At 39.0% G+C, this 245,000-nt stretch overlaps 11 protein-coding genes, 3 long non-coding RNA genes, 1 other non-coding gene and 6 pseudogenes across 22 annotated transcripts in view; 11 read left to right on the top strand and 10 right to left on the bottom strand.

The window, feature by feature from the left end:
• Positions 1-484, bottom strand: part of LOC111334694 (ephrin type-A receptor 4-like) — a 13,345-nt gene extending 12,861 nt beyond the window's left edge. Inside the window, exon 1 of the mRNA XM_088731489.1 lies at positions 1-484. This exon is cut by the window's left edge and continues 141 nt beyond it. Coding sequence (XP_088587615.1) covers positions 1-484 — 484 coding nt within the window.
• Positions 485-4,629: 4,145 nt separating this feature from the next.
• LOC148725385 (ephrin type-A receptor 4-like) lies at positions 4,630-20,526 on the bottom strand. Its single transcript, XM_088730499.1, has 19 exons — positions 20,457-20,526; positions 19,977-20,062; positions 18,479-19,109; positions 17,301-17,348; positions 15,131-15,493; positions 13,820-14,022; positions 13,643-13,706; positions 12,877-12,979; positions 12,696-12,745; positions 11,949-12,092; positions 11,728-11,804; positions 11,394-11,499; positions 11,185-11,246; positions 9,991-10,089; positions 9,398-9,514; positions 8,646-8,795; positions 8,083-8,127; positions 7,180-7,331; positions 4,630-6,667 (listed from the first exon to the last, which is right to left on the bottom strand). The coding sequence occupies exons 1-19, from the start codon at positions 20,524-20,526 to the stop codon at positions 6,424-6,426; spliced, it is 2,814 nt and encodes a 937-aa protein (XP_088586625.1). The 3' UTR covers positions 4,630-6,423.
• Positions 20,527-26,045: 5,519 nt separating this feature from the next.
• LOC148725384 (uncharacterized) lies at positions 26,046-27,485 on the bottom strand (annotated as a pseudogene).
• Positions 27,486-50,712: 23,227 nt separating this feature from the next.
• LOC111334702 (ephrin type-A receptor 4) lies at positions 50,713-71,325 on the bottom strand. 3 transcript variants are annotated; one of them, XM_022940519.2, is made up of 21 exons: positions 70,978-71,311; positions 68,604-68,692; positions 68,326-68,415; positions 67,808-67,884; positions 66,886-67,525; positions 62,557-62,604; positions 61,236-61,598; positions 60,615-60,817; positions 60,204-60,267; positions 59,511-59,619; positions 59,345-59,394; positions 57,743-57,886; positions 57,554-57,630; positions 57,201-57,306; positions 56,996-57,057; positions 56,113-56,211; positions 55,514-55,630; positions 54,435-54,584; positions 53,847-53,891; positions 52,941-53,092; positions 50,713-52,429 (listed from the first exon to the last, which is right to left on the bottom strand). In XM_022940519.2, the coding sequence occupies exons 2-21, from the start codon at positions 68,668-68,670 to the stop codon at positions 52,186-52,188; spliced, it is 2,907 nt and encodes a 968-aa protein (XP_022796254.2). In that variant the 5' UTR covers positions 68,671-68,692; positions 70,978-71,311; the 3' UTR covers positions 50,713-52,185. The 3 variants fall into 3 exon arrangements, with proteins under 3 accessions (XP_022796254.2, XP_022796255.2, XP_088586623.1); XM_022940520.2 differs by lacking the exon at positions 68,326-68,415 and having other exon boundaries at positions 70,978-71,310; XM_088730497.1 differs by lacking the exons at positions 50,713-52,429; positions 52,941-53,092; positions 53,847-53,891 and adding an exon at positions 54,748-54,864 and having other exon boundaries at positions 54,447-54,584; positions 70,978-71,325.
• A 4,721-nt stretch (positions 71,326-76,046) lies between these two features.
• LOC148725383 (uncharacterized) lies at positions 76,047-77,386 on the top strand. Its single transcript, XR_015990691.1, has 3 exons — positions 76,047-76,155; positions 76,409-76,482; positions 76,900-77,386. It is a non-coding gene; the product is annotated as an uncharacterized LOC148725383 (long non-coding RNA).
• A 3,968-nt stretch (positions 77,387-81,354) lies between these two features.
• Positions 81,355-136,697, top strand: LOC148725380 (uncharacterized; annotated as a pseudogene). The gene is made up of 4 exons (XR_015990690.1): positions 81,355-85,997; positions 86,238-86,300; positions 135,608-135,745; positions 136,100-136,697. The product of XR_015990690.1 is annotated as an uncharacterized LOC148725380 (transcript).
• On the bottom strand, positions 96,938-128,669 carry LOC111334703 (ephrin type-B receptor 1-B). The gene is made up of 20 exons (XM_022940521.2): positions 128,391-128,669; positions 126,765-126,853; positions 124,990-125,057; positions 117,432-118,071; positions 116,341-116,388; positions 115,313-115,678; positions 113,907-114,109; positions 113,497-113,560; positions 112,799-112,907; positions 112,632-112,681; positions 111,715-111,858; positions 111,118-111,194; positions 110,779-110,884; positions 110,569-110,630; positions 109,344-109,442; positions 108,751-108,867; positions 108,001-108,150; positions 107,430-107,474; positions 99,339-99,490; positions 96,938-98,821 (listed from the first exon to the last, which is right to left on the bottom strand). Exons 2-20 carry the CDS (start codon positions 126,829-126,831, stop codon positions 98,578-98,580), a joined length of 2,811 nt encoding a protein of 936 aa, XP_022796256.2. The 5' UTR covers positions 126,832-126,853; positions 128,391-128,669; the 3' UTR covers positions 96,938-98,577.
• On the top strand, positions 102,970-104,600 carry LOC148725382 (uncharacterized). The gene has a single exon (XM_088731977.1). It carries the CDS (start codon positions 103,001-103,003, stop codon positions 104,384-104,386), a length of 1,386 nt encoding a protein of 461 aa, XP_088588103.1. The 5' UTR covers positions 102,970-103,000; the 3' UTR covers positions 104,387-104,600.
• Positions 124,037-124,799, top strand: LOC148725381 (uncharacterized; annotated as a pseudogene).
• Positions 131,701-132,517, bottom strand: LOC111334695 (uncharacterized). The gene has a single exon (XM_022940512.2). It carries the CDS (start codon positions 132,515-132,517, stop codon positions 131,777-131,779), a length of 741 nt encoding a protein of 246 aa, XP_022796247.2. The 3' UTR covers positions 131,701-131,776.
• On the top strand, positions 132,481-174,771 carry LOC111334699 (esterase OVCA2). Of its 2 annotated transcripts, none has more exons than XM_088730504.1 (10): positions 132,481-132,595; positions 169,085-169,107; positions 169,462-169,535; positions 169,663-169,728; positions 169,960-170,078; positions 170,412-170,424; positions 171,601-171,663; positions 171,927-172,064; positions 173,054-173,113; positions 174,170-174,771. In XM_088730504.1, the coding sequence occupies exons 1-10, from the start codon at positions 132,578-132,580 to the stop codon at positions 174,244-174,246; spliced, it is 651 nt and encodes a 216-aa protein (XP_088586630.1). In that variant the 5' UTR covers positions 132,481-132,577; the 3' UTR covers positions 174,247-174,771. The 2 variants fall into 2 exon arrangements, with proteins under 2 accessions (XP_088586630.1, XP_088586629.1); XM_088730503.1 differs by lacking the exon at positions 132,481-132,595 and adding an exon at positions 168,874-168,991.
• Positions 132,722-133,338, top strand: LOC111334696 (uncharacterized). The gene is made up of 3 exons (XR_015990692.1): positions 132,722-132,991; positions 133,074-133,147; positions 133,275-133,338. It is a non-coding gene; the product is annotated as an uncharacterized LOC111334696 (transcript).
• On the top strand, positions 137,357-138,869 carry LOC148725379 (uncharacterized; annotated as a pseudogene).
• Positions 143,612-165,176, bottom strand: LOC111319174 (ephrin type-A receptor 4). The gene is made up of 20 exons (XM_088730498.1): positions 164,844-165,176; positions 162,974-163,055; positions 162,011-162,090; positions 161,200-161,836; positions 159,231-159,278; positions 157,524-157,886; positions 156,911-157,113; positions 153,044-153,107; positions 151,967-152,072; positions 151,768-151,817; positions 151,307-151,450; positions 150,806-150,882; positions 150,450-150,555; positions 150,235-150,296; positions 149,042-149,140; positions 148,445-148,561; positions 147,693-147,842; positions 147,110-147,154; positions 146,202-146,353; positions 143,612-145,704 (listed from the first exon to the last, which is right to left on the bottom strand). The coding sequence occupies exons 2-20, from the start codon at positions 163,038-163,040 to the stop codon at positions 145,461-145,463; spliced, it is 2,814 nt and encodes a 937-aa protein (XP_088586624.1). The 5' UTR covers positions 163,041-163,055; positions 164,844-165,176; the 3' UTR covers positions 143,612-145,460.
• LOC148725378 (uncharacterized) lies at positions 153,606-155,700 on the top strand. Its single transcript, XR_015990693.1, has 2 exons — positions 153,606-154,000; positions 154,132-155,700. It is a non-coding gene; the product is annotated as an uncharacterized LOC148725378 (long non-coding RNA).
• LOC111319175 (uncharacterized) lies at positions 168,092-168,913 on the bottom strand. The gene has a single exon (XM_088730502.1). It carries the CDS (start codon positions 168,911-168,913, stop codon positions 168,173-168,175), a length of 741 nt encoding a protein of 246 aa, XP_088586628.1. The 3' UTR covers positions 168,092-168,172.
• A 1,083-nt stretch (positions 174,772-175,854) lies between the features above and the next one.
• On the top strand, positions 175,855-201,033 carry LOC111334700 (ubiquitin carboxyl-terminal hydrolase 5-like). 2 transcript variants are annotated; one of them, XM_088730500.1, is made up of 28 exons: positions 175,855-176,066; positions 177,190-177,312; positions 182,775-182,841; positions 183,472-183,506; positions 183,880-183,972; positions 184,207-184,301; positions 184,712-184,762; positions 188,938-189,029; positions 189,248-189,340; positions 189,828-189,922; positions 190,353-190,421; positions 190,646-190,713; positions 191,271-191,327; positions 192,260-192,331; positions 192,596-192,683; positions 193,973-194,104; positions 194,435-194,482; positions 195,001-195,106; positions 195,536-195,593; positions 195,875-195,997; positions 196,442-196,530; positions 196,881-196,985; positions 197,641-197,742; positions 198,048-198,095; positions 199,469-199,593; positions 199,952-200,072; positions 200,537-200,621; positions 200,701-201,033. In XM_088730500.1, exons 1-28 carry the CDS (start codon positions 175,977-175,979, stop codon positions 200,786-200,788), a joined length of 2,418 nt encoding a protein of 805 aa, XP_088586626.1. In that variant the 5' UTR covers positions 175,855-175,976; the 3' UTR covers positions 200,789-201,033. The 2 variants fall into 2 exon arrangements, with proteins under 2 accessions (XP_088586626.1, XP_088586627.1); XM_088730501.1 differs by having other exon boundaries at positions 175,880-176,066; positions 177,190-177,265.
• LOC148725377 (adhesion G protein-coupled receptor G2-like) lies at positions 200,998-208,118 on the bottom strand (annotated as a pseudogene). The gene is made up of 8 exons (XR_015991102.1): positions 208,031-208,118; positions 207,637-207,767; positions 206,678-206,805; positions 204,317-205,527; positions 203,728-203,865; positions 203,012-203,145; positions 202,583-202,742; positions 200,998-201,672 (listed from the first exon to the last, which is right to left on the bottom strand). The product of XR_015991102.1 is annotated as an adhesion G protein-coupled receptor G2-like (transcript).
• Positions 208,119-208,930: 812 nt separating this feature from the next.
• LOC148725376 (uncharacterized) lies at positions 208,931-210,787 on the top strand (annotated as a pseudogene).
• Positions 210,788-210,861: 74 nt separating this feature from the next.
• LOC148725375 (uncharacterized) lies at positions 210,862-213,172 on the top strand. Its single transcript, XR_015991003.1, has 3 exons — positions 210,862-211,693; positions 212,040-212,110; positions 212,360-213,172. It is a non-coding gene; the product is annotated as an uncharacterized LOC148725375 (long non-coding RNA).
• A 22,332-nt stretch (positions 213,173-235,504) lies between these two features.
• On the bottom strand, positions 235,505-242,295 carry LOC148725374 (uncharacterized). Of its 2 annotated transcripts, none has more exons than XM_088730496.1 (7): positions 241,933-242,295; positions 241,413-241,671; positions 238,670-239,883; positions 238,076-238,213; positions 237,532-237,665; positions 237,098-237,259; positions 235,505-236,230 (listed from the first exon to the last, which is right to left on the bottom strand). In XM_088730496.1, exons 1-7 carry the CDS (start codon positions 242,066-242,068, stop codon positions 236,021-236,023), a joined length of 2,253 nt encoding a protein of 750 aa, XP_088586622.1. In that variant the 5' UTR covers positions 242,069-242,295; the 3' UTR covers positions 235,505-236,020. The 2 variants fall into 2 exon arrangements, with proteins under 2 accessions (XP_088586622.1, XP_088586621.1); XM_088730495.1 differs by having other exon boundaries at positions 236,021-236,230; positions 237,100-237,259; positions 238,076-238,210.
• Positions 242,296-245,000: the final 2,705 nt, after the last annotated feature.

Raw genomic sequence — 245,000 nt, 5'->3', positions numbered from 1 at the left:
CTTCAACTGACTTTGAGTTGTTTGCTAGAGCTATTGTTTGTGGTAGGGAAACCAAGCTACTAACTTGAGTCGATCTTGGGCAGACGTAATAACTAACAGTGACGGAGTAAAGAGCACTACATGAACCCTGGTCATGAAATGCCAAAACGATGTACTTTCTTTTAACTTCTACACGAAACTTTTGAGACACTCTGATGCCAAGAGCTGACGGAGCTGTTTTCGCAATCTTGTCATAACTAGCATTGTTTGTTAGAGGGTCGAGTTCCGCTGGTTGCCAGGACTGATGTTCGTATAAGTGGAAATAATTTGTGCAATAATTCCCTCCTTTGGTCAAAAGTGACGAACAGTTTCTTGTTCGGTACTGGATGGTAACAAAGACTGTTTTCACCCCACTGTGGACTTCGATGGGATCAGTTCTAAGCCAGTTGTTTGGTTGTGGAAATGCATCCGTAAAAACATCACACGTTGAGTAATGTGTCTGCATTGTCCACTATTAGAAATAACCAATTTAAATCATTAAATCGTGAAGTGGTTTAAATATGAGCTTAATTAGCTCCATCCCCTTTAAAAAGCCATTTTTCAATGACTGAGTCCAATTTCAATTAAGTAGAACTAATTTAGTAGGAGTTCCGGTTGTGAGCATTGTTGAATTTTACTCTTGGGTTCAGACCATTCGCTGAATGATTAGAAGCAAAATCTTTCTTTCGCGTTTGTATGCGTAGTCCAGAAAATTAAAATTTATCCGCAATAATGCGGAGGACAGTATTTTAAAGAACCAAATGACCAGATTTAAAGAATGTTTGACTTCTTTCGCTCGCAAATTCAAGTGAAATAAAAACCTAGGATGTTTTAGAATTACACATGTCACTAGCTAAAAGTTTCAATGATTCATATCTGTTTTCACCGTTTGCGTCTTTTTTCCTTTGAAATATTGCTTACTAAGAAGTAATTTTTAATGTGTTAAACTATTCAAAATTTGTTGCAAAAAGTTGCTGTGGAGGTGGAATGAGGAATCCCCTTTTGTTTTTCAGGGGCAGTGCAGGGGTATTACAAGTACTATCGTATTTGGCAGCTAACCACTACTCATTCATGTTCGAGTTCGAGGGACTTTGGAAACTTTATTGACTGATAACAAGAGCACTAATGTTTTGCCCAGTTGATCACGCTTTGTCCTACCAAATTATTTTAGAGTAAAAGTCAATTTGATCCTCTGGTAACGGTTTACTTATGTAAACGTTTGGATGATAGGCGAATTCTTGACATTAATTCATTCTCATTGATAGGCTCAATTCGCTGCAAACAAGGAAGAGAGAGAGAGAAAAACAATGAATGAAAATGAAACTTTTATTGGCCAGAGCATGATGCCGAGAACTTTGTTTTGAATCTAAAATCGAAAAAGAAAATCAGATAAAGGATTTGAAATTAATATGTTTATGATATGAAGGAACAGGATTCTAAATTCCTGTCTATTTGTCTAAATCTTCATTTACTCATAAAAGACAGATCAGCAATGTAAGCAATGAGCAGAGAACATTTTGCAAGCTACAAGTTCCCGAGCAAAGAGCCCTGGAAATCTGTCTGACTATCATTTCTGGCGTTCAAAACTTAGTTACTTTTTAACCTCATGACCAGCCGTAACAAAATACTTTAAAAAAAACATTCGAGATGCAACTAATCACCTCAATTTTTGCGGTGGAACGGCTTACAAAACAGTCGAAATATAAGATCTTACCCCATAACCAGTTGCCGTTGCTGGCCTCGACAGAATCCATTTCCAAGGTTTACCTGGCGTTGGCTGCTTTTCTAAAATGCCTTTAGATAATAAAAGTCATCAGGTCAATAATACACCTTTGAAAAGTGCTTTATACTACAAAACTCCATGTCAACTATAATTGGCTCATATCCAAAAACGGTTCAATTAATGAGATGAAAAATGTGAAGTAACAAGTTGTACTCGACTCGACCTGTCTGTCCTATATTATTTTGTCGACGAATTTCGTAATGCACATTTATTTAAAGACCCAAAGTTCATCGTTTTTCCATTCTCGCTTAGGACTCGTACATCATCTTTGACTTAAAATCTTATATAAAATAAAACTGTACGCAAATATCAACTAAGAAAATATTGCAACATTACTTCATACCTTCATCGGCCGATGATAATATTAAAATACGCAGGAGGGTAACGATTGTAACTAAGCTGTAATGCATGTCCGATTGCACCTTGAGCCACAGAGGAAAAAAAAAGTACAGGCTTGTCATATTTTGAAAGGAAAAGATGGGTAATAGTCTTTGATCATTTAAGTTTGTACGTTTTATTTAAGAAATAGATACTGCACTTTTCTCCAATTGAAACCGAATTCTTGATATTGGATTATTCATTCAGCTAACTCCCCTGTGCTGCCTTTAGATTTCTTAGATGAACTGATTACAAATTGCATTTTCTCTAATGAAATTTAGGTACGTGCAACAGATGTCCCAACCTCTCAATCACATCTATAACATTTAATGTACTTTATCAAAGTCTTTTTGAGAATTTATGAGTGTAGATCGAATTCATGTTTTACATGGCTTCCCAGAGCCTTGACTAGGCAGTAATTGAAATGGTCTCGATTGCGTAGAAGTCACGCGATTTAGCGGAAGAGTCGAGAATGAAGATAATGAAAGTGACGAAAGTTTTGAAAAAATAGCAGCCTAGCGTTTGAGAATAAAACGCAACATAAGTCAGTCCTGTTTTTCTTAAAACTATGCACCAAGGATCTCCTCAAGAAAATCATCGTGACTCATTGATTCTGAACCAGGCTTGTAATGCATCAGGAACGTTTCCATCACGATATCAGGCTGAAGTGCCTTGAGCAGGCATGACTTTGCCATATGATAATCGTAAATTCCCTAAATCACCTTATGACAGTCATTTCCTGCCTCTTTAACCGCTCGCTTATGCGTCAGACACTGTGTATGTGTCTCACTCAGTGCGGATCGAGCTTCCTCCGCACCGAGTTGTGGTCCTCTGGTACCAACTTCTGATACATTAAGAAGAGCAACGCAACTGGTGACTATAATGTTACAAGGAAATCGGCCCGCACTCGGGAGTGAATTAAGTTTTGAATGGTTAAACTGCACTTAAGAACTGCTATATATTATATAGAGAAATTTTTCCCTTAGACCAATTCGATTTAAATGATGGAAACAAACTTAGAAATCCGCATAGCTCTTGTTTGTCATAAATCAAATGTCCATCCGTTACAAATTGTTAGCATCTGCTGAATGTGAATACTTACCTTTACCGTTCTTACGATTCAAAAATTGACTCCTATGCTTACTCGCATAAAGATCGTATAAAACAGGCCTGACGGTCGACAAACAAGTTAAGTTTTTTTCCAAACGGACTTTGGATTGTGGAATGATTAACTCATCTACTTTCCTTATTATATTTAGATGTTCAATCGAGGCTAAACTCTTCAATGGTTAAAATATTTATAAATTGCACTTCCGCTGATAATATTAAGTAAACAGCCAGAAATGGGAGACTGTCAAGTCACAGAAACTGAAACTGAAGAGTGTACATTCTCGATATATATATATATGGCTTTTTCTCGATATATATGGCTTTTTCCGAATTTATGGAGGCTACCTAGAGCATAAGCTGGGGGAGAAGCCGATGGAGCCATTGTGATGAGTTCGGTATCACAGCGGTAGTCGAACTCTCAGCGAAACTGAGATAGACAAAATGAAAGTTGTACAACGAAACACAATGGGAGAGATCGTTTTTTCCCCTAAATCATGCGTCAAAGAATGCCACAAGCAAATCTACTCTGAACCCATTAATGATGATAAAGGCTCTCATTACATCAACTTTTGAATAGAATATTAGTCATAACTGCCTCGATGGTGTCTTCTATACATTTACTAACGCTCACTAGTTTTAATTTCTCTTTAAGTCTGATCTCTTAAAATGTTCTCAATGGCGACGGCGACATTCTAAGGTGTCATTACATTGATGGCCGGCTGACTCTATCACAGACTTTTCTACTTTTTCCTTTAGATACCTTCTTTTGTATCGCACGGTAGTCTAATCATGTTCATTGGAATTCACTATGTTGCAAAGACGACCGGAACTGGCGCTTCTTTTGTAAGAAGGAAGTTGGTTTATACTGTACGTTGAGGCCGTGCATAATACTGTTACGAATTATACCTATTGGCCAAACGTTATTGCAAGTAGAATGCGTCCTAACGATTTACAACTTGAGTACCTCTTTATACTCGTTTAATTGATTGTTTACAACAGGATCGGGACCGTGAATAAACCCTAACTAAAGGGGCCAGATGAAGAAAGGACACTTTCTTAGCCTCCCACACGTTTTTCTTTGTTTCTGCCGGCGGAAATTAAAATCTGCGCCGGTGATAACATCGTTCTGCGCTATTATACAGGCACTGCGGGTACGTGGTGTAAGAATAATATAATGTGTGTAGCGCATATTTTTAGGCCATCTGACACTGCAAGTTATCCCTCTAATTCGTGAGGCTATTAATGCCACCGTATCTGCCACCTGTTTATATAGACAGCGTTGGAGATATGTTTTTCGCCGAGCATTACAACAAGGAATTGGAAAAGGAACAACAAAGGAATTATATGCAAAATATTTATTCTCATTTATATGATTTTTCATGACAGATGTTAATAAACTAAGCAGATTTACTGCACGAAATGGTGGCGCAATGCTAGGTTAAGCTTCCCTCGCGTGTAATAGTCACAATAGACGCAATTGCATTAAAACAACCTTGTTACATTAACTTATAGTTTTCTGAACTAGTTATGGTAAGCGTAGTGCAATTGAGGAAGCTTTGCATCAACCAGAAATTAAACTTTTTTTTCTACAGGAGCTTTGTTTCTTATATTGATTGTAAAATACGTGCTCAGATCTTTATAGACAATTTTGCTTTAATTCCTTTAAGAGATTTAAAACCAGAGATTTTCTGCTGTATTTGTATTCTTCTTTCCTAAAAGTTCCAAACCACTGTCTCCTAATAGAATATCATTTCAACGTAGACTATTAAAATAAAAAAGGGAACAATTCAAAATAATGCAACTGTCAATATAGTAAAGAAAAAAAAAGATCAAAATTAAACAAAAAGATTATTGGAATAGTCAAGTACAAAACTTCTCTGTGATAGAGTATTTCAGTTCTAAGTTATAACCTACATACATATGACGGTGAAAACACTCACGAATTCTTATATTTCTTGCATAAAGACTCAGACTTTCATGTGTAAATATGTATCTCGGCATTATAAAAGAGAAATTCTCTATACCATGCCCAAATTTTGATTCCTAAGTTTCAAAGTGGTATATCTTGTTTGAATAATAACACTTGAGTATAAAGTTTTGTAGTACTTGTTACGTGTACCATCACTTTGTTCCAATGCCTCGTGTTACGATGAGAAAAAAAAATAAAAGACGGTCTCGCTTTCTATAAGGTAAGGAAAAGTCATTGAAATTTTTTACTTAGTTCTTATTAACCGAGCGGGAGGTTTGTATGGGAGAATCTTGACCGAGGTCGCCGGTACAGACCGAACGCATTGAGGTCTGTACCAGCGATCTAGGTCAAGATTCTCCCATACAGACCGACCGACCTAGCTCGATTAATAAGATGTTTATTCTATGGCTGTGTCTTATATGCCAATTTTTTATAATCTTTGTACCTTTCTTTTCTAGACCGGTCTAGATGCCGGTCTAGATGGGAATCTAGACCGGAAATCTGACCGCTTTCAATATTGATTTCAGCCAATCAAATTAGTAAATTCAGTAGTTCCCAGTCCTTGTGAGACACAGCCATATAATAAAAGTAAATATAATATGATTCAAGGAATTTGACAACTCTTTCCAGAACGTAGTGAAAAACGAAAGAGGGATCAGTCATCGTTGACAGAGTATAAAGGGGGGAATATAGAAAATTTACTTCCCATAAAGGAGGGAGGAATCATTAGAATACGACAGAGCCTAAGGGGAGGATAGAAAAATATTAATGTGATACCCCCCAACTTCTCTCAAGCGATAGATAATGACTAGGGCCAAGTTGTTCGAAGGCCGATTCAGTTTCTATATTTTTCTGTTCAAAAGCCGTTTCGGGATTAATTTTCCAAATTTGTTTAGAGCATTCAATTATCAAATTGTAGACAAATGGAATTAAAACTGAAATGTTTTTTAAGACTTTCAGATCTGAAATCAATCTTCACACTAATCCTTGCCTATCTTAACCCACCTTTAAACAACCTGGCACTGTCCATTACAAGATTAATTTTAGATATATGACAACATTCGTTCGTGATACGGTAGTAATTTCCTCCTGCTTACTGATCACCAGCTCAGTTACAAGCAGAAAACGTTCCCGAAATTGCATTTTCTTGATTTCATCAGGGCATCTAATCTGTATCCATGCCCTTTTTATAACGTTGTGATTTCATAGCATTGATACTCTTTTGCATTTTATTTCGATGCCCAATCAAGCTGATACCCATTCCTCTCAGTTGTTTGTCATTCAGTTCAGTAACTTTGTCCACATCATCAATTTTTGCTTCTCGGAATAATTCAGAATACTTATCCATGTTGATGTGTTTTAGCCATTCGTCCACCGACTGGAATTCTGGGGTATGGCTTGCTTTAGAACTAGAATAATGTATGAATAAATTAATAGCGATTTTTTTAGGGGAGCGTGTTTAACCTGGGATTAAAGAGAACTTGACTTTCCCATTTTTCTGAGCTTCCTCAATCAATTTCATTTTTTGTTACGTTAGGTATTTTGAGCTGATTTTCGTGTGCTTTTGGTGTGGAATATCATCAGCATGCGCGTCCATCGCATTTTTCAGCCTCTTTTTCAACGCCCTCTATGTCCGCCACTTACATCAGTCAAATTACCTTGGATGCTTTCAAATGCACCTCGTCAACTGCTTTGTAGTTCTCTTAACACAAATCAAGAGAGGACAATTTGGACGATATTTATGGTTGGAATTTGATGAGGGTTGATGGAGAAAAGTTGCACACGTGGTTTCGTAGGTGACGCCATAACAGAGAAGACAAAACAATCACGCAAATTAGAGGAAGTGAGCTTTGTCACCGATCCTTGATCACCTTTCTTTGACGCAAATAACTCATTCTGTTATAAAACGATGGAAACTTACCTCTCTGAAAAAGAGGATGAATCACCATTTAGAAATTCCGGGGATCGAATAAGTTCAACCAGACGATTGACAATGTCAGAAAAACTGGGCCGTTGTGTTTTGTCTTTATGCCAGCATTCGATCATTAAATTATGGACGATCTTCGGACATCCCTGTACAAACAGATAAACTATTTTGGGATTAGTTCTTAGTGGAAAGGATCTTAACTGTTTGAAATATTTCAAAACCCACAAAAAAAGTTTCACCTGAACATTTGATATTATCGTGTTGTCAATTACCTTCGGAACTGGTTAATATGGGAAGGGGGAAGGCGGAGGAATTTTTTTTAGGGGGGACGGATGATTTTCAGGAATGCGGATGGAGGATCAGTCGTCTCTAACAGAGTTAAAGGGCGGGGGGGGAATAAATAGAAATGGCTTCAACGTGAGGCTTCATCAGAGTACTACAGAGCCTTATGGGGAGATCAGGTAAATATTATTTTAATACAACTGAAATCCTTCGACCCTGAACCAGTCCCTGCAAAGCATAGCTGGAGTGTTACATGTTAGCGTTAAAATAATTCCTTCCCATCTTCTCTCGATTTCTTTATTTTTAAGTCCTTATAACTGAGTGCTGCTACTATTTTTATTGTTTTTGCTTGCTGTGGTGTTTTAGTGATTCTTGTGATGGTAGTAGTTGGATTTAAATGACACTCTAATATCACTCGAAAGCGATAACATGTCCAGCTTAAGAACAAGACGTCAGCAACAGAAAATTCACGCGAGTAAATCTGATAGGACATACACCAAATGCAACCAAAAGGTTGGTGTAATGATAACGACAAAAACCCAATGAAATTTACTTTGTTTTTACTGTAAAGGAAAAGTCATATTCAGTAGTCACGTTTGTTACTGCAAGATTTACCTGTGGAGCTGGTAATCTGTATCCAGTTTCCACTCGCTTGATAACCTTGGAAAAAATGATAACTTTTATCTAATAAGATTTACTTTACAAAGTCACTATGTAATACATACGTGTTATTGACCAAACGTGTGGTCAAGATTGCTGGATATTGGCCAAGTCCTATTTTTGCCTTTTTATGGACCCGGACTAAGTTGAGGTCCATCAGAACGAGGCTAATGTTCAGCCATCTTGACCGAACGAACCTAATCAATAGAAGATTTAATATAGAACAGAAAGATTTCTCTTTGTTAAGAATCCAGAATAACTTGTTCATCTTAAGAGCCTAGAAAGAAAGGCAACTGTTTGTAGTACGGTAAACTCACAAAAGTCGTTTATGTTTTCTTTTTTTTGACCGTCCCGTGCCGTTTTTTGCGACTCCACCGCCGACACTGTCCAAAAATTACGAACTTTGTAAGTTGAAGTTCTCGTCAATAAGAACTTGCCGCTGTTATGAACCGATCATTCTTTTAGGCTCTTTTCTGCACAGTTCATGAAAATATTCGTTATGAAGCGGGATCACTTACATCGAAATTGTCCCAATTCCAGTAAGGTCTGTCACAATATGACATGATCTCCCACATTAGAATGCCGAAGCTCCAAACATCACTGGCTGAACTGAATGTCCGATGCTGAAGTGCCTCTGGGGCTGTCCAACGAACTGGAATCTTGCCCCCCTTAAGAGTAATTGAAACAAAGACATGTATTTTAAAAGGATGTAGGTCACGTGTTTTCACTAAAACTCTATACCTTCGCTTTGTGCTCGCCTTTAGCAAAGGGTGTTGGAAAAGGTACATAAGATTAACAGGAGACCTGATCATCGGGAACAAAGTGGGACCGCACCTTGTGAGTCACCTTTTTTCACATCACACCTAACCTTCAGATGAACCTTCGGAACATAGTCAAATAATGGCGGCTGCGAAATCTCGAATGGAACGGTCCAAATACAAACACTTCTGTCTCTCGTAACGGATTGGAAGTTGGCAGGTTAGGTGAGAAAGTCACAATGTACCAGGAAATGGAAACAATGAAATGAAAAATTTGATCTCAGGGGCGCTTTTCAGTCTTAAATCTGAGGAAGTCTTTCACTTCAACAGAAAGCAAACAAAGAAGAGCGTGGAATACTGCCAGCTTCGGTGGGTGGCATAAATTACACATAAGAGAGGCAAGAGTGTGAAAAAGGAAAAGGTGATCGTCTCTGTCATCATTTTTTACGTGACACTTATCATAAACGTTAGCGTATAATTTAACGTAATTGTCGATTTAAGGCAAAAATTACTTCTGTCGTGTATTCAGCTTGTGCTTCATCTTCGTCAGCCAGTTCTCTTGAAAGGCCAAAATCTGATACTTTACACAACATGTTTTCACCCACAAGAACATTGCGAGCTGCCAGATCCTAAGTTAAGACAAACATAGTAAGAACTTTTTAATATTCAATCAACTTTTAGCTATAACAGCAAAATTGAAAACATATAAATGCAGAATAACGCCACATGCGTTTGGATCTTGAAGAATAACGCCCTTGAATTCATCACTTTTATTTGAAGGTTATCTCATTGAAACTGAAGCTATTCAACGATCCTGGGAAAGACGCTGATCTCACACTTCTGCGGCGCGCGTTTCCTCCTACAGCTGATGTCTTATGAGAATTAAATTTATGGTTGGTTCTCCTCTTTGATACGATAGTGTCAGTCACCGGGTTTTATGTTTTTCCTCCCTCTAAATAAGTTAACTGATTCCAAACTCCAAACCCAACTGGAAACAATGGACGAACAACCACGTGTTGTTTTGTACCAGTACTAAGAAACACAAGTGTAAAGGTAAATTTCAACTATATTAACGATGAAAATAAAATATGAATATAATATATACCCTATGAATGAAATTTAATTCTGACAGGTACTTCATTCCGTTAGCCACACCTCTGGCCATTCCAACCAACTGAAGGCTCGTCAGCTGACCATTTCGTTCCTATGAGGAAATCAGAAGACCCGTTAATCGTTTAACCCTCCAAGTCTTACGATGACTGGGATCTAGTTTCTCAGCCTCACTGCTGAATCAAACATTAATTTAAAGAATCTCATGATTGTTAAACAAAATTTCCTTGTCAGTGCCATAGGAACTATAAAAGGAGCAGTATGAAGAACATGCATACAGATGTAAGGGTGAAAGGATTTAGATAAAACGTACGACTCACCATAATAATAATAACAATTTGACATTTACATTGCGCAAATTAACATTGGGATATGATCAAGTGCGCCTTACAATTTTTTGCGGGGGACTTAATTGACTGCTTGCAGCAGTTTACAATTTTTTGTGAAGACTAATTTTAACAGATCCCCCCAATTCCAATAAACAGGCCAGACCACAACACCGGGGGCTAAGTCCCCTACTCTTTGCGATAAATGTGTGGGCTCTTTAATGTCCCCTGCTAACCAGTACAGAGAAGATTCAGGAGAAGGGGCCTACGGTTTTTCGTTCTTATCCGAGAAGACTAGAATGTCTAACCATTTGCAGATATCATAGCAAAGGCAGCACATTCTCCTCAGTTATTTGAGTGTTGGTCCGGTCTGGGGCTCGAACCTACAACTAAGCAGATTAGCAGTGGGGTATTATTTCGGAAGTTTATTAATGAATTTTATTTTACATAGCGTAGTGACTGTAGATTAGCCAAAGTCATATTTTATGCTCTTTTCGTTTTTATTCTGCTTATATTTTTATCATTTAAACAGGAACCCTTTGATAACAGTACTCATGTCCTGAGGGACTATCCTGTTCATTGTTATTATCACAATTATTACTATTATTACTTTTAGAACACTACAGTTACAGTCAAAAGGTGTTTACTACACAAAATGAGCAGTTACAAGCGTAAGTCATCCAAGCAATCTTTTTTGTACTGTCTTTTGTCTGAGTTGTTGTTATTAGCTGTTGTTGTTTTTGTTCTTTATGGGAGAAAATTCTTAAACCCTCGCCAGACGAGGTCAAATACCAACTCCTTGTTGTTATCTATTGCTAACGAACGTTACTAAGCGTACAGAAAACTAGATGTAAATAAGAAACCTTTAAAAAGTGATCCAGTGATCCACTCTCCAGGAATTCTGTTAGAATCATCATTGGTCTACCTAAAGGCATAAAATTAATTCAACTTTAAAATCTCGAATCATCTTAAATAACAGTGTGTCTTTGGTTTTAACGCAGACATAGAGTAGCTTCATGATTTCATTGTCGAGTCTTTGACACAGATTATTCAGTTAACGTACTCCACTCACTCTGTGTCACCACTCCGATGAGGCAGATAACATTTGGATGATCAAACTGGCCCATAAGGGACGACTCGGAAAGAAAATCTTTTTCATTTTTCTCACTGGAACCAGGCTGATATGGAAAGAAAGGAATATCATTTCAGCAAAATAGTGCATTTATTATAACATCATAGCGATACTGGATGTATAAATCTCCCTATCTATATGGGATGAATTATCCCATTAAGAGTTCTAAATCAGTGGTGCAAAGCTACGCGTATCCGCCAAAAAACATTGTTGGGTGGGTCTGACTGAATGACATAAGGTATAATTCTTATAAGTATTTCGTGACTGAACTGACCCTCAAGACTTTGACAGCAACCACCTCCTTGCCTTCACGAGATTTCAATATTCCTTTGTAAACATCCGCAAACTCCCCTTAAGAACAAAACAATAATTGAAAGCGAATACATATGTGACAAATATATATATATATATATATATATATATATATATATATATATATATATAACAGCTCCGCAAAAGCTAAAGATGATCACCTGTAGGTATCAACATATCTACCTGTTCCGATCACTCCTTCAAGTTTAATGTCTCTTCTTTTTCTTTCAGTCGCGAATGATGTCAAAAGTTCTTGCAAGTCAATGTAGTCGTTAGGGTCGATATAGGTTCGCTGGTCTCGGGGATTCGTGGTTTGAAGTTCACTTCCTAAAGAAGTAAAGTTTCAGGAACTATTAAATTACATCACACCTTTAAATCTAACATCTCAAATACGGTATTCAAGATAAGAAAGTAATGTCATTTCTATGCATGAAGGGCCAACACTGCCTAAAAGTGTCTGCTTTGAATATTACCTTTGGTTGAATCATAACTGCACGGCTCCATTTATATAGGTAGCTCCGACAGAGTAGCAGTAGCGAGAGAGAAGAGAGCGGAATCGTATATTTATTTGCAATCACTTAGCTGATTATGAACATGCATATACGGTTGGGCGTCTGACGTTAATCATATCAATAGAAAATGTACAAACTCTGTAAATCACATGGGCATTAATATTAAAATGATAATTCTCCGAAACAACAGAAACATTTCCCAAGATTATTATTGGTAATAATTGATGAAAATGTTTTAGTTGTAATGATGTAAATTTACTTATCGTTCAAACCTGATCGAAGAGACAGGTTTATGATCGTATTTTATCTTGTTCACAGCCGCACACTTAACTCGCTGTCTATTAGGTGATAAATAGTGAATAACTAAACCTATCAGACTGCAGATTTCGTGATATAACGCTAGCAATGCTAGTCTTACCTTGCTGAAGGGCCTCCATGTAGGCTTCCTCTGCACTCTTTTTACTTCTCCTAGTTAAACTCAAATAAATGTATCATCTTTCTTAAGATAAAAAGATGCAGTATCGCTCCCATTTGACTCAAATCAAGACCTGATCTTAACGTTGAATTAAAAAATTCCTCATGTTCGCCCAAAGGCTCACCTTCTACGTGACACGACAAAGACAACAATGACCATTATGATAAGTAGCAGTGCTCCTCCTCCTCCAGCTGTGTAAACAATAAGCCGTTTTTTCTTCGAGTTATCTGCAACACGACAGTAATTACTCAACATTTCAAATAGGAAATTTCCTGAGCAACCAAAAACTATTTATTTTCAATCAGAGAAAATTAGTTAGAATTCACTAATTGGTTTCTATTGACACAATTTCACATTTTTCACCTATCACTTTTCTATCAAACTACTTCCCTCACGTTTCTGTCATTATTTTTACCTTTTTTTCCCATCCATTCTCGCTCTAAGCAGCCATTTCCCGGTTTACGCCTCACGGCGAAAAAAAAACAAATTCGAAGGACAATTTCTAAAATTTTTCATTTACAAGCTGTGATAATTTTCTTTATCCTTAACCATCTTCATTCCATTTTGGTTAATCCTTACACCTTGATTGGTTTTCTATACCAGCAATGTCATTGCAGTTTTTCCCGTCCGTTAAACTGTTAAAGACTCGTGACGAAGTTTTCTTACGTTAAGGCTCTAGTGGCCTGTGCCTAGACCTCATTGCTGTCATCGTAGTCCAGCGTATGAAATATAAACTTGACGGAGCTCTATTCCCATTTTAGCCGATTTGATATTCCATTTCAGTTACGGAAATAGTTTGAAGGAAAATGTGAAAACTAGAATACATTAGTTGATAGTTCAATAATGCCAATCTTACAGCAGACTGACTTAACAACGGTAAACAAACTAACCTTCTCTCAGCGTGTACGTCTTGATCCCAGCAGGGCCTTTTCCGATGGCATTTATAGCAAATACCTACGGAGGTAAAAAGCACAGTATTTGTTCACGAGGTTTCTTTCTCAAGAGCATAAGGAGTGACGTCCAGTGGTGCTTAAGTTAATTCAAACTTTAGATGAAGTTCGGCCTACCTGAAATTCATAAGTTTTTCCCGCCCTCAAATCAAACTGCGCCTCCATTTTCTTGGTGATAAAAGTCTTGGTTTCTGTCGAATCATCTTCAGCTAAATAAGTCACGTGATACTCTTTTATGACGCCGTTCTTTACCTTTAGAGTCCAAGATACAAGAACGGCCTCTTTTGGTTGTCTAATTGACAGTGTCGGCTTACCAGGAACTAGTTTGTTAAACAGAAATAAACAAGCAATCATGAACGGCGACTGTCCAATTCACCCGCATTTACATGTAGCTCATAATCTCTGTGCAAACATAGAGTCAAAGGGGATCGATTACGCCTGTCTCGCTGGGAGCTTTTTTTTCCATATTGAGCCCAAAGGGAAGGGCAAAACGTTTTGTGTCAAAATTACGCATTGAACAGAAAAGCCATTGGTGTAATGTTTAGTTTTACCGCCTCCTAGTTAGCTCAATGGATAGAGCGCTGGACTGTTGTGCGGGAGGCCGATGGTTCGAACCCCGGCCCGACCAACACTCAAGGTCTTAAAATAATTGAGGAGACTATGCTACCTTTCTATAACATCAAGAAATGGTTAGATATTCTAGTCTTCTCAGATAGGGTGGAATAAATGGAGGTCCCGTCTCCTGCAGGGTTAGGGGTAGGAAAGGTTAATTTCCCACGCATGAGATTACTGTGTAATGGATGTCCTCCCCTGAGGTGGGATGGGATGGGATCATTTAATGAGGGCCGTAGGTTTGAAAACTGTAACGCTTCCCTCTTTAAATAAAGTTAAAGTAAAGTAAAGTAAAGTTTCGGGTACGAGCTACCGCGTCACGCAAAACCTGTCATTGGTTATCTTGGATGTGGATTTTCAACTCGATTATACAAAATCACAGATTTTACCAAAATACGAAGCTATTACAAGACCAGAAGTCAAACGATAAGTTTCAACTTGGTTGTCATGGAAACAACAATTCCCGCAAACACCACTTTGAGCATTTAAAATGTTTGGGCGTGAGTAGTCAAATTCTTCATAGGGAAGGCTATAAGTCACTTTAGGCACTAGAATAGCTAGACGGTGGAATAACGTTAATCTGCATTTAGAATATTTCATACACTTCTGCTTCAGACTTACTACATCGTCTATCATTGCCGGGAATAATTTAAGTGCTACTTAAATACAAATCTTGTTTTTAATTTCACTGATTCAGCCAAAGGTTTTTCCAAAAATTATAGGGGGAAACAGCCCTGACTCTACCTAAGTACTATTTTTGAGAAATAAGTAGTAAAGGTTTGTATAATATTCTATTTAATCTGCACACTGACTTACGTGATCCGTTAGTCCTTATGTAAATGGCCGAGAAGTTCGCCTTGACTCCATATTTCATTTTCGCCACATCGCTCACTCGGTTCTTGGCGTAGACTCTCATTGTGTAGTTTACAAATGAAGTAAGGTTTCCAACGATGACCTTAGTAGTGCTCAGGCCATCCTTTCTTGGTATGAAAATAATATCACTCCTGCAAGCTTCAAATTCGCACTTGCTTTCGTCTTTACCTTCACATGGTCGAAAGCATTCAACTTCATAATACAAGCGGGTCTGAATCCCAGTTTCTGCAGGAGGCTGCCAATGTATTCCCAGTGCGCTTTGGTTGACAAAGATAACGCTGACATTTTCCGGTGCTGATGGTATAGCTAAAGACAGACGCATTCATTAGCAAATGTAGTTACAAAATCAAAAAATCCTTAACAAAGAGAGCGTATTCAGCTATGAAACTACGTATTTGTAACAGAAAAAGATTCTTTTTGGTCTTGTCACGAGCATGGGACGATGAAAATATTCCGACTCCTCATGAGGAATCGAACCTCATTCGGATTCCACGCCACGATGCTCCGAATTTCACGCTTCGATGCCCCAACACTGGGCCACAAAGACTCTTTTGTGAGCCAGGGCATTGACTGGGTTCATTAGTGACATGCGTCGTGCGCACTGCTAGGATCAGCAATGTAGAAGGTGTTGAAGGGCTGAGAGTGGATTCCTCATAGGGACTCATAATAATCTTTTCTATGTTCCACGCTTATGACAAGAGAGAAGAACATCTGTCCGACTTTCTTTACCGCGCTCAAAATTTTCTATTTATATAGTATTCTACTTACATGTTAATTGTTTCTTACTATTAGGCAAGAAAACTGTAAGTATATAAGTAAGAAAGTAAGACTTTATCTAATGAGAGTAACATTTGACAGTAATAAAACTGATAACCTAATGGCCCTCAAAAAAAAAAATAGTAATAGTTCTAACAATATCAATAGTAGTTAAAACAGAACATAAGCCTTTGTACATCGCAAAATAAGACTATAAAATGGGGTTATATACAGATTAAAAATTGACATGAATAATTGCATAAGAATTTGATTATTTTAAAATCATTTTAAAAAAAGGAACGCTTAAAGTTTTTGACACTAGTACTCCGTTTGAGGTCCACACTTAGTTTGTTCCATTCCTTTGTTACTCTCACAGCAAACGTTTGACAACCTTCCTTACTTCTCTTCTATTGAGGGTAACTTAAGTTAAGATTGCAGAAACGGGTTGATCTATTATGTGTGTCAGAGTTTCTCATAAATAAATCATTTACATATTCAGGAGTATTGCCACTTAGCCTTTTGAAGGTTAAAGTGCATCGATTTACATATGATTTAGCATAGAAGGGAATCCACTTTAAGGAGTTAAATAAGTCGACAGAAGGTGCTGTTCTTTTGGCATCAAGAATTATTCTAGCCACACGTTTTTGAAGACGCAGGACTTTCAAAAGATTTTCTTTACTGCAAGAAGTCCAAATCATACTGCCGTAGAGCATTGTGGGTTTAATGATCGTAGAGTAGTATATGTCTCGTTGACTGCGTCTTAAATAAGGACTTATGTGACGAAGGAGTCCAATACGTTTCGTCAACTTTTTTACATAACTCCTCAATCTGGCGATTAAATGAAAAATCGTGATCTAACGTTACCCCAAAAGTTTGAAATCAGTTACGTGCTCAATGCTTCTTCCATTTAAGTTAACATCTATTGTGGTAGAAGCGACAAGGTTCCGCAAACGTTTCCCTGTTAGCAGCAAGGACTTGGTTACTTGTTAGCTAGGCGACCATGCAATAACATGGGCCAGCTCTTGTACAAAGCAGCTCAGTTAAAACACATTGTTCAAAAATATTTTCTTGTACTTATTTTGAGCATCTTCTATGGAAACATTTCAAAGAGGTTGGTGTGTTCGATGGGCTATAGGTTTATCACAAGCAACTGTCTCGTTTTTCCTCCTTTTTTTGCTACTACACAAACATTGGAGATGACGCTAGTTCAAAAATTACATGTTGAGGCTAAATATCTCTTACAGACATCAAATTGGGAGCTGTTCAAGCGGAATTGTCATTATCCAAATCATTAAGTAAAAGCTGTTATGTATATTAAACTCTTCACTAAAAAATAAACGAAAAACAGCGTCTGTACCTGTACAATTTAAGCCACTCTCATCGTTATATCGTCTTTCTGGACAGTCTGGAAATAAATTAACTCATTAATAATGATGCTGCTAAGTGTATGTTGTTAATAAAGATTAAAGAGTCATTGACGTCACAAATCGTTTTCTGATAACCTCCTAGACCAAGCGCTTATTTATTTTGACTGGAGGTTCGCGTATTTATGTAACGATCGTAATTCACGCTTTTTTTAGTATTGTTTCAGCGACATGCAGCCTTAACTCCAGTGAGGAGAAAGCGTTAAAACATCGGTTAAAAGACTGGCTCACACTGGGACATAAGTATCATTCAATGAGTGACGTAAGTGCGAGAACGAGGAAAGAACTAGCGTTGGCATAACAACATGGAAGAGTATCCATGTTCTAATTTTTACATTTATGCTTACGCACAGTGTGAAACAGCATTTGGAAAGACACTAAAATGGGAAGAATAAGTCAACAAGGAATAAAGATGATTAGAGATAGAAAAGCCGGTTAGGACCGAATGCAAATGAATAAATTTACTCTAAGGGTTTTCAGGTTGGACAAACCGTCATGTGGCCATTTGAAAAGACTTATACGCATTTCTAATCTTTTTCCTGGTCTGAAGGACACAGCGGCAAATTGATTGCGCATGCTCAGCGGATTTGGCGCATTCGAGGAGAGTTTTGTGGTTCCAGCGTGAACGAATATCGTTTGGGAACGAACGTCACACCGTTTTATAAATTTTTTAGGCTGTCATTGATGTGGACCAAGTGGACAAAGTAGTTGAGTTTTTTCTTATGGATAGGTCTTAAGGGTGAGTAGCGTTCTCTTACTTACATTTCATCCTAAGCTAATCTGTATGCTTTACTTCATTCCCTAAATTCACATCACTATTTCTTACAACTTATGTGTAATGGAGGAGGTTCTAAAAATTTTCCTGAAAACGGCAATCTAATCTGTTTTGGATTGAACTTATCCTCTCAAAATGAAAGTAGACATTGGAAATTTCGAGAGGGCCGCCATCTTGCCGCAATAGCGTTACTACTTTCTTTACACATGGAAAATTTCTCGCTCATTACAAGCACGCGCACTAATTTTGCCTTTGTGTCAGCCTGAAAAATTCTGCTGGTCAACGACACTATCTCACCAATATAAATTGCTAAATTTGTTTTTTTACGTGGTATACCTTTACATTCTCCTGCTGCATTTTCCATCCCCTCCCGGCATATACAACTTCCATTAAGTGAACTGATGTTCCAGACCCCATCACTCTGACAATCCAGGCTTAGAATGCCTTGCTTGTTAAAAGCATTAGTAACACAGTTAACTTCAACTGGCTTTGAGTTGTTCGCCGGAGCTGTTGTTTGTGGTAAGAAAACCAAGCCACTAATTCGAGGCAATTCTGGGCAGACGTAATAACTAACAGTGATGGAGAAAAGGACACTACATGAACCCTGGTCATGAAATGCCAAGAGGATGTACTTTTTTTTAACTTCTACACGAAACTTTTGAGTCACTTTGATGTCAAGAGCTGGCGGAGCTGTTTTCGCAATCTTTATGTAGCTAGCCTTGTTTTTCAGAGGGTCTAGAATTGATTGTTGCCAGGACTGATGTTCGTACAAGTCGAAATAGTTTTTGCAATAATTCCCTCCTTTGTCAGAATACGATGAACAGTTAAATATTCGGTACTCAATGGTAACGAGGACTGTTTTCGCCCCACTGTGGATCTCGATGGGATCGCTTCTTAGCCAGTTGTTTGGTTGTGGAAATTCATCCAGAGAAAGATCACAAGTTGAGTAATATGTCTGCTTTGTCCACTATTGGAAATAACCAGTTCAAATAATTAAATCGTGTAGTGGTTAAAAGATGAGCCTAAATTGCTCAATCCCCTTGGAAAAGCCATTTTGCAATGACTGAGTTAGAATTCAATTAAGTAGAAGGAATTTAGCAGTAGTTCCGCTGCTTGTAGACAACTCTAAGCTTTGGTTAGAAAGTGATTTTTCAAAATAAATTAAACAAGGAAAAAAACAACATTTTGTTTCCTAAGATCTCTTGGAGTTTCATCGTAGTATTAATTTAAACCTTCAAACCCCTACAGTTAACGAAATATACTGTTTGCCAATCAGTCTGAACTTTATGGTTTAATTTTCTCTGATTCAAAAATTATGGTTACGGTCATTATTCACAAAAAAAATTAGGAAAACAAAGTTTAAGGCCCAAACGAGTCCCGCTGGGGGGGGGGGGGGGGGGTCTCACATTTTAAAATGAGGGAAGCAGTACCCAATCAAAATGAAAAGAAGCAAAACTGAGTGATTTGGTATTTGAAAAATACTCCTTGCCAACCTTTTTGAGTTTCATTGCGAGGCCTTTTTGAAGCTAAAATCCCCCGTTTACCTTGAAAGGAATGCTATTACTTTCACAATATTTAGGTACAACTCAGACTACTTTTCGGGAACTAACAACCAACAAAAATTTTCCTAGTTTCGTAATTCAGTTGGTTGGCACCACCAACTTGTATCAGGGAAGCGCAGGTTCGTATCTCGTCGAAGCTTGAGTTTTTTATTTTTTTGTGTGTCACAGCCCTCTTTTCTGTTTTTTTTTTTTTTTAATTGCATCTCCACTGCGAGGATCATTTCTTTTACTTGAATTCTTCTCTTTACAATAGATAAATAATAGACTCATACCCCTCTCGGCCCACCACTTGCAGTCGTTGGCCTTGATGGGCTCCAAACCCATGTTTTCTCTGGAAATGGCTGTTTCTCTAAAATCACTGAACAGAAAATATGTATTTTGATTTGCCACACTTTGTACCCCAAGGTCATGTAAACACAGGGAAAGTACCCTTAAGCTGGTATACAATGATATTCGTGGGTGTGTGACTAAAAATTTCACAAACGCCGTCACAAAGCCACATCTAAACACCCTTTTAGACCAATGAGTTCATGCGAAGTATCCAAGTTGTTTTGAAAAAGATTGTTCCGTTTAAGCAACGACCTGGTCTCTGGTAAATCAAAGAATAAAAACATCACCCGTTCATTCAAAAGATGTCGACACTTTTTAAGATCGTTTTTCAAATAGCCTAATACTGCACTGATACGGAATGATGAAAGCACTAACGCTCCAAATTAACTAAAGTAATAGTGTAAGGCTTTATTCATCCATACCTTGCTTAGTTGATGTAAGAGTAACAAAGAGTACAAGAATCCAAACTGCGACTAATAAGTTGTCCATCATTAAAGCAACATACAACTCAAAGAAAACCCAATAATCCAGCTTCTTTAATCCTATCAGGGTTAAGTCTTTCAATGACGTAAGCCTAGAAAGGTACTTAGAGAGATGATGGGATTTTGGTGATTGGTTTCTCGAGTGAACGGTCCCTGAAATTCGCAAAGTTTTTCTCCTAGACGTTTCTTTTGTTCGTTTCTCTTCCATCAAAATAGCCATGAACATAAAATGGGCCCCCTTCACTTGAGGTTATAAGAAAATTATGCCTTTTTTACCTTAAGGCACAAGAACATATGCCTTTTCGGTCAGAATGGAGATGAAAGACCAAGCTGGGCATGAATATCCGAGTGGGTTTTTTTGATTCTGCACAAAACTTTGCCCGGACTACATACGAACGTACAGAAAAACTGGTACTTATGAGTGAGAATTTGTGTCAAAGGAGGTAAAAAACTTGTCTGATGTGAATACAGATATTTTTGGTCTTGTCACGAGCGCGGGATAAAGAAAAAAAAACTTTTGAATGCTGCGCCCCGATGCGCTACAAATGAGCCACAGAGACTCTACGACAAGCTACTGAGGTCAAAACTAGTATGTGACATGCGTCATGAAAAATACTAAGACCAACAATGTGGAAGGTTCCGTGTGAGTTCTTAGAAAGGAGAAAGATAGTAAATTGTCGGCACGGTAAAAGAAATGAATAAAGATGTTTTTGCCTAAGGAGGTGTTGGCCTCTGACTGGCGGTGTGACTAGACCACGTAAATGACATTCTGAAGCATGGGCTGCGCTCTTTTTAAAAAATAGGGTTGAAAGCGCCCAGTTCATTCTTGTAAAGACGAAAAACTTGCAAGGGTTTTTGGCTATTTACTTGGAATACACACATTGCCGTAGGCCAATCTACTATGTTAGGTTCGTAATGTACATCCAAATTTGAAGTCTTGCAGTTGACTATTTGTGTTTCTATGAATGGCTACATGGTGGTTGCCTGCGTGCAGACGTCTCCTATTTCCCTTTTTGCTCGTGCAAAAGGGAGAAATAGACTTTTCTGCAATTAAATCATGTACCTGCACGGCCTTTTCTTGGTAGAAAGCCCTGCCTTACAGGCTTTGGAACTGTAGCTATGAGAAATTTCTTCGTCGAGTTCTCGTAAGTCAGTGCGAAGTCCACGCCGCTTTAGCAGTTTTCTCAGACACTCTTTACAAATATGATGTGATTTATCAGGCATTGTCAATTGTAAAGAAATAGTTTCCCCGTGCACGTTAAATTTTCCGCGCCCTCGCGCGAGATTTCGATCGCTCTGCTTTTTGATCGACGAAAAACTGTACACAATTGCATGTGTTTTTAATTTGTTTTGGCTGGAAAACCCTGCTTACATAAATCACCGCATACATTATCAGACCAGATTTGATAACAACCAATCGGCGTTTAGTCAAACAACTGGCCCTGTGTGTCAGCCTATCACAGCCTGTTACCAAGATCACGAGAACCCAGCGGAACGCTGGAACACAGTAAGCGACGGCTTTACGCAGACGTCCCTTTTCCGGGTGCAACAAAGAAAATAGGAGACTGTGTATCAGATAAGTCAAAATTAAACAATATTTAATGATCAAGCAGAAAAACTTTCATCTGTACACGCTTTTCATTTTCATTACATGCTTTTTATCAAAATTACTCGATGAAAAAAAATCGAAAAGTCGCCTTTGACTTGCTCGATCCATTTTCTGATTGTTTCCACATTGTTTCCTAAATACGCGACAGCTAATAAAAATTATTACCTACAGTAATAGTAACGACCGAATAAGGTCGTCCTCGGTGTAAATAAGACGATCAGTCCTGAGTAATGGTCTGAGGCAGATCCAGGGGTGGTTCGCTCGAACCCCGTAAATTGTCTCTCAAAATGCTGGAAATCATGTTTCCGAAGACCTAATTTTCAAAATCTCCCGGGAAAGCATGCCCTCGGACAATTCTCCGAACCCCCCCTTGACTAAATCCTGGATCCGCCCCAGATGGTATAATTTTGCCTGACGTCTTGATCAAAATGAGCCTCAACTTCTCTAAAATGTGATATCTGGTATCAGTTTAAAGTCTGGCTTGTTTGCATATTCCGCCCGATTAGATTATTATTCACTGATTAAAGTTTAAGTACGAACAAGTCTTGACCGTAACGGTCAGAGATATGCCCTAGAATATCCTACACTGTCAGTTTGACTTGGCTACATATCGTCAGGGTGAAACTGTTTCCATCACGCTTTACAGAGTGGGACATTGGAATTTTCGCGTTTTTGTGGTTTTCGCAATTTTTTAGATCAGTTTTTCGGTTTTTAGTGCCCTTAAACTTCGGTTTTAACAATAAAATTGTAAAGAAGTCTCTATTCAGTTTCATTCTTCCAGGAAGACGATAATAATGGGTGCTAAAGCTTATACTGCTGATGCTGCTACTACGGAAAGAAGTTCACTTGTAAACACAAAATGACTGGCCACGCAGAATAAACACAACTACGACAATTTGACAATTCAATTGTAATTTAAAGGCAACTTTATAAACTTGAACAGCTACCAAGTGGTGTGACAAACATTCATGTCGCTTTCTTAAAAGTTACTCATTAACATGCTTCTGTCCAAGTTTTCCGTCATTGTTTTTCGCCGCACGAGAGCAACTATGACTTTTTAATTTTTTCCATAGAAAAGTGGTCAGCGAGAACCCTTCTCATTAATGATCCACCGACGAACTAAGACTAACCTGTCTCTGATGCATATGTCCAGGTCTGAATGAATACCCATTAGTAAATAAAGACCTACTCTGGACCGAACTTTCACCAAAATCAATGCACCAGAAATGGCGATGACTTAGATCAACCAAAACTTTCCAGCAACAGCTATCGATTAAAGCAGCAATTCAATTATTGTCACAAACCAACAAATCTTTCAAATATTTTACATCAGACAGATCGACTTCCTGACAAGGAAATGTCCTGAATGTTTGGTGTTTTTCCCTGTGAACAACTTATATAAAATAAAACTGTACGCGAATATCAACTAAGAAAATATTGCAACATTACTTCATACCTTCATCAGCCGATGATAATATTAAAATACGCTGGAGGGTAACGATTGTAACTAAGCTGTAATGCATGTCCGATTGCACCTTGAGCCACAGAGGAAAAAACAAAAGTACAGGCTTGTCATATTTTGAAAGGAAAAGATGGGTAATACTCTTTGATCATTTAGATTTGTACGTTTTAGATATTTGAGAAATAGATACTGCACTTTTCTCCAATTGAAACCGAATTCTTGATATTGGATAATTCATTCAGCTAACTCCCCTGTACTACCCTTTAGATATCTTAGATGAACTGATTACAAATTGCACTTTCTCTAATGAAATTTAGGTACATGCAACAGATGTCCCAACCTCTCAATCACATCTATAACATTTAATGTACTTTATCAAAGTCTTTTGGAGAATTTATGAGTGTAGATCGGATTAATATTTTGCATGGCTTCCCAGAGCCTTGACTAGGCAGTAGTTGAAATGGTCTCGATTACGTAGAAGTCACACGATTTAGCGGAAGAGTCGAGAATGACGAAAATGAAAGTGACGAAAATTTTGAAAAAATGGCAGCCGAGCGTTTGAGAATAAAACGCAACGTAAGTCAGTCCTGTTTTACTTAAAACTATGCACCAAGGATCTCCTCAAGAAAATCATCGTGACCCATTGATTCTGAACCAGGCTTCTAATGCATAAGGAACGTTTCCATCACGATATCAGGCTGAAGTGCCTTGAGCAGCCATAATAATCGTAAAGTCACTAATTGACCTTATGACGGTCATTTGCTGCCTCTTTAACCGCTCGCTTATGCGTCAGACACTGTGCATGTGTCTCACTCAGTGCGGATCGAGCTTCCTCCGCACCGAGCTGTGGTCCTCTCGTACCAACTTCTGATACTTTGAGAAGAGCAACGCAACTGGTGACTATAATGTTACAAGGAAATCGGCCCGCACTCGGGAGTGAACAAAGTTTTGAATGGTTAAACTGCACTTAAGAACTGCTACATATTATTTTCCCTTAGACCAATTCGATTTAAATGATGGAAACAAACTTAGAAAATCCGCATAGCTCTTGTTTGTCATAAACCAAATGTCCATCCGTTACAAATTGTTAGCATCAGCTGAATGTGAATACTTACCTTTACCGTTGTTACGATTCAAAAATTGACTCCTATGCTTACTCGCATAAAGATCGTGTAAAACAGGCCTGACGGTCGAGAAACAAGTTAGGTTTTTTTTCCAAACAGACTTAACTTTCGATTGTGGAATGATTAATTCATCTACTTTCCTTATTATATTTAGATTTTTAATCGAGGCTAAACCCTTCAATGGTTAAAATATTTATAAATTGCACTTCCGCTGATAATATTAAGTAAACAGCCAGAAATGGGAGACTGTCAAGTCACAGAAACTGAAACTGAAGAGTGCACATTCTCGATATATATATATATATGAGAGGAAAAAAGGACGTAACTACATTTCCCGACAAGCCTGTTTCGTGAATCGCTTCACTCTTCAGGGGTTTAAAGCGATTGAAGTTTGAAGTGATTCACGAAACAGGCTTGTCGGGAAATGTAGTTACGTCCTTTTTTCCTCTCATAATATTTATTCTGCTCTGCTTCAACGTATTGAGCACTGTTCCACGCGAAAATCGACTTGCAGACTTCCTATATATATATATATATATATATATGGCTTTTTCTCGATATATATGGCTTTTTCCGAATTTATCGAGGCTACCTAGAGCATAAGCTGGGGGAGAAGCCGATGGAGCCATTGTGATGAGTTCGGTATCACAGCGGTAGTCGAACTCTCAGCGAAAATGAGATATACAAAGTTAAAATTGTACAACGAAACGCAATGGGAGAGATTGTTTTTCCCCTAAATCATGCGTCAGAGAATGCCACAAGCAAATCTACTCTGAATCCATTGATGATGATGAAGGCTCTCATTACATCAACTTTTGAATAGAAGATTAGTCATGACTGCCTCGATGGTGTCTTCTATGCATTTACTAACGCTCACTAGTTTTAATTTATCTTTAAGTCTGATCTCTTAAATTTTCTTAATGGCGACGGCGACATTCTAAGGTGTCATTACATTGATGGCCGGCTGACTCTATCACAGACTTTTCTACTCTTTCCTTTAGATACCTTCTTTTGTATCGCACGGTAGTCTAATCATGTTCATTGGAATTCATTATGTTGCAAAGAGGACCGGAACTGGCGCTTCTTTTGTAAGAAGGAAGTTGGTTTATACTGTACGTTGAGGCCGTGCATAATACTTTTACGAATTATACCTATTGGCCAAACGTTATTGCAAGTAGAGTGCGCACTAACAATTTACAACTTCAATACCTCTTTATACTCGTTGAAGTGATTGTTTACAACAGGATCGGGACCGTGAATAAACCCTAGTCTGCTCCTGAAGAAACATTATTTATTTATCTTTTTATTGTCAGCTAATGCATTACCAGTTACCTCTGCTTATAGAGTGTGCAACTCTTCCATACGCCTTAGTACAGAATAAGACAAAGTCAAGTTATTGGAAGTAGTCCTGCAAAGAAGGTGGTTGAACTTCAAACTTTTCTGAGACAATGTTCCCATACAGACAGGTCAATGCATTTTCCAAAAGGGCACAAACAATGTAAAATTTTCGCACTGAACTCAAGTTAATTTTCAATTGGCTTTTAAAATCAATGAACTTAAAACATTTTGTAATGTTACCAAAAAGCCACTCAACTGCAACTCTTACTTCACTCATAGCTGTATTTTACAAGAGCATTTGCGGAGTGAGTTCAATTTTTTTGAATGGGGCCTACAAGCGTACGCCCAAAGGATATGCGGGATCCCCATGGAAACAAAGAGGATCCCCATTATAAAATGCCACCCTCCGCAGCTCATTCAGAATGCCCGATTGCTGTAGCATTGTACTATCGTGTATTTTCCCTTCAAAGGGGCCATGAAGGTTCGCAATTAATCCATTTGGGATCACGACACTCTGAAATCTTATGGAATGGATTCTCTTGTGACCATTGTACACAAGTCTTTGGTTTTCGTGTGGCCTCGCTATCCCACGCACAGTTCCATCAATAAAACCAAAACAATTACTCAATAGAGCACCAAGACGGTGCACAGCCTCTACATAACTGTGCAGCTGGTCAGGCTGCAAAAAGAACTGATCCCAGCTGCGTAGTCGATAGTTATGATTATCATAGATGAAATCGATCATGGTGTTAAATATTAAGCAGAGCTCGGTTGGATTCCTGCCAAAGCGGGGTGCCATGTCTGTGTATCTACAAGGGTATGCCAATCTCTTCAAAAAAATGCACAGACCCTCCATTCCACCACAAACGGTCCTTTGTTCGCAGCTAATTTTTTCTGGAATGCCTAAACATTCACATAATTCTAGGAGATCTTTCTTTGCAAATCTGAGCTCCCCCTTACACTCTACATCGCTCCACTTGTCTAAACTGAATCTTGGGAATTTCCAGTATGGGAAAATCGGTTTTGAGGAGTATGCGTCATAAAGAAGAACAAATTCATCATCGTCGATGATATCAAAGAAGCTGGTTGTTAACAGAGCATTGCGGACGGAGCCTAAGCCACCACTAGCCAATATCTGAGATATGGAAACTCACGAAGGACTCGCAATACAGAGCTCACGAAAGCCGGTTTCACGAAGACAACACGCGTAAAAAGATGACGACAACTACAAAAAATTCACAGTAACTTATTTAATGGGCTCGATTATACAGAAATAAAATAAACGATACCTTCTGAAATTTTGTTCAAGTCCAGTTGGAATTGAAAAACTCATCTCAATTGGTATCCCAACAACTTCGTACGGAGCAAATCTTGTCGAAGGCATCCATGTGTGCACTCGAGGCGAGATGTATAGTAAAACTAATTTCGTTACCCATAATTATACCTGTAAGGGTAACTTTATGACAAAAATTTATTGATATTCTAGAACAGAAATTTGCGACATGTTTTGTTTGCTAAATCACTTTTCAACACAACGCGACGCCGTTCTCGACCCAGTTTCTTACCGGTATTTTTGCTGCGCGCACCGTTGTCAACTGACGTTCCCGTCCTCTTGCTAAATCCCTCTAATATTTAGAGTAAAAGCGAACGCCGCCAAATGCATAATAATTTTTTTCTTTCAGATTCAGGTTCAGATGAAGACTTCATCGTGAGGCACTAGGCACAACCTCTTAGTCTGAGAGATATTTTTCCATCAGCAGAGAGTCTCTCTCCCGGAAAGGTCGTTTCTTGCCGAGGTGAATAAACAGAAGACTTCGACTGACCAGTAATGTACAGGCAGATGTTTCCCTCAGGAAAGAAAAAGAGAAATGACCTGCTACTGCGACAAAGCATGCAAGACCTTTGCTGATTGTTGCCTGGATTTCAGTTTACTCGAGGTGATTCTAAGCTGAAGGTTCCCTTATTAACTGGATTTGCTGAGAAAAGTAAAAATTTCTATCAAGGGCTACTGGTATCCACCGTTGCGCAGTGATAAGAAAGAGGTGGGAATTCGTAAAATTCGGTTCCCAATCTCTTAACAGGCCTTTTACACCTCTTAATGTATTTTCCCCAGGTGTAGTCAGAATAGCAGTGATGTGCAACTTCAGGATGTGGAATGTGGAGATGTCAACAGCTTTTTATGGTCCGGGGTAATCATGAGATCTATTTGCGCTACGTATAACAGCAAGAGCACCAACGACTCCCACACCCTGACTGTCCAGCAGTTAGATATGACTTTACAAAAAGAGCTCCCTGTCTTTGCCATGACACAAAATGTAACATACAGAAGCATCGCTTGCGCCAAATGTCATAATGAAGAAAGCGCCAGTTTTTGGCATGTAAATATTTTCTGCAAAAGTATCAGAGGACGTCCACCCGCTTCGAACCTCACTGCTGTGTCGACATTTTTGAACTAGCGTAAAAATTGCTCCTGGAAATACGAACCAACTCACAACCTTAGAGATCATTATAGACGTTGAGTGGTAAGGGATGCACGCTGTGCTTTGAATAAGCTAAGTATCTTGCCTATTGTTCGAGAATTGTGTGAATTATACGCTATGGTCTTCACAATTGATGGTGAAAGAAGCTCCGGGAATCCTCATTGTGCCTTGTGTAATAAGAAAGGGCGGCTAATTTCGAAGCAAACTGAATCAGCGGGGTCAATAGGACCATCGACGGGGATTATAGACGAAGCCGACGCACCTCCGTTACGAATTCTTCTTGATGTGAGCACAAACGTAAAATTCAGAACCGAATCGAGAGAAAATATAGAACCCTACGATCAATACTGAAGCTCCGCGATTTCAGGTTTTCAACATGTCTTCGCAAGTGCTTAATTGTACGTCAAACTGTTACAACTGCACTCGCCAAGTTTTGATTTTGGCAAATAATCAAGTCAGGAAAGTTTGTCGTCAGAGAAAACGCTCTTGACATTGACACCAACTCAAATTTCATATGACTACGATTCCATAAGACTGCAGGGAAATGATGTTTAGACTTTGTGCCCAATTTCCCAGCCTGAACCAATTAATGCGCTCAAGAAATATGAAAAAGACAGTTTGGTGCTAAGTCACACCACCTTCGTCGGTATGATTTTGTCCATCGTCTCGCATTGTTTTCTTCTCATAGTTTACCTGTCTTTCAAAGAACTTAGAAATCTTTCCGGGAAATGCGTGATCAATATCTCTGGAACGTTTTTGTGTTACCAAGCATTTTTTCTAAGCTTAAAGAAGTCAACAGAGGTCCCTCTCCTTTGCCAAGGCGTGGTCATTTTACTTCATTTCACTGTTCTATCCACATTTTCATGGATGGCCGTGATGGCTTTTGATACTGCAAATACCTTTACTACAACAGGTAAGTGAACCCTTTATACTGGGACACTTCTTCATGTGGTGACCCCAAACGAAGCGGAAACCCGCCTCGTAAAGCCATTTATCTCTATATCAATTTTTTGCTCTTTCCTCATTTTCATGGATAACAGTGGCGCCCATAGGTACAGCAGGTACACTTAGGTAAGTGCATCCGTCACAGGACACCAAGCACCCACCCCACCCCTACAGGAAATTCGAACCGTTATCGTCAGGTGGACTATAAAATATTCACTTACTTTCATGTCATATAGCCACTCCCAACGAAGCAGACAAACGCCTCAGAAATCCAATTCTTCCAATATCGCGAAAAGCAAACCCTTGATAAACACACACTCAAACACACAGAGATGCAATGTACTTTAGATGGGGGGACACGCATTTACGCGACTATGGCTAGTATCGACTTCAACGAGTTTTGTTTCACTGGAAGGAAGAGCTCCAATCCAAATTTATAACGCCGGCATCTCCTTCCATGTGTGCATGAAAACCTTTCTCTGCTCTAGCTGTCAAAACAATGGTTAAGCTGCCGAATTTTTACTAACCATACTTTATTGTCATAGTACTATTATATAACAAAAAAGAGGGAATCGTGAGTGACATTTGAATCGCGAAAGTCGTTCGAATGCAAAAACATTGTAATCTTCTTGAAATGTTCGCTCACTCACCCATCCATGGCACATCTTACCATTTCCTAGATTTCCTCCGCAACATTTATGCAAATTTGTCCCATATTTGAATTAAGCCATGCTAACGGGACAATGTTGTAAATTGATTAAGCAATGCACCTTATGAAATGGTGTTACTCTTACTTTACAAACTAGTGACTGACACAAATATGCAACCATCAAACACCAGAAAGATCTTCGTCAAGCATTGCATGATGGGGTGGGGACTGCCTGCAGTAATTGTTGGTTTATGCTCTGTGTCGGACCACATGGGGACGTTCCATATCGGATACGGTGTGTAAACAAAACATCTGAAAAGTATATCCCAAAATAATGTCCCAGCTTGACCATTCCATTTTCGTTTGATGACGTACAGTAAAACTCCCTTAAGTTGGTAATTTTTGCTCAAGTAGAGAATACACTCGAATCATTCATTAGACAAAATAAAAAGTTCCAGAATAAAATAACCACACTGAATTTCTCATTCAAATTATGAATATCCCTTTTAATGGTCGTTTCCTTTCTTGGTTTTTTTTTGCCTATCACGAGGTAATACTTTGCTATCAGCCAAAAAAGGCCATAAAATATTTTCCCTGATTATCTATAATTTTCTGCCATCATGCAATAAGTTGCAATTTACTGTCAGATGTTTTCCAATAGAAAATTTGATCTACAGTTGGATATCAGATTACACGACCCTGGTTTTTTTCGCGGTAACGCCTGTAAGCGCGTCATTCTAAATGGGCAGACACCTGATTATTTATCAAATAAATTCATCTTTCGTAATGATACTACTAGTTATAGATTGCGAAATAGTGAGATGAGGCTGGCTCTTCCGCAACCTCGTACCGATTATGTTCGTAAAAGTTTCTCTTATAGCGGTGCCGCATTGTAGAATAGCCTTCCGACTGATATTAGAGTATCTAAAACATTAGGTGAGTTTAAGACGAAGCTAAGTAACTTTAGTTTTGAGTGAACTAATGACGCGGCGTCCCTGAAAAGCAGTACTTTTATTTTCATTTATTTTCATTCTGATAAGAAGTTAGTTCAGTTCGTTTATATTAGGCTTTTAATCTTTGTATATATTTTATAATGATTATATAGTTTTAAGTTTTACATTTGTAGGTATATTGCTTGTATACGACTGAGTGGAATTTACCGTGTATAAATAAAGTGATCTATCTATCTATCTAACTCCATTGTCGGGAGGGAGGGGGGCCACAGTGGGATGTTATACTAAAACACTATTTCCGCTATCACATCACTATTGTATATAGTTAAGGTTATGAGCGGTAAAAAAACTCGAAGCTTTTCCAAACGACTCTAAAAGTTGCGTTAGTTAGGGGTTTAAGTGTATTCACGGAGTGCGCAACAAAAAAAAAACCGCAGGGGTTTGGAAAAAGAAGACGTTTGGGACATGGACGTCCAAAGTAGTAAAGCTCACGTCTAGAGGAAAAATGTATTATTATTTCATGGAAACGTCACCCGCTGTGTGACCCGGTGTTAAGTTATTCGAGGAACCGTTGAGAATTTGAATGCGTCATAAGGAATGGGGAACGAAATATGGTCGATGTACAACACTAAGTATTCCGAAATACGAACATTTTAAATATAAGAATAATAAAACTTAGTCAATCCTAGTATGTCCGATGTGGTATTTGGTGATTTCTGCCGTTTTTAACTTGCTTTGTAAAGTCGTTTTAAAACAGGTAGAACAGTAATAACATAGTCATCGTCTTCCCGTCCCTTGAGTAGTACTCAAAGTGCAGATAAAATACTGGGCTAACGACCAGTCAATGCGACAAGCGTTACAAAAAAAATATGAAAATTAAAAAATTAATCACCCACGAGCATAATTTATTAGAATAATTTATTAGGTGGAATAATTTTCTGAAATTAGTTTCTGAGGCATTTATATATTCCCCGGTCCTTCGAATTCTCGAACCTCCCGATAACTTTACCGAAAGTGGTTTCTTTACCCCAAGACGAACTACACTGAATTCTTTCTCCGATTTCTCGCAGCCTTGACAAAATTCACACTTGGAAGCTCTTTGCGCATGGAAAAATATTTGCTCATGGAAAAATTAAAAGCAGAAAATAGTCCGGCTTGGTTAAAAAAAAAGCAAGTAAAAAACGGCCCAAGACGAAAGAAAGGGTATCATTCTGTCAAGAGAATTACAATCCTTAGAAAGCGACTGGAACTCTACTCCACGATGGCGTCCAGATTTTGCACAAAGAAGTCACGGATAGGGTTAGGGTTAGGGTTAGGGTTAGGGGTTGGGGTTAGGGTTAGGGTTGGGGTTAGGGTTGGGGTTAGGGTTAGGGGTTGGGGTTAGGGTTTTAGGGTTGGGGTTAGGGTTAGTCAGAAGTGGCCAGTTATTCTGAAGTTGCTACGGGGCTTCTTCTGAGCGCTTGATCCGTGTTCTCTTTTTTTGCCGAACTCTTCTCTTTAATATCGCCGGTTATTCTTCTTTCGCATAAAAAGTTGACACGTGACAAGGATAAGTTCCTAATTCTCCTCAAACAGTGCCGAGGTTTTGTAATCGATAAAAGTAAACCTTACCATATCGAGCAGATTAAACGACTGTCAATGTTAGCATCGGGTAAAAGCTCGCAGTTGAAGTGGCTCAATCCAGACATGTTGGCAACCAGCAGAGAAATGGAGAATCACTTTCAACGATAAAAATATCCTGTCACTTTAACTGAAAGAGACTCCAGGGAAGTAGGTCTCCAGAGGTCAATAAGAAATATGTCTCTAGAGAACATCTAATTTTGAAAACAACTGTTTAAGTTAAAAAGGCACTGGGGACACAATACTAAAACAATGAATCGAAAAAGAATTGTCTTTATAATCGTAGTTCTGCAAACACAACAAGTAATAATAACAAAGCTTTTAATTAAAAAAGAAAGGATTCTGCTAGTGCTTAGAGACTCGAGCAAAAAAAAGATGCTGATAATATAAGGTCACTCTTCAGTTTGCCTAAAGAAACGGACTCCACAAAATAAACAGGGAAATGGGAGACTAAAATGGCTGTGTAGTGACGCGATGCTAAAACAATGAAACATGTCTCTATTAACATAGGTCTCCAAACACAAAAAGTAATAACAACAAAGCTTGTAATTAATTAAACAATGAAAAGATAAATATTACAAATGGCACTTAAGCAGCAAACAGAATTGAAAGTATGCCGCCAAAGTGCGAATTGATAAAGGATTCTGGTAGAGCCTTAAGACTCAAGCTAAAAAAAAAGATGCTAAAACAGAGATTTGTTTATTGAAAAATACTGTCTTCCAAAATAAAAAAAAGAACTTAATAAATAAAACAAAATAAAACAAAAGGCACTTAGAGACAAAATCAATAAATTGAAAAAGGAGTCTGCCAGAGCCTTAATTAAGATTCAAGGAAAAAGAACTCAAGTGAGAAAGCACAATAGGTGATAGTAACAAAGGCTTTGTGTATTAAAAAATACTGTTTTCCAACACAAATTAATCTTACAAAAGGCACTCTAGCGGCACGCTGCAAGATCGATAAATTGAAAAAGGATTTTGCTAGCGCCTAAATACTCAAGGGAAAAGAACACACGTGTGAAAACACACGAGTTGATAGTAACAAAAGCTTTTTGTTTTATTTAAAGGCTTTTTGTGTTAAACTATAAAATGAAATAGAATGTGTTTATGATAAACGAGGAAAGAAAGATGAAGGAAAGCTGAAAGACAGCTGAATCATAAAATATACCTAAAATGTGGAAAAAAAAAATAAAAAGGCGAGGTGTAAGTGACCGCCCACAAATCCAGTTTCGATGCCGGGCTATTTCTAGTGGATAACAATTATTGCTTTCTCGTGCCATTCAGACAATGTAACACAACAAGAGGACCCAGAGGTTTCATTAAGTGCAGGTCACCGGAAAATGGGCTGGCTGTAAGCATAGTTTTGCCAACGTTGGGTGTGGACAAAACCTGGCCTAGGCCATGACCTACCCTGTGGCCTACCCTATGGCCTACCGGTGGTCAGATTTTTAAAAGGATAGCATTGCTGGAAACCTTTCAACGCTTTCCTGAGTACTGTCTTACCAACGACTTTCTTCTGCTGTTTTGGCGGCCACATTCCGTTCAAAATTTCTTAACCTTCTGATAGAATAAGGAAATCGAGGAACAGAAGCCGGTTAAACGCAACTTTTGGGCAAACATCATCATATCAACTCTCCTTTCAAATTAGTGCAATACTGGCCCTTTCTTTGGAAAAGCAAGTAAAGTTTGCGAAATGTTTACGATGGCGATGCGTGCGTATCCCGGGGTGCTCGTTGCAAATTCAATACTCTAAAGCACTTGAGGGCACTTAAAAAATTGGCCTGGCACGTAATGTTTGCGTTTTCTTACCTGGATATGTATGCTCTCCAATATAACGCCGTTCATTACATTTTTACACCAGCACTCCACTAACTGTTACCAACTGACAGCCTGCATAAAGCCGCCATTTGTAGATCCTCTCTGACCACGCAATATTGGCCCCTCCTCTCCCCTCCCCCTTAACCTACCGTTATGGTTGAGTGCTGTGATATTTGCAGTGTTTCGTTTTCAGAGACAGATAATTGTACACCAGCGTATTCGTTCGACTCTTAATGATTTTATTTTTATGTTCTTAAAAATCTGACCACCGGTAGGCCATAGGGTAGGCCATAGGGTAGGCCATAGGGTAGGCCACAGGGTAGGCCATGGAGTAGGCCATAGGGTAGGCCACAGGGTAGGCCATAGGGTAGGCCACAGGGTAGGCGACAGGGTAGGCCATAGGGTAGGCCATAGGGTAGGCCAGAGGGTAGACCACAGGGTAGGCTACAGGGTAGGCCATGGCCTAGGCCAGGTTTTGTCCACACCCGTTTTGCAGAGAAAGTTGAATCTGTCAAACCCAGTTGATGATAAATATGAGGGTGATGCATATAAGTAGCCGTCATCGTTAATTTGAGAAGTATTCTCTGCACTGCGAAAGATATGAGGTTAGCTCTAATCCTTACCATATTTCGACCGTTCATGATTACATTTCTCTGTGCATTGTTTTTTGAAGTAACTACGGGTTCTGGGCTCAGTTAATGAACCAAATCACCAAGCTACTGGATGATGAAAAGTAGCCGATGCATTTGAGTAATAGTTGCATGGACATTCATGACGCTTGATCTTGGGCCTTGCACGAGAAAAGAACACACAATTTGTTAAAAAAAGCAACATTGTATTCCGATCCCCACCGGCAGAAAAGATCATCAACGCCCATTGCAAAGCTGCGGTGATCACAACAATAGATATAGCATCCAAACATGTCCAAATTACTTGTACGCCAGCAATAGAATCCAAATAATTAATCGTATATAATCCAAAACCTTTATCCTCCAAAAACGGTGCCTGGGTGCACTATGTTGTTTTGAAACTTTTCGTGAAAGTTGAATCATTATGCGATTAGCAAAGTTGGAGTAAAATTACGATAAATACGGAGCACACAAAAGAGAAGCGGCACTTCACAATTTTACGTATTATAGAAAAATGAAAGATATATGATGTAAGAATATCAAATAGTAATTAAAATGACAAAAATTATTACATAGAATGTTGTATCAAAATTCAAGATAGCGAGAAAATAACCATCAATTGCAATTTAATTCCTGAAACTAACGCTCTACAACACTTCTACGACATTAGCATGAACTGAAGAAAGTCTATGGGACCAGAGCAGAGAGAGAAGAGGAGGGAAAACACTACTTCAATGTTGATGATAAGGTGGGTGTTAAAGGGTGAATTGTGTCATACGTACGAGGCATTGAGGCGTTAAAGACAGAGAGAAATAACCATAAATTGCAATTTTATTCGTGGAATTAACACTGTGCAACACTTCTATGACACTGGGATGAACTGAAGAAAATGTATCGCACCAAAGCAGAGAACGTCGTCACTATAGACATTGAGGATACTTCCTCTTATTCACGACTACCTCTCTCTTTGAACTACTTTGATGCAATGATAGTTTGGTAACCTACCTACCAGGACCTCTGCATCGATTATTCATGATATCATGCTCAACCTCATCCAATATTTGCTTAATTGACGCACGCGGGAAATTTGGAGGGCACAAGAGAAGCGGAAGAATTGCTCGAGATCTCTTTTACCTTCCTGAGTGCATCCCTAATTCGATATACTCAAAGTTAAAAGCATGAACCAATTCTTTTATGACAGCATGCATACATAAGTTGTGCATGATCTCGAGCCAAATGCATCTCCGTTCGGCCCTCCCGCGTAGTCATTATGTATATATTATGTATTCATATTTTGAGACACCTCAGTCGCTCTATGAAGTTTTCCATTCTCCGAAAAAAGCCTTCCACTTCAATTTGACACTTTGGGCACTTGTAAATTTGTATTGATCTCGTTCAGTTGACTAGTTATCTTTGTCCTGCAATTCCAAGGATCTGCGAATGAACTTTCAGTTTCGCCAGCTCATTTAGTATAGGTAATTGCATGGGACAAGTAAAATTCATATAAGGATAAATATCAATTGTATTTTCAGAAGTTGCAGAAAATGTAATTAGTGATCATCCTAATTAGCATAAATTAATATTTGCCGACACGGTGCGCGGAGAGTTATGGGATCGTGGTTAGTAATTTGAGGGCGTTAGCAGGGAGAGGCACTCTACGGCCAGCCTTCGTCTCGATAAGTCCTTAGATTTCGTTTTCGTTCAAATTTATGCATTATTTATTTTTTCTTTTATTTCTTGAAATGTCATGTTCACATCAGGTAGTACTTGGAGCTGTATGCGCATATTTCCCTTAGTAACTGTGCAAAATATGTCATTGATAGGATAAGCTGAAACTCCGAAGGTGGCACCAATGCCTTGGTTGGGGTTACACGACCCCGTTTTTTCCACCTAGAGGTTTTAAGGGTTTTTCTTGTTCGGCTGTGGTGCATTTAGTTTCCTTCAATCGCAATACACCTTCGTAATGATGTCAATTTGGTGGCAACCTTTGAAAACACAAGTGACATTTATCCTTCATTTTACGGGGAAACATGCGATTGTTTGTTTATAATACGAAGGACAAAACTTTAGGTTTTTAAGAAGGTCAAAAACGCACGCTTTCGGGCAATTTCGTAGTAGGGTATTGTAGTGTTCAGCGAGCGACAATGAACTGTATCACGCACGTCTCAGCTGAACAAAATATTGTTTTTGTACCACAGCGCCAAAATAATGAAACCAACCCTGCTAGGAAGCATTTCATGAGGTTGTAATTCTTAAGGGAAAATAAATTAAGCCTCTTTTATGGTTTTACTGAGTTTACGTAATTTTGCTCTAGGCAATTATCAGATTTATGGAAAAATGCCTAGTGTATCAGGCAATCAGGATTTAGTGAGTTTGCCCTTTATGTATAAAAGCGATCCTCGCGGTAATGAACACTACTGATGTAGTAGCGAAATAAGGCCCGGGAAAAAAAAAAAAGGTGTGCATTCACTTTGCTATGCCTGAAGAGCCGCAACAGCGGTGAAACGTGTAGCGCAGAAGCAAAGTAAAAGAAGACTTTCGTTTTTCATTGGTTTTATTGTACACACACACACACGCACGCACGAACGCACGCACACACACACACACACACGAGATTACTGTGATGTGGTCTGGCCTGTTTACTGGGAATGGGGGGAGGAGGCATCTGTAAAATTTCTCCTTGATTAATTGTAAACTGCCGCCGGCAGTCTGGAAAAGTCCCCCGCACAGTGTTGTAAAGCGCATTGGAGCATTTACACGGAAATGCGCTATAGAAATCGATATATTATTATTATTATTATATATATTATTATATATAAATAGAATAAACGTTTGAAAAGAAACTTTTCCCTGAGCGGGATTTGAACCCACGTCCACCTGTTACTAGTCAGGTGTGATGACCACTACACTATCAGGACAACCATGCTGGCAACACGGCAATCGAAGATGTGATTTACGTGATCGGAGACGTGGTCTTCCGGGAAACTTAATTTTCAAGGTGACAGGGTAGGGGAAGCCTATAACCCCATATGAAACCCAACTAAGGATCTATTAAAGATACACGACCGAAGTCAACTTAGCGGCTGACTACCGATATTGGTAAGAAACGTTTGCCCTCTAAACGGCGCGTACATCAGCGAAAACATCATCTACGAAGCAACTGTCACAACAACTTCTGGTAACGAAAGGAACTACATTGGAATGACAGAACACACATTCAAATCAAGATACAACAATCACAAACTCTCTTTCAAGAACCGAAGATACTCACATGACACTGTACTTTCAAAACACATTTGGGATTTAAAGGAGCGAGGCAACGACTACAAGATCAACTGGCGCGTCATCAAAAGGGCAAGCGCATAAAAAGGCAAACCTAACTTGCTGCAACCTATGTTTGGCTGAAAAACTTTGCATCTTGACCGCTCAAAATGCCTCTCTCCTAAATAAGAAATCTGAGTTTGTAACGAAATGCCGCCACGAAAACAAGTTTTTCACAGCATCCAATCAGAAGAAGCGCGCGCGTGACGACTTCTAACCGTTCTTAAATTTTAAACATTCATAACCGTTTACCTCTCGTAGACATCGCTCAATCTAATGATCGCCTAGAGCGTGAAACTCGAGTAACTAGTAATAATTTCCTTCTTTCACATTTGTATATATGTATAAATATATAAATATATATATAGAGGGACTAAACTTGGTGTCCGTGAAACAGTGCTCGATACAAATAGTAGAGCGGGTAAAATGTGTGGTAGTCGGAAAAAAGCAACTAGATGTACATCCCTACAGACCTGTTTCGTGGTTGCCCACTCATCAGGGGATTTTAATGGCAGAATAAGGCGATGCCATCGCTTATATATTACACTAATTGCTAATTAACATGGTTTATGCAGTGTGAAAAGTGTCAAGTCAGCTGTTGCGTAGGAGTGCTTTGTTTCTGTGTCGGCAGGAAGAGACGAGTTCGTTACGCTTGTTGAGTGTTGATAGGTCTGGCTGGCAGATGATTAGGAATTTCTCTTTAAGGCATAAGTTGCATCGTTTGCTCGAGCTGTTGTAGGGCAGGTGGGAAGATAGGATGCGCCAGGTGATGGAATAATTGATGTTATTAAAAACTGGATAATTGGATAATGCAATTCAAGACTTTTTATTGGCTTAGCCATTATGGTATGTGAGCCAATATACCATAATCTGATATCTGTACATTGTAACATCCAGTTTCTTCCTACAAAATAAATTCGAGAAGATTTTCCTAATATCTTGGGGGCCATTCTTATAATAAAACAATTATTCCACTCGCGCTTGTTGGATATGAGATGATTATAGCCAACTCGGCGCTACGCGCCTCGTTGGCTATCTATCATCTCATATCCAACGCGCGCTTGTGGAATAATTGTTAATTGTTGTCTTTAAGTGTCCAGATGTGTTTGCTGAGTTCGGTGGAGTTGCGGTGTTTTGCGTGTCGGAATGATGAGGTGTGGTTGTTGTAGCGCGACTTAAAGTCGTTTGCAGTGAGCCCGATGTATGTGTCTGTCGTGCTGTTGTCTTTATGTGTAATGGTAGCTTGGTATATGACAGATTGTTGGAGGCAGTTTCCGTCTAGAGGGCATGAGTTTTTCTGTCGGCAGTTGCATTTCTTGTTGTTTGCGGTAGAGGTGTCGGTTGTGGCAGTGGCGTTAGTCTCTACCACAGGTGAGGATTCTTTTGTTGTGGTTGTCGATGATTTGTTTTGTTTTGTCCATGCAGCTGTAACTAATTTTGATTGTGTTTCTGTTGAAAATTCTGCGGAGCTTATGATCTTTGGGGAAGTGTTTGTCAATCAGCGCGAGGAATTTATGTCTGATGTTAGTGCTGGTGTTCTTGGTGAAAGGCGGGTTGCACCAGAGGATGTTGTTGCGTTGGCAGTTCTTGCGACTTTGTGTGTGCGTTGGTTCGTAGTGGAGTGTGTAGCTGTAACCACTGGTGTTTAATGCTTTCTGGTAGGCGGGAGCGGCTTGGTCGAAGGAGGTTTTTTCGGATGAGAGGGATGATAAGCGTCTGTTGATGCCGGCGGGGATGTTTTTCGTGGTGGACGGGGGGTGGTTGCTTTCGCGGTGGACGTATTGTAGCGTGGTATTGGGTTTGGTATATGGCTGGTAGGTATTTTGGCTGAGGTTAAATGTGACGTCCAGGAAGTTGATTACTTGTTTCTTAGCTTCCATGGTGATGCGGAGTCCGTTAGCGTTAAAAGGCCCATTTTCATCCGAGATCCTTCGCAGTCTTTTGTTTATGTTTTGGAATCGCGCTATTGCTAAATGGCGAACTCTGATAGTCATTCACAGACACTATTTAAAAGAAAAACAAAGACTTGGTGAAGAACACAGTAAACAAATTTGCAGCTAAATATTTGAGACTGAAAAATCATAAATCGAGTCTGTGTATAAGACTCGCACAAAGCTTACTTGATGTTGAAGGAAATTGTTCGGCTTCAATACTAAATACAATATAAACAAATGACCAATATTGGCCAAAACTGATTTACTTTACGCATTTCAATTATAGAATAATGACTTGTACAAATGAAATCGCTTACATACATATCTCAGGATCTCAAGTAAAAATCAGTCAAATAATTATACTCACCTCGAAAAAATCTCCCCGGAATCTCTAGTTCCATCGTAGGAACAATGCAATAACATTTCTGCAAAAGCACTGTCTGTAGTGTTAGTGAAACCCATTGTTGTTTTCCTTGCCCTCCATAGATCATACACAGACTCTCGAAGTCGAATAACTTTTGCCAAGCCGGGAAGACCCGGCCTTCCTCTAGACCGCTTCTTCGGCGGCATCAACTTTTCAAATGACGTTTTTCACCGTCATACATGTAAGAATTAAAAACTATTTACTGATATGGATACTACGATAGTGTGTTGTTCGCACATGATTCAAGATGGAACTTTGAAAGCCCTAATCAGTAAGATGGAAGAAGATAACAAAGCGATTCCGCAACTTCGAGGAAAATAGCGTATTTTTCATATATGAAAAGTAATCTCGGTTGAAAATGGGCCTTTAAAAAGCACTCCTTCGCAACAGCTGACTTGACACTTTTCACACTACACAAACCATGTTAATTAGCAATTAGTGTAATATATAAGCGATGGTATCGCATTATTCTGCCATTAAAATCCCCTGATGAGTGGGCAACCACGAAACAGGTCTGTAGGGATGTATATCTAGTTGTTTTTTTCCGACTATCGCACATTATATATATACATATATATATATATATTTGTATATATTTAACAATTATTCGCCGGAGGCGAGGTGAATATCGTGGAATAATCCCCGTGAGGAGGTCGAGGCGATTATTCGACAATATTCACCGAACCTGAGGCGAATAATTGTTTTAGTATAATTTCAGAGCTGAACAACAGAGAAATTTCTAAAATCATAACGTTTTAGTAACATTTATAAACTTTTTATTTTAACATTTTATATAAACCACGTCGAGCGGTTTATAGAGCGTCATATAAGGAACCGCTCGACCAATCAGATTGCGGGAAACTCTTTGCTCAGCTCTGAAATTATACTAATATATATATATAAATTTCTAAATATACATATAATTTTTTTTCGTTTTTGTATGTACACTCTATTTACGCTCTACTTTATGTATTGAGCACTATACCGCCAGCTAAAGCATCTCCTCTAGATACATAAACTTAGAAATATGCATATAATTTTTTTTCAGACCTTTAATATTTTGCTTCTACATCAGTAGTGTTCATTCCTGCGAGGATCGCTGTTGTACACTTCTTGAAACCGCATATATGATTTTCATACATTCTAATTCTTTGCCCTCTATGTTACAAAGTTGGAAAGTTCGATCTGCGCGTCAAAGTCTAAAGGGAGAGAAGAGAAGCAATGTTACCAACTTTGAGCTGGAGAGATTTTTAGCCTTTGTCCAGTTTTTATCCGAGGAAGAAATTTTCCGACGCCGCTGTTTTAAGCAAAGTTTTACCGTTCACGCTCCTTAGAGGGTCTCAACGGGGTTAACCAATAGCCGTAAAGCGGCCAAAACAATTTAGCCGTATGGTGTTAAAATTGATAAATTTTAACCGATAGTCGTAAATATAGTGAAACGCAATAAAATATCTGGTAACGACAATAGAATGATATAAACAGTTAGCCGTAAATTGGCCAAAATTTTTAACCACTAGCCGTGAAAGCCATCACCCCATTGGGACCCCCTCCTTGGGGGACTTAAAGTAGGTCTAGTTCATTAAAACTCTTGCATCCAGCGTCTTTATCTAGGAACGCTACTGACGAATAATCATATCTCTCGGTCGTTTTCTTGGAATTCAGAGTCAAGTGAAGATGAGGAAGGAATCAGTGTCGAAGAGCTTAAGAGTTCAACAGGTTACAAGCTGTTCTTGAAAGCCCTAGACGAGTGGGAAAAATTCAGCGTAAAGTAATTCATTAGGCTGGGCGCTCTACTTGTAAAAAGCTACAATTACTTGTGCACCGAAGTTGGACTTTAAAACCAATTGTTGAAAGACCGTTCTGGATCACATTTTGTAACTTTTACTTTTTCTTCGCCCCGTCGAGACGTAGCTCACACAAATATCCCCCATGTTGTATGTTAAACCATCGAATAACGTCCAGGGATAACAGAGAAGGAGGGGATTCATAATTCAGATATTTAGAAAGTCTGTGTTTCGATTTTTCCCGTTAGTACAGTGCTCGATACAGTAAAGCAGAGCACAATATAGGCTGAGTTGGGAAAATACAAAGGCTATGCTTTCATCCCCTGATGAGTGAGCAATCGCGAAACAGGCTTGTAGGGATGAAAGCGTAGTCTTTCTATTTCTCAAACTGAACATAAACTGCGCTCTACGTTTATGTATCGAGCACTATAGTCCTATAGATATAGGAAGTCTGCGTTTCGATTTTTCCCTCTAACAGTGCTCGATACATGAAAGTAGAGCGCACTTCTTTATCCCTACAAGTCTAGTTCGTGATTGCTAACTCATAAGGGGATTTTTTTGTTACCATCGTTTATATACTTTACAAAGTGCTCTGTTCAGTTATTGCGCAGTAATGCTTTTTTTCTGTGGCGGCATGAGGACACAAGTTCATTACGTTTATTGAGTGATAGTAATTCAGGTTGGCACATAATGAGTAGTTTTTCTTTTAGGCAGAGGTTGCATCTTGTAGGGTGATCTAGTTGAAAGGATACGCCATGAATTAAAGTGGTCGAATTTCTTTGAGAGTCCAGATGTGTTTGCTCAGTTCGGTAGAGTTTCTATGTTTTATGTGTCGGAAAGATGCGGTGTGGTTTCTGTATCTAGTTTTAAAGTCGTTTTTTGTGAGCCCGATGTATGTTTCAGAAGTGTTGCTGTCCTTACGTGTGATGGTGGCTTGGTAGATTACCGATGTTTGGAGTAATCTACCAAGACACCGTGACACTGTGCTTTGGAAATTTTTTTATTTTATTTTCATGTGATCACCAGTGGTTTGTGGTATGTCTCTCCAACTACATCACTCTGATTAAAAATATTCTGATCAAATTTCTCACAGCCGTGATCAATAGATAGGAGTTCCTGATAGATGCTCCTGCCATCCAGAAGGCTCAAATTTAGATCATCTGTGACCTCCATTATAGACATCTAATAGCAATAGATTAAATTGAGCCCTAGCTCTGCTTTGTAAGGCATTGTAAGGTAACTATCTCACGACCTGCGTGGCCTTCACCATTTAAGATGCTTAGATGGAGCCTCTTGAACTGTGGATGTCTTGCCTCTTTTGCTTGAAACTTGGCAATTAATATATATAATAGGCAATTAATGGCAATTAATATATATATATAATTAATATATCTGGAGGATATGCTTTAGCTGGCTGTGTAGTGCTCAATACATAAAGGAGAGCGTAAATAGAAATAGTAAAATCAACAACGAAACAAAGTTTCCGTGACCTGTAGTTTCATGCCTTTGCAATCCTCACCGTCTGATGATTGCGAAAGCATGAAACTACGAGTCATGGAAACTTTGTTTAGTTGTTTATTTTACTATTTCCATATTTTTAAATATGCATATAAATGACCAAATGCCGGGCAGTTGTGTCTATCTTGGCTCCTACGGCAGAATTAATGTTATTGTTACCCATAGATCATACCCCTTTCTAGCGACTTTTTTACTCTCGCACCATTTAATCCAGACAAGGAAGAAATAACTTTTATTTGAGCAGCAGTAATTTTGGCAACGCGAGCAATATCTTGGCTTTCTTGCTGGTCGATTTCTTTTCTGGAATTCCGGTTCCAAAAACCATACGATCCCAGAATATCTGGTCCGGTGTGATCAAATATAATCAAAATCGTGGTTCGCTTCAATTTGGCGAAGCTCTCTTAAAATTCATCATTTGTTTTGGAATCTCGTTCATCCCGCGTCTAAAACAGAAAACGTTCGTAGATACTTTTATACTGAGGTATGGTGGGTGATTCCCGCCGATATTCAAGTCTAAACTTGCTGTTCGAATTTAATGCTGTTTCAAATTCTATGCTGCATGAAATTGAATGCTGCGTCAAATATAATGCTGCATCAAATTTAATGCTCCACCAAATTTAATGCTGCATCAAATTTAATGCTTCACCAAATTTTATGCTAACAAGCGACAGAGAGGCATTTGTCTGCGCATGCGCGAGTAGAACAACTTTGTCGCGTTCGGCACCATTTGGAGAGTTTTCGACGCGTTTCTGCGAGGTTTCAACTGGACGATCGCCACCTTTAATGTAATATTTTTTGAAGATGGATGAAGGAGTATGACAAGTTCACCAACATTTCTAACTCTGTGGATACTCGTGGTGTTTGCTGGCTCTTTAGTTGAAGATATTGTAATGATCAAAGTGTGAACAAAATGCGAAAAAAGCTCGAAAACTTGAAGTTTGAGATTTGATTTACTGAAGATAAATATGTACACATGAGACAAAAAACCTTGAAGGTTAGTCTTAAGATGTTGATGTTTTATTTTTGTGGATCACAAAGTTGTATGTGGAGACGATCGTGAGATATTTGAACCGAGGAAAGATGGAAATTTAATTTTACTTCAACTTCGAGTAAAATTGCGTTAAGTTTGGGATGGCCCCCAAGCATCAAATCACTTTAAATAACATCTTTTCGTTCTCTTTACAGTTGATATAGGACACAAGGCTTTAAAAAATGTTCCAGCTTCAGGATTAAGTTGCTCTTGCTACAACCCTCGGCGAATTATTTTTCGGGAGGTTTAGGTGGATTTTCCAAGTAATAATCCAAAACCGTCTTTGGCCTTTTTGCTCTCCTAGTCTGATGTACATGGTAGGTAGGCACGTGTCTTAACAGTTGTTATGGTCTTACCTCAATCAACTCCGGTTTTGGCTTATTTTTTTACTGTGTTTTTGTGGTACTTTTTATTATTGCCTTTTCGAGCTTCATGTGCTAACTGGAGGAAAAACTTTGGTAAAACTTATTTATCACTTGGCCTGAAGTCCCAAATCATTGTCAGTTAATTGTTTATTTATCTAGCTTTCGGTCTAACTAGTCCATTAACTTAAAAAAAAGTGCGTGGGCTTTGTCTCATGAGTAAAACTGGTGCCGTTCTCTTCATGTTCATGTGTTATTCGAAACGAATGGCGTCAGCTGTATTCTGTCCTGTTCATTTCAGTAGAATGCGTTGCCTTGCGAATTGAATGTTGAGTCGAAGTGCACTATGATTTTCATCATGAAATTGTTATTTCTTAAGATTGATGATATGAATTAACTGTTATGTTCTCTTCTGCTTGAGGTAATGTGAAGTGACCCAATAATTGGTAGTATAGACAGAATGGATAGCTGTGACATTTACTGTGGCAAGCTGTTATTCGAGAATTTGTCATTATTCCCAGAAGCTTACTGCTGGTTTAAATTATTAGTCTTTTGCTACCTGTACAAAACTTGCCGAGACTAATATGCTATATGGGAGTTATGTCTACTTTATTTGTAAAACTGATAAAATTACCAATGAAGTTTTCAGAATTTTTGTCCAGATTTCATTGAAAATGAATGTGAGGAGTGATCAGTCATACTCCTTAAGAGGCTTCCAGGATGAGAGCTTCCTCACTGATACTATCAGCTGTACAGGTTCTCATCAAATTTTCAGATAACTCTCGTAATTTAATAGGTTGAAAAGTGAGGTTGCAAAAGGTGTATGTGATGTTTTTGGGCATTAAGAAGGACGGATGAAGTCAAATATAATTTTTATTAGGAAAATAATTGATTCATTTAACTATTATTATTACAACAGGAAACTCAAAATGTTATTTGATTTTATTCACATTTAGGCAACAAGGTGGTCTTTCTTTTTTTGTACACACCTCTCCAGTTATGGTGCAATTCTCATCTGTTGAGGGTTAGGAGTAGTTTAATATAGGGATTTAAATATCTACAGTTTAAACCGGACGCTCTACATCGCTTGCACGTAAGACACCCCTGAAGGTGCACGGTAACCTTAAACAGTTTAATTTGACGTCGCTAAGATTAAAAATTTCGGTCTGGCAATCGGTGAATTAAAGATTAAATTGCTATGTCATTTTCAGTGCTGAAGATTTACATAAAAAATATCTGACTTTGTGGATCAAGTGACGTTATCATCGCAGATTGGCTCCCATTACAATCAAAGGCTTCTTAGAGCAACCACATGGTATGATCGCGACTTTTTGGCGCCCTTGACGTAACCTGCGATCTAACTTTCTTAACTTTGGAAAGATCTTTTGATCGTGGGCAACACGTGCTGGCACAATTGTTGTGTTTGTAAGCGTTTTGGTAGAGAAAAATTGTCTTAAATTGCGAATGTGTGAAGAATTACTAAGATATGGGCAGCTACAAGATGAAATCAACGAAGTCTCACGCTTACCAATTTGCAGTGAGCATAAGATCACTTCATATTCGCGTTGTTTGGGTCTTCACGCACGAATCCTTCATGTTATTTTCACTTTTAGGACTCACTCGCCCATTTCTCCGCAGTCGAGTATTCTGTAGCATATTTCCTTTCCATTTTTGGCTCCACAAAGGTATGTTTGGATCAAGTTTGAAGTGAAAAAACCATCACGCTTCAAGGGACGGGACGCAATTTTGAATCTGTCCAAGTAGTTTTGGCATATTTTCGCCTACACGCTCACCAGCAGATTCTGTTAATCGGTAGCCAAGAGGCAGAATACTTAGTTTTAGAAGCGCAACTTCTCTCCATCTCCAAAGAGCTTCGCCATTCAGTTGGAGCTGAAACAGGGGATTGACTCACAAAATCGACAAACGTAGGAACTGTATTGATCAGCAGGGAATAGATCGGGGTCTTTTTATGCAATCGTAAGAATCTGGAACTCTATCTATCATAGTTAACTTAGAAAGCTTTTTTCATTAAAATGCCTTCAAGTACGTTTTTAATCAAACAGTATGAAACAAAATTTCCAACTAATAGCATTTGTTACTATGGATTGGTGTGTACTTGGAATATTTCAATATTTTCACGCGATAGACAGATTTATTTTGTGCTTTTTCGATTTAATATGTCGCTAGCGTGTGGATTTTAGCATTCATAAGAATATTTTTTTTCTTCTGCGCTATTTTGATTTTCAAGTTTTATTCTTGCCTGGGCGTGTGCTTATAGCATGTGCCTAAATGTCCCGTTCCCACCCTGCCGCATTGGATATAGTCGGTTTTGTTTTGGTTTGTTTTAATTGTTTTGTTTTTTTGTCTTCATTTGCTTATATCCTCTCATAACCTGGTGCTCATTAAGCTTGATTCCTAGAAAAAGCGACATTAATAAAAGATTTAATTAATCTACTTCAAAAGAATAGTAAATATATCTTCAAACTTCCAGCGCTGATTGATTAACCGACTAAATTTGAAATTTAACAATAATGTAATTAGAACAGCATTTTTGCAGGTTCTAACCTGTAGCCCCAGGGCTCTGATTGAGTGATTACTTTAAAAAAATATTGATAGAATAGAAATTGTTTTCCCGTGTCAGTTTGGGACAGATTAAACATTTCATGAAATAGAATTAAATATACTGCCTAAAACAAATTGGACGCTTTTTGCTTTAAACGAAGTTTACTACTCGAGGTGTTATTATTCTACAATTTTAAAGCATTCTGCGCTGCCTAAAGCAGATTCCCTTCAGCGAGATATGATAGAAGCATGGATAATAAAGCAAAGGTCAGGAAAATTACTTAAACAACCCTCCTCTTGAAGTGATTAAAGGGACTAGTAACAAACAGGAGCTGAAGGATGCAAATGAAAACAAGATCGGCGAATCGAATGAACGAATGAATGAATGAATGAGTTTCTTTAACTCGGATGAAAATGAGGCTTCTTACGCGAGGAAAAATATATGAATATAAGTACAGAGTTTAAAAATAATATAAGCCTAAATATAAATGATGATATAAAATTAAAAATTACTTAGATTTCTCATCTCATTCCTAAAAGGGCCAAATTCTGCCATTAATCTAAGCTTATCAGGTAATGCATTCCAAGCCTTAGCAGCAATGTAAGAAGTCGATTTTTAAAAGCTGTATGTTGTGGTCTTAGCTACAGCCGGTAAAACAAATTTGTTTTTGGCCCTAAGATTTTTCCTATTTTCTCTTACTTGAAATAAAGATTGAATAAAATGAGGCATATTGTTATAGAGGGCTTTAAAAATTATTAAAAGCATATCTTGTTTTCGCATGGTAGACTGTTCCACAATGTGGCGCCATTGTAACTAAAGCTTTTTCGGTAATAATTAGTTCGCGGTAATGGAACATTTAGCTTATTTTCAGATTCCCTGAGGTCATAAGCAGATTTACGCCTCTTTCAAAACTTTTAAAACAGATACTCTGGAGCAAGCCCGTGCAGATATCTAAAAATCAAGGTGGCTTTTTCTATCATGGTGGCTTTATGGTCAGAGTCTTAGGAAAGGTTCAGTGTGGTCTTACCCTAAAGTCTTCTACGCCATTTTTTCTTGTTGATTCGAGAGAAAGTTTACATAGGACATTCCTTTAAAAAGAAAGATCAATACATATATAAGCAAACGTTAATTATTATTTTTGCAACTTTTAAACAATGACAATAAATCATGTTTTACGATTTAAAAATCATTGTTTCTTGTTCTATAGATCTAAGAAATGAAATTGATCAGAATTTTCGGGAATTTTAGAGAGTTTTTGGAGAATTTTAGATATTTCTATAAGAATTTTAGAGCTTTTGTTTAGGAAATTCCGTGGAGAATTTGAGAAAAATTTTCGGGAACTACGTTGCTAAGCGTAGTTCCCAACATATGAAAACCTTTACCTGTTAGAAAGAAATCCGTAAAAGCAAGTAAAAAAATGCCCTTTAAAACCATCATTTTAACATCAATATCTAAGCCCAGGGTAAAGTACGAATTCAATCGAACTCAATGTTAACTCAATCTGTTAGAACTTTTAACCGTCACAAGTTGTCGCTATGCCATTACGAGCCTTGTGCATGTTTTTTATGATGATTGTTGCTTGTTGCTTTCAATAAAACGCATTGACCTTGCAACGTATCGTTGGTTTTTGGCCTTATCCAGTCCTGGGAATGTAATATGTTTTGTATTTATTTTTCAAACCAGAGCATACTCACTAGCCAAGAAAGAGAAGCTAGTGTTGTGTTCCGGATATTTAGCGGAGAAAATGCTTCAGTTATAGTACCACCAAGTGTTATATTAAGGGATATTGCAGGACATGACAAACAAGTCCTCCTGAGGCTTGAAAACAAACAAATAAAGACAACTTTGAAGTGTCAGTTAAAATCAAGCATGGAGATTTTTTTGGAAAAATGTTTTTTTTCTCGAATAATTACCCGTCATAATGCTCCGTTGATACGATTCGACGTAGGTTGAAGATTTGGATGTGGACGATTAGATAGTCAACGTTTCGCTGGTATCGTTAACGATCTGATGCGCGCACGTTGTCTAAGAACACGTTCTTAGACAATGAGCACGAAGTTACGAAAGATCATTGGACCATACGATGAAATCGTATAAACGAGGACGTTCTTTTTAACGCCCTCGTTGTACTGGATTTTAAGGTTAACGTGGTCGTCCTTTTGAACGGGCTTGTTATACTCGATCTCGTGTAGAACGCGCTCGTTCTTTTTGACGTGGTCGTTATACTCGATTTCATGTAGAACGCGCTCGATCTTTTTAACGTCCTCGTTGCACTCGATTTCGTGTGCCGTGCCCAGATGGCGGCATTGATCCCATTTTTGATCAGGGGCTTTTGGGCTCGTTTCCCAGAAACCTTGAATGATCCCGTTTTTCTTTGTTTCTGCCGGCAGAAATTAAAATCTGCGCCGGTGATAACATCGTTCTACGCTATTATACAGGCACTGTGGGTACGTAGTGTAAGAATAATGTAATGGTGTGTAGCGCATATTTTTAGGTCATCTGACACTGCGAGTTATCCCTCCAATTCGTGAGGCTATTAATGCCATTGCATCTGCCACCTATTTATATAGACAGCGTTGGAGACATGTTTTTCGCCGAGCATTACAACAAGGAATTGGAAAAGCAACAACCAAGGAATTATATGCAAAATATTTATTCTCATTTATATGGTTTTTCATGACAATGTTAATAAACTAAGCAGATTTACTGCACGAAATGGTGACGCAATGCTAGGTTAAGCTTCCCTCGCGTGTAATGTCACAATAGTCGCAATTGTATTGAAAAAACCTTGTTACATTAACTTATAGTTTTCTGAACTAGTGATAGTAAGCTTAGTGCAATTTAGGAAGCTTTGCATCAACCAGAAAAAAATTTATTCCCACAGTAGCTTTGTTTCATATATGAATTGTAAAATACGTGCTCAGATCTTTATAGACAATTTTTCCTTAATTTCGTTTAACAGATTTCAAACTAGAAATTTTCTGCTGTATTTGTATTCTTCTTTCCTAAAAGTTCCAAGCCATTGTCCCCTAATAGAATATCATTTCAATGTAGACTATTGAAATAAAAAAGGGAATAATTAAAAAAATAATGCAACTGTCAATAGATTAAAAAAAACCATCAAAATTAAACAAAAAGATTATTGGAATAGTCAAGTACAAAACTTCTCTGTGATAGAGTATTTCAGTTCTAAGTTATAACCTAAATGCATATGACAGTGAAAACACCCACGAATTCTTATATTTCTTGCATAAAGACTCACACTGTCATATGTAAATATGTATCTCGGCATTATGAAAGAGAAATTCTCTATACCAGTGCCCAAAATTTGATTCCTAAGTTTCAAAGTGGTATATCTTGTTTGAATTATAACACTTGAGTATAAGGTTTTGTAGTGCTTGTTACGTGTACCATCAATTTGTTCCAATGCCTCGTGTTATGATGAGAAAAAAAAAAGACAGTCTCTCTCTTTCTATAAGGTAAGGAAAAGTCATTTGAAATTTTTTACTAGTAAATATATAATTAAAGGAATTTGACAACTCTTTGCATAACGTAATGAAAAACGAAAGAGGGATCAGTCATCGTTGACAGAGCATGAAGGGGGGAGACTATGGAAAATTGACTTTCCCTAAGGGAGGGGGGGGGAATCATTAGAATACGACAGAGCCTAAGGAGAGGTTACAAAAATTTTAATATGATACCCCCCAACCCCTCTCAAGTGATAGATAATGACCAGGGCCCAGTTGTTTGAAGGCCGATTAGCGCCAACCCAGGTTTCATTTTTAATCCAGGTTTCTATGTTTCTCTGTCAAAAAGCCATTTCGGGATGATTTTTCCAATTTTTTTAGGGTATTCAATTATCAAATTGTAAACAAATGGAATTAAACTGAAGTGTTTTTTAAAGCTTTCAGATCTGAAATCAATTTTCACACTAATCCTTGGTTATCTTAACCCACCTTTGAACAACCTGGCACTGTCCATTACAAGATTAGATATATGACAACATTCGTTCGTGATAGTGTAGTAATTTCCTCCTGCTTACTGATCACCAGCTCAGTTACAAGCAGAAAACGTTCCCGAAATTGCATTTTCTTGATTTCATCAGGGCATCTAATCTGTATCCATGCCCTTGTTATAATTTTGTGATTTCATAGCATTGATACTCTTTTGCATTTTATTTCGATGCCCAATCAAGCTGATACCCATTCCTCTCAGTTGTTTGTCATTCAGTTCAGTGACTTTGTTCATATCATTAATTCTTGCTTCTCGGAATAATTCAGAATACTTATCCATGTTGATGTGTTTTAGCCATTCGTCCACCGACTGGAATTCTGGGGTATGGCTTGCTTTAGGACTAGAATAATGTATGAATAAATTAATAGGGATTTTTTAAGGGAGCGTATTCAACCTGGGACGAAAGATAACTTGACTTTCGCTTTTTCCTGAGCTTTTTCACTCAATTACATTTTTGTTACGTTGGGTCTTTTGAGCGGATTTTCATGTGCTTTTGGTGTGGAATGTCACAGCTTGCGCGCTTATCGCATTTTTTCAGCCCTTTTTCAACGCTCTCTGGGTCCGCCACCAAAATCAGTCAAGTTACCTTGGATGCTTTCAAATGCACCTCGTCAACTGCTTTGTAGTCCACTAAATACAATCCAAGGGTGCACAATTTGGAAGAAATTTATGGTCTTCCGAATTTGATAAAGGTAGATGGAGAAAAGTTGCACACGTGGTTTCGTAGATGATACAATAACAGAGAAGACGAAAAATCATGCAAATAAGAGGAAGAGAGCTTTATCACCGATCCTTGGTCACCTTTCTTTGACGAAAATAACTCATTCTGTTGTAATACGATGGAAACTTACCTCTCTGAGAAAGAGGATGAATCACCACTTAGAAATTCCGGGGATCGAATAAGTTCATCCAGGCGATTGACAATTTCAGAAAAATTGGGCCGTTGGGTTTTATCTTTATGCCAGCATTCCATCATTAAATTATGGACGATTTTCGGACATCCCTGCACAAACAGATAAATTATTTTAGGATTAGTTCTTAGTGGAAAGGATCTTAACTGTTTGAAATATTTCAAAACCCACAAAAAAGGTTTCACCTCAACTTTTGATATGATTGTGTTTTCAATTACCTTCGGAACTGGTCTATATGGGAAGGGGGAGGGCGGAGGAATTTTTTTTAGGGGGGGAACGGATGATTTTCAGGAGTGCGGGTGGAGAATCAGCTGTCTCTAACAGAGTTTAAGGGGGGGGGGACTAAATAGAACTGGCTTCCAATGCGAGGCTTCATCAGAGTACTACAGAGCCTTATAGGGGGATCAGGTAAATATTATTTTGACGCAACCAAAATCCTTCGACCCCGAACCAGTCCATTACGACAGCAAAGCTGAAGTGTTACATGTTAACATTTAAATAATTCCTTCCCATCTTCACTCGATTTCTTTATTTTTAAGTCCTTGTAATTGCGTGCTGCTACTTTTTTTATTGTTTTGGCTTGCTGTGGTGTTTTAGTGATTCTTATGATGGTAGTAGTTGGATTTAAATGACACCCTAATATCACTGGAAAGCGATAACATGTCCAGTTTAAGAACAAGACGTCAACAACAGAAATTCACGTGAGTGAATCAGATAGGATATACACCAAATGCAACTAAAAGGTTGGTATTATGGTAACGACAAAAATCTTATGAAATTTACTTTGTTTTTACTGTAAAGAAAAGTCATATTCAGTAGTCACATGTTTGTTATTGCAAGATGTACCTGTGGAGCTGGTAATCTGTATCCAGTTTCCACTCGCTTGATAACCTTGGAAAAAATTATAAGAAGTTTTAGTTAATGATATTTACTTTACAAAGTCACAATGTAGTACATAAGTGTTATTGACCAAGCGTGTGGTGTAGATGGCTCGATATTGGCCAAGTTCTTTTTTTGCGTTTTTATGGACCCGGACGAAGTTGAGGTCCATAAAAACCCATACAAAGAACGAGGCTAATGTCCAGCCATCTTGATCGAACAAACCTGATCAATAGAAGATTTAATATAGAACACAAAGATTTCGCATCGTTAAGAATCAAGAATGACTTGTTCATTTCAAGAGCCTAGAAAGAAAGACAACTGTGTTTGTAGTACAGTAAACTCACAAAGTCGTTTATGTTTTCTTTGTTTTGACTTTCCTGTGCCGCTTTTTGCGACTCCGTCCCCGACGCTGTTCAAAAATTACGATCTTTGTAAGTTGAAGTTCTCGTCAATGAGAACTTTCCGCTGTTATCAACCGATATCGATTGTCTCTCTTTTAGGTCTTTTGTACATAGTTCATGAAAACATTCGTTATTAAGCGGGATGACTTACATCGAAATTGTCCCAATTCCAGTAAGGTCTGTCACAGTATGACATGATCTCCCACATTAAGATGCCGAAGCTCCAAACATCACTGGCTGAACTGAAGGTCCGATGCTGAAGTGCCTCTGGGGCTGTCCAACGAACTGGAATCTTGCCCCCCTTAAGAATGATTGAAACAAAGACATGTACATATTTTAGAAGGGTGCAGGTCATGTGTCTTCGCAAAAACTCTATACCTTCACTTTGTACTCGCCTCTACATAAGATTAAGGTACATCAGATTAACAGGAGACCTGATCATCGGGAATAAAGTGGAACCCTACCTTTCGAGTCACTTTCTTTCACATCACACCTAGCTTTCAGATGAACTTTCGGAACATAGTCAAATAATGGCGGCTGCGAAATCTCGAATGGATCGGTCCAAATACAAACACTTCTGTCTCTCGTAACGGATTGGAATTTGGCAGGTTGGGTGAGAAAGTCACAATGTACCAGGAAATGAAAACAATGAAATAAAAAATTTGATTTCAGAGGCACTTTAAGTCTTAAATCTGAGGAAGTATTTCACTTCGACCGCCCGCCTCCCGGTTAGCTCAATGGATAGAGCGCTGGGCTGTTGTGCGGGAGGTCGAGGGTTCGAGCCCCGGCCGGACCAACAATCAGGGTCTTAAAATAATTGAGAAGAATATGCTACCTTTCTATAACATCAAGAAATGGTTAGATATTCTAGTCTTCTCGGATAGGGACGAATAAATGGAGGTCTCGTCTCCTGCAGGGTTAGGGGCAGGTGACGTTAATTTCTCATCACACGAGATTACTGTGTGATGGATGTCCTCCCCTGGGGAGGGATGGGTGGGTAACATGACCCCCGTTGATACCAGTGTTTACTACACTGAAGGGGTCATCCTGTATAAATATAGATGTCTACTCTACTCTACTCTTCAAAAGAAAGCAAACAAAGAAGAGCGTGGAATAGTGTCAGCTTCAGTGGGTGGCATGAATTACACATAAGAAAGGAAAGACACGCGACACTTATCATAAACGTTAGCGTTGAACTTAACATAATTGTCGATTTAAGTGAAAAATTACTTGTGTCGTGTATTCAGCTTGCGCTTCATCGTCGTCAGCCAGTTCTCTTGAAAGGCCAAAATCTGATACTTTACACAACATGTTTTCACCCACAAGAATATTGCGAGCAGCTAGATCCTAAGTTAAGACAAACATAATTACAAGTTTTTAATACTTAATCGGTTTTCCGGTATAACAGCAAAATTCAAAACATATCAATGCAGAATAACCCCAAATGCGTGTAAATCTTGAAGAGTAACACCCTTCTTTACGTAACTTCGCCACTTTTATATGAAGGTTATCCCCCTGAAACTGAAGCTAACTAAGAATCTTGGGAAGCATGAAGAAGGCTGATCTCACACTTCTGTGGTGCGCGTTTTCTCCTGCAACTGATGTCTCTTAGTGATCTTCTTTGACACGAAAGTTTCAGTCACCTGGTTTTATGTTTTTCCTCCCTCTAAAGAAATTAACTGATTCCAAACTACAAGCCCAACTGGAAACAGTAGACGAACAACCATGTATTTTTTTGTGCCAATGCTAAGATCCACAGGTGTAAAAGTAAATTTTAATTATATTAACGAATGATACGATGAAATTAATATATCACGATAAATAAATACCCGATGAATGAAGTTTAATTCTGACAGGTACTTCATTCCGTGAGCCACACCTCTGGCCATTCCAACCAACTGAAGGCTCGTCAGCTGACCATTTCGGTCCTACGAGGAAATCAGAATATCCGTCACCGTTTAACTCTTAAACTCCTAAGATGACTGGAATCTAAATTCTCCTTACAAACTCACTGCGGAATCAAACATAAAGGTAATGAGAATAAAGAAAGTATCACGAACTAAAGAAGCTCTTGATTGTTTAATAAATATTCCTTGTCTGTACCATAGGAAAAGTAAAAGGAGCAGTATGGAGAACATGTATTCAGATGTGAGGAGGTAAAGGGTTTAGATAACGCGCATGATCGACAATTAAGCAATTTAGCAGCAGGATGTTATTTAGGAAGTCTCTTGATGAATTTTATTTTTTATAAGGTAGTGACTGTAGGTTAGCGTTAACCAAAGTCTTATTTTATCCTATTTTCGTTTTTATTCTGTTCATATTTTTATCATTTAAACAGGAACCCTTTGATAACAGTACTTATGTACTGAGGGGCTATCTTGTATAAATATTTTTTATTATTACTATTATTATTATTATCATTATTATTATTATCAGTACTACTATTATTACTTTTAGAACACTACAATTACAGTCAAAAGGTGTTTATGACACAAAATGACCAGTTACAAGGGCAAGCCACCCAACCAATACTTTTTGTTCTGTATTTTGATTAAGTTTGAGTTGTTGTTATTAGCTGTTGTTGTTTTTTTTTCTTTACGGGAGAAAATTCTTAAATCCTCGCTAGACGAGGTCAAATACCAACTCCTTGTTGTTATCTATTGCTAACGAAACGTCACTAAGCGTAAAGAAAACTAGATGTAACTAAGAAACCTTTAAAAAGTGGTCCAATGATCCACTTTCCAGGAATTCTGTTAGAATCATCATTGGTCTACCTAAAAGCATAGAAATGAACTCAACTTTAAAATCTCGTATTATTATAAATAACTATGTGTCTTCGGTTTTAACGCAGACACAAAGTAGCTTCATGATTTCACTGTCGAGTCTTCATATTATTCAGTTAACGTTCTCCCCTCACTTTGTGTCACCACTCCAATGAGGCGGATAACATTTGGATGATCAAACTGGCCCATAAGGGACGCCTCGGAAAGAAAATCTTTTTGATTTTTCTCACTGGAACCAGGCTGTAATGGAGAGAAAGGAAAATCGTTTCAGAAAAATAGTGCATTTATTACAGCGTCAGGACGTTTTTAACGATATTGGATGTATGAATCTCGTCATCTATATGGGATTAAGTATCGTATTTAAGAGGTCTAAATTGGAAGTGCAAAACTACGCGTATCCGCGTATTTGTTGAGTTAGTCTGACTGAGTGATTTAAGTTACAATGTACAGCATAAATCTTATCGAAGCAACGCATGACGGAACTAACCCTCAAGACTTTGACAGCAACCACCCCTTTGCCTTCACGTGATTTTAATGTTCCTTTGTAGACATCCGCAAACTCCCCTAAAGAGCAAAACAGTAATTGAAAGCAAATACATATGTGACAAATATATTTATATACATAACAGTTGTGCAAAGGCTAAAGATGATCACCTGTAGGTATCAACATATTTACCTGTTCCGATAACTCCTTCGAGTTTGATGTCATTTCTTTTTCGTTCAGTCGCGAATGATATCAGAAGTTCTTGCAAGTCGATATAGTCGTTAGGGTCGATATAGGATCTCTGGTCTCGGGGATTCGTGGTTTGAAGTTCGCTTCCTAATGACGGAGAGTTTTAGCATCTCGATTACAATATTTAATTTAAGAAAGCAGTAGTATCTGTGCATAAATGACAGACAATGCATATAATAGCGCTTTATACTAATGACGTCATGAAATTTTAGACCCCCCGCGTGACTCAGACAAACAAACTCCACTTCTTTGAGAGCTACAAGGGAAATGGCGAGTAGTTCGCTTATTCCCTTACAGTTCTGACCGAAGAGGACGGCGTTCCTGGCTCCAAATTTGAAAGAGAACCGGAAGAATACACTGTAGACCAGCTAAAACGGTGGTTAAAATGTAGGGGCTTAAAATTAAGCGGTAAACGAGAAGAACTTGTACAGACTGTGTGAGATGCGGGAATTATCACACCCTTGATCCGGCAATCGATCATGGAAAATGGTTTGCTGCCAAAGTTTTTCAAGAAAATTCTGATGTAAACAATGTAAAAAGGGGGTTGACAGGCCTACACGACTCCCCAGCGCGTGTTTAGAATAGCCTATTCAAAGTTTGGCTCTCACGAGCATGTTTTTGAGCGATCGCCCTCTTTTGTAAGATACGAGCGGCGGATTTTTGTATATTTCGCTCAATACTGATTGTGTTTCTATTAAATGCCAGTTCATGTAGTTTATGTAGTTAATGTTCAGGCAGTTGTCATTGAATAATTTCTGTTTCTTTGACGCTGAATTTTCTCTTTCTTTCGGTGCTTTCCTCTAAGGAGCATGTGCTCAACTTACTTGCGCTGGTCTTAGATTTGCCTTTAGTGGATCGGGAAATTCGGCTGTTGGACCTTTTTCGCCGGGCCAGTGAAGAGCACAAATATAACTTAAGTGTTTCTTGTTATGTTTTTCTCCGTAAAAAACTCATGCGAACAAGCCACCAGCCAACGCTTGCACTTTGCCATGTCTCGCGGAGGTTTTGGGAAAGGAATGAATACTTTCTTCCCTACTTCCTTTCACTCTTTGAGTGATTTTGGCCATTTATCTGCATATCTTGAGTCTGTCTTACACTCACCCCAACAACAGTGTTTGGTACCAACCATGCCCCTTCCTTTCAGAACGCCAAGTCATTTTTTGACGAAATTTTCCGTCGTTTTGTTTTAATTTTACAGCTCTCGCTCATACATTTCCTTAAGCTGGTCGCAATGTTTGTCTGAGTCTGTGCGGGGGGTCTCATAGGTTATCACGTAACAAAATCTATTTTTAGTAATAGTATAAAGCGCTATTGATCACAGAAGACGTTAAAATGTGGCAAATGGACCAGGGGCTTTACTCGACTGTGCCTCGTGTGCCACATCTTCGTTCTTACCACATTTTTACGTCATCTGTGAACTATAACTAAATAGACGTAAAGCAACATGGAATCTATTTGTACAGTGGGTAACGTAGCTAAAAGATTTTAGCCTTCGTGTTAGAACGCTAGTAGATTTACACTGATACTGATTACTGTTACATGTACCTTGCTGAAGGGCTTCCATATAAGCTTGCTCTGCACTCTTTTTACTTCTCCTATTTAAGAACAGGTAGATGAATCACGTCATATTCAGATAGAGACGGTGCTTCCATATGACAAAATTCAGACCTGATCTCGAGGTAAAGTAAGAACACTTTTTTGCAAGACTCACCTTCTACGAGATACAAAGCAGACAATAATGACCACTATCAGAATAATAAGCAGCAGTGCTCCTGCTCCTCCAGCACTGTAAGCAATAAGCTGTAATTTCTTCGAGTTATCTGTAACCATTCAATCACAAAACCAATTAATCGCTCAATCATTAGGTAAAATGATCAGTGAAGCATTTACGAGAGAAATTTCACCAGGAAACATTTCTCGATAGAGTTACTTCATAATAGGTCGGTTTTCAGAACGTTAACTGTTTATTCGTTGATTTCCTCTCTGCCATTCATCTATCCTTAAAGTTCCTTCAATTCCATTCTTTATTTCTCTAGCCTAAGTAATTCCATTTACCCTTGAGTAGGTGTACTGTGATTCACTACAATATATATACACTAACTTGATTTAAGCACGAAGTCTGAAAGATGGACTGCAAGCAGGCTGAGCGCTACACTTCCAACGGCAACACCGCGAGAAACGAACGGGCGTCGCCGGCTAGTTACAAACGTAGCCTCGTTGAAACTTTTTGCCCCAGCGTAGGGTAAACAAATTTGAAAATGCGGTTTTTTTGGTTCATTAGATTTTGTTCTAAAGTAACAAAAGTACTTAAAAGAAGTTGACAAGAAGACATCAAGATCTAACTGGGTGTTCAATCATGTTCATGTGATAGGTGGATCTATTAAACAATTCCGGATTTACCAACCGTTTCTCAAAGTAAACGTCTTCGTACCAGCTGGTCCCCTTCCGTGGTCGTTTATAGCAAATACCTGAGAATAAAAAGCAAGAATTAATGTGAAAGCTTTCTCAAACGATTTTTCAGATATCATTTATGACATTTACGCGAAATAGCGAGTGACCTTTTCTGGTGAACTAGGACTAATCTAAACAGTCGATCGTATATGGCACTACTATGTTTGATGGTGCAATTTAGAATTCTTATGAATCAATCCACTATTGTCTGTTCCTTAATAAAGATCCCCGATAATACAAACAATTCTTGGCAAGATTCATCATTCGGTCAACTATACAGGTTTCGTACAAATAGTACAAACACTTTGTTCAATTCCTTCTTTCCCCTGGTTTCTATTCGCGACCAGTAAGAACGTTACCCTACCTTAAATTGGTAAGTCTTTCCTTCCTTCAAATCAAACTGCATTTCTGTTGTTTTCGTCTGACGACTCATGGTGTCTGATGTATCATTCGCATTAATGTACGTCACTTCGTACTCTTTAATAACTCCATTTTTTTTCTTCAGTGTCCAAGATACAACGACAGTTGTTTTCGGTTGTTTGATGGACACTTCCGGTATACCTGGAACTAGTTTGTAAAAAAGAGATGAGAACGAAATTTTAGTTCTCCAGTAAGGGGTTTCAAACTTCTGGATCAAAAACCCAAAGACACTTTTCCTTCAACTGCAGGTAACGCTAAAACTAAAATCGAGTAAATCAAATAATTCAAATTGAATACGGTTGGAAAATGAATATGTCTTAGAGCTGTGAAGAAAAGTTACACAAGTAGCATAGTATTAAAAACAGTATGAAGTTGTTGAAAGAACAATCTTTATTAAACAGTTAATAGTTTCACCACATTTTGCTGTGATGAAAACAATTCGTCACAATATCAAAACATTGATCCGTGAAGACTAATGTACATAGACACTTTGAACCGAGCATTCACGAAGTTTCAGTTAGAGTCGTCAAGCTTATTTTCTAGTGATATTTAGTTAATAACATACCTGATCCATTAGTCCTTACGGTAATTTTCTCAAAGAATCCTTCATTTCCATCTTTACTTTTAGCAGCCTCGCTCACTCTATTCCTGGCGTAGATTTTGAAAGTGTAGTTTATAAATGAAGAGAGGTTACCGACGATGAGTTGAGATGTGCTCAGTTTCTCCTTAGATGGTATGAAAATGACGTCACCTCCGCAAGCTTTATCCACACAATTTTTGTCGTCATCACTGTCACATGGCTTACGGCAGTCGACATCATACCACACCTGGGTCTGATCACCAGTTACATTAGGGGGCTGCCATTGTAACCCTAATGCACTTTGGTTGACGAAAGTCGTGATAGCATTTCTTGGGGCTGATGGTAAAACTAAAAAACACACACCCTTAGTTTGGGATGGTTTAGAAAACAAAAGAATGTGACCAAGGTCCCTTGAACAAATGTAACGATCTCTTTGTTAGGGAAATTAATTTGACTCCAACTGAAATAAAATGTGCCCATCAATGATTAGGACCGAGGTGCTTTTCTGTTAACACCTAGTCTCGTATTATATGTTCCGACCTCTATCATGGCAGACCGTGTAAGCCCGTTTGTTGTTTACGACAAGGCGTTTTGTAGAATGATCAGTATGCAACAAGTATTTATCCCTATTATAGTAACACTTCTCATTTTGGGTGATATTCGTGTTCTAGTGGCTCATACAGCGGACATGATATCAGTTTAAGACATACATTGTATGTGCAGGGGATAATTAACACATCGACAGTGTTTAGCGTGGTCTGTACTCTTATTGACAACGATATTCGTCATCACAGTGGTCAAAACTAATTTTTTTTACCCCAATATCGACGTCAATTCAATCAGTTCTTCCAGTGCGTGACCATTGCGTGACACGTTGACGCGAGTAGCGTTGCCTGTACTCTAATCGACAACAGCAAATTGGCCAATCAGATTGTGACATTACTGCCAAGAAAGCCAAGAAAGCCAAGAAAGCTTTCTGTATGATCAACGTGCAAACAATTTACCATCCGTAATGGTGATACTTTTGAATGATGTATTCTTATCCAGTTGCTGAAAAACGGGAAATGATGTTGCCTCAAAAATTTACGTGAAAAGGGAAAATATCTCTCGGAAACGCCAACTGAAGAATGTGCGCACGAGTATATCGAGGTATATCGGGTGTTTGAGGTACCGATAGTTACTGTGATGTGCTTAAGGTCAAATTTGTCCTCGGTCTGGTTTAATTGAATGAGTAACATTTAACTGTTAAATTGTAATTCTACATTATCAGAAAGCGATAGACCTTTTGTAACATTTGCTTTCATACCTGTGCAATTAAGGCCACTCTCATCATTGTATTTCCACAGGGTACAATCTAAAGAAACAAACACCAAATCGCTAACTAATGAATGAATAAATAAACTAATTGATTAAGGGAGGAATATGTTACAATTTCACTTCAAAATTGAACTAATTTGATAATCTTTGTCAGATCAAAGATCAGTCCTAGTGTTCAGTTATGAAAACTTCTAATTACATTTTTTTTTTGAGGACTTAACGTAATTCGGAGATTTTGGAGTATACAACAGTTTCTGATAAAGGAAGCTTGAAATACAGGCGAAGCTTGAAATACAAATCGTACAGGCGTAGATTGGCGGGGTCATTTTCATTCATAATAATCTTGACATTAACGTGGTCGTTTACTCCGGGAGAGAGTAAACGACCACAGAGAGAGGCTGAACTTGGGGCCCTTGGACTTACACTCGCGGTAAGACATTACCACTAACAAATGTGACAGTTTAAAACAGTTTATTACAGTAGTCATTCTATGTACACTCCTTCCTTCTCTTCATCTTTCCTGCTCCTGCGCGCGCGCGTTCGGAATGCGGTCGCGTAGCGACCGTGGCAATGTTTCCACGTTTTATTCATGTTTCGTCACATGTAAAGCAAGTCCATATCATATGAGCTAAATAAGCCTTTGGATTATGCTCCTTGTAATTCTTCCAATCGCTTTATCACATATAGATGTCTAGGTTTTGTGTTAAACGTGCTTGTATATAGGTACTTGCTATGTTACCTCTCTTTTACCGCTTTTATTTTGTGTTTAAACGGAGTATCCAGGAACAGTTTGATTGTATTTATCTTCTCTTCGACTTCTATGTAGGGATGAATTTCAGTGAGATACACCACTTGTCTGATTGGATGAAATCGAACTTTCTTCATCATCACTTTGGTCCCACGTATGATCATACCATTCCGACTCATAGCCACTCTTATACACCCATAGCTAGATTTCCACTGGTCTATCATTGATTGACACACGTCATAACTCGATAACAATTTGGACAGACAGGTCATTGACTTTGATCCGAAAAAAATGTAAGGATGCTATGACTTGATTAAAATTTGATGGACAGATAATCATGAGACAGTTACAACGCCTGCTGGCATTTCGTAATTTTCCCCGGTTTGTATGTTCTATGGTTCATTTTTCCCGAGAAATGGGAATGTTCATGAGCATGGTGCTTCGTTTTTGAATACCCTTTTCGTTCGATTTTTTTCCTGATAATTTTTTTAAACGGGAGATTTAATTATTTCTCTTCGAATCATTGTCATTGTTATTTTCCTCACTTGCGGAATTTTGTATAGAATTTAAAACACTTTCGTCACTGCTAGCGATCACACTCACGCGTTACAGTTTATTTTTAATTAAGATTTGAACTAAGCAAACATTTTTATTGAAAAAAAAGCTATCGCATGTTTTTACCTCAAACGGACCATTGTTCACTTTCAGAGAATTTTGAATACTCACGTGATCACCATCCGAACTATTTTCATTTTATTGGAGTAGGATGAATTATTCACATCTCATCATAGGGTTTAGGCGGAAACAAACCTCTTTTATTCTCGAATTTTTTTTACACGATACGAATGCTAATGACATCTTGAAATCACTTTTACCATTGGAAGTATGAGTCACCATCTTGCGTTTCATTGTTTCCATTGTTTGTCTCACTCTGGTGTTTGACTGTTAGGCTTTTTATTTTGATTTTGATATAGGAATAAGTGGGTTAGGGAATTGAGCTTAGGGTGAGAGTTGGGGGTGTGAGTGTCCGCAATAACTCAGGTTCAAATCCTGGTCACGACAATTTTTATTTCCTTTTATATTAAAATGAACGTTTTTTGAATATTCATTTTATCTCGAGATCATTTTCCCTAAGGGAGGATTAAACACCATCTTAGGTTTCATTATTTTTATTGTTTTTTCCTTGGATTCTCTAATAACCTTATCAAAATTATGAGGTTTCATATAAGCTCGAATATGACGCGTCATTCTCCTTAAAGAATCCTCACCCGCGTATGAAATAATATCTAAGATTCTTTCTATCTCCTAAACGGCTACTTTAGGATTGAAAGCAATATAATGTTGTCTTTCGACCATATTTGTCATCAAGGTATGACCAGTTCACGGCATTCAGTCCTCTTCGTCTGAAAATTCACGTGTCCGCAAGAAAAATGATATTTAGTCTGAAAGTTCTGCCTCTTCATCCCAATCGTGACTGTCAAATATGTGTTCCACGTAATTATAAATGGACTTCATGATTTCGTTCCTGTGTAATTGATATGTTTCATCATTTTTAAATTGTTCGTTTGGATATGTCTCCTTGGATTCTCTAATCACTTTATCGAAATTATGCGGTTTCATATAAGCTCGAGCATGCCGCATCATTCTCCTCAAAGAATCCTCATCCGCATGCGAAATAATATCCAAGATGCTTTCTATCTCCACAACGGCTACTTTTGGATTGTCCACAATGTAATGTTGTCTATCGACCCTATTCATGGCCATCCTTTGCTTCTGAAACTTCACGCGCGTATACTAGTTTTGTATATTCCAACACGGCTTTAAATATCTGGTTCCTCTTTTCAACTAGTTCGCCCGTTTCGTAGTCCGAACAAGGTCCTTCTGGATCTTGTAAGTAAAATTCTCCTCTCTTTACAATTCGCTCTAATGTGTCGGTGTCTCCAAATCTAGCAATGCTTTCCAATATTTCGTTCATGTAGCTGAGACCGAGATCGGGAGAAATCATCTTTCTCTCTTGAATTTTGAATGTAAGACAAAAATTATACGAAAACACTGCTCTTATTTGACACCGTCTACACCGCTTTCAACTTAGGTATGACCTCCTATTGGATTTGGCCATGCGTTGACTTCTCTGACCGTCTCGTCAAATAATTTATCAGATCTTTTTCTGGTTACAGCACAGAGTAGAATACTTCTGATGACGAGCCAGATCGCTGATTGACACCAATCAGCTCTATATTAAAAGATCTTCCTAGCACATTTGAGCGAAGAGATTGAACAGAACCCCCAGTGTGCCGGAGCCGTCCTTGACAAATTATTTGCCATTGTCAAATAAAAAGCTACCACGCAAGATCTTTGCAAAATACGCAGACAAGTGGCTAAATACATTGACGAGATTGAAACCTATGATTCCAATGTGGGAGAACATTTGTACGTATTTTCTTGTCCATGCGGAATTTATACCACATGTGTACGAAAACCTTTTGTGATTCTTATAAATACCTCTTTTGCGTATAATAATATTCGGTTAGGAAACTAACCCCAACCCTAATAACCCTAATGACCCTAACCCTAATAACCCTAATAACCCCAACCCTAATGACCCTAACCCTACGCTGCATGAATAAATTATCCACTCGGCCGAGTCACTAGGACCCAGACCCTGCGGTTTACTCCGGAAAGGCCCCCTAAACTACAAAAAGGAGATTTAAAGAAAGAATTGAATTCGATCCCACTTTTTCTGCTTGAAAGGCTATTTACAGTTCCCGGAAACGAGTTTTTTTGTTTGTTTAAGACCGTTCATTTTTCTTCTGTGTAGTATCACAGGCGACCCAAGCATACCGTGAGTAATTTTAGGTCTAAGGGTCATTCAAGGAAATACATATTAAATTAAGATTGAATTTTAAACGTAAGCGTGTGCTGTAAAAAAAAAGGAAAATTATAAAAAAAAAAAAGAAAAGAAAAAATAAAAGAGATAATAAAAGCTAGGAATGTAACATGTTAAGTCTCCTTGCCTTTGCATAGTAGCCACCTTGTCACTTGGGGTCGATTTAACGCTATTTTGTCGACTTTCTTTGTGCGGCGTGTTATGTTAAATATAGTAGCACGACACGCGGTACAGAGAAACTCACCAAAATTAAGATATGATATATGACTTAAGGCAAGTGCACCTTAAGGATTTGGATTAAATTAAAGCAACAACCAGAAGAGTCATGTTTCAAATGATTAATCAATTCTTTAGAAGAATAATGCTGATATGCTGGAACACTTAACCTGATCCAAATGGCACTGATTCAACATCGCTTTTTATGTTAGTCTTAGGGGCTGACCATTTAACTTTTGATGGGGGGGGGTAGGTGATTTTGAAAAAAAATTTCCTGCAAGCGCTTGTTGGAAGAAAAAAATTGCACGCAGCCCAAATGTAACAAAAAATGTACCAAAAAATCGGAAAAAAAATATCCTGCACAGCAGATTGCTAGGAAAAAAATTTCTTGATGACCAGAAATCACCCACCCTCCCCCCCCCCCTCAAAAGTTAAATGGTCGGCCCTTTACTGGTCAGGGGACGTACCTTTGCATTCTCCTCTCCTATTCTCCATGTTTTTGTTACATATACATCTCCCTTTAAGTGAACTGATGTTCCAAAAGCCATCGCTTTGGCAGTCAACACTTGGAATACCTTGCTCGGAGTTGGCATTTTTAACACAACTACCTTGAATTGGCTTAGAGTTGTTTGCTGGGGCTATAGATTCTAACAAGGACACTAAACCACCAACAAGAGTAAATTCTGGACAGAAGTAATAACTGACTCTGACAGAGTGGATGGAGCTACATGAACCATGGTTATGAAAGGCCAGAACGATGTACTTTCCTTTTACTTCGACTCCAAAAGTTTTTGCTACCTTGTCAAAGCCAAGGATCGTTGTAGTTATTTCAGCAATCTTTGCATAAGTGGCATTGTTTTTTGAAGGGTCAGGTAGCATTGAATTCCAGGACTGATGCACGTAGAAGTCGAAATATTCCCTACAGATCATCTTATCTCCACCAAGTTCTTTACAGCTCCTTGTATTGTATACAAAGGTAACATCAACCTTTTTCACTGAATTTGGTACAGCAATAAGGCTGCTAAAAAGCCAGGCATTTGGTTGTTGTTCAGTGACAGCGCAGATCCCGAAGCGTGGGTTTAAATTAGTATCCTGTGTCTTTTCCCACTGTTCAAAAGCAATAATACGATAACGTATCTCAATCCAACAGTTTTTACATACATACACACATACATACAAACTTTATTCTCGTCCTGAAAGGGCTTTTTCAGAGAAAACGCGCTAAAAACCTATCATACAAAAAAAAAAAAAAAAAGAAGCTAATCAGTGCTTTGCAATACGAAGGAAAAGGGTTACTAAACAAAGGAGACCGCTGAGAGATCAAAATATTCATGATTAATGAGACACCCGCAATGGTATCAACATTACTCGACAGCAGTAAAACCATACCCTTCTAGATCCATTCCCGGGCCGTGATGTCCAGTCCTTCCAAGTTCTATCTTTTGACGGCCTCCTTTGTAAATCAACTGTAAAGAAAATACTGTGATTAAAAGTAAGAAATACAACAATGTTAGTCAGTAATGGAAATAACTACTAATCGAGGACTTTTAGTCAAGGAAGATTTAAGGCAGCTTGCTAGTAAAGTGCGGTTGGTGTTTCTTCCTAATTGAGTCGCACATAGCATGAATTATCTGGGAGAGCTACTTAATAAGAAAAGACGTCAACTCTTTCAATTAAGCAACCTAACTGGAGCTAAAACGATAAAAGGGAATGTTACCACTAAAAGAAAATTAAAAACAAAATAAGAAAATAAATAAATAATAGTAACAAATAACATCTGTTCATGGTGTCATTTTCTTTAATTAGTTTTTGCCATTTGATTTTAGGCATTAGTAGAAATTTGCTTTACGGTCGACTCAAGAGTACATGTAATTAAAAACAAAATAGACAAAGTAAAGACATCATACCTGCAGTTAAATACATCTTTTCTTTGTCCATTTTTTTATTCATTATTAGTACTCTGGGTTGAACGTAAAGTGAACTGCTCGTAACCTTCCCTGAAGAAAATTTGACAAACTTCTGAATTATACAGTCAAAGTGTCAACTGCATTGACTGTAATTAAAAGAATGCCTATTTGTCCTGTAAAATCAGTCGGTTATCATTCTTGTTTCGTTAAGTCGTTGCTATTATTCAATTTTGGACACGAGAAGAGATAAGATAACGGTTCAATAAAGTTGCTCATACCTTTATCAGTCGATGAAAAGGCTGCAATCTGCAGTAAGATGAAGATAGATCGCATTCTGTGATACATTTGCCTTGTGCTGCGCTTTTTACTGGAAGATAATCAAAATACCATCCATGTACGCTAATACTTTTGGGAAGCCCACAAGAGAGATAAAACGGATCGGAGCGGGTAAAGCAGCCAATAACGCAGTCGAGATGGGGTATTGAAAAGAAAAAAGGAGGCCATACTGTTTAGCCTATCCCTGTTATCCAGGTTCTGTGGCTAGTTCATTGCAGATTTTCCCTTATGCAGCACCACTTCGCCCATAATACAATAATAATGATATTAAACATTTTAACGTGGAGAAACACTTAGCTAGAAGCTAGTTTTTAGGTTTTCCACCAAACAACTGAAAAAAATAATTCAAATTGAAAATAACACTATTAAGAATCTCAACTGGCCGAAGGCAAACCAGTTGGCTATATTACAAGCATGGCCGAGGATTTGAAACTCGGGGCTACCGTGAAACAAATCCAGGTAGTGGCCAGTGTGGGACTCGAACCCGGGAGCGGCGGATTGCAATTCCGACACGCTGACCACTCGACCATGCTGCCTTCCATATCCTTGAGATTTTGCGTACAGGTACCCATTTGTTTAAGAAGAAAGCAGAACTGTGTTAGACTTTCCCATGATTGCAACACAAGAACCCATACAGGTGATCATGCTAACTAAACTTTTAGCTAAGAAAAGAAAGAAAAGTTTCAACACTTCAGTGTCATGAACGTAGGGAAATAAAGCGTCTAAGTTCCTAAACAGGATTCGAGCCTTCAAAACATCTGATTTCGTGGTCGAATGCTCCACAAGGCGAGCAAGGGAGACCATGTAAGTAAACCAGAAATTGCTAGGGTTCTGTGACAGCTCGCATAATGCTGGGATCAGTGACGTTGAAATCTCATAAGCAAACGTACCAACTTTGCATAAACATTGTCCAATCCAAAAAAAAAGACACTCGGAAAGTCGCCTTTCAGTTGCCCGATTCATTTTCTAATTGTTTCCGCATTGTTGTTAACTTGGCGTAGGTGTTCCACCTTGGCAACGATGACAAAAAATGATCGGTGTACGAGACACGACTGTGATACCCTGTCTTCAGGGTACATAAGTCAGTCCTGAAAACGTCGAAGAGCATGCGTCACGATGGCGGAAAAAAACGATGCTTATCAGCGACAGCCGTTTTATATAGTCTCTTTCGTGTCACAGGTCTTTCTCGAAAATCTGAATTGTATGTTGTCTGACCTCAAGATCAAACTGAAGCAGGATTTCTCGAGCGAAAAAAAGAAAGTCCTGGTTAGCACCAGTCTAAAATCTGGCTTGTGAACTCGTTCTGCCTAATTAAATCATCACGCATAACCTCGAACTCACAGTTACAGAAACGTCCTCCGATGTCCTAAACTATCAGTTTCACTAAGAAAAAAAGTGTGAAAATATATACACTTCTGGATGGTACTGATTCAACCATGCTCTGTAATAAGACTGAAAAACGTTTCACTTTACTTTCATATTGTCTTCCTGATTTAAAAGGGAAAAGTTTACTAATGATGACGGCAAATGCTAAAGCTGCGAGTCATTCACCCACTGCTGGTATTAAGAAAAAGAATTTCAGTTTTAAATACGAAAGACTGGTTATTCATAGATCAGCGATGACAACTTGATAGTCATTTGATGAACTCTTGGTTATTTGTGACTGACGGGTGGTAAGACGAACAAGCATTGAGATGTGGCTTTGACAAAGGTAATTCAGGGATTAATGCGTTTATCTATTTCTCTTAGTCAATTTTTGTTCTCTTTAAGCGAAAGCCATCATGTGGCCCCCTACTGTTAATATGTATAATTTACATATTTAATTTTGTTTTCATGAATGTCACTCTCATTTTCTTTGTTTCAATTATGAATTATGCATACTGTAATCATCGTCTGTACTTTAGCTCGCTGAAGTAAGATTGCTGGTAGAGGCCGCGCCTCAAATCGACCAAAACCTTAAAAAAATATATCTCGATTAACATAGCAATCCAAGTATTGTTACAAGCCAACGTAGTGTTAACAAATCTTAATCCAGACGGATAGAATTCTTTACAAGGAAATGTTCTAGGACTTCTAAATGTTCGGTGTTGTTCCCTTCGAATAACCGTGTTTTCTCCGTTACCTTCGTTGATTCAAACTTAGAAAACGGCGAAGAATTTGTATTACAGTTATAAACGACAAATACCGTCCTATTCTAAGCTAGAACAGAGTTCTTTAAAGAAGCGAGTAAACAAAAAAACAAAGTGCCTCTTGCTTGACTCAATTAACTATCGTTGTCGAAGAATAATAATGTTCTCTAACAGAGAGTACACTTACCAGCTGCTAGTAATCGACCGATTGTTCCAAGTCGATCGAAGATTGATGGATGATCGAAAAGAATTTACCGTTATTACAGGTTGAGGACAAAATAGCGTAACAACGTAAGGCTTCTGCGGTGGTTTGTATCAACAAGCGGCGAAAGGTCATGTGCATAGGTGTCCGCTAGAGCGCGACTAAATAATTATATGCAGTTAATGTCACGACGGTAAAGACTCTAGGTAAAGCACTGGTGATCTATCTTCTTTGCCGTCTTCATCACAAAAATTAATCCATGTGTTCTTTGTGGCTAACATTCATGGTAACTAATGTGTCTCAGCGGTTTTCAGAAACTAATATCAGTTCGTGTGACTTCGCAATTCAACCGTGACATGATTTACATTCTCTCGTAATAGTTGCATCACATTACATTTGATGCGCTTCAAAATGACCGCTCACGCAAAGGTCAACAAAAGACATTTCCTGGTCTAGTTGTCAAACCTAAAGAATGAATTCTTAATTCGAAGCTATTATTGTAAGTAGTATTTACCCAGCGAGAAGGCACTGCAGGCAAGAAGTGATTAAAAGTAGTGGGAAAGGTAAGAAGTTGAATATTTTATGGAAACGTTTTACCTCTTTGTTTTCATAATGACCTGGGGCTTGAGGAAACATTTTTCTTCGCAAAAAAACCCATGAATTTCTTATTACATAGTTTGAAAACGGCAGGTTGTGTTCATGATGCACTTTGACGCGGTGGAGGTCCGGATAAATTATCGGAAACTAATATCAAATGGTATAAATATCACTGACATCAATAGAAGCCATAAAATCTAATCACCGATTAACAAAACTCTTCCAAAAATCTTTGGCGGGATGGTTACGAGCTGCTTTGGACTAATTGACAAGAATCTATTATTCCTTTCACAATTCTTTTAATGGAAAAGATACTTTATACTGATTTAGCCTTCGGCACGCCATTTTGTTACTGTAGAACTGAGGTGCCAGTCCAGTTCCCCTTTCGGCTACAATATCCTGGAATGCAGTTCAAATACTTTTTTCCAAGTGTTTCCTTTACGTGGTTTCATCTAGTTTAATCTTTAAGTGACGTACTTTCGTTATCTGATCTTTTTATCGAATCACGGAATTTTACCTTGGTTGCTAAATAAAGGTTCTTAATTTTTTTTTTTAATTTATCCTATCAATATGGTGACCTTTTATAATTAAGTATTTTCTTTCCTTTCTATTTAACACTTTTGTCTTTTTGTTTAACCTCAATTTTCTGTTGTTTTCTTTTGTGTCTATGTTGGCCAATTTGAGGGATGCCCAAGGATTAACCTATTTCGGTACATCCCGAGTTAGTTCGACAACTCGCGGTCTCCCGCTAGAAGCGCGGTTATTTTAACTGCTCTCGCGCTAGCTGCGCACACCAAGGAATCGCAACAGGCAACAGGTAGAGTAAGTTCAGAAATAGATTTTGAGGAAATGTCAGCTTTGAGTATTCTCAGCAAAATGCCAGTTCCACAGCTTACCGTTGTTGAAAGATTGGTCAATACATCAGAATGATCTACCAGAGGAAAAATTATCTTAAAATTCGTCGAGAATGAGAACAGGAAGCCGTAAGTGACTGGTATGTCTGACGTTATATAAAGATCCTTTAGCAGCTAAATATATCACGATCGGGGAGCCTTGAAATTTCTTTAATCTTCTTTTTTCGTAGTCCGTCTCAGTCGTCTTCATCCCCAGTGATTGTTGTTCCAACGTGGTATATCATTGTCTCTTTTCTTTTTTTCTACATGGCAGAACTAACAGGTTTCACTCCTTTTACTGATTATTGGAAAGTATTTTGGAGACCCAAAATCTAGTAAGCTAGATCATTACAAGATCCTCACGTTCACGATAAGTGATGGGAAAATGTGGTCGACTGAAATACAGTGCTCTTAGCTCTACTGGAGAGTGGTCTCATCGGTTTTCCTACCTCCATTGGGCTATTGATGGAAAGATCTAAGACCCTGTTTATCCAAACAGCTGATCGATTTAAACAGCAAGATCTCGACTTTCCTCTCCGTTTGCCTAAATTTATAGAAATATTTAAGTAGTTTTTTTGGCAAACCTAAGTTGGTATTTTTCAATTATTTTCGTTGGACCTACTTTTGCGAGATATTTTGTTGTCTTAGGATTGGTACATGATAGTTTCTTGATGTTTCATTTATTTATATAGTTTGAATCTCATGATTGTCCAAGGGTTTTCTCGGGGTCAGCTCACATAGAGGTTTCCAATTTTTAGATGTTTTGGTGATTGCATGAAGCGTTTGTATTTGAATTATCTTAAGGTAAGCTCTACTGTGGGGACTAACCTTCAAGCAGTTGGTATCCCTAGAAAAATTTTCTTGCGAGGGTAGAGTGTGTACGCCATAAAAAATCCAATCGATGTTTCGTGTTATTTTTGTCTCGATGTTTTCGTGTTATTTTTGTCTCGATGTTTTCGTGTTATTTTTGTCTCAGTTCTCCCTACTTGTTATATTGGACCTTCTTTTTTCACGTGTTCATCATCAGCGATTCATGTAGGTTTGTTTGTATTCGCTTTATCGAATTAAGTATTGCAAGTATGCCGAGTAACAAAGGTCAATGGGATATGTAAACCATCAACCCTTTCACTATTTACCCATTTAGTGGTTTGAAGTAGCAGTGGCATCTTCTCCAGCAGTGGCACCTAAAAAAATGAACTCAAGAATTAAGTAGCTATGATATAGAGGCACTATATCATAGCTCAGATACCTGGTGCCTGCTGTTTAGCTTAGCCGAGCTCAACTAATTAATATCCCGACGGTGTAGCGCTATTTAATGTCTAGAAGGCGGTATATTGTAGTATTAAAGGAAAAGTCCGTGCACTACATTTTTTGCGCAAGCAGTGAACGTGCAATGTCTTTTTTTATATATTATTATTATTATTATTTAGCCTACACACGTACTTGAAAACATTGCTAAAATTCTCTGTCTTAAAAGGCTAGATGTTGATGGCAGCTTTCCATCAAACATCAATGGCCACCAATGTTTTAGCGTAAGGGTTAGGATTAAGCAAACCCTCAGCGATTAATGTTGACTAATTGGAAGCTTACTCAAGATTGCATGAGAATGAGTCAAGAGTCGTATCTCTACAGAATTATAAGTGAATCAGGGCTTAGCTTCCCCATTTGTTACGTTTGTATGTGTTGTCATTGTAAAATGATAGAAATCAGCTTAAAAAAGCTCTTCGTGGGAAACAGCTTTCCTAACTAGGCGAAACTTTGGCTTGATCACTGTAACAAACTACAACATAATACGAGAGGCATCGTTTCGTTTTTAGTCCGAATTTCAAATACACGGCGATTCAAATTTGTTAAGGACATTAGCCAGAAGGCTAATTTTTGCTTGATTATTGATTAGTTCACTAAGTTCAGAATGATCTTAGATAGCCACATAGTTACAATGCTTATCTGTTTTTCTGTATTTCTATTGGCTTTGTAATCGGACCTTTCAGCGTCACCACGCGCATATAAAAGGCAAATTTAGCGTCCCTTTAATCAGTTCGTCGTAAGTTTTGAATAGCCTTGGTAAACTTTCGCCCTTTCGTTTTCTCAACCTCTGGCACAAGCGGACCGATATGTGAGTACCTTTGTAATTTTGTTTTTTCCTTTCCAGTCTTTTCAGTTTTGGGCGACAATATACAAACAAATATTGCAATGATCTGTATAGATTTAAGATTTAAAGGCCAAATTCGTGCCAATTTGCGAGTCAGTGAACACCCATCATTTAGATAGAACAATGGGCTGTTTATCAGTCATCAAAACTCTTTTAATTTGTTTCCAAACTTTTTTTCTGTTTCACTTGTATTGTTAATCTCGTTATAGACTTTAGAGCCCGGTATTTAACGTGCGATTCTTTGATCATGTATTCAGCGGCTTTTCGATAGATTGATAGAACTTCGTTGTATTGTTGTTTCAGTTTAGGATCGATCGTTCGATAGATTGATTGACTGTGAGAATAATCTTTATTTTCGTCATTGATTGTGGTTCGTGGTCGATCGCCTTTCAAGAATAAAGATTCGTGAAAACAGTCAACTTTGGGTTGTCATTTCGATCAGTAAAATAGTCTCAAACACCTCGTTAATCGCGTTTTGGAGCGACACGTCCTTGAACTTGAGAATTTAGACTTTGGTCGCCGTAAACGCTACAAAATTGTTGAACAAAGTTGTTCGAGATCATAAATGGAATGTCCCTGACAATAGATCAGGTAAATCAGCAATGCTATTGATGACAAAATCCGGTTTACTCTCTGCAGTAAACTCCCTGCTCTGAGTTCGAGTTAACACTGCGATCGTCCAACAACCAGCGTTCTTCCGTTCTTCAAAGTCGACCTTAGTGTCCCCAACTTTGACTACTGATCGTGGATCCATTATGCCAAAAAAATTTATAGCCGAGTGGATCATTGCTGGATGAGGCCTTCCATGACCCGCTTTCTCTGCGCTAAAGACAAAATCGACCGGGCTAGACCAGTTCAAGGTATCTGTGATGGTTTCAACGACATTGTGCGGGAAGCCGCTGCCAACAGCAATCTTCGCTCCTGTGGATTTCAACTTCTGAAAAACCTCAGTTGTTCCTGGGATTTCGTTTTCTCGTGTTGGTTGACTCGTTTGACTCGTGTACCTCGTTTAAGATACTCTGAATTGCGTCTCTCTTCTCCATTCCACGGTATTTATTGATTAAACTTACGTCGATGCTGTGGCCATTTTTGTGAAATGCTTCTTTCATGGCGATAGCCACAAGTGGTACACCCTTAGTCGAGTCATCTACACTTATACCTGCCAGATCAAACACGAATAATTTTATGTTTGCCGGTACGTTCGCAGTTTTGTGTGGTTCGTCTGCCATTTTATGCCAAGTCATAACTGAGCCAGTGGTGACCAGCCTATATGGACAGCGGAAATAAGACATGGCGGAAAGTTTGAGGGTAAGAAACAACCTTGTCATATTATGGAGTCATTATTTACTCTAGAACACGATTTAATAGCTTGCCTTACAATTTAAAAATATTTTCTCTCTTTAGACATTAGTTCTTCACGGCTACAGGTAAATAAAGAAAGATTTTTATGGACTTTTCAGGCTTTAAAGGAAAGAGACCTGACCGTGCAGTCAGAGATCAATATGCAGAAGTTTGACGAAGGTAGAGGTTTAGCTGCGGTTGCAGAAGTAATAAATGTCAGAAATACTTTTCAATTCAGCCGAGAAATGTTAAAATCTATTTAGAACGGCGTGTCACTAAGCTACTTCAACCACCCCCGCCCACTCCCCCTCTCCCTCGCTAACGATCAATGGAGACATTATTCTCTGCTTGTTAAGAGGTAGTAAACTCGTTCTCAATTTTCCTTTTTCATAATTTTTTTCTTATTTTTTTATTTACTATTTTCTTTGTAAAGACAGAGTGCTAAGACGTGTAAAGAGAAGCTTGGTGCATTCAGGAAAAACCTTAAGAATTTTCCACTTGAATTTGGTAGGAAATTCTACATATTTTTATCTTGGGCGTGTTGTTTTCCCGGTCCGTCGATTTGATATGAATCTTTTTCACATTTTAATTATGGTATTTATTTTGTTTTATTAGCTTGTCCTTATAACAGTGTACATAACTGCACCGAATAAAATTCCAGCAGAAAATGGTGGTAATGTTCCTTCCTCAAAGGAAGGTGTTTGAAAGTATCTATAGTTATCCATTAGGGTAGCTAAAATAGACTGTTACAGCCACTAAGTGGTTTGCTGGTTGGCTGGCCTTGCTTTTAATTGATTACTTGGTTGACTGGTTTGTTTTAATTTTTGATTAACCATTTGGTGATTCACAGATTGATTGATGGATTTGTATGCATAGGAGTTTGCTATGTAACTGATCAGCTCATTGTTGTGTCCTTTCAATTAGATGAATATGGTTGGTGGTTTTCAGCAGAAGATAACGCATATGACCCTCTCAGTCCTTCTGATGTCTCAAAAGGTTTTGATGAATCTATTGAACTAGTCAAGGCAACCTTCACAAACTAGGTAATGAATCATGTCGTTAATTACAGTACTCTCACTGTGTCTTTGTTCTTCCAGCAATCATCAAAGCTTGTGGGCAAAAAAGAGAAAGAGGAAACAAAGATGATTTTTCATAAGAATTTCTGATTAGTGTGGATGTTTATTTATAAGTTTTTTTCTAAAAAGTTTCCTTTTAAGTAGCTTTATAAATGTACAGTAACTAGCAATATATCTTTAATACAGAGTTGGTAAATTACCAAGTTTGTTGTCCCTTCCCGAGTGAACAGAACAGGCTAAGGTCATATAGCATGTGGCAGTTCATCCTGTTGTTTCATACAACGTGAAGAATTCTTTCCTGATATCTTCGTATTTGGTTTTACTACTCTCCCATTCTACACATTCGTAATCTTTTCAGGAAGGATATACATGAACGACTCCGAGTAGAAGTTCAACTTCGTCAATTGTCCAACTTAAATTTGCTTCTTGATCGACTCGTGCCAATGGAATTTAGTTGTCATCAATCGAGGTAAGAAACAGCCTTGTAATCACCCTAGTAGAAATGTTTGCGGATTTATTAATTTAGTAATGTAAACGGCTGGGAAGCCGGATTTACTCAGTCTTAGTGTAAACGCCTATGAATGCGATTACCCTAAAACTGATGATTCGGTAACATTTATGAATCCGGAAAAATCTCCTTATCATATTTAAAACAAAACCTCATTAAAATTAACTTTCAACGCACTTTAAAACACGCCTACTACAAAAATCTCCTCAAGTGTAAAACTCAGAAGTCTTTAAGCAGCACAACAGTTTCTTTAAGAATTTATCCGCTTTATTAAAAAAAAAGCACACACACACACACACACACTAAAAGCAAAGCAAGACACAAAGTCTCCGGACTGTAAGGGAGGGGCAGGCAGGTTCCGTCTGAGGTCGCATTCTGACAACAAATATCTAATAAAATAAAGGGGTGAGAAGGTTTGAACTCCTAACTCAGTAGGAAAAGCGCATAGCAACTGAAGAGTGAAGTGAGTTAGGATGTTTGTAATGTACGTGATATTTTGATGAACTAAATGCGAATTATTTGATCGATAATGATTCCTCAAGCTGTCGGAAAGTGGACAACTGAGTGTAGAATGAAATTAGTAATGAAGTAATGATTAACTAAGCTCATCACGTAAGCTTCAAGCTCCTTGAAGACGATCAGCATTAAGAGGCGACATTGCCTACTGGTGAAGTGAAGAATCAAACGGAATCCTTTTACGTACGTTTCAATAACCTAAATGGAAATTTTTTTTTCGACGACAGATCCGCAAAGAATTGTATGAGAGGAAAAATGAGTGCAGCATGATATTATTGATGAATAGTTTTATAAACCTGGTGCGCCTGGAGTTGTTTGAAGATTATCAAGCTGGAGGCAACATTGCCTACTGGTGAAATTTAGAATTGAATTCAATCCTTAGATATATGTCAGGACATGGTAAAGAAGGTGACATTTCGATCAACAAAATGCGATTTATTTTACTCCCCACAGATGCGAAAGAGAACAACCCGGCGAGTGTAATTTGACATTAGTAATGATGTAATGATTCACCAACTCAAAAGCTGCAAGCTTCGAGCTATTTGAAGCCGATCAGCAACTTGGAAGCAAAGTTACACACAAGTAAAATGAAGAGTAAAAGGGATTGTTAAACAGTTATAAAGATATCTTGAAAATGTTGACATTTGGCTGAGTTTTAGGCAGATTGTTTGGGCCGATCACAAACAATTCATTGCGAAAGAGGACAACTGAGTGTTGTATGATTGTCATGGTTCACTAATTCGACCCGTGCAGACTTTGAGCTAGCGCTGTTTGAAGACGACTATAAACCCGAAGGCAACAATGCCTATTTCTAAAATTAAGAATTAAACTGTATCCTTCGAGATTTGTCAAGACATGTTGAAGAAGGTGGAATTTCGATCAAATAAATGCGAATTTCTTCAACGACCAGAGTTTGGTACGGAGTAGAACATCACGAAATATTGTTATCAGGGTCATCCGGCAAGGTACGACCTGCTTTGAGGCAGGACATTCAATTGGGATATCGGCCTGACTGATCTCAAAAGGTGCCTCGGCCACCACAAAAACAACAGTGGTGACTTGTAAGAACAAAAGGGCACTTACAGCACGTCTCATGCGTATGATATCAAGACAGGACTTAAGTCAAATTCAAACATCGGAATCGTTAGTGCGACCCCCTTTCTCGACTTCTAAAAAAGCTTAACGCTGAAATAATCAAGCAGAGTGAAGCTGCTTCAGATCGATCTGTAGCTCAGAAGTAAATTTGCCTATTAATAAACTGAAGAGTTGTAAGGATCTCGCTTTATACGTTTTGTTACGGAGTCTTAAAGGAGGTGAAATTTGTTGTATTATTTTGACACCTAGAAGGAGGTGACAGTTTCAAGTACGAACTAAATGCGAATTATTTCATTGAGCACAGGTTAAAGAGGACTATGACCCCTTCGACAACTCGGAAAATCTCATCAAGATGAAGCCGGTTCCATAAACGGGAAGAAGTGCCGACTGATTTGATCGACAAAAGAACGGAAGTTTAAAACATTACTTGAAAGAAGGCAGTGCGGGTACGATTTAACACAAACATCGTGTTGTGTAACAAAAGCTGCTGCTTAATAGACTCCTGTTAAATAATCTTGATAGTGTCTGGCTGATAAGTATTCTACGTGGTAGTTGGTGACTCGCGCAGTCATGAAATTGGTTACTGTTTTGGCCAATCAGCAAGCGGTTATTTCACTTGAGATTGGAAAACAAAGCTGCTGAGGTCACAACATGACTTCCCGTGAAATTAACTGCGTTCGATTGATAACTTTCGCAAGATCGGACTCTTGTGAACGAGCCTCGTTCTTGTATGTCAAAATCAATTTCATTTTGTGGCTTTCTTGAACGCTGAATGTATTCTAACTGTCTCAAAACACGGCTAAATTTGTCGGGAATGCATTTCAGAAAACACAGCGACAAACACCAGGTATCGATCTATTCCCCGCCAAAAATTACTTTATAGCGCGAAATGAGTGGACATCCTATCCGAGATGGAGGCGAAGCCTAGATTTTAAAAAGTGCAATTTCTTCTAAAAATTAGAAACTTTGAATTGCTTGGCATGGAAACTGAATGGAGAATGGCAATTTCGCGATCTGAAGGACGTTCAAGCCCGGTCAGAGTTAATTTCATTGGATTATCATAACATGTAACAGAATAATTATTTACAAATTGTGTAGCAAAGGTTCAAGTTTACTTAACTGCTAGCATTTGATTATGGAAGATGTTAAACGAATTATTCTAATTTTTGATGATTAATTCACCACGTAAATACAGTAGTAATTAGCTGTGTTTCAGTAACATGATTTGCTTCAATTCGGCTTACATCCTTTGCAAAAATCATGTAACGCAATCGTTGTCCATCCCAAAATAGGGCGGAAAAGTAAGGTGATAAAGTTTCTCGTGCAGCCACAGGTCAAGTTCTTGCTTACTTTCCAGTAAGCGTTACGGTATCGTGGCTATTGTAATGCCATTATCACATTCGTGACATGAAAGCTCGTAAAATCTTCTCGCTTTGTGAGAACGTGTCGTTTACATAATGAGGTTGAGAAATTTTATCACGGGGTCACGATCATTTGCACGTTAACCGAAGATGACTTGACAGTCATTAGAAAAGATAATGGTCATTTGATCGCTTTCTTGATATTCGGCTTTCGGCGCAGATAAAAAGCGCGGCAAAACTGTTGGTAGCATTTTCTGTCAACGATTTCTGTAGAATTTTATGCAATCAGGCGCGTTTCCATCGCTGTGTTAACCACAGTGTATTCAAAACATTTCTATGGTACGTGAAAGACAATGAATGGAACTAATTTTTACTGTAAAATTACAACTGTGACAAAGCTTCACAAAAAGCTTGTACACGTCGAGGGCTAAATAAAAATAGTAAAGCCTCAAAGAAGAATATATATTTTGCTAAAGATAGCATCCAGTTTGATGTGAAACATTACTGCACTTTAGCAGAATGTCCCATCTATTGTTATCTGTTTTATCTGGTGTTGACTTAAATAATAAAACAGAAATATCTTAATTTAGCAATGACATGGCATATATTCTTTCATGTCATTGGTTATTTGAGGAACTTAGTTCCTGAAGAGTAAGGTTCATATTACAAACCCATCGCCAGCAGGTTGTCCTGCGGTGTTTGTTTAGTTTTATGCGCGCGCTCATACGAGTGACGCCTGACTGTTTTCTCTCTATTGTGTATCTTCCATCTTGTTTCGCCGTGTATAAATAAAGCGTATTCGTTTTGTAGTTCGCGTTACTTACTGGCGTGATGGCAGCGGTTCAAAAACCCACCTACACTTTCAACACTAAGTCATCGAACTACTGGCAAAGGTCCAACAACGAGCCGGCCTTCGCTACGACCGGAAAAAGAGCTAAGTACAGTGTTCTCCTTCGAGATAATCATACATAGCCTGCAAGAATGGCAACTACACGTGCACCAAAGCAATGGTCTCTCACCAAATCAGAAACAATTACTTCATTTGAAGCCTGGCGACAGAATCTTCAATATATCCTGTCCGTCGACGCTAATTTTGCTTCCTTCTTAAGCGATGGTGTCTCTTGGCAAAAGAAAACTTCTGCAAACCCCACAAGAGGTCTACAAAACGACGGCGAAAATGTTCCTCTAGCACGACGACGAACAGCATACCAAAAGGCTGCCCATCTCGACCTGATGCTAGGCCAAATAGCCAACTATTGTCCTGTTATATCGAGAAACTCAATCGTGAAATCTGCGACTTCGGTGAACGGAATATGGCAAATGATTAGGATGCATTATGGCTTTCAGTCTACTGGCGCCCACTTTATCGACTTCAACAGCATAAAACTCGAACCCAATGAACGACCTGAAGATTTGTTTCAGCGACTCAAGGCTTTTGTAGAGGATAACCTCCTAGTCGCCAATGGCCCCATCACCCATTATGGTGAAACCGTGACCTCCGACGAAGAGTTGTCCCCATCCCTTGAAAACTTAGTGATCCTAACCTGGCTTCGCCTCGTTCATTCCGACCTACCGACCCTCGTGAAACAACGTTGTGGTACGGAACTGCGCTCCAGGACTCTAGCATCACTGAAACCGGAGATATCACAGGCTCTCGACTCACTCCTAGAGGAGATCCGGTCCGCCGCTGACTCCAAAATATTACGGGCTTCCACATCAACATCTACATCTAGTCCAAGACCCCTTCAACGGCCACCCTATCGTCTACCCAGCCCCCGAGCTCAGTGGTCACTAGACGTCCCATGGTGTGTCCGCTATGCAAAGAAGCTCGTCGTCATAACACCCATCACTATCTTAGCACATGCCCATATCTTCCACGCGAAGACCGCCTCTTCATGTCCAAATCACGTGCCACCTTCAACGCCGAGGATGAAGAGCCACCTTACGACCTCGGTGTCGGCGCCCTTGAGCTCGAAGACGACGAATGTGAACATCCCCCGTCAGCACGGGCCGTCTTCCGTAGGGTCAGTTCCAACTATTCACCTTCACTCGGTGCTTTCTACATGCAGCACCCCGTGCGTCTGATCCTTGGCACTGGCGCTGAGACAAGCATGATTAAGGCAAGCCTCGCACGCAAGCTCAACCTCAACATCGTCAAGTCCAACCAAAAAGCCCTATTGGCCGATGGGACGACCCCCTTGAATGTTATCGGTGAAGTCCACATTACACTGTCACGCACCAAGATGAAGTTAACACTCGAAGCGCTCGTCGTAGAGGATCTAGATGTCGACATCCTAGCAGGTATTCCGTTCCTCATTGCCAATGACATCACCATACGTCCCGCAACTCAAGAAGTAACAATCCATGGGCAGGAAACAACCAAGTACCTCCCCGAAGCTCCAGTCAAGAGCCACCAATCCTATTCCGTGAGACAAACATCCTACTACGTCCTTCGGTCATCGGCCCCCGCCACCGTCGTCTGGGCCGGTGATTTCGTCGAAGTCACAGTACCTCCAGAGCTACGAGCCGAATTCACAATTGCCGTAGAGCCTGCTCCCACCTCCTGGCTCCAACCACAACTGGTAGTCACCATAGACGGTAAAGCCCGCATAACGAACGACACCGACGAACCACAGGCCATTAGACGCTACGAACACATCTGCTTCGCCCGGCACACTACTCAAGATGTTCCAGTTATCAATCCTTCCCAAGTCCCTTCTCCCCCCTCGCAGCCAAAGGTCAACACTCCATACCCCCACGGCGTTCATCTAGACCCCAACAACATTCTTGAAAACACAATTCGTGATCAGTTCCAACAAGCCTTGCTCAAGCATGACCGTGTATTTGGTCCGGACCTACCTGGCTAGGATGGCGCCGCAGGTTCCATCGAAGCCCACGTGAACATAGGCCCCGTGGAACCCCCTCAACGCAAAGGTCGTCTCCCTTTGTACCCCCGCGATAAGTTGATCGAGCTACAGGAAAAGTTCGACGAGCTTGAAAAAGATCACGTTTTCTCCAAACCCGAGGAGGTCGACGTCCGCGTAGAGTACTTGAATCCCTCGTTACCGCCTTTGCCGACGTCGGTCGGTACAGCAAACCCTAACCTTCATTGATGCCAGACGTAGACTCTACCCTGCGTATTATTGCCCCTTGGAAGTTCATAATCAAAAACCGACCTTAGCCGAGCATTCTATCAGATTCCACTGGCTAAAGAATCTCGCAAATACTGCGGCGTTGCTACCCCTTTCCGGGGTATACGTGTCTATTGCCGATCAGCTATGGGTATGCCCGGCTCTGAAACTGCACTGGAGGAGATGATGTGCCGCGTCCTCGGCGACTTCATACAGGAGGGACACGTCGCTAAAATAGCCGACGACCTATATTGTGGCTCCTCTTCACCCGAAGAGATCTTACTTATCTGGACCCGCGTCCTCAACCAACTCGACAGATGTAATTTGCGGCTATCTCCCTCAAAGACAGTCATTTGCCCTAACTCAAGGACAGTCCTCAGATGGGTATGATCACAAGGAACCCTATCTGCCATTCCTCATCGTATCTCTGTCCTGTCTTCATGCCCTCTCCCTACAACTGTTAAGGACATGCGTTCATTCATTGGTTCATACAAGGTCCTCGGGCGAGTTCTACCTGACTGTGCCTGAATAATCGACCCTCTGGAAAGCGCGATCTCGGGAATGCAATCGCCAGACTCCCTTAGCTTAGATGAAAACCTGACCAAGGTCTTTCGTTCTGTACAACAAGCTCTGTCAGGGTCAAGACCCATCACACTCCCGCGCCCCACTGATACATTGTGGATTGTCACGGACGGTTCCGTCAAACAACGTGGTCTCGGTGCTACATTATACATCACTCGCGACAATGGCCTACACCTTGCAGGTTTCTTCAGCGCCAAACTTCGCAAGCATCAGATTCAATGGTTACCGTGCGAAGTCGAGGCGTTAAGCATTGCAGCAGCTGTCAAGCACTTCAGCCCCTACATCACCCAATCTAGAAATCGTGCACACGTACTAACCGACAGCAAACCGTGTGTTCAAGCCGTGGAAAAACTCTGCAGAGGGGAGTTTTCCGCCAGCCCAAGAGTAACATCGTTCCTTACTACAGTTAGCCGCTTTCAAGTCACCCTGCAACCCCTAGCAGGTTCTGCAAACCTCCCGTCAGACTTTGCCAGTCGAAACGCCCCAGATTGCTCGGAACCAAACTGTCAAATATGCTTTTTCATCAGTACGACCCAAGAGTCTGTTGTCCGTGATGTGACCGTGCAAGACATAATTGATAACAACAAGCCTCTCCCCTACACTACCCGCTCCACATGGCGGGAAGTTCAAAATGGCTGCCCCGACCTACGACGCGTGCATGCACACTTAAAACAAGGCACCCGACCCTCCGAAAAACTCACCAACCTCAAAGACGTCAAGAGATACCTGAATGTCGCCTCCATTTCTCGGGACGGCCTCCTCGTCGTGAAACGTGAGCATCCCTTTGCCGCCACTTCCGAGGCCATAGTCGTCCCCAGATCCGTTTTCGACGGCCTGCTAACCGCCCTTCATGTGCGTCTCAACCACCTATCTCGGAACCAACTTCAAATGGTCCTGCAACGCCACTTTTACGCCCTAGACATGGGCCCTGCCTTGACACGTGTTTCATCATCCTGCCACACGTGCGCCTCACTACAGAAGTTTCCAAGCACTCTCTTCAGCCAGACGTCAGAGGATCCCCCAGATGTTATCGGGATTGCTTTCGCTGCCGACGTCATCAAACGTGAGCGTCAGTTAATCCTCGTTCTTAGAGAGTGTGCCACGTCTTACACCGCTGCTTGCCTCATCGCAGACGAGAAATACGACACATTGCGGAACGCCTTAACGTGTCTAGTTGTAGATTTGCACCCCATCGATGGCCCACGTGCCGTTATCCGTGTCGACCCCGCCCCTGCCTTCGTCTCGTTAAGCAACAACGACGGCCTCAAACACCTAAACGTTTAGCTTGACATTGGCCGCATCAAAAACAAGAACAAGAACCCTGTTGCAGAAAGGGCAGTACAAGAGCTCGAGGACGAACTACTAAAGCAGGAACCTGGTGGTGATCCTATCGATCAAGTGAGCCTAGCTATTGCTGTTGCTCGCCTCAACGCTCGTCTACGTCGTCAGGGACTTTCTTCACGCGAGCTGTGGACTCAAAGAAGCCAATTCACTGGTAACCAGCTTCCCGTTGCAGATTACAACACTATACTTGCTAGGTACCAACAGCGTCTGAACAACCACTCATCCAGTGAGCATGCCAAGAATCCCAGAGGCCTCGCACCACCCGAACCCCAGATCAAAGTTGGCGATCTGGTCTATCTAGTGTCAGATCGGAGCAAGCAGTTTTCTCCATTGACCATACATGCTTGTTTCAAGAATGGATTATCACTGTCCATGGGATTAAACACTATCCAACTGATAAATGCAAGAGGTATAAACATAGCATATCATGTTTGATGGTTTTAATTACATAATCCAGTGGAATTTTAGCATTATATCCAGAGGGTAGTGTTACATTTCATCCAAACAGTTAGGGATACATTGTGATTCAACAGCCAGATAGAGCATTTAAAAAACATGTAAGATGAAATGTAAAATATTACACTGGCTGGGACTTTACAGGTTCTTATTTAGCTGCTCATGCATGTATGTTAAATTTACTATTAAATAGGTGTTCTTGGGTCTAGCCAAGGTGCATGTTTCCTATCAGTTCTCTGTGCATTAAGAGAACAAGGTATGTCCATTTGCTTGTATATAACATATGTAACTCTGTGGTCTACCATGAATATAAAATTAATTGATATTGATGTAGCTATTATGAACTGCTGTTATCACTGCTCAGTCAGGTACAGATCTAATTTGTTTACTCAGGTAACATTTAAACTTCCGGTCACTTTTAATTTGTTTCTCTTTTCTTTGATGATGTCTTAAATATTCTTAAATATAAATTACCATGCCCTTGTTTAGGACCCACAGTTTATTAGAATGTGTTTTTCATTGTGCTGTAGGTTCTTTGAGTTTCAAATTTGCCATTCTTGTGGCTGCATTTAAGTCAAGATCTTCAGGACACAGCCTAAACTACACAGAACCCATCACATGCCCCACCCTGCATGTTTTTGGTGATACACAAAGAGTCATACCTAAGGATGTTTATACAGTTAATACACACTTTAAAGTGGCGCTGCAATTTTTTTCCTGTACCTGTGCATTTGTATTGTTGTCCACGTCACAATTTGCAAGAATTTAAATTCAGATATTTGCTGAGAATGACGAATCTGAATCATGTCTATAGCACCAATACTTAACCTAACCCCACATCTAAGTTAGGAGGCACAGAAATCACTTTACAAAACAGTGTGATATTTGAATTATGAACTCCCTTCAATTCTCCACCTATCCCTGCATAGCCCTTCTTGAGTATTGTGACACTGAGCATGAGTAAGAAACTTGTACATACAAAATTTATAGAAATACATTGCTGAGTAGGTAGGTGAATAATCAAGGTAATTAACTTTTTACTTCCCCACCGTACCTGGTCACTAACTAGTCTCGACAAATAACTTGCCTACCCTTCCCTCTTGTTAAGTCCCAAATGTAAATGAATTACATTCGTACATTCTTGGCATGTCTCCAGACAGTCAGCTCTATAAGGTATTCCAATAGTCTTTGCACTGAGGCCACTGAAAGATAAGGCAACTGATTTGTTTCTTATCAAAACAGAAAATAGTGAAGATCTACTGAAGCATTTTGCAAACTACACCACTCTTAACCATCCTGGAGGTTAGTAGATGTGTACATCTTGGTTCTTTTACCCTGATGATGACCTAGTGTTGAAAACATTTGGTTTTTTCCTTTTTAAATATATTATTTTCCTTGTAAATAGCTAATTTATTTTTATTAGATGGCCAAATCTTAGTCACTAATTCAAATTGATATAAATTTCGTTTGATGTCCTATTCTTTCCAAGTCAAATCGGTCCCGCGAAGATTTGAGACGTGTCACTGAGAGTTTTCCGGGGGTCTGGCACTAATATTAGTGCTAGACCTCTGAAATAATTTTTTCTTAGTTTGGGAGATCTAAGACAAAAAGTTAAGTACATGTAGGCTAAGTAACATAAGTAAAAATACCCCATTTTTAGATCTGCCTTGTCCCCGATCCTTTTTTTGTAATCTGCCATAATCTAAAAGAAACCCTCTCTCTCGCCTTGAAGGATTGAGAACAAAAGAGGTTGTGTTTGGATAACATTGCCAATAATTTTTTTGGAGTGCTGCAATGGTCAGATAAATTTGGGATCACACACAAGAAAGGAGGGTCCATGGCAGTCAACAATTTACAATAGAATAATTTTGACCATAGTTGGAACTCGGCTCCGTTTCCGGTTGTGGATTTGAACCCAGAATATGTTATGTTGGAATGTGAACAAATTTGGAAACGAAGAATTCGTTTGATAGGCAAATTCCGAACGATTGTAGTGCAGTTGAAATAGCAAGTGACGAATTGATCTTACCATTCAATTTGGGGAATAAGAAGTCTGGAAGAGTTCATGCTTCCCTGTTGAAACGCGTAATTTTTTCTTTTTTTTTTTTGACTTATTTCCATCTAACCGCATAGTTTAATTCATTACTTGTTATAAATTATGTCATAACATGATCTATTTCAGACAGTGTTTACGTTTTGTCGGCAATTGAAACAAGAAATGCTAGAAGAAAGTATTTGACAGTTATCACTTATCTTTCTTTAATATTAAGTCACTCGTTTTAGAAATCAACGTCTTAACGTACATTAAATATCTACTACATTTTTTCTACCTTTGTCCAGGCCATTTCGTCCCTACGCAAGCTCCCCAAAAGAAGGTCTACATAGAGTTTCTGGAGCAGTTCATTAAGAAGACTTAGCAAGTGTTACGTTCGCGCCGTAAAATGTAGCCACACCGGGTACTGTCAGGTGTTGTCCTCGAACAATTTTTGTGTTATGCAGCAAAGAAAAGAAGAAAAGAACTTCGAATTTGTAGTCTGCATAGCTAACGTTCGCCATGGTTGGACGCGTTCCCGGAAAATTTTAGTTATAACTTCCAGGTCAATTCTGTGAGAATGAGAGGTCAATGCATTGTTTTTCGTAGTTTGACTGTAATTTTGAATTCTCTTTATCTTCAAAGTTCCTGTCAAAGATATCTTAAGCTGTCTGAGGGGAAGTTGCAAAGAGTCTGCCCTACAATACGAAAGTTATGATTGAAGTTATACGTTCTTTAGCCTTGACCCAGGAAAAAAAAAAAAGAGGTGTTCCTCCCTAAAACAGGAGGAGAAAACATGTCATTAAAGATAGTTATGAACGACAGTTACCCATGGTGTCTACGGTTTATGTTTTTCACATATTCACAATGATAATAAAATGGAGAAAAATATCTCAGTCTATGTACAGAGGTTTCATTAATTTCTGTCATAAGCGGCTGCCGATGGTGAAATAGGCGGCAGTGCGCGGAAAGGTGCCGTTAGTGCGAAACCCCAGCACGGGAGTCTACATTAAGGCGAAGCAAATAGCGGTAAAACTGAGATGTCTTGTAGGCAATGGTCGACTGTCGGTAATCGGCTATCACTGAAACCCCTGTTATATGTAATGGAACCTTCGACTTCAGTGCAAACCTGGAGAGGAAAGTGTTAGGACCGTCCTTCTCAAGACCCTTTTTCCATTTTGATTGTTAAAGACTTGTAGCATTTTCTCTTTGTAAAGTGAGTTTGTACCTTTTCATTAATTACAGTTACAAGCGGAAGGGAATTACTCCACTGCTTAAAAATAAATTTGGGTCGCATAATGGCTATCATTACATTACACTTCTCATTTCACGTCGACACGTCACACATCTCGCGCCCTCGCCACTCCTCACAAAACTTAAAGTACGCCTGAGAGAAGTCGTTCTTGACGTACAAATGACAGCTGGGAGTTGAGTGTTGAATGCATTGATAATGGTAGGAGGGGGATATTGGGATTTTCGTTTTTGGCTATTTTGTTTGGCGGTTTCTAAGAGACTCCAGTGCCCCCCTTGGTAAGGTAGTTATGCAAGCACTGCCGCACGTGCAACGCACTACCACATAAGGATAAGGTTACTGATACCTCAAGGGTCCGCAAGCTGACAACTTCCGTCGCTTATTCCTACTTCTTCTCGGAAGTAAAATTTTAAGGAAGCAGCAACGGTCAATCGACTATGCTTGGTTTGGATAAATATTCGACTTTACTGAACTGATTTTTAGCGTCGTAAATTTAGCTCCCAAGCATGCGAGGGGAGAGTCTCAAACCCAGGCATTGGTGGTTTTTTTTTTTTTTTTTTTTGTTTCTAATGTTCTTCGATGGTACATTTGTCCTACAGAATTTCCTTGGTTGTTCTCAAACAGTATAAGTGAATAAAATTGTACAACTCGATAAAATGTTATGAGTTTTCGGGGCTTAACCTCGGTGTAAAAACCTCACAACTGACGTCACATTTACACTACAATAAATACAGTAAGTAAAACTGCTCTCCTAGTTTCCGGTGGTTCTCGTGGTTCTCTGGTTCTCGTGGTTCTTGTGGTTCTCGTGGTTCTCGTGGTTCTCGTGGTTCTCTGGTTCTCGTGGTTCTCGTGGTTCTCGTGGTTCTCTGGTTCTCGTGGTTCTTGTGGTTCTCGTGGTTCTCTGGTTCTCGTGGTTCTCGTGGTTCTCTGGTTCTCGTGGTTCTCTGGTTCTCGTGGTTCTTGTGGTTCTCGTGGTTCTCGTGGTTCTCTGGTTCTCGTGGTTCTCGTGGTTCTCGTGGTTCTCGTGGTTCTCGTGGTTCTCGTGGTTCTCGTGGTTCTTGTGGTTCTCGAGGTTCTCTTGGTTCTCTGGTTCTCTGGTTCTGGTTTTGGAGATTTTACTGTGGCTCGCTCAGATTTTCCTAGTTCCCCCTACTCTAAGTTTACTGTCTACCACACAGTGGTGTGCAATCTCAGGACGGGACAGGAAGAGAGGGGATGGAAAATTGAGCTCGTTTTCAGTTCTCTTTCAGAGAGAAAATAAACATGGCGAAGCACAGGGCGATTGTCGGGCTTTTCATCGTCTTGCCTCTATTTTCTTTGTCTGGTTGTATTGCTGTTTACATCGATAGAGCTTGTGCAATAATTCCCTCCTTCGGTAAAAAGTGACGAACAGTTTCTTGTTCGGTACTGGATGGTAACGAGGACTGTTTTCACCCCACTGTGGACCTCGACGGGATCAGTTCAAAGCCAGTTGTTTGGTTGTGGAAATGCATCCAGAAAAACATCACACGATGAGTAACATGTCTGCTTCGTCCACTATTAGAAACAACCAGTTTAAATCGTGAAGTGGTTAAAAGATGAGCTTAATTAGCTCAATCCCCTTTAAAAAGCCATTTTTCTATGACTGAGTCCAATTTCAATTTAATAGAACTAATTCAGCCGCAGTTCCGGCTGTGAGCATTGTTGAGTTTTACTCTTGGGTTCAGACCATTCGCTGAATGATTAGAAGCAAAAACTTTCTTTCGTGTTTGTATGCGTAGTCCAGAAAATTAAAATTTATCCGCATTAATGCGGAGGAAAGTATTTTAAAGAACCGAATGACCAGATTTAAAGCAAATATGACTTCTTTAGCACGCAAATTAAAGTGAAAAGCAAAAACCTAGGATGTTTTAGAATTACACGTCTGTAGCTAAAAGTTTCAATGATTCACATTTGTTTTTCACCGTTTGCGTCTTTTTTATCCTTTGAAATATTGCTCACTAAGAAGTAATTTTTAATGGGTTAAACTAATCAAAATTTGTTGCAAACAGTTGCTGTGGAGGTGGAATGAGGAATGCCCTTTTGTTTTCAGGGGGAGTGCGGGGGTATTACAAGTGCTATGGTATTTGGCAGCTAACCACTACTCATTTATGTTCGAGTACGAAGGACTTTGGAAACTTTATTGACTAACCAGAGCACTAATATTTTGCCCAGTTGATCGCGCTTTATCCTACCAAATTATTTTAGAGTAAAAGTCAGTTTGATCCTCTGGTAACGGTTTACGTATGGAAACGTTTGGATGATAAGTGAATTCTTGACGTTAATTCATTTTCATTCATAGGCTCAATTCGTTACAAATAAGGAAGAGAGAGAAAAAAAAAATATGAAAGAAAATGAAAACTTTTGTATATGTGCACGATTCTTCGCAGTAAAGCACTATTTAAGCAATAGTGCAAATCAGACCTGAAAAAAATTCAGGCCTGTACGGGATTCGAACCACTGACCTCTGCGATACTAGTGCAGCGCTCTAGTATCGCTCTAGTATCTAGTGCAGCGCTCTTAGTATCGCAGAGGTCAGTGGTTCGAATCCCGTACAGGCCTGAATTTTTTTCAGGTCTGATTTGCACTATTGCTTAAATAGTGCTTTACAGCGAAGAATCGTGCACATATACGCTTCATAACCGCAGTTCATATATATGTATTTCATATGTTTGTTGTTTGATGAAAACTTTTATTGGCCAGAGCACGATGCCGAGAACTTTGTTTTGAATTTAAAATGTAAAAGGAAAAGCAGACAAAGGATTTGAAATTAACATGTTTACAATATGAAGGAACAGGGTTTTATATTCCTGTCTATTTATCTAAATCTTCAGTTCTTCTAAAAAACAGATCAGCAACGTAAGCAATGAGCAGAGAACGCTTTGCAAGTTACAAATGCCCGAGCAAAGTGCCCTGAAAATCTGTCTGACTATCATTTCTGGCGTTCAAAACTTAGTTACTTTTTAAGGATAATAGATGATTCATTCAGCTAATTCCCCCGTACTACCTTTAGATTTCTTAGATGAACTGATTACAAATCGCATTTTCTCTCATGAAATTTAGGTTCATGCAACAGATGTTCCAGCCTCTCAGTCACATCTATAACATTTAATGTACTTTATCAATTTATAAATGTAGATCGGATTAATATTTTGCATGGCTTCCCAGAGCCTTGACTGAGGCAGTAATTGAAATGGTCTCGATTGCGCACAAGTCACGCGATTTAGCGGAAATGAAAATGACAAAAATTACGAAAATGAAACTGACGAAAATTTTGAAAACAAATGGCAGCCGAGCGTTTGAGAATAAAACACAACGTAAGTCATTCCTGTTTTTCTTAAAGCTATGCACCAAGGATCTCATCAAGAAGGTCATCTTGACCCATTGATACTGAACCAGGTTTCCAATGCATCAGGAACGTTTTCATCAGAGTATCAGGCTGAAGTGCCTTAGGCGGGTATGACTTTGCCATAATAATCGTAAAGTCACGAAATGACCTTATGACGGTCATTTGCTGCCTCTTTAACCGCTCGCTTGTGCGTCAGACACTGTTCATGTGTCTCACTCAATGCGGATCGAGCTTCCTCCGCACCGAGCTGTAAGCCTCTGGTACCAACTTCTGATACTTTAAGAAGAGCAACGCAACTGGTGACTATAATGTTACAGACACTGTGCATGTGTCTCACTCAGTGCGGATCGAGTTTCCTCCGCACCGAGCTGTAGTCTTCTGGTACCAACTTCTGATACTTTAAGAAGAGCAACGCAACTTGTGACTATAATGTTACAAGGAAATCGGCCCGCACTCGGGAGTACGGTGGCTCTCAAGGGCCATCCACCTACAAAAAGTTTCATGACTATCGCGCGATAAGTTTTGCTAAGTCCATTCATTCAAAAAATTTGCAATCAACATTATCGCGCGATAGAACTACTTATCGCCCGATAGAGCAACTCATCGCGCGATAGAGTGTTCTATCGCGCGATAGAACAACTTATCGCGCGATAGAACAACTTATCGCGCGATAGAACAACTTATCGCGCGATAGAACAACTTATCGCGCGATAGAACTACTTATCGCGCGATAGTTAACAACTATTTACCGAAGTGGAGGTGGTTAGTGGTGGATATTTACCGAGCCGCGAGGCGGCGAGGTAAATATCCACCGCTAACCACCGACACTGAGGTGAATAGTTGTTTCAGTATATACTAAAACAGTGAGATAATATACAACACCAAAAATTGATTTTAATTCATACAATCCAGCCACGATTCCAACATTTTCACGCGCGGAAGTGAACAAGTGAGGTTACGATTTGTAAACAAAACCTTTCTCATTGGTTTTTATCGATAAACTCCGGGATAAAAACTCAAACCATTACCTTTAAACACGGCCAAACCAAATTTAGTCGCTTTCTTTGTGTTTTCAGAGACTGCTTCGTCGTTAATTTGAGTGATTTCCTCGCTTGTCACGGATGCAAACAGAGATGCCATTTTTTTCCCGAGTTGCTCGGAGGTAAATAACAAAGGATATTCGGAGTTTGACCAGCCAATCAGAGCGCGCCTTCAACGCTATCCATTGTTTTAGTATATACTAAAAAACTTATCGCGCGATACATCAACTCATCCCGCGATAGATAATATTATCGCGCGATAATTTTATTACTAGCTCCCATAGCCCCACGACCATTAGCACGTGGTCACATCTATAGCGAGATGGCGGACCAAGTTTCGAAGGTGAGTAATTGTCCACGAAATAAAGACTTTTATTCTAGATTTTTGAGCAAGAGACGGTAATCTTTAGATTAAATGAAATTATATTTCTATGCTATCTTAGTAAGTGGAGTTAAAGATATGAGAGGGACTTTATTGCTCTATATTTGAAAGATTGTTTATGAATATAAGGTGTCGGGATGCGTTTTTAAACTATATAAGGTGTATAAGGTGAAAGATCGTTTATGAATATAAGGTGTAGGGATACGTTTTTAAACTATACAAGGTGTATAAGGTGAAAGATTGTTTATGAATATAAGGTGTAGGGATACGTTTTTAAACTATATAAGGTGTATAAGGTGAGAGATTGTTTATGAAATATAAGGCGTAGAAAGCATAGAAATATGATTTAATTTAACCCAAAGATTACCGTCTCTTGCTCAAAAATCAAGAATAAAAGTCTTATTTCTTGGACAATACTCACGTTCGAAACTTGGTCCGCCGTCTTGCTATGGATGTGACCACGTGCTAATGGTCGTGATGCCATGGGAGCTAGTAATAAAATTATCGGGCGATAATATTATCTATCGCGCGATAAGTTGCTCTATCGCACGATACAGTGTTCTATCGCGCGATAAGTTGTTCTATCGCGCAATAAGTTGCTCTATCGCGCGATAAGTTGTTCTATCGCACGATACAGTGTTCTATCGCGCGATAAGTTGTTCTATCGCGCAATAAGTTGTTCTATCGCGTGATAAGTTGTTCTATCGCGCGATAAGTTGTTCTATCGTGCGATAAGTTGTTCTATCACGCGATAAGTTGTTCTGTCACGCGATAAGATTATCTATCGCGCGATAATGTTGATTGCAAATTTTAAGAATGAAGGGACTTAGCAAAACTTATCGCGCGATAAAGTCATGAAAATTTTTGTAGGTGGATGGCCCTTGAGAGCCACCGTACGGGAGTGAACAAAGTTTTGAATGGTTCAACTGCACTTAAGAACGGCTACATATTGCATAGAGAAATTTTTCCCATAGGCTAATTCGATTTTAGTGATGAAAACAAACTTAGAAAATCCACATAGCTCTTGTTTATCATAAAGCAACTGTCCATCTGTTACAAATTGTTAGCATCTGCTGAATGTGAATACTTACCTTTACCGTTCTTACGATTCAAAAATTGACTCCTATGCTTACTCGCATAAAGATCGTATAAAACAGTGCTGAGGGTCGAGAAACAAGCGAATTTTTTTTTTCCAAACGGACTTTCGATTGTGGAATTATTAATTCATCTACTTTCCTTATTATATTTACATTTTTCAAACGAGACAAAACCCTTCAATGGTTAAAATATTTATACTGAATCGCACTTCCGCTGATAATATTAAGTAGACAGCCAGAAATGGGAGACTGTCAAGTCACAAAAACTGAAACTAAAGGGTGCACTTTCTCGATATATATATGGCTTTTTCAGATTTTATCGAGGCTACCTAGAGCATAAGCTGGGGAGAAACCGATGGAGCCATTGATTGTGATGAGTTCGGTATCACAGCGGTAGTCGAACTCTCAGCGAAAATGAGATAGACAAAATGAAAGTTGTACAACGAAACGCAATGGGAGAGATTGTTTTTCCCCTAAATCATGCGTCAAAGAATGCCACAAACAAATCTACTCTGAATCCGTTGATGATGATGAAGGCTCTCATTACATCAACTTTGAATAGAAAATTAGTCATAACTGCCTCGGTGTCTTCTATACATTTAGTAACGTTCACTAGTTTTAATTTATCTTTTAAGTCTGATTTCTTAAAATTTACTTAATGGCGACGGCGACATTCTAAGGTGTCAGTACATTGATGGCCGGCTGACTCTGTCACGGCCCTTTCTCTTTTTCCTTCAGAAACCTTCTTTTGTAGTTATTGAACTAATTGTTTACAACAGGACCGGGGCCGCGAATAAACCCTAGCTAAAGGGCCAGATAAAGAAAGGAAACTTTCTTAGCCTCCCACTCGTTTCTCTTTGTTTCTGCAGGCGGAAAATAAAGTCTGCGCCGATGATAACATCGCTCTACGCACTTTGAGTACGTAGTGTAACAATAATATAATGGTGTACGTATGATGCACGATCCTCGCAGTCTCTACTGCGAGGATCGTGCATCATACGTATCTAATACCGCAGTTTAAAATATATGAACTTCATATATTCATTTTATCTGATTTATCTTCACAGGTTTATTACGAATCAACTTAATGGCCTGCTCCCAGTTGGCTTGTTAGCTCAATTGGTAGAGCGCTGCCCTAGTATCGCAGAGGTCATTGGTTCGAATCCCGTACAGGCCTGATTTTTTTCAGGTCTGATTTTCACTATTGTATAAATAGCGCTCTCTACTGCGAGGATCGTGCATCATACGTATCTAATACCGGAGTTCAAAATAGGTGCACTTCATATATTTATTGTATCTGATTTATCATCACGGGTTTATTACGAATCAACTTAACGGCCTGCTCCCAGTTGGCTTGTTAGCTCAATTGTAGAGCGCTACACTATTATCGCAGAGGTCAGTGGTTCGAATCTCGTACAGGCCTGATTTTTTTCAGGTCTGATTTTCGCTATTGCATAAATAACGCTCTCTACTGCGAGGATCGATCGTGCATCATACGTATCTAATACCGCAGTTCAAAATATATGAACTTGATATTTTTATTGTATCTAATTTAATGGTGTGTAGCGCATATTAAAAAGTCATCTGACACTGCGAGTTATCCATCCAATTCGTGAGGCCAATTAATGCCACTGTATCTGCCACCTATTTATATTGACAACGTTGGAGACAAGTTTTTCGCCGAGCATTACAACAGGGAACTGGGAAAGCAACAACCAAGGAATTATAGGGAAAATATTTATTCTCATTTATTGGTTTTTCATGACAAATATGAATAAACTTACTTAGCAGATTTACTGAACGAAGTGGTGACGCAATACTAGGTTAAGCTTCCCTCGCGTGTAATAGTCGCAATAGTCGCAATAGTCGCAATTGTATTAAAACATCCTTGTTACATTGAATTATAGTTTTCTGAACTAGTTATGCCAAGCTTAGTGTAATTTAGGAAGCTCTGCATCAACCAGGAAAAATTATTTTTTTGTTACCGGTGCCTTTCTTTCTTATTTTGGATTGTAAAATACGTGCTCAGATCTTTATCGACAATTTTGCCGTAGAATTTCGTTTAACAGATTTCAAACCAGAAATTTTCCCCTTTATTTGTATTCTTCTTTCCTAAAAGTTCCAAACCATTGTCTCCTATAGGAGGTTTGCACGTTACGTCATTGCCGCCATGTTGGTGGACGTAAACAATAGATATCTCATTAGCTTCTTTTGTTCGTCCACCAGCCTTTGTTCCTTTCACCCTTGTTACCTGTGTCTCTAGAGATTGGTTGCAAATCACCTATTACAATATCATTTCAACGTAGGCTATTGAAATAAAAAATGGAATAATTGAAATTGATGCAACTGTCAGTAGAGTGAAAAAAAAACGATCAAACTTAAACAAAAACATTATTGGATAGTCAAGTACAAAACTTTTCTGTGATAGATTATTTTAGTTCTAAGTTATAACCTACATGCATATCACAGTAAAAACACCCACGAATTCTTATTTTTTTTGCAAAAAGACTCAGACTGTCATACGTAAATATGTATCTCGGCATTATAAAACAGAAATTCTCTATGCTAGAGCCCAAATTTTGATTCCTTAGTTTCAAAGTGGCATATTTTGTTTGGATTATAACACTTGAGTATAAAAGTTTTGTAGTACTTGTTACGTGTACCATCACTATATTCAAATACCTCCCGTTATGATAAGGTGAACTAAAGACGGAGTCTCTCTTTTTTTTAGTTAAGGAAAAGTCATATGAAATTTTTACTATTAAATATAATATAATTAAAGGAATTTGGCAACTCTTTCCATAACGTAATGAAAAACGAAAGAGGGATCAGTCATCGCTGATAAAGTATAAAGGGGGGGACTATAGAAAATTGACTTCCCATAAGGGAGGGAGGAATCATTAAATTAAAATACGACAGAGCCTAAGGGGAGGTTAGAAAAATTTTAATGTGATACTCCCCACCCCTCTCATGCGATAGATAATGACCAGGGCCCAGTTGTTCGAAAGCCGATTAGCGCTAACCCAGGTTTCATTCTTAATCCAGGTTTCTATATTTCTCTGCTCAAAAGCCGTTTCGGTATGATTTCTCCAATTTTTTAGAGCATTCAATTATCAAATTGTAAATAAATGGAATTAACTGAAGTGTTTTTTTAAAGCTTTCAGATTTGAAATCAATTTTCACCCTAACCCTTGGTTATCTTAACCCACCTTTGAACAACTTGGCACTGTCCATTAAAAAATTAGATATATGACAACATTCGTTCGTGATACGGTAGTAATTTCCTCCTGCTTACTGATCACAAGCTCAGTTACAAGCAGAAAACGTTCCCGATATTGCATTTTCTTGATTTCATTAGGGCATCTAGTCTGTATCCATGCCCTTGTTATAATGTTGTGATTTCATAGCATTGATACTCTTTTGCATTTTATTTCGATGCCCAATCAAGCTGATACCCATTTCTCTCATTTGTTTGTCATTCAGTTCAGTGACTTTGTTCATATCATCAATTCTTGCTTTTCGGAATAATTCAGAATACTTATCCATGTTGATGTGTTTTAGCCACTCGTCCACTGACTGGAAATCTGGGGTATGGCTTGCTTTAGGACTAGAATAATGTATGAATAAATTAATAGCGATTTTTAAGGGAGCGTATTTGACCTGGGATTAAAGATAACTTGACTTTCCCTTTTTTCTGAGCTTTTTCAACCAATTTCATTTTTTGTTGCGTTGGGTCTTTTGAGCGGATTTTCGTGTGCTTTTGGTGTGGAATGTCATCAGCTTGCGCGCTCATCGCATTTTTTGAGCCCCTTTTTCAACACCCTCTTGGTCCGCCACCCGCTAAATCAGTCAAATTACCTTGGATGCTTTCAAATGCACCTCGTCAACTGCTTTGTAGTTCTCTTACCACAAATCAAGAGAGAACAATTTGAAAGATATTTATAGTCTTTCGAATTTGATGAAGGTTGATGGAGAAAAGTTGCACACGTGGTTTCGCAGGTGACGCCATAACAAAGAAGACGAAACAATCACGCAAATTAGAGGAAGTGAGCTTTGTCACCGATTCTTGGTCACCTTTCTTTGACGCAAATAACTCATTCTGTTATAATACAATGGAAACTTACCTCTCTGAGAAAGATGATGAATCACCACTTAAAAATTCCGGGGATCGAATAAGTTCATCCAGGCGATTGACAATGTCAGAAAAATTGGGCCGTTGGGTTTTGTTTTTATGCCAGCATTCGATCATTAAACTGTGGACGATTTGCGGACATCCCTGTATAAACAGATAAATCATTTTAGGATTAGTTCTTAGTGGAAAGGATCTTAACTGTTTTAAATATTTCAAAACCCACAAAAAAGGTTTCACCTGAACTATTGATCTGATTGTTCAAACAACAAACATATGAAATACATATATATGAACTGCGGTTATGAAACGTATATGTGCACGATCCTTCGCAGTAAAGCACTATTTAAGCAATAGTGAAAATCAGACCTGAAAAAAATTCAGGCCTGTACGGGATTCGAACCACTGACCTCTGCGATACTAGTGCAGCGCTCTACCAATTGAGCTAACAAGCCAACTGGGTGCAGGCCATCAAATTAATTCGACATAAACCCGTAAGATGATAAATCAAACAACAAACATATAAAATACATATATATGAACTGCGGTTATGAGCAGGCCTTCCCATCTTCACTCGATCTCTTTATTTTTAAGTCCTTGTAATCGAGTGCTGCTACTCTTTTTAATTGTTTTGGTTTGCTGTGGTGTTTTAGTGATTCTTGCGATGGTAGTAGTTGGATTTAAATATGAACTAGGGTTTAATTAATGTTATAGTGTTAATGAATTAGGATTTAAATAATAGGAACCATCACTAGGTGTAAGATATGACATGAGAGATCCCAGAGAGTAAACATATATAGCTGAGTTGCATGGTCGATAGAGGGAGATCAACACAACAAAGTTCGAATTGAAGGTACACCCATTACAGCAACCAGAATCAGAGAGGCTACGAGAACTGATCCCGTTCTGTCACGTGTCTTACATTACGTATTGCATGGTTGGCCAGCAGAAGAGAATACGCCAGAGGAACTCAAATTTTTTATCGGGCTCAGACTGGAAGCATAATGTCGAGCGAATGGAAATGTTCTTCGAGGTCAACAATGTGTCGGAAGCAAAAAAGGTACCAACAATACTTACCTTAATGGGTAATAAGATGTATGCGTTACTTAGAAGTATTGTATCTCCAAGAGGGCCGAAGGATTTGTCTTTTACGGAAATTGTGGATAATTTGGCTAAGCACCTGGATCCGAAGCCGATAGTCATAGCCGAGCGTTTCAAGTTCTACAAGGCGGAACAGCAAAAATCGGAAGCAATAAGAGATTTCATTGCTAGATTGAAAAAGTTGGCTGAGACTTGTGAGTTTGGCGATTATCGCGAAGAGGCGATTCGGGATCCATTCGTGTGTGGTTAATTTAAAGGAGCGAACGATTCAACGCAAGTTACTCGCGGTAGCGGACTTAACTTTACAAACGGCTGTCGAGAGGGCGTGTGCTGCGGAACTAACTGAAAAGGAAACCACTGCATTGCATGGAGGAAGTGTGGAATAAGTAAAAAAAAAAGTGGCAGCTACATTTCCCGAGTGCTTTCGTTGTGGAAAAGTCAATTACTCGTCGGACACGTGTTTCTTTCGCAATTCCAAGTGTCATGGTTGTCAAAAGGTGGGTCACACTGTGAAGAAATGTCCTGAGAAGAAGCAAAAATCTGAAAATGGGAAGAAAAAGTGGAGCGCAAAGTCGAAATTTGGGAAAAAAAGATCTGGCAGTCAGGCAATCAGTGAGCGGAAGTGATTGGCCCATTTTTACAGTCCCAGATTCCCGTGGAACACGTAAAGAGTTTATTGTTCCAGTAGCAATTGATGGGAGAACTGTGGACATGGAACTTGACACTGGAGCTTCTGTAACTATTATTCCCAAGAGTATTTGGACTGATGTTCTCGCGTCAAAACCTGTGGAACGCACAGACGTGAAACTACGAAGTTATTCTGGTCATGAAATTCCTGTTATTGGAGAAGCTAGAGTTCAAGTTGCATACCGCGATCAAGAAGCAGTATTACCGGTTGTTATCACAGGAAATGATGGTCCAGCGTTAGTGGGCCGCGATTGGCTGTCCGTGTTGAAGTTGGACTGGGGACATATCAAGCAGATTTCCTTAAAATCGGTTAACAAGTTGGACTGGCTTCGAACTAAGTATTCATCGTTATTTGATGGTAATCTGGGAACCATTAAAAGAGTTACTGCACATTTGAAGCTTAACGAAAACGCAGTGCCACAGTTCTTTAAACACAGACCAGTACCGTTCGCGTTAAAAGAGAAGATTGCTGACGAACTTCGAAGACTGGAAAAGATCGGTGAGCTGGAAAAAGTGGATTTTTCGGATTGGGCCACGCCCATAGTCCCCGTGCTGAAACCTGACGGCAGTGTTCGAATCTGTGGTGATTACAAGGTAACGATTAACCCTGTTTTGGATGTACCAGGACACCCAATGTCTACGGCTGATGACCTGTTCACCCAGTTAAATGGAGGAGAAAGTTTACCAAGCTGGACTTGTCTTCAGCGTACCAGCAAGTGCTTTTGGATGAGGAATCGAGACAGTACGTAACGATCAATACTCACCTTGGCCTATTCCGCTACACCCGTCTACCCTTTGGTGTAGCGTCTAGTCCTGCAATTTTTCAGAAGATAACAGATTCAGTCATCACTGGTCTTCAGGGTATTGGTGGTATTCTCGATGATCTCATTATCATTTGATAAAAAAAATTAACGGTAAAAAACTACGACGTTTCGAAGTCTGCATGACCTCATTATCAAGTAAAATGTTAAAACTGATGTAAAATTGTAGCTCAGAGATTATATACAAATAAAATGTGATAACTTCATTAGAATAATGAGCGTTCATTGTTATTGGTGTTTAGCATGTCAGATCGTGCAGTATATGTTTAAATAAATACTTTTGCACGTATTGAGTCAGACTGCGTGTTTAGCTTTGGTTTTTGTTCGCGAATGAATAACATTTCGTGAATTAGGCAGTCCATTTTCCCGCGGCATTTCTTGAGAACGGAAAACATTTCTTCCAGGCTAGTGGACGCTACACTGTGGGCTTCTTTCAGATGCTTGCCAATGACAGAGGCTTTATGTTCTTCTATGCGTTGATGAAGATGGCGTGTGGTATAACCGATATAATCCGCATCGCACGAACACATTTAAAAGTGTAAACAACGCATTGGTGGTTAATTAAAGCGGGCTTCTCTTCTTGTATCTTGAGCTTTCCCTCGATCTTACGACTCGTGAAAACTGGTTGTAGGTCAGGTCCGATTTTCCGGCCAAGATCTTTCAGCTGATGTCTTACTGTGTCGGCCGATTTTTGGTCTTCAAATGGTAAAGTTATTCTGACAGGTTTTTGTGTAGCCGCGTCAAGTTCAGTTGGGGTTTCGTGACGGCTTTGGATCGTAGAACTCGTGTACCAGGCGATAGCTGAGTTGATGAGTTTCACTGGGTACTTAAGCTTAGTAAACATCCGCTTGAGATGCTGGCATTCCTTCGTAAAAGATTCTTTCGTTGATGACAGGCGGTAAGCTCGGTTCAGCATTGTATTCAGCAGAAATCTTTTGTAACGCTGATCGACATGGCTCTGGTAATGTAAGAGCAGTCCTGTATCAGTTGGTCTTCCAAAGACTTCCAAAGTTATGGTCTTCCAAAGACTCACAAACAGCAACTATCAATGCGACCGATACTATCATCGACTGGGACCTACAACTTCGCCCTGGCCAAGTGGCTTGAAGAGAAGCTTAAGCCCCTTTCATTAAATCAGCACACTATCTGCGATATCTTCTCCTTCGCCGAAGTGATAAGGGAAACACCACTCAACCCGAATGACATTCTCGTGTCGTATGACGTATGTGCTTTATTTACCAACGTGCCACTCGACGAGACTATTGAGATCATCGCTGAAAAAGCCTTTAAAAACAACTGGTTTAATGAAACGCATGGTCTCAACCTCACAAAGACAGGTCTTACCGAACTTTTAAGAATAGCAACCAAAGATCAGCTATTTCAGTTCGACGGTCAACTTTATGAGCAGGTGGACGGTGTGGCCATGGGCTCGCCCCTGGGACCCCTTATGGCAAACGTTTTCCTGTGCTCCATTGAAGAACAACTGGATCGCAACAACAAGTTACCAAGTTTCTACAAAAGGTACGTCGACGACACATTAGCCACGATGCCAAATATTCAAGCCGCAACAGCTTTCCTTTCAACATTGAACGAATGCCATCCTGCCATACAGTTCACAATGGAAATTGCTGAAAACAACAAGCTTCCATTCCTCGGTATGATGATTGAGAAAAACGGTTGCCACCTGACAACAAGCGTATATCATAAACCAACTGATACAGGACTGCTATTACATTACCAGAGCCATGTCGATCAGCGTTACAAAAGATCTCTGATGAATACAATGCTGAACCGAGCTTACCGCCTGTCATCAACGAAAGAATCTTTTACGAAGGAATGCCAGCATCTCAAGCGGATGTTTACTAAGCTTAAGTACCCAGTGAAATTCATCAACTCAGCTATCGCCTGGTACACGAGTTCTACGATCCAAAGCCGTCACGAAACCCCAACTGAACTTGACGCGGCTACACAAAAACCTGTCAGAATAACTTTACCATTTGAAGACCAAAAATCGGCCGACACAGTAAGACATCAGCTGAAAGATCTTGGCCGGAAAATCGGACCTGACCTACAACCAGTTTTCACGAGTCGTAAGATCGAGGGAAAGCTCAAGATACAAGAAGAGAAGCCCGCTTTAATTAACCACCAATGCGTTGTTTACACTTTTAAATGTGATTCGTGCGATGCGGATTATATCGGTTATACCACACGCCATCTTCATCAACGCATAGAAGAACATAAAGCCTCTGTCATTGGCAAGCATCTGAAAGAAGCCCACAGTGTAGCGTCCACTAGCCTGGAAGAAATGTTTTCCGTTCTCAAGAAATGCCGCGGGAAAATGGACTGCCTAATTCACGAAATGTTATTCATTCGCGAACAAAAACCAAAGCTAAACACGCAGTCTGACTCAATACGTGCAAAAGTATTTATTTAAACATATACTGCACGATCTGACATGCTAAACACCAATAACAATGAACGCTCATTATTCTAATGAAGTTATCACATTTTACTTGTATATAATCTCTGAGCTACAATTTTACATCAGTTTTAACATTTTACTTGATAATGAGGTCATGCAGACTTCGAAACGTCGTAGTTTTTTACCGTTAATTTTTATTATCAAATGTATTTCTAAACATTCTTTGATTAGATCTCATTATCACTGGTTCAAATGATGAAGCACATTTTCGCAATCTAGAAGGCGCTTTGGAGTGAATGAGCAGCATGGGAATAAAGTTCAAGAAAAAAAAGTGTGTGTTTAAGAAGCCATCAGTTGAATACTTCGCTTTCGTGGTGGATCGTGATGTTATTCGCCCATCTCCTCTAAGGTTCAAGCTATTCAAGAGGTGCCAGTACCGGAGAACCCAACGGAACTGAAATCCTTTCTGGGATTGATTAATTACTATGGCAGATTTATTCCTGACATGGCTACCCTGGCTCAGCCCTTGAATCGTTTATTAGTGGAGAACATTCCGTGGAAATGGTCAAAACAATGTCAAGAAGCATTTCAGAAGCTGAAAGGCTTTTTGCAATCTGCACCTTTGCTGGCACATTACGATCCAAAGAAGCCGGTGCGACTGGCGGTTGATTCGTCGTCTTTTGGATTAGGAGCTGCGTTGTCACACATTTCTGAGGATGGCGAAGAGAAGCCGATAGCTTTTGCCTCCCGTACTCTTTCCTCGACTGAACAGAACTATTCAATGATTGAAAAGAAGGCCTTGGCAATTATCTTTGGTGTAAAAAAGTTTCACCAGTACCTGTTTGGTCGACGATTTACTTTGCTGACAGATCATAAACCCCTAACCTACATCCTTGGTCCAAAACGTGGGATTCCAGTCCTTGCCGCGTCTCGCCTACAGCGATGGTCCATTCGAATGGCAGCCTACACTTATGACATTGAATATCGTGCGTCTAAGAACCATGGAAATGCAGACGCATTGTCTCGCTTGCCTAGGAAAACCATTAAAGAAGCTGACGAAAGGTCGATAGAGGGAGATCAAGTCAACAAAGTTCGAATTGAAGGTACACCAGTTACAGCAACCAGAATCAGAGTGGCTACAAGAACTGATCCCGTTCTGTCACGTGTCTTACATTACGTATTGCATGGTTGGCCAGCAGAAGAGAATACGCCAGAGGAACTTAGATTTTATCGCGCCAAACGTGAAGAGTTTACAGTTGAGGATGGTTGTTTGTTGCGTGGTACAAGAGTAGTGATACCCTCTAGATATCGACAGGAAGTGCTGTCTGAATTACATTTTAACCACCCAGGAATGGTGCGAATGAAGTCTTTGGCACGATTGCATGTCTGGTGGCCAAACCTGGACGGTGACATCGAACAGACCGTGAGAGATTGCAATGATTGTCAAGCCAACCGTTGTAGGGCGCCTTTTAAGGTGGTCAACCCATGGATCTGGCCTACTCGCCCGTGGCAGCGTTTACATGTCGATTTTGCTGGACCATTCAATGGAGGAATGTTTCTTATAGTGGCTGATGCCAAGTCTAAGTGGATAGAAGTGATTCAAATGTCCTCCACCAGTGCCTGCGCCACAATTGGAGCTCTACGCGGCTTGTTTGCTACGCAGGGCTTGCTAGAGGAGATAGTGGCCGACAAGGTCCGCAGTTTGTCGCAGGAGAAATGAAATAGTTCTTAACTTCCAACGGTATTCGCCTGTGTTTGTCGTCACCATATCATCCTGCATCTGATGGTGAAGCTGAACGTGCAGTTCGGACATGCCATGAGAGTCATAAAGAATGAACCGGGTACCCAAACGCAGAAATTGGCTCGATTCCTTTTGAGCTTCCGAACCACGCCCCATACCGCCACTGGGTGTCCACCAGCAGAAATTTTGATGGGTCGCAGATTGAGAACAAGGCTTGAGTTGCTTAGACCCGACTTGTCTGCACAGATGGAACAAAAGTCGAGAAGGATAAATCCCATGGTCCGACGCGGTTTTGAGATTGGTGAACCTGTCATGGTGAAGGATTATCGCAATCGTGGATCCGCTTGGACTAAGGGGGTTGTTCAAGATCGACTGGGTCCGGTCACATACCGAGTGAAAGTTGAAAAGTTGCTCTGGAAAAGACATGTCGATCAGTTTCGAGAACTAGCTAGCTCAAAGGTAGCTGATGTTGAGCCGAATAGCTGTGAATTACCAGAGATCGATTTGCCTGAGAAGGAAGATGCAAGTGTGTGTTCCAAATCAAGACCTATCGCCCCAATAACAGTCTATGCCGAATGAGAAGTCTACCCAGCCCTCGGTTGAAGTGGCATCACCTGGACAGAGTTTTACACTAGAAGAAGATGTTACGGATAATACTGTTCCTGAAGAGCCCAGACGTCCTTCAACTAGAATTCGATCGAAACCGAAACGTTTAATTGAAGAGATGTGGTTGAACATTAAACTCTCAGTAGAACACTCTCAATTACGGCAATTACACGTTTTGGAATAGTTTTCGCTTCGTTTTCTTTCGCCTTGCTTATTTTGCTGTTAATTTAATTTGTAGTTTAAGCGGGAGGAGATGTTATAGGGTTAATGAACCAGGGTTTAATTAATGTTATAGTGTTAATGAATTAGGATTTAAATAATAGGAACCATCACTAGGTGTAAGATATGACATGAGAGGTCCCAGAGAGTAAACATACTTAGCTAAGTTGCATGCATATTGAGGTTGTGATATATTGTATAACTGTAGTTTAGGTAGTGATTATTAAAGTTCGCTCGGCCGTTTTTAACCAAGGATTGGCGTCACTTTTCTGCAGTAAGACACAACAACTCGAAAGCGATAACATGTCCAGTTTAAGAACAAGACGTCAACAACAGAAATGCACGTGAGTGAATCAGATAGGACATACACCAAATGCAACCAAAAGGTTGGTATTATGGAAACGACAAAAACCCTATGAAATTTTATTTGTTTTTACTGCAAAGGAAAGTCATACTCAGTAGTCACATGTTTGTTACGGCAAGATGTACCTGTGGAGCTGGTAGTCTGTATCCAGTTTCCACTCGCTTGATAACCTTGGAAAAATGATAAGAATTGTAGCTAATAAGATTTACTTTACAAAGTCACAATGTAATACATATGTGTTATTGACCAGGCGTGTGGTCAAGATGGCTGGATATTGGCCCAGTTCTTTTTATTTTTTTATTTGCGTTTTTATGGACCCAGACGAAGTTGAGGTCCATAAAAACCCAAACAAAGAACGAGGCTAATGTCCAGGCTTCTTGACCGAACAAGCCTAATCAATAGAAGATTTAATATAGAAGAGAAAGATTTCCCTTCGTTAAGAATTAAGAATGACTTGTTCATTTTAAGAGCCTAGAAAGAAAGACAACTGTTTGTAGTACGGTAAACTCATAAAAGTCGTTTATGTTTTGTTTTGACTGTTCTGTGCTGCTTTTTGCGACTCCACCGCTGACACTGTCCAAAAATTACGAACTTTTGTCAATAAGAACTTGCCGCTGTTATGAACCGATCATCTCTCTTTAAGGCTCTTTTCTGCACAGTTAATAAAAATATTCGCTATTAAGCGGGATCACTTACATCGAAATTGTCCCAATTCCAGTAAGGTCTGTCACAATATGACATGATCTCCCACATTAGAATGCCAAAGCTCCAAACATCACTGGCTGAACTGAATGTCCGATGCTGAAGTGCCTCTGGGGCTGTCCAACGAACTGGAATCTTGCCCCCCTTAAGAGTAATTGAAACAAAGACATGTATTTTAAAAGTATGTAGGTCACGTGTTTTCACTAAAACTCTATACCTTCGCTTTGTACTCGCCTCTAACAAAGGGTGTTAGAAAAGGTACATAAGATTAACAGGAAACTTGATCAGCGGGAACAAAGTGGGACCGCACCTTTTGAGTCACTTCTTTCACATCACACCTAGCCTTCAGATGAACCTTCGGAACATAGTCAAATAATGGCGGCTGCGAAATCTCGAATGGAACGGTCCAAATACAAACAGTTCTGTCTCTCGTAACGGATTGGAAGTTGGCAGGTTAGGTGAGAAAATCACAATGTACCAGGAAATGGAAGCAATGAAATGAAAAATTTGATCTCAGTGGCACTTTTCAGTCTTAAATCTGAGGAAGTCTTTCACTTCAACAGAAGGCAAACAAAGAAGAGCGTGGAATATTGCCAGCCTCAGTGATTGGCATAAATTACACATAAGAAAGGCAAGAGTGTGAAAAAGGAAAAGGGGATCGTCTCTGTCATCATTTTTTACGTGACACTATCATAAACGTTAGCTTATATCTTAACGTAATTGTCGATTTAAGTCAAAAATTACTTGTGTCGTATATTCAGCTTGTGCTTCATCGTGGTCAGCCAGTTCTCTTGAAAGGCCAAAATCTGATACTTTACACAAAATGTTTTCACCCACAAGGACATTGCGAGCGGCCAGATCCTAAATTAAGACAAACATAGTAACAACTTTTTAATACTCAATCAGTTTTTAGCTATAACAGAAAAATTCAAAACATATCAATGTAGAATAACCCCACATGCGTTTGGATCTTGAAGAATAACGCCCTTAAATTCGTCACTTTTACATAAAAGATATCTCCCTGAAACTGAAGCTAACTAACGATCCTGGGAAGAACGCTGATCTCACTCTTCTGTGGCGCGTGTTTCCTGCTACAACTGTTGTCTTATGAGAATTAAATATTTGGGTGTTTCTCCTCTTTGATGCGAAAGTTTCAGTCACCGGGTTTTTATGTTTTCCTTCCTCTAAATAAATTAACTGATTCCAAACTTCAAACCCAATTGGAAACAATGGCCGAACAACCACGTATTGTTTTGAACCAATGCTAAGATCCACAAGTGTAAAGGTAAATGTCAACTATATTAACGATGAAAATAAAATATGAAGATAACATATACCCTATGAATGAAATTTAATTCTGACAGGTACTTCATTCCGTGAGCCACACCTCTTGCCATTCCAACCAACTGAAGGCTCGTCAGCTGACCATTTCGGTCCTATGGAGAAATCAGAAGAACCGTTATTCGTTTAACCCTCCAAGTCTTACGATGAGTGGGATCTAATTTCTCAGCTTTATTGCTGAATCAAACATTAGTTTAATGAGAATAACGAACACATCACAAACTTAAGAATTTCCTGATTGTCATACAAAATTTCCTTGTCAGTACCATAGGAAACGTAAAAGGAGCAGTATGGAGGACAAGCATATAGATGTAAGAATGAAAGGATTTAGATAAAACGCACGATTGACAATAATAATAATAATAATAATAATAATAATCACGATTTGATATTTATATTGCGCAAATCAACATTGGGATATGATCAAATGCGCATTACAATGTTTTGTGAAGACTAATTTTAGCAGATACCCCCAATTTCAGTAAACAGGCCAGGCCGCAACACCGGGGGCTACGTCCCCTACTCTTTGCGATAAGTACGTGGGTTCTTTAACGTCCCCTGCTAGCCAGTACAGAGAAGATTCAGGTGACGGGACCTTCGGTTTTTCGTTCTTATCCGAGAAGACTAGAATGTCTAACCATTTGCAGATATCATAGCAAAGGCAGCACATTTTCCTCAGTTATTTGAGTGTTAGTCCGGTCTGGGGCTCGAACCCACAACTAAGCAGATTAGCAGTAGGGTATTATTTCGGAAGTCTCTTAATAAATTTTATTTTGCATAGTGTAGTGAGTGTAGATTAGAGTTAGCCAAAGTCATATCTTAAGCTATTTTCGTTTTTATTCTGCCTATATTTTTATCATTGAAACAGGAACCCTTTGATAACAGTACTCAAGTACTGAGGGACTACCCTGTATAAATATTCCTTATTATTATCACTATTAATACTATTATTACTTTTAGAAAACTACAACTACAGTCAAAAGGTGTTTATAACACAAAATGAGCAGTTACAAGCGTAAGCCACCCAAGCGATCTTTTTTTGTACTGTCTATTGATTAAGTTTGAGTTGTTGTTATTAGCTATTGTAACGGTTGTTTTTGTTCTTTACGGGAGAAAATTCTTAAACCCTCGCCAGACGAGGTCAAATACCAATTTCTTTTTGTTATCTATTGCTAACGAAACACCACTAAGCGTAAAGAAAACTAGATGTAAATAAGAAACCTTTAAAAAGTGATCCAATGACCCACTTTCCAGGAATTCTGTTAGAATCATCATTGGTCTACCTAAAAGCAGAGAAATTAATTCAACTTTAAAATCTTGAATCATTTTAAATAATAGTACGTCTTTCGTTTTAATGCAGACATAAAGTAGCTTCATGATTTGATTGTCGAGTCTTCAATACAGGTTACTCAGTTAACGTTCCCTACTCACTCTGCGTCACCACTCCGATGAGGCGGATAACATTTGGATGATCAAACTGCCCCATAAGGGACGCCTCGGAAAGAAAATCTTTTTGATTTTTCTCGCTGGAACCAGGCTGGTATGAAGAGAAAGAAACATCATTTCAGAAAAATAGTGCATTTAATGTGGGATCATAACATTTTTTAACTATATTGGACGTATGAATCTCGCCTTCTCTATGAGATGAAGTATCGCATTCAAGAGGTCTAAATCGTGAGTGCAAAGTTACGCGTCTCCTCCAAAAAATTTGCTGAGCTAGTCTGACTGTATGACATAAATCGTATCGAAGCAACACATGATTTAACTGACCCTTAAGACTTTCACAGCAACCACCTCTTTGCCTTCACGAGATTTTAATATTCCTTTGTAGACATCCGCAAACTCCCCTAAAGAAGAAAACAATAATTTAAAGCGATAAAATGTGACAAATATATATATATATGTATATAATTGAGAACGGGGTGGTCAACTGAAGATTTGGCTTGGCATTTAGTTAACCACCCCGTTCTCAATTATAACACGCTCTAGTTCACTATTGAGCGCTCTGAAAGCAGTTCTGCAGATCAACTTGTTATATATGTATTATTATATATTAAAAACTGGATCATTGGATAATGCAATTCAAGACTTTTTATTGGCTTAGCCATTATGGTATATGAGCCAATATACCATAATCTAATATCTGTACATTGTAGCATCCGGTTTCTACTTACAAAATAAAGTCAAGAAGGTTTGTCTAATATCTTGGGGGCGTTTTTTTAATAAAATAATTATTCCACTCGCGCTTGTTGGATACGAGATGATTATAGCCAACTTGGCGCTACGCGCCTCGTTGGCTATCTATCATTTCATGTCCAACGCGCGCAAAAGCTAAAGATGATCACTTGTAGGTATCAACATATCTACCTGATCCGATAACTCCTTCGAGTTTAATGTCTCTTCTTTTTCGTTCAGTCGCGAATGATGTCAAAAGTTCTTGCAAGTCGATGTAGTTATTAGGGTTGATATAGGTTCGCTGGTCTTGGGGATTCGTGGTTTGAAGTTCACTTCCTAATGATGGAAAATTTTAGCTTCTCAATTACGATATTTAACTTAAGAAAGCAGTCGTATCTATGTATAAATGACAGACACTGCATATAATTGATCACAGAAGACGTTTAAATGTGGCAAATAAATCAGTGCTTCACTGGGCTGCGACTCGTGTGCCACTTTTTCATTCTTACCAAATTTTGACGTCCTCAGTTAACTATAACTAAAGAGACGCAAGGCATCTTGGAATCTATTTGTACAGCGAGTAACGTAGCTAAACAGATTGCAGCCTTCGTGATATAACGCTAGTAAACTTGTACTGGTAATCACATAATTTCGAGCGCAATTTGGAATAAATATGCACGAGTACATTTTTTCAAAGACTAACAAAATGAGCCTGTAGGGCGAGGGCAATTTGTGGTCTTTGAAAAAATTTACAAGTGCTTATTTATTCAAAATTGTACGAGAAAAATCATGCGATTATGTATCAATAATATACATGAAAAAATACAAGGTAGCTGTCATAATTATGCAGAAGAAAACCGCACGCATTACGTGCGAAAATAATTTATTCAAACCCCGCAAATGACATTGCCCTTGACATTGAGATTGACCGATCATTCTGACCAATCAGAATGTCTGGTTTGTTACTTTCTTTGCACTGAATTAACCCTCTTCTGCACTGAATTAACTCTCTTCTGCACTGAATTACCTGAAAACCGCCTTTATCTTAACCATTCATAACTGCGTAATTTTTTAATTTATGTTATCAATACTGATACTGATGTATGTACCTTGCTGAAGGGCTTCCATATAAGCTTGCTCTACACTCTTTTTACTTTTCCTATTTAAGAACACATAGATGTATCACATCATACTTCAGATAGAGACGGTGCCTTCATTAGACCAAATTCAGACCCGATCTCGAGGTAAATTAAAAACACCTTTTTGCAAGACTCACCTTCTACGAGATACAACGCAGACAATAATGACCACTACCAGAATGATAAGCAACAGTGCTCCTGCTCCTCCAGCTATGAAAGCAATAAGCTGCAATTTCTTCGAGTTGTCTGTAACCATTCAATCACAAAAGCAGTTAATCGCTCAATCATTGGGTAAAATGATCAATGAAGCATTTACGAGAGAACTTTCATCAGGAAACATTTCTCGATAGAGTTACTTCATAATAGGTCGGTTTTCAGATTGTTAACTGTTTATTCGTTGATTTCCTTTTTGCCAGTCATCTATCCGTAAAGTTTCTTCAATTCCATTCTTTATTTCTTTTGCCTAAGTAATTGTATTTGACCCTTGAGTAGGTGTACTGTGGTTCAGTACAGTATGTATGCATAAACTTGATTTAAGCACGAAGCCTGAAAGGTGGACTGCAAGCAGGCTGTGCGCTGCGGCTCGGGCAGCGACACCGCGAGAAACGAACGGGCGTCGCCGGCTAGTTCCAAACGTGGCCTCGTTGAAACTTTTTTGCCCCAACGTAGGGTAAACAAATTTGAAAATGCGTTTTTTTGGGTTCATTAGATTTTGATATAAAGTATCAAAAGTAATTGAAGGAAGTCGACAAGAAGACAACAACATGATCTACCCGCGAGTTCAATCATGTTCATGTGATAGGTAGATCGATTAAACAATGCCGGATTTACCAACCGTTTCTTAAAGTAAACGTCCTCGTGCCAGCTGGTCCCCTTCCGTGGCCGTTTATGGCAAATACCTGAGAATAAAAGGCGAGAAATCATGTGAAAGTTTTCTCAAACTATTTTTAAGACACCGTTTACGACATTTACGCGAAATAGCGAGTGACCTTTACTGGTGAACTTGGACTAACCAAACCAGTCGATCGTATATAGCACTACTATGTTTGATGGTACAATTTAGAATTCTTAGGAATCAAGCCATTACTGACAGTTCCTTAATAAAGATCCCGATAATACAAATAATTCTTAGCAAGGTTCATCATTCGGTCAACTGTACAGGTTTCGTACAAATACTACAAACACTTTGTTCAATTCCTCCTTTCCCCAAGTTTCTATTCTCGACCAGTTAGAACGTTAACCTACCTTGAATTGGTAAGTCTTTCCTGCCTTTAAATCAAACTTCATTTCTGCTGTTTTCGTCTGACGAGTCATGGTATCTGATGTATCATTCGCATTAATGTATGTCACGTCGTACACCTTAATAACTCCATTTTTTTTCTCTAGTGTCCAGGAGACAACGACAGTTGTTTTCGGTTGTTTAATGGACACTTCCGGTATACCTGGAACTAGTTTGTCCAACAGATGAGAACGAAGTTTTAGTTTGTCAGTTAAAGCTTCAAACTTTCTGAATGACTAACCCAAAGACTCTTTTCCGTCAAATGCAAACAACGCTAAAACTAAAGTGAGTAAATCAAATGGACTCACATTGGATACAGTTGAAAAATGAATATTTCTTAGACCTCTGAAGAAAAAAAACCACAGGTAGCATAACATTACAAACATAATAAAATAGAGGGCAAAATTACTGAATGCTGATTGGTCAATAAGGAGGGTATTTTTTCTTAATTTTGCTTGAGAAGAGGGAAAAATTACTAGCTCGTGATTGGTACTCAGGTTGCCTGGCAACAGCTTATGCTATCGAAAAGTTGTTGCTGAAGATTTTCGGTAACAATGGCGTCTCGTTTCGAGATAGTTGACAAAGAATATATCGAAGAATTAAAAGACAAGAGTGAAAACGAAAACACGAGGAAAAGCGCGGAGTACTGTAAGAACGTCTTTAAAAAGTGGGCGAATGAAAGAAACTTCCAAGCAAATTTAGAAGAATACGAGAGCGATGTCCTTGACCGAACACTGGCGCAGTTTTATGCCGAGTTACGAGAAGAAAACGGGGATGAATATGTGTCCAACTGCTTGAAAGTAATCCAGGCATCACTGGAGAGATATCTAAAATCAAAAGCCTATCCAAAGTCTTGGTATCTTTGTACAAAAATTGAATTTCATTCAGCTCATTCGTGCGTTTGTGGCCATTGATTCTCTGACGGTGAACTTTAAATGGCTTCCTATGACTGATTACTGAAGAGCGCATTCAGAAATTCAGTAATTTTCCCCTCAATTTCATTAACAAGTAATCGCAATGGGTTCTCGTAAAATTAAGGATTAATATCACTTGTGTTTTCAGAAGTTGCTGAAATTGCCCGAGTCGCGAAGCGACGAGGGCAATTTCAGCAACTTCTGAAAACACAAGTGATATTAATCCTTAATTTTACTGGGCCCCATGCAATTACCTATACATATGTGATGTTGAAAAAAACCAACATCTTCAGAAGTCACAGTTACGCCACACTTTTTTGTGATGAAAATAATGCTTGAAAACATCAAAACATTGGTCCATCAAGACTAATGTACATAGATACTTTGAACAAGCATTCACAAAGTTTCAGTCGGAGTCGCCAAGCCTTTTTCCTGGTGATATTTAGTTAATGACATACCTGATCCATTAGTCCTTACGATAATTGTCTCGAAGAATCCTTCCAATTTATGTTTACTTTTAGAAACCTCGCTCACTCTATTTCTGGCATAGATTTTGAGAGTGTAGTTTATAAATGAAGACAGGTTTCCGACGATGACTTGAGTTGTGTTTAATTTCACCATAGATGGTAAGAAAATGACGTCACTCCCGCAAGCTTTATCCACCACACAATTGTTTTCGTCATCACTGTCACATGGCTTACGGCAGTCAACATCATACCACACCTGGGTGTGATCACCAGTAACTTCTGGGGGGTCCCATTGTAACCCTAATGTACTTTGGTTAACGAAGGTTGTGTGGCCATTCCTTGGAGTTGATGGTAAAACTAAAAAAAGCACACACCCCCAGTTTGAGATGGTTAGAAAATAAAAGAATCGTTCTATCTCTTTTTCAGGAAATCAAACGTTACTCCGATTGACTGCAAATTATATCTATCAGTGCTTAGGACCGATGCAACAAAATGAAAACGAGTTTGTTGGATTTTTCTCGAAATCTGCTTTATCACCCCATTATTTTCCATTAGTAACACTTTTCATTTTAGGTGATATTCATGTTCCAGGCGGCTTATAAAGAGGGAGCGATATTTGGTAAACATACATGAAGGGGGTAAAAAATCTTCAGAGGACGCCGAAATTTGCAGTAGTGAACAGGGAATTTCGAAATATCGCGGTCAAGAAACGGAAGCCACAAAGCGTTCTGTATGATCAATGTGCTAACAATTTAGCATCCACAACGGTGCTACTTTTGAATGATTAAATTTTAGTGTTTTTCAATTGCTTAAATGGGGGAAGAGATATTACTTAGAACTGTACACGTAAGAGTAAAGATCTCTTTACAAGATCCCAAATAAGTGCGGGTGAACAATATCATTGACGTATTAGTATATCGGGTAATCATAGCTTAATCAAGAGTACAATTAAAAGGAGTAAAACACTGTTCAGGAAACATAAGACTGTTCAGATGTACTTGTGGCATGTTTGTCCTTACCTGTGCAATTAAGGCCACTCTGGTCGTTGTATTTCCCCTTGAGACAGTCTAACGAGCAAATACCAGAAGAATGTACTTTGACAAATAAACCAATTACTTAATTAACAACGGTCGGAACATGTAACCTTGGGCTAATTTAACGAGCTTCGACAATTTTGATTGAATGTCAGTCAGAGTGTTTTTCTGTGAAAAAAATATAATTACAGTTTGTAAAGAATCTCGGAGTTACTGGGAGAGTTTCTGGGTATATAAAAATTTCTGATAAAGCAATTTTGAAATAATGCAAGGTTTAGAAAGAAAAGTCAAGGAAACGAAAGAAAAGTATCCATGAGGAAATTTATCAAAAAAAAAAATTGAATTTTTTCACAAGTGAGTCTTTCGGGGCGGTCATGAGAAGTAACTGAAAGTGAATGTTTGAAACTTTTAATGCCTGTCCAGAATTATGGCTTCATGGTTTACAGACACTAATTCAGTGAACAATTTATCGAGGAACAAGAATACGAAAAAACGAAAAAGAAAACTCAAGTTTCTGAATGGTTTTCGACCACAGTTCATTCCGCTAATTCGGCTGCAGATTATCAACATTGTGAGCAGCTATCCCTCTTTGTCACCTAGTGCTGTTATTTATCAAGTGGTGGTCAATTCCATATCTCTAGCAGCAGCGTCAATCAGACACCGACCTTAGCTACTCCAGAAACTGAGATAAAGTCCATAAAGAGGTACAAAAGACTAAAAGTACTCGATTGCGATATTGGATAATTAATATTGAATCAGATAAAATTTCGGAACCTTTATTCCCCCACGCCTAATCATTTCATATTAACATTGCCCACTTGAGAACCTGTATGCAATATCACTTTATTCTGGGAGTTTTTTCTCATTCAAACGTAAATAAGAGTTTTTCATCAAACAAAAGCCCTATCAACTAAAGAGTCTCAGAGTAAATAGAAATATGGAATTTGAGTTTATTACAGCTATTCATATTTCAAATGATCACCAATTTGTAAAAAGAAATATCTGAATGGTTTGCTCGACCTGATCCGATCCACTACAACTGCATGATGCAGTTAATAGAACGACATATGATGTACCTTTGCATTCTCCCCCACTATTCTCCATGTCCTCTCTGCATATACATCTTCCCTTCAGTGAACTGATGGTCCATACTCCATCGCTTCGGCAGTTCACTGTTAGATTACCTTGATTGTATAAGGCATTTGTAACACAGCTACCTACAACTAGCTCAGAGCTATTTGCTGGAGCCATGGAGCGTGGAAACGAAACCAAGCCACTAACAACGGTATATTCTGGGCAGAAGAAATAATTGACAACAACAGAATAAATGACGCTGCAAGAGCCCTTGTCGTGAAAAGCCAGAACGATGTACTTTCCTTTCACTTCAACAGCAACAGTTTTCATGACTTTGGCATTGATGCCAAGGATCGGCGAAGTTATTTCAGTAATCCTTTCATAAGTGGCATTGTTTTTGAAAGGGTCAGGTACCGTTGAATTGCCGGACTGATGCACGTAAAATTCGAAATGTTCTCTACAGAAATCATCTCCACCAAGTACTGTGCAGTTTCTTAAACTATACTGAAGAGTAATATCAACTTTTTGAACTTTGTTTGGGACTGTGATGGGATTACTTCTCAGCCAGGAATCTGGTTGTTGCTCAGTGATCTTACAGCACGTGTATCTTTCATTCAAAGATGCATCTTTTGACGGAGTCCACTGTTTAGAAACAATAATAAAGTAACAACATCTTAATAAGAAATTTCTTAGAGATCGATTTCGAGACAAAAACTAGCGATAAAAAAGCACGACGTTTCGACCTCTCCGAGGTCTTTTTCAAGTGAGTAAAAGTTTTGTAATTTAGCATAAAAATGTAGGAAAATTTGAAATGGGTAAAAATGTGGCGAACGCTAAAATGTTATAACATATGTAAGAAAGTGCTAAAAATATCTATGAAGTAAAAAAAAACAATGGAATGATAATAACAAAAACTATTTTCAACAAATGATTTGGCGCGAATTGAATCGCACCTTTGTTTAGTGTTGGTTTGAGTTCTTTGATAAAAAAAAAACCAAACATTTGAAAAATTAAGACAGTCAGATTTTTTCTGACACTTTCTTAAGATTCTAAAAACTTGTGCGATGACGTCTGGCTCCATATCATGCTGCTCTCTGAGGTAGTTTCCGATTGCCAATCCTTTGCGTTCCTCAATTCGTTGGTGAAGGTATCGGCACGTGTAGCCGACATAGCCTCCTGCATCGCACAGGCCACACTGAAATGAATACACCATGCACTGTTTACACACAAGAGGCGGCTTGTCTTCCCTGACCTTAATTTCATCCTTTATCTTTCTTTTTTTTGTGTAAACCGGGCTAATATGGCTTCTGGCGGTTTTTGTAAACTCAAGGGTTCCTGGAGTTCAGGCAGAGTTTTGTACTATGCAAACTTTGTGGCTAATACACAGATACTTTTACTTTCTGGTGATGTAGAGCTAAATCCTGGATGGCGAGGCATATCTTTGCGAGTGAAATCAACCGTGGCTCAAATAATTTCAGTATAGCACAATTGAATGTTCGAAGCTTGAGGAATAAGATGGATGAAATCAAGCTATTACTTAAAGTGTGTCGTTTCGACATTTTAACAATTACCGAAACCTTTTTAGACACGAGAATATCCAACAAGCAACTACATGTAGATAACTATAAGATTATTAGAAGGGACAGGAAAACGGTACAGGATGGAGGTGGCTGCTTGATTTACATTGCGAGCCATATTTGTTATTCAAGGCTCAAATCCCTAGAGCCTCCTGATGTTGAATTAATCTGGATCAAAATTATGCATAATTCGTCTGCGTTGATATTAGGAAATTGCTATCGACCTCCTTCTGACTTCCAGTTCTACGGACGATTTTATGATTGTCTGGAGAAAGTGTGGCTTAGGCACAAGAATGTGGTGCTTGTCGGCGATTTTAATTCGGACTATTTTCGTAGCTACAAGGGTGTTACATCATACGCCGGTAGAAGATTACAAGATAATTATACTCCAGCAATTTAGCTATAGCGTAATGAACGATAGGAACCAGCCAACAAGAGTTACAAGTGACACGCAAACACTGATTGACTTGGTTATTACCAGCAAGCCAGAGATTATTAAGGGAGCTATTAAAACAACTGAGTTGGGAATCTCAGATCATAAGCTGGTTCTTGCTACAATATGGTCCAAAACAAAAAGGCCGCCTCCAAAGATAGTCAGAGCCCGCACCTTCAAAATATTTGATCAAGCTGCTTTTAAAGATATCTATCAGGTGCATGAGCCTTACAGGGAAGTTAAAATTAGGAACGTCTCGGTACCTTGGATAACACCGCAAATACGGCACTTGATAAATAAACGTTTCAAAATGCTTAAAATGGCACAACGCCTGGGTGATCCAAATCTGTGGGCTGAGTATCAGGAGCTGCGGAATAGAGCGACAAGGGAAGTGAGGCTCTCTAAGAACAAATACTACTTGGAATTGTTAAATGAAGTGAAGGATTGTAAATCCTACTGGAGACTGGTAAAAAATGCGACAAATGGTAAATCGATTACCCCGATATTAGGGATCAGGAGTGCGGATGGAAAAGTTGTCACCTCCGATCTGAACAAAGCGAACATAATCTGATCTGAACAAAATGAACATTTCTCAACTACAGGCCAAAAACTGGCCAACGAATTGCCGAATGCCAACTTGACTCAAAGTAACGTTCATGTATCTACCGTCGCGACTTGTGTTATGAACATAAATTTATCGCAGGAGTTATTGTTAGTTCGATGGCTAAGTTGAGAGCCGATAAAGCCTCTGGGCCCGACAGAGTTGCTCCAAAACCTTTAAAGTTTGCTGGTGACTCAATTATTCCATCTTTGTTGTCTGTTTTTCAAATAAGCGCCACCTACAACAGTGTACCGGCTACTTGGAAGGCTGCAAACATCTCAGCTCTCTATAAAAGTGATGATGAAACTGTTAAGCAAAATTACAGGCCTATTTCGCTATTAAGTGTACCAGGAAAACTGATGGAGTCTATGGTGGCGTCAACTATTGCCATGCATGTCACTGAACAAGGACTTGGGAACCCTCACCAGTGGGCGTATAAAAAAGGTCATTCCACCGAGCTGTTGTTAGTGAAGATAACGGATGACTGGAGACAAGCGATCGACAAGAAACATGTTGTAGGCGTGGTTTTTGTAGACTTTCGTAAGGCGTTTGACGCTATTCCCCACTCCATTCTGCTCCAAAAACTTCAGAGTCTTGGTGTAGCTGGGGACTTATGGTGTTGGATAAGGGATTACCTCTCTGGAAGAACGCAAGTAACGACGATTAATGGGTGTCAATCTCAAGCTATGCCAGTTACTTTTGGTGTACCTCAAGGGTCGGTGCTGGGCCCTATCCTGTTTTCCATCTTCTGTAATGATCTGCCCAATATCACTGAGGGAATAGATGGTGACCCACAGCTTCACATGTACGCAGACGATGCCACCGTCTATGTCTCGGCTCCGACCTCTGATCTGGTGGCTTCCAAGTTGAATGAAGTCCTAGCAAGGCTATATACATGGTGTTGCGAGAACTATCTCACTCCACATCCCACCAAGACGGAATATATATTGCTTGGTGGACGCGGACAATTTACTGGGCAAAAACAAGCTATTAAAATGGGTAAGTATGTTATCGAGGAGGTTGTTTCTACAAGATGCCTAGGTGTTCAGATAGATAATGCTCTTAAATGGGATCATCATGTATCGGAATTAGCGAAGTCATATACGTAGAAGTTGAATTTACTTAAATCCTTGTTTTCCTGCTTAAACTGACAAGAACTGATTTCTACTTTAAGGCTATTCTGCCGTCTGTGACATATGGTATGTTAGTTTGGGGCTCTTGTGGTCGAGGGTTTTTCTCAATCTTAGAATCTATACACGTTAGAGCGGCGAAAATAATATTTAACTTGGATTGGTGTACTCCAAGCAAGGAGGTTCTTGCCACAGTAATATGGAATACCTTAGAGATTATGTATGAGAAACGATTACTAATCTTAACGAATCAGGCTTATTATCATCTTTTACCATGTCCTATGAACCGTCGCTTTTAAAAGTATGTAAGTAGTCACGACCTCAGGAGGAAAATGAGATTTAAGTTACCGAGACCTAAGACCGATATGGTCAAGAAATCAGGCTCATACAAGTCAATTACTCGGTGGAACGCTCTGGAAAATCAAATGAGATCAATTCAAGACGCTGACGCTTTCAAAAAGTCACTCAAGTGTATTTTTAAGACACGTATATTATAATGATGTACTATGTAGAACTTTTATTGTTGTAAATATGTAGAAATCTTACATTAGCCTTCTTATAATTAGTTAGGAATTTAGTTTTATTGTTTGTACACGACCACATCAGCTTTCGCCGAGTTTTTTTTTTTTTTTATCGTGTTTAAATAAATGCTGTTGTTGTTGTTGCTGTTAATATCTGCATTGATCTTCCGAATGAGGTCAGCAAGCTGTCTACGTATTGCATTCGCAGATTTCTGATCTTTGAAGGGCAACACGATTCTGATTGGAGCTTCCCTTTAATCAGACACCTGGGTACGTGAATACTCGGACATTTTTGATTCAATGAATTGGCGGATGGTATACTGCACAAGGTTATATGGATAGCGCAGTCGGGAGAAGGTCTCTTTAAGACGTTCACACTCCTCACGGCTTAAACAAAAATGTCACTGACAGTGTGTTCGTTGACGGACAGGAGCTTTAGCTTTTCGTCCAACCATTTAGTAAGTTTATAATTATATGTTCCTGTGGCTGCTAGTATCGGACGCAGGCTAACTTCTTCTTGTGGGCTTTTGGAAGATCGCAAAGATGTGCGAGTCCAGACCCCACTTTGACTACTGAGTCAGAGATCTTTTTGGGTAGGATCCTTTGCACAGCCGAGGACAATTCCTTCTCCTTTTAAAGTAATGGATGGTAAAACTTTAGAGGTCTTCCTCGTGCTTTCGGTCTCTCAAGGATTACTAGCGAGAATTTTGTCTCGTAATTAATGGATGATTCTTTCAACAGACGTAGATAGTCTGATTTATCTATTACAACCGAGCCGGAGCCCTTAGCAGGCTTTGTGATAACAATGTCATCTCTCTTCTTGAGCTCACTTATCGCTCTCAACATTGCTTTCGGTGGTCATGGACTCTTGCGTTTGCTCATAGTTAATCGAACTATGGTTTGCTGTAATAAGCGGAATAGATCTTAGGGTTGATGCCGCTTATTCTTTTTCGCCGCTGTCGTTGAGATTCGGTTCTAGTTTCCGATAAGCCTTCTCGACGGTTGTGTGGATTTCCCTCGATGATATTCATTGTGATAGAACAAAGTTAAGCCTTCTACGTAAGACTAGCTTTTGGAAGAAGGACAGCCTGTACGAAGAGAGCAGCATGATATGGAGCCAGATGACATCGCACAAAGTTTTAGAATCTTAAGAAAGTGTCAGAATAAATTTGACTGTCTTATTTTTGATATGTTTTTTTATCAAAGAACTCAAACCAACACCAAACAAAAAGTGCGATTCAATTTGCGCCAAATTATTTGTTTAGAGGAGTATTTCTTGTTATTAGTATTCTATTGTGTTTTTTTTTTCTTTTTTTTTTCACCTCATAAGTATTTTTTGCACTTTCTTACATATTTTATCACATTTCAGCGTTCGCCACATGTTTACCCATTTCAACTTTTTCTACATTTTCATGCTAAATTTGAAAACTTTTACTCACTTAAAAAAGACCTCGGAGAGGTCGAAACGTCGTGCTTTTTTATCGCTGATAACATTTAAAGACTAGCAAAAACTAACGATAAAAACCGACGTTTCGGTGTCATCATGACGCCATTGTCAAGGAGAAATAAAAAATGAAGTTTGTGGCAAGGTGTAACACTAAATTAGCATAAATATGTTACGAGCTAATTAAACAAATACTTTTGCGCGAATGGAATCGCTTTGCACGTTCAGAGTGGGTTTTAAGTCTCTGATGAAAAGCATTTCGTTCACCAAACAGTCGAACTTGTTACTACACTTTTTCAGAATGCTAAAACGTTTCAGTAGGTCTTTCGGGACTTCGCTGTGCCGTTCGTGGTAGTGTTTATATATTGAAGATGCCTTTCGTTTATGTCCATCCACGCGTGTGTGTAAGTGTCCGCGTGTATAGCCCACATAACCCGCATCACACAGGTCACATTGAAATTGATAAACGACGCGTTGTTGGTTGACAATCTGTGGCTTGATTTCTCGTACTTTAAGATCTTGGCCAACTTTGCGGCTAACAAATACTGGCTGGACAGTTGTCTGCACCTTCATGCTAAGATTCTTGAGCTCTTTCTTATGGATATTGGTTCTTTGGGCGTCTGTGTGGGCTGCGTACCAACAATTCTTGATTGTAAGAAGGTGTTAATGGTAGAATTTACCAGGCGCTCTGGGTATTTAAGCCGTGCGAAAACTTTCTTTAGGCGATCACACTCATCAGAGAAATGGGCCCAGGAGGAAGATAATCGGTGTGCGCGATCCAGCATAGTTTTCAGCAAGCTCCGTTTGTAGCGATTGTCTACATGGCTTTGGTAGTGTAATAGTAGAAACCAACAAACACGGGCCTACTATTACACTACCAAAGCCATGTAGACAGTCGCTACAAACGGAGCTTGCTGAAAACTATGCTGGATCGCGCACACCGATTATCTTCCTCCTGGGCCCATTTCTCTGATGAGTGTGATCGCCTAAAGAAAGTTTTCGCACGGCTTAAATACCCATAGCGCCTGGTAAATTCTACCATTAACACCTTCTTACAATCAAGAATTGTTGGTACGCAGCCCACACAGACGCCCAAAGAACCAATATCCATTGTTCGTGTGGTCATACCTTTCAAAGATCAAGAATCAGCAAATTATGTTAAGAAAGAGCTCAAGAATCTTAGCATGAAGGTGCAGACAACTGTCCAGCCAGTATTTGTTAGCCGCAAAGTTGGCCAAGATCTTAAAGTACGAGAAATCAAGCCACAGATTGTCAACCAACAACGCGTCGTTTATCAATTTCAATGTGACCTGTGTGATGCGGGTTATGTGGGCTATACACGCGGACACTTACACACACGCGTGGATGGACATAAACGAAAGGCATCTTCAATATATAAACACTACCACGAACGGCACAGCGAAGTCCCGAAAGACCTACTGAAACGTTTTAGCATTCTGAAAAAGTGTAGTAACAAGTTCGATTGTTTGGTGAACGAAATGCTTTTCATCAGAGACTTAAAACCCACTCTGAACGTGCAAAGCGATTCAATTCGCGCAAAAGTATTTGTTTAATTAGCTCGTAACATATTTATGCTAATTTAGTGTTACACCTTGCCACAAACTTCATTTTTTATTTCTCCTTGACAATGGCGTCATGATGACACCGAAAGGTCGGTTTTTCGTTAGTTTTTGCTAGTCTTTGCATTTCTAAATCTTTATTGATAAGATAACATTTAAAGCCAACATTTCTGCAAGATACCTAATCTAGGAAGACGCACGAGTATCAAAGTATTTATGATAAATGCGACACTCAAGATGGTTTTAATATTATTTATTAGCAAAAAAACCATACCCCAGTAGGTGTTCCTGTTATTTTCCAATCTTTCCATTCTTTGCCGATCGGCCTTGTTTGCAAATCATCTGTAAATAAAATACTGCAGTTACAAAATAAAAGTGCACCAATATTAATCATAACCAGAAGCCACTCACTAAGAAACGATCTCCGCATTCTCGGGTAATCGAGGAAGGATGTGGAGGTTCAAAAAAAAAAAAAACTTTAAAAAGAGACAGTAATCCTTTTCGTACGGAGATATCTCATATCGCAACAGTGATAGGGTCTACGCTGGTATATAACCTTCACAGTGTGCTCACATGGACCGTGCTATATCTTTCCTTTAGTCGCCCCAAAAACTATTCTTTTACGCTATTCCTCTATGCAAAATGAGCTGGAAATGGACAGTTCTGGCCTGATGGTCGATAAGTTAAAATGGCTTGCATCAGATCTTGGTTTATTGGAATGTGTGTTGAAGTTCAGGGTCATCTTTAAAGCCCTTGCTAAAATTTTAGTCAAGAGAGGTTTCACAAGAAAAACTGAGTTCTACTTCCATACCGATGACAACGACGATAGCGATTGATTATATAACAAAAACAAGAGTGAATCATATTTACGTTTATCTCCCCTTATCATCCACAAGTAAGATAAATGAGTTAGTCGATTCCTAAATGTAAGGGCAATTTTCAACTGAGTTTCCTAAAACGATCTGATTTTATATTCACTTGTTTTACTTCGCTCAGTGATTAATCCAGAAAGCTCACGTCACCCCCGTAACTAATCAGATTGAAAGTGAAGACCGATCACAACTTCGTCACTCGTATTTTCCGGTGTTTCAGAGAGCATGCTCGTTTGCACAGCTCAAAAGCATGTTTCTTTTCGCAAAGTATGGTTAGTGTTTCCCTCCGATTAAGCTAGCACATTGCATGATTTATCAAGAAAAGCTATTCAGTCAACTGAACAAGACACTAACTCTTAGAGTGAAGCGACCAAAAGTATTACTGAAAAGATAATAAGAACTACTTACCCTAAAAAAAATTTTAAAATAGGAAAATAAATAGACCTAAAAAGCACTGTTATAAGGGTGTAAAATTCTTGTATCTTCCTTAATGAATATTTCGAACTTCTGAAGTATACAGGCAAGGTGTCACCTGTAATCAATAGTTAAGAGCGCCCCTTTTTTCTGTCAATCTAGCCTACAGTGCAGGCGTCTTATTAGGACGAGTTAACTTTAAGAGGCACGCGATCGTTTATTCAACCGGCCATGTTTGATTTGGAGTAAGGGTCGACGGTAGGGGGAGGGGGCGGGAAGGAGCGAAAAGACTCAATCCCCTATTCCCACCCCCTTCTTTATTTTTCTCTGTCGCTCACCCCTTAGTGCAAATTTCTTTCTCTCCCCAGCCTTCAGCTCCCATTAAACTCAAGATGAGCCTTTATCTGACTTAATCCGTTTCGGTGAGATTCTTTCGTCGGTTTGCGTCGAATATCTTTAATTTTTGTGCTGACAGCCAGGCTTCTCTTTGACTTTCACTGGACTCTTCTCCTCTTATCTTTCTCCACCCACAGTCTAATTTTAAACGCAGAGAAATAGCAAAGATCTCCACGGTCGAATTCAGTTCGAAAATAGGTTTTTGTAACTAACTCGCCAGTGTTTTAATATTTCACCAAGTTTTTTCTTGGAAACTTCAGCCAAAAAAATGCTTAGTTTGACATGAAGGAAAAACAACAAAATTTAAAGAAAGAAAATGGCCCTCGAAAGTCTAACGTATGTTTTAATGACTTCTCCGTTCTCATACCTTTATCAGTCCTTGAAAAGGCCACAACTTGAAATAAAAGGAATAGAGATCGCATTCGGTGATCCATGTGCCTTGAGCTGTGCTTGTCACTAGAAAACAATCAAAATATTGTTTAAGCCTAATGAAGGGATAAAAAAGAGGTAAGGCAGCCATTGGCTAAATTGCAATGGGGTATTAAAAAGAAAAAGGGGGAGGCCCTACAGTTAAGCCGACCCCTGTGATCCAGTTCCTGTACATGTAGCTAGTTCATAGAAGGTTACCCCCCATGCGGCGAAAATTCGCCCATATCTCTGAGATTTTACACACTGGTAGCCATTTAAGGTTTTTTTTTTTAGGGGAAAGGAAATGTGTTGATCTTGCCCACGAGTAGTCTGTTAAGAATGACTAATTCATTTCTTATTTCGGCGAGAAGTATAAGGTAAAAGAAATGTAAAACTGTGGTCCAGCAGGACGATTAACTCAAATACTTGGGGACATTCTTAGCATCAACAATGCAGTTATTGTACGGTACACTGAAGAGAAACTCGGTTTGAAGCAGAACTTTGTCTGGTCACGTCCGAATTGATGAATTACCATACAACTTTAAGAACATGTCAAGAATGTTTCCAGGCTCAAATCGCGAAAGAAATAAAAAAGTTCGGCCTCAACACCAAAATTAGACATGCTAATATAAAAAAAAAGGAGTGTATACGTTGAGGTGGTACTGATTCAAATAACGCTCTGTAACCAGACAGTAAAACATTCCATTTCACTCTCATTTTGTCTTGGTAATTAAAATGGAAAAAGTGAAATAATGATAATGGCAAATGCTAATAAAAGCTGTGGGTCACTTGCCCAATGCTGGCATTACAAAAGAATTTCAGGTTTTAATACGAAAAGACTGGCCACTCAGAATAGAGCAGCGATGACAATTTGACAGTCATTTGATGACCTCTTGTGACGCGACGGAAAAACATTGACATGGGGCTTCGTCAAAAGTTATTCAGTGATATGCTTGTCTATAATTTTTTGTCATTTTTTTCTCCTCATCTAGCGAAGGCCATGACGTGGCTTCCTCTTGTTTGTTTGTTTTTTTTTTCCTTTTTTTTTTCAAAGAAGGAAGGTCATAATTACGTATCCCCTTTGTATTATCATTAATTAGAGACCTAGTTTGACTTGTACCTACTGACTCACTTAATTAAGCATACTTTCACCGTCTGCAACTCAGCTCGCTGAAGCAAAATTTCGCTGGTAAAGAAAACGACTTAAATCAAACAAAATCTCGCAAAATAAATCTCTCCTATTGGAGTAATCAAAATACCACTAGAAGCCTTCACATTTTTAAGAAATCTTAAACCAGACGGATCGACTTTCTTACAAGGAAATGTTCTGAGACTTCAAAATGTTCGATGTTGTTCCCTGCGAAGAACCGTAATCTCTTCATTATAACTTAGAAAACGTCGAAGAATATGTATTACAGTTGTAAACGACAAATATCGTGCTATTCTAAGTTTGAACATAGTTCTTTTACAGAAGCGATCATAAAACTTCAAACGAGTAAACAATGAAACATAATGCCTCTTGGTTGACTCAATTAACTATCGTTGTTGAAGAATAACAATGTTCTCTAACAGAAAGTACACTTACCAGTTGCCAGCAATTAACTGATTGTTCCAAGTTGATCGGAGATTGATGAACGATCGAAAAGAATTTACCGTTATCACAGGTTGAGGACAAAATGACGTATCAGCTAAAGCTTCCGCGGTGGTTTAGAACGACAGTCGGCGAAAGGTCATGTGCATCAATGTTCGCCAAAGCGAGACTAAAATAATATATGCAGTTTATGTCATAGACGAAAGGGACTCAAGGTGAAGCGCTGGTGGTCTATCTTTTCGGCCGTCTTCACTAGAAAACTTAGTTCATGAGCTCTTTGTAGCTAATATTCGTGATAACTAATGTTTCTCAGCGGTTTTCAGAAACTAATATCAGTTCGGGTGACTTCGCAATTCAACCGTGACATAATTTGGTAATAATTCACATTTTCTCAAAACTGTTGCATCACATCACACTTAATGCACTTTAAAATTACTACCTACGCAACGGTCAACAAAAGACATTTTCAGGTCTAGTTGTCAAACCTAAAGAATGAATTCTGAATTCAAAGCTATTATAATTGTAAATTGTATTTATCTCGAGGTGACTGCAGGTAAGAAGTGCTTCAAAGAAGTAGGAAAGATAAGAAGTTGAATGTCAATATTTTATGAAAACATTTTACCTCTTTTCAATTTAAAGATGACCTGGGGCTTGAGGAAACATTTTTCTTCGCAAAAAATCTATGAATTTCTTATTACATGGTTTGAAAACGGCACGTTGTGTTCATGATGCACTTTGAGGAGCAGGAGGTCCGTATAAATTATCGGGAACTAATATCAAATGATATAGACATCACTGACAGCAATAAAGGCCATAAAACCAAACCACCGATAAACAAATCTCCTCCATAAATTTTCCCCAAGATGGTTACGAACTGCTTTGAAATAATTGACAACAATCAATAATTCCCTTCACACTTCTCCTATGGAAAAGATACTTTATTCCGATTGAACCTTAGGCGAGCCTCCTTGTTACTGTCAGTCCACTTCCCCTTTCAGCTACAATATCCTGGAATGCAGTTCAAATACTTTTTTCCAAGTGTTTCCTCTGCGTGGTTTCATCTAATTTAATCTTGAAGTGACGTACTCTCACTATCTGATCTGTTTATCGAATCACGCAATTTTACCTTGGTTGCCAAGGTTCTTAACATCTTTTAATTCATCCTATTAATATGGTGACATCTTTTATTCGGTTTTTCTTTCTTTTCTATTTAATATATTTGTCTTTTTGTTTAACCTTAATTTGTCTTTTTTTTTTTTCATTTGGGTGTTTTTGTACGTGTTGGCCAGTTTGGGGATGCCCAAGGATTAGCCTTTTTCAGTTTATTCTGAGCTCGACAACTCGCGGTCTTCCACGAGAAGCGCAGTTGATTTTAACTGGTCTCAAAAGACTCGCGTAAGCCAAGCGCGCTAAGGAATCGCAACAGGTAAAGAGTAAGTTTAGCCCTTGGTTTCGAGGAAATGTCAGCTTTGAGTATTCTAGGAAAAAATGCCAGTTCCACAGGTTACCTTTGTTGAAAGATTGGTTAACACATCAGAAGTATTTACCAGAGGAAAAATTACCTTAAAAATTCGTCGAAAATGAGAACAGGAAACCGTGAGTGACTGGTATGTCTGACGTTATATAAAGATCCTTTAACTGCACTTAAAGCAGCTATATATGTCACGATCGGGGAGCCTTGAAATTTCTTTATTCTTCCTCTTTCGAAATCTGTCTCAGTCCTCTCTCTACCTATCTATCTATCTAAATCTATCCATCTATCTATCTATCCTCTTCATCCCTAGTCATTCTTGTTCCAACGTAGTATATCATTGTGTCTTTTCTTTTTTTCTACATAGCAGAACTAACAATTTTCACCGCTCCTTTCACTGATCATTAGAAAGAACTTTGGAGACCCAAAATTTAGTAACCTATATTATTACAAGATCCTCAGGTTCACGATAGGTATGCTCTCAGCTCTACTGAAGAGCATTCCCCTCGATTAACTATATGAAGAGTGGTCTCATCAGTTCCTACCTCCATTGGGCTATTGATGGAAAGATCTAAGACCCTGTTTACCAAAACGGCTGATCCATTTAAACAGAAAGATCTGGACTTTCCTCTCCGTTTGCCTAAATTTATGGAAATATTTAAGTAATTTTTTTGGCAAACCTAAGTTGGTATTTTTCAATTATTTTCGTTAGATCTATTTTTGTGAGATATTTTGCTGTCTTAGGATTTGTACACAATAGTTTCTTGATGTTTCATTTGAATCTCATGATTGTCTAAGGGTTTTCTCGGGGTCAGCTCATATAAAGGGTTTCCAATTTTCACTGGGATGTTTTGGTTATTGGATGAAGCGTTTGTATTTGAATTATCTTAGAGTAGGCTCTACTGTGGGGACTAACCTGCAAGCAGTTGGTATCCCTAGCAAAATATTCTTGCAGGGGTAGAGTGTGTACGCCATGAAAGATCCAATCGATGTTTCGTTTTCTTTTTGTCTCAGTTATCCCAGCTTGTTATATTGGACCTTCTTTTTTCACGTGTTCATCATTAGCGATTCATGTAGGTTTGTTTGTATTAGCTTTATTGAATTAAGTATTGCAAGTATGCCGAGTAACAAAGGTCAATGGGATATGTAAACCCTTAACCCTTTCACTATTTATCCATTTAGCGGTTTGAAGTGGCAATGGCATTTTCTCCAGCAGTGGCACTTAAAAAAAAAAAACTCAAGAATTAAGTACGTAGCTATGATATAGAGGCACTATATCATAGCTCAGATCCCTGGTGCCTGCTGTTTCGCTTAGCCGAGCTCAACTAATTAATCTCCCGAAGGTGTAGCGCTATTCTATGTCTAGAAGCCGGTATATTGTAGTATGATAGTAAAGGAAAAGTCCGTACACTACATTTTTTACGCAAGCCGTGAACGTGCAAGTTTATTTATTTGGCCTACACACGTACTTGAAAACATTGCTAGAGTTCTCTGTCTTGAAAGGCTGGATGTAGGTGGCCGCCTTCCATCAAATATCAATGGTCACCAATGTTTTAGTGTAAGGGTTAGGGTTAGGCAAACCCTCAGCGATTAATGTTTGACTAATTGGAAGCTTACTCAAAATCGCACGAGAGTTAATCAAGGGTGGTATCTCTACAGAATTATGAGTGAGTCAGGGCTTAACTTCCCCATCTGTTACGTTTGTATGTCATGTGTTGTCGCTGTAAAACGATAAAAATCCGCTTAAACAAGCTCTGTGTGAGAAACGGCATTCCTAACTAGGCGAAACTTTGGCTCACTCGGGTGATCACTGTAACAAACAACGGCATAATACGAGAGGCATCGTTTCGGTTTTAATCCGAATTTCAAATACACGGTGATTCGAATTGTTCAACAAAGTTGTTCGAGATCATATATGGAATGTCCCTGACAATAGATCAGGTAAATCAGCAATGCTATTGATGATAAAATCCGGTTTACTCTCTGCAATAAACTCCCTGCTCTGTGTCCCAGTTAACACTGCGATCGTCCAACAACCAGCGTTCTTCCCTTCTTCAACGTCGACCTTAGTGTCCCCAACTTTGACTACTGATCGCGGATCCATTATCCCAAAAAATTTTATAGCCGAGTGGATCATTGCTGGATGAGGCCTTCCATGACCCGCTTTCTCTGCGCTACAGACAAAATCGACCAGGCTGGACCAGTTCAAGGTATCTGTGATAGTTTCAACGACACTGTGCGGGAAGCCGCTGCCAACAGCAATCTTCGCTTCTGTGGATTTCAACTTCTGAAAAACTTCAGTTGTTCCTGGGATTTCGTTTTTAATCGATGATAAATTCTGATTTAGAAAAAAATTGAAATCCTTGAATAAGAGGTCGACACCGACGTTAGATTTCGTGTTGGTTGACTCGTTTGACTCGTGTACCTCGTTTAAGATACTCTGAATTGCGTCTCTCTTCTCCATTCCACGGTATTTATTGACTAAACTCACGTCGATGCTGTGGCCATTTTTGTGAAATGCTTCTTTCATGGCGATAGCCACAAGTGGTACACCCTCAATCGAGTCATCTACAGTTGTACCTGCTAGATCAAACACGAACAATTTTATGTTTGCCGGTACGTTCGCAGTTTTGTTTAGTTCGTCCGCCATTTTTGCTAAGTCATAACTGAGCCAGTGGTAACCAGCCGATATGGACAGCGGAAATCAAAGATGGCGGAAAGCTTGAGGGTAAGCAAAAACCTTGTCGTTGTGGAGTTATTATGTGTTCTAGAACGCAATTTAATAGCTTGCCTGACAGTTTGAAAATATTTTCTCTCTTTAGATATTAGTTCTTCACGGCTACAGGTAAATAAATAAAAAAAGATTGTTATGGATTTTTCAGGCTTTAAAGGAAAGAGACTTGACCGTGCAGTCAGAGATCAGTTTGCAGGAGGTTGACGAAGGTAGACTGGAGGTTCAGCTGCGTTTGCTGAAGTGATAAATGTTACAAATAATTTTCAATTCAGCCGAGAAATTTTAAAATCTAGCGAGAACGGCGTGTCACCAAGCTACTTCAATCACCCCCGCCCACTCCGATCCCCGTCTTCATCGCTAACGATCAATGGAGACATTATTCTCTGCTTGGTAAGAAATAGTAAACTCGTTCTCCTTTTTCTTTTTCAATAATGTTGTTCTAATTCTTTCATTTATTATTTTCTTTGTGGAGACAGAGTGCTAAGACGTGTAAAGAGAAGCTTGGTGCATTCAGGAAAAACCTGAAGAAGCTTCCACTTGAATTTGGTAGGAAATTCTAGTATATATTTTTATCTTGGGCGTGTTGTTTTCCCAGTCCGTCGATCGAATATCAATCTTTTTTGTATTTTAATTATGGTATTTATTTTGTTTTATTTTCTTGTCCTTATAACAGTGTACATAACTGCACCAAATAAAATTCCAGCAGAAAATAGTGGTGATGTTGCTTCTTCAAATGAAGGTATTCGAAAGCATTATAGTTACACATGTAGGGTAGCTAAAATAGACTGGTAAGCCATTCAGTACTAGTAGCTTGCTGGTTGGCTGGCCTTGCTTTTATTTGATCACTTGATTGACTGGCTAGTTTTAAAGTTTATTAACCATTTGGTGATTTACAGATTGATTGATTGATTTGTATAGGCGTAGGAATTTGCTATGTAACTGATCAGCTCGTTGTGTCATTTCAATTAGATGAATATGGTTGGTGGTTTTCAGCAGAAGATAACACATATGACCCTCTCAGTTCTTCTGATGTCTCCAAAGGTTTTGATGAATCTATTGAACTAGTCAAGGCAACCTTCACAAACCAGGTAATGAATCGTGTTGTAGTACCCTCTCTGTGTCTCTGTTCTTCCAGCAATCATCAAAGCTTGTGGGCAAGAAAGAGAAAGAGGAAACAAAGATGATTTTTCACAAGAATTTCTGATTAGTGTGGATAGTGTGGATGTTTATTTATAAGTTTTTGTTGAATGGTTTCCTTCTAAGTAGCCTTATAAATTTACAGTAACCAACAGTATTTCTTTTGTACAGAGTTGGTATGTCAATGAAAATATTTTAAGAATATATTTGCAGTTTCTTTTCCTTGGTTGTTAAATTTTATTGTTATCATTGTTTTGACATCTACTGTTCATGTTCCTTTTCAGGGGCAATTTGATGGTATGTAATCTCATCTTTAAGGAGCATTTAATTTAGTAGTGCTTATGGGGAACCATCCAGCTAGATACTTTGAGGAGTGTTTTTTTGTATTGAAAAATAGGGAAAGTACTTTTAATTTTCATAATTGAGAATTTCAATTAGTTAACTACCAATTTGTCAAGCCTGTCTGTGTAGTTCAAAGGGCATAAATAAAAACAAACTGCTATTTATAATGGTAATTGAACTGAGTGGAGTGCAATTTGGGCTGAAAGCATACGTTGGATTTCAAAATCGATCAAGCACATAGCGCGAGTTTGATTTGAAATCATAAGTATGATTTCAGACCAAAATTGCAGGACACGAGGTTCAATTAGCACTTTATTACATCCATTTTGAAATCGCCCAAATACAGGACTTGGTCAATTCAAATATTTTATTGAATGCAGTACTGAGCTGGCTTTTAAATAAAAAGTGGAACCGGAAATGCTTTTACATCTTATTTTGTATGCAAACAGAAAGACTGACGTCATGTGTCAAAAACTCAGTCAAGCATAAAATGATATGATTTAGAGCAAAAATGGTGCGATTCGTGAATAAATTGCACCAATTAGAGCCGATCAGATTACAGGGACCACCAGTGATTTGAAAATGGATGTAATAAAGTAAATAATTGTCCATTAATTGCCACTAGAAGCATCAGCATGGTAAGGTGATATGCTTGTAACAATATACCTTGATCTTTTTCTCCATCAACCATACATACTTGTTTTCAAGATTGGATTATCACCATCCATGGGATTAAACACTATCCAACTGATACAAGCAGGTGGTTTAAACATTGCCTATCATGTTTGATGGGTTTAATTACATATTCCATGGGAATTGCAGCAGTTTATCCAGAGGGTAGTGTTGTCTTATTCGTATGAATATGTAAGTTAGATCTCGTTGTGATGTGCATTTGATCATATTTTATTGTTAATTTGCACGATATAAGTAATAAAATTATTATATTAAAAAAAAATTATTATTACTATCTTCCATCTAAACACCTAGGGGTAAATTGTGATTCAACAGCCCGATAGAACATGGCACGTACGTATTTTGAACGAGCTCTATGAGCTCCTTGACACTACGTGGGTAAATAAAGTATTGATTGATTGATTGAGAACCTTTTTTTGTAAAAATAAATATAAGATAAATGAAAAATATTTCACTGGCTGGGACTTTTTACAGGTTCTTATTTAACTGTCCATGCATGTATGTTAAATTTACAAAATAGGTGTTCTTGGGTTTAGTCAAGGTGCATGTTTCCTATCAATTCTCTGTGCATTAAGTGAACAAGGTATGTCCGTTTGCTTGTATATAATGCATGTAACTCTGCGCAGGTGGTCTATCATGAATATAAATTAATTGAATGATATTGTTATAGCTATTATGAACTGCTATTATCACTGCTCAATTGCTCAACTTATTCCTCTGGTCATTTTTGTTCCTCTTTTCTTGGATGATGTCCAAAGTAATCTGAAATATAAATTACCATGCCCTTGTCCAGGACCTACAGTTCAACAGAATGTCTTGTTCATTGTGTTGTAGGTTCTTTGAGTTTTAAATTTGCCATTCTTGTGGCCGCGTTCAAGTCAAGATCTTCAGGACACAGCTTATACTACACAGAACCCATCACACGCCCCACCCTGCATGTTTTTGGTGATACAGACAGAGTCATACCTAAGGGTATGTATTCAGTTGGTCATTACTTTAAAGTGGCACTGTGATTTTTTTCCTGCACCTGTCTATTTGTACTGTTGTCCACTTCACAATTTGTAAGAAATCCTGCTAAGAACTGTGTATCTTAATCAAGCCTCTGGCACCAATACTTCACCTAACCCCACATCTAAGTTTCAAGGCACAGAAATCACTTTACAAAACAGTATGATCTTTGAACTATGAACTCCTTTCAACTCTCCACTTATCCCTGCATAGATCTTCTTAAGTATTATGACACTGAGCAAAGTTAATAGAGCTCTATTAACTTTTTCGTCTTAACGTACATTAAATATGTACTACATTTTTTCTACCTTTTTCCAGGCCATTTCGTCCCTACGCAAGCTCCCCAAAAGAAGGTCTACATAGAGTTTCTGGAGCAGTTCATTAAGAAGACTTAACAAGTGTTACGTTCTCGCCGTAAAATGTAGCCACACCGGGTACTGTCAGGTGTTGTCCTCGAACAATTTTTGTGTTATGCAGCAAAGAAAAGAAGAAAAGAACTTCGAATTTGTAGTCTGCATAGCTAGCGTTCGCCATGGTTGGACGCGTTCCCGGAAAATTTTAGTTATGACTTCCAGGTCAATCCTGTGAGAATGAGAGGTCAATGCATTGTTTTTCGTGGTTTGACTGATTATTTTAAACTCTCTTTATCTTCAAAGTTCCTGTCAAAGATATCTTAAGCTGTCTGAGGGGAAGTTGCAAAGAGTCTGCCCTAGAATACGAAAGTTATGATTGAAGTTATACGTTCTTTAGCCTTGACCCAGGGAAAAAAGACTGAGAGGTGTTCCTCCTAAAAAAGGAGGAGAAAACATGTCATTAAAGATAGTTATAAACGACAGTTACCAATGGTGTCGACGGTTTATGTTTGTCACATATTCACAATGATAATAAAATGGAGAAAAATATCTCAGTCTATGTACGGAGGTTTCATTAATTTCTGTCATAAGCGGCTGCCGATGGTGAAATAGGGGGCTGTGCGCGGAAAGGTGCCGTTAGTGCGAAACCCCAGCACGGGAGTCTACATTAAGGCGAAGCAAATAGCGGTAAAAGTGAGATGTCTTGTAGGCAATCGTAGATCTCGTGGTTCTCGTGGTTCTCTGGTTCTCGTGGTTCTCGTGGTTCTCGTGGTTCTCTTGTTCTCGTGGTTCTCGTGGCTCTCGTGGTTCTCTAGTTCTCGTGGTTCTCTGGTTCTCTTGGTTCTCTGGTTCTCGTGGTTCTCGTGGTTCTCGTGGCTCTCGTGGTTCTCTGGTTCTCGTGGTTCTCTGGTTCTCGTGGTTCTCGTGGTTCTCGTGGTTCTCGTGGTTCTCGTGGTTCTCGTGGTTCTCGTGGTTCTCTTGTTCTCGTGGTTCTCGTGGCTCTCGTGGTTCTCTGGTTCTCGTGGTTCTCTGGTTCTCGTGGTTCTCGTGGTTCTCGTGGTTCTCGTGGTTCTCTGGTTCTCGTGGTTCTCTGGTTCTCTGGTTCTCGTGGTTCTCTTGGTTCTCGTGGTTCTCGTGGTTCTCGTGGTTCTCTGGTTCTCGTGGTTCTCTGGTTCTCGTGGTTCTCTGGTTCTCGTGGTTCTCTGGTTCTCGTGGTTCTCGTGGTTCTCGTGGTTCTTGCGGTTCTCGTGGTTCTCTGGTTCTCTGAGCTGGTTCTGGTTTTGGAGATTTTACTGTGGCTCGCTCAGACTTTCCTAGCTCCCCCTACTCTAAGTTTACTGTCTACCACACAGGGGTGCGCAATCTCAGGACGGGACAGGAAGAGAGGGGATGGAAAATTGAGCTCGTTTTCAGTTCTCTTTCAGAGAGAAAATAAACATGGCGAAGCACAGGGCGATTGTCGGGCTTTTCATCGTCTTGCCTCTATTTTCTTTGTCTGGTTGTATTGCTGTTAACATCGATAGAGCAACCCAAGCTTTTATCCAGGCAATGATACGGAGAGAAAACATATGCACAGTAACCGGACCGACTTGTGCAGTTCCTCGTGGAGTCTATCTTCGGACCAGGCTCGGCGACTCGTGTGAGGCATTTCTTGTGCCCGATATTTTGTTCTGGGATCCAAAGTTTTACTTTCCTGGCGTTACGTTCCTTTGTCCCTCTTGTGAAGAGCAATGATTGTTTGAGCAGTTGCATTCAATCCGTTGGAAAGACGGCAGCCGGACATACGATCAGCCACGTCATCTATACGGGTTACGAAACGACGTGCCTCTGGTCAGTAGAGTTTATCTGTGTAGAAATAAACATCAAATTCTCATCCACGACTCAGGGGTCATCGCTCAAATAAAGGGTGAATTTCTTCCGCCATTCGTTCTGTGCCACAAATTTGGTGTGAACAGAGAAATGTTTTAGCTTGTGAAATCTGATGTCAGAGCAGGAATGACCATATCAGATATACGATATACAGGTCTTATGGCAACAGACTTTATTTGACGAATATGGCTTGAGAAAGTTGTATTATGTTCAAGAAACAAGAAACAAGGCAGTCGACTTTCCTGTGTTTTCACCACAATTAGGCCGAAAGGTTGGTGAAAAAGTACTCAGTCCTTGCTACATACAATCTTACTTTGAAAGAGAACATTTGTATAGTGCAAGAATGAGGGAAATGAAAGCTTCTTTCCTCAGTGCAGACCATACCTTTAAGGTATCTTCAAACATCGGGTTTCGGTGCAATGGAAAATGGGTTCAACTATATGACAGTTTATTCATTGTTATGAATGAAATTGGAGTTGTGATGTCATGGCAGCTTTGCAAAGGGACAAGTTTTCGTGCACCTAACAGAATGCTACATCGACTCAAAGACAGACTTACTTCATTAGGTTGTTCCATAGGTCAATTCCACATCGATAATTGTTGGTCAATGGAGAGAAAAACTACAGTCTGTATTTGGAAACAATACCTTTGTTCAACTAGACCCATTTCATGCCATTCAATGGTTTACTTCAAAAATCTCAAAGAAGGGGGATAAAGGGAGTGCATTACGGAGACTACGCTCTCAAATGATCTCAGACTTTAAACTAATTTTCAGAGACCATTCGCATTTTCCTGCATTTTCCATCCCATCCCGGCATATACAACTTCCTCTAAGTGAACTGATGTTCCAGATCCCATCACTCTGACAATCCAGGCTTAGAGCGCCTTGCTTGTGGAAGGCATCAGTAACACAACCAACTTCAACTGGCTTTGAGTTGTTTGCTCGAGCTACTGTGTGTGGTAGGAGAACCAAGCTACTAATAGTCAATGTTGGGCAGAAGTACTGAATAACTAACAGTGACGGAGTAAAGGGTACTACATGAACCCTGGTCGTGAAATGCCAAAACGATGTACTTTCTTTTGACTCCTACACGAAACTTTTGAGACACTCTGATGCCAAGAGCTGACAGAGCTGTTTTCGCAATCTTGTCATAACTAGCGTTGTTTGTGAGAGGGTCGGGTTCCGTTCGATGCCAGGACTGATGTTCGTAAAAGTGGAAATAATTTGTGCAATAATTCCCTCCTTCGGTATAAAGTGACGAACAGTTTCTTGTTCGGTACTGGATGGTAACAAAGACTGTTTTCACCCCACTGTGGACTTCTATGGGATCAGTTCTAAGCCAGTTGTTTGGTTGTGGAAATGCATCCAGAAAAACATCACACGATGAGTAACATGTCTGCTCCGTCCACTATTAGAAACAACCAGTTTAAATGATTAAATCGTGAAGTGGTTAAAAGATGAGCTTCACTGGCTCAATCCCCTTTAAAAAGCCATTTTTCAGTGACTGAGTCCAATTTCAATTTAATAGAACTAATTTAGCAGCAGTTCCGGCTGTGAGCATAGTCGAATTTTACTCTTGGGTTCAGACCATTCACTGAATGATTAGAAGCAAAAACTTTCTTTCACATTTGTGTGCGTAGTCCAGAAAATTCAAATTTATCCGCATTAATGCGGAGGAAAGTATTTTAAAGAACCGAATGACCAGATTTAAAGCCTGTTTGACTTCTTTAGCACGCAAATTAAAGTGAAAAGCAAAAACCTAGGATGTTTTAGAATTACACGTCTGTAGCTGAAAGTTTCAATGATTCATATTTGTTTTTCACCGATTGCGTCTTTTTTTCCTTTGAAATATTGCTCACTAAGAAGTAATTTTTAATGTGTTAAACTATTCAAAATTTGTTGCAAACAATTGCTGTGGAGGTGGAATGAGGAATGTCCTTTTGCTTTTTAGGGGGAGTGCAGGGGTATTACAAGTACTATCGTATTTGGCAGCTAACCACTACTCATTTATGTTCGAGTACGAAGGACTTTGGAAACTTTATTGACTAACCAGAGCACTAATATTTTGCCCAGTTGATCGCACTTTATCCTACCAAATTCTTTTAGAGTAAAAGTCAATTTGATCCTCTGGTAACGATTTACTTATGTAAACGTTTGGATGATAAGCGAATTCTTGACGTTAATTCATTTTCATTCATAGGCTCAATTCATAGACAGGTAAAGACGAACGATATAATATCCCGACGTTTCGGCGACTTCATGACGCCATGTCATGAAGTTGCCGAAACGTCGGGATATTATATCGTTCGTTTTTACCTGTCTATGTATTACTAAATCTTTGTTAATAGACTCAATTCGTTGCAAATAAGGAAGATAGAGAAAAAAATATGAAAGAAAATGAAAACTTTTATTGGCCAGAGCATGATGCCGAGAACTTTGTTTTGAATTTAAAATCGAAAAGGAAAAGCAGACAACGGATTTGAAATTAATACGTTTACGATATGAAGGAACAGGATTTTATATTCCTGTCTATTTATCTAAATCTTCATTTCCTCTAAAAGTCAGATCAGCACTGTAAGCAATGAGCAGAGAACGCTTTGCAAGTTACAAATGCCCGAGCAAAGTGCCCTGGAAATCTGTCTAACTATCATTTCTGGCGTTCAAAACTTAGTTACTTTTTAAGGAACCCTATCTTTTAACCTCATGACAAGCAGTAACAAAATTCTTTAAACAAATATTTGTTATGCAACTAATCACCTCAATTTTTTACGGAGGAACGGCTTACAAAACAGTCGAAATATAAGATCTCACCCCATAACCAGATTCCGTTGTTGGCCTCGATGGAATCCAAATCCAGGGTTTACCTGGTGTTGGCTGCTTTTCTAAAATGCCTTTAGAGAGTAAAATTCATCAGGTTAATAATGCACCTATGAAAAGTGTTTTACACTACAAAAACTGCATGCCAACCATAATTAGCTCATATCCAAAAACGGTTCAATTCATGAGATGAAAAAATTGATTATGTGAAGTAACAAGTTGTACTTGATTCGGCCTGTCTGTTCGATATTGTTTTGTCGACGAATTTCGTAATGCACATTTATTTAATGACCCAAAATTCATCGCCATTTTGTAAGATGGAAACCAATTCTCAATACCAAAGGTTGATTTTCCTTGCTTTTCCATTCTCGCTCAAGACTCGTACATCATCTTTGACTTAAAAACTTATATAAAATAAAACTGTATGCAAATATCAACTAACAAAATATTGCAACATTACTTCATACCTTCATCGGCCGATGATAATATTAAAATACGCAGGAGGGTAACGATTGTAACTAAGCTGTAATGCATGTCCGATTGCACCTTGAGCCACAGAGGAAAAAAACAAAAGTACAGGCTTGTCATATTTTAAAAGGAAAAGATGGGTATTACTCTTTGATCATTTAGATTTGTATGTTGTATTTAAGGAATAGATACTGCACTTTTCTCCAATTAAAACCGAATTCTTGATATTATATGATTCATTTAGCTAATTCCCCCGTACTGCCTTTAGATTTCTTAGATAAACTGATTACAAATTGCACTTTCTCTAATAAAATTTAGGTACATGCAACAGATGTCCCAGCCTCTCAGTCCCATCTATAACATTTAATGTACTTTATCAAAGTCTTTGAGAATTTATAAATGTAAATCGGATTAATATTTTGCATGGCTTCCCAGAGTCTTGACTGAGGCAGTAATTGAAATGGTCTCGATTGCGCACAAGTCACGCGATTTAGCGGAAATAAAAATGACGAAAATGAAACTGACGAAAATTTTGAAAAAATAATTGCAGTCGAGCGTTTGAGAATAAAACGCAACGTAAGTCAATCCTCTTTTTCTTCAAGCTATGCAGCAAGGATCTCCTCAAGAAGGTCATCTTGACTCATTGATTCTGAACCAGACTTCCAATGCACATGAACGTTTCCATCAGAATATAAGTGCCTTGAGCAGGCATGACTTTGCCATAATAATCGTAAAGTCACTAAATGACCTTATGACGGTCATTTGCTGCCTCTTTAACCGCTCGCTTATGCGTCAGACACTGTGCATGTGTATCACTCAGTGCGGATCGAGCTTCCTCCGCACCGAGCTGTGGTCCTCTGGTACCAACTTCTGATACTTTAAGAAGAGCAACGCAACTGGTGACTATAATGTTACAAGGAAGTCGGCCCGCACTCGGGAGTGAACAGAGTTTTGAATGGTTAAACTGCACTTAAGAACGGCTACATATCATATAGAGAAATTTTTCCCTTAGACCAATTCGATTTAAATGATGGAAACAAACTTAGAAAATCCGCATAGCTCTTGTTTATCATAAAGCAACTGTCCATCCATTACAAATTGTTAGCATCTGTTGAATGTGAATACTTACCTTTACCGTTCTTACGATTCACAAATTGACTCCTATGCTTACTCGCATAAAGATCGTGCAAAACAGGGCTGACGGTCGAGAAACAAGTGAAGTTTTTTTTCCAAACGGACTTTCGATTGTGGAATGATTAATTCATCTACTTTCCTTACTATCACAGTTATATTTTCAATCGAGGCTAAACCCCTCAATGGTTAAAAATCGCACTTCCGCTGATAATATTAAGTAAACAACCAGAAATGGGAGACTGTCAAGTCACAGAAACTGAAACTAAATAGGGAATGAATATGTACACCAAACGATGAGCTCCCAGTAGAAGGATCCAAGGAGGATACAGTGCTTCAATGTAAATTTTAAGTAAGTGTAAAACCATGAAACATGAAGCAAACTTCTAACTGTTCCAGCTTTAATGTGGCGACGTTTCGGCCTTCGGCCTTCTTCAGGTGGAACGTATTTACATACAAATTAAAAACTAAAAATCCTAGTAGGTTTATAGAATGACCTGAATTTATACTAAAAGTAGGAAATATAAGTAATATTACGTATTACGTAATGCACTAAATACCTAAATAATGATATAATAATGAGCATAGTTAATAGAGGGGACTGATTAGGAGACCCGGCGAACATCAAACGAGCGGCCTATTGTTTCTATCAACTATGTAATGAGTAAAAGGCAAGAATGTGCAAGGGGCGAAATAACCACGATTGGTTGCGAAGAACACAATTGCATTTTGTAAATTGTGTCCTAATTACGTCTTGTAGCAGACGCAATTTTTGGTTCTGAATTCGCGTCTTTTGTTAAGTCCATGGGGACTAAGTGCACAAAGGTGCGGTCCAGTAGGCCTCTCTCGTAAGTAATAATCTATCAATATGAGCTGCGTCCCCTTGGCTGCTAATTTACTCAATAACAATAAAATTAATTTCGGAAATCTCGTGTTTGGTACAATTGAAATGGACTGCAAGCTCACACGTTTTTTTGTTTCATTGTTTTACACTTACTTAAAATTACACTAACTTATATGTATATAGGTGGCTTTTTCAGAATTTATTCAGGCTACCTAGAGCATAAGCTAGGGAGAAACCGATGGAGCCATTGATTGTGATGATGTGACGATACCGCGCTACAAAGGTGGGTGCCCTCTAACACACACACAAAAATAACCAAACCCGAGAAAACGCGCCGCAACCAAACGTAAGCATACAAATATTTATTAAGACAATAACAATAACTAACGATCACGATAATACAATAAGCTAAATTACTTACCTTAATCAATTTACAGGAATATAATAATTTAAAATTAAAGTACGCTAAATCTATTTACAAGAGTATTATTAAATAAAAAAATGTTTTTACAAGTTCAGTTCGCCTTGCGTCCGTGTTCGGCCAAGCGTTATTGCAAGTAGAGTGCGAACTAACCATTTACAACTTGAATACCTCTTTTTCTCGTTGAACTGATAGTTTACAACAGGACCGGGACCGCGAATAAACCCTAGCTAAAGGGGCCAGATGAAGAAAGGACACTTTCTTAGCCTCCCATACGTTTTTGTTAGTTTCTGCCTGCGGAAATTAAAATCCGCGCCGGTGATAACATCGTTCTACGCTATTATACAGGCACTGTGGGTACGTAGTGTAAGAATAATATAATGGTGTGTAGCGCATATTTTTAAGTCATCTGACACTGCGAGCTATTCCTCCACTTCATGAGGACAATTAATGCCACTGTATCTGCCACCTATTTATATAGACAGCATTAGAAACAAGTTTTTCGTCGAGCATTACAACAAGGAAGTGGAAAAGCAACAACCAAGGAATCATATGGAAAATATTTATCCTCATTTATTGGTTTTTCATGACAAATGTTAATAAACTAAGCAGATTTACTGCACGAAATGGTGACGCAATGCTAGGTTAAGCTTCCCTCGCGTGTAATAGTCACAATAGTCGCAATTGTATTAAAACAACCTTGTTACATTAACTTATAGTTTTCTGAACTAGTTATGGTAAGCGTAGTGCAATTTAGGAAGCTTTGCATCAACCAGAAAAAAAAAAAAATTTTCCTACAGTAGCTTTGTTTCTTATATAGATTGTAAAATACGTGCTCAGATCTTTATAAACAATTTTGCCTTAATTTCTTTAACAGATTTCAAACCAGAAATTCTCTGCTGTATTTGTATTCTTCTTTCCTAAAAGTTTTAAACCATAGTCTCCTAATAGAATATCATTTCAATGTAGACTACTGAAATAAAAAGAGAATAATTCAAAATAATGCAACTGTCAACAAAGTAAAAAAACGATCAAAATTAAAGAAAAAGATTATTGGAATAGTCAATTACAAAACTTCTCTGTGCTAGAGTATTTACGTTATAAGTTATAACCTACATGCATATGACAGTGAAAACACCTACGAATTCTTACATTTCTTGCAAAAAGACTCAGACTGTCATATGTAAATATGTATCTCGGCATTATAAAAGAGAAATTCTCTATACCAGTGCCCAAATTTTGATTCCTAAGTATCAAAGTGGTATATCTTGTTTGAATTATAAAACTTGAGTATAAAAGTTTTGTAGTACTTATTACGTGTACCATTAATTTGTTCGAATGCCTCGTGTTATGATGAGAAAAAAAAGAGTCTCCGTCAGTAAGGTAAGGAAAAATCATGAAATTTTTTACTAGTAAATATAATGTAATTAAAAGAATTTGACAACTCCTACCATAACGTAATGAAAAACGAAAGAGGGATCAGTCATCGTTGACAAAGTATAAAGGAGGGAGACTATCGAAAATTGACTTCCCATACGGGAGGGGGGGGAATCATTAGAATACGACAGAGCCTAAGGGGGGGTTAGAAAAATTTTAATGTGATACCCCCCAACCCCTCTCAAGCGATAGATAATTACAAAATTATTACAAAAATTAGATATTAGACAACATTCGTTCGTGATACGGTAGTAATTTCCTCCTGCTTACTGATCACCAGCTCAGTTACAAGCAGAAAACGTTCCCGAAATTGCATTTTCTTGATTTCTTCAGGACATTTAATCTGTATCCATGCCCTTGTTATAATGTTGTGATTTCATAGCATTGATACTCTTTTGCATTTTATTTCGATGCCCAATCAAGCTGATACCCATTCCTCTAAGTTGTTTGTCATTCAGTTCAGTGACTTTGTTCATATCATCAATTCTTGCTTCGCGGAATAATTCAGAATACTTATCCATGTTGATGTGTTTTAGCCACTCGTCCACTGACTGGAATTCTGGGGTATGGCTTGCTTTAGGACTAGAATAATGTATGAATAAATTAATAGCGATTTTTTAAGGGAGCGTATTTTACTTGGGATTAAAGATAACTTGACTTTCACTTTTTTCTGAGCTTTTTCAATCAATTTCATTTTTTGTTGCGTTGGGTCTTTTGAGCGGATTTTCGTGTGCTTTTGGTGTGGAATGTCATCAGCTTGCGCGCTCATCGAATTTTTCAGCCCCTTTTTCAACGCCCCCTGGGTCCGCCACCAAAATCAGTCAAATTACCTTAGATGCTTTAAAATGCACCTCGTCAACTGCTTCGTAGTCCTCTTAACACAAATCAAGAGAGGACAATTTGGAAGATATTTATGGTCTTTCGAATTTGATGAAGGCTGATGGAGAAAAGTTGCACACGTGGTTTCGTAGGTGACGAAACAATCACGCAAATTAGAGGAAGTGAGCTTTGTCACCGATCCTTGGTCACCTTTCTTTGACCCAAATAACTCATTCTGTTATAACACGATGGAAACTTACCTCTCTGAAAAAGAGGATGAATCACCATTTAGAAATTCCGTGGATCGAATAAGTTCATCCAGAAGATTGACAATGTCAGAAAAATTGGGCCGTTGGGTTTTGTCTTTATGCCAGCATTCGATCATTAAATTATGGACGGTTTTCGGACATCCCTGTACAAACAGATAAATTATCTTAGGAGTAGTTATTAGTAGAAAGGATCTTAACTGTTTGAAATATTTCAAAACCCACAAAAAAGGTTTCACCTGAACTTTTGATATGATTGTGTTGTCAATTACCTTCGGAACTGGTCAATATGGAAAGGGGGAAGGCGGAGGAATTTTTTTTAGGGGGGGGAAGGGATGAATTTCAGGAATGCGAATGGAGGATTATTCGTCTCCAACAGGGTTTAAGGGGGGGATGATAAATAGAAATGGCTTCCACACGAGTCTTCATCAGAGTATTACAGAGCGTTAAGGGGAGATCAGGTAAATATTATTTTGATACAACCAAAATCTTTCGACCCCGAACCGGTCCCTTACAACAGCAAAGCTGGAGTGATACATGTTAGCGTTTAAATAATTCCTCCCATCTTGTCTTCATTTCTTTACTTTTAAGTCCTTGTAACCGAGTGTTGCTACTCTTTTTATTGTTTTGGCTCGCTGTGGTGTTTTAGTGATGATTCTTGTGATGATAGTAGTTGGATTTAAATAACACTCTAATGTCACTCGAAAGCGATAACATGTCCAGTTTAAGAACAAGACGTCAACAACAGAAATGCACGTGTGTGAATCAGATAGGACATACACCAAATGCAACCAAAAGGTTGGTATTATGGTAACGACAAAAACCCTATGAGATTTTCTTTGTTTTTACTGTAAAGGAAAAGTCATATTCAGTAGTCACATGTTTGTTACTGCAAGATGTACCTGTGGAGCTGGTAATCTGTATCCAGTTTCCACTCGCTTGATAACCTTGGAAAAAATGATAAGAATTTTAGCTAATAAGATTTACTTTTAAAAGTCACAATGTAATACATATGTGTTATTGACCAGGCGTGTGGTCAAGATAGCTGGATATTGGCCAAGTCCTTTTTTTGCGTTTTTATGGACCCGGACGAAGTTTAGGTCCATAAACACCAAAAAAAAGAACGAGGCTAATGTCCAGCCATCTTGACCGAAGAAGCCTGATCAATAGAAGATTTAATATAGAACAGAAAGATTTCGCTTCGTTAAGAATCAAGAATGACTTGTTCATCTCCAGATCCTAGAAAGAAAGACAAATGTGTTTGTAGTACAGTAAACTCACAAGAGTCGTTTATGTTTTCTTTGTTTTGACTGTTCTATGCCACTTTTTGCGACTCCGTCGCCGACACTGTTCAAAAATTACGAACTTTGTAAGTTGAAGTTCTCGTCAATAAGAACTTGCCGCTATTATGAACCGATTGTCTCTCTTTTAGGCTCTTTTCTGCACAGTTCATGAAAATATTCGTTATTAAGCGGGATGACTTACATCGAAATTGTCCCAATTCCAGTAAGGTCTGTCACAATATGACATGATCTCCCACATTAGAATACCAAAGCTCCAAACATCACTGGCTGAACTGAAGGTCCGATGCTGAAGTGCCTCTGGGGCTGTCCAACGAACTGGAATCTTGCCCCCCTTAAGAGTAATTGAAACAAAGATATGTCTTTTAAAAGGATGTAGGTCAAGTGTTTTCACTAAAACTCTATACCTTCGCTTTGTGCTCGCCTTTAGCAAAAGGTGTTGGAAAAGGTACATAAGATTAACAGGAGACCTGATCAGCGGGAACAAAGTGGGACCGCACCTTGTGAGTCACCTTTTTTCACATCACACCTAACCTTCAGATGAACCTTCGGAACATAGTCAAATAATGGCGGCTGCGAAATCTCGAATGGAACGGTCCAAATGCAAACACTTCTGTCTCTCGTAACGGATTGGAAGTTGGCAGGTTAGGTGAGAAAGTCACAATGTACCAGGAAATGGAAACAATGAAATCAAAAATTTGATCTCAGTGGCACTTTTCAGTCTTAAATCTGAGGATGTCTTTCACTTCAACAGAAAGCAAACAAAGAAGAGCGTGGAATACTGCCAGCTTCAGTGGGTGGCATAAATTACACATAAGAAAGGCAAGAGTGTGAAAAAGGAGAAGGTGCTCGTCTCTGTCATCATTTATTACGTGACACTTATCATAAACGTTAGCGTATAACTTAAAGTAATTGTCGATTTAAGTCAAAAATTACTTGTGTCGTGTATTCAGCTTGTGCTTCATCATCGTCAGCCAGTTCTCTTGAAAGGCCAAAATCTGATACTTTACACAACATGTTTTCACCCACAAGAACATTGCGAGCTGCCAGATCCTAAGTTAAGACAAACATAGTCACAACTTTTTAATATTCAATCAATTTTTAGCTATAACAGCAAAATTCAAAACATATAAATGCAGAATAACCCCGCATGCGTTTGGATCTTGAAGAATAACGCCCTTAAATTCATCACTTTTTTTCGAAGGTTATCTCATTGAAACTGAAGATATTCAACGATCCTGGGAAGGACGCTGATCTCACACTTCTGCGGCGCGCGTTTCCTCCTACAGCTGATGTCATATGAGAATTAAATATTTGGTTGGTTCTCCTCTTTGATACGATAGTGTCAGTCACCGGGTTTTATGTTTTTCCTCCCTCTAAATAAATAAACAAACTGATTCCAAACTCCAAACCTAACTGGAAACAGTGGACAAACAACCACGTATTGTTTTGTGCCAAAGCTAAGATAAACAAGTGTAAAGGTAAATTTTAACTATATTAATGATGAAAATAAAATATGAAGATAATATATACCCTATGAATAAAATTTAATTCTGACAGGTACTTCATTCCGTGAGCCACACCTCTGGCCATTCCAACCAACTGAAGGCTCGTCAGCTGACCATTTCGGTCCTATGAGGAAATCAGAAGACCCGTTAATCGCTTAACCCTCCAAGTCTTTCGATGACTGGGATCTAATTTCTCAGCTTCTCTGCAGAATCAAACATTCATGTAATGATAATAACGAACACATCAAAAACTAAAGAATTTCCTGATTGTTAAACAAAATTTCCTTGTCAGTACGTACCGTAGGAAATGTAAAAGGAGCGGTATGAAGAGCATGCATACAGATGTAAGGGTGAAAGGCTTTAGATAAAACGCACGACTCACAATAATAGTAACAACAATTTAATATTTAGATTGCGCAAATCAACATTGGGATATGATCAAATGCGCATTACAATGTTTTTCGGGGGACTTAATGGATTGCTTGCAGCAGTTTACAATTTTTTCTGAAGACAAATTTTAACAGATGCCCCCAATTTCAGTAAACAGGTCAGACCACAACACCGGGGGCTACGTCCCCTGCTCTTTGCGATGCGTATGCGGGTTCTTTAACGTCCCCTACTAGCCAGTACAGAGAAGATTCAGGAGACGGGGCTTGCGGTTTTTCGTTCTTATAAGAGAAGACTAGAATGTCTAACCATTTTCAGATATGGTAGCAAAGGCAGCACATTCTCCTCAGTTATTTGAGTGTTGGTCCGGTCTGAGGCTGAACGCACAACTAAGCAGATTAGCAGTAGGGTATTATTTCGGAAGTCTCTTAGTGAATTTTATTTTGCACGGTGTAGTGACAGTAGATTAGCGTTAGCCAAAGTCATATTTTATGCTATTTTCGTTTTTATTCTGCTTATAATTTTATCATTTAAACAGGAACCCTTTGATAACGGTACTCATGTCCTGAGGGACTATCCTGTATAAATATTCACTATTATTATCATTATTGTTACTATTATTACTTTTAAAACACTACAATTACAGTCAAAAGGTGTTTATAGCACAAAATAAGCAGTAATAAGCGTAAACCACCCAAGCAACACTTTTCGTACTATGTTTGGACAATTCTTAAACTCTCGCCAGACGAGGTCAAATACCAACTCCTTGTTGTTATCTATTGCTAACGAAACATTACTAAGCGTACAGAAAACTAGATGTACATAAGAAACCTTTAAAAAGTGATCCAACGATCCACTTTCTAGGAATTCTGTTAGAATCATCATTGGTCTACCTAAAAGCAGAGAAATTAATTCAACTTTAAAGTCTCGAATCGTTTTAAATAGCAGTGTGTCTTTGGTTTTAATGCAGACATCTCATGAAGTAGCTTCATGATTTCATTTTCGGGTTTTTAATATAGGTTACTCAGTTAACGTTCTCCACTCACTTTGTGTCACTACTCCGATGAGGCGGATAACATTTGGATGATCAAACTGGCCCATAAGGGACGCCTCGGAAAGAAAATCTTTTTGATTTTTCTCGCTGGAACCAGGCTGGCATGAAGAGAAAGAAACATCGTTTCAGAAAAATAGTGAATTTATACCATTTTTTAACGATCTTGGACGCGTATGAATCTCGCCTTCTGTAAGGGATGAAGTATCGCAAGATTCAAGAAGTCTAAATCGCGAGTGCAAAGTTACGCGTATCCGCCAAAAAAAAAAATTGCTCAGTTAGTCCGACTGAATTATATAAGTTAAACTGAATGATATAAATCTTATCGAAGCAACACATGACGGAACTGACCCTCAAGACTTTGACAGCAACCACCTCTTTGCCTTCGCGAGATTTTAATATCCCTTTGTAGACATCAGCAAACTCCCCTAAAGAACAAAACAATAATTGAAAGCGAATGCATATGTGACAAATATATTACTACAAGATTCTCGGCACTTCTGAGGTCATGAGAAAGAACAAAGAAAGATTTTTTTTTCTAAATATAAACCCGTTGTTAATGATTTGAAATTGCGCTAATTGCTCGCGCGTGCTTCGAATTACATTAACCATTGAATTACAATTAGATCTGTGACGTAAAAAGTCAATAAACACACTTTGCTATGCCTGAAGAGCCGCAACATCGGTGAAACGCGTAGCGCAAAAGCAAAGAGAAAGAAAAAGAAAAATAGGACTTTGGTTTTTCATTTATTTTAGTATATATATCGATATATATATATAACTAAAATATATCTATATATATTAGCTACGCAAACGCTAGAGATGAGTACTTGTAAGTATCAACATATCTACCTGTTCCAATAACTCCTTCGAGTTTAATATCTCTTCTTTTTCGTTCAGTCGCGAATGATGTCAGAAGTTCTTGCAAGTCGATGTAGTCGTTAGGGTCAATATAGGTTCGCTGGTCTCGAGGATTCGTGGTCTGAAGTTCACTTCCTAATGATGGAAAGTTTTAGCATCTCAATTACTTTATTTGATTTAAAAAGGCAGTCGTATCTGCGCATAAATGACAGACACTGCATGTAATTTATCATAGAAGAAGTTAAGATGTGGCAAATAAATCAGTGCTTCACTTTTCCGTTATTCACTTTTCCGTTCTTACCGCATTTTGACGTCACCTGTGAACTATTACTATACAGACATATGGCACCATGGAATCTATTTGTTCAGCGGGTAACGTAGCTAAACAGATTACAGCCTTCGCGTTAGAACGCTAGTAGATTTATACTTATACTAATGACTCTTACATGTACCTTTCTGAAGGGCTTCCATATAGGCTTGCTGTACACTCTTTTTACTTCTCCTATTTAAGAACAGATTGACGTATCACATCATACTTCAGATAGACGGTGCTTTACTTGACCAAATTCAGACCTGATCTCGAGGTGAATTAAAAAACACCTTTTTGCAAGACCATAGTCAATACTAACTACTAACTATGGCAAGACCCACCTTCTACGAGATACAACACAGACAATGATAACCACTATCAGAATGACTAGCAGCAGTGCTCCTGCTCCAGCTATGTAAGCAATAAGCTGCAATTTCTTCGAGTCATCTGTAACCAATCAATCACAGAACCAATTAGTCGCTCAATCATTGGGTAAAATGGTCAATCAAGCATTTACTAGAGAACTTTCACTGACGAACATTTCTCGATGAAGTTACCACATAATAAGTCAGTCTTCTGAATGTTAACTGTTTATTAGTTGTTTTCTATTTGCCATTCATCCTACCGTAGAGTTCCTTCGACTCGATTCTTTATTTCTTTTGCTTAAGTAATTGTAGTTGACCTTGAGGATGTGTACTGAGGTTCAAAACAGTAGGTAAGCACAAGCTTGATTTTTGCAGGAGGTTTGAAAGATAATTTGGTAATATCAACTAAGTTAAGACTGTAAATTTGCCACCGTAAAGAGTTAAAAAGCTGACGTTTCAAGCGTTAGCCCTTCGTCAGAGCGAATGACGAAGGGCTAACGCTCGAAACGTCAGCTTTTTAACTATTTATGGTGGCTAATTTTCAATTTCAACTTAGTTGATATTGCCACATTACCTTGATACCCCCACCGACGCGGCACCACAGTTTCAGAACGAATGACGAAGGGCTAACGCTCGAAACATCAGCTTTTAAACTCTTTATGGCAGCAAATTTACAATTTCAACTTAGTTGATATTGCCACATTACCTTGTTACCCCCACCGACGCGGCACAACAGCTTCTTTAGAAACTTACCCCCTTTATTTATTTGGTTTGAAAGATAGTCTGCAGGAAGGCTGAACGTTGCGGCTCTAGCGGCGACACCGCGAGAAACTAGCGGGCGTCACCGGCTAGTTCCAAACATGGCCTCGTTGGAATCATTTTGCCCCAACGAAGGATAAAAAAAATTCGAAAATGCGTTTTTTTGTTCATTTTATTTTGTTCTTAAGCAACAGATGCGCATGAAGGAAGATTTCAAGACAACAAGATCTAACTGAGAGTCCAATGATGTCCATGTGATAGGTGTATCGATTAAACAATGCCGGATTTACTAACCGTTCCTCAAAGTAAACGTCTTCACACCAGCTGGTCCCCTTCCATGGTCGTTTATAGCAAATACCTGAGAGTAAAAGGCAAGAAATCATCTCAAAGCTTTCTCAAACGATTTTCCAGACACCATTTAAGACATTTACGCGAAACAGTGAGTGACCTTTGCTGGTGAACTTGGACCAATCAAACCATTCGATCGTATATGGCACAATATCCGATAATACAAATAATTCTATAGAAAAATTCACTGCCTAACGAGTGAATTCCACGTTAAATTTCACGCGAAAAACCGATATCGCACGAATCGCGAAGCGATGAGTGCGATATCGATTTTTCAAGTGAAATTTAACGTGGAATTCACGAGTCAGGTAGTGAATTTTTCTTGAATCGCATAACAGAATAAAAATAAGAAAACAAGAAAATAAAACGGCAATGTTATTGTTTTTATTCCGTACGCGCGCCCTTAAGAAAGCCATTTTAAAGTCAACTGTCAGAACTGTCATTGTTAAGGGAATGGAAAGCAAGGTAAGTCGCTTACGTTTGAACCGTCGACAATTTTAATTGTACCTTGTGAATTTTTCTTGAATCACATAGCTAAAGCCTCCAAATGTCTGGGCGAAACCAGATGTTTTGTATTTTTGTGCGCCACGCCGGTGCGCAAACAATGGAAACCCTTTCAAAGTCAGGTGTCAATATCTAGCGAATAGAGGGAACAAGATATTTTTAGAATAAAAACCACTTTTATTTCAAACTCGTGGAGAAAGCGGTGCCTCACATTTTACAATCTTCAGCAAAAAAAAAACTAAAAGTACACAATACGGAGTTATTTAAGACAAAGATTTGCCTGCTACCACTCAACTTGACAGAATGTGGCGCCGACAATCAACAACTGAATGGTCAAATCCTCAAGCGAAATGAAAATTTCAAGCGTTCCGGTATCAAAGCAAGATCTATAAAAAACCGGTAAGTGCTTTACAATTGTAAAAAGAAGTGTATTCAAAATATAATGATTAAGACTGGAATTTCCCGGTAAACTCTGGCGAAAAACAGTTCAGTTAAAAGTCACAATTTTAACTGTTTTTCTTTCATCGCAGGGAGTCGCTCGTTGGTGTCAATGCTGGACTGAAAGTTTATGGAAATATTTACTGGAGAATTATTAAAAGTTACTCCAGTAAACATTCCGCCAACTGCTCCTGCCATCAGGTAACTAGAACGACTGGCATTGCTGTCAAGGTCACTAGTAGCTGCTGTGTTGCTTGGCGTGGCTGAGCTATTGAGAACAATCTCCCGTAAAGCATGACTTGAATAGCCGTTGGTAGTTGTCGTGCTTGGCGTGGTTTGAAAGCGGCCAACTTATTCGACATTCGCCGCTGTTTTTCCAGCGGATTATAGCTGTAGCTGAATATGGATTCCGGATTGGAGTGGCCAGTGAGCTCTGATATCTCCACTGGGTCGAAATCATCACTGAGCGCTTGGATGACAGTTTTGTGACCACTCGAATTTGTGAATTTGCCGTCTAGTGTTTTTTGAAACCATGTTGTATCTAAAGGAGGCCAGTTCGTCGTCTGTATAGGCTACAATGGTTTGGATTTCGGGAAAAGATGCTTGACTTTTTTCGGCATTGATACCACTTTTGGTTTTCTTTTGTAACGCTCGTTTGGTTTTCCTCGGCGAGAACTGTCGTTTGGCTTTCTTCCCTCGGCTCTGGCAATTTGATTTTTTTTTCTATGCGTTTTCTCGTACTTTTGAGCGTGAGTGGTTTCCTCCAATTTTCTAAAAACTTCAATTTCAATTCAAAATTTGGAAGACATTCGTTTTCTATAAAGTTGTTCATATTTGTTCGTATTTTCGTAGCACTAGTTGTATTTACGTTTTTACGTTCGTAACAATAATTTTTGCTGGCGACTCACGTCAGCGATATCGCTTTATGCATTGGTGCGATTCCACGCATCCTCGGAGACCCAGGGGCTGAGAAGATTTCAAGTTAGGGCATGAAGAGCCCCTGGGGACATTGTCTTACAAGACTAGTTCCAAACGGTCACACTCGTTCTGCCATCTAATTGGTGCCAGAAAATCTTTGTGTTTTTCTGCCCAATCAGAGTGAAGTGTGCTTTAGAGTCCTTTCGTGTGTTTTCACACGGACATATACTTGTAGCGCAGTTGCTCGCCATGTTTGTTTGGACCGTGCGACAGAGATTTGCTTGAGGTGAAAAGTTTCAGTCTCGGCACACAACGTAAGAGAAATCGATTAGATTGTCCGCGAAAATCTTACCGGAAATTATACTGAATACTTTCGCAGGTATCACTGGAAAACGTGTTTAAAGTTTGCGAGGTTTGTATACCACACGATGGTTGCAGTCATTGATATGTCGCTTTAAACGATAAACGAGATTTAAGCTTAACTCTTTCTAGATTTTTTTGCATAATTTGCTGTGACTGAAACTTTGCCAATCCCGTGAAGTTATTTCGTCGCACGGGCCACGCAGGTATGTCGAGCAACTGGTACTTGCGAAACTTTCTGTGCATGCCAAACTCTAATCTCATCTTCGCTCGAAAAAAAAGAAAAGCTACGCGTGGAAATATTTGCTTATTAGATGTGGGTAGATGATCTTGTACTACTAAGCTGACATTTGCAATAAAGCAAACCCGCCCTTTCCATCCGATATTTCTTGGTGTTTGGTTTTGTTTTTCCCACTGAAAACAGCATCGGATCGATTCCCAGTGATCAAAGGTATTTAACTTGGTCTTCAACAATCGACAGAAGAGGTGAAATGACAATGACCAAGGGACTAGAAGAGAATCCGTGACCTTCCCAGCTCAAGAATTTCAACACTCTAGACAGCAGTTGAAAGGTTAAGCTCTTTCCAAACCCCTTCAGTAACTGCCCGAAAACATCTCTCCTTCCCACGATGTTCTCGTTAATAAGTTTTTGTTCAGATTTTAATCAGCAAACCGGAAACACAGCTAAGCTTTCTCTTAGCACTCGCTGGAGGTCGTCCACGAACTTAACGTTCTCTGCAGCCTTGGCCGTATTGTGAATGACTTTACTACTAAGATTAGATTTTGGCGCGCAGAGAAAGCAGAAAGCTACGTAGGCGAAAGCGCCAGTTGCTCGACATACCTGCGTGGCCCGTGCGACGAAATAACTTCACGGGATTGGCAAAGTTTCAGTCACAGCAAATTATGCAAAAAATCTAGAAAGATTTATGTTTAAATCTCGTTTATCGTTTAAAGCGACATATCAATGACTGCAACCATCGTGTGGTATACAAACCTCGCGAACTTTAAAACACGTTCTCTAGTGATACCTGCGAAAGTATTCAGTATAATTTCCGGTAAGATTTTCGCGGACAATCTGATCGATTTCTCTTACGTTGTGTGCCGAGACTGAAACTTTTCACCTCAAGCAAATCTCTGTCGCACGGTCCAAACAAACATGGCGAGCAACTGCGCTTCAAGTATATGTCCGTGTTAAAACACACGAAAGGACTCTAAAGCACACTTCACTCTGATTGGGCAGAAAAACACAAAGATTTTCTGGCACCAATCAGATGGCAGAACGACTGCGACCGTTTGGAACTAGTCTTGTAAGACAATGTCCCCAGGGGCTCTTCATGCCCTAACTTGAAATCTTCTCAGCCCCTGGGTCTCCGAGGATGGATTCCACGCTAAATACCCTCTCTTCCGGTTTACGTATTGACCAATCAGAGCGCGTGTTTACTTTAAGCTATGCGATTCTTAACAATATTCATCACTCGATCAGCTATACGGGTTTCGTACAAATAGTACAAACTCTTTGTTCAACTCCTCCTTTTCCCTGGCTCCTATTCTCGACCAATCAGGCTGATTACAATTGTAAGAAAGTCACCCTACCTTAAACTGGTAAGTCTTTCCTGCCTTTAAATCAAACTGCATTTCTGCTGTTTTCGTCTGGTGACTCATGGTGTCTGATGTATCATTCGCATTAATGTACGTCACGTCGTACTCCTTAATAACTCCATTTTTTTTCTTCAGTGTCCAAGATACAACGACAGTTGTTTTCGGTTGTTCAATGGACACTTCCGGTATACCTGGAACTAGTTTGTCAAAAAAGAGATAAGAACGAAATTTTAGTTTTCCAGTAAGGATTTCAAACTTCTGAATCAAAAACCCAAAGACGTCGACACTTTTCCTTCAACTGCAAGTAACGCTAAAACTAAAATTGAGTAAATCAAATAATTCAAATTGAATACGGTTGGAAAATGAATAAGTCTTAGAACTGTAAAGAAAAATAACACAAGTAGCATAGCATTGAAAACAATATGAAGATGTTGAGAGAACTTTCTTTATCAAACAGCTAACAGTTTCACCACATTTTGCTGCGATGAAAGCAATTCGTCACAACATCAAAACATTGATCCGTCAAGGCTAAGGTACATAGATTCTTTGTGCAAGCATTCACGAAGTTTCAAGCTTAATTTCTAGTGATATTTATTTCATAAAATACCTGATCCATTAGTCCTTACGGTAATTTTCTCAAAGAATCCTTCCTTTCCATCTTTACTTTTAGCAGCCTCGCTCACTCTATTCCTGGCGTAGATTTTAAAAGTGTAGTTTATAAATGAAGAGAGGTTACCCACGATGAGTTGAGATGTGCTCAGTTTCTCCTTAGATGGTATGAAAATGACGTCACTCCCACAAGCTTTATCCACACAATCTTTGTCGTCATCGCTGTCACACGGCTTAAGGCAGTCGACATCATACCACACCTGGGTCTGATCACCAGTTACATCAGGGGGTTGCCATTGTAACCCCAGTGCACTTTGGTTAACGAAAGTTGTGAGGGCATTTCTTGGGGCTGATGGTAACACTAAAAAACACACACCCTTAGTTTGGGATGGTTTCGAAAACAAAAGAATCTGCCCGGGGTCCCTCGAACAAGTGTAACAATCTCTTTTTTAGGGAATTAATTTGACTCCGACTGACTTGAATTGTGCCCATCAATGATTAGGACCGTGGTGCTTTTCTGTTTACACCTAATCTCGTATTATATGTTCCGACCTCTCCCCAAGGCAAACCGTGTAAGCCCGTTTTTCGTTTACGACAAGGCGTTTTGCGGAATGATCAGTATGCAACAAGTAGTTATCCCCATTATAGTAACACTTTTCATTTTAAGTGATATTCGCGTTTTAGGTGGCTCATACAGCGGACATGATATCGGTTTAAAACATACATTGTATGTGCAGGGGATAATTAACACATCGACAGTGGTTTAGCGCGGTCCGCACTCTTACCGACTGCGATATTGGTCATCACAATGGTCAAAACAAGTTTTTTACCACAATATCGACGTCATATCAAACGATTCTTTCAGTGCGTGACCACTGCGTGATATGTTGACTCAAGCAGCGCTGTCTGTTCTCTTATGGAAAAACGCAAATTGGGCAATCAGATTGTGAAATTACTGTCAATTGTTGTGAAAAAACCCTTGGACGTCTAAAACTAGGAGTATCAAACAAAATCTTGAGGTCATAAATCGAAAGCCATCCGTACTGGTGCTACTTTTGAATGAAGTGATATTGCCTAAAAGCTTTACGTGAAAAGGGGAATTAGGGAGCTTTAGCAACGACGACGGCGACGGCAACGAGAACGGCAGAAAATAATAGGCGTAATGAGCAAAAACAATCGCCCTGCACGCGCGTTTAACATTTTGGTACATTTCTTTGCCGTTCTCGGCAAAACAACAACGTGAAATAACCAAAGTTTAGGTTTTCTCGAGAACGTGAGCGCATAACAGTTAATATTTCTTTCTTTTTCCTTACTTTAACGCCCTTCGTAGTGATATAGTCCCTGAATAGTTCGCCAGCATTTTCCAAGTGAAACACATCGAAATAATCTCGAAAGACTTACAAAAACGAAAAGTTATATTTCGACACGAAGTTTTCGTTGCCGTCGCCGTCGTCGTTGCTAAAGCTCCCTAATATCTCTCGAAAACGCCTGAGTGCGCGAATGATTATGTTAAGGTATATCTAAGTATATCGGGTATTCGAGTTATCAATGGCTATTGTCAAGTTTGTCTTCAATTTTGAAATAACATGACTTATTTAAACATTTTTGGCGGTCTGGGTTAATTGAAGGAGTACAGCGTAAATGTTAAATAGTAATTCTACATTATTTGAAAGCGATAAACCTTATGTAGCATCTTCCTCCGTACCTGTGCAGTTAAGACCACTCTCATCATTGTATTTCCTTGGCATACAATCTAATGAAGTAAATACCAAATAACCAATTAATGTATGAATAAATAAAATAATTACTTAACAAACAATGGACGGAACATGTAACAATTTGACTTCAAAATTAGGTCAATTTAACAATCTTTGTCAGTTTTCTTTAAGGGTCTTAACGTAATTCGGAGAGATTTGGGAGTGAATAATGGTTTCTGATAGTAACGTTCAGGACTACTGAATGTCAAGGTACCATGATGCCCGAGACAAAGGAGATTTTAAAAAAAGAATTGAAATCGATCCTACTTTTTCTTCTTGATAGACTATTTACAGTTCCCGGAAAACGTATTATGTGGTTTCCGTTTGTTTTATAGAGTTCATTTTTATTGCGTGTAGCATCCACTCTCATTGGCACAATGTGTTTGGACCAGTTACTCTTTGAATAGGTGATCACTTTCTTTTTGGAGATCTTATGTTTTTTCGACTAAAGTGTTTAACTAGATTTTGAGCCGGACATGTAAACTGCTTGATGAGAGAGGAACCCGAATAAACTTTCGCACTCACAGAATGAGACCGAATGATCTAATTTTTTTTTATAGACACTCGTCGTTCGCTATCTACCGCGGAAGAGATAGCGAATAGCGTGGTCAATCAGCTTGCAGCCTGCATCCGAAACGTTTGATAAATACGCGTGTATTTCGTACCCGGTCGCTGAATAAGGTAGGACTCTACCTATGTGTAGCCGCGATAGGTCAACTAATGAAAAGTAACATACACAATCAGGATAAGAAGAATATCAGGGTCAAGTGTATCCCTAAGTTGAAAATATATTGAAGAAACTAATATTTAGAATATTGAATTCATGATATCAAATTTCGAAATCTTCAATTCTCCATGACTAATGAGCGGTAAGTTAAGCGTCAAAATTTTCAAACAGCCTTGCGTACTAAATTTTCCTGAAGTTGATGTCACTTCCTCCTGGAAAATATTCAAACGTAATGAAAATTCTTTCTTTCGGAAAAAACATCAAATGGAGTCTCTTAAAGTAAATAACATTAAGGTAATTCCCTTGAAATTTTTGAACTATCAAACTTTTTTGAAACTTGGTATAGTTTACATTCATGATATAAATATTTAAACAAATGCAATAAAAATGAGGTCGCCGTGCTTGTTTACGCTCTTAAAATGTGATACTTTTACTAGTTGCGCGTCAAAAATTCGAATCACCTTCATACAGAATTTAGCCTCGGTAACTTGAAAGACACAAAATTTTCTCTTGAAACTAAAGCTTCTTTTGTTAAAATAAACAGTATCGCTTCATTTTAGTGTTCTTGATTGCCTGGTAGTGGGGATTTTGCACTTTTTCGGACAGTTCCGCGGTTAGCTTGAAGTCCTCGCCTCGCCCAAAATACATCAAGTACGGAACTATTTTCCAAAGAAAAAATCGTTCTATTGTCAAACTTTTTTTCTTCTTCAAATATGTTCTTTATTAGACTGTTCTTAGTAAATATCTGAAAAAAAGATCGGGTGTCACCATGCTTGTTTCCTCACAAACTTCCGTGAAAGGTGGACATGGTTTTGAGATCGCAGTCAGGATGGAGAATTTGCGTGGTGGAGACTAGGACTCCCGAGAGTAGTCCAGGAGGCTGTCAGTCGATTTGCGGCATTCTTATTACGAATAAAAGCTTTCCCTCTGCAAAAGTGGCCCTTGTCTGTTCTTTTTAAACTAACGGGGAGAACCGCCGCCATCTTGGATGTCGCAATGTTATGCACAAAAAAGGTTGCGCCCACCTTAAGAATTTGAATTTGACTAAAGCAACGTCCAAAAGATTCATGTTTCAAATGATCATCAACTATTTAGAATAATAATACCGTATGCCGGTACACTTAACCTGGTCCAACTGGCACTGATTCAACATCTCTTTTTATCTTAATCTTACTGGTCAGGTGACGTACCTTCGCATCCTCCTCCTCTATTCTCCTTGTCTTTTTTGCATATACATCTTCCTTTAAGTGAACTGATGTTCCAATTGCCATCGCTTTGGCAGTCTAAAGTTAGAATACCTTTTTCGAATTTGGCATTTGTAACACAAGTACCTTCAACTACCGCCGAGTTGTTTGACGGAGCCATAGATCGAGGAAGGGACACCAAGCCATCAACAACCATCAGTTCTGGGCAGATGTAGTAACCGACAGTGACAGAATGAATGGTGCTGCATGAACCCTGGTTATGAAAGGCCAGAACGATGTAATTTCCTTTTACATCGACACCAAAAGTTTTTGTTAACTTCTTAAATCCAAGGGTCGACGCGGTTATTTCAGCAACCTTTTCATAAGTGGCATTGTTTTGTAAAGGGTCAGGTACAGTCAAACCTCCGGACTGATGCACGTAGAGGTCGAAATATTCTCTACAGATCTTATCGTTGCCAACGTTTTTACAGTTCCTTGTATTGTACACAAAGGTAATATAAACCTTTTTTACCTCACTTAGGACTGAAATAGGATTGCTTCGTAGCCAGGAATTTGGTTGTTGGCCAATGACATCACAGGCCGTCCACCGTGGGTTCCCACGAAGATCATTTGTCTGTGACCACTGTTCAAAACAATGATGAAATAACAACATTTCAATTCAACGGCTTTTCAGGCTGGACGGTTATTTGTAAGGTGTAGGTAAAGAGTTGCACAAGAAAGGAGATTGCTTTAATATCAAAATACTTATTGAGACTCCTAATAGCGTCAACGTTACTTCATAGCAATAAAACCATACCCCAACAGATCCATTCGCTAGCTTTGAAGATACCCAGTGGTCCCATTTCTTCTCTTCTGTTGGCCATTTTTGAATAACAACTGTAAAGAATATGTTGTAGTTAACAGTAATAAAACGAGCTCCGATGTTAACCATTAACAGAAGGACTTTATTAACAAGCACTGTTCCCATAGTTCTCATAGTCAGGGAATTAGAAGGGTTGTCAGCCTGCGAACCAACTCTTATTGTTTGTGCTGCAAGACGCGCGTTTCTCCGGCCAGCGGGGAAGATTTGAAACTTGTCAAGGAGAGGTTTGCCGGGAGTCTGGCACTAATAATAATGAGTGCTGGACCACTTACAGACCCCTCGCTGGCTCGCCTTGCCTAAGGCCTCCTAATTTCCCATGGGCGAAGCCGAAGCGTTAATAATTAAGGCCTCCTCGCAAGCTAGGTTGATTTAGAAAACATTAAAACAAACACTAATCCTCTCTTTTAGAGATATTTCATTCTTTTGCCACATCAAAGGGGCCACAGTTATAAATGTTTGAAATAAGTTCATATTACGCGTCCTTCATTTATCCTCCATTTGCCCATAATAATACTATCGTGACCTTGTTACTTATTCCTTGCTGTAAGAGGAAAATATAGCCTGCTCTAACCTAAAGGTCATTAAATTAAGAATGGGAATAGATTGCATCAATCTTTTAAGTAATCTAAATGCATCTGTAAGTTTAGGACAATCATCAAAAGCCCCTTTTAAAACGTTAGCCATTGGAAGTTAATACCCTCACAAACACAACAGCAAATCAATCCTTGGTTATTCGAAGGGTGGGTAACTCCATCCACATGATAAATCTCTGTCAGTTAGCAGTAAGTTTTAATTAACCTGTTTTGAAGCGTTATCCACCTGAATAATTGCGCCCAGATTTTCATCTATCACTTTACCTCCCCAAGTGAGACAAACAAGATTAGGGTTAAATCATACCATCATCAGTCGATGAAAAGGCTACAGCATGTAGTAGGATGAAGATAAATCGTATTCGGCAATCCATGTGCGATGCGCAGTGCTGTTCACGAAGAAACAATCAAAATATGCAATTAACTTATGTATTTAAGTCCAATAGAGGGATCGAAACAAAAAAGAGCAACCAATCGCGATAGGGCATTGAAAAGAAAAGAGAGGAAGATCATAGACCACTTTCATAAAGGGCTGCCGGATTAATGTTCTTTTGTTTGAATTTGAATTAGTTCTTCTGGCCTCGCTTGAGATAATGTATTCTTTTGAATTTTGTGGTGGAGAACGAGGCCAGAAGGGCTAATTTAAATTTAAACAAAAGAATATTAATCCGGCAGCCATTTATGAAAGTGGTCTATACCGTTTAGCCTATCCCTGTTACCCAGTTCCCGTTGCTAATTCGTGGCAGGTTACCCCCCCCCCCCCCCTCCTCCAGGTCTTTATCTTGCCGGCGATTACAACCCTATAATTAAATCCAGGTGATCATGGTTTGTATATTTTCAGCTTGGTCGGCGAGGAAGGAAAGGTTTACAACACTTATCACTAGGATAGGAAGAATAAAACGTTTGAGTTCCCAAAGAGGATTCCGAACCTTAGAACCATTCACTGTCGCGGTGTTTCGCTCTAAGAGTTGAGCTAAGGAGAACATGCGAGTAAGCTGGAAATTGCAAACGTCTCTGTAGCATGTTGCATACTGCTAGTATCATGCTTAGGTACAAGCTTTGTAAGTTTGAAGTCGAACTTAGTCTTGTCATCCCCAAATTGATTTATTACCACACAACTTTAAGAACATGTTAAGAACGTTTTTAGGCTCAAATCGCGAAAACATATGAACGTTCAGCCTCAGCATCAAAATTAGACGCTTTTACATACCAGAAAAAGTGTGTATACATCAAGGTGTTACTGATTCAAATAATGCTCTGTAACTACACGGAAAAACGTTCCACTTCACTTTCATTTTGTCTTGGTAATTAAAATGTAAAAAGTGAAATAATGATAATGGAAAATGCTAATGAAAGCTGTGAGTCACTTACCCAATGCTGGTAATAAAAAAGGATTTCAGTTTTGAATACGAAGAGACTGGCAACTCAGAATAGAGCAGCGACACTGAGTCATTTGATGACCTCTTTGTTACTTACGACCAACTGGTGACACGACGGACAAACATCGAGATGTGGCTTTGTCAAAAGTTATTCAGTGATATGCCTGTCTATAATTTGTTGGCATTTTTTCCTCATTAAGCTCAGGCCATTTCTCTTATTTATTTATTTATTTATTTATTTATTCATATTTTTCTTCAAAGAAGGAAGGTCATAATTACCCCCTTTGTAAATTAATCATTAATTACAGACCTAGATCAAATGGTACCTACTGACATGACTAACTTAATTTGCATACTTTCACCGTCTGTGCCTCAGCTCGCTGAAGTAAAATTTTGCTTGTAAAGACAACGCCTCAAATCAACCAAAACCTCACAAAAATAAATTTCTATTAATGTAGCAATCCAAATACTGTTACAAGCCTTCATATTTTTAACAAATCTTAAACCAGACGGATCGACTTCCTCATAAGGAAATGTTCTAAAACCTCCCAATGCCGGTTCGATGTTGTTCCCTTCAAATAACCGTAATTTCTACGTTATAACTCAGAAAACGTCGAAGAATATGTATTACAGTTGTAAACAACGAATATCGTCCTATTCTAAGCTTGAACAGAGTTCTTTAAAGAAGCGATCATACAACTTCAAACGAGTAAACAATGAAAAAAAGTGCCTCTTGCTTGACTCAATTAACTATCGTTTCTGAAGAATGATCATGTTCTCTAACAGAGAGTCACTTACCAGCTGCCAGCAATTAACTGGTTGTTCCAAATTGATCGGAGATTGGTGGAAGATCGAAAAGAATTTACCGTTATTACAAGTTGAGGACAAGATGGCGCAACACCTAAGGCTTCCGCGGTGGTTTAGAACGACAATCGGAGAAAGGTCATTTGCAGTGTTCCCTGAATAGCGACTAAGATAATGTATGCAGTTGATGTCACGGATGAAAAAGACTCAAGGTAAAGCGCTGATGGTCTATCCTTTCGGCCGTCTTCACTAGAAAACTTAATCCATGTGTTCTTTGTAGCTAATATTCGTGATAACTAATGTTTCTCAGTGGTTTTCAGAAACTAATATCAGTTCGTGTGACTTCGCAATTCAACCGTGACATGATTTGGTAATAATTTACAATTTCTCAAAATAGTTGCATCGCATTACATTTAATGCGCCGTTACCACCTACGCAACAGTCAACAAAAGACATTTTCAGGTCTAGTTGTCAAACCTAAAGAATGAATTCTGAATTCGAAGCAATTATAATTGTAAATTGTATTTACCTCGAGATGGCACTGCAGGAAAGAGGTGATTAAAAATAGTGGGAAAGGTAAGAAGTTGAATGTCAAAATTTTATGAAAACGTTTTACCTCTTTTGTTTTAATAATGACCTGGGGCTTGAGGAAACATTTTTCTTCGCAAAAAATCCATAAATTTCTTATTACATGGTTTGAAAACGGTACGTTGTGTTCATGATGCACTTTGCCGCAGGAGGTCCAGATAGATTATCAGGAACTAATATCAAATGATATAAATATCACTGACATCAATAGAAGCCATAAATTCTAATCACCGATCAACAAAACTTCGCCGGGATCGTTACGAACTGCTTTGAATTAATCGACAAGAATCTATAATTTCTTTTCACAATTCTTTTATGGAAAAGATACTTATACCGATTTAGCTTTCTGCACGCCATTTTGTTACTGTAGAACTGAGGTGCCAGTCCAGTTCCCCCTTTCGGCTACAATATCCCCGAATGCAGTTCAGGTACTTTTTTCCAAGTGTTTCCTTTACGTGGTTTCATCTAATTTAATCTTTAAGTGACGTACCTTCGTTATCTGATCTGTTTATCGAATCACGGAATTTTACCTTGGTTGGTAAGGTTCTTAATTTTTTTTTTAATTTATCCCATTATGATGGTGACCTTTTTTAATTAAGTATTTTCTTTCCTTTCTATTTAACATTTTTTTCTTTTTGTTTAACCTTAATTTGCTGTTGTTTTCTTTTGTTTCTGCGTTGGCAAATTTTGGGGATACCCAAGGATTAACCAATTTCGGTACATCCCGAGTTCGACAACTCGTGGTCTCCCGCGAGAAGCGCGGTTATTTTAACTATTCTCGCGCTAGCTGCGCGCGCCAAGGAATCACAACAGGCGACAGGTAGAGTAAGTTCAGCCATAGATTTTGAGGAAATGTCAGCTTTGAGTAGTCTCAGAAAAAATGCCAGTTCCACAGCTTACCGTTGTTGAAAGATTCGTCAATACATCATAAGTATCTACCAGAGGAAAAATTACCTTAAAATTCGTCGAGAATGAGAACAGGAAGTTGTAAGTGAATGGTATGTCTGACGTAATGTAAAGATCCTTTAGCAGCACTTAAAAGCAGCTAAATATGTCACGATCAGGGATCCTTGAAATTTCTTTAATTTTTTTTTCCGTAATCCGTCTCAGTCCTCTTCATCCCCAGTCATTGTTGTTCCATCATGGTCTATCATTGTCTCTTTTTTTTTTTTTTCCAAGCAGGGTAGAACTAACAAGTTTCAGTCTTTCACTGATCATTGGAAAGTAGCTTGGAGACCCAAAATCTAGTAACCTAGATCATTACAAGATCCTCACGTTCACGATAACTAATGAGAAAATGTGGACGAATGAAATACAGTGCTCTTAGCTCTACTGAAGAGTGGTCTCATCAGTTTTCCTACCTCCATTGGGCTATCGATGGAAAGATCTAAGACCCTGTTAACCAAAACAGCTGATCGATTTAAACAGCAAGATCTGGACTTTCCTCTCCGTTTGCCTAAATTTATGGAAATATTTAAGTAATTTTTTTGGCAAACCTAAGTAGGTATTTTTCAATCATTTTCGTAGATCCTATTTTTGTGAGATATTTTTCTGTCTTAGGATTTGTACATGATAGTTTCTTGATGATTCATTTATTTCTATGGTTTAAATCTCATGATTGCCCAAGGGTTTTCTCGGGGTCAGCTCACATAAAGGGTTTCTAATTTTCACTGAGATGTTTTGGTGATTGGATGAAGCGTTTGTATTTGAATTATCTTAGAGTAGGCTCTACTGTGGGGACTAACCTTCAAGCAGTTGGTATCCCTAGCTAAATATTCTTGCAGGGGTAGAGTGTGTGCGCCATGAAAGATCCAATCGAAGTTTCGTGTTCTTTTTGTCTCAGTTCTCCCAGCTTGTTATATTGGACCTTCTTTCTTCACGTGTTCATCATTAGCGATTCATGTAGGTTTGTTTGTATTAGCTTTATCGAATTAAGTATTGCAAGTATGCCGAGTAACAAAGGTCAATGGGATATGTAAACCCTCAACCCTTTCACTATTTGTTCATTTAGTGGTTTGAAGTAGCAGTGGCATTTTCTCCAGCAGTGGCACCTAAAAAAACGAACTCAAGAATTAAGTACGTAGCTATAATATAGAGGAACTATATCATAGCTCAGATCCCTGGTGCCTACTGTTTAGCTTAGCCGAGCTCAACTAATTAATCTCCCAACGGTGTAACGCTATTTTATGTCTAGAAGCCAATATATTGCAGTATTAAAGGAAGTCCGTACACTACTTTTTTTGCGCAAGCCGTGAACGTGCAATTTTTTTTTTTTTATTTAGCCTACACACGTACTTGAAAACGTTGCTAGAATTCTCTGTCTTGAAAGGCTGGATGTTGCTGGCCGCCTTCCTTCAAATATCAATGGCCACCAATGTTTTAGTCTAAGAGTTAGGGTTAGGCAAACCCTCAGCGATTAATGTTTGACTAATTGGATGCTTACTCAAAATCGCACGAGGGTTAATCAAGGGTGGTATCTCTACAGAATTATGAGTGATTCAGGGCTTAACGTCCCCTTCTGTTACGTTTGTATGTCATGTGTTGTCGTTGTAAAACGATAGAAATCCGCTTAAAAAAGCTCTGCGTGAGAAACAGCATTCCTAACTAGGCGAAACTTTGGCTCACTCGGGTGATCACTGTAACAAACTACGGCATAATACGAAAGGTGTCGTTTCGTTTTTATTCCGAATTTCAAATACACGGTGATTCGAATTGTTCAACAAAGTTGTTCGAGATCATATATGGAATGTCCCTGACAATAGATCAGGTAAATCAGCAATGCTGTTGATGATAAAATCCGGTTTACTCTCTGCAATAAACTCTCTGCTCTGTGTCCCAGTTAACACCGCGATCGTCCAACAACCAGCGTTCTTTCCTTCTTCAACGTCGACCTTAGTGTCCCCAACTTTGACTACTGATCGTGGATCCATTATCCCAAAAAATTTTATAGCCGAGTGGATCATTGCTGGATGAGGCCTTCCATGACCCGCTTTCTCTGCGCTACAGACAAAATCGACCAGGCTGGACCAGTTCAAGGTATCTGTGATGGTTTCAACGACACTGTGCGGGAAGCCGCTGCCAACAGCAATCTTTGCTCCTGTGGATTTCAACTTCTGAAAAACTTCAGTTGTTCCTGGGATTTCGTTTTTAATCGATGACAAATTCTGATTCAGAAAAAATTTGAAATCCTTGAATAAGAGGTCGACACTGACGTTAGCTGTCGTGTTGGTTGACTCGTTTGACTCGTGTACCTCGTTTAAGATACTCTGAATTGCGTCTCTCTTCTCCATTCCACGGTATTTATTGACTAAACTCACGTCGATGCTGTGGCCATTTTTGTGAAATGCTTCTTTCATGGCGATAGCCACAAGTGGTACACCCTCAATCGAGTCATCTACAGTTGTACCTGCCAGATCAAACACGAACAATTTTATGTTTGCCGGTAGGTTCGCAGTTTTGTTAAGTTCGTCCGCCATTTTTGCTAAGTCATAACTGAGCCAGTGGTAACCATCCGATATGGACAGCGGAAATCAAAGATGGCGGAAAGCTTGAGGGTAAGCAACAACCTTGTCATCGTGGAGTTATTATGTGTTCTGCAACGCAATTCAATAGCTTGCCTGACAATCGAAAATATTTTCTCTCCTTAGATATTAGTTCTTCATGGCTACAGGTAAATAAAAAAAGATTGTTACGGATTTATTCAGGCTTTAAAGGAAAGAGACCTGACCGTGCAGTCAAAGATCAGTTTCCAGGAGTTTGACGAAGGTAGAGGTTCAGCTGCGTTTGCTGAAGTGGTAAATGTTAGAAATACTTTTCAATTCAGCCGAGAAATGTTAAAATCTAGCGAGAACGGCTTGTCACCAAGCTACTTCAATCACCCCCGCCCACTCCGATCCCCCGTCTCCATCGCTAACGATCAATGGAGACATTATTCTCTGCTTGGTAAAAAATAGTGAACTCGTTCTCCTTTTTCTTTTTTAATAATGTTGTTCTAATTCTTTCATTTATTATTTTCTTTGTGAAGACAGAGTGCTAAGACGTGTAAAGAGAAGCTTGGTGCATTCAGGAAAAACCTTAAGAAGCTTCCACTTGAATTTGGTAGGAAATTCTTGTATATATTTTTATCTTGGGCGTGTTGTTTTCCCAGTCCGTCGATCGAATATCAATCTTTTTTGTATTTTAATTATGGTATTTATTTTGTTTTATTTTCTTGTCCTTATAACAGTGTACATAACTGCACCAAATAAAATTCCAGCAGAAAATAATGGTGATGTTGCTTCTTCAAATGAAGGTATTCCAAAGCATTATAGTTACACTTGTAGGGTAGCTAAAATAGACTGGTAAGCCACTCAGTACTAGTAGCTTGCTGGTTGGCTGGCCTTGCTTTTATTTGATCACTTGATTGACTGGCTAGTTTTAATTTTTTATTAACCATTTGGTGATTTACAGATTGATTGATTGATTTGTATAGGCATAGGAATTTGCTATGTAACTGATCAGCTCATTGTGTCATTTCAATTAGATGAATATGGTTGGTGGTTTTCAGCAGAAGATAACACGTATGACCCTCTAAGTTCTTCTGACGTCTCAAAAGGTTTTGATGAATCTATTGAACTAGTCAAGGCAACCTTCACAAACCAGGTAACGAATCGTGTTGTAGTACCCTCACTGTGTCTCTGTTCTTCCAGCAATCATCAAAGCTTGTGGGCAAGAAAGAGAAAGAGGAAACAAAGATGATTTTTCACAAGAATTTCTGATTAGTGTGGATAGTGTGGATGTTTATTTATAAGTTTTTGTTGAATAGTTTTGTTTTAAGTAGCCTTATAAATTTACAGTAACCAACAGTATTTCTTTTGTACAGAGTTGGTATGTCAATGAAAATATTTTAAGAATATATTTGCAGTTTCTTTTCTTTGGTTGTTAAATTTTATTGTTATCATTGTTTTGACATCTACTGTTCATGTTCCTTTTCAGGGGCCATTTGATGGTATGTAATCTCATCTTTAAGGAGCATTTAATTTAGTAGTGCTTATGGGGAACAATCCAGCTAGATACTTTGAGGAGTGTTTTTTTGTATTGAAAAATAGGGAAAGTACTTTTAATTTTCATAATTGAGAATTTCAATTAGTTAACTACCAATCAGTCAAGCCTGTCTTTGTAGTTTAAAGGGCATAAATAAAAAACAAACTGCTATTTATAATGGTAATTGAACTGAGTGGAGTGCAATTTGGGCTGAAATCATACGTGGGATTTCAAAATTGAACGAGCACATAGCACGAGTTTGATTTGAAATCATAAGTATGATTTCAGACCAAAATTGCACGACACGAGGTTCAATTAGCACTTTATTACATCCATTTTGAAATCGCCCAAATACAGGACTTGGTCAATTCAAATATTTTATTGAATGCAGTACTGAGCTGGTTTTTAAATAAAAAGTGGAACTGGAAATGCTTTTACATCTTATTTTGTATGCAAAACAGAAAGACTGACGTCATGTGTCAAAAACTCAGTCAAGCATAAGATGATGTGATTTAGAGCAAAAATGGTGCAATTCAGTAATAAATTGCACCAATTAGAGCCAATCAGATTACAGGAACCACCAGTAATTTGAAAATGGATGTAATAAAGTAAATAATTGTCCATTAATTGCCATTAGAAGCAGACAGCATGGTAAGGTGATATGCTTGTAACAATATCCCTTGATCTTTTTCTCCATCAACCATACATGCTTGATTTCAAGATTGGATTATCACCATCCATGGGATTAAACACTATCCAACTGATACATTCAAGTGGTATAAACATTGCATATCATGTTTGATGGTTTTAATTACATATTCCATGGGAATTGTAGCAGTTTATCCAGAGGGTAGTGTTGTCTTATTTGTATGATTATGTAAGTTAGATCTCGTTGTGACATGCATTTGATCATCATTTAATGTTAATTTGTGCGATATAAGTAATAAAATTAGTATATAAAAAAATTATTATTACTATCTTCTATCTAAATATTTAGGGGTAAATTGTGATTCAACAGCCTGATAGAACCTTTTTTGTAAAAATAAATATAAGATTAAATGGAAATGATATTTCAATGGCTGGGAATTTTTACAGGTTCTTATTTAACTGTCCATGCATGTATGTTAAATTTACAAAATAGGTGTTCTTGGGTTTAGTCAAGGTGCATGTTTCCTATCAATTCTCTGTGCATTAAGAGAACAAGGTATGTCCGTTTGCTTGTATTTTATACATGTAACTCTGTGCAGGTGGTCTATCATGATATTGTTGTGGCTATTATGAACTGCTATTATCACTGCTCAATTGACAACAGATCTAATTTGTCTACTCATTCCAGTAATACTTATTCCTCTGATCATTTTTGTTCCTCTTTTCTTGGATGATGTCTGAAATATTCTGAAATTTAAATTACCATGCCCTTGTCCAGGACATACAGTTAAATAGAATGCCTTGTTCATTGTGCTGTAGGTTCTTTGAGTTTTAACTTTGCCATTCTTGTGGCCGCATTCAAGTCAAGATCTTCAGGACACAGCTTATACTACAGAGAACCCATCACATGCCCCACCCTGCATGTTTTTGGAGATACAGACAGAGTCATACCTAAGGGTATGTATTCAGTTGGTCGTTACTTTAAAGTGGTACTGGGATTTTTTTCCTGCACCTGTTTATTTGTATTATTGTCCACTTCACAATTTGTAACAAATCCTGCAAAGAACTGTGAATCTAAATCAAGCCTCTGGCACCAATACTTCACCCAACAACACATCTAAGTTTCAAGGCACAGAAATCACTGTACAAAACAGTATGATCTTTGAACTATGAACTCCTTTCAACTCTCCACTTATCCCTGCATAGATCTTCTTAAGTATTATGACACTGAGCAAAGTTAATAGAGCTCTATTAACTATGCACTGAGCATGAGTAAGAAACTTGTACATACAAAATTCACAGAAGTACATTAATGAATTGGTAGGTGAATAATCAAGATAATGAACTTTTTTCTACCCCACCATACCTGGTCACTCATTAGTCTACACAAATAACTTGCCTACCCCTTCCCTCTCGTTAAGCACCAATTAACAAATGGTAAACACCACAGCGTACACTATTGAGTTATGGATGCACGCGGGAGGTTGCTAAGCACGAAAGAAGCGTAAGAGTCGCTCGAGGCGATAGCCGAGAGCGACTCTAGCTTCTTGAGTGCTTAGCAAACCTCCCAAGTGCATCCATAACTCAATAGTGTACGCTGTGGTGTTTACCATTTGTTTTATAACATAACATTGATACATTGTAGCTAAAGAGTTCCCTTTTATTTAACAAATCTTACGCGACCAGAAAAAAACAAGCGCGCGCAGAAAAATAGTCTTTGCAATTGCTCACGTCAGCAGCGTACACCCATGGGCAAATGGGGGACGCTAAATTGACCAATCAGAGCGCGCGCTTTACTTTGGTTATGTTATAAATGCAAATGAATTACATTCTTGCATTCTTGGCATGTCCCCAAGCACTCAGCTTTGAAAGGTATTCCAATATTCTTTACACTGAAGCCACTGAAAGATAAGGCAACTGATTTGTGTCTTATTATAATAAAACAGAAAATAGTGAAGATCTACTGAAGCATTTTCCAAACAACACCACTCTTAACCATCCTGGAGGTTAGTGTATGTGATGTACATCTTAGATCCTTTTACCCTGATGATGACCTGGTGTTGAAAACATTTGTTTTTTTCCTTTTTAATATATATTTGCCTTGTAAATAGCTAATTTATTTTTATTAGATGGCCAAATCTCAGTCACTAATAGCTATTCAAATTGGGATAACTTTGGTTTGATGTCCCATTCTTTCCAAGTGAAGTCAAGTTGGTCCCGTTAGATTTGAGTCGTGTCATTGACAGTTTTCCGGGCATCTGGCACTAATATTTAATTAGTGCTAGACCTCTAAAATCATTTTTTCGTAGTTTGGCAGATCTAAGACGAAAAGTAAAGTACACGTAGGCTAAGTAACAGAAGTAAAAGTACCCCTTCTTTAGATCTGCCCTTCTCCCCGATCCTTTTTTTGTAATCTGCCACAATCTAAAAGACACCCTCTCTCTCGCCTTAAAGGGGTGAGAACAAGAGGTTGTATTTAGATAATATTGCCAATAATTTTTTTTGAGTGCTGCAATGTTCAGAAAAATTTGGGATCACACACAAGAATGGAGGGTGCATGGCCGTCAAAACAATTTACAATAGAATAATTTTGACCATATTTGGAACTCGGCTCCGTTTCCGGTTGTGGATTTGAACCCAGAATTTGTTTTGTTGGAATGTGAACAAAATTGGAAACGAAGAATTCGTTTGATAAGCAAATTCCGAACGATTGTAGTGCAGTTGAAATAGCAAGTGACGAATTGATCTTTTCATTCAATTTGGGAATAAGAAGTCTGGAAGAATTCATGCTTCCCTGTTGAAACGCGTGATGTTTTTTTTTTTTTTTTTTTTTGGACTTATTTGCATTTAACCGCATAGTTCAATTTGTAACTTGTTATCCTATCGACGTGTCATAACGTGATCTGTTTCAGACAGTGTTTACGTTTTGTCGGCATTTGAAACAAAGTGTAGAAGAAAGTATTGACAGTTATCCGCCTATCTTTCTTTAAAGTCACTCTGTTTTAGAAATCAACGTCTTAACATACATTAAATATCTACTACATTTTTCCGCCTTTTTTCAGGCCATTTCGTCCCTACGCAAGCTCCTCAAAAGAAGGTATACATAGAGTTTCTGGAGCAGTTCATTAAGAAGACTTAACAAGTGTTACGTTCTCGCCGTAAAATGTAGCCACACCGGGTACTGTCAGGTGTTGTCCTCGAACAATTTTTGTGTTATGCAGCAAAGAAAAGAAAGAAAAGAATTTCGAATTTTTAGTCTGCGTAGCTAACGTTCGCCATGGTTGGACGCGTTCCCGGAAAATTTTAGTTATGACTTCCAGGTCAATCCTGTGAGAATGAGAGGTCAATGCATTGTTTTTCGTGGTTTGACTGATTATTTTAAATTCTCTTTATCTTCAAAGCTCCTGTCAAAGATATTTTAAGCTGTCTGAGGGGAAGTTGCAAAGGGTCTGCCCTAAAATACGAAAGTTATGTTTGAAATTATACGTGTCTTAGCCTTGACTCAGAAAAAGAAAACTGAGAAGTGTTCCTCCCAAAAAAGGAGGAGAAAACACGTCATTAAAGATAGTTATAAACCGTAACGATAGTTACCCAAGGTGTCGACGGTTTATGTTCTTCCGCACATTCACAATGATAATAAAATGGAGAAAAATATCTCAGTCTATATGCAGAGGCTTCATTAATTTTTTTTTCGTAAGCGGCTGCCGATGGTGAAATAGGCGGCTGTGCGCGGAAAAGGGCCGTCAGTGCGAAACCCCAGCACGGGAGTCTAAATTAAGGCGAAGCAGATAGCGGTAAAAGGGAGATTTCTTGTAGGCGATGGTCGACTGTCGGTAACCGGCTAACACTGAAACCCCTGTTATATGTAATGGAACCTTCGACTTCAGTGCACACCTGGACAGGAAAGAGTTAGGTCCATCCTTCTCAAGACCCTTTTTCCATTGTGATTGTCAAAGACTTGTAGCATTTTCTCTTTGTAAAAATGAGTTTGTCCCTTTTCATTAATTACAGTTAGAAGTGGAAAGGGAATTACTTCATTGCTTAAAATAAATTTGGGTCGCATAATGAATATCATTACATCGCCCTTCTCATTTCACGTGGACACGTCACACACCTCGCGCCCTCACCACTCCTCACAGAACTTAAACTACGCCTGAGAGAAGTCGTTCTTGACATACAAATGACAGCCGGGAGTTGAGTGTTGGGTGCAGTGATAATGGTAGGAGGGGGACATTGGGATTTTCATTTTTGGCTATATTGTTTGGCGGTTTCTAAGAGACTCCAAAGCACTGCCGCACGTGCAACGCACTTCCACATTAGGATAAGGTTACTGATACTTCAAGGGTCCGCAAGCGTACAACTTCCGTCGCTGATTCCTAGTTCTTCTCCTTGGTAAAATTTTAAGAAAGCAGCAACGGTCAATCAACTATGCTTGGCTTGGATAAATATTTGACTTTATTGAACTGATTATTTAGCGTCGTAAATTTAGCTCCCAATCATCCGGGGGGAGTCTCAAACCGAGGCATTAGTGTTTTTTTTGTTTTTTTTTTGTTTTGTTTTTAATGTTCTTCAATGGTACATTTGCCTTACAGACTTTCCTTGGTTGTTCTCAAACGGCAAAAGGGAATGAAATTCTAAAACTCGATAAAATGCTATGAGTTTTCGGTGGGCGAGGAGTGAGATCTGCGCGCGAGGTTGGCCAAGTATAGCTTAGTGCTACTTATATGAATGTATTATTGGACGAAAGTGCAATTTCCCGGTCAGCGGAATTCTTCATGAACGTCATTTGCCTCGTGTTTTCATTTTTCCTTCAAACTAGTGAACTTTGTTGAAATAATTGCTGAAAATTACGACAACTCTCACTCTCCAATGGAATATTTAAAGGGCCCGGGTATCCGTGTTCCAGGAGGTGGCGATAAAGTTTTCAAAGATGAATGTGTGTACTGCTTCGACTCGCCGGTATGTACTGCATATATGTGCTTGTGGTTCAAAAAAAACAAAAATTCACGCAAGGGTTTATAATTTCTAGTATGTTGTTGTTCAGAGTTAACAGTTTGCAATAGTTGAGAATAACTTTCCACACGTAGAAATTATGTCGTAGTTCCCCTCTTGACAAGTGCTACTGGTTAAGCCTCGTTTTCAAATTTCTATTTTGTTTAAATTCCTGGTAGCCACTTTATGGCATGTTCTATGAGAAAGAGTGAGATTATTAAAATTAAGTTCTGTCGAATAGACCCTTTAAGGCGTAAAATAACTTATAAACTTATGTATTTGAATTCCCTGGTGGTAGTGGCTTTAACATTGTCTTCAATTATCGAAGCTGTCGGGAGCTCTGAAAGTGTCATGAATATTCCCATTCTAGAAAATTAGGACATTGACTTTCCAATGTTGTTTATCCTGTGCACATGAAATGCTCCGAGATTGAAAAAATATAATATTTTTGTTCTTACTTGATTCTGATGTTATTCTGAGCAAAAAGAGGATCATGCAAATAATCACTCCAAAACGGTAAAAAAGTTAAAGTCAGGTTTAGCATTGACGCATGGCTACTAGATTAAATTGAGAGCCACTCTCAGATTATGTTCCAATGATTTGTAAGTTGCTTTAAGTTCAACATGTGAGCTCAACCCAATCTGTTGTAGTAAAAACCAACTTACTTCTTGAACAACCAAAATTCCTTTACTACACAAATCAAGTTACAGGGTGCAGCCAAAGAAAATTTAGACTTGTAAGTCTTTCTTCTCTCTCTCTCTCTCTCTCTCTCTCTCTCTCTCTCTCTCTCTCTCTCTCTCTCTCTCTCTCTCTCTCTCTCTCTTTCTCTTTATCCAACTCTCTCATTACAATTTAACATACCTTGCAGTAGTCATGCTGGACAAAAATTGCTTGATGTATGTTTGCCTAAAAGCTAAGTACTGCAAATCATCAGAATCAATTAAGAAACAAACGTTTTTCCATCTCATAGGTACAACTTTTTTTCCTAGATTCCGAAGAACCATTGTGTCAAATCAAATTGTTTGACCCTTAAGAAATGAAACGGAAAGTATTATGTTTATTTATCTTCTCTTGTTAACCTTTTTTTCAGGAAAGTGATGGAGGACTTTATGTTTGTCTTGTTACATTTCTTGGTTTTTGTGAGGAACATGTTCATCTTCATATCAGTAAGACCTCTCACAAGGTTTTCTTGCATTTAAAGAAAGTAAAAAAGGTATATTTCATAGTATGGATAATGCAGTAAATGGTTTGAACCCGGGGGTAACATGTGAAGGTGTAGTCTGATCGTCCGGGTGAGTGCAGTCCTGAGAAGGACTGTTGTTGGTGGCAGTGACTGACGTTTCGACAACCTGTGCGGAAGTCATCATCAGAGTCAAGTGAATGATTGTTGTCAGTAGAATGTTCTTATTCCAGTTCGTGTGAAATGATCGGTTGGTTTTGCCGTTATGTTATTGGCTGTAAGACTCAAGTGACGTAAGTCGGTCGTGATTGGTCTGTTTCGGTCTGTCGGTAAAGTTAGGTTGTTCTTTTTCGGTAGTTTGTGATGTTTATGTCGTGAATGAGTCATTTGTATGGGGTGGGTAGTTGTTGACATCTGTTTAGGGGAGTCTGTTGTAAGTTAGTAAACCAGCTTTCCAGAGTCAGTCGTTGAAAATAGTCAGTGCTGTAGGTTAGGCATTGCGCAGAGTCCCAGTCAATGTTGTGGTTGGTAAGTCGATGGTGTTCAGCAATGTGATTGCTGACATCACCTTTCCTCGTCGCCCGTCTGTGTTCAGTCAGTCTTGTTGTGAGGTTTCTGCCAGTCTCACCGATGTAGGAGGCTTGGCAGGCGGAACAATTGATCTTATAAATCGTTCCCTGTCTGTTCCTCGGTTCGTCTTTGTCTTTAATGTTGGTTAGTAACTGACGTAGTGTGGTGATGGGTTTGTGGGCGACGCGGATATTAACATACGCGGATATTAACATACCTTGCAGTAGTCATGCTGGACAATTGAAAAAAATTGCTTGATGTAAGCCACAACGATAACTCATTACGAACGACAGTTTACAGGAAACCGACACACACCGACAGATTACTAGACGAGTCATCCTACAACCCTACATCACACAAAACCACAACCATCAGAACTCTAACACGACGCGCACAACTAGTATGTGACTCGACAGACAGCTTATCCGACGAGAACAAAAACCTTCACCGTGTTTTTACGAAGAAGAACTACAACAAAGACTTCATCCGACGAAACACTCACCGACCCACTACCACTACCGAAACAAACGACACCGCAACCCCTACGACTACAGCAACCATACCGTACATAAAAGGCATGTCTGAAAACATCTCGCGCATCTTACTACCCTTCAATATCCGCGTCGCCCACAAACCCATCACCACACTACGTCAGTTACTAACCAACGTTAAAGACAAAGACGAACCGAGGAACAGACAGGGAACGATTTATAAGATCAATTGTTCCGACTGCCAAGCCTCCTACATCGGTGAGACTGGCAGAAACCTCATAACAAGACTGACTGAACACAGACGGGCGACGAGGAAAGGTGATGTCAGCAATCACATTGCTGAACACCATCGACTTACCAACCACAACATTGACTGGGACTCTGCGCAATGCCTAACCTACAGCACTGACTATTTTCAACGACTGACTCTGGAAAGCTGGTTTACTAACTTACAACAGACTCCCCTAAACAGATGTCAACAACTACCCGCCCCATACAAACGACTCATTCATGACATAAACATCACAAACGACCGAAAAAGAACAACCTAACTTTACCGACAGACCGAAACAGGACCAATCACGACCGACTTACGTCACTTGAGTCTTACAGCCAATAACATCACGGCAAAACCAACCGATCATTTCACACGAACTGGAATAAGAACATTCTACTGACAACAATCATTCACTTGACTCTGATGATGACTTCCGCACAGGTTGTCGAAACGTCAGTCACTGCCACCGACAACAGTCCTTCTCAGGACTACACTCACCCGGACGATCAGACTACACCTTCACAGTATGGATAATGATAAATAGATCACTCAGATTTAAAACAGAGTATTTAATTAAATCTTGTTCAGGCATAGATGTTACAGGTAATTTTTGCTTTCAGTTTATTTTATTTCTAGTTAGGTAAATTTTTTTTATCCAGTTCATTTTATTTTTATCTAGATAAAGGTATATTTCATAGTATGGATAGTGATAAATTGATCACTCAGATTTAAAACATTATTTAAACAATTCTTATTTAGGCATAGATGTTACAGGTAATTTTATTTCTAGCTAGGTCAATATTTTTTATCCAGTCAATTTTATTTTAACTAGATAAGTTTTTTTTCAAAAAGGTAAGTTTTTTTTTTAAATGGGTAAATTTTTTCTCCCCAGTTAAATTTTGTTGTTTTAAGATAGGAGGTCAGTTTGGGCCACTGGATGACTCACCTTGCAACAAATTGTTTTGCATTCTGGGCTTGTGATTAAGCCTCAGTGTTACAGTTTGAGGGTTAGATTTGGGGTCAGGGTCAGGGTACATACATACATACATACATACATACATACATACATACATATAATTTTTGTTAAGGCAGGTCGGTTTGTGGCAACCCAAAGGCTGGTGTGGACCTGCCAGGAACTAAAAAGGAACTACTTAAATATATGGACAATTCTAAGGAAAAAGTAAAGAAATTTCAAGGACTTAAAAGTATAAAAAATCCGTTTGCTTTGATGTTATCACACAGGCCTCCTTTTCGAATTGAATGCGATCTAATGTCCTTGAGGCCTGTCTAAGTTTTTGTTTAAAAAGCTGTAGAGAGGAAGCATCCTTGATGGCTTTAGGCAGCAAATTCCAGACAATGGGCCCTCTGTACCTTGCACTATTTCTACCAAGGTCACTGTTACACCGTACATGCGGAAAGTCATTAATACGCCTTAGATTATAATTACTATCAATGTTGCGTTTTGTGAAAAGGGCAGTAAGTTGATCAGGTAAACTATTATAATGTACTTGATACATTATAGAAGCGAGTCTACGTTTGTAAATATAGCCTAATGATTTCCATTTAACTAGGTCAAGGACGTCAGAGTCAGGAGTTTCGCTGGGCAGTTTATGGATTAGTTTGGCTGCTTTCAAGTGTAAATGTTCCAATTCATTAAATGTAGATGGTGAACAGGACCCCCAAATAGCAATGCAGTATGTGATGCTTGGGACAATCCCTTTAAAATATATTTCTTCTAGTACACCTGATGGTAGGGCTTTGAGCTTTTTAAGGAATTTTAGCTTTCCTCCAAACTTGTAGTGCAGGGCTTTAACTTGCGGTTTCCAGTTCAGTTTATAATCAATTTCAACACCCAAGCAAGTAGATTTGGTGGTGAAGTAAATGTGAGAGTTTCCGAACATTAGGGGTCTCATTGGTCCGACAAAGACTTGACTGGAAATTAACATTGCCACGGTCTTACCAGTGTGAACAGTCAGGTGATTTTTACAGCACCACACTTTGAAGTCGTTTAATATTAAATTTAACGCATCAATGATTTCTTCGACTCCTTTCCCAAGGTAATAAATTGTGGTGTCGTCTGCAAACATATGAATGCACCCAGTTTCGGACGAGTTCGGTAAATCGTTGACATATATTGTGAAGAGTCTGGGACCCAGTAAAGAACCTTGTGGAACACCGATATCAATTTGTTGTAGCTTTGATCGTACACCGTTAACAGTAACATATTGGGATCTTTCATGAAGGTAGCTTGCGATCCACTCGAAGAACACACCAGACACACCTACATCGGACAATTTGTCTTTTAGGATGGTATGGTCGACGGTGTCGAACGCCTTCTTGAAGTCAACAAATAAAACTCCAACTTTGTAGCCATCATCGATTGCCTTTTTCCATGCTTCGGTCAGATACAAGAGTAGTGATTCGGTGGAGACACCTTTCTTGAAACCCCACTGATTTGAGTGTATAAGTTCGTTTGTTAGAAGGTGATAAGCTCTATGCCCTAAGGGTAAGCTCTATGCCAAATACATTCAATAATTCTTTGTAATAAATTGTCTCAGTGAAAAAAAGTAATGATCTTTAATCAATATCAGTCCTTTTATAACATGCATTAAACTGGAAATCTGTTTGATGATGTCCACTGCTTTCTTTCAATTACTGTAACTTTCAGCTTTGATTAACCACATTCTTTATGATTTTCCTTTGAATTTTGAAGCTATCTCTTGGCATTCTGATAAAGCTCATCATCAGTAAATATAGTAAATTCACTGTCTCCCTTTTTAGATTGTTTAATAAGACAGTTGTTCCAGCTTTTTATAAAATTGTTCTTTATCAACATGCAAAGCCATGCTTTTTGTCCAATTTGGACACAACTGAGCATGCTCCAGTTTTGCATAATTAACATTTTGCCTAAGGTTGGCCTGAGGCCAAAAATTTATGATATTGAGAAATGTGATCGAACTGATCAAGTGGACCACTGATGGTGAAGTGGTTCAAAACTGGGTAAAACTTTAATTAATAATGAAATGAAATATAGAATTACTTGAAGATATTGTACTAATTATGGTAGGATGATAGGGGAAGGTTGGATATGGAAATGTGCTCAGAGGGCTGCAAAATGAGAGAAAAGGAGAGGGTTCTAGGAGAAACTGGGGAGGGGAGTGACAAGTTTCTATAATTTTTTTTTTTTACTTTACAAGAACCACCCAAAAAACCATGCCCCTATTTTTTTACCACACCCCATTAATAAAATCTTTATTTTAGACAGTCAACTGAAAAAGTTATCGACAGTGTAGTTAAAAAAAAATTAATTTACTTAATAGTTAAGAAAAGGATTACTTAATATAAGATTTAAAATATTTTACTTGTACTTAAAAAAAAAAACTAACTAAAAGAAAAAATTTAACTACAACATAGACACCCACAAGATGGCTCTGACTCAACCAGTTTCATTGTTGAATTGGAATTTGGAGGTTTTATTTTTTTTGTGCAACTATTCGAAAACCAGAAAACTCAGAGAAATCCCTTAGAGGAAGGTTGGTTAAGACCCTAGAATAACTGCTTATCAAAATGATTTTTTTCTAAGTACATTCATTTTAAGATGTACCTTTAAGTTAGTGCCTTCATTTATTATTAATGCAATATTTTCAAAAAGACTGAAAGATTTTTGTTTTAATCTTGTGGTAAACTTTAGACATTTCATGACGGGTCAATTCTTTCTTGGGTAGAGGTTAAACTTTTTAAACCATGTTGATATTTGTTTTCCTCTGTCCTTTACTAATTATGAATATCATAATTATTCTCAAACAGGGGAAAAGAAAAATCAAACTTGATGTTAAAAAAATTTAAAGTGACATAAACTTATAGCTTAACACATACATGTGCCATACATTTTAACATCATGAGAATGAGGACACTGTAAAATGTAATATACTGGTATTACCTATTTATCATTTTAAAAAAATTACTACAGAAATTTCCAGCTTTGTCTCCAAAGGAAAGTCACAAAAATGTACTCCACATTGTTGTTGCAGTGAACCTATAAGCAGTCTAAAATGGAAAATTATTTTACATACTAGATTTCATTCATTTGTTAATTGTACAGTATACAATTTTTATAATTATATGGTTGATATTTGTCTGTTCGTTTTCACTGAAAGGTTCAGATTGAAACAGATAGCTGTACAGATACTCCACCAAAGAAAAAACCTACGAGACTAGCAATTGGTGGGTTGCATTTTGGATTTCTTAACTTTTAATTGCCTCACTACACATGAGATTTTTTTCCAAACAGACTCAATCAGGTTTTCCATGACCTTCCCAAGACCTTTGGCCAAATTCTTACTCCATTGTGCTCAATGATTAGTGTGATTGATGTTCTGGGGCCCAATTTTCAATGTGTTGGTAATCAATTGTAAGCGCTGAGCAATATTTCAAAATCCAAATTAAAGAAATAGTAGGGCATACAGGGTTGGCTCATAAACCAGTTCAATAATTATGTAACTACAGAAACTTTCAAGAAAGAGATCTGGGAGATCTGAAACTGAGCTATGGCCATGCATGGAGGGTTTGTGCGAGGTTCAGATGTGAGAACTGGAGGGCATCTAAGTATGTTTGAGCATATCATTATATTTAACCTGTCTCTGTGTAGACTGATGTAAATATTTTACAATGTTAGCACATTGATCCTATCAAAACATGAATTTTAGAAGTGTAACATATACAGTCATTAAAATCTTAATATAAATGATTCACTCCACCAATGAAGGGGCCCTCAAATGTCAGCCCAACTGAAGATTTAAGCGGTATGTAATGTTACATGAAAGTTAGAAACCGTCCTTGTTTTCCCTTTGGTAGGTGTTGAAGGAGGGTTTGATGTGGAAAAGAAAAAGGTACTTGGTACTAATGCATGGACTTATGTATATTATGTAACACTGAGGGTGATGTTAAGGAATTTTACTTACACAGACTGTACTTCAGAATCTGGCATTGTGCGTGGGCTACACATCAGTTTACAGATTTATCCTTAGGCTAGGAAAGATTGATTCTGAAAACGAACACTTTCAGTTTTCAGTCTACTGATTTTGCCATACTCACATATACACATAAGCATTATTTTAACAATTATGAAAATTTAATTTTACTCTTCACAAACTTGTGACTTGCGATAAAGAAACTTACAGGATTTCTGTAAAGGTAAAAAAGATGTGTTTAGAAAAATTTTAATTTCTTTTCTTACTAGGAAATGTTTATTTATTGATACAGGTGGAATATGATGAGTTCAATTCAGTCACAGTGTTGGGAACTGGGGGAGATCCTCTGGTCATCCCTCTTCCAAATGCTGAAATTCCACTCCAGGTACTATATGTAGATTTTCTGTGTGTAATGGAAAAAAAATAATCAATCTCCACCTTTTGTTTTGGATTGAATAACCATGCACTCTGCTACAATTACTATTTTCCACAACCATGTGACATTTTCAAATAACGAACAAGAGGATCTGATTATAAAAGTCATGATTTGATTTTCTTATTAAAAGTTCTTAAGGCAACACAATATCACTCATTATTTTTTATATTTAAATTTTCATAGCTTCAGTTGGCCATAGCAGGAGTTCTTGCTGCTGACTCATCAGCATATAAAGACCAAGTTGCTGCTTGGGATGGAGAAAAAAGATTTAAATCCAAGTAAGTAGTTAACCTGAACTTTAGTAGGTCATCTTCATTTCATAATTTGGGTTTTTTATCAACTGAGTTGAAGAAATGTAAACTGGTCTCTGTAAAGAGTTTCAAAGCTAGCTTTGAAACTCTGAAAGCTTTCAAAGCTAGCTTTGAAACTCTTCACAGAGGCCAGTTTACGTTGATCAACTCAGTTGATAAAACCCAAATTACCTTGTTACTCCCACCAACACAACACCACAGTTTCTTTAGAAACTTACTCCCTTTATTCATTTATCTTCATTTTATAATTTGTTTTCAAACTTTCTGACTGTAAATGAATGCATTTTCAAGGAAACCAAATCAAACTTTTGTTGCCATTGATTTATAAAGTTTCTGTTACAGTTACTGTAATACATCGATCACTCTATTTTTTTAAGGTATGCTGACCATCTCCTACAACTGGACAATGGTGTCAAAGTTCCCCCAAGGTTAGTTATGGTTATTAGAACTTTGTTTCTGAAGTTCAACATGTAAGATGCAGTGCATTAGCCTCTGGATTGAGAGGTTCATGTTTTAGACCTAGCTAGCTGGGTCAGTGTGTCATGTTTTAGACCTAGCTAGCTGGGTCAGTGTGTCATGTTTTAGACCTAGCTAGCTGGGTCAATGTGTCATGTTTTAGACCTAGCTAGCTGAGTCAGTGTGTCATGTTTTAGACCTAGCTAGCTGGGTCAGTGTGTCATGTTTGAGACCTAGCTGGCTGGGTCAGTGTGTCATGTTTTAGACCTAGCTAGTTGGGTCAGTGTGTCATGTTTTAGACCTAGCTAGCTGGGTCAGTGTGTCATGTTTTAGACCTAGCTAGCTGAGTCAGTGTGTCATGTTTGAGACCTAGCTAGCTGGGTCAGTGTGTCATGTTTTAGACCTAGCTGGCTGGGTCAGTGTGTCATGTTTTAGACCTAGCTAGTTGGGTCAGTGTGTCATGTTTTAGACCTAGCTAGCTGGGTCAGTGTGTCATGTTTTAGACCTAGCTAGCTGAGTCAGTGTGTCATGTTTTAGACCTAGCTAGCTGGGTCAGTGTGTCATCTTTTAGACCAAGCTAGCTGGGTCAGTGTGTCATGTTTTAGACCTAGCTAGCTGGGTCAGTGTGTCTTGTTTTAGACCTAGCTAGCTGGGTCAGTGTGTCATCTTTTAGACCAAGCTAGCTGGGTCAGTGTGTCATGTTTTAGACCTAGCTAGCTGGGTCAGTGTGTCTTGTTTTAGACCTAGCTAGCTGGGTCAGTGTGTCATCTTTTAGACCAAGCTAGCTGGGTCAGTGTGTCATGTTTTAGACCTAGCTAGCTGGGTCAGTGTGTCATGTTTTAGACCTAGCTAGCTGGGTCAGTGTGTCATGTTTTAGACCTAGCTAGCTGGGTCAGTGTGTCATGTTTTAGACCTAGCTAGTTGGGTCAGTGTGTCATGTTTTAGACCTAGCTAGCTGGGTCAGTGTGTCATGTTTTAGACCTAGCTAGCTGGGTCAGTGTGTCATGTTTTAGACCTAGCTAGCTGGGTCAGTGTGTCATGTTTTAGACCTAGCTAGCTGAGTCAGTGTGTCATGTTTTAGACCTAGCTAGCTGGGTCAGTGTGTCATGTTTTAGACCTAGCTAGCTGGGTCAGTGTGTCATGTTTTAGACCTAGCTAGCTGGGTCAGTGTGTCATGTTTTAGACCTAGCTAGCTGAGTCAGTGTGTCATGTTTTAGACCAAGCTAGCTGGGTCAGTGTGTCATGTTTTAGACCTAGCTAGCTGGGTCAGTGTGTCATGTTTTAGACCTAGCTAGCTGAGTCAGTGTGTCATGTTTTAGACCAAGCTAGCTGGGTCAGTGTGTCATGTTTTAGACCTAGCTAGCTGGGTCAGTGTGTCATGTTTTAGACCTAGCTAGCTGGGTCAGTGTGTCATGTTTTAGACCTAGCTAGCTGAGTCAGTGTGTCATGTTTTAGACCTAGCTAGCTGGGTCAGTGCGTCATGTTTTAGACCTAGCTAGCTGGGTCAGTGCGTCATGTTTTAGACCTAGCTAGCTGGGTCAGTGTGTCATGTTTTAGACCTAGCTAGCTGGGTCAGTGTGTCATGTTTTAGACCTAGCTAGCTGGGTCAGTGCGTCATGTTTTAGACCTAGCTAGCTGGGTCAGTGCGTCATGTTTTAGACCTAGCTAGCTGGGTCAGTGTGTCATGTTTTAGACCTAGCTAGCTGGGTCAGTGCGTCATGTTTTAGACCTAGCTAGCTGGGTCAGTGCGTCATGTTTTAGACCTAGCTAGCTGGGTCAGTGTGTCATGTTTTAGACCTAGCTAGCTGGGTCAGTGCGTCATGTTTTAGACCTAGCTAGCTGGGTCAGTGGGTCATGTTTTAGACCTAGCTAGCTGGGTCAGTGTGTCATGTTTTAGACCTAGCTAGCTGGGTCAGTGTGTCATGTTTTAGACCTAGCTAGCTGAGTCAGTGCGTCATGTTTTAGACCTAGCTAGCTGGGTCAGTGCGTCATGTTTTAGACCTAGCTAGCTGGGTCAGTGCGTCATGTTTTAGACCTAGCTAGCTGGGTCAGTGCGTCATGTTTTAGACCTAGCTAGCTGGGTCAGTGCGTCATGTTTTAGACCTAGCTAGCTGGGTCAGTGCGTCATGTTTTAGACCTAGCTAGCTGGGTCAGTGCGTCATGTTTTAGACCTAGCTAGCTGGGTCAGTGTGTCATGTTTTAGACCTAGCTAGCTGGGTCAGTGCGTCATGTTTTAGACCTAGCTAGCTGGGTCAGTGCGTCATGTTTTAGACCTAGCTAGCTGGGTCAGTGCGTCATGTTTTAGACCTAGCTAGCTGGGTCAGTGTGTCATGTTTTAGACCTAGCTAGCTGGGTCAGTGCGTCATGTTTTAGACCTAGCTAGCTGGGTCAGTGTGTCATGTTTTAGACCTAGCTAGCTGGGTCAGTGTGTCATGTTTTAGACCTAGCTAGTTGGGTCAGTGTGTCATGTTTTAGACCTAGCTAGCTGGGTCAGTGTGTCATGTTTTAGACCTAGCTAGCTGGGTCAGTGTGTCATGTTTTAGACCAAGCTAGCTGGGTCAGTGTGTCATGTTTTAGACCTAGCTAGCTGGGTCAGTGTGTCATGTTTTAGACCTAGCTAGCTGGGTCAGTGTGTCATCTTTTAGACCAAGCTAGCTGGGTCAGTGTGTCATGTTTTAGACCTAGCTAGCTGGGTCAGTGTGTCATGTTTTAGACCTAGCTAGCTGGGTCAGTGTGTCATGTTTTAGACCTAGCTAGCTGGGTCAGTGTGTCATGTTTTAGACCTAGCTAGCTGAGTCAGTGTGTCATGTTTTAGACCTAGCTAGCTGGGTCAGTGTGTCATGTTTTAGACCTAGCTAGCTGGGTCAGTGTGTCATGTTTTAGACCTAGCTAGCTGGGTCAGTGTGTCATGTTGTAGACCTAGCTAGCTGGGTCAGTGTGTCATGTTTTAGACCTAGCTAGCTGGGTCAGTGTGTCATGTTTTAGACCTAGCTAGCTGGGTCAGTGTGTCATGTTTTAGACCTAGCTAGCTGGGTCAGTGTGTCATGTTTTAGACCTAGCTAGCTGGGTCAGTGTGTCATGTTTTAGACCTAGCTGGCTGGGTCAGTGTGTCATGTTTTAGACCTAGCTAGTTGGGTCAGTGTGTCATGTTTTAGACCTAGCTTGCTGGGTCAGTGTGTCATGTTTTAGACCTAGCTAGCTGGGTCCGTGTGTCATGTTTTAGACCTAGCTAGCTGGGTCAGTGTGTCATGTTTTAGACCTAGCTAGCTGGGTCAGTGTGTCTTGTTTTAGACCTAGCTAGCTGGGTCAGTGTGTCATGTTTGAGACCTAGCTAGCTGGGCCCGTGTGTCTTGTTTTAGACCTAGCTAGCTGGGTCAGTGTGTCATGTTTTAGACCTAGCTAACTGGGTCAGTGTGTCATGTTTTAGACCTAGCTAGCTGGGTCAGTGTGTCATGTTTTAGACCTAGCTAGCTGGGTCAGTGTGTCATGTTTTAGACCTAGCTAGCTGGGTCAGTGTGTCATGTTTTAGACCTAGCTAGCTGGGTCAGTGTGTCATGTTTTAGACCTAACTAGCTGGGTCAGTGTGTCATGTTTTAGACCTAGCTAGCTGGGTCAGTGTGTCATGTTTCAGACCTAGCTAGCTGGGTCAGTGTGTCATCTTTTAGACCTAGCTAGCTGGGTCAGTGTGTCATGTTTTAGACCTAGCCAGCTGGGTCAGTGTGTCATGTTTTAGACCTAGCTAGCTGGGTCAGTGTGTCATGTTTTAGACCTAGCTAGCTGGGTCAGTGTGTCATGTTTTAGACCTAGCTAGCTGGGTCAGTGTGTCATGTTTCAGGCAAAAAGGCTACTGTCACAGTGCTTCTCTCCACTCAGGAATATGTGTGTCAGCCTACTTGTAAATTTTCAGGGAAGCCTTTTGAAATACCAGGGGGGTAACCCTTGTGTTGGACTAGCATCCCATGTAGGGGGAAGTATTGATACTCCTGAGAGCTCCATGCTAAGGAAACCATGCTCCAGCTGGATCAGGGCCATTTCGCTCCAGTACAGACTTCTGGAGTTCAACACAGATACATTCTGACTTTCTTTTTTGAATTCTGCACACTCCAATTATTGTTTCAATTGTGTCTTTTTTTTTTAATTCTTTCAGAGGCTGGAAGTGTTCAAAATGTGATTTAACAGAAAATTTGTGGATGAACTTAACTGATGGAACAATTTTATGTGGCAGGAAATATTTTGATGGTTGGTGTAATTTTTCTTTTTATTGGAATTTTTCAAATTCATACATTTGTTTCAACCAACTCAGATGTAAAAGAGTGCACTAGCTTGTTTGTAATGTAATGCTCAAGACTATTAACTTTAGGTACTTGAATAGGCAGACAACAAGAGGTAGATTGAAAAGTTTTAACCTAGATTGATTTAAACTCATGTAGAATCAAACTTTTTTCTTTCCTCTCTAGGATCAGGGGGCAATAACCATGCTGTTGATTATTACAAGGAGACAAAATACCCATTAGCTGTTAAACTTGGGACAATCACTCCTGATGGGGCAGGTACAAAATAAAATGCAAAAATTTAATGTTACATTGTAGTTTTAAAACCCTCTGGTTCAGTGTCTCAATCATGCATAATATTTTTGCTGTTCAACATACTTGAAATGTTCTACAATCAAAAGGATCAGACCCCATCCCCATAATTTAATCACAGAATGTACAAGAAGGAAAAATGTCAAGGTCCAGACCTTTCTTACATTGTACATACATCGTGCTCAGTGTCCTGGAACATTTTGTTTGTCATGTATTTATTTTAGGTCACAGACGGAGAATTGCAACTCAGAATTGCTCAGGATTTACATGTAGATCTATTACTTGAAAGTGTCCTTCCCCAGAAGAATATACCATTCATCTGGAAAACACCAGATTAGTCTATTTGCACACATGTAATAACCAAATAATGAACTAAAATTGTTCAAAGTACATCCTGTGTGTACATGAAATCTGGAGAGATGTTAATGTGTGTGATCTTGCTCTTGTCTTGAAGATGTGTTTTCTTATGACGAAGATGACATGGTTGAGGATCCAAATCTAGCTCAGCATCTTGCTCACTTTGGGATTAACATTACTCAGATGGAGAAGGTACGTGCATACACACTTTATGACCCTATTCTGATAACTCTATTGAAAATACAACCCCATTATAATCAATCCACTCATGAAAATGCAACCCCATTTATCTGCTAGTGGCACATCCCTATTACCATAATTTACTTGTAAGTACTAACCCCAGGCCATGGGATTGGTGTTGCTATTCAAGGTCTACCACATCACCCAATTGACAAATAGCTGCTAAAGATTGTAAACTTCTTGAATACTCTGTAGCAGTAATTCTTATTTTATCCTTCATTCCCCTGATTTGTTTCCCTGTCTCCCCCCTCTTACAATGCTGTACTTCAGTCTGTGATTGTACGAATTTGAATAAAGAAGGGGGGAGGTATTTTTCCAAGGTGGGGTGAATTGTGAAATTCGTTTGTCTTCTTTTTTTTTTTTTTAATCATCATGCCCTCAGACAGACAAGACAATGGCTGAGTTGGAGATTGACATTAACATTAGGATAAGAGAGTGGGATGTTATACAGGTAAGCATTTTATGATTAATTATGACAACCTCTTAAAAGATATATATATTTTTTTTATTTCTTGAATGATGTTTTTGTTTCAGTCTTTGTGATTCATGATTATTTTCTTTTCCCATGAGGCTTTTTGACTTCAAAGATAAAGAGACTGAATAATACTTTTGTAATCTGCTGTTTATGTGCAACTGAGTCCGTCTTAATGTGTCTGATTTTATTGTCTATTCAAGGAATCAGGCAAGAAATTGACTCCCTTATATGGCCCTGGCTACACTGGACTGAAGAATTTAGGAAATAGGTAAACAGTAAAACCTGTATCATTCGATAGGGCGACGCCCTGTATTAAGTGGAAGCAATGCGAAGTCCCAATTTCATATTTCCTCTGAAAAAACCTGAATTAGCAGACTCTTCTGTCAAGCAGACATGGACACACACTATTTCAGCTTTGTTATGATCTTAAAACTCGGCTCAATACAAGTGAATTTCCACCTGATCCGGATGACACAGGCCTCAACTTGAATGCATATGGACTCACTTTGTACCGGTGCATATAGCCATCTACATCTTTCATACTGGAATTACATCTTACTAACCGAATTTTCAGAGATCTACATTCGCACTTATGACCCGAGCGCGAAGTTCAATTTAAACAAACGTTCGAATTTAGTGGGCCGGACAGTGGGCCGGACAGTGGGTCGTACAGTGAAATGCGGCAAAACTAAACTGAGCAATCTTAGCGCGCGTTTTAACTGAGATATTGAGTAACTGTGTTTAGGATGTGCAGTACTACAAAGTACTATCGTATTATTTCATGGTCATCGTTAGATAGGGTACGCATTTCTCTTTTCTTTTCAGCTGTTACATGAACTCTGTCCTTCAAGTTCTGTTTACACTTCCGGAGTTTAAACAAAGGTAACAAAATTGTTGATATCGCTAACATTATTTTATTTGTACTTACCGAGCCTTCTAAAAGTCCTAAAGTGTTCATTGTATGGCATACAGGCGTACCAAATATCTTGCTAATTTATTGTCTTAATTATTGATTATAACCATGATCATTACGACTGCGTTGAAGTTTGTTCTATAGTTTCACGCCATTCAAGGGAATGGAGAATGGTTGACAGGCTTTTTGCTCATATTTGAATTCATACTGAATTATGGAGCGCTTTTCGATTTAGTGTTGTAAAACCACAACAATTACAACAACCAATCCCAAAAAAGAAAATGTCATGAGGAGGTTATGAAAACTCAAAATAAAAACAAGCAAACTGTTCGAAGCGCAGGAAAACGCGTCTGACCGACAGAGCTGAATAATGAAATGCTACGTCGGCGGGTATGCGTTCAACGAAGCGGGCTCAAGAGTCCTTTGTCTAAAAATTTAGCGAAATTAGCGGAAAATAATAAGGGCTGACCTTTAAGACCGAGGAACTCTATTTTCGTCGAAGGCACTTTCCTATTTCCAAAGGTTTAAAGGAGAAAAGAAATGTTTGAAAATTTTTAGGGGGTGTACCAAATTTTTGGAGGTTGTTCTGTAAATGAAAAGCGGCAAGGAAAACGACGCCTCGAAGCAACAGAATAGGAAATCAACCATGCGAACGACTCAAATCCGTGTTTCCGCGGCAAAACCTAGCGCATGCGTATACGTTATTCAGCTCTGTCCGTCTGACCAAGTCGCCATTGGTTTTAGTTTTGAATCAGATTGGTTGAAAAAGTGGAACGAGTTTGCTGGACCAATCACATAACGAAATAAAACAGAATCAAATCAACCACGGATTACTTTCCAAACTCCATTGAAAATTGCTCTATTTGTATTGACATATTTTTCTTAACATCTTGTTCCCTAGGTATGGAGACCAATTTGCCGCCATACTTTTCCAAGCTCCGTCGGATCCTAGCGGAGATTTCAACACTCAGATGTAAGTTCACAGCTCAGCTTCTTATTCATTTTCATTCCAAGCATAGATTTCTTCCATTCACTTTCAGATTTGACACAAGCCGTGGGCTAATTTTATTCTCACGAATTGCGATCCTAGGAACATGAGAGAGAAGTGTCTTGATCTCTCCTTGCTCGAAGTTTTCGCTCGAAATTGAGAGGATTATACTCCTTCTCTCTCGAGAAAAAACGTTTTACTTTTATCAAAAGGTAATTAACCTTTCACGAAATATTTTTCTTTTCTTAGGGGGAAGGTTGCTCATGGAATCCTCTCTGGGAAATACGCCACAGCACCACAGGAAAATCAGGAAACAGCGGGCCAACAAACAGATCAGGTGAATCTCAGTGTTCATTTTGCGTTTTTGACGGAGCGGCGGTTGCATGTATGTGTAGTTTGGTCCCGGTCACATTTACTGCAAGTCTTCTCAAGGGTCAAAACTTTTAATGTTGATTGCGAGATCTTTTTTGTTAACCCTTGAAGAAGGCGGAAAATACGATGGAATTAGTCTTAGGTGGTCTAATGGAGGTGACGTGGCCGAGTGGTTAGGGTGCTGGACTTGTAATCCGGTGTCCCGGGTTCAAGTCCTCCACCCTGCCACTCACTGGATTTGTTCTCGATTGCACCTAGTTCAACTCCTTGGCCGCACTCTGTAAATAGCTCACTGGTCTGCCTCCTGCCAGTGGGGATTTTTAAGCACTTAGTTAGTTTACATTGTGGCTGAAAAGCCCCTTAGGGGGAGCTTCAATTTACGTATTTTATATATTTATTTATTTACTTATCTAGGTCAAGTCGAGACTGAAAAAAAAAATACTGCAAACTTATACGTACATTCAAGCAGAAACTCCTAGATTTTATAGATTATGCTTTTGTTCACACATTGGGTATCTCAAATCAATAATTCTGGTTTAGCCATGGACACAGTTAGTTAATTCAACAACTAAATTGGCATTTGCCCTTCACTACCCTAACTCACTAGAGAGGATGTCACTGAGATTAACCGTTAGCCGTAAAGTGACCAAAAATCAGTCGTAAGAGGTAAAAATTGTCAAATTTTAACAGTCATGATCAGTTAAACGTAATTAGTTTTTTCTTTTAATCACAAAGGAAGTAAGTTAACCGTTGGCCGTTTGCCGTTAAGATGGCCAACATTTTAATCCAGGGCTCGACACAAACGGTAGCCAATTAGCTACAGACTAGTAGAAATTCAGTTTTGGCTAGTGGTTTTCGATTTCCACCTGCCAGTTTGGCTAATACACAAACTGAAATTGTCGTAACATCTAAGATGTCACTAGCCACTTGGCTAGTAAGTAGAAAAGTTAGTGTGGAGCCCTGTTATCGTAGGCCGTAAAAGTCATCATCCCATTGAGGCTTTCACTAAGATATCCTTACACTATCCAGCAAACAGTGGATGGGAATGCTCAAAGTTCTCAAGAAGAAGTAGTTTTCTTTATCTATAATCAAATTCTCGTAACTTACTTAGAAGGGAATGTGTAGCAGCTAGAGGGGAAAATTAACAATCAGATCTTGACAGTCAATGGGTTAAGCAAGATCAAGAAAAACAGTGTACATGCAGCGGTAACTGCACAGATCTGTTGAGACCTTCGTTATTCTTACAATTGTTAGGAACAAGATGGTATTGCACCGCACATGTTCAAAACTGTGATTGGGCGTGGTCACCCTGAGTTCTCTACTAACAGGCAGCAAGACGCACAAGAGTTCTTCATGCATTTACTTGACTCTATAGACAGAGCCCAGGTATATTTCAGATGTATTAAGAGGATTTTTATCGTTCACTTCCCATCACTAACTACAGCGTACATGAGTTTTTCAGTTATAGTAACTTGTTAACCGATGCAACTTGAGTGTGAGGATGAAAACGTGACCTTCGTTCTATTTTAAACGTCGTACTCAACTATCAGATGGAAAAAAACAAACCAAGGGTTTTTGCCTCCTGTTTTCTCTTTACGCAGTAAATGGACATTGAATGATTCGTGTTTCAACCAATCATAGCGTTTAGTAACGCTTATTTGTAATTGTGAGTGTAAAGGTTTTAGCATGAATTATATTATTCTTAATTTCTTGCAGCGATCCAACGCAGGGGCCATCAACCCAACAGACTCATTTAGATACAAGGTGAAGTGTCCAAACTTATGATGCAAGAGTAATTCAGTGCACTGTTTACTTTCCACCCTTCGAGTCATTTTCGTTTATTAGGAGAAATAAAGTTGATTCAAACCCCGATGAGCATCGCGAACTTTTATAAAAGCTGTTAATTGATGGTCATAACACAGAATTCTTGAAAAAAAAAAGTCTTCGAACAAAACAATGTCAAACATTTTCTATGTTTACTTATCATATGAAGCGCCTTTGTCTTGACTTTCACGTTTCGTGTTCTTGAAAAACCTTCTCCAACGTGACGGCTTAGCAACTGTAACGTTTAAAAGAGGAAAGGTTGGACTTAAGGCAAAAGTGTTTTCGCAGTTGCAACGAGGGCTTTCACCACTTTACTGAAGTTATTTTAGTGCCAGGTTTTCTTGAATTTAGAGGCTGTTCTGTACATCGCAATAGTGTTTGTTCAATTAGAATTGTGACAATGTCATGAAAAGTTAGCATGCATATGCGCATGTGCCTATTACGTTCTTATTATTCAGGTGGAAGAACGCACGCAGTGTATGAAATCAGGAAAAGTTCGTTACAACAGCCGGGAGGATACCTTGTTGTCATTATCAATACCGATGAAAACTGTATTGAATAAAGGTAACAAATTTCCTTCGTATACTTTTGACTTTTCTGTTTAACGAAGAAGGAACTTAAGCAGCCACAACGGCGACGCTCAGGGGACATTTGCATTAGAAGTTATGAATTTTTTAGTGGCACTTGATGTTCATCTTTGTACCAAGCAAAATTTGGCAATTTAATTTTTTCGTGTTTTTTTTTTTTTTTTTTTTTTTTGAACGACAGCTACGTAAACGCACATGCAAAGCTTTAATTTTACCAGTTGAACACTTTTCACGCCACTTTCTCATTTCCGTCGCTTTCCAGGTTTTCCTAAGCTCCCTCATTAAAATTTATAGGCGCACTTTGCTTTGTCCTGCCTTAATTTTTTGGCGAGACTCACTTACAGGAGTACTATCAGTTTAAGCGCTTATTACTGACCTTTTTTCATTCACTTTGTCATATTTGCAGAGGAAGTAGCTGCCTACGAATTAAAACAGAAAGAAGCAGAAGAAAAGAAAGAGAGACTGTATGTAATATCCTTTTTCTAGTCCATACGCCTATCACTAACAAGTGCTATTATTAGCTAGCACTGTCACCTCCGAGCAAGAAACCCCTCAATCCCCATGCCTTGAAGAGTTATTGACAAATACTTTAATGATTTTTTTTTCTAGCCTTACATGTGAGTGCGAATGAATTAAAACAAGATACATGTAATTCTGGGAATAAGCAATATTTCTCAGCAAGCTGAAAGCCAGATATCCAGTATCCTTTCAGTGAAAAGAACTTTTTGTCACTTTTGATTTGCAGAGACCCAAGTGAAATTGTTCGACCCCGGATAGCAATGTCAGCGTGTATTGAAGCTTTTGCTGCTCCTGAAATTGTAGATGATTTTTATAGCTCTGCACTTAAAGCAAAAAGTGTGGCGCAAAAGTAAGTTGTATACCTGGCAGCACTTAACACTTTCGTGCACTCTTTATCTGAATGATTTCTCCTCACGACAATTCCCCTGAGTCAATCGTAAACGACACAAGAATAAAGAAAATTGTAACCATTTTAAACAAGATTGTTTAAAAATTCCCCTTGTCAGCTCCCTAGGAAATGTATTGCGAACAGTATGGAGAATATGCATACTGATGTTGGGGTGTGAAAAGTTAATGAATATCTCGTATGTCAACGTAGCCCTGAAGTGATTCGAACAGTACATACTTGGCCGCATTGAACAACCGATTTTTATTACAATGATGATAGCATTTTTTATGGCAAAGTCAATTTTGTAACAAAAAATTCCTACAATAGCTTCCTGAAAACTTTGTTGGGAAGGTCACTAATTGCAAAATGCATTTCAACGAATATTTGTGTGTGTTTGTTTGTCAGAACAACTAGATTTGCCACGTTTCCAAATTACCTGATGGTACAGATGGAGAAGTTTACTCTCGCTGATGACTGGACTCCAAAGAAGTTAGGTATGGCCAGTTTTTTGTTATCAATACATGTTTACAAGATCAAAAAAGGGTGTTTCGGCACTACACATATAAATTAATCTGCTTTCTGCACTCAAACTGAGCCAAAATGACTACTGGCAGTTGCTGCGCACACTCGAAAGGTGACCGTCTTTGTTCTACGTTCTCTTGACGCTTAACTAGAAACACAATTTTCTCTAAGCTATTTTTGCACGCCAACGAAACCTAAAGAATGCATTTTGGAAAAAGTGTTTTTCTTCAAATGGTCGCTCATTTGAGAAGCGGCTTGCTCGTACCTTTACCTATTCAAGTGTAAAGTCCTCTTAGAGATTGTTTTGTAATTTGTTTTCTAGATGTTTCTGTAGACATTCTAGATGAACTAGACCTGACCCATCTAAGAGCAACTGGTCTCCAGTCCAATGAAGAAGAACTCCCAGAAGATGAACAGGCTCCAGCAGGTACATCGTTCTGAGTCTCGCAGTAGTTTGTAAAATTTTTGTGGACGAGCTGTCTCACTTCAAATGAAGTTGGGTGCTAGGCCAAGGGGTATCCAAGGCTTCTCGTTTTGTCCAGCCAGCTTCCAGATATAATTCTGGCAAATGTCCGCAACCAAGCCTTGGGCCCCCTTCCCAAGTATCCCTCAACACAGATCAGATGGAAGGAAAAGAAAATGAGGTTGGGTAAGGCAAACAGTCGCTGAAAAACTGCTCTTGACTTATAATCAAAAACTACTGAAAAGCTGCTTTAGAACTCTGATTTCCAGCTGTAATTAAGTGTGAACTTGTGTTCGTCAGATTGACCGCTGACCAGAAAGTCCTATTAAGTTTGTGGCGGTAAATTCTGTTAAGTGGTCATTTGACTAAAATGCCACCTTCTCAATCAATCAATTTCAGAGGTTAGACCAACAAAGACGTGATACCAAGCTTTTTTCATGCGCTTAATTTAGCGCCGGGCACTTGTATTTCCTATCTGTGTATGGAATGTGGAAAACAATGTGCGGAAGAAGGTTGCCGAGAGCACTTTTTTTCGTAATGTTTTGATTGCCATGCCCCCAGATCTTCGCACCGTTCTAAACCAAAACCTAAATTTCATTTCGCTTTTATTTCTTTCAAGCTCCTCAGATCCAAATCGATGATAATGTCGTTGATCAGCTTGTATCTATGGGCTTCGACAAAGAGGGCTGTCGGAAGGCTGTCTATCACACAAAAAACCAAGGTAAGAAAACCATCCACATACCTGTACAAATATTTAAACTGTGAAAGTAACTTTATGTAGAGATGTTACACATTTGATTACTTTTTTATAATTTCGCGGTGGTATACTTCAGAAATTGAACAATAGATAATTTACCCGAAGAACTACCCCGATTAAACCAGCTGGGGTTACGTGTGATAAACGTCTGTATAATGCTAGGATCAGCAATATTGATTGCGACTATTTTAGAGCAAGAAAGATGCCAGGTCAAACGAAAAAAGAGCAACTTATTTTGGATTTTACTTGTCTATCTTTTCTTTGATTAGGAGTAGAACCTGCCATGAACTGGGTTCTCGAACACATGGGTGACGCAGGTGAGATGACTGTCGGTCACTATTTTTGCTGTTTATAGTTTAACGTAACATCTGAGGCTATTAGCTCTTAACGTGCCCAGGTCACGATTTGTATATCTTAAACATTTTAGCCTTCATTTGTTAACTTTATCATTTGCAATCCATGTGAGTGTTATCAGTGTTTAACTACGTTCGTATTTGGTTGTTTTGTTTTTTTTTCCTAATTTTGTTTTTTTCTGTCTCATCAAACTTATACTTAAGAATTTGTTCATGCTTAGCGTGCGTATATCGAGTTATAGATGCGCGCGGGAAGTATATCGAGTTATAGATACACGCGGGAAGTTTGGAGAGCACGAAAAATGCGTAAGAATAGCTCGAGGCGTAGCCGAGAGCTACTCTAGCTTTTTTTTACTCACGGGCGTGCGTAAATAAAGATTTTGTTCGTAGTTGCTCCCTAGGACTTGATAGGGCAAGCACGCGCGCTATGTTATAATTGTTGATTTCCTCCTTGCTCAAGGTCATTTGATTTACAAAAAGTACAAAAATAATTTCAGATATCGGTCGTGACGAAGTCCCTTCAAGAGAGCAATTCGGTCATGCATATCTACTTCATTCTGGAAATTATCACTGAGTTACAGAAGTGGCTAACTGATATTTTCAACGACAATACATGTTTTGCTAGAAGACGTGTTTGCCATAATGTTTCGGCCCATCACTGTGCTCCGCTCGTTAACCTCTCACATGTACTAAACAAAGAACTTCTCGCAGTATCGATAAATTGTGCGGCAAACTGGTGATGAGAATGAAATAAAAAACTTACATGTATAAGCCTGTGGGTGTTTTCGTGATATATTGGAGAGATTTAGCACCGCGTTCACGTGAAACATGAACGGCAAGAGTGACCACGAGACCTTGTTTTTCCCGCGATTTTTTTATATTTGCCGGTTACGCTTTGCCGTTTCTACGTGAAAGTAACCTGTTTAGTATTTGCTATTCCTCGTAAGGTCCTACAAGGGCGCCCTCACATCTACCATGACGTCAGCTCACGCGCAGCTAAAGCAGCAAGGTTCACGCTATTTTGCGTGAAACGTGAAAGGGCAAGCTGGCGTTTGCCTTTTCACGTAAAGGCGGTGCTAAATCTTTCTAAAAGCAGATTCTCTTAACTGTTTCAAAAGGAGATGAACTGGCAATCAGATCACAGGAATCAAACTATTGGCAAATACATCCCTATGCGCACTAATTCTTCTCACATTGGTAGGAGTGGGTTACAATGATTTACTTGAAATGGTGTTTGTGGGGATTCCTGCGTTGTACCAAGAAGAATGAAAATTAATTCTTGATGCTCTTGTAACGATTTCAAATCTCCCTGAACCATTCTGTCTTTATTCTTCCAGATTTTAATTCACCACTTATTCTTCCTGGTGGTCAAGACTCCAAAGCTGTCGATGAAGAATCATTGGCGATGATTATTTCGATGGGTTTTACTGAGGCACAAGCTATCAAAGCTTTAAAAGCCACTGTGAGTATCACTTCCACGTAAAGAAACTAAGTCTTTGAACCAAGTTTTTTTTAACTCCCCACAGACCATTTTTTTCACATGCGTTATCTACAATTGTAACTCATCACTTCCGTTGAGTGTTTTTTTGAGTGCATTCTTCCTTTCTCATCTCCTTTCGTTACTTTGTTTCTTTTTCGTTCAACCCATCGCGTGCTCGTTTGGTCTTCGCTCTTTAGTTCGTTTGTTTGCCATTTCATTCGGATGGTCAGCTGCTTGATTCGTTGTTCATTTTGTCGCGCACGTGTTTTGTTCGTACCTGTCATACTGGTTGGGAATATTATTCACTCAGTTTGCTATTGTTGTCCTCACCGCAATACAGGACAACAACTTAGAACGTGCAGCGGATTGGATATTTAGTCATGCGCATGAGCTAGACTCTATGGAAGAGGAAAGTTCAGCTAACCAGGAAACTGGACCCCATTACAAAGACGGACCAGGAAGTAAGTAACGTTTCGAGACAGGTTTTTTGTTTTGTGAACTGAGCGGTGGGAAGGGTGTTTGATTTGTGTTATTACACACAGGATTTCATTCTACGTATGCCCAGGGAAGCACCTTTTCTTACAAGGGGGAAGCACCGGTTAACTGTTGAAATCTCTCCTCACGAGTATTTTCCAGTAGATAATTGCTATTTGGTAGATAAAGTTGGGACAAGATGTCAACAGGAGCGAAGTGCAACCATATCAATTTGCGGTGAAACACCGAGATCAAGTTGCGCTGCAAGTAAACAGTCAATTTAATGGAATACAATGGAATAACATTGTTTCTTCTTCCTGTTGTTTGTGTACATAAATATATTGCTATGGAGATAACTTGTTTGATAAGCACCTAGCGAGATGGTTAAAATCCAAATACTGTGGTTTTTTTATTGTATAACATGCTCCTTGTGATGTCAAACCTCTTTCAGAATACCGTCTGATTGCCTTTATCAGTCACATGGGTACATCAACAATGTGTGGTCATTATGTTTGTCACGTGCTAAAGGACGGAAGGTATTTTTTTTTACTCACAAATTTTTCTAATCAAATTGCGCCATAACCATGAGCTGGTGTTAACTTTTTTTCTTAATAGGTGGGTTATTTTCAATGATCGTAAAGTTGCTCTGTCAGAGAAGCCGCCAAAGGATCTTGGGTATTTGTATTTGTACCAGCGAGTGTAAAATTAACTCAATCATGCGCAGTCTTTTTTTTCTGCGCTTCGTAAGTTCTTCAGTGAAGTTTTGCGCGGAGTCAGGACAGAGACGGACGTTGGAGAATCCGGTCTGCAATGGATTTGAAAAGTAAAAGAACAGTTGCTTGTTTACAGGCGTCTTGAAATAACATATTAGACAACTTTTAAGTCGGATCTGAAAGAACCTTCACAAACGCATTAGATTGTTAATAAATTTGTTTATTCTGAATAATGGATTTGCTGTAATTTGTTGTAATGTCAGCCTAGAGGCAACTTTTATCAGTTTTGCTTACGACTGCTTCATGTAATCTGGTAAATCTCCTTTTAATTGTTATGTAGCATTGGGCGTAATAGTTGCCTAACCTACACACTATTTAACATTTTATTCTAGTTGCAGGCTGCCTTAAAGGCATCTCTCTCTGCGTGTAGCAAGGTTGTCTTCATAGAAAATTATTGAAATAACTTAAAAGCCTTTTAGAAGTTCAAAGAAAATCTAAATCTATGCGGTTTTGTTTGATCTTGTTTGTTCATAGAGGTCCTTATTGGCAAAATGTAAAATTTACTTCTAAACTTATTAACCAACTTTTGTGAGGGGAATTAACTATTTTCTTGTAGGTAGAAACAGTTTCAGGGCTCATACTGTGTTATAGTGTTGTGAGATCTCCAGGAGTGATGCTTTGTCCGTTGTTCTGTTGACACGGAAGTCAATGAAAATCTGTTAGAATCCGCAGATATATCACCCTCTCTGACTGTATCCTGGTCTTGAATGCCACATGACTGGCTCAGCGGCACATTTCAACCCTCTGTTAAAGCTTTCCTTGAGCAGTCCACGTACTCTTTTAGAAGTAGTGAAGCACAATGCGATAAAAAACCCTGAAACATATTTCATAGAAAATCAATCATCAGAAATTTAATTATCATTAAATGTTCGTAGAGAGCCGAAGTAAAAAGTAAAAAGCCAAAGGCTACGTGGGGCACTTTCCTCCTTTATGACGCCCCTTCAATAAGCGGGGCCACCGGGACTGAATGCACCTGTTCGCGAACTAACTACAACAAATACGTTTGGCACAACCTTCTCTAAACAGCCTCAAAATCTATTTTCCTAATTAACAATGCTTTTCATTTTTTTTAGTATGCATCTGTTTTACTGTGAACGTTTTCTTGCATTCTCTCTTTTCTCTTTTTCTTAGTTGCTAATTTTTATTTTTTAAGAACGCGATGTTTGCTGTATGGGCCTCGCTCACGAATAGAAGCAGCATGTTTTACGCGTTGAAATATATTAAACGTTGCACACTTCATCAAATCAAATATTTCGGCGACGGTGCACTGTTTGTTCACGTAGGTCTCGAACGCTGTTCACTTATACTAGTTTGCATAATCGATACTATTTTTTGTTTTTTTTTTATTGAACATTGCTTGAGATATTGCCTTCATAGGTGGCTGTAGTCTCTCCCCAGAAACGACCGCTTGCTTGTGAAAAAATTAACTGGCGAAGTATCCATTTCGTAATTTTTCCACAAATAATGAATTTCATCAGGGTTTCGCTTGGCGAAAAATGTTGTTGGGGTACCATAATCTTACAACTGCCCCCTCATACTTTACAAAATTTTATCGTGGAATCACTAGATTTTGTTTGAATTACGGAGAGATTTGCTCTTGCTAATAAACTCTACAGAAGCCATTCATTTTTGGGAAAATTTGAATAGGGAGTGTGGACAGACACAAATGCTAGTACGCACACACGTGTGCCTCGATACTTCAAAAATCAAACTTGAAAAAGCACCTTGCATGCTGTTCATCAGGGTGGATGGGTAGTGAAGAAATTCAGTTTGTTTCCAGTTAGCAACAAGTCCCAGTACCCAGGTCAGACCCATGACTGTGGTCAGCTTGATACAGATGAGGGTCAGAGAAGCTTTGGAGTTGTTTGCTGCTAGACTGGCACCCTAAGGTTAAGAAAAACACAAACGAACAAAAAGCTTTTTTGATTTATTCAACCATTTAATGAAAAATATGCAAAAGAAAATGTTTAAAAATTTCAAAGCGAACATATTGTAAGCTCATGGGTTTCTGTAAAGAACATCTTGAGCAGGATGCCTCCCAATTCTCAATCTTTACTGTCTGATGCCGGAATGCCTCCCACAGTCCTTAAGCCAAAGATCAAATCAATATATTATTCCAGTCCCTCATCAGACGTATTCGTCGTCATACATACCTTTTGTAACTGATGGATGCCACAGAGATTTTTCGTCAGACACGTTATATTGAAAACCAAAGCAAGGCTCACTGGGGTAGCCATAGCGACAATCACTGCCGTGTTGTCTGATATCCAGCAGTATTTCGATTTGCCTGTCAATTAGACACAACGATAAACTTTACTTATTTAAATCGTTTCTTAGAATCAGTCGGAGAAGCAGTCTGCATCAAAAAAAATTTGTCAACAATGATATGCTGATCGCAAGTTCTAAATTGTAATTGACTTGCGGATTGAGAATCCAGGAAAGTAATGATCCTCGTAAGTGAGCCTGAAAAGATTCAGGACTTCTACGGGAGTCGAAGCTGTGTATCGCTGATACTGGATGGCAGAAAGATAGCCTGAAAAAGTTCAGGACTTTGACGGGAGTCGAAGCTATGATACTAGATGTGCGCTTCTAATGATAACACGATATGAATAAATGGGGTAAGTTTCTGTGGAAACTGTGGTGCTGCGTCGGTGGGAGTAATAAGATAATTTGGTTTTATCTGCTGAGTTGATAATGTAACGCAAAGAGCACTAGCCCGCTCGAATCTTCAGCTTTGAAACATTTTATAATAAGGATATGCCGGCGTAAACGCGGCCGCAGGAAGTGAACATAACTTCCTATTTCTGCTCATTGATGGGAAACAGACAGTACACGTAACTATTTTAACTTCAAGCTTGTTGGTACAAACCATATCCGACATGAAATGATCCTGTGAAGTCAAGCACAGTGCATAAACCAACAACCACTACAGGAAGTCCCCATCCCACAATGCAATACTTGATGAAGGTCTTCCTCTGATTTAAACTTTATCTCCTTGCGTTGCCTGCTGCAGAAATTAACAACAAGTACATGAAGTGTGATTTTAGCGATTTGTACCAAAATCAGTATGATTGGTCACAGTATCTTCAGTCAGGCGTGATTAGACGCATTAATCTGTGAAATATATTAACGTATAGGTTGCTTAGTTGTGAGCTGTTTAGCCAAGTGGTTGGCGTCCTGTACCACAGATCGACAGATCTGATTCATAGTAGCCGTGTTTGCAAAAGAATAAAAGAAACAACCAAACTGTCAGAAACTTAACGAAATGCTCAGAGGCGACAGCGATGAACTACGTTCCCGACTAAGAACAGCTAGAAGCAGTGCTCTTTGTCGCTTCCTGCTGCAGAAAATGTATTTATGACCAAAGCAATGGCCGCTAAGCTCTTTAGAAAGTTCCGCTAACGCTCGTACACGAGTCGAGTAACGTTTCAGGGACGTAACCAATGTTGTTGACTCACCTTTAATGGTAAATGCATTTGCTGTATTAAACGCCATAACGCTCATCCATGAGAAAGCAGAGAGGACGAAGAAATGAAGAGAAATGGCAGTTGCCTTACAAAGAGCGTCCACTTCATTCGCCTTTTCCAAGGTGAAAAAAATTATTTGGTAACACAGTAACGCCCCACATATATTGACGAAACATTTTCCAGGCAAGTTTCTTAGCTCTTTGAAAAACAAGTAAGTGAGCAGAAGAGAACACAGAGAAATGACTGACAGAGTTGAACCAATTATAGTGAGATGAATGAGAACTGTGAAATCCTGGTTGGAATCGTGAGTAACTTCATCATCTGGACACAAAACATATACAGTGCTCCCATTCAATTGCATTATCATTACAGGGTTTTTGTCCAAGGAGGCGTTCATCTGTGCAGATTGATTTTTCACGGTAATGAACGCTTTGCAAGTTTTCCCAACAACAGTGATGGTACAGTCGCTACTGTTAGAAGTACAGTGTAACATTTTCGCAGTAACGTTCTGTGCGGTTTCTCCAGTTGGCTGGGGGGTATTTGGTGTTTTAGGATTCCTAAAGTTTCCGCTGACATCCAAGATAATCGACCAAGGAGGAATCCTCGGGTCTTCAGCGATCACTGGCTCGGGATGTCCTTCAGGATTGCAGAGAGCGCAATGAGGGTTCCTGTATGATACTTTAGCCTTTTGATAGTAAACTGCAAGGGGCATGGAATATGAAGAGCAAAGTTCTTTTACTACAGACATCCAGGGTTGTTTATTAGCTGCGCATACGATATCGTGCAATACACAGTGTCGTTCTTGGTAAGAAGATGTCTCGTATTTCCATGAACACCTATTTCCTTTTTCCAAGACGAACGTCCGAACTGCATTGATGTCCGACCCACTGGAATTTAATTTCTCGCCTTCGCATTTTACTCGAAGATCCCAAAAAGCCACGTTCCCTTCACTCCTACATCTGGCACAAGCAATATTCCTGTATGTAACATTATGCTTCCATCCAAAGACGGGTAGTTCGCTCTGTACCGTCATATTCAACTTTTCAGCAGCCTTACAATCCTTGCCAACTGGATTCCCCGACAGGCCACAGGAAGATTTCATAATTACCCCGAACCACAGAGGTTCATTGACGTCTCCACAAGTCACGTTCTGCCGTGGCGTGGCCTCTGAGATCAAAAGTCCTCTGGGACGTAGATCACATCTAACAAGAAAGCATTTACATTCTTCACTTTTGTATGAAGCAAGCTTGCTCTCCTCTTTTATCGATACTGTTATATTTTAACACCAAGAATAGCTTTACTGATACTTAATATTATTCTAAGCACATAATATTGTTTCTGATTATGTTCAAGACTGAACAAATAAAGACGAGAGGGGTGATTCTTGCCTACTGAAATTGCTTTCTTCGTAGTTACCATTTCAATTCATAGCAAAACGTGGGCTTTTCTTTATTATTCGATGTTAGTCGGCATTTACTCCCGCTCGTCTATTCAAGAGACGAGCAGGACTTAGGTACAAGGACTTGGTTTCGTTAAGATATTATTTCGTGTTGAGAAACTGTCTTAACTTGTAGAACATTTCTTATACCCTAAATACTGCTTTATCACTTCCTAACGGTACATTGACAGGACGGCAAGAGACCAAATATAAATGTATTTACGTACTTAGGATGTAAGTTTATTAGCGACGAACTTGATAAGTTGTGGCTAATTTTTCGAGTTACTTAAAGCAAAATGGTGACATTGAGGGTAAAGTCGTTAGAAAAAAAAGAAAACAAACGAAACAAACTGAAAAATCGAGGAGCCGTGAAATACGGTTGATTGAACTTCAAAACTGATTACGAATAATGAAACTCTACGAAGCCCTACCAAGAACACGCGCGGTCAACAAGTAATCGGACAACTAGTTAAACCGGAAAATCGACAATTTCTAATTTATTGTTTCGATAACAATTTCATAAAATTCCTAATCATCCAAAGAATCAAAACATTGCAAAAAAAACACCCTTTTTATTCAGCTTTATTTATCGTTGACCCTGTCATCAGTTCACCCCAATATTATAAAATTGTAAGAAGCGCAACAAAATTACATTTCGAAGTTTCAAAGCGAGCTACCTCTTTCGTGAACGCAATTTGAGAGAGTTCAGCTGCATCTCGTTTGATGAATTTATCTTCACAGTTTTGACAAAATTATTACACATCATCTGCAAAATGCAAGACCAACTCTTGATAGAGATGTTGGGAGTTTACTTGACCAATGCATTAATGACTGAAATACAATTTATTATTGGTAGCGACGAACTATATACATGACTAATGTATTAGCCATTGACGAAAAACAAGCTGTCTTACCGTGAATAGAAGTCCAAGCAGCAATCACCGAGTTCTCTGCAAGCCTTATCACAGAAACACTTGTTGGCCTCTCCTCTTTCTTCCGATAAGCATCTGCCTCCACACGATTGTTCTGAAGCATTTTTTGCCTGAGCGCTTCAGCAAGATATCTGTCCTCTTGTGGTAGAGTAACGTTATGGTGACGCAATAGCTTTGTCAGGTTTTTGAGGCTGATAGTTTCACCTTTAAAATTCACGACGAAATCTTGGTGATCCGATCCTAAATTAGGAGAAAAGTTATCGGTAAACAAAATTTATATCAACACAATTTTGAATGACAAAACGTTTCGACAAAATCAAAAATTAGTGTCAATTCTTACATTATAAGGACTAAATAAATTGAGAAATTGAACCTTGCAGGGTTACCTGTCATTTAAGAAAATGAAGAGAGCGAAGACTTGAAATCAAAACGAAAGGCTTTCACGGCGCCTAATTGAGTCCGCGCCTTTAAGATATCCGTAAACCGTCACTCTGGTATGTACCACTTAACTACAAAAATTCTTGATGAGGGTCGCTACCAAAAAATGAAAATGCCATTTCGGCGTTAACAAGTGGAACGTTCATTTCCACGAAAATCGTAATGCATATTGACACGAGAACTAAACTGCTACGCGTCATAGTTATTCCGAAATTATTGTAAATTAAAAGATATTAGCAAATGCGGAACGTGTTTTAGATTCTATAAGACTCAGTGAGTGAAAGACCTAGCCTTTCAACCCTCTTGGGTTGTCATCTTCATCAGTTGCAGCGTCGCCGATCGAGTGTGAGTGCCAACAGCCGCATTTTGAACGCAAGTTCTTCGCTAATTAAACCAAGATTAATTTCGCAGGCGGGTGGCGTTGATGTGTTCTGTTGTTGACGTTCCTAGTAATTAAAACAAATGCCGTCAGTCAGGCGTCAGTTGAATATGCTTGGGATAACTTGATGCACTTCAGCGAGATATCTGTCCTCTTGTGGTAGAGTAACGTTATGGTGACGCAATAACTTTATCAAGTTTTTCAGGCTGATAGTTTCACCTTTAAAATTCACTACGTAATCTTGGTGATCCGACCCTAAATTACGAGAAAATTCAAGTTATCGGTAAACAAAATTTATATTAACACAATTTTAAATGGCAAAATGTTTCAACCAAATTAAAAATTAAACTCACTTATGTTGGAATTGAAAATAAATATGGAATTGAATAAATTGAGAAACTGGGGGTTACAGTTAGCTGTCATTTAAGAATGTGCAGAGAGCGAAGTCTTGAATCAAATGGAAAGACTTCCACGGCGGGCCTTTTAAGATATCCGTAAGTCGTCATTCTGATACGTACCATTTAACTCCAAAAATTCTTGACGAGAGTCGTCACCATGAGATAAAAATTGTTTTAGAGCTTTAACAAATGGAACGTTGATAGCCATGAAAATTGTAATACACACTGACGCGAGAACGAAACTACTATGCTTCATAGTTATCCCGATAGAGCAGCTAAAACTTTGTGCAAATGGCAAAAGAGTCACGGTGTTAAATCTCCTCTGCTGGACCAATTATGGCAAGCCAATTGTAGCAGTATTCAATTCCAAATTCAATTTCAAATTTCAATTCAATAAAATTCAATGAAATTCAGGTTCAATTCAATGAAAATTCAAGTTCAATTAAATTAAATTCAAGTTCAATTCAATGAAAGTTCAAGTTCAGCTCAATGCAATTCAAGCTCAATCCAATGAAAATTAATTGAAAATTCAAGTTCAATTCGATGAAAATTCAATGAAAATTCAATGTAGACTATGTGCATAACATCTTGGATCAAACATGCGGGAATCCGTTTCCAAAAGCTTCTCCCGCCTTTTTTAATGAACAAAATGGAGGAACATATTCGAAACCTTGCCGATTCTGTGGATGAGTGCTCGAGACTCGTGTGACAAGTGTTAGCAAGCACTAGTTCAAGCTAAAATAAGAAATTTCCGGATTAAGTCACTCAATTCGTATCTGAAAATTTTGAAAATGTGAGTGGGAAGACCACCCTAAAATAACTTAAGTTCAACGAGCAATGTTCCTAGTGCCGTGGAGCGAGCTCAATTCATGTTACAAAAAAGTCGAAGTACAGGATTGTGTTCTTCAGCCAACGGGGACGACTTCGATCAGCATCACCGTCCGGTAACGGAGGAAAGAAACAAAAACCAACTCCAGAACAATCTAAATCGTTTGAATTTGTCTTCTGCACGTGGGGGATGACGACGAAGAAGAAAATTTGTCAATTAACTACGACATTATTTTGCTTCAAGGATTTGTTAATTTATTCAGTGCAGATGGAGAGGGCATCCGATCCAAAATTGGTGACGCAATTAAACTAAAATATCCGTTAGTTGGCAACAGAGCTTTTATTTTTCTTCGTGCAAACCGGCGAAAGTTAATCACACCTGTTAGCTGTGAAGAATACAAGTACAAGCAAGTGAAACTGCTCTGTGGGCAAGGAGTCATTTGCATTAAGATGAAAAGTGAACTGAACTGTTTAATACGTGATGACAACAGAAATAGCTTAATCGAATGTGATGATTTGCCTGGTAAATTTTGTACTGTTTTTAAAATTTTTAAAGCAAATTTTTAAAACTAGGCTGTTAATAAGAGCAATTTATTGTGACTTGTTTGTCCCTAGCCTCTTTGTGACCATTTGTCCATGGCAACAACCTAATTTTGACATAATCTAAGGAGGGCCACCGGTTTGTCAACCTACGACTTTAACGAGCTTTAATGCGTTTTACCCTCGTTAGATAAAGTCAGTAGTTATTCATTTACATCAAACCTTTCTTCACAGCTTAATCAACTATTTAAATCTTCGTAAAAAGTCTCCTGGTTATTTGTTTTTCTCACAGTGCAAAGTGTTAGCAAACATTTACAGAAAAGAACCAAGAAAGTTAGTGCTTTTCATTCTTATACATATATTTTTTTAGGCAGAAATGCTTAGTCAACAAGCTCCTGAACAACTTGAACAAAGAGAAATTCAATCAGTATCCACCTTTGAAGACCCGCAGTAAAGAAATTGAGTCAAAAAGGGAGAAGACGCTATCTGATAACACTGAAAATCAACTTGTGGGTCTGCTGGCAAAGGATTGTGTAAATTACTTTAAATCTATTGGTATTGAAAATCCTGTCGAAATTTTACGCTATGCACAAAGTCTGATTGTGACTGGGAGACCACTGGATGTGCAAGACGTAACTGTAAGTGTGGAGGGTGAAACCAACTTCATCTTAATCAATCGACAAGACGTTTTGAGATCAGCTTTGGAGGAAGTGCAATTTTTAAAAGACCCCAGACTAACACTTGCAGTTGGATTTTATGGTGAGAGTGCTGACTATTAAGGTTGTCCACGAAAAGGGTTCTTTCGCCTGTGTTTACGAGAGATCAAAGCTAAGTACTTCGACAATGGCCTCAAAGACCACCTTTCTAATGACTTTTCAACCATTGGATTAATAATGGTCATTAGCACTCTGCAGAATGGTAATATCCCCAGATTTATGAAAGAAGATCATCTCCAGGCCCTTTTTTCTTCTAAAGAGCCATCAAATCCTCGTATCTCAAAGCTTCGCTTTCATTGGCTTTAAAACCCTGAGGATTTACCAAATAGGAAACGGTATACCTAACTTCCTTCACCTTTTCAGACCTTCACAAATTTCAGCCTCGTCAAAAGGAAAGTTGATCGTCCTTCTCCCACCAAATTTCTCTGAAGAGGGTAACAATGTACGCCGTTTTGAAACAGAAATTTATGTTTGGTTCTCTAGATACACCAGGCTAGCAGCAAGTGGGCAAAGGGGATCAATCACCCTGGGACATATACTTCAGTATATCACGGGCACTGACAAAGAGCCCCCACTTGGGTTTGGTGTAGCACCTTGTATCGAATTTGTTGAGGCAACAAGCCATGGCACAAACCCGCACACAAATGCCCATTTCTACCTACTACGAACACTTGTGCAAATACATTGTGTTTACTAAGACGTGAAAAGGATGTATTGCTGCAAAGTGAGGCACAATTCTTCAATCTTTATGCTGGATTTAGCCTTTGCAAATTATTTTGTTGGAAACTTGTAAATTTAGATCCTATGAAGTCGTAAATACAATCATTTCTAGCTCATCGCTTTGGTTAATGTTTACAAGTGGAACAAGTGAAGAATGAAACATCACTTTCGGATGATTTGACCATGTGGCACATAGTTGAGAGGGTGGGCTACAGGCACTACATTTAAAGGGGTTCTGTTTAGCTGGGCCTGGTAAATATCTTGGGTATCGTTTCAATAATGAACTTTGAAGACTGGGCCTAAATTGTTGCATTTCCAGCTGAAATTGTAAAAGATAATTAAATTTCTATTTGAAATGTATGTTAGAATATGTTGAGTTGCAAAAATTGCTTACTTTGGACCACTTGCAATACAGAAAGGACATGTTTAGTGATGCCTTATAATTGTGCTGCACAATAATTTGTCACAAATAATAATTTAACAGGTGATTTAAAATGGGGTTTTATATTAAGAATTGTGAAGTTTTTAAGTCTGTGCCAAAAGTATTTTCAGGTGCCAATGCTTATGCAGTTATTGCACTCTTAACAATTCACGGGAAAGAATGAATTCCTCATTAAGAAAAATTTAAGTCCTAAGTTGTGGCATGGTTTCTAGAAAATGGGGGAGGACATCAGTTGTGTTTTATTAGTGACTTAACTATCTATGTTTGTTAGCAAAGAGTCAGAAATTGAAGAAGGTCTTCAACAAAAATACTTTTTAATTTGTCGTTAGACACAAGAACTTTCATTGCTGGATTATATCAATGTATCAATTGAAATGTGAGGATTATACCTGTGCTATCAAAAATAGACAGCTCCTCAAGTAAAGGAATTTATGTTTTATGGTACTTGGATGAAGTTAGTAAAGTAATATAGTAATATAGTTTATATTTGACCACTTGCAGCCTGAGGCTGAATTACGGGTGCAGTAGAAGTTGAAGGTAAAATTATTTATCTCCTGTGAATTGTGGTGCGCCTTTCGATTAAGCGCTGTAAAACTTAAGTAATCACAACAACCAATCATAGAAAGGAAAATATCACGAGGAGCCAATGAGAACTCGAAGTAAAAACAAGCAAACTGTTTAAAGCGCAGGAAAACGGGGTGACTAAGTCGTGATTGGTTTAAGCTTTGAATCTGATTGGTTGAAAAACCGAGTTTTCTGAACCAATCGCATAACAAAATATAGTTAACTAAAAGCAACCACGGATTACTTCGAATCTCAACTGAAAATTGTTCTATTTTTTTTTTTTTTTTAATATTTGTCTTATTTTTCTTGTTTCTCCAAGTATGAAGATCAATTTGCCGCCATATTTTTCCAAGTTCCGTCGGGTCCTAGTGGAGATTTTAATACTCAGATGTAAGTTCACAGCTCAGCTTCTTTTTTAAATTTTCATTCCTAGCATAGATTTCTCGCATTCCTAGCATAGGGTTAATTTTTTTTTTTACGAATAGCGATCCAGGAAAATAAAGGAAAAAGCGTCTTAATCTCTCCTTGCTCGAAGTTTTTGCTCGAAATCGAGGGGATGATACTCCTCTCGAGAAGAAACTTTTACCTCTATAAAAGGGTAGATATATAAACTTTCGTGAAATTTTTGTTTCTTTTCAGGGCGAAGGTTGCTCATGGAATTCTCTCCGGGAAATACGCCACAGCACCACAGGAACACCAGGAAACAGAAGGGCACCAAACAGATTAGGTGTTTCTCAGTGTTCAAATTGCATTTTGGCGAAGTCGCGGTCACATGTATGTGTAGTTAGGTTCCAGTCACATTTACTGCAAGTCTTGATAAGAATCAAGGCTGTTAAGGTTGATTGCGAGGTTTTTCTAGTCAACGTTGGCGGAAGGGGAAAATACGATGGAATTGGTCCTTGGTCAGGTCGATACTGAAAAAAGCACTGTAAACCTATAAGTACATTCCAGCAGAAACTCACTTTGATTTTATAGATTATGCTTCTGTTCACACATTGGTATGTCTCAAATCAATATTTCTGCTTCAGCCATGAACGCGATTATTTCATTCAATGACAAAATTGGCGTTTGCCCTTCACCACCCTTCAACTCATCACCAACGAGGATCTCAATGGGGTTGGCTGTTAGCCGTAAAACGACCTAAAATAATCAGTGATTTTTAACCGTCAGTCGTGAAAAATTTTTTACCTTAACAAATTTTTTATTTCAATCACAAAAGAAGGGGGTTAACCGTTAGCCGTTAAAATGGCCGAAATTTTATTTGCTAGCCGTTCAAGCTATCACCTTACTAAGACCCTCACTAAAATACCCTTACATTATTCGGCAAATCGGTGTTGGGTATACTCAAACTTATCGAGTTAAATTCGTTATGTTGATCGAACATCAAATTCTCGCAACTTATTTACCACAGATTGCCATATGTTGTTTAGAATGATTAGGTAAATTAAAGTGTCTAGCGACTGGTTTTGATGCGTCCTTGTCATTCCTTTTCGACGTCGCGAAGGTGTTCTCGGAATCGCCGGTCACTTAGTCGTCTTCTTGTTTCGCCGATGTATAACTTTATATATAAACGCAAAAAAATGTTTCTCAATGATCAAGCACTCCGCCATTGACGTGCAGTGAAATCTGTTGTGCTATACCCAAAGAGAATAGATATACATCGGCGAAACAGTCTTTCCTTACATTTAGGCAACACGGAAAGCCGCAAAACTCTTCAACAAAAGTTTATCTTTCAAATCGGCACTCTTAATCCCACAGGTATCAACGAACGCTTTTCATTCAACTAATTTATTCGGGTTTTCCTCGTCGCCATGTTCTCACTAATGGCGTAGCTCCCTTTTTCTGCATATAAACCCACATACAACCCACAATCCCTCCCTTCGTTCTGACGAAGGGCTAACGATCGAAACGTCAGCTTTTTTATTCGTTACGGTGGCCAATTTACAATTTCAACTTAGTTGATACAAATATAAACAAATTACCTTGTTACCCCCACCGACGCAGCACCACAGTTTCTTTAGAAACTTTCAGCCTTTATTCATTTGTATATGTGTGCACAGTGACCAAAGTAGCCGTAGCTTTCGTGTTGGTCACCGTCCAAGAACGCACACAGTGTGTGAAATCAGGAAAAGTTCGTTACAACTGTTGGGGGGTTTTACGACTCACTCGGCGAAATAAACGAGAGGTACCAAGACTCTGTACTTTTCTTTTATTATTCTCTTATGGAGAGCTACTACAGCAACGCTTTATGCATTTAATACTCTGTCGATCTAATGCTCTACGCATCCAATAATCATGCGAGAGGTATTAACGCTTTAAGTAGGAAAACCGTAGACGCTTTTGGGTTAGCTGTCCGTGAGAGTTTCCAAAGTGTATCCGTTTATTTTGCAAAAAGGGGGAAAATGGTTGGCCTTCTCCGAAGTACTTGGCGAGCACCAAAGAACCAATTAAACGTTAACAGCTGCGCACAGGAATTGCGCACACAAACCAATTGAACGCTAACAGCTGCGCACAAGAATTGCGCACACAAACAGGAACTTCAGTGTGGGTAGAACTCAAGGTCAGCTTTACCAATGCAAACACGACCACCTGTGAAACTGTCTAATTGTCTAAATGTCTAACACGGTAACAAGGAAATCCGTGAGCTGAGCCAAAAAAAAAAAAAACATAAATCTACCAAAACAACACGTCGGCGCAACAGCCAAGGATTAGCAAAACAAAAGGCTTAACTAGAAAAGTCTCAAAACAACAACTTTCAATTCACCTCACAACATTCCTCGATCCCGCCTAATTTAAGCATCGTCCTCGATGCGTATGGTAAGGGAAAGATTACAAGCAAGACTTAAGGGGAAAGATTACATGCAAGACTTAACTATCTAATACAAAATAACTAATTTTATTTTTGTTTTGTTTTGTTTTGTTTTGTTTTTTTAATTACCTATCAATATAGGCTTAATCCGATCAAACGGTCATTTATCAACTGTCGAAATTGAACTGCGCTTCCTCGTCTATAATTCTAGAAAAATGAAAGTTAAGGTTATTATATAGTGCATCATTAAAATAAAAGAAAAGGAAAACAATAGTTCAGTTCAGTTTAGTTCAATTCAGTTCAGTACCTTGAATGACTTGTCTTGGATAACTTGTATTCCCTTTCCGCTTTGGGGTCGTGTGCTGTACGTGTTCCCTTGGAGGTGGTTTTTTTTTTTTTTTTTTCAAACGACTTTATTGTTGGGTATATCAGATAAATATTTGAACAAGGCAAAAGTAGAATAATACAATAACAAATGGAAAACAGAAGAGAAACTGAGATAAAACTTCACCCAAAAGGGAAGACGCAAACGGGACGTGAAGTCCCATGCGAGGCGCCGCCCATTATGAATTAAAAAACACTATAAAATAGAAAATTACAAAAATACAGAAGAAATAAATAAATAATTTCAACTTAGTGGCACGAGCACGTGCTGGCTAGTGTCCACGTGCAGGGCTAATCAATATCATATATAGTTTTTAGGCGGTCTAGCATTACATTGCGGACAAACTTTTGGTACGAACCTGGGTTGTCAAAGCTGGCGGATGGTAAGACGGAGCAAGTAAGGTTCCAGAGTTTAACAATGGGATTAAATTATGAGGCCTGAAAAGTACTGATTCTACAAAAAGGTGTTTTTAGGTTGAAAGAATTGCAAAGTCTGGTACGGCCGTGGGAGATAAAGTCAACAAAACAGTGTACGTTAAAGTCAATATAGTTGTATAGACATTGGTGAGAAAAATAACAAGTCTTTCAGTTCTCTGTCATAGGATAAAGGGAGCAGGTCCAGCTTGATTAATCTGTCCTTGTAAGAGACCTCTCCCACCCGAGTTTGTAAAATCCAGCGGGTGGCGCGGCGTTGTACTCGCTCGACTTGGGCCTTTAGGGTGACTTAAGCGGGCGACCAGACTTGCGTGGCGTAGCACAGCTGAGACTTGACCAGCGACAGGTATAGCGTGCGCCGAACAGTCAAGTCGGTTATTAGGGGGCATGTTCGCTTTAAAAGCCCAAGGAGCTTGTTGGCTTTCGCAGTACTAGCGTGGATGTGGGGTTTCCAAGGGAGCGAACTTGTGATGTGAACACCCAGATCTTTTTCGGTGGAGACACGCTCAAGTTTAGCACTGTCCAGGGTGTACTCGTGAACCAGGGGGGAATTTTTACGGGTGACACTAAGTGATTTACATTTAGGAGTGTTAAATTTAATGCGATTACGCTTTTATCAGTTGTTTAGGTTGCCTAGAGTAGTTTACAGAGACTGACAATCACAAATAGAGGTGACGCTTTTGTACAGCTTGGTGTCGTCAGCGTACAACGCTGCCCTGGCCCCGCCTACGACTTCATCCGGTAGATCATTAATAAAGATTGTGAACAGTAGCGGCCCTAACAGACTCCCTTGTGGGACGCCGGAAGTAACTGGCGCCCACTTTGATGCAGCACCTTCCACAAGCACCCTTTGGGCGCGACCAGTTAAGTAGTCCGTGAACCATGCAAAAAGTGGTCCCGGAACACCGTACGCCTTCAACTTGGCCAGGAGGATTAAGTGATTTACGGAGTCGAACGCTTTGGCGAAATCCAGATAGATTAAGTCTGACTGAATGTTCTTGTCCAGAGCTTCGCCAGTGGCATGCAACACCGACAGTAGCTGGGTGACACACGAGCGGTTCTTCATAAACCCGTGTTGTAAATGGTTGATTAAGTGTTTCACATGATCGTAAAAACAGGTGCCCACACAACGTTCCGAGATCTTGCTGCTAATAGTAAGGAGTGATATGAGCCGCTAGTTTTCGGCGGGTTCTTTTGAGTCTTTCTTGTGAAGAGGTGTAATATCCGCAGTTTTCCACTCATAGGATAGCTTACCCCGACTCAAAGACAAATTGAAAAGCATGCAAAGACTAGGAGAAATTTGTTCAGAGCATTCTTTCAAAAGGTGCGCCGGGATGCCATCGGGGCCGCACGCTTTTGAGGTGTCCAAATTACTCAAGCATTCCCTGACTTCATCAACCAACACCTCTATATGAGAAATTTCCATATCGGTTAGTGAGTTAAATGGCGTGATGTTTACATCAGGAGTAGCCGGGAGAATTATGGAGCAAAAATAGTCGTTTTCGGACGATTGGTCCTCTTGTGCTTTGAACAATGACTACAGGTTTTATATTGGTGACTCTCTGTAACGGCTGTTGGCAAGGTAAGAGGACTGTCAGGCGTGGAATGTCGCACAGATATTCTGGAGATTCACCGGCAAAGAATACAGAAGATAATGAAATTGACCACTGATAGACCAAGTGCAACGAAAGCAATATATTCGACGTAAGTGAACTGAGTAGTTTCCTCTATCTGATCAATCAAACTGTCTGCCTTCTGAAAAGCGCCACTAATCTGGCCATCATAAAGTTGAAACAACTCGTCAAAGTTGTCAATCACTGTATGGTTAAATTATGATAGGTGGTGGAATGGTCAGTGACTTATGATGTAACATTAGTGTAGGAAAATCATCTGAGTTGGGATCCCACTGAACATATGAAACTGTGTCCGTTGAAAAGAGAGGTAATGATACCAGTAGTCTCTGGGGACAGGTGCCCAAACTAGTCTCCATTCCAATAAAACTGATGTTGCACGGGAAGTTATAGATTGCAAACGGAGAAATGTTAAGCTGCTCACCATTGCTCAAAGCCAAAGTTCCAGAAGTGGTGGAAAGAAAATATCTGCCTCCAAGATGAACTAATGGATGGATATGGTCGCACTTCGAAGTAGGTTGATGGTTTCGCGGGAAAAAAAGTTTCAGGTCTGGATTCCAAGCAAAACCTAACCATTGCAAGCTAGAAACTGTCTTGAATACATTCTTAGGGCATAAGAAACCTACTTCGCTTCTAAAACACCTACCTAATCCGTCTAAAGAGACTACCTTCCTTGAATTTGGACAATTAACTAAAGCAAGGTTTGTGTGTTGGACAGGCCCCGAAAAACATTTACCCGAAATATTAAACTTAAGTGGAGTCAAATGTTGTACGACGCAGAAGCTATCCTTATCTGTAATCTCTGGTGCTAACAATAAAATATCGACAGTCAAATCCTGATCGCTGTGTTCGACATCGACCATTGGGCTAGCCAGAACAGACAAACCTTGTTCCAATGCTGTTATAGTCAACCTCAATGAATAATCAGTAGAAAGTTTGGCAGACAAGTGGGAGGACATAAACTTAGGTAAATCGGAATAGCCTACAAATGATTTTTCATGTAGATGGGATATCTGACTCAAAGTATCTTGGATTTCAAAAAGTCTTAGGAAAGCAGCGAAAGCACGATTAATCTCAGCGGTATACTTAGAAAGAAATTCCATCGTCATTCCCTCGTAACATTTGGCTGAATTGGCAAATTGTTCTAGTTTTTTCTGCCTGTCAGTAAAACGGGTACTTTGGACCATTTTTAAATCCTGAGACAAAAAGTTTAATATGATTTTCATTTGATCAGTAATTTTGAACAAGTACACAATTTTTCCATCGAGAACTCGCAGCATACTTTGTGAAATAGACATAGCGTAAGTCAGAGCTCTCAGAGTGGCCTTAAGGTTCTTAACGTAGTTCTCTTCACGTTTATGTCCTATTCCGGTCCAAGTTGCACGAAAAATACCTAGAACGTCTGCGTGGCACATCCAATTCGAACGTCGCATGCGGAAATAAATTGACTATACGAGAGTTCGTCACTTCCTTGAGTTGTTAAAATTATCAACAAGTCGTCTATCTAAAATGTTTTGTTCTGGTTCCTAAGTCGACTAATTTCTGGGAAAGTTATGCCACTTAACTAGATATTCCATTTTGCCTTTCTTTTTACGAGCTTTAAACTGAGTGGCGACGATCTCATTTACTAATAGACGAGAGATTACAGTTGCCTCAACGCTCGGAACAGGAAATGCTTCGAACCATCAAGTAAGATAATCACTAAAAACGACGACATACCTGTTTCATTTGTTGGAAGGTGGGAAAGGCCCTAACACATCAACAACCACTCTATCAAAAGCATTCTCCACTGGAATTGGAAGTAAGGGTGCCTTTTTGGTGTTCCTAGGCGATTTTCCCATGGAACACTCAGTGCAAGACTTACACCAATGTTCAACATCTTTGTACATTCCTTTCCACCAATATCGTTGCTTAACCTTATTGAAAGTCTTATGGACTCCAAAATGCGCACCGGAAATGTGGTCACGCATGTTTGACAAAATTTCAAATCTCAATGCTGGAGGGACAACGAGTTGAGGAAATGAATCCCTAGAATTGCGCTTTCGATTGTTACCTAGATGGTAAAGTAAACCATCACGTCCGATGTAAAAACCATCACTCACAAGTAAAAGCTTGCGCGCTGCACAATCTTAAATGGGTAAAACATCATTTTCTAGGTAATCAATAATCTCACTAAGGTCAAAATGCCGCCTTCGCAATTCTCGTACTTTTGCTACTTGTGGCTCTTCTTTTTGGATTGAATTACATTACCTTGTGTGATAAGGACGTCTAGACAAACTATCCGCATGGCCATGCATCTTACCAGGGCGATGGATGATCTAAAAATCGTACTGTTGTAAAAGTAAGGCCCATCTTGCAAGACGACCAGAAGCATCCTTAACGTTCATTAATCAGTGTAACGAACTGTGATCAGTAACAACCGTGAATTGGCGATTCTGAAGGCAGGGCTGAAATTTCTTAATCCCTTCTGTTAACGTGAGCGCCTCCCTCTCAGCTGTGCTATAGTTGCGCTCTGCACTATTCAAACCGCGACCGTTATAGGAAATCGCTACTTCTTTAGCATTCTGGACTTGAGCTAAGGAAAATCCTATTCCTGTAGAACTAGCATCGACAAACAGTAGAAAAGGCTCTTTAAAGTTAGGGTAAGCTAAAATATGAGCGAATACTAAAGCACGTTTCAACTTGTCGAAAGCAACAGCACACTCTTCTGTCCAATTGAAAGAAACACCCTTCTTAGTTAATGCATTCATGGGGGTGACTATATGAGAAAAACCCTTGACAAAACGCTAGTAATAATTAGCGAGACCTAAGAAATTCCTGAGTTTCTTGAGATTAGTTGGAGTAGGGAATTCCTGCACAACACGAATCTTTTCTGGGTTTGGACTGATACCCTCAGGAGTTACGATATGACCAAGATATTCTACCCTTTGTTTAACGAAATTACACTTCCTCGGATTCAGTTTGATAATATCTTCACGAAGTCTCCTGAAAACCTCTTCCAAATGAGTTAAGTGTTCTCCAACCGATTTGGAAAATATGATAATATCATCGATATATATAAGTGCAAACCGATATTCCAATCCTCTCAAGATGTGGCCCGTAAGTCTCTGGAAACTCTGCCCAGAGTTTGTAAGACCGAAAGGCATCACCAAGAATTCATATAGGCCGTTGTGCGTAGCAAAAGCAGTTTCTATCTGGCAGAAGGATGAAGTTCTATTTTCCAGTAACCTGACTTCGTGTCAATTGTGCTGAAAACGCTTGTTCCGCTTAAAGAATCTAAAGTATCGGCAATCAGGGGTAAGGAAAAGCAATCTTTTCTGGTAATTTTTTTCAACTTGCGATAATCAACGCAAAATCTCATAGAACCATCTTTTTTCTTGACTAGAACAACTGGCGAAGACCAAGCACTAACTGACTCTTGAACAATTCCACGTTCTAGCATATCATTCACTTGTCTATCGATCTCTTTCTTACATTCAGGCGAAGTGCGATATGGCATTTGTTTAATTGGGGTAACGTCACTCGTATCGATCACATGCTGTACTAACGATGTTCTACCTAACTCGGCATCAGCAAAAGCGAGCACATCACGGTATTTCTTAAATATATTACGAAACTTAATTTTGTCATCGGCTGACAGAATACTATCAGATAAGGTCAGGCAATTGGGAATGATCACATTCTTTTGGTTGGTTGTCACTATTAAGAGAATAATGACTTTCGCGTAGGTTTTCGTTCGCATTCAACTCAAAAGTAGCTATGTTGCGATCTGCTTCCTCAAAATTAGCTAGACGGGTTCCACGGTAAATTTTTACCGATTCGAAAGAAGGATTAACCAACCTAATAGGGATAGTACCATCCTCTGCAACACTAACAAGCTCCGACGCTCCAAAAATCGAACAACGGTGAGATAAATCAGGCTTCGGAACAATCATGCCATCGATACCATACTTATTTGACGAGTCTTCAAGTTCTCCGGAAATTAAAATTTCTGACTGAGGTGGAATCACGAAGGTACCAGAGGCATGGACCGAAGAAATGAAGGCCTTATCAATTAAATCATTGTCGTCGTCTACGTGTACACCCTCAAAAGGAAAAGGACTGGGCTGAGAGGGAAAACTAACTAATCCATTCTCAAAATCAACTTTGAAACAAAATTTTTGAAGAAAATCTCTACCCAGGACAACATCAAAAGACAGGTCCTCTATCACACATACTTCGAATGTAAATATACGAGAATCAATAACAAATTCCATCGAAGTCTTTCCTATAGTAGTCAAACGACAACCATTCACTGTAGTTATATTTTCTGAAGAAGGTACACTAAGTTTAGGGTAGGCGTGACGCAAATACTGGCGCCACACTCTAGCGCTTACTACTGTGACAGCAGCTCCAGAATCTATTAAACATCGAAAATTATAACCCTTTAATGCTAGCAGGTAGAAGAGAACTTCCAGGCGCAAAAGAAATAGAAATATTATCAGCTTCGTCCTCTACGAAATTGTCAACACGACTGGAGTCCGGCTTCACAAAAGAATCCGTAGAACTGGAGCAGAGATGGGTTGTAATGCTAGAATTATCTAAACTCCTCTGGACGGGTGAACTTGTCGACCCCTGTTCACCATTCTCTAAATTACAATCAGTCAAAGACGAGTAGTCACTACATAAAGTTTCGTTGCTATCAGGTATCTGGTTTTGCTTAGCGTTGTGGTGTGACATGACCTCCGAAATAGCAATATCGTCACTACTCAACATATCATCAACAAAAACATCTGCTTGCTCAAAAACTAGACTGTTTTCTTCAACAACAGCACTTTTAAAACTTTGAGGTTCTTTTCTTGAGACCTCACACAAACACTCAGGAGTTTTATCTTGAATAGACAAAGCAGAAAATTTCGGCGTACTGGCGCCTGACAATGAAGTCGCGTGTCCTTTGCTAGACACCGGAGGTCGTTTAAGTACTTCCACAGTACTTGTTATGACTACTTCAAACAATTCAAGTAGCTTGATAACGATAGCTAAAATGATGGACAAAATAATGACGATACTACTCTCCAAGCAAGCGCCTTGTTTTCCTAGTCTACTACTCTGAGTAGGGTGGCTAGATGAATGATTGGGCAGGTTTGACAATCATCTTCGACACTAACGATTAATCTCAGCGGTATACTTAGAAAGAAATTCCATTGTCATTCCCTCGCGACATTTGGCTGAATTGGCAAATTATTCTAATTGTTTCTGCCAGTCAGTAAAGGTATTTTGGATAATTTTTAAATTTTGAGACAAAAAGTCTGATTTGCTGTTCATTTGATCAGTAATTTTGAACAAGTACACAATTTTTCCGTCGAGAACTCGCAGCATACTTTGTGAAATAGACAGAGCGTAAGTCAGAGCTCTCAGAGTGGCCTTAAGGTTCTTAACGTGGTTATCTTTACATTTGTGTCCCGTCCCGGTCCAAATTACACGAAAAATACCTAGAACGCCTGCCTGGCACATCCAATTCGAGCGTCGCATGCCGAAATGAATTGACTATACGAGAGTTCGTCACTTCCTTGAGTTGTTAAAATTATCAACAAGTCGTCTATCTAAAATTTTTTGTTCTGGTTCCCAAGTCAACTGATTTCTGGGAAAGTTATGCCACTTAACTAGATATTCCATTTTGCCTTTCTCTTTACGAGATTTAAGAATTCGTTCAGCTTGAAAAATTCTATGGTCGTCTTTCTCTGAGGAATCCGAACAAGGTTGGACCTGATTGTCTGAATGCGAACTTGAATCAGTAGTATCTGAAACTGGCGGTCTAGAGTTGACCCTTTTATCGACAGGAAGCTCTGACTCAAAGTTATCATCTGGAATATCGGACTCGTCCAGATAAGGCTCACTAAGGTCATCAACTAGATGAAGTAAGTGCCATCCAGCTAGCGTCGGTTAGCGGGTTGTTCGCAACCTTCAAGAATAGGTATGAGAATCAACCTCCGGGACAGGTCACTCCCGTACTCCGTGTAAACCAATATTTTTCATGGCAGGCATTTGATTCATTTTTAGGGTTCTTTTCCGGGAAAGGACGTGCCATCGATTGGGACACTCATGACCTAGTTGAATTTGTAAATATTAGCCATTACTTCATGGTTCATGAACAGTTCTTAACACATGTCTTTCAGGCACCCATTCCTGATCATTTTTACCCTTTGTATGAAGAAAATCAGCTTTGTGAGGTAATGTTTACTTTGAAAATAAGGAATTACCTTTCCCTAGCCTGTAGCCTTTTGGTTCGCGTGTCGCGCGAGTACGAAGGAGTTTTTGTTTTTAACGATCTGCTATTAGCAGATAGCGCAGTCCACTTTAGGCAATTAGTTAGCGACCGTTTGATTGGGTTGCGACTGAACCAATAGGTCTAGATAAAAAAAAAAAATAAAAAAAAACACTAAAAGAAAATAATTGTTTTCTATCAAATAAGTTAAGGCTTGCATGTAGTCTTCCCTTTACCGTAATCATCGAGGACGATGCTTAATTTAGGCGGGGAGAAATGTTGTAGAGTATTTTAAAGGATTGCTATTTCGAGTATTTTTAGGTTTACCTTTTGTTTTGTTAATTCTCGCCTTTTTGCGTCTACGTGTTGTTTTGGTAGATCTATAGTTTTGATGTTTTTTTTTTTAGTGTGTGCGTGAACTTGGCTCAGTTCGCGGATTTCCTTCTTACCGTGCTAGACTTCTTACGTGCTAGAATAACTAGTTTCATGGGTGGCCATGTTTGGGTTGGCAAAGATGACCTTGAGTTCTATCCACACCGAGTTCCCGTTTGTGTGCGCAATTCTTGTGCGCAGCTGTTAGCGTTCAATTGGTTCTTTGGCGCACGACAAGTGCTTCGGTGAGGGCCAACCAGTTTCCCCCTTTTTGCAAAATAAACGGATACACTGCGGAAACTCTCACGGTCAGCTAACCCAAACATGTCTACGGTTTTCCTACTTGAAGCGTTGATTCCTCACGCTAGAGCATGATGATTATTAGATGTAAAGAGCGTTGCTGTAGTAGCTCTCCAGAAGTTAAAAAAAAAAAAAAAGAAGAAAAGTACAGAGTCTTGGCACCTCTTGTTAATTCGTCCAAGCGAGTTGGTAAAACCTCCAACAAATTTTGGCACCCCTGGTGCCACACTGAGTTTGGTTTGTGTGCGCAATTCCTGTGCGCAGCTGTTAACGTTTAATTGGTTCCTTGGTGCTCGCCAAGTACTTCGGTGAGGGCCAACCAGTTTCCCCCTTTTTGCAAAATAAATGGATATACTGTGGAAACTTTCATGGTTAGCTAACCCAAACACGTCTACGGTTTTCCTACTTAAAGCGTTAGTACCTATCGCATGATTATTGGATGCGTAGAGCATTAGATGCACAGAGTATTAGATGCATAAAGCGTTGCTGTAGTAGCTCTCCAGAAGAGAATAAAAGAAGAAAAGTACAGATTCTTAGCACCTCTCGTTAATTCGGCCGAGCGAGTCGTAAAACCCCCCACCAAATTTGGTGTAGGACCAGGGCACACTAAGATTAGGGTAGACGTGAGGCAAACACTAGCGCCACACTTTAGCACTTACTGCCGTGACAGCAGCTCCAGAATCTATTAAACAAGGAAAATCATGACCCTTAATAGTAACAGGTAGGAGGGAACTTTTAGGCACAAAAGAAATCGACTTCGTCCTCAGCGAAATTGTCAATGCGACTTGAGTCCGGCTTCAAAAAAGAATCCGCAGAACTGGAGCAGAGATGGGTTGTAATGCTAGAATTCTCTAAACTCCTCTGGACGGGTGAACTTGTCGACCCCTGTTCAGCTATCTTATTTTGCTTAACACTGTGTGACATGACCTCCGAAATAACAATATCGTCACAACTCGACATATCATCGACAAAAACATCTGCTTGCTCAAAAATTAGGCTGTTTTCTTCGACAACAGCTCTTTGAAAAATTTGAGGTTCTTCATTCAAGACCTCACACAAACACCCAGGAGTTTTATCCTGAACGGAAGAAGCAAAAAAATTCGGCATACCGTCGCCTGACAATGAAGTCGCGTGTCCTTTGCTAGTACTTGTTATGACTACTTCAAGCAACTCAAGCAGCTCAATAACGATATCTAAAATGATGGAAAAAATGATGACGATACTACTCTCCAAACAAGCGCCTTGTTTTCCTAGTCTACTACTCTGAGTAGGGTGAATAGAGGAATGTTTTGGCGAGGTTTGACAATCATCTTCGACAATAACATGCTGCGCTAAATTAATTCTCTCATCTACTGAAATATCGGCAGGCTTGGCTTTACTGAAAGCAAGTTTTTTAGCATCGCACGCTTCTCCCGATAAATTTCGGTCTACAACTTTCATTAAAGGCTTTTGTAGAGTATTTGACGCCCCCATCACGGCTTCATTTTCTAGCGATACAGGAGCACTTTTCAGTTTCCCTGCGTCTTAGACTACCACTGAGAAGCATTATGACCCCTATTTTTATAAAAATTTTGTCTACCACCCCCACGGCGAAAATTTCTAGGATCAGGTTTTAGAGCGACAACACAATTAAAACAAACAGCATCGCCAAAACGAGACCGGGAACTCCTGGACTGATAATTCTGGTTTGAGCGCTGATTATAACCACTGGGTCTAATCAGATACGATGAAAATATGAAGTTCATATATTTTGAACTGCGGTTATAGATACGAGTGATACACGATCCTCGCAGTAGAGAGCGCTATTTATGCAATAGCGAAAATCAGACCTGAAAAAAATCAGGCCTGTACGGGATTCGAACCACCAATTGAGCTAACAAGCCAACTGGGAGCAGGCCGTTAAGTTGATTTATTATTGATTTATTTTTTTCAGGTCTGATTTTCGCTATTGCATAAATAGCGCTCTCTACTGCGAGGATCGTGCATCATTCGTACCGGGTCTAATATAAGGAATACTTCCCATTCACTCGCGAAATTCGTCTCTAATAATTTGTTTCATCTCGGACTTATTCACGTAAGGATTTTGACCTAGAGCTAAACCTACAGCACTAATTGACTTATCCTTAGGGTTAATTGCTTTCGAGAGTTCTTCCAAAAATTTGCGCTGATACCTCCTTAGGGTTAAATTCTACGCGTTTACTCGACCCTTGTAATACTGACTCTTTTAGCTTAGCGAAGTTTTCTGCTGATTCCAAATTTTCAGGTTGTTGCAAAACAACGTACTCGCGATTCTCGGGAATGAGACCCTGGACAAAATAGTGTGTCCACTCAGAACTAGGCAGATTAATTCTCGGACAATGTGTTCGAAGGCTATATAGGCATAAAATCTGCGACCGATTCTTTCTCTAATTGCCGTCGTTGCCCTAGCGCCTGTCTTACGCGCCACTCACTAGCAATGGAGGCAACATGCGTGATTAATTTCTCAGACAACTCTTCGAAAGACATCTCGTCGGCCCTCGGTAAAGTTTTAAACCAAGCGCTAGCGTAGCCCTTTAAATAAAGAGGAAGCTCTAATGCTAAACTATCGTTGTCCCAACCATTTAGTCTACCGGCCCTCTTATAATTCCTAACAAATCCATGAGCGTCTTCGGATTCGTCACCTCTAAGAATTGGAAACATAACTGACGTCTATTTTGTGAATTAACCGAAGCTTGCATTCGTTCGACTGCTTGGCATAACTGACTAACTTGGTCTTCCATTTCTGCATAGGCTGGTGCAAGAGACAATTGATTTGAGTCTAAAGAATTATGTCGATTATTAACAACCAAGTCATTTCGAGCTTCGAGAGAATCTTTGCTTACATTTTCACGACCGGAAAGATTTTCTCTGGTCTTGCCGCTCTCATAAATAAGATCTTCTTCGGAGTCAGAACTTTGACTACCGGTACAAGAAGAAACTAGAGAACATTTATTTGGAGTAGGAATCCCACTGAACGCCTTTGATTGTGCTTCAGCCCTCGGCGATCTATTAGCTGATTTAAAAAGTGAGCGAAAGAATGGTACTCTAGATTGCTGAACGGGTGGAGGAGGGGCTGGCCACTCATTCGAACCCAAACTCACAGCTAAATTTTCCTGGCGAACGGCTTTTTTTCGCCAGGTCTCGCGCTCGCTGCTTAGTAATCAGGATGAATATTTAAGAGATACTACATCAGCCACATTTCCCAAGCTACGTAATCGAAAACGGTACTAATAAAGAGAAAATGTTACAGACACGTAATTGAAAATCCAAACCTTGAAATTGATCATTAACAGCGATAATCAAATTAGAAGCTAACTGACCTATACACTAAATAAACTGTTACATTCTACGCTAACTAGATCATTATAAAAGAACTCGGCTATTCCTCAGATTTAGAAAGTCAAATTAACTTGCAACGGAAAAGCATGCTGATAAAAGCGAAGTTCCACTCACAATTGTAGGGATTCCAAAAGCGTCCTTTACCAACTTGTAGATAACGTGTGCTCCACCGGTTTTGTTGACGACGGGTCCTCCACCAAATTTGTTGCGGGGTTTTACGACTCGCTCGGCCGAATTAACGAGAGGTGCCAAGAATCTGTACTTTTCTTCTTTTCTTCTCTTATGGAGAGCTATTACAGCAACGCTTTATGCATCTAATACTCTGTGCATCTAATGCTCTACGCATCCAATAATCATGCGAGAGGTACTAACGCTTTAAGTAGGAAAACCGTAGACGTGTTTGGGTTAGCTGACCGTGAGAGTTTCCACAGTGTATCCGTTTATTTTGCAAAAAGGGGGAAACTGGTTGGCCCTCACCGAAGTACTTGGCGAGCACCAAGGAACCAATTAAACGTTAACAGCTGCGCACGGGAATTGCGCATACAAACCAATTGAACGCTAACACCTGCGCTCAAGAATTGCGCACACAAACAGGAACTTCAGTGTTGGTAGAACTCAAGGTCAGCTTTACGAACGCAAACACGACCAACTGTGAAACTGTCTAATTGTCTAAATGTTTAACACGGCAACAAGGAAATCCGTGAGCTGAGCCAATAAAAACATAAATCTACCATAACAACACGTCGACGCAACAGGCAAGGATTAACAAAACAAAAGGCTTAACTAGAAAAGTCTCAAAACAACAACTTTCAATTCACCTCACAACACAACAGCCAGGAGGATCCATTGTTGTCATTATCAATAGCGATGGAAGCTGTACTGAATAAAGGTGACAAATTTCCTTCGTATACTTTTGATCTTTCTCTTTCAACGTGAAAGGAACTGAAGCAGCCACAACGGCGACGCTCAGGGGAACTTTGCATTAAAAGTAATGAATTTTTTAGTGGCTCTTGGTGTTCACCTACTTTAACGTAACAACTGTGAGCAGTGTTTAGTCCAAATGAAGACGTAAAAGAGTTCGCCTTCGTGGCTCTTGCTCTTGTACCAGCCAAAATTTGGAAATTTTAAATTTTTGTTTTTGAACGACACCTACGAAAAGGATATATTTTAAAAACGTATTGGAAAAGATTTAGTTTTACCAATTGAATACTTTTTTCGCCAGTCTCTCATTTCCGTCACTTTCCAGGATTTCCTATGGTCCCTACTAAAATTCATTAGGGCACTTTTCTTTCTCCTGCCGTCACTTTTGCAATCCATACACCTATCATTAACAAGTGCTATTATTAGCTAGCACTGTCAGCTCCAAGCAAGAAACCCCTCAATCCCTATACCTTGAGGAGTGATTGTCAAATATTTTAACTATTTTTTTCTCGCTGTACATGTAAGTGCGAATGAAGTAAACCAAAATACATGTAAGTCTTGGACTAAGCAGTATTTCTCAGCAGGCTGAAAGCCAAATATTCAATATCCTTTCATTGATAGGAATTTTTTGTCACTTTTCATTTGCAGAGATCTAAGTGAAATTGTTCGACCCCGTATAGCAGTGCCAGCGTGTATTGAAGCTTTTGCTTCTCCTGAAATTGTAGATTATTTTTACCGCACTGCATTGAAAGCAAAAAGCGTGGTGAAAAAGCAAGTCGTATAACCGCCTCCCGGTTAGCTCAATGGATAGAGCACTGGACTATTGTGCGGGAGGTCGAGGGTTCGAGCCCCGGCCGGACCAACACTCAGGGTCTGAAAATAATTGAGAAGAATATGCTACCTTTCTATAACATTAAGAAATGATAGGATATTCTAGTCTTCTCGGATAGGGACGAATAAATGGAGGTCCCGTCTCCTGCAGGGTTAGGGGCAGGAGACGTTAATTTCCCACGCACGAGATTACTGTGTGATGGATGTCCTCCCCTGGGGTGGGATGGGTGGGTAACAGGACCCCCGTTGATGCCAGTATTTACTACACTGAAGGGGCTATCCTGTATAAATATAGATGTCTACTTCTACTTATACCTGGCAACACCGAACATTCATGTACACGATTCTTGACGATTTGACTATCGCAGTGCGAAATTTAATCCGAATACTTAACCTCTAAGAGTAACTCAGTAATTTTTCCTCACAACATTACCCCTAAGTCAAACGTAAAGGTCAAAGGAACAAAGAAATAAACTAAACAAGTCAACCTAGCCCTGAAGTGATACGAACAGTACCTTTGATGGGCCGTATTAAACAATTGATTTTTATTGTGTTGAAAGGAGCAAAAATTTGTTTTTCTTCAAAATTTTTCTCATTCGAGAATTGGCTCGCTGGTAAGTGTACCTCAAGTGTAAATTCCTTAGACAGATGATAGTGTATTTTGTTTTCCAGATGTTTTTGTAAACAGTCTAGATGAACTAGATCTGACTCATTTAAGAGCTACTTGTCTTCAGTCCAATGAAGAAGAACTCCAGGAGGTGAACGGGCTCCTGCAGGCACAGCGTTCTAAGTCTCTCAGTAGTTTGTAAAGTTTTTGTGGACGAGCCGTCTCACTTCTAAGGAAGTTGGGTGATAGGGGTATTTAAGGCCTCTCATTTTGTCCGACGTTCAGATATAATTCTGGCAAATATCTACTATTGAGCCATGGGTCCCCTTTCCATGTATCCCTAAACACAGATAAGATCAGGGAAAGGAAAAGAAAGTAAGGATGGGTAAGGCAGGGGAAAAACAGTAGCTAAAAAACTGCTCGAGACCTATAATAAAAAACCACTGAAAAGCTGCGTTATAACTCTTACTTCCAGTTGTAATAAAGTATGACTTGCGCTTGTCAGATTAACCGCTGACCAGAAACGCCTATTAAGTTTGTGGCGGTAAACTCTGTTAAGTGGTCATTTAACTAAAATGCCACCTTCTCAGTCAATCAAGTTCAGAGATAAGACAAACGAAGACGTGATACCAAATTGTTTCTATTAATTAGCACCGAGCACTTGTATGCCCTACATGTCTAATAATAATAATAATAATAATAATAATAATAATAGTAGTAATATTACGCAAATTAACATGTGGATATGATCAAATGCGTATCACAACACTTTTCGGGGGACTTTGGCCGGACTGCATCAGCAGTTTACAAACAATCGAAGAAAACTTATTTGAAGATGCCCCCTCCCCCCCAATTCCCAGTAAACAGGCCAGACCACATCACATTAATCTTGTGAGTGGGTTCTTTAACGTCCCCTGCCTAACCAAATTAACTAATTAGTAGATGCAGGAGACGGGACCTACGGTTTATTCGTCCTTATCCGAGAAGACTAGAATGTCTATCCATTTCTTGATATTATAGAAAGGTAGCGCATTCTCCTCAGTTATTTTAAGACCTTGATTGTTGGTCCGGCCGGGCCTCGAACCATCGACCTCGACCTCTTCGCACAACAGTTCGGCGTTCTAACCAATTGAGCTAACCGGGAGGCGGTAAGGGTAGTGTTTATTCCTATTGGATAGATACCTTAGTTATCACATAATCTGGATTCTGTAGGTTACCACACCTTAACCGCAGTCACGTGATTATCCATATATTTATCATTGTATATTAACTTCATTAGTATTCTAATAAAGCAATTGTGTAGAGCACTTGGTCTGTGCACAAGTTACTCTATAGTAACTCTCAAAAAAGAAACGACAACTTTGAGTTTAAATTTACAAGACATGTTTCGACATTCTCATGTCATCTTCAGTTGCAAATGAACTTTTAACGTTTGTACATTTGAATTTATATTAAGGTGCGTTTCAAATTACGTGTCAGGACTTACGTTTCAATTTGAATATTAAGTGCACGAAAAATGTAAATAGCGCGCGCTTGACTAGATCAAAAAAAAAGTAATAATAAGAATAAAATAAGAGAGCAAGGAACAACGTAATTAAATGGAAAGAGATAATTCTAGATGCTTCAATTGCTGATTAAGAATGAGTTTTTCCCACTTGATATGCAATGCCTCTGATCTTTATTTGGTATTTTGAAGCGGCAGAATCTAAGATCGTGAAACATTCAGTATCACAAGAGTCAAGACAGGCCCTTGATGATTGCAGGTGCTTGTAAATATGCGATGTTTTGTCCGACAAGAGGTGCTCACGAAGTCGCGTACAAATGTGGCGAGTGGTCTCACCAATATAACTGACATTACAGCCAGCACACGAAAATTTATAAACGACATGCGAAAGCAGACCTAGCGGTACTGAATCTTTCACACTGAACATGTTTCTGAGTTTAAACGTACTGAAGACTAACTTAACAACTAAGTCAGCTCTACAATAACGTTTGAGTAGTTGTCTTAACTTAGTCTGAGCGATGTTAGAAAATTGGCCAACATAGGGAAGTTTATAATAGTGCGAAGAAGGTTTATCGGAGTTAGAAGAGGCGTTCTGCCCAGTAGGAGAAGCATTATTTTTCTTAGCTAGATACCTGTAAATGATCTTGTCTATGACCCAAGATGGAAAACAATTTTTCCGTAGCAAGAAAATAAGTTTCTTGACATCCAGATGAAAACCAACCCAGGAATTATTGATCTTATATACTCTGTCAATCAATGTTCTGACTAAACCTAATTTGTAAATCAAAGGGGCGAAGCTGACATAATTAGTAAGAAGACCAGTAAACGTCTTCTTGCGATATAAACTAGTGACGATGGATGTATGACTGTTGTCTAACAATATGTCTAGAAACGATAATTTCTTATCAATTTCCCTTTCCATTGTGAAACGAATACTAGGATGCCTGACCTTGATATGATCAAAGAACACGAGCGCGTCCTCCTCGCTATTGAACAAACAAAAGGTGTCATCAGCATAGCGTCTGTAGAACGGAATTTCAGAGAATGAATAGTTATCTAGCCAGTTTTTTTTCATGATGTCCCATAAAGAGGTTTGCAAGTGCTGGAGCAAGTGGGGACCCCATGGCAACCCCATCTATTTGATCATAAAACACACCCTTAAACAAGAAACCAGTCTCAGCTGTTGCGAAGGTAAAAGCGTTCTAAGGTCAGCGGCGTTTATGTTAAGACCAGGGTTACCTTAATAAATGTATGTGATCGCCAGATCAATGCATTCACCAAGAGGTATACTAGTGAACAAACTCTCAACATCGAAAGATACCATGAACTTCCCTGAGGTTGATAACTGGTTGATTTCATGTACAAAAGAAAACGTGTCGCGGACGTTGTATTCACGCGGAACATGTGGCTCTGGAAGATTACAAAGGAACTTAGATAAATTGTAATTGTAGGTACCTATTGAAGATACTATGGGTCGAAATGGAGGTGTTTCATTAGGCTGCCGAGCCTTGTGCATTTTAGGTAGCCCACAAAACCTGGCTGGTTGAGAACCAGTTGGATAGATTCTCTCATAGGCATCTTTGTCCAAGTGGCCCTTATTTTTAAGCGCTCTTAAAAAACGTTGTAATTTACCCTCTCTTTGTAATGTAGGATCGTTATCATTAACCTTAAACTTAGAAGTGTCACTGATAATGGAAAAAATACCCTGTTCGTAGGCTTTCCTGTCCAAGACAACTAAGCCATTTCCTTTGTCAGGCTTCAGTATTACAATGTCCTTGTTCTTCCTCAAATCCTTTAGTATCCTACATTTCTTTAAGTCCGCTGCAGAAGGTTGGTGTGAAGAAACGTACGAATGGGCAAGATAAGAAAGGTCAGCGACCAGTTTTCCCTTTAGCTTCCTGTCGAGTAGATTTCTGACCATGGTGCGATTAATCAGCTCAAAGCAAGAAAAGACATCCGTTTTGCTAATGGTCGGAGTACTAATAGAATGTGAAGGGCCATATTTAAGTATTTCCAATTGTTCGGACGTGAGATTGTGCAACGAGAGGTTGGCGACTGTCTCCGTTGAAGCAAAAGGTAGAACTACGTTTCGCGTTAAGCTTTTGAGTTTCTTCTCGTGGGTGGCGATAACACGTCACAATGCCATTGATATGCACCGCTAACCTGTCTCTTACTATGGTTAACTTACAGAGTTCCTTTCTTCGTTTGGCGATAGCACTTCTTAATAGACGTATTCGAATAGCACGTACATCATGTCTACTTGTGTTTGGCAGTTGAAAACAGATGAACTTCGGAAACACATTGAAGGATAAACAGTTTTTGAGAAAATTCAAATCCAACTCAGCTTTGCTTACTTTGATAGAAGTCTTCTCAAACTTCCGAAGGTCAGAGTAGTATACATCGAACTCTAATACACAAAAATAAGGAAGTTGGAAAACAGTGTGCGAAAGGTGGTTCTTTATTTTTGAGCATTTTCGAGAAATTGCGTTAACTTTGTAACAGGCTAACGTGGCCAAGAGCATTTTTCTGGTAATTTTTTGATTGCCATGCCCCCAGATCTTCCGCACCGTTTCAAACCAAAACCTAAATTTTATTTCAATTTTATTTCTTTCAAGCCCCTCAGACCAAATCGATGATAATGTCGTTGATCAGCTTGTGTCTATGGGCTTCTACAAAGAGAGCTGTCAGAAGGCTGTCTATCATACGCACAACCAAAGTAAGAAAACCATCCACATACCTGTACAAATATTTTAACTGTGAAAGAAACTTTGCGTAGAGATGTTACACATTTGATTTCTTCTGTATAATTTTGCGGTAGTATACTCTAGACATGGAGCAATAGATAATTTGTTGAAGAACTATCCCGATTAAACCAGCTGGGGTTACATGTGATAAACGTCTGACGTCTGTGTAATGCTAGGATCAGCAACGTTGATTGCGTTTTCTTATTTTGGATTTACCTGTCTATCTTTTACAAGCTGTCTTCTCTCCTCTTCGTCAATCAGCTTCGTGGCTTTTCTTTGATTACGAGTAGAACCTAAAATGAACTGGGTTCTAGAGCAAATGGGTGACGCACGCAAGATGACTGTCCGTCACAATTTTTGCTTTTAAGAGTTTAACATAACAGCTGTAGCTATTAGCTCTTAACTTATCCAAGTCATTTTTTGTTTGTGAAAGTGAATATTGTCATTTATCCAGGTTCAATTCTAACGAAAAATTTTTAAATCTTTTTCTGGAATTTTGGTCTTAATTATTAACAGACGTTTCCACTGAAACCATCAGTCATCATCAGTGTAGTTTGTCACGTGATAGATCACTATCACCTGAACCTTTACCTGACGTACTTCCCGAATTACATCAGGTTACAATTATAAGAATCATTTGCGAAGCTTTCAACAAAACTCCTGTCACCAAAACACTACTAGGAGAGTTCCACAAACTGCTACGATTGTATTTGACATTACCTGTGGCATCGGCGATTTCTGAGCGCACGTTTTCACCCCTACGTCGCCAAAAAAGCTACCCCAAAAGCACCATGAGTCAGAATCGTCTAAACAACTGCCTCCTCCTGCATTGTCATAAGTCTATTGCGGACACATTGCAAAGAAGTTTGTTCGTGCAAACGAACAACTCAAAAGACATTTTGGAAAATACGAGCAGACTAGAGGTATGTGCTTGATGATTGTGTACGATAATTGTGTACGATGATTGTGTACGATGATTGTGTACGATGATTGTGTACGATGATTGTGTACGCTGATTGTGTACGATGATTGTGTACGATGATTGTGTACGATGATTGTGTACGATGATTGTGTACGCTGATTGTGTACGATGATTGTGTACGATGATTGTGTACGATGATTGTGTACGATGATTGTGTACGATGATTGCGTACGATGATTGTGTACGATGGTTGTGTACGATGATTGTGTACGATGAGCCACCACAAGTTTCAGACGCTCCGCTGCCTCTGTCTTGTTATTTGTGTGGATAAATGTATTGCTATGAGATAACTTGTTTGATAACCACCTAGCGAGATGGTTAAAATTAAAATGCTGTGGTGTTTTAATGTATGGTCAAACCTCTTTCAGAATACTGTTTGATTGCCTTTATCAATCACATGCATGGGTACGTCAACGATGTGTAGTCATTATGTTTGTCACGTGCTTAAGGAAGGAAGGTTCTGCTTTAAATCATAATATTTTCCAATCAAACTGTACAAGAACCATGAGCTGGTGTTATTTTTCTGCGCTTTGTAAGTTCTTCAGTGAAGTTTTGCGCGGAGTCAGGACAGAGACAGACGATGGAGATGGAGATGGAGAATGCAGATGGATAATCAGGTCTGCAGTGGATTTGAAAGGTAAAAGACCACTGGCTTGTTGACAGACGTCTTCAAATGACATGTTAGACAACTTCTTATTTGGATCTAAAAGAACCGTAACAAACGCATAAGATTGTTATTAAATTTGCTTATTCTGAATAATGAATGTGATAATTATTGTAAGGTCAGCCTGGAGGCAACCTTAATCAGTTTTGCTTACAATTGAACAATGTAATTTTGTAAATCTCCTTTTCAAGTGCCATGTAACATTGGACGTAACAGTTTCCTAACGTACACACTATGTAACATTTGATTCTAATTGCGCGTTGCCTTGAAGGCGTCTCGCTCTGCGTGTAAAGAGGTTGTCTTTATAGAAGGTTGCAGAGATAACCCTAAAGCCTTTTGGTAGGTCAAAGAAAATCTCAATCTATCATGCCTATTTGATCTTGTTTGTTCATCATTGGTAAAATGCAAACTCTACTTCTAAGACTTTTTAACCAACTTCTGTTTGGGAATTAACTGTTTTCTTGTGTATAGAAACAGTTCCAAGGCTCATACTGCTTTATGGTGTTGTGAGATCGTCAAGAATGATGCTTTGTCAGTTGTTCTGTCGACACGGAAGACAGAGAAAATTTGTTAAAATCCGGAGATGTATTACCATCTCTGAATGTATTCTGGTCTTGAATGCTATTTAACTGAGGTTCAGCGGCACATTTCAGCCCTTTTTTAAAGCTTTCCTTGAGCAGTCCACGTACTCTTTTTGAAGTAGTGAAGCACAATGCGATAAAACCCTGAAACACATTTCATAAAAAATCAATCATCAGAAATTTAATTATCATTAAATGTTTGTGGAAAGTCGAAGTAAAAAGCAAAAGCAAAAAGCCATAGGGTAGGTGGGGCACTGTGACGTCCCTTCAATAAGCGGGGCTACCAGGAATGAATGCGCCTGTTCATGCAACTAACTACAAAAAGTGCATTTGGCAGGACTTTTCGTTCTCCAAAACAGCCTCATAATCTATTTTCCTAATTAACAAAGCTTTTCATTTTTTTTTAGCATGTTTCTGTTTTACTGTGAACATCTTCTTAAATCCTCTCTTTCTTCTTTTTCTAAGTTTCTAATTTTTACTTTTTAAGAAGTGATGTTTGCTGTATGAGCGTCGCTCACGAATGGAGGCAGCATGTTTCACGCGTTAAAATAAATTAAACGTCGCGGCACTTCATCAGATCAAATATCGCGTCGGTACACTGTTTGTTCACGTTGGTCTCGAACACTCTTAACTTATATTATTTTCGATAATCGATATTAATTTTTTTTTTTATTTAACATTGCTTGAGATATTTCATACATAGGTGGCTGTAGCCTCTCTCCCTTTCGCAGCGGAAGCAATCGCTTGCTTGAGAAAATTTAATTGGCGACGTATCCATTTTCGTAATTTTTCCACAAATAATTAATTTCATCAGGATTGCGCTAGGCTAATAATGTTGTTGGAGTACCATCATCTAACAACTGCTCCCTCGTGCTTTACTAAATTTGATGATGGAATCATTCTGCAGAAGTCATTTATTTTTGGGAAAATTTGAATAGACTATAGACAGACACGCACGCACGTACGCACACGCGTGTGCCTCAGTACTTCAAAAATTAAACTTGAAATAGCACCTTGCATGCTGTTCATCAGGGTGGATGGGTAGTGAAGAAACTCAGTTTGTTTCCAATTAGCAACAAGTCCCAGTACCCAGGTCAGACCCATGACTGTGGTCAGCTTGATACAGATGACGATCAGAGAAGCCTTGGAGTTGTTTGCTACTAGACTGGCACCCTAAGGTTAACAAAAAACACAAACGAACAAAAGTTTTTCTGATTTATTCAACTAGCAAATGAAAAATATGCAAAAGAAATGTTAAAGAAAATTCCAAAGCGAACGTATTGTAAATTCTAAACGGGTTTCTGTACTGAAGACCTTGAGCATTATGCCTTCTAATTTTTAATGCTACTTTCTGACTCTGGAATCTCTCCCACAATCCTTAAGTCTAAGATCAAACAGTTGTTTTATTAAGTCCCTCATCAAGACGTATTCGTCCTAATACATACCTTTTGTAACTGATGGATGTCATAGAGATTTTTCGTCAGACAAGTTATATTAAAAACCACAGCAAGGCTCACTGGGGTAACCATAACAACAATCACTGCTGTGTTGTCTGATATCCAGCAGTATTTCGATTTACCTGTCAATTAAATACAAGGAGAAATTTTACTCGTTTAACTTATTTCTTAAAATTGGTTAGAAAAGCAAGTTTGCCCAATGAGGATAGCAAAACTTTGTCAACGATGATATGCTGATCACAATTTGCAATGAAATCAATTTCAATTGACCTGCGGGTTGAGATTAAGTAAAACAATGATCGATCCTCGTAGGTGAGCTGCAATTGTTGAAGAAAAGCCCGAAAACATTCATAAATACGACGGAACATGAACCCGTGTCTCCCTGATACTAGTCGGGTGTTCTAATAACAATATTATAAGGATATGTTGGCGTAAACATGGCTGTTGGAAGTGAATTGAACCTCCTATTTCTGCTTATCAACGGGAAACAGTACATGTAACTATTTTAAGTTCAAGACTTGTCAGTACAAACCATATCCGACATGAAATGATCCTGTGAAGTCAAGCACAGTGCATAAACTAACTACAACCACGGGAAGTCCCCATCCCACAATGCAATACTTGATGAAGGTCTTCCTCTGGTTCGAACCCTGTCTCCTTACGTTGCCTGCTGCGGAAATTAACAAAAAATACATGAGGTTTGATTTATAGCGATTTGTACCAAAATTAGAATGACTGATCTCTTTAGTCAGACGTGATTAAACGCATTAGTGGGTGAAATATATTAACATATGGGTTGCTTAGTTGTGAGCTTGTTAGCCAAGTGGTTGGCGTCCTGTACCAAAGATCGACAGATCTGATTCATAGTATCTCCCTAAACCTATGTTTACAAGAGTATAAAGGGGACAAGCAATCTGTCGGAAATTTTACGAAATGCTGAAAGGCGACAGCGATGAACTACGGTCCCTGCTAAGAGCAGTTAGAAGCAGTGCTCTTTGTCGCACCTGCTTCAGAAATAGATCAATGACAAGAACCAGTGGGCCACTAAGCTCTTTAGAATGTTCCGTTAATGCTCGTGCACGGGTTCAGTAATGTTTCAGGGACGTAACCAATGTTGTTGACTCACCTTTAACGGTAAAGGCATTTGATGTATTAAAAGCCATAACGCTCATCCATGAAAATGCAGCAAGGATGAAGAAATGAAGAGAAATGGCAACTGCCTTGCAAAGAGCGTCCACTTCATTCGCCTTTTCCAAGGCGAAAAAAATTATTTGGTAACACAGTAATGCCCCACAGATGTTGACAAGACATTTTCCAGGCAGATTTTTTAGCTCTTTGAAAAACACGTAAACGAGCTGAAGAAAACACAGAGAAATGACTGACAGAGTTGAACCAATTAAAGTGAGATAAACTAGAACTGTGAAATCCTGGTTGGAATCGTGAGTAACTTCATCATCTGGACACAAAACATATGCAGTGCTCCCATTCAATTGCATTATCATTACAGGATTTTTTTTCAAGGAGTCGTTCATCTGTGCTGTTTGATTTTTCACGAGAACAAATGCTTTGCAAGTTTTCCCACCAACAGTGATGTTACAGTGACTACTGTTAGAGGTACAGTGTAACATCTCCGCAGTAACGTTTAAGCTCTGAGTCATTGGTCCAGTCGGCTGTGGAGTCTTTGGTGTTCCAGGATTCCTAAAGTTTCCGCTGACGTCCAAAATGATTGACCACGGGGGCATCCCCCCGCCAGCAGTGTCTGATTCGAATTGTCCTTCAGGATCACAAAGCGCGCAATGAGGGTTCCTGTATGTGAATAACATCCTTCTATGATGAAATGAAAAGGGCATAGAATACGAAGAACACAGGTCTGTTACTACAGACATCCAGGGTTGTTTATTAGCTCTGCATATTGTATCTTGCAATACACAATGTCGCTTTTGGTAAGACGATGTATCGTATTCCCAAGAACACTTTCTTCCTTCATCCATGACAAACGTCCTAACTGCACTGATGTCCGACCCATTTGAACCTAATTTCTCACCTTGACACTCTACTTGGAGATCCCAGAAAGCCACGTTCTCTTCACCGCTACATTTGGCACAAGCAATGTTCCTGTATGTAAAATTATGCTTCCATCCAAACACGGGAAGTTCGCTTCGTACCGTCATATTCAACTTCTCCACAGCCTTGCAATCTTCACTGACTGTACTCTCTGATAGGCTACAGGAAGATTTCATGATTACACCGTACCATCGAGGTTCATTGACGTCTCCACAGGTCACGTTCTGCAGTGGCGTAGCCTCTGGAGTCAAGAGTCCTCTGGGACGTAGATCACATCTAATAACAAAAGCGTTCATATTTTTAATTTTTGTCGGTCGGAAGCAAACTTGGTCTCCCCTTATATTGATATTGTTATATTTTAACTCCAAAAGAAGTTCTACTGACACTTGATGCTATTCTAAACACTTAATAATTATTGTTTCTGATTATGTTCAAGACTGAACAACTAGAGACGAGAGTAGTGATCTTTGCTAACTGAATTCGCGTTCTTCGTAGTTATCCATTTCAACTGATAGCACTGAGGTAGGCTTTTTTTATTATTTTTCTCCCGTTTATAAACCCACTAGGAGAGTCTCGGTGGCATCGATGTTTGTCGTCATTTACTCCCGCTTGTCTATTCAAGAAACAGCCGGACTTCTGCTTAAGGACTTGGTATTGTTAAGATATATTGTAGTGTAGCGAAATATCTTTACTTGTAGAAAATATGTAATACCCTACACTGCTTTGCCAGTTCCTAAAGGTAATTTCAAGGATTTGAAATCAGAAAAAAAAAAGGGAAAATGTATTCATTGATAAATTAGCTTTAACACAAACTCTGAAAGTTCACTTTAAAAGTTGAAAGTGCAGTTGGAAAAATTATTAACAGTCTGCTGCGTGTTAGATTGCTCGCGATACTTAGCTCATTTAGAATATGCTCTTCCTGAGAGGCTGTGAGAAGTGGTTGCGGTGCACTCTCAGCAACAGGAATCGAAGAGGTTGCCGTAATGGTTGTTACGGTCTTCTTGTTGTTCAACGATTCTGATAATGTTTACACACAACAGCGACCACAAGAGCGTGGTTACTACTGCGCATGAGCAGAATATTATTTGCAACAAAAACGGAGTTAGACGGTAGTACGCATGAGCAGACCATTATTTGTAGGCAGTTATTTGCAGGTCACGTGGTGGGCTCCCAGCCAATGAAAATGGGGGAAAATCCATCGAATGATAATAGGAGTTGTTGGGTTAACGACGGACTTGAAAAATTGTGGCTAATTTTTCGATTTGCTTAAGACGAAATGGTGACGTTCACGGTAAAGCCATTGGAAAAAAAATTTCAAAATTGAGGAACTTAAATAGCGTTAATTGAACTTGAAAACTAATAACGAGTTATAAAACTATACGAAGCCCTCCAAAGAACATCGCACGGTCAACAAGTAATTGGATACACCAGTTTAAGCGAAAAGCGATAATTTCTCTTTTTCTGTTTCGATAACAACTTCATTACAATTCATAAAATTGAAAACACCCTTTTCTGCAAGCCGCGTAACAAAATTATGTTTCGGATTTTTTAGAGCAGACTCAATCTTTCATGAACGCAATTTATTTGAGGGAGTTCAGTTGCATCCCGTTTGCTGAATTTATCTTCACAGTTTCGACAAAATTATTACTGATAGCGCAAAATGCACAACCAACTCTTGATATAGATTTTTGGAGTTTAATTGACCGATCAATCAATGACTGAAATACAACTTATTGCTGTCAAGGTTGTGACGAACAATATATGACTAGATATGTTACCCAGTAACGAAAAACAAGTTGTATTACCGTGAATAGAAGTCCAAGCAGCAATCACCGAGTTCTCTACAAGCCTTGTCACAGAAGCACTTTTTTGCGTCTCCTCTTTCTTCCAATAAGCACCTGCCTCCGCACGATTGTTCTGAAGCATTTTTCTGCTTCAGAACTTCAGGAAGATATTTCTCCTCTTGCGGTAGAGTAACGTTATGGTGACGCAATAGCTTTGTCAGGTTTTTAAGGCTGATAGTTTCACTTTTAAAATTCACCACGAAATCTTGGTGATCCGACTCTAAATTAGGAGAGGATACAAGTTATCGTGAACAAAATTTACATCAACACATTTTAAATGGCAAATTGTTTCAACAAAATCAAAAATTAGAGTCAATTCTTACATTATAGTGACTGAATAAATTGAGAAATTGAACATTACAGGGGTAGCTGTCATTTAAGAATTTACAGAGAGCGAAGACTTGAAATCAAAACGAAAGGCTTTCACGGCGCCTAAGCCCGCGCCTTTAAGATATCCCTAAACCGTCATTCTGATACGTACCACTTAACTCCAAAAATTGTTGATGAGGGTCGCCACCAAGAGAAGGAAATGCTATTTCAGGGTTAACAAGTGGAACGTTCATTTCCACGAAAATCGTAATATACATTGACACGAGAACTAAACTACTACACTTCATAGTTATTCCGAAATTATTGCAAATTAAAAGATAATACCAATTTTTTAGCAAATGCGGAACGTGTTTTAGACAATATAAGACTCAGTGAGTGAAAGACCTAGCCTTTCAACCTTCTTGGGTTGTTGTCGTCATTAGTTGCAGCGTCGCCGATCGAGTGTGTGTGCCAACAGCCGCATTTTGAATGCAAGCTCTTTGCTAATTAAACCAAGACTAATTTCGCCGGCGGGTGGCGTTGATGTGTTCTGTTGTTGACGTTCCTAGTAATTAAAACAAATGTCAGTCGAGCGTTAGTTGAATATGCTTAGGATAGCTTGATGAAAATCTGAAAAGAGCTTATTTTTTTGGTTCTAAATACCATTCGTGATACCATCAATTTGTATCAGTCACCAGTGAGCTACAATTGAAAAAGAGGAAGAATTTTAGGAAAATGTCCTTTGAATTCGCCAAGGGGTACAAACACACCCGTGGGTCAAAAATATAAAGAAATCATAAAACCAATCATAAAGAAAATAATAAAAATAAAATTCCCAATGTTGACAAAGAGCAGCTAAAAATATATGCAAATGAAAAAAGAGTGGGTTGATTCTCCGCCGCCGGACTAATCTTAATTGCAATAGTTGGGACTGATAAAACAAAACGAAACTTTACAGTGGACATATTTCCTTCCATACTGGTTTCTTGCGGTGTTTTGTTGATCAAAAGAACGACTTTTTTTTTTGTTTCCATGCAAACATCTAGCTATAAATAAATTAAAAGCCATTAAAAGCGCGTTTATCTTTTTTCCTCTCTCGCAGTTTGCTAACAGCTTGTGCCCTGAGTCAATCTTTTTGTGAACCAGTTTGTTTTAAAGAGTATGATTTTACAATAGATTGCTTTTGTTATGTGTACCTTCGATCTCTTGATTAAAATAAGTATTGTTGCGCTCCACCTAGAGCAAAAGGTTACTGTTGTTAAGAAACTACAGATATTATATTTGGAATAGAAAAGGGACGTTGTAATTATGTTTTATAAGTCTTTTGTTTAACAAAGGAATCAGGGTGAAATTTCTTGCCAAAAATGCAAATATCATAAAATAATTATTATGGTAGGCATTTGAATAATTTTATCTCTGACTAATGAAACTTGTCGATCACGACAAATGAAAGATTCCTAATCATCTAGATAGTATATGATTAGCTAATATCATAAAACTGGTCATGACCTGCTCTTTTCAAATATAATAAGCTGTATTTCTTGCTCTAAAAAGTAAATTGCAGCCTTTTCGTTCATTATGTACATCCCATCATTAAAATGTCTGTTCAGAATGTGAACGATTTTGAATTTGCGTTCCTCTTTGATGCTGGCTGCATTGCCGTGGGTTTCATTCTCGTTCAGTTGATCAACATTATTTCTTCTTCATATTTTTTTTGGTCAACATCCTGAAGAAAGTCTTTGTTAGCCCTTTACATCCAACTCAGTGTAAATATTCTTTATATTGTTCTCTATACATTTCCTAAGGCGCTGACAAAGAGGACTTGTTTCACAACCAAGGGTTTCTTTAGTTCGTGATCATTTCCTTTATCCTTGTGACCATAATGATATTATAGGAGAATGTAAAGTGCCAACATGGCTGCCACGTTTCTATTTGCTCCGCTGAAATTTGTATTTATACTTGTTCTACTGAAGTATTTCCCGCTTGACGACTACCATTGTAATGCCTATGCTTTTACTGATGGATATACAAGTTTTCGGAGTTTCATTCGAATTAAGAGAGGAGCTTTAAGCCTGAATACCTTCCTGGTCGTTCATTGTTTTCGTGGAGTAAACATGGCTACTTGCATCTACCTTCCTTCGACCACTGATATTACAATCTGCATGGATGTGGAACCTAATCCAGGTCCCTTTATTTCTCTGCTTTCTACTCACAGTTCGTCGCTGACTCAAGGAGATTACTCAGCGAAATCGAGTTGTGACGTTGCACGTGTTGGCATTCGGTCTGTATCTTCGGTTCATCGTTTTGTATACGAATGTACTGACCTGTTGCGTTTGTACCCTTTGCATTTTGATGTGTTTGCATAGAACTGACCTCGGAATTGGAAGTATCGTGCTGAGAAAGCTGACAGAGTAGGTCCGGGAAAATATAGGGGATCTAGAGCTGGAAAGCTGGTTCAGGAGAAAAGAAGGAGCTACTCGTATAATATTGAAACTTTGGTTTCCCATCCAAGTTCTCGATCAAGTTTTGCATATTCCAGGAGTACTTCCAATTGTTCAAACCACGGTAATTTAACGATAATATCGTGCAAACCAATGGAAAGTAGAAATGCACCGGTGGTTGCCCTGTTCATTTCTGCCTTATAAATGCTCGTTCGGTAAACAACAAGACTCATCTTATCAAAGACTTTGTTACTGAACATCGCATTGATCTACTTGCTGTCACAGAAACATGGTTGCAATCAGAGATTGATAATGATTTTATTATTCGTGATCTGTGTCCTACTGGCTATTCATTTCACCATGTTTCACGACGACCTGGCACCGCTCGTGTTGGTGGAGTCGTTTTATGGTTTCGATCATGCTTTGATATAAAACCGCAGCCATGTAGGAAATTTATTTCGTTTGAATACATCGAATTATTACTGACTTCGGTTGGTAAAACCTTAAGAATGGTTATTGTTTATCGTCCACCTCCCTCGAATACTAATGGCCTGTCGACAACTATTTTCTTTGATGAATTCTCCACGTTCTTGGAGCAATGCGTTACTATTCCTGGCAGCTTGTTAATGGTTGGCGATTTCAACTTCCATGTTGACACCTGTGACTCGGACTACGCAAACACATTCTTCAGTTGTTGGATGTATTCAATCTTAATCAACGCGTGACTGGATCCACAAATGAGGATGGTCACACCTTAGACCTTGTTATTACTAGACCTGACGATGACATTGTCTCTGAT

This window comes from Stylophora pistillata, chromosome 8 (genome assembly GCF_964205215.1).
Source record: "Stylophora pistillata chromosome 8, jaStyPist1.2, whole genome shotgun sequence".
NCBI lineage: Eukaryota > Metazoa > Cnidaria > Anthozoa > Scleractinia > Pocilloporidae > Stylophora > Stylophora pistillata.
Note: the sequence above shows the minus strand (reverse complement) of the source record. Positions and strands in the feature narration are given on the sequence as shown.

Excerpts from the sequence above, each read along its gene's own strand:
- LOC148725385 (XM_088730499.1), bottom strand. The coding sequence starts at position 20,526 with ATGATGGACAACTTATTAGTCGCAGTTTGGATTCTTGTACTCTTTGTT. Across the intron at positions 20,063-20,456 it reads TCTTACATCAACTAAGCAAG|TGATTTTAGAGAAACAGCCA; the intron begins GTATGGATGAAT and ends TTTTCTGTTCAG. Across the intron at positions 12,093-12,695 it reads CATGGAGGCCCTTCAGCAAG|GAAGTGAACTTCAAACCACG; the intron begins GTAAGACTAGCA and ends TTACTTCTTTAG.
- LOC111334702 (XM_022940519.2), bottom strand. The coding sequence starts at position 68,670 with ATGTATCACAGAATGCGATCTATCTTCATCTTACTGCAGATTGCAGCC. Across the intron at positions 59,620-60,203 it reads GACGTTTACTTTGAGAAACG|ATAACTCGAAGAAATTACAG; the intron begins GTTGGTAAATCC and ends GAATGGTTACAG. Across the intron at positions 54,585-55,513 it reads AAGCTGAATACACGACACAA|GGGGGCAAGATTCCAGTTCG; the intron begins GTAATTTTTCAC and ends ATCATTCTTAAG.
- LOC148725382 (XM_088731977.1), top strand. The coding sequence starts at position 103,001 with ATGCGACCGATACTATCATCGACTGGGACCTACAACTTCGCCCTGGCC.
- LOC111334703 (XM_022940521.2), bottom strand. The coding sequence starts at position 126,831 with ATGGATCACCGAATGCGATCTCTATTCCTTTTATTTCAAGTTGTGGCC. Across the intron at positions 125,058-126,764 it reads CTTTTCAAGGACTGATAAAG|ATGATTTGCAAACAAGGCCG; the intron begins GTATGAGAACGG and ends TTTTATTTACAG. Across the intron at positions 108,151-108,750 it reads AAGCTGAATATACGACACAA|GGGGGCAAGATTCCAGTTCG; the intron begins GTAATTTTTGAC and ends ATTACTCTTAAG.
- LOC111334695 (XM_022940512.2), bottom strand. The coding sequence starts at position 132,517 with ATGGCGGACGAACTAAACAAAACTGCGAACGTACCGGCAAACATAAAA.
- LOC111334699 (XM_088730504.1), top strand. Across the intron at positions 169,729-169,959 it reads TGTTGCTTCTTCAAATGAAG|ATGAATATGGTTGGTGGTTT; the intron begins GTATTCCAAAGC and ends CATTTCAATTAG. Across the intron at positions 171,664-171,926 it reads CTGTGCATTAAGAGAACAAG|GTTCTTTGAGTTTTAACTTT; the intron begins GTATGTCCGTTT and ends ATTGTGCTGTAG.
- LOC111319174 (XM_088730498.1), bottom strand. The coding sequence starts at position 163,040 with ATGGATTGCCGAATACGATTTATCTTCATCCTACTACATGCTGTAGCC. Across the intron at positions 151,451-151,767 it reads TATGGAAGCCCTTCAGAAAG|GAAGTGAACTTCAGACCACG; the intron begins GTACATGTAAGA and ends TTCCATCATTAG. Across the intron at positions 147,155-147,692 it reads GGAATTGGGACAATTTCGAT|GTTATCAAGCGAGTGGAAAC; the intron begins GTAAGTCATCCC and ends ATTTTTTCCAAG.
- LOC111319175 (XM_088730502.1), bottom strand. The coding sequence starts at position 168,913 with ATGGCGGACGAACTTAACAAAACTGCGAACCTACCGGCAAACATAAAA.
- LOC111334700 (XM_088730500.1), top strand. The coding sequence starts at position 175,977 with ATGGAATATTTAAAGGGCCCGGGTATCCGTGTTCCAGGAGGTGGCGAT. Across the intron at positions 189,341-189,827 it reads AATCACTCCTGATGGGGCAG|ATGTGTTTTCTTATGACGAA; the intron begins GTACAAAATAAA and ends CTTGTCTTGAAG. Across the intron at positions 192,684-193,972 it reads CGGGCCAACAAACAGATCAG|GAACAAGATGGTATTGCACC; the intron begins GTGAATCTCAGT and ends TACAATTGTTAG.
- LOC148725374 (XM_088730496.1), bottom strand. The coding sequence starts at position 242,068 with ATGAAGTGTAGTAGTTTAGTTCTCGTGTCAATGTATATTACGATTTTC. Across the intron at positions 238,214-238,669 it reads AAATGCCTTTACCGTTAAAG|CAGGCAACGTAAGGAGACAG; the intron begins GTGAGTCAACAA and ends TAATTTCCGCAG. Across the intron at positions 237,666-238,075 it reads ATCATTTCATGTCGGATATG|GTAAATCGAAATACTGCTGG; the intron begins GTTTGTACTGAC and ends TTTAATTGACAG.